At 42.0% G+C, this 288,358-nt stretch overlaps 2 protein-coding genes and 3 long non-coding RNA genes across 7 annotated transcripts; 2 read left to right on the top strand and 3 right to left on the bottom strand.

Moving 5' to 3' along the window:
- Positions 1–37,478: 37,478 nt before the first annotated feature.
- LOC119855407 lies at positions 37,479–41,394 on the top strand. The gene is made up of 3 exons (XR_005292866.2): positions 37,479–37,589; positions 38,666–38,796; positions 40,970–41,394. It is a non-coding gene; the product is annotated as an uncharacterized LOC119855407 (long non-coding RNA).
- A 25,806-nt stretch (positions 41,395–67,200) lies between these two features.
- Positions 67,201–195,133, bottom strand: MALT1 (MALT1 paracaspase). 3 transcript variants are annotated; one of them, XM_038402168.1, is made up of 17 exons: positions 195,028–195,133; positions 140,033–140,199; positions 126,861–126,982; positions 124,715–124,865; positions 113,760–113,938; positions 111,327–111,423; positions 110,497–110,529; positions 107,920–107,946; positions 105,520–105,552; positions 99,927–100,130; positions 86,333–86,510; positions 83,265–83,339; positions 80,195–80,322; positions 75,507–75,656; positions 73,702–73,859; positions 72,014–72,139; positions 67,201–70,637 (listed from the first exon to the last, which is right to left on the bottom strand). In XM_038402168.1, exons 2-17 carry the CDS (start codon positions 140,121–140,123, stop codon positions 70,188–70,190), a joined length of 2,202 nt encoding a protein of 733 aa, XP_038258096.1. In that variant the 5' UTR covers positions 140,124–140,199; positions 195,028–195,133; the 3' UTR covers positions 67,201–70,187. The 3 variants fall into 3 exon arrangements, with proteins under 3 accessions (XP_038258096.1, XP_038258093.1, XP_038258095.1); XM_038402165.2 differs by lacking the exon at positions 195,028–195,133 and adding an exon at positions 142,452–142,966; XM_038402167.2 differs by lacking the exons at positions 110,497–110,529; positions 195,028–195,133 and adding an exon at positions 142,452–142,725.
- On the bottom strand, positions 76,035–79,730 carry LOC122460141. Its single transcript, XR_006281240.1, has 2 exons — positions 78,695–79,730; positions 76,035–76,898 (listed from the first exon to the last, which is right to left on the bottom strand). It is a non-coding gene; the product is annotated as an uncharacterized LOC122460141 (long non-coding RNA).
- Positions 173,492–245,649, top strand: ALPK2 (alpha kinase 2). Its single transcript, XM_043515033.1, has 13 exons — positions 173,492–173,595; positions 173,837–174,893; positions 200,077–200,227; positions 203,196–204,446; positions 204,594–205,805; positions 211,511–211,658; positions 214,211–214,338; positions 214,439–214,474; positions 219,024–219,298; positions 219,421–219,509; positions 222,596–222,813; positions 233,184–233,232; positions 244,820–245,649. The coding sequence occupies exons 1-13, from the start codon at positions 173,492–173,494 to the stop codon at positions 245,094–245,096; spliced, it is 4,995 nt and encodes a 1,664-aa protein (XP_043370968.1). The 3' UTR covers positions 245,097–245,649.
- Positions 245,650–264,388: 18,739 nt separating this feature from the next.
- LOC122460142 lies at positions 264,389–277,244 on the bottom strand. Its single transcript, XR_006281241.1, has 3 exons — positions 276,828–277,244; positions 268,175–269,840; positions 264,389–264,716 (listed from the first exon to the last, which is right to left on the bottom strand). It is a non-coding gene; the product is annotated as an uncharacterized LOC122460142 (long non-coding RNA).
- Between the last annotated feature and the right edge of the window lie 11,114 nt (positions 277,245–288,358).

Below are 288,358 nucleotides of genomic sequence, written 5' to 3'. Positions count from 1 at the left end.
GAAGACAGGTGACATGTTTCTTGGCCCCCTCCTTTTGTCCAGGGCATAGAAGAAGCGGGAGCCGCGATCCATCTCCCGAAGGAGACGGATGCGGGATCGAACAAAGGCATCCCAGGCCTGATGGTCCTTGAGGGCCTGGAGCTCCTCCCGCTTCTCCCGGCATGCTCCGCAGAGGGGCAGATCATCGGGGCTGGCGGCCAGATGCCTCTCCAGCTCTAAGACCTCCCACTCCAACTGCTCTATCACTGCATCCCTCCATCGGCTGGCGCCCTGGGTGTAGTCACGGCAGAAGAGCTGGGCGCGCACCTTCCCTAGGTCCCACACCACCACGCCGAGGGAAAAGCACGCCACTGCCCTCGCCAGGCCAGCCAGAACTCCCGGAAGGACGCCACAAAGCCAGCATCCTCCAGCAAGCTGTTGTTGAAATGCCAATAGGCCGGCCCCGGCCTGTCTGCGCACAGGGAGGCCGTCATGGTGGCTAAATGATGGTCAGAAAATGGGGCCAGCCAGATGCTGGAGGAGTGGACTCGTGAAAGATGGAAGCGTGATAAATAAATGCAGTCCAACCGGGAGTGGCTCAACCGAAGGGCCTCCACCCGGACAAAAATGAATGTGGAAGCGTCATCCAGGTTGTGGTCGCGCCATATGTCCACCAGGGAGTGCTGTTCGACTATCTCCTGGAGGACGGCGGTGGCGGCCGGGCTCTGCCCAGTCCCGAACGGTCCCGCTCCTCGACGGTGATGTTAAAGTCCCCTCTCAGAACCAGGCACTCATGAGGATCCAAGGTGCCGAGGAAGGCAGACGCCTGCTGATAGAAATGCAGCCGCTCCGGGCTCGCTGCCAGGGCATAGATGTTAACGAGGTTGACTACGAGCCCCTCCATGTGGACTTGGAAGGGCAGCAAGCGGCCTGGCACAGCCTCGGCGACCCCCAGCACCTCGGGCCATAGGTCGGGGGAGAACAGGGTCGCCACTCCAGCCGTACGAACTGTGAGATGGCTAAAGTAGACCCTGTCCCCCCAATCCAGCCGCCAGCTGTCTTCAGCGGTCGGATCCGTATGGATCTCCTGCAGGAAAACCACAGAGTACCCCCCCTCCCAAAGGAAGGAGAGCACCTGGGACCTGCGGAGACCCATCCTACAGTCGCGGGTGTTCAATGTTGTGATGATAAGAGGTGCCATGAGGAGGACTCGGGGGGATCCTCACCGGCAGGGACGCTCGCGGCTCCCGACGGGCCGTGCAGCAGTCTGTGACCTACCCCGTAGATGAGTAAGAAGTCACGGAAGAGGCGGACCCACTGGTAGGCTGCGGCGCCCTGCTTCCCGGTCCTTTTACCCTCCCCCATGAGGGCCCTTCCGCCCAGAGGATTTGATGAACATCCCCCCATCATTGGAGAGCAAGTTGTACTTTGTTGCGGGAGCCACGGACGTCTTCTAAAAACTCCCGCAACTCCTCTCACAGCGCATGGGGGGGTGGGGTTACGGTCTCCTGGTTACTCCCCGACGGGACCCTTGGTACAGCCCCGTGGCCCACCGAGACGGGCAGACAGGGTGCGGACCCCCAACGGGGCTCCTGATGGGTTGGTGCCATTAGGCCCACCTCGAACCCTAGGCCGATAGGGGGTGGCGGAGGGAGGATAGCAGCCCCTGGTGGATTGGGATGGGTAAACACAAATGCCGCTCCCTGGGGGTCATCTATTGGAAAAGGGAAGGAGACAGCCCCAGGGGCGGCAATAACATCTCGGGAGGTGGATGGGATAGGGACAGGGGCAGGGGCAAGGTTAGAGGTGAGATTCTGGGCGGGTAGAGGGCTCTCAGTGATGCCAGGCACAGGCTTTATGGTGGATTTGGCAGCCACTGCATCAGGAGGTGGACTCTCTTCTGTAGGGCCCCCTCCCGGGAAGGAGGTCGAATTCTCCTCACCAATGAGGGGTGCCCCTGGTGGCTCGGGTCCCGGCCGCGTGGCACTGGCTGTCGCCTCAACAGGCTCGGCGGCCCTCAGCGGGGTGCCATCTGCAGCCAGGTTGATGGAGGAGTCCAGGGGCTCCTCGGAGGTGGGAGCAGAAGCAACGGTTAGGGGGAGGGGAGCATAGGGAAAGGGGGACTGGAGAGAAGTCGCCCAGATCAAGGCCCGCTGGCATAGGGTCGTCCTCCTCCTGGGTGACCGGGATCAGACCCAGGGCCTCGATCTCCTCATATATGGACGGGAAATAATTTTCCGCCACCCCGGGATTCTCCCCGCCGGCACCTGACGCGACGGTTGCCTCAGGGCACACTGAGATTTCAGATGGCACCAGGACAGGGGGGCTCCCTTGGGTGCCTCAGAGGGGAGGGACTCCCACGGAGGGGAGATACTGCCTTCCAGTGCTGCCACGTTTTCGCCAGCTGGCACCGGTGGATGGAACACACCCGTGGGTAAAACGGAAGGCTCGGCATCGGTGCCCCCCTTCCTGGTCTTCCAGGGGGCCTCTGCATCAGATGGAAGGAGCGTAGCTCGAGCCTTCCACTTGCCCCGCTTCTCCTGGACTAGTGCCCAGCCCTCCATGGCATCATCCGGGGGCTGGCTAGCAGGGGTTGTGTCAGGGGGCAGAGGCGATGGCTCAGGGACTCGAGGGGATAACGGTGGGGCAGCTCAAGGGAGGGAAGATTCCCCTTGGGGCGGGCCCTCTCCCATGCCCGGCGGTGTCCCTGCCGCACCCTCCTCCACAGGCCCCGCCAGATTGCAAACAGTGGGGGCGGGGCTCTCCCACTCATCTGGGCATAGTTGGGGAGGTGCCCCTTGGACCCGAGCGGGAGCAATGGTGGACTGGGAAGGAGAAGGGGTGGTTTCGGGTGCTGGGTAGCCAGGGGCGCTGGCAATGACGGGGCCGGTGCCCTGCCGGGGCTCCCGGATGCCTCTCCTTGCTGGGCCAAGGGGCAGTCCCTCCGGACGTGTCCCATCGCCTGGTAGAGGTAGCACCGGGCCTCCCCCGTGGAGTAATGCACCCGGTAATGGGCCCCCTGGTAGGGGACTAGGAAGGACCCCTGGAGCGCCTCTCCGTCACGCGCTGCCGGCGGCAGTTGAAGCTGCACTTGCCGGCGGAACGAGAGGACGTGACGGAGGGCGGGGTCTTTGCAGCCCAACGGGAGAGGGCTGATGACAGAGATGGGCTTCCCCAGGGTAGAGAGGGCAGGTAACAGGGCGGCATTGGGAAGGAAGGGAGGGACGGAGGTCAGGACCAGGTGGACGCCCAGGTCCTCTAGCGGCTCCAGGGGGACAAACACGCCCCCTACTGCCAGGCCCTTCTCCACCGCCTCCTGGGCGGCGGCCTCCGATGCTAAGAAGAAGACGACCTTTCCATACATTTTGGAGGCCACCACAATGGCCGTGGGCCCCACCACCCTCGCCAACGCCCACACATAGTCTCCACATGGGGCGAGGCGGGCACCAGGAGGCAACGGACACCATGCTTCCTGGTCATGGTGGGAAAGGGGCCCCGGCCGCTATAGATGGTAGTAGAGGTGGTGGGCGGGAGAGATGACGTAGTGGCAGGTGGGGGGGCTGTCGCCACCTGGGCATAAGCCTTGGGGGCCCGGGGAGGGACACCCGCAGAGCTGGTGCAGGGAACAGCGGGGAGGGACGCCCCAGCTGGTGGTGGGGCCGGGGCAGTCGTGGCAGCTCCTGCCATGGAGGGCCTGGTCTTTTTAGTGGGCCCTTTCCCTTCTTCTTACCCTGGCCCCTCCTGCCGGCTGGGGGGGCTCCCCCAAATCTGAGGGGGGGAAGGGACGTGGCCGCACTAGAGGTCATCCCGGTGCCCGTCGCTGCTGGCACCCCAGCGGGAGTGGTGGCAGATGGTTTGGCAGCGGCAGTGGAGCTAGAGGCTTGGGGGGGTGACGGCCAGAGGGATGCAGGAGTGAAATAGAAGGGAGAGATGTTGGTCCCAAGGTAAGGGAACAGGGAAGGTTCCAGAACAATCAGGAACCTTCTGGAGACAATTAAGACAGGCTGATTAGAACACCTGCAGCCAATCAAGAAGCTGCTAGAATCAATTAAGGCAGGCTAATCAGGCACCTAGGTTTTTAAAAAGGAGCTCACTTCAGTTTGCCGTGTGCATGTGAGGAGTTGGGAGCAAGAGGCATTAGGAGCTGAGAGTGAGAATGTGGACTGTTGGAGGACTGAGATGTACAAGCATTATCAGACACCAGGAGGAAGGTTCTACGGTGAGGATAAAGAAGGTGTTGGGAGGAGTCCATGGGGAAGTAGTGCAGGGAGGTGTAGCTGTTCCAGGAGGCACTCTAGACAGCTGCAATCCACAGGCCCCTGGGCTGGAACCCGGAGTAGAGGGCGGGCCCGGGTTCCCCCCAAAGTCCCAACTCCTGGTCAGACACAGGAGTCAACCTGGACTGTGAATTCAGAAAAACGGCCAAGCTGAGGGTTGCTGTGAAGCTCCAAGGCGAGCAAATCCGCCAATAAGCACAAGACCCACCAAGATAGACCAGGAACTTTGTTACAATACATACAGAGAAGGTGGAAGTTGCCACCTTCTCTATATGTGTGTGTGTGTATCTATATCTATATATATCTCTTCGTACTATATGTTTCATTCTATGCATCCAATGAAGTGAGCTGTAGCCCACAAAAGCTTATGCTCAAATAAATTTGTTAGTCTCTAACGTGCCACAAGTACTCCTGTTCTTTTTGCGGATATGGACTAACACGGCTGCCACTCTGAAACTTGATATAGCAGTGGTGAATAGCTGGAAGTGCAGGCACTGCCTAAGCTATATCTAAGCAGCACTGCCTGTAGCTATAGGACTTACATGCCCAAGACTGTCACAAGCAAACTCCAGAAACCTTTGGGGGTTTTTTGTTCCCTTAAAGGCTGGTGGCTAAAAAGAAATCAGTATTCCCATCTGCAGAAGAATCACTAACTCCACAATATCTAAAGTAACCTGAAAACTGTCCTATTGAGAAATGAGAACCCCAAACAATTTTCAAGCATTATAGTCTGGAAACATCAAAACAAGGAAAATTCCTGAGCAAGAGGGCTCTGGAGAAGTTTTTTGAAGCACTTGTAGAAGATATTCTGAGTTCAAGTACAGTACAAACAGGTAAGCTATGACCGTACTTAATAATGTTTCTGTTCTAGTTGCTAAAAAGAATGTGCAAACTAGCCATTACACTGAGAGACTGCTTCGTTAATGAAGAATGGAGGACTAAAACAGCTTTACAAGGAATCCTAAGCAATAACAACTCTTCTTTTCATAGCATATTTGTGACAAATATGGCAATTTTCTACAATATCCCTGGAAAACCTGATTGAATTAAGTTTAAGTATCTTTGGAGTCCATTGTATTAAATGCAAAGTTTATGTATTATTGTGAGCCAGGATCAAAGGTAATCTCTCCGAGAGGGGGGATGGATGGGGGGGGGGACAGAGAGTTGTGATGTAAATATGGACAGTGTTATAAACTTCAGAGGACTATGTTAAACAATGTGCCAGACCAGGACTTGGGGCGGCACAATTCCAGAGGCGGCATTCCGGCCACCCTTTTTTCTTTTCTTTTCTTTTCTTTTCTTTTCTTTTTTGCTTGGGCAGTTGCGCTCTCTGAGCTTGGGGTGGCAAATTTTTGGCTTGGGGACGTCAAAAAATCTAGAGCTGGCCCTGTGCCAGACAACTTGACAAATGGATTTTTGAGACAAACAGGGTTACGTGATTTTCCTGGGAATTTCTAGGGAATGGGGAAGGCAAATTCCTCATCTCCAGTTATGCAAAACCCCAGCCTTTTGAAGCTACATCCTGAGGAGAGGACCACTGCCTGCTGATTATCTGTTCCTGAAATCTGAACATCAAAGGCTTAAGCTGTATAAAAGAAAGACTAACGTATTCATGGGGGTGCCAGTTCTGATCTAAGGCTGTTATGAACTTATAACCACAAGAAATATCCTTTGTGGGGTTTGAAGGACTGACTCTTTCAGATCCCTTGTTGGAGTTAGGGAGTGATCTCTGGGTAGCTTATTAGCATGCATAATTTCATTGTTTTTTCAATGCTTTCTGTAATGCTTTCACCTTAAATATAAATGTTCTTGCTTGCAAAGGACTATGTGGTAACGTAACTGTTGGCAATTACAGCAAAGCATAGACACTGGCCTGTTAAAGCAATCTGGCTTGACAGGGACATCACAGTGTAGGCAGGGAACTGTGCAGCCTGGAAAAAACCCCAGCTGGGAAAAAGAGAGATGTGGATCTCCATCCAAGGCCTGGTCTACACTGAATACACGAATAATGTAGCTGAAGTCGACATACTTAGATCTACTCACCACGGTGTCTTCGCTGCAGTGAGTCGACTGCTGACGCTCCCCCGTCGACTCCGCCTGAGCCTCTTGCTCCAGTGGAGTACAGGAGTTGATGGGAGAGTGCTCAGGGGTTGATTTATCGCCTCCATCTAGACTAGACATGATAAATGAACCCCTGCTGGATCGATCGCTGCCCGCCGATCCGGTGGGTAGTTTAGACGTACCCAAGAGAGGTGACCGGAAGCCTCAAGTGGTGATGCCCTCGAGGGACCACAGAGGGGGGAAACGGGTGCAGTTGCCCTGGGGGGAAACGGGTGCAGTTGCCCTGAACTGTGATAATAGTTACCAGACATATTAGCACACTATTATGCTGGAAGGTGTTAATGACTGGCATCAAGCAAGTCTTTTGTTCATAGACAATCACAGTATTGGTTAAAGCCAACAAATGTGCTAAGCACCCTTTTTTCAGACTAAATAGAAGGAAAAATTAAGCTACTTTACATAATGAGTTAACTACAAATAAGAGGAGCCACTGCCCAAGGCAAAGCACTGCATGACAAGGCCTGATCAGAGGCTATAACATGTGGGCTCAGGGGTTTCCTGATTGAAACACAGGAGCTGGGGGATTGTTTGGCAAGCTGCGTGTATAAGAGAGGCAGAAAGCCAGCAGACAACAAGAGAATCAGTCATGAGCATGGCCCTGACAGGGAACAGAGAGACAAAGTTCTTTGGGCACAGAATGTGCTAGAAAGGCAGGCATGGAAAATTCTGAGCAATTTGCCTGCTGTTGTTTGTTTCTATCGCACTCAAGGAAACAGGCCTTTGTGTACATTCTTTGTGTAACCCTTCTGCCCATCAAAATTGGTAGCAACAAGGGCCGGGTTCATTATCTAGGGGTTCCGTTTCAATAACACAATGCAAAACCGGCTCAAGCTCCCACCCAGTGACCTGGGACAATTACATACCACCCCCCAGGGTGCCTCTAAGAGGCAATACTTCCCCTCTCACAAGCTCAGAGTCTGAGTGTAGCAAAAGCCTTTTAATAAAGGAGGAAACAATGTGGCATTATGTTGGGGAAACACTACTAACAGGATTCATAACACCAACCATGAGCAAAAGACCCACCCCCAGGTAAGTTTGGCAGTATCCTTTTCCCCTCAGGGTCTTAAGTCCAACAACCCAGTAGTCACATCCCTGTGTGAATGGGCCCTGCTACCGCCACCCCAAGAAGGGAGCAAGACCACAGTGTAGGAAAGGCATTTTAAACACTAGTGATGGCCATGCAAAATCCAGACAAGGAGAGCCACCTTTGCTCTGACAAGGGAAGAACACTGAAGACTTTTAAAGACTCTTAACTCTCACCAAAAAAGAAAGTAAAAGAAAGGACAGGCATTTTTCACTGGGGAAGATGTATAATTTGAAACAAATGATATTTTTCAATCTCAGGAGTTTGGGAGTGCCAGATTTACACTGAGTCACTCCAGCAGCACTGACTGGATTGCCAGAGTATTACACTTGGTAGCACTAATGTCTTCACAGTGATCTTTTAAATAAAACCATTTGATTCAATGTTGTCTCTATGTATTCGCTGGGTGGCTTCAGCGTATGGATCTATGCTCTGATTGCCATCAGATCTATCTCCAATCAGGTTTCCAACACAGAATATCCTTTTATTCTGCTGGGGGTCAGAGGCAAGGCTTTTATTGGGGCAGGTAGTAGCACTGTTTTCTGCCTATTAGAGGCAGTGAGCCCACCGAGATAAGTCACTCAAACAACTGCACATATCATTCTGCCTATTTTGTGGCCTCCGGCATATTTCTGAAGTCAGTGGGAGGGCATACCCTGGAGTATGCATAAATACAAGTCACCACAAGGCCATTTATGGAGTCCCTCTGACTAGAGCTAATTAGGAATTTTGCAACAATTTTTTTTTTAAAAACAAAAAACAAAGCCAAATTGTTGAAACTGTTCACAAAACAGAGTCAGGTTCAATGAATTTCCCTAACTGAAAAAATGTCAAGAAAAAAAAAAGTTTCAAAACACTTCATTTAGACATTTTCAAAATAAAAAATTCTGGTTTTCTATTTCAAAACAACTTTTTGTTTAGAAATTTATACTATTATGCTGAAAAAAAGTTAAAGAAAAAAGGTCAATATCTAAAATAAATAAATTTAAATCATCAAAATGAAATGTTTTGATTGCCTGAAATGAAAAAAAAATATTTTTTCTGTGTATAAATATTTCCAAGATTTCAACTTTTTGTCCTGAACAAGACTCTGGAACTCTTGAAATTATTCTCAGGATGGGAAAACTATTTCCCACCCAGCTCTACTTCTGACCATAAACACATTTAGACAGTTTAGGTGATAATAATGGTATATAGAGCCGTACTGTGTGTCTGGTATTAAAGTCATGCTGATGATGCTGTTCGATTGGAAATGTACCATAGCTTTACCTATGTCAGCAGGAGGATGCCATTTGCTTAATCCCCGGCATTTCTGGACATGGAAAGGAAAGGGATGAATTTTGTGATTTATCTACACTTAAATAGGAATTTAATCTGACTTGGAATAGAACATTTAGATTTTATTACAACATTACAGGTATTATAAAGATTTGCAGGATGGCTGGACCAGCCACCTGATAGGAGCATCACAGAGATGTCTGTGTTCTATCTATCTTCTCTCCTGCAATTATATGGCCCCTTTTACCCTTTAGGCCCATAGTACCTGCACATTGTGCAATCTGTATTTACCCTCACAACACCGCTGTGAAGCAGGGAATTACTATTTTCCCCATTTTACAGATTGGGAACTGAGGCTGAGAGGGACTAAGGGCTTGTCTTCACTCAGTGCACTGTTGATGTGAGTTATCTTCACTCAGGTTAACCTAGCTTGAGTGAGAGTGGACAAACCACAAAACAACACTGGAGCTGCATAGAGTGATTGGATTAGCAGCACATAGTAGCTGAGACCCCACTGCATTAGCTCAATCATCTGCAATACTCGAGCTTCAACCCCCATTCCCTACCAGGCCAGTTAGCTCAAGATAGAGATTTTTGTGTGTGGACGGGAGTCAGGTTAGGGGCAACACCTGAGTTATATCTTGGTCTAACAATTGGTGATGACAAACTCCAAGTTATTTGCCCATCATCACACAGGGAGTCTATGGTAGAGCAGGAAATCAAATCTGGATCTCCCAAATCTCAGGCTACTGCCCTATGCACTAGTTCATCCTTCCTCTAGTAGTATCACATGCAGATTACATGGCTCTAACCACAAAGTACAGAGCTAAAGGATCTTCTCATGGGTTCTGTAGTTCCTTCTACTTCCTAATGCCTGCAAATGCTGAGTCACAAGCACCTCACCCAAACCTCTCCGTGGGTATTAGGCATGCACATGATTAATGTCTAATATAACCAAACTTGTCAGCCTGGGAAATTGAAAAATTCCGTTTTCGTTCCCGTAATGTGCCATATGTATGTTTTTGCTTCACTTAATATTTATTCAAAGGCACTTGGATTATTGCTAAATTATTCATCATACAATATCTGATTAGACTGTGGCTCACACTGCTTAATGACTGAGCCATTAGCCTTTTGCAGATGGTGCTATCATCAGCTATTTGAATGGTACACGTTCACCTGCATTTACACAGACGTGTAAAAAGAAGGCTGGAGTTTAACTTTGTATACAGGATTAACGGATTATTTACTTCAATGTCAACTGAGCCATCATGTCATCTATCTACTGGTGGCTGACTCACTGTAAAGCCTCCACTGCATTGTGTGTGTGGTGATTCTCCTGGCCACAAACACTAGGAGATAAATTTCTCTGAATCCCTCTTCTCTGCTAGTCCGATGAAGTGAGCTGTAGCTCACGAAAGCTTATGCTCAAATAAATTTGTTAGTCTCTAAGGTGCCACAAGTACTCCTTTTCTTTCTGCTAGTCTGAACTTCTTTTCCTCTCAAAAGGTAGAATTCTACAGTTTGCTCTATATCGACGGCACTTGTCTTCTGTTTTATTCAGTACCCAATACCTTTTCACTGAAATATGCAATCATTTTGTGTGGTAGAACATGTGCAATACTATTCTTCAAAGCAACTAATACTTCACCTCAAGCAATAAAATAGATCAAAAGTGCTAATTATTATGGTCCCTTGCAAGTATCATACAAAACCTTCCATCCCAAAGGACCTAAAGTGTCTCACTAAAATTTGGTTTCATTTGTGGCTTCCAAAGCCATAGCTTAGCTGCATGATGGGGACAGAAGAGCTCACACATCAGAAGCAGATTCCATCTGCATTTTGGCAGCTGCTGCTGTAGTGCTAAGGCAGGCAAAATGCCTCCAGAAACATGCTTGGAATGGCTCCTAGAGTGCTTCTTTGGAAGTGCAGTGTGTGCTTCCCCACAAATACATGGTTTATTCTGAAAACCAGTGCCTTCCTCACCCCTTCCTGCAGCTTTTGGAGAGTCTAATATCACTGGCAGAGCTATGATTCCCCTTCCCTTCAACTCAAGTTCAAGGACTGCAATTGGGCCTGGCATGTCCTGGTCACTTCACTCACAACTGAAAAAGGGCAGACACCTTTGCAGTGTAATTTGGTGTCTCTAGTAGCATTGCACACTAATGGAGTAACTTTTTTACGTGCTGAGCACCTGTGGCTTCTGTAGACTTCAGTGGGAATTATGGGGGCTAAGCAGTTTTGAAAATCAGTCCTCAATGATAGGGAGTGAAAAATGTTCATACTTGCCAAACCTCGGGGTCTGTAGGATTTCCTCCATAATCTGAAGACTTTCAGAGCTGTAGCTGTAGGATATGGAAATAGGTGTAACTGAAACAGGCTGCAAAGAAGACACCATTTGAGCTCATGAAACATGCTGTTGTCCTGAGTCACTCAAGGTACATTAAATATATTATTTTCCTGATTAGAAAAAATTCATTTCTTTTATGCCAATATTTCTGTGTGTATATCTAAGGGCAAAGAAAAACCTTTGGGACAGGTGTGCAGGAACAGTCAAGATGAAAACCTCAGGCTTTTCAGTTGCCCACCGTAGGCAGGTGTGGCAGTGCTGCAATTAATTGAAACTGCAGGTGTAGTTTAGATTTCACAACTATTATCACCCTAATTGTATTTGGCCAGGAATCCACAGTTAACTCCTCCTGTTCTTGCAAAACATTCCATGGAATCTTAAACAGCTACACGTGATCAGGATATCTCATCCTAAAAACAAATTCTAGCAGTCCCTCTACCAGCCTACATGAAAACTTGAAGTACCAGAGCCAATTCTATAGCTGCCTTAAAGCTAATTTGGCAATAATCAGACCAGTGTGCTGTAACAAAAGTGTCAAATTAATCTATTGCATCTTGGAAGCCAGCCTGCTGTACTGCTGCTTATTGCAACAAAGTGATGAACACTTCCTCTGAGGCAGAGCCGGAAATGGAACAAGAGTACAGCATGGCCTGGTGTCAAAGTAAAATTAATCCTAGAAATGAAACCAAGCAAACCAAAATCTTCTGGCCATGTAGAGAGTTGCCCTTAATCAGAATTAATAACATTTTTGCTAGGAGACTCTTTCAAACAAATGTGCAGCAAACTGGAGATTCATCAAACGTAGGGCTGGCCCCTGGCTTTTAAGACCTGCATAGGAAGCAGCACAGAGCTATTAGGATATTGCAGATTGTTCTCTCCTGCATGCCAGACCTGCTCCCTTTGCTTATGTGAGTGAGTGGAAAAAAGAAGGTTGAAGCCATGACCCCATTTTCTTCCCACCATTTATTGGAGTCTAGCTTCTCCCAGCAAGAAGTAGCCAGTGAGCAATGGTGCAGGGGAAAGCTTCTCTTGCCCCTTGATACCATGCAGGGGCTTCACACACTCTAATCCTCAGTGTGCACTACCAACATACGGCTCCTGACAACATCAGCCACCAACAGACACAAAGAATACACTTGTATTTCCCAAGTACTTTTTATGGCACAAGTCTCAAAGTCGGGAAATAATCCAATTAGGAACTGGCAAACAAGCAAAATGGACCAACAATTTGGTCTAATTGCACCTGCCTTATCTTTTGAGTAACAAATGGTGCAATTAGTTCTCAAATCCAAGTTCTCCACCATTCCCCAAACCTGCTGATCAGTATGGAATGTGTGATGGCCTGAGTCTGGAGACATGGACAGAGTGAGCACTGATTATGCAGAGCTCAGTACTTTCTCAATTTCTTGTCCTGGGAAAAAGGAGAGAGATGGAAGAGAAGGCCTTATAATAGGTGTAGAGCTGAGCTAATAATTGATTTTTTTTTGTTTGGGGGCCTGTGATGGCATATACAAACCCTACACTTGGCCAGAAGGGGTTACAAGGCAATGCTGGGCAACTAGGGTGACTAGATGTCCCAATTTTATAAGGACAGTCCCGATATTTGGGGCTTTGTCTTATATAGGTGCCTATAACCTTCCACCCCCTGTCCTGATTTTTCACACTTGCTATCTGGTCACTCTAGCTGGGTCCAGGTAGCCCCGCCTAGCGGGCTCCAGCTGGAGGAGTGGGTTAAAAGGAGCTCAGAAGCCCAAGCAAAGGGTGGTGGACAAGCTGCAGGAGAGAGGAATTCTTCTCCAGGAAGCCAGTCAGAAGGTGGACCCTGAGAGGGAACCACAGGCAGCCTACTCCAACCACCACTTCAACAACCAGCAGGTCTTGCAGGGCCCTGCTCATTTAGACTTAGAAGCTATTGACTGTTTGGAATATAGGGTCAATGCCCCAGATTGAAGGAGCACATAGATAGGAAGTAGCTCAAGACAGCAGACTTAGACTCACTGCAGGGAGGACCTTGCTAATGTTACTTCCCACAAGGCCCTGGGTTTGCCACCCAGCGGAGAGGGAGGGTCAGGGTTCACCTATCACACGCTACTTTAGGGCAAAGGCCCAGATGGAGGGGGGAGGCCCAAACACTCCCAAATTGAGGTCAGGAACCAGGTACTGCTACCTCCTCCCTGACAGAGAGACAAGGGGTTGGAGGTCCTGTGCACTAACCACTAGGCAGCCTGGTCCTCCAAGCCACCTATCACAAGGCTGAATCAAAAATATATATGCTTTTTTAAAATTGAGGAACGATTGAAATGAAATGGAAATACATGAAACAAAACATGGGGGGAGAGGAGGAGAAGGGTGTCATTTTGGTTTTCATCCTTTTTTCAAAAAAGTGAATTATAGCTAAATTTTTACATGCAACATTGTTTCAAAACAAAAAGTCTAAATGTTTTTGTTTCAAAATGGTCAAAACAAAGTGTATCAACTTTTTCAAAAGAAATTCAAATTTTTTCATCTGAAACTATTTTCTGAATTTGACCTGAATTCTTGAATAGTTTTGATGCCCCAAAAAACTCAGCCCTGCGGATCAGCTCCTCCCCTTCCCTTCCAGTGCCTCCTGTCTGCCGCGATCATCTGTTCAGTGGCATACAGAAGGTGCTGGAAGGGGAGAGGGAAGGCAAAGGGTGGGGGCAAGAAGAAGCAAGGGGCAGGGTGTGGGAAGGGGTGGGGCAGGAAAGAGGAAAGGTGGGGACTTGGGGGAAGGGATGGAGTGGGGGCAGGGCCTGGGGCAGAGCGGGGGTCAAGCACCACTCCGGAAGTTGGTGCCTCTGCTGCCTGGCACAGAAATTGTCAGGATAAGATGACAACTCGAAACACAGAGGTCATGTAGGTTACATAGACCCTTTGTCAGTATGGGAGCATCGAGTATAGCCATGACTAACATGAGCTTACCCTGCAGAAAGAAAACTAAATTTATAATCTTGAAGTAAAGGTGATCTAGGTTTCCCTTAAAGCCTGGGAAAGGCCCAGCTCATTCATTCTCAACATCCTTTTCGATAGGTCATTCAAAGAGTGACATTACTTTAACCTCCTTTCTAATGCATTTGCCTCAGGAAACACTTTCCTCACAGATGAAGTTGCCATTAGCAGTCGAGGCTGTCTGCGGTCGCTAATTTAAGGCTGCATGTTATGTTCTTTCTACATTTAAGTGGATTTGAAAAAACAGGGGCATTGATTTACAGCCAGAACTTCTGAGCTATCAGAAACTTTCTTTAACCAGCATTATCTAGCGTATGCTGCTAGAGGAAGGTCACCTGATTCATCGCCACCAAAGGTTATAAAGGATGAATCATCTAAGCTAAATGGGATTTGTGTAGAAATACATGAGTTCTGTATTTGAGGACTTCCTTTTCTGATGCCAAGAGGACACTGCCTGTTCCTCTACTAAACCAAAACCTAATTACATAGTTTGGCTAAATACCCGCTAAAAAGGGGTAGGAAGAAAATGATAAGCATCTGAAGAGTTTAAACACCAAGAAAGGGTGGAAAAGGAGGGGGATGCAGCTAGAAAAAAAAAAAGAATGATATTAAGGAACGGAAAATGTGATCAGAATATCAGGAAAGACTTCCTGGCAGTGAGATCTATTAGGATGCAGAAGTGCCTTCTGAGGGAAGTAGTAGACAACCTTGCACTTGTAACAGTTTAAGCTAGATGGAACAAAGCACTGGGGAATCAAGATGCTGCAGGGTACAGTCCTTCTCTGGGAGGGGTGGGGGGAGGGAAAGAAAGGATTAGATCAGAAGTTCTCAACTTGAAGTGTGTGGGCCACTACTGATCCACAGAAAGCTTGTTGGTCAAATGATGCTGGCTTGTCCTCCTTTTGTCAAAATCCATAAATATTACTTTTCCATGAAAGTGTAACCCATGCCAACACCATATGGCTCTTTGCCAGCATCTAGACCCCATATAGAGGTTTAGAAGTCTGCTCCTGCTTCGGAGCCAACATACCTGGGGTGAGGTTCTGTGCTGCACCACTTGGAGACACAGCACAGAACTAACAGCCGAAGAGGAAGGGGAGGGGGTTAAGTCTCCTTTGCATTTTCCCAATCCTGGGTTATTCTATAGACCCTAGCATAATTTAGAAAGTCCTGGGGCCATTGTGTCACCTGTCTACTCACTGTCAAGCCTCCACCACTTTGTATATGTGATGATTCTTCTGGCAACAAACATTAGGAGATGCATTTCTTTGAATTCTCTTCTCTGTTAGTCTGAACTTCTCTTCCTCTCAAAGATAGAATTCCATAGTTTGGATAAGTGAAGTGCAAAGTATATTGATGGCACTTGTGTTCTGTTCTGTATAGTACCTGAAACCTTGAAATATATAATCTTTTTGTGTGGTAGAACATATACAATACTGTTCTTCAAAAAGCATCCATTTTGTCACGTAAAGCAATGGAAATAAATCCAAAGTGCTAATAATTATGATCCCTTACATGTATTAAACAAAGCCTTTTGCCCCAGAGGATCTCAAGTGCCTTATAAAATTTGGACTCTGGTAGCTTTCAAATCCATAGCTTAGCTGCGTTATGGGGACAGAAGAGGCTGCGCATCAGAGACAGATTCCATCTGCATTTTGGCTGCTGGTGCAGTGCTGAGGCAGGCAAAATGCCTCCAGGATCATGCTTGGAATGGCTCATAGGCTGCCTCTATGGAAGTGCAGTGTGTGCTTCCTCACAAAGACAGTTTATTCTGAAAGCCAGTGCCAAAGGAGGGAGCCTCCCTCACCCCTTCCTGCAGCTTTTGGAGAGTCTGGTGTCACTAGCAGAGCTCTGACTCCCCTTCTCTCTTTCAACTCAAGCTCAAGAACTGGGCCTATGTCACTCAGTCAGGTGCCCAGGTGTTGGGGCTAGAGTCATTGCCCCGCCTAGCACTGTGGCAGAGTGTTGCTACAGGGGTACATGCTGCGGCACCACCCCTAACATCGGACTTGTGACGGGGGTGGAGGGGGCTTGGAAGACACCTTATGGCTGTGTTCCTCAGTTCCTGTGCCAGGGCTATCCTCCATAAACTAGATCCGGGGCTTTTAGAGCCCTCTTAAGCCACCCTGGCTCTTTCATCCAGAATAAAGGGGCCAGAGCAGGCATGAGGCTCTCACCCCTCCTCTTTAGCTCAAACAATAGCGGCACAGATCTTTAGGTTCAGAGGACCAAGGTAGAGCTGGTTTAAACAACACACTGGGAAATTTGTTCCTGAAAATTTTAGTGCAACGTTTGTCCCTTTTTTTATGAAAAGTTTTCAAAAAATTTCAAAGAGCTCTAGTGCCTGGTTCAGTGACGAATACTTCCAGGGATGTCACTACACAAGCAGTTGCTTCAGTTGCCACAAAAGTGTTACAATGAGATTATGAGTGTGAGATGAAGTGGTCCATAGACACTCTCTCTATTAAAATGTTTCTTAGATTTTTACATAGTGCCTATCACCACTGAATCTAAGCATGTGGTCCACACTGCAGAAAAGTTAGAGAACTCCTGAGCTAAGAGACATAATAGACCTTTCCAATAAAGTTCTATGATTCAGCCAAATAAAGGTAGCGATAAATTTCATAAGATAAAGTGTTAAATTTATATGTATTATTTATATATTACTCAATGTATATTGATTTAAACAAGATTAATCCAAAATATTTTAAATACTTATAAATTCACTTTTATGTAAATCAGCTGAAAAACTTAAAAGCTTTGATATTGCAAGCACCAAGTTTTTCCTAACGATTTTTTTAAAAAACAAATGTAATTTTTAAAGTGGGCTAAAAGACATCTAAATTGTTTCAATGCTGTAATAACTAATGAGAGCTCCATCTAACCCATTGCATGCTCTACTAGGCATAAAACCTGATCTCTCTCTCCCTAGCAAAGGCTAATACTAGTATTTCAGCAAATCAACATTTACATTTCTTTTTTAAAAAATCAAAACACTGCCATTGTCATTGGTGTTTCTTTTCTTGATCTTTTCAGAATTTAAAACTGACTTCTGAAGTGATTTCAGGATTTGCATTCACTGAGAAGGTAGGCCTGGACAAGTGTAAGCTTCAAACTGGGAATTAATTGAGACCCAACTGTTTCAGTAACATGTGTATTGGTCATGAGAATTGCTGATACCACAGGATTATGTACCATAGGGTCTTGTGATGGGGTGTATAGACCCCACACAGCAGCAGGAGCTAAAGGGTTAATGAAGTGAGCAATCACTCCTGCAGCTGTGGCTGAATGGCTGGTTAGCAACAGCTGGGATCAAAAGCTGCAACCCAGAGAAAGTAGGGCAGCTTCTGGAGAGGCTGGAAACCCCCACAGATGTGGAAATGACACAACTCTGACACTTACAAGGGGAGACTCTCACCCCAAACCCTATCGAAGGAACCCACATAGGAAGTTCATGACTGGCCATCGGTCACCATCCTTCCCCAAAGGGAACAAACGTTCAGTGCAGTCATCTTTAAACAGCACAAACCATCCGTCACCCCACAAACCCTGGATAATCCCCAGAGCTGAGACACAAACCACCTTGTCAACTAGGACAGACTCAGAAAAGGTAGTCTGTTTCATGGCGGCAAGGAGGCCATATCAGGCAAGACTTCCCAGAGGTGACATCCTATTATGCTACTCACTAAGTTAGGACTGATGTAATCCATCCACGCAGGCTCCCCAAAATGAAGATGACCAGGAACCTCAATGGGACCCCAGTCCAGGTCCCAGTGGATGCCGGTTGTGAACAGACAATAATATGTGTTGGGATCCTAGCACCCAGCAACCCAGTTGATTACTGTCACTGGCCCGTCTCCACAGGGACGTAGTGGAATACCCATGTGTCATAAAAATAAAGAGAAGGGTAGCCACCTTTCTGTATACAGAACTATAAAATTCTTCCTGGCCAGAGGCAAAACCTTCACCTGTAAAGAGTTAAGAAGCTAGGATAACCTCGCTGGCACCTGACCAAAATGACCAATGAGGAGACAAGTTACTTTCAAAGCTCGAGGTGGGGGGAGGGGAACAAAGGGTCTGTCTGTCTGTGTGATGCTTTTGCCTGGACCAGGTCAGGAATGCTCTTCAGAACTTCTGTTAAGTTAGTAAGTAATCTAGCTAGAAATGCGTTAGATTTCTTTTTGTTTAAATGGCTGGTAAATAAGCTGTGCTGAATGGAACGTATATTCCTGTTTTTGTATCTTTTTGTAACTTAAGGTCTTGCCTAGAGGGATTCTCTATGTTTTGAATCTGATTACCCTGTAAGGTATTTACCATCCTGATTTTACAGAGGTGATTCTTTTACTTTTTCTTTAATTAAAATTCTTCTTTTAAGATCCTGATTGTTTTTTCATTGTTCTTAAGATCCAAGGGTTTGGGTCTGTGTTTACCTATGCAAATTACCTATCAAACCTTCCCCAGGAAAGGGCTTGGGGGGGATATTTTGGGGGGAAGACGTCTCCAAGTGGGCTCTTTCCCTGTTCTTTGTTTAACATGCTTGGTGGTGGCAGCATAGGGTTCAAGGACATGTCCTTGAAAGTTTGTACCTTGAGGAAGTGTTTAACCTAAACTGGTAAGAATAAGCTTAGGGGGTCTTTCATGCAGGTCCCCACATCTGTACCCTAGAGTTCAGAGTGGGGAAGGAACCTTGACACATACATGGAAGTTCAGTTAGCAGCGGGAGGACAAATTAATCCTGTCACCATCACAATAGTGATGTGATTACAACAATCATGCATATTGGAAAATATAATCCCAAGTATACATACAAAAATATGGAGTCTAAATTAGCTGTTACCACTCAAGAAAGAGATCTTGGAGTCACCATGAATAGTTCTCTGAAAACATCCACTCAATGTGCAGCAGCAGTCAAAAAAGCTAACAGAATGTCAGGAGCCATTAGGAAAGGGGTGGATAATAAGAGAGTAAATATAATGCCACTAAATAAATGCAGGGTTTGCCCACACCTTGAATATTGCATGCAGTTCTGGTCTCCCCATCTCAAAAAAGATGCATTAGAATTGAAAAAGGTACAGAGAAGGGCAACAAAAAGGATTAAAGGGTATGGAACAGTTTCCGTATGATGAGAGATTAAAAAGACTGGGACTGTTCATCTTAGAAAAGACTAGGGAGGGGGGATATGAGAGAGGTCTATAAAATCATGATTGGTGTGGAGATAGTGAATAAGGAAGTGTTATTTACCCCTTCAAACAACACAAAAAACAGGGGTCATCCAATGAAATTAATAGGCAGCAGTTTAAAATAAACAAAAGGAAGTACTTCTTCACACAATGCACAGTCAACCTGTGGAACTAATTGCCATGGGATGTTGTGAAGGCCAAAAATACAATTGGGTTCAAAAAAGAATTAGATAAGTTCATGTAGGATAAGTCCATCAATCGCTATTAGCCAAGATGGTCAGGGATACAACCCTATGCTCTGTTAGATGCTGGGACTGGATGACAGGGGATGGATAACTCGATGATTGCCCTGTTCTGTTCATTCTCTTGGAAGCATCTGGCATTTGCCACTGTTGGAAGACAGGATACTGGGCTAGATGGATCATTGGTGTGGCCCAGTATGGATATTCTTGTGTTCTTATATTCTCTAGCCAAGAAGGACCATACTTGGGTCTGACAGGTCGAGACTGGCTGGATTTCTGACACCTGGTACAAATACTGATGAAAGAAATCAGGGAAACTCCCTCCAAGGTGGAGGAGACCCTGTGAGAACATTCTACATTTACAAATGAAGACTTGTTCATATCTCAGATAAAATCCCATAAAGCCAAGTGGGAAAGAAGAGTCACCAGGCATGAAGACAGGGACCAGCAGTGGGCAAACAGTGGCTCTTGGGTAGGAGAAAGTGCTAGTCCAACATAGATGGAAGACAACCTGGCCTGACCCCACCCGGACATTCAGGCTGTATTGATAGGTGGGGAACAGGATCCCATAGATGTAGGGAAATTGCTCTAATCTGAGCATGGAGCAACAAAGCGAAGCCTTCCTCTGCAGGGTGTACAAAGAAGGAATATCCCTCATAGAGAGTGAAGTGATTCAACTTGGTTGGGCAGATACCCTATTTTGAGCTCAAGGGCATTGTCTTATATCAGCTGGCCAAAGGAGATGAATTTTACACTCAGTTTATGGTACCTAGGCTGATGGGCAGCCCAGACTCCCTGTAACAATGAGTGCTACATGCACACTTTCTTCTACCCCTGATTCACCCACCTCCACCTGGCCATGCCTCCCAGCTCAACAGGTCCTGTGAGGATGAACAGGATTGGACTGGTTAAATGGGCCCTATGCTGTTTCCTTTGATAGGGGAATTCTATCATTGAGGTTCCCTTACAGCCCCTATATATCACCAGAGCAGTGTGTAGTGGCTGAAGCCAGGGGCAGAATCCAGCATGCAATGGGTTGTACTCCCTCTGCTGGTGCCACACCAACACACATCATTACATTTCAAAGGAGAGCTAAGCAAAACAAACCAACCCAAAATATCTCTAAAGCAAATTTAAAATTTTTATTAAAGCTAATATTTAAAATCAAAATTACATAAGTTAAGAGGGAAGGTACTGTACATCTGGGGTCAGGCTTGAATTATGAGAAGTTATAATTATTGGTTACAAGGTTCACAAGATACATACATAGCACATAACCAGCATAGACCCAGACTGGGGTGGGGGAGTTTTTAAAGGTCAGTGAATAAGTGATCTCAGGTACGCCACCCAGAGAATGTATTTAGAATCAGTGTTGTTGTAGCGAATAGGTACATGGGTGGGGTGCGTCAGGGGAAGAAGTGGGTTATTTTCCCTGACCAAACTAATCCAATTTTTTTTCAAATTGATTTTAAACTGATTAGGTCTTTTTGAATTTCCTATGTGGATGCATAATCACTCCATTAATATTTGGTGTGTTGCCATGGCTCTGAAAGTGATGAGCAATTTAACAGTTGGGGTATGTATATACAGCTGACATTCATCTTCATCAGACTGCCCACTAAACTGGCAGTTTAGCACCACAGCTGTGCCAACATCATCCACAAAGCCACTGCACAAATTACAAAGAAGATAGTCAGTTTTGCAACTTTTCTGAGAACGTTCAAATATCACGTAGGGAGGCACTAGCTTAAGAAGCCAGTATGCCTTTGGAAGCAGGATTGACAGTTGTTCAAAGGTGCAAGATGGACCCAATACGGTGCTGAGGTGTTAGATTTAGCACCAAAAAGCTCCAAAAAGCAGCTGCGTTCAAGGTCCGCATCAGATTCTTAGTGCAGTAACATAAATACTCTTCCAGCTGTAATTTCATTCTTAGCAAGATTCAAAGAGAGACTGGACTTTTATATGGATAACAAGAATTGCCAGATTTATAAGGGTAAATGCCAAATAAAAATTTTTGGAAGGGAAATAAAACCTCATGTTTTAAACCAATCTCTAACTCTTTTGGGAGAGAGGATAAGATTATCCCACATCTGCCCGCTGTGGAGTTTTTATCTCTTCCTCTGAAGCATCTGGTGTTGATCACTATTGGAGACACGACACTGGAGTAGCTTATCTATGTCTCTAACCAAGTCGGCAATTCCTATGTTCCATCCAAAACACATTCAAAATGGGAGTTTCAAAAGTTCTTATGGGAGTTTGATGCCCAAAAGCCACAGAACATAAATGGGAGCTGGGCACCTAATTTTACATGCCTTTGAAAATCTCACCATAAAAGCTTTGGATAAGAGCAAGCGCCTGAAGGTGTAACTCAGCTACCTACACAGCTTGGCTATTTAGTAGGGGAAAGCAAAGGAAGCCTCATTGAATTAATTGATAATGAATTAATATATCACTGAGCCTCTATCTTAAAGACAAAGTTTCAACTGGCTTCTATAAATGGCCCATTAATTTCAAACTGCATCTACTCTCCTCCCCAATGAGCCCCTCTCATTACTGAGCTTTGATTATTAAGTCCCTCTGCCTGTTCTCTTCTCAGATATTTATTTCAATAAATGTTATTGGTTAGCCCTATCATTACTGCTTTTGATACAAGCCTTTCCTTGTCTGGAAAGGAGTTTAAAGTGAGCTACTGTGACTAAGAGCTCAATCATGTTCTAAGTGACGTCAATAACTTTGCCAATATTGGTGTGTTGGGAAGGAAGGGAATCATTCTGTACCAAAAATGTGCCTAAATTTTCCAATCCCATATGAATACATATGAAGAAAATGTATACTGGTCATTTCCACCATCTACTCTCTCTTTATGCCATCACTATAGTGAAGTCTGTTCTACATACACAATGCAATAGATTGGATTCCCCAGTTCGCCACGTTCACTTTATGCTGCTTATGTCGCACAATGAGAGCCTAAAGCAGATGAAGATTTGCATTTGAGAATTCCTCGTATGTAGTGGGACTTTCCATAGGTGTGAGGTGGCTACTTCACCTCTTATACCAACTACTCTGTCTCTGGCACTGGTATCTCTTCCCCCACAGTCAGCATGAGAGGAGGGGGGTGGTGTGTCAGGATGTGGGGAACAAACAAGAAAGGGCAGGGAATGTGAATAAGAGCACAAGGTGGGGCCCAGTGGAGAATCAGGCCTAGAACAATTTAAAATTTCCAGAGACAACACATTTCTTACAGTTCTTTTAGTCTTTTATCAGCCCAGTGTTAGAACTCGGTGGCTTTTTGTCTTCACTGACACAAAGGTGTTGGGATTTTTTTTAAACAAGGAGATAACAAATATGGGCTAGTTACCTTGCTGTAAAATCCTAGTGGAGACAAGGCACTGGTAGCATTTACCATGAGGTAGCTAGGCAAGGTCAGCACTATAAACCCCACCCTTGATTGATCTCACAGTAAAACTACCATGCCTTACCTTCACTGTATTTTTACAAAGGGATAGCTAACGTGCATTAGTTATCCTATCATGTTATCCATTATTGTCAGTGAAGACAAAGCTTGTAGCTGAAGGTCTGCTGTGTTAGTGATTAGATTGTGTGTAATGTCAGGCTTCCTTGGGAAAACTATTGGCATACTGTGGAGATTGGTTCTTCCAGCACGTGTACACACTTCATGTTGGTAGCTAGTCCCCTGTTCCTCACAACAGGTCCCTTGTCTCCTTGCCCCTTTCTGCTCCCAAGAACCTCTCTATCAGAAGCTCTTTCCCCTTCTCAGCCATTGCTTCCTGACTACCCAATCTCCTCAGTAAACTTCACTGCTCAGTTACCTGGTTTTCATTGAATCCTAAAAAATCCCACTACTTTCCTCGCTCCTTCTTTTTCGCTTGCAGGCCCCCCTACAATTTTATTACCTGGCTGAGGCAACGAGGAAACAGACAGGCAAATGCCACTATCTCTCTCTATGTTCCCACACTATTAAGCACAAATTAACCCTCCAAGAGTTTGATTCCATTAGGAAATGTTGAAGCCATAGGTGCTGGAACTAGGGATGCGGGGGGTACTGCCACACCCCCTGGCTTGAAGTGGTTTCAATCATAAACAGGGTTTACAGTTTGGTTCAATGGCTCTCAGCACCCCCACGATACAAATTGTTCCAGCACCCTTGGTTGAAGCCTCATTTATTACCTCCAATAAAAGATATTACCTAACCCTGGTCTCTCTAAATTCATATTAATCAGTTTCCTTTGAATATATAAATATATAATATAAAATGAACGGTCATCTTCACCTCTAAAGGTCAAATTGCTTATTGACATGTAACATTTAAGGATTCATAGTAAAGTCATATAAAAAAAAATCTGGAAGGAGCTGTGTAGAACTGGCACTGTGTAATGGGAGAGTGATTACCTTGTCATTTGGTACAGATAGCATTTGTTTGCCAAAATTTAAAAATGTCAATTACATTTAAAAAGCATGAATCTATGTTTAGAAACCTTTTATTTATTTATTTTAAAAAACCTTAATTTTGCCATCTTTGTCCATTAAACATAGGTGAATTATTGAATTAGTGAGTTATTCAGCTATAAACAATAAAATGGTAAAATGCAGAGGACTGACCTAAATCCTCTTTAGCTTATCATACTTGCAGAAACACATTTAAATGCCATAATATAAGCATTTACTGGCAGAAAAATTGGATTGACCCTTTATAAAATCAACTTCCTCTAACACCTTTCAAAACAGGCAATAAAAATTAAGACAAAGACACAGAATACAAAAAAGAGCTTGCTTTCAGATGATGCAAATTTTACAGCCCCTTTTATCTCACCTGTGTGCAAGCAATAATGTCTATAACAAAACAAAACAATTGTGTGTCTTTATAATTGCCCCGTGCCCCATTTCTGATCACCATATTTTTATGGTGCTTCTTGCAACAACTGCTTAACATTACTTTAGCACTCTAAATGGTTTTACCTAATTAACACAAACATTGCTATGTGTTGTATTGAAATTCGAATGATGCTTTTCATATATCATAAAGAAGACTCTTATCCAGAGTCTAGACATCTTCAGATGTAGTAGGCTGATGGAGTTTGATAAGAAATATATTAACATAGATTAAAATAAATTAGCCCTGTTACCTAAGTGGCTTTTTTAGTCTGGGAATAAATTGTGAGGGCATGAAAACAGATGTTTTTACTGAGCCACTATCTGCTAATGTGAGGAATAACTCATTGATGCCTCAGTATCATTTAGATAGGTAAAAATACAATTGACAAATATTCTTAATATATCTTTGTATAAATACTGGAATCGAATGATCATCAAGAAGATAGATGCAAATGTTTTAAACATTTCCTAACAGTTTTTAAAATAAAACACATTTTAACTATCACTGGTTGAAACATAGCAATTATTTTTCAGGGAAATTTTGAAAAAAATTGTTTTCAAAATTTCCCATGGAGAATAATTGCTATTTTTCAACCAGAGCCAGTTAAAAAAATTGTTTCAAAATTTTCACCAAAAGTTGTTTTTTTGAAAACAAACAAACAAAAAGTTTGATTTTTGGTTTAGAAATTTGTGTTTTCAGTTTTTGAAAACAAATTTTTTCACTGAAAATTCCCTCGCTCCTTCAAATGTTTCATTTTCAGTTTGTTTGGTTTTTTAATTAAAAAATAATCTGGATCAAATAAAAATTTTGGTTTTAGTTGAAAAGCCATTTTTTGCCCCCCCCCCAAAAAAGTTTTAATGAAAAAGTTTCAACAAGTTCTGTTTATCGTCTTAAGTTATATATGTTTATTTGCATAATTTATTTTAAAAAAAATCCATTTTTCAACTATCAGCAGATTAAAATGATAGGTGAATAATCTCAATTTTCTAGTTTTGTAAAATCCACTAGAAGTTCCTAAAAATATTATGGTGGACACCAGTGTTTCAAATCAAAAATTGGGACCAAGACTGGGGTGAAATCCTGGCGCCTCTGAAATCAATGGCAAAACTCCCATGGACTTCACTGGGGACAGGATTTCACACGGGGCCTTCTCCTGTGTCTGTAGGACAATAGTCTCAGCTCAGTAAATAATAATTTTACTGTAATTGGTCAGGCTTGTGAGGCCCCTATACTCATCTTGATGGCATTTCTCTGGTTGGATGTAACATGATAAGTTTTGAACACTGCATCTATCAATTCCCAAATTTCAGGGAATCTTCTAGGCCTCAATGGGCAAAACCCTGCTGATTTTTGTGAATGCTGGAAAAACCAAAAAGGGGAAATGGAGCCATGGCATCTGGTTAGCAGAGCCAGCAGCTTCAACCATCTCTGTAATTCGTTATAGAGCAAAGAAATGGTTGACAGCAGAAATCATAGATTCATAGATATTAAGGTCAGAAGGGACCATTATGATCATCTAGTCTGACCTCCTGCACAAGTCACAGATCAGCGCATTCCATGTAGGAAGAGGGGAGCAGAAAGGGAAGAATGGAGGGAGAATGAGACACCCTGGTATGAGAGGGAATGGGGAAGCCCTGGCATGGGAGAGGGAATGGGGGATGCCCAGAACCTCTGGCATGAGGGATAGAATGGGGGCATTGCAGTGAGTCCCTGAGCTAAAGTGGGGTGAGAGGCTGACACACCGGGGGGTGGGTATGGAGGAATGCACATAGAGCCCCTGGTGTTTGCAGTAAACTTGGCCTACAGAAGCAACAAAGCGAGCGACACCCAACTGGCAAGTAGATTCCAGCAGGGATCACATTCCCCAAATTCCATCCCAATCCCAGGACTCTTGGAAGTTTTCACAGACTGCCCTGGCTTTGTATACTTGTGGCACCTTAGAGACTAACAAATTTATTAGAGCATAAGCTTTCGTGAGCTACAGCTCACTTCATCATCAATCTCTCTGGTCACTCGATCACAGACCTAAGAGTCACCAGATCGAGTGACCAGAGAGATTGATGATGAAGTGAGCTGTAGCTCACGAAAGCTTATGCTCTAATAAATTTGTTAGTCTCTAAGGTGCCACAAGTACTCCTTTTCTTTTTGCGAATACAGACTAACACGGCTGCTACTCTGAAACCTGGCTTTGTATGTGCTTCTAGGTGACACTCCGGGACTTGATTGCTAGCTAAAGACTGCCTACATCTTCCCTCCTAACAATGAGACTTGCAAGAAAAACCTTAGATAGTTGAGGATACGTTTGATATGGCACAATGGGTCATTCAGAAGCTGCATGTTAGTGTAAGGAACTGGTGTGTCAACAGTGCAAGGAAAACACACCTGTAAGCAGAAGAACAAAGCTCTACAAAAAGACTAATGACAGTAAAGGTACAACACAGGCAGTGAGACATGACAGAAGACTTGCAACAGAACCAGGACCAACTGAGAAGCTCAAAAGACATGACTTTGCAGATGTTTAGGGCTAACATGGCCACAAACTACAAACTAAGGGTAAAGCAGCTCAGATTCTGACTCCTCTTTTCTAAATTTCATCCCATTACTCCTAGTTCTACCACCCCGAATAGCATAATCTTCACTCTTGAAGGTTACACTTTCAAATATTTGTTGTTATGTCACCAATTCTCCTCCATGTTATCGCTTTGTGGGTACACTTGCAAATCATTAAAAAGCAGGAAAGATAAGCAGTTCATTGGAAAACCTGGCTAGAAAATGTAGATGGTGTCAGCTAATGCCAGTTTAGTTTCTGTCCCCATAATGATAAATGTGCCTTTTAATTATTGAAAGCCATGGACAGATTCACTAACCCTGGTAGTGACAGGTTCTTGCATTCTGCTATTTGTCTGGACATGAGTCAGAGTGCTGTATGTTAGATCTGTACCCACTGGAATAGTGCGTTTAAAAGTCAATGTTTTAATCTGTGAATTTAAATTGCTTGTCCCTGTGCAAATGATCAAGCTCATTAAAAAGTATTTACACAACATTTATATTATGAGAAGAAACAAACAGTACAAGAAATTATAGAGGGCACATTAAAAAGCAGTGAAGATGAATCAATAGCCAGAAACTGCAACCGTGGGTTCCATGTTCTATGGCGGTCATAGAGTGATGATACATACAGCAAATGAAGAGGGCTGTCATTGAACAGAACTAATGGCTGTTTATTTCCTGTGAGTATGGGCTGATAAATCTCCAGCCCGGTGAAAAACAACAGAGTGAGTGCCATATCCCATGCAAAAGTGAGCTGTCCCTGGGGCAATGCACCAGAGAAGTTAATCGAACACAAATGACATTTCCAGGGACTAACGGCGTGATATTATCGAACACTGCAGGGCACACACTTGCCATTCAGATTCAAAATGCATTTTCCCCAGTCTCAGAAGTCAGCCTTGTTGCTTTCCACACTAACTGTGGTGCAAGAGAAGAGCATTTTAGTTTTTAAAGAAGAGATTGTGGCCTGAAAAAGAAATGGTGCAAGTTGTGTGGAGTTAGAGCTGGTCAGGAATTTTTCCATCCGAAAATGCCAATTGGCTAAAACTGAAAGAGAGGGAGGGAGGGAGAGACCACACCCAGAATAACCTGGTGGATGTGGGAGACCCCTGATTTGGACCAAGAACTTGAACCTGGGTCTCCCCACAGACCAAGTGACTGTCCTAACCTAGAGGCTATTGGCTATTCTGGGGTGGAAGTGGGTGGGGGGTCTCTCTTAGGGTATATCAATGCAGCCCACCGAAATGAGACTCCCAGCCCAAGTCAACAGACTCAGGGTAGCGGGGCTTGCACTAGCACTCTAAAAATAACTGTGTAGATTGTGCTCTGACATTACAGCTTGGGCTGGGGCTCAGGCTTTGAAGTCCCAGGCTTTAGAGCCTGAGCAGAATGTCCAGGCACTGCCCACACAGCTATTCTTAGAGCACTAGTGAGCCCCACAAGCCTGAGTCTGTTGACTCTGGCTGGAAGGCTCACTGCCATGGGCTGTACAGACATACCCCCCATCTCTCCTGTTGTCACTGTTCCACTTGTGTGAATAATTAAATATCCAGTGGGTGAGAGAGAGAAACTGATTCCATGGCCCAGTGGTTAGGGCATTCACCTGGGATGTGGGTAATTCAGGGACTTGAACCTGAGCTCCTACATCCCAGGTGAGTGCCTAACGAGCAGACTATGGTTGGCCAGTGGGAAGGAGGGGAGTCTCTCTTTCAAAATTTTCACAGGATGGAAAAACTATTTCCTACCCATCTCTCTATATAATAAATAAATAATAGGTACATGTCTTCCAAGGAGAACTTTCCAAGGCTGTTGTCACTGAGATTCTATAAAGAGCACTCAGGGAAACTAGTCTAAATATTTAGGTGGCCGGTTTGTTTTTAACTTGAAAGCAGTAGGAAGGCTGTGCCTTGGAAGTGAATACCTCATTATTTAAGGTACTTATAAGGCCCCCCATCACCCTAGTATCTGAGCATCTCACAACCTTTAACATATCTGTCTTCACAACACCCCTGGAAGGTAGGGCAGTGCTATTATCCCCATTATACAGACAAGGAACTGAGGCACAGAGAGACTAAATGATTTGCCCAAGGTTAAACAGGAAGTCTGTGGTTTAGCGGAGAATAGAACCCAGGTCTCTCAAGTGATGCCACTGCACAGCCCCAGAAAAAAACAGTCAACTTTCAATGGGAGATTGGTGGAGGAAGGACTGCTTAAAATCTGAGTAAGGACTTCAAGATCTGGGTCACAAAACATAAGGTCATCAGACCACTGACCTTGTCCCTGTAGGTTTGGAAACTGCTATGCACAGTTATGGCACTATATCAATAAAATGATAAAGTCACAGGGGAAGGGGTAAAGGCACTCTGGCATTTCAAAGGTTACCAAGTTCCTGTTTATCCCATGGCTGATCTCAAGTGTGGTTAGAAAAGGAAAGGAGGTTACCTTAGGGGAAGGGCTCTCCTTACAGCTGGCTGAAGCTGGAAAGGCCTCAGGTGTGTCTTACTCCATAGTTCAGGTTGATTTGTAGTGATTCAGGGCTTTGTTTTTGGAAATAAAACAAGCCTTGAAGAATGGGATGGGGAGTGATCCATAGTGGGGACTTTTAATTTTCCTGTAAACTGGCTTACAATCAGGATAACCGAACCACTAAAATCCAGATAGAAGAGAGCCAAGAACTGGTGCCCAGCACGCTACTCAGGGTGTGGGGGGTGGTGGAGGGAATGGAGACTATGACCAAGGACACAGGGCAAAAGACCTATCAGAAAAGTGGCATGGGATCGTTAAGGCCACACACTGCAGAGAACCTCAATCAGAAGGTTATCATTCACACCACACATTAAACAGCTTGGAACTTAGTTTTATACATGACTTGAGAAAGAAGAGGAGTTGAGCTGACCCTGCAGTGAGTGGTGGGACGTTAGGTATTTCAAACCTGAGGCTTAGACCATTAAGCTACCACTCTCCAGCTGGGGGAAATCTATGGTTCAAAAGGAAAAACAAGATTCACTGCACTAAATAAACAAGACAAGCCAAAATCTATCAAGGTTTCTTTTGTTTAAAAATATAAACTGAATATATATATTAGACTCTCACCCCACACCATGCTCTCGGGATCAAGTTGCACTGATCCTTTGTTTCAGGGTCTAAACACATAATTAGTTTTCTAAAAAGCTATCCCTTCTTCCCCCTCCCCAGCCTCAGTACGTACACTTGCACACACACACTTCACTGTTTCCCCTTCATAGCAGCTGGAGTCTGTTCTGTCACAATCCTGTGCAGGAGAAATGTCCACTGGCATAGCTACCTCACATGCCAGTCCACCACCCCCTTCACCCTTAGATGGAAGGAATAGAGGGCCTGCTGGGAGCAAGAAGAGATATGGTAGAGCAAAGTGCTATTATGCCTGATCCTTCATGGGTAGGGTGACCAGAGAGCAACTGTGAAAAAAAGGGACAGTGGGTGGGGGGGGGGGTAATAGGCACCCATATAAGAAAAAGTCCCAAAAACCAGGACTGTCCCTTTAAGAATAGGACATTTGGTCACCCTATCCATGGGTGTAAATGCCACCAGTGGTGGAAGTTAGAGCAGGCCCCCCTGCTGCTGTAACATCCCCCAAGGCCAGGTGTCTGAGGATCAATGAGCTGCCACTGGCTCTCTGGAGTCACCACTCTCCACTCCATCCAGCTGAGCACATCGCAGATGTAGTAGAAAACTGGGGCTTATGAGTTTAGAGCAATTTCCTTTCTCAGGAATCCTCTTAGTTAACAATAATCATCTTCAACACGTTTCGGGGGAAGCTGCTTAATATTAGACATTAACTACAGCTGTAACACTTAATTGCAAGCAGCCAAGTGGCATGCAAAAATATAACACTTGTATGATAGCTGGGGTTTTCAGAGGACATACAGACTTTAGAGAAACACACTGAAAGAGCTTCTCAGCCCAGCTAAGCAAATTATATGAATGCACTGCCCTCTTGTGAGCAACTAGGAAATACAGTTTAACAGTTATGTTTTGTGCAGCATCTTCCATACATGCTGTATCCCAAAATAGTCTGCAGCATTAAATAAACTACTGGATATTTGCTTGACTTTCCTTCTTCAAGGCCTAGCTGGCCTTGAAGATTCTGGAACACCAGTCTTCCCTCAGGTATGTGGGGTGACAACATATATCAAATACTTCAAAGAAGTTACAAGTTTAAAATTCTAAGTTTTGGCAAAAAGTTTTGAAAGAAAATTAGATTCCCTTTAATACTCAAAGTGGGTTTTAGCTTTCTCTACAATAGTCCTTTGATAATGAGGCATGGATCACACACTGATTGGGAACATGCAGCAACTCAGTGTCAGAGCCAAGAAATAGAACCCAAATCTCCCACTCCCATGCTCTAAACATTAGACCACACTGTCTACATGGGTTGTTATTTTGTCTCTTTGGTTTTGAGAAAAGGAAATTCATTATTCTAACCACTAAGACTGGTTGCACCAATGAATATCTAATGTTAGGTTCCTTAGTCTATATTCAGACACCTGGTCTGATTTTCAAACGTTCTTTGAATTGAATGGGAGCTTGTATAGTCAGCACTTTTGTAAAATCAGACCACTTATTTAGGAGCCTAACTTTAGGTATCCAGCTTTTAAAACCTTAGCTCAAATCTTTCCTCAGCAGCCCTACATGAGAAAATAGTATATGTAGGAATACAGACCTTATATAAACTTTAAATTTTTTTTCTTAAATGGGTTTAATCTTAAGAGTAACTTTTCTCTATCAAGGTGAAGATTACCAAAGATAAGATGTTTGATTTACAGCCTCGTTTCAAATTAGAAAGATTATTGTAAATTGTCTTGTTTGTGAAAATAAGAACACTCGACATAAATTATCCAAATGATTTTTAATGCTCCTGACTGATGAGTGTTGAGTGACTAGTTGTTGAAAAGAACCGTAGCAATCAGCTATTTTTATAGGATTTGTGTGTGAAACTCTCCAGAAACTGGTGACATAACGTCATCTCACGAACTTTACACCCAGATAGGACTTGTGACAGCTTCCTCAGAAATTGTCTCTGGCACTAGATTTTTTTATTTATTTATTTAGCTGGTTAGTTAGTTAGTATGGCGGGAGGGATAAGAGGTAGGGTTGCCAACCCTCCAGGATTGTCCTGGAGTCTCCAGGAATTAAAGATTAGCGAGCTAAGGATGATCCCATTCAAATCTGATGGGACCAAATTGCAGGGCTGCAGGTTAGGCCTTACACCTCATTTGTTTGAAGGCCTCACCTTATGGGTAAACAAGTTTCCTGAGCGAAGAATAATGTTCCAGAATCTCCAAGGCCAGCTGGGCCTTGAGGAGGGAAAGTCAAGACATCAAGAAACAGGCTACATCTTCCTTTGACCAGTCTCCCTGCACCTGAAGGAGGTCCACTAGTGAGAAGAGCTGTGACAGCAGATCATCATCTGGCTTCATGACCACGGTCCCTGCTCCTGCTCTACAAGTCCAGAAGACTGTGAGAGCTGAAGAGTTTGCAAACCCCACCCCATCATCTTAAGTATCTTATTTTCCCTTTCCCCGCCTCCTATTTTTGTCTTCATTAGCTAAGAGATGTCCCAGACTTTTTATATTCTTTAACTTTAGGGTGTGAAATTGTGGCTGTGTCTATCCATGTGTGTAGGAGCATCCATAAAGTCCACACAGGGAAGGTTCCAGAAAGAAAGTTTCCCATGTTTAATTAGCCCCAAACTTTGCCTCATCAAGATATTCATTAAGGTATGTTCAGCATCCTATGTTTAAAATTCACAAAAGTTGTCAAACTTCTGCTTATTAAATGCATTTTTTTGAAGTCTGGATTTGAACATCTCTGTTCTGGGAGGAGGGGGAAAGGTTACTTACCACACAAGAATTGAAATCAAAAGAGGAAGTTTATAATTGGCTCTGAGGGTATGATTCAGACAGACAAAAATTTGGCTTCGGTATTTTAACCACTTCCATTTTATAGACTTGATTGACTTTACTAAAATTCTTTAATAGGGTTTATAGCTAAATGGACAACCATTTCCTTAGATCCCTTCTTTTAAATTCTAAGGATTGTTTGTTTTTTAAATTAATCTGAAGATTTAACAAATTGATTATTTACTTCCAATCCGGTGCTGAAACAATCTTGCTGATTTATTGATTTGATTCTGATTTGATAGTTGCATTGCTTTATTCTTAGTTTAATTTAATACTATTAACAGCAGCTTGGCTTTGGTGATGTGCTTTTCATCTTTGCTTGTTTAATAGAGCTTATAAAATGGATAGTGAGGCACATTTCTTTCCATAATTAATGGTGGGTAATGGACCTTTGAGGAGCTCTGTGGATCTCAGAGGGTCAACCTAGAAGCCTGGACTGCTCCCACTTTTTAGCCTTTGGTTCTCATCCCTTTAACTATCAAAGAAAGAAGAAAACTCATGAACTGCAGGGATTTTGAGGCAGTGAACTCCTGTACCAAGTAATTTTCATTCATCTGTCAAGGAAGAGTCAGGCACAAACCCAGTGTTACGTTTATATGCAGCTAAGTTGGTCCCAAAGTATATGTAAATTTATATGGAAATTAGACACAACCCTCAAGCTTCTGCCAAGTTGACAACTCAGCCTGTGGTGTCAAAATGCATGTGCTGCTGGAGTGAATAGCCACCTACTGTGATTTTTAGACAGCTTTCAATACTGCTGTTTTCTCGCCATTGTTTTTCAGGTAGAGAACCCAGCTGTGTGCTCACACCGATGTAACTATTGAGTTCTATGGGGCAGATGAAGGCATACTCAGATTCAGCATTTCTATTGTTCATAGTCTATCATTTTTGTCATTTTCCTGGTTTCCATTTAGGTATTTTCTATCAGTACTCCCCCCCCCCCATCCTTGGAAGCTTGAAATCATCAGTGATGTCAATAGTCCAGTCTGGGTCATAGCCCAACCCTGAAAAGTACCAAGCACCTCTTGTGAGATGCTGAATGTCCTTATCAACTAGAGTTGACATCTTTGTAGGGGCATCTTACAGGATCAAGCCCTTTGTTAGTAAAACTGCTCCTGTTTAGCCACTAGAGGGAGCATGAATGCACAAAACTGTTTTAGTCTCTGTCCTACACACACAAACGAAAAGTGGCTATTATTTTACAGGGTGTTTACAGATTTGTTCAAAGTTACACAGGAAATCTGTGTTAGAAATAAGAACAGTCTTCAGGCCACTTGACTCCCAGCTGTGTTTTAACTGCATGATTATTTTCAGAATAGCAGCCGTGTTAATCTGTATTTGCAAAAAGAAAAGGAGTACTTGTGGCACCTTAGAGACTAACAAATTTATTTGAGCATAAGCTTTCGTGAGCTACAGCTCACTTCATCGGATGCATTCAGTGGAAAATACAGTGAGGAGATTTATATACATAGAGAACATGAAACAATGGGTGTTACCATAAACACTGTAACGAGAGTGATCACTTAAGGTGAGCTATTACCAGCAGGAGAGCGGGAGGGCAGGGGGGGAGACCTTTTGTGGTGATAATCAAGGTGGGCCATTTCCAGCAGTTGACAAGAAGGTCTGAGGAACAGTGGGGGGTGGGAGGGGAATAAACATGGGGAAATAGTTTTACTTATAAGTAAATAGTAAAACTTGTAAGTAAAACTATTTCCCCATGTTTATTCCCCTCCCACCCACCCCCACTGTACCTCAGACGTTCTTGTCAACTGCTGGAAATGGCCCACATTGATTATCACTACAAAAGGTTTTCCCACCCCACCCCGCTCTCCTGCTGGTAATAGCTCACCTTAAGTGATCACTCTCATTACAGTGTGTATGGTAACACCCATTGTTTCATGTTCTCTATGTATATCTCCCCACTGTATTTTCCACTGAATGCATCTGATGAAGTGAGCTGTAGCTCATGAAAGCTTATGCTCAAATAAAAATTTGTTAGTCTCTAAGGTGCCACAAGTACTCCTTTTCTTTTTGCATGATTATTCTTTTCCTAGTCTTGGGCTGGGTGTTTAAATTCTGAAATTTAATTTTGGACTTAATAGAGCTCTTTTGCTGAAGATCTGCCTTAAACAATGAGGCTAGAAAAGCCTACCTTTTAATCTACAATCTTGATGTTGGAATAATTGGGCAAATGACAATGGGAGGCAGTGTTGTACCAAAATTATGCTTTGGTGGCTTGCAACACAGTGAGGTGGAATAGTGAAATCAAAGTTAATATGTATCTAAATTTGCTGTGTATAATGTCTACACTATTTGCATCTAATTTCCTTGTGATTTGCATATATGCATATAAAATATGCAGCTTTCACTGACATTAAAAGCAATAGCAGTAAGTGAAAATTTGGTTTTTTAGACGACAAATGCCAAAGAAAGGGATTACAAATTATAGATTAGATGGAACAAAACAAATCCTTCATAGGGAGTTTTTTAGTGCTTGTGAAGTGTGTCCGATTGGCAGAAGGAAAAGAAGGTTCTCCGTGTAAACTCTCTGCAGATTAGAGAGCAGCATGAGCTCCCCCATGCTTATTTGCCCTGAACTCTGACCTGGATAGCCCTGGTCTCCACTTCCATTCAATTCTTTTCCTCTTTTCTGGAGTGCCAGTTGTGGAATCTGTGATGTAGAAGCCAGTCAATTAGGAACTGAAGAGAGGTCACTGACATTTCAAACAACCCACCATTAGAGCTGTCAGATGATAACTTCTGATGGCTAACAACATGAACCAGAGGCAAAAAGCTCTGTGTATATGCATGAGTGCCAGTCCTCAGAAAATTTAGAGGATTCAGGCATGGTAATTTCTCAAGTTCTTTCTATTCCTTACAGTGCATTATGCTCACAGGCCCCCGTCAGCATCAATGTCTCATTATGCATTATGCTGTACAGACACTCAGGAAGACCTGATCCTTGCCTTATAGCATTTACAACCTAAGTAGCTTAGTGCACTCTGACAGTGTATGGTTTACCCAAGTTGTTATATTACCTATGCACCTTTGTATTTCAGATTGATAGAATCATTACATGTGTTTTTCTTCAGCAACCACAGGCTACCTCTCAGTAGCTTGGGGAGTCAGTACTTTTTTGGGAAGCTGCCAACTTGTTCTCCAGAATCTCAGCATTCATTGGGGAGGGGGGCAAATGTTAAGTACTCGGTTCTCCACCATGCCCAAGCTCTGTTAGAGCACAAGGGGACTGCAAGGAGCTAGTTGTGACTCACCAATCCTGCACTGGCTTTCTCTGGTAAGTCAGAGAAATCATTGGAAGACAGACACAGTAGAGTTCTCCTATGCCAGACATAGAGGAAATGCAGCTGGTGCAGGAAGGGGATGATAGGTCCTCTGCCGGTTTTACTCCAGCTGAGAGTTTCCTCCACAAGGAGAATTCTCTGCTGGCCACAATAGAACTACTTAGCACCGTCTGTACTATGCAAGCGCCCATAGCAGACTGGAAAATCCAGCCCTAAGCCTTTAGCCTATAGAGTTGCAAACAGACCTACTCTGTGTGTAACTGATGCAGTAACAATTTGTAGCATCATCTCACTAGGGTCCCAGTAAAGGCCAATAACAATCATTTAAACCGCAACATTGTTAACTATTTCAGTGCTGACTAGAGTGCAAAAAACAAGAGGAAACAAGATCATATTATGAAGATCTGCCTAATTTACTGAGCACTGTATCTCACTTTGGTGCCACAAGTGGGTAGAGCTTTTGTTATGAATAGAGCCCTTGTGAGAGCACCACAACCTCTTGCCCTCTCACCCCCAAACTGACCAGTAGACGCAGCAAGTCTGAGGAGAGGAATAGAGCTCCTGGAGGCCAAACTCACTACACTACAGGATAGTTGAGCTCAAAGAGCCCAGCCAAGTCAGGGAAGCATTCCAGCCTCACCATGGGGGAATAGAGTCCCAGTTGACTACTGGAGCCTAGGGTGCATATATAAGTCCCACTGAGTGGAAGCCAATGCCAAAGAGCCCAACAGAACCGGTGTGATCCTATTTTTGATATCTGCGTAATCTTTTGTGTGTCCAATCCAGTGCAGTTCATGTGGGGAGAGCTTTGATAAGCACCACTGGGTTTTCTTAAGTCCGCTCCACGGCCATCAGATTTATGCTTAGAATTTATCAGGGTTTTATACTCTAACCTCTCTCCTTCCCATCCCATTTGTTTCCATTACTTCTGGAGCACTACAGAGATGTAGTGGATTCCTCTCCCTCTCTCTCTCTCTTATACATTGGAGGATATAAATCCATCTGTCACAATGGATTATGATGAATATTCACAGTGAATTTTAATAAACATTTCAATGGCATTTAAAAAATACCTATGTTGACCTCACCACTGAGCTACCTTGTAACAGGATGTACGAGGCCCTTTGTGGCCCGCTGCTGGAGGACCCACAGTCAAACTATACACTGCTCCAGGAAAGGCACAGTGAAGATGAGTCCTCCAGGCCTGCCCAGAGAGGCTGCACAGAAGCAGCCAATCAGAGCCCAGTATGCTCAGATAAAAGGAGCTGCAGGGCTATAACAGGTCAGTTTCTGTCCGAGACCAGAAGAATGAGGAATGGTGCGCCTGTCTGGCAAAGGGGCTTGAGGGACAACCAGAGATTGGTTCTGGCTGCATTTGCTGAAGCTGGGAGATAGAGTACCTGAGAACTTTAACCCTAAGGTAAGGGATGAAGATAAAGGGGCAAGGTGGGAAGAGGCCCATGGAAGTAGTAATGAATTTGAGCAAGCAGTACATGGCTGCTGCTTATAGGGTTCCTGGGTTGGAACCTGGAGAAGTGGGCAGGCCTGTGTCCCTCTCCCCCGCTCCCCTCAGCAAAGTGGTGTAAAACTCAAGATGGGGACAAGGCTAATTTGGAAGCCCAAGTCAAGGGCTGAATTTAAGGGCCCAGAGCTGGAGATGTAGACCCTAGTGAGGCCAGACAGACAGTTTTGTTGGACTCTTTGCTACCCCAGAAGGAGTTCTTTTTGATTGTGTGACCTGGCTGGAGGGCTGAATCACTGAAGGCCTGCCAAGCAAGGCTGACAACTTAAAGGGGGTGCCAGCAGCTGGAAGAAGCCTGCAGAACTGCATGCAGTAGCAAGAGGTGAATATCACCTGTAACTTACCTGAACACACAAGAAGAAACTGCTCATCAAATAAAGGGCAAACAGCAATATATATATATATATTTATAATTGTATAAATTAGTCAACAAATTTAATAGAGCAGAGGAGGACTATAGATACCTCATGTTGTTAAGGATTTAAGTTCCCTTCCGTTATCATCCACTGAGGAAAGAAAATGGACTGCCAACAACTCTGTTACGTAGAGAACAAAGGGATGAATTTAATCCACAGCAGATCCCTTGGAGATAAGAAACGACCCTCTTGGCAGTTCAGAAATGAAGCACACTAAGAACAAACACAGAAGTGATGGATGTTGTTCATTGCAAACATAAGATTGTAGCCAGGATATAAAAGGTTAAAATGTCCTGCCCATGTAATTGAATATCATGTTGCTGACATCCTCCAGCAGTTGTGATCCTGGATCAAGACTAGTTAGCTGGCAGTTGTTCCTGTTGAGTTTGAAATATAATTTTAAACACATAGTGTGAACCTCAGACCATGACGCATCCTTTGAGAGAGCAAGTTGCTGGGTACATACACTCTGCACATTACTGCTGCATGCTTTTCCTCTTACTAATTTTTGTCAACCTCATGAAAGCATCACATCTTAATTTTTTTAAACCCTTACAGGTGGATCATTTATATTCACTTCTAAATGAAAACTCACAAGCTTCCAAAGATCCTAAGCAATAGCAGTATCATATTGTGATAAATGTGGGGCTAACCTCGGACTTCATCCTTGCCATCTTGCTGCACACCAGGTAACTCACAGCAGCAGTGAGGCTGGAACTCACATCCTCCTGTTCCAAGAACACAGGCCCTTACGACAAGCTAAAGGAGAATCTCCCATTAGCAGCGTGGGGACTATGAGACACAGATTAGCAGGGCCGATTCTATCCATACACACTGCCTAGCTCATTCCAATATAGAAAGTTAAGCAACACATTTTCAGAAGATTTGAAGGTGAAATCTTGGGATGGTTTTTATTTGACACTCCAACATATATATGTTGATGCAACTTCAAAAGCTGGAATGGCAGGGCAAGCAATAGCTCAGAGAACAGCAAATAACCTTAATTTGAAAGATCTTTTTAGATTTGCACCCCTGGAAGTTCTGACAACTGTCTATCGCCTCAGTCCACTGGCAAAGCCAATGTCACACTCATTAGGGCAGCACAGTGTCCTTGAAAATAAGAAGCCAACATTGCTATCTCTTGGGCTTTCTCTTGTAAAGCAGAGGAAGAATGTGTACACTTTGAGAATAGAAAGTGTAGCATATACAACAATTTGCTCTTAGACCAATAGGGGGGCTATAACACAACTCAACTTAAAGGTTTCCCATTACACAGCATGCACTAGGGAGCACTCACTGTATTTTGGTTGAGAGTCACTGAATACATGATGGGTGTCTTATGATAGGTTATATTCCTCCCCTTACCCCACCTCATAAGCTTTAATAACTAAGATCCCATCTGCACTTAGGATTCTATGGCAGCAATGACAGCAGTATCTCTGGACATAATTATGCTGAAATTAACACCGTCCTTAGGGACACATTTACCTCGCTGTCACCCCACAATATTTCAGACAGTCCCATCTTGGGGCATAGTGGGGGATCAAATAGTGTTTTAATCATGTTCCTCAATCATGCTATAGACTTGCTAAAAGCTAATGTTAGCGATTCAGAAACAGTTACCATGTGGTTTGCACCTGTTTACACCATCAGACCAGACTTTGTTAACATGTCAGAACACCACCATGTTGTAACCAGGACACAGTGGTGAAGGCAGCCCTTTGAGCACAGCAGAGAGATTTCTCTCTAATGTACAATAGAAGCCCTATAATTGATTTTTGTGTGTTATAAAAGTCTCTTTCCCCTGCCCCTCACCCCCTTAATCAACAAAACCTCTGCTATGATTACAACTCAGTGGATCAGTCACCTGCTGTACTCTACCTGCTGGCACAGACAAATGGCTTGGCATGAAGCACTGCTATTTTTTAATCAAAACAATCCCATTATTTCCACTCAGACCAAGTCTGATAATCAAAGAGCTCTTTCAAGCAAATATGTTTTCTTTGTAGATGCAGTGTTGAAGCATAGCGTACAATGGTCCTCCATATATCTCACAGATAGGTATAAAGCAAAATCCACCAGGCTCTGAGGTCAGCAAGTCCATATTTAATAGGCTAAGTGTACTGTTGAAAGGGCTGTAATTAACAGTCCTTCTAAAACAGATTTAGCACTTGCTGATCATCTCAAAGCACTCTCCAAACATTACCGGACTAAGTCCAGTGAGGTAGCTATTGTGGGTGTTTCTCACATTTTACAGAGAGGAAACCAAAGCATGAGAAACGAAGGTCAATGTTTTCCCAAGTGGCTTCTGATTTTGCATGTCTTGATGTCTTGGTGCCAACTTTAGACTTTGGAGGGCTGATTTTCAGAGGTGCGAAGAACTCACAGCTGCCACTGACTTCAGCTGGGAATAGAGGTGGTTCAGCACTTCTGAAAATCCATCCCTGGATGTCTCAAGTTGAGCATCCAAAAACTGTGGCCACTTTTGAAGATTTTGCCCTAAGTGATGTGCCCAAGGTCACACATTAACTTAATAACAAAGCTCCTGGCTCCTATTCCCAAGATGTTTCTCCGAGATGTTGTTGTGCCTCTGATAAGCAGAGGCTTCTAGCACCTTAGAAACATAACACATTGTGTAAGAACATAAGCCAAATGACAACTAGCATTCTCATCATTACAAATGGTGCAAATACAGAATCTGAGAGTTCCCTAATTGATGAGTGAGTCTATACTCCAGACAGATCATGTTGATTTTTTTATTCAGAACTGTTGCTAAAATAACAAGATAGTGTCTGGCAGACTCCAATAGTGTGTCATCAGGAATCCATAATTTTATCTTAATTTCTTCTGCCATCCTTGTAGTGGGCCTGAGCACTGAAGTTACTGGGTCCAAATTCGTTCCTGATGCATCACAACTGAAGACAGGAGTTTTCCAACAGAGATTAATCTGGATCATTGAGAGGAGCCTGGACAGTACCTTCCAACACTTAGCTCACGTAAAGGCACAGTCACTTGAGTGAGGCTAAAAAATTACCCATGCCAAGATGAGGTCAAATTCTGCACCCAATTTCACTTAGTAACACCCTGGGTAATTCAGTGGGGCTGCATGAAGTTCAAGGCCGTGCAGAATGTGTTCCAGAAACAGAAGCATTAATGTTTGAAAAGAAGCACTAAAAAGTACTACAGAATACTTAAACTGCTCTTGCAATCAGAGGTGGCCCTAGACCAAGTGGCACCCCAGGCAAGGAGTGTCTTCGGTGTCCCCCCCCGCCATTTATTAAGCTTTTGAATACCTTATTTTTTATTGAATTTGTAGCCCATTTCACAACTTTGATGCATGATTTATCCCTGTCATATAGGATGATAAATTTTTATGCTAGGATCTGTACATCTGTATTTATTCATGCCATATAGAAGCTGATACAAAAATTCATTTCTTCTAAGCCTTTAGAAGCGTTTTAATTTTTAAGAATAACTGAAATATACTAACATCAAGGAATTGAACTGTGCACCAGCATTGGGTGCACCAGTATTAAATAACATTACAGTAGGTTTCAGAGTAGCAGGCGTGTTAGTCTGTATCCGCAAAAAGAAAAGGAGGACTTGTGGCACCTTAGAGACTAACAAATTTATTTGAGCATAAGCTTTCGTGAACTGTAGCGGTAGCTCATGAAAACGTATGCTCAAATAAATTTGTTAGTCTCTAAGGTGCCACAAGTAGGCCTTTTCTTATTACAGTAGGTGACAGCCTGAGAATGTTAAGCCTAGTCCTTTAGTTCAACAGCTCACTTTTCTCACCTTTGCCCTCACGAACTGAAGCACAGCATCAGAGAGATCCAAACACTGGCCAATGGCATTTTCAATTGATAAAATGAATCCATATACAGAGCACCTGAAACAGTTTACTTCAAACATTCTATTTTCCCTGTTGTCGCTAACAACAAAAACATCACCTTGCGCCCACCAAGCCTGGCACCTCAGGCCAGGGTGACCTGTCCTTAAATCCAGCCCTGCTTGCAATGTGGGTTCTTCCATGCAGCACAGCTATATATATTGTTCCATTTTAATAAAACAATAATACATAATCTAAGAACATTATTAACTACATAGGGGGAAGGGAAGAATGTCTCTTGAAACTCAATCAACTCTATTGGATGTTCCCTGCACCCAGTTAAATACAGACTGACCACATACCTGGAATAAGTGCAGAACTCCTTGGATTACTCAATGAAACCAAGTAGAAGTGCATACTGCTTAAGAGACTCTTCCTCCCTTTGGCAGGCTTCCCTCCCCTTTGGGCTCAAAAGCAAACACTATATCTCAGGGCAATCTTGAAAGACGCCATAACTTCAGACAGCACTTTCATTGGTTAACAAGGGACCTGGTCCCAATAGGCCCAGTGTCACATTTTACACACTCAAATAGCAGCCATATAGTTTCAGTCTAAACAAATTATTTTATACTAAGGGAGAACAACAACAAACGAGAAATTCAAAGTCTCATGAGGGAGTCCTTTATGCACATCTCCTCTGTATGAGGCTGCATCCAGACCACACACAAAGTGGAAGCTGACTTGCAGACAGCAATCTAGTGGAAATTAAAAGGTGCAGTGCACAGAAAAGCAACTATATCATAGTGACATAGTTACACACACCACCCCCAAACAGGAATTAGGATTCTGGGAAATATAGCTGGGCAAGACTTGGTCAACACCATGAGATACTGGGCCTAATTCACTTCTGTTACATTATTTTATGATGGTTTAACTCCACTGAAATAATGCAGTCCTTCCACCTATTGAACTATTTGTTGTTTCAAGAATAATACTCTGCTGAAACATTAGCAAATCCCCATGGTGAATGCAGATAATATGCAGTTCATCAAAACTCAGCTAAGAAAACAGTTCAAAGAAGTTAGGTTCAAACACCAATATAATCATCAAATATAGATAAGGAAAAAAATGAAAGAAGATTGTATCATTCAGATGCCATCTTGAACTCGGCTGGAGTTAAATGTCTTGAAGATAAATATTCTTTTTTTTTTAATTGTTCTTTATTTGTAAAGTAATTATTTCCCCTTCATCCTATTCTGCCTGATGATGATCTTGTTTTGTATCTTAGGGCTTGTTTAAACCTGAAATTCTGCCATCATGCCAGCGTAACTCTCAGATGGAGACACTACCTATGCCGACAGGAGGGGTTCTCTTGTCAATGTAGTTAATCCACCTCCCCAAGGAACAGTAGCTAGTCTGATGGAAGAATTTTTCTGTCAACCTAGTGCTGTCTACCTGGGGACTTAGGTTGCCATAACAACATTGCTCAGGAATGTAGATATTTTACACTCCAGAGCAACATAGCTTGGCCGATCTAATTTTAAAGTGTAGACCAGCCCTTAGAAAGTCTGCTTTGCAATTTGGGAATACATTCCCTATAGAAATTTCTCCATGGAGATGTTCAATTTTGCATCTCCAAGGCACAGTTTCTCTAGGTATCTTAGGTACTTATATGGTCCCTGTCACCCTAGTATTTGAGCGCCTCACAATCTTTAATTTAATAATCAAACTCTCAGGTTTATTTAATAATTAAACCTTTGAGGTGGGCAAATTCTATTATCCCTATTTTACAGATAGGGAGCCCAGGGACAGAGAGATTAAATGACTTGACTAAGGGCTGGTCTACACCAGAAAGTTAGATCTACTTACCTATGTCACTCAGGTGTGAAAAATTCACACCCTTGAGAGCTGTAGTTATGCCCCAGTGTAGACAGTGCTAGGTCAATAGAAGAATGCTAGCTACTGCCTCTGAGGGGTGGATTTACTACTGTGACGGAAGAACCCCTTCCAGCCACACTGCAGTGCTGCAGCTGTGTCACTCTAGCATTTCCAGTGTAAACACACTGCAAGATCACAAAGGAAGCCTGTGGGAGACCCAGGTTCAATACGTACTAGCCATTGGATCATCCTTATCACTGCCATTATCACCATGCAGGCTTTCATTATACTGAGCAGCAGAGATTGGCACTGGAAAAATAAACTACTTACCATGCACCCAGCTTGTGGCAGTGATGGTAATCTTTTTCACAGCACTTCAGCTTTCTGGTCAGGATGTGCAGCTGCAGTGGACAACTCAGAATGAAGCCCTTCAAATAGAAAATCTGATAATGAAATAATGCTAATGGGGTTGCATCTCTGACCACCTTGGCTAATATCCATAGAGCGACCGACAGATGGCTGTTAAATTTGTGTTTATGAATGAGATTATCAAGAGCTAATTTATAGAGGGAGAAGTGAAGGGAACAAAGGACAATACCCTATAGAACCCTCACAGAAAGCTGGGGGGAGGAGGAATGAAGAGGATCCTCTGAGGGACACACTGAAGGATCAGCTAGAGGGCAGGAGAGTACTAGAAGGGGCCAGAGTCCTGGAAGCCAGTGGAGGATAAGATTAAGTGCATAGCTGATGGTGTCAAAGGTGGCGGCTAGCTGAAGGAGGAGGAGGATGGAACGTTGGTTCTGAGATTTGTCTAGAAAGGTTTACTGAGAATGGTTTCAGTGGAAAGCAAGGGGCAGAAGCTGTATTGGAGAAACTCTAAAATTAACTGGAGGAGAGGCACACTAGACAGCGTTCAATGAGCTTAGAGATGGAAAAGAGAAAACATATGGGATGGTAGTTGGGAAGGCAAGTAGGGTTGAGGGTGGATTTTGTGAGATGGGAGTGACTGAAGCATGCTTGTACTGTGATGGGGAAAAGCTAGAGAAGAGCAGAGATGAGAGTAAGCCAGTACAGTATGAGCCAATACACAGCTGACCATACTGGCAGGGGGCAGCTTCCCCAGGAAATTTAAAAGGGCCCTAGGTTCCCAGCAGCAGCCGGAGCCCCTTGCCTTTTAAATCGCCACCAGAGCCCAGCTCCCAGAACCCTGAGGTAGTGGCAGTGATTTAAAGGGCCTGGGAATTTAAAGGTCCTGCCCTTTCCGCCCGAGGCCCCGCCTCTTCCACCCGAGCCCCACCCTGCTCAGGACCCCAGCCCTGTGTATCGGTAAGTCCCTTAAGTTACTTTCTCCCCTAACAATAAGGTGCTTAGGTGAGTATAACTTATACCTGTTCCCCAAGCAAAATAAGCTGTACCAGCAAAAAAACTTATGCTGATATAACTGCATCTACATTGGGGCTTTAGGCAGTATAGAAACATCTCCAAAAAATCACACCCCAACCAACATAACTGTGCTGGCAAATGTTTCTGGCCTCAAAATTAATATAGGTGCTGCTTGGCTAGAGTAAAGTCCACTGAGATTCAGGACCTTGAAGGAAGGGACAAGAATGAGGGCAATCTTCTATAAAGGGTGCCACTTCTCATCAGGGATCAGCATAGAGCTTACAGGAAACTCCACCCGGCTTTGCATTTCATGCACGTCTTTCCCATCTACATTTATGTTTTGGCCCATTTCCCAGCATCAAGAATAGAAGTACAAAATCAATCCATTCAAGAGTGGACTGACTAGAGCAAAATCTGTTCATTTGAACAATGATCATTTTTACCAGCTGAGGATCTCCCCCTCAGTGCAGTGGGCATAGCTCTGTTATAATTCTGCATAATAATAAGCAATACTAATGATAATTTGATCTATTACAGCATCTTTCATCTGAGCATCTCTGGCACTTCACACAATCCTGTGGAGGAGAGAAATATTTATAGATACTCTGTGGGAGAGGGAGTAAGTGACTTGCCCCTGGGAATGAAATCAGTGCCATAGCAGGGGACAGAACCCAGGAATCATGACACACGCTGAACCAGAAATGATCACTGGATCATAACATGCTTCTTCTTCCACAAACCATATGCAGTTAAGATACAATGGTGACTTTCACAGTCAAGTCAAAAAGGGTTTTGACACTGGATCTCAAAACTATATCACTGTTGTTGGTGCTTCATTAATACACATATTAAATAGTAATAGTACATTTAGAGTATTTAAATACTTAGCATCTGGAGGCACATTTTATAAGCCAGCTTAATATCATGTGGTATGTACAGTATAGTACATTACATACCGGATTTGTGACTTGTCATACTTGTTTCAATTGATGAGAAAAATCACAAAGTTGCGAACATGATGACTACAATTATTTCTAAGTAAGATCAGAGGAGGAAGTCATAGTCATTTCCTCCCGTGTTGTAACTCCTCCGAGTGACAAAAATATGTGTGGAGAGCGGTTGGTTGCTGTGGTAACACAATCCTCAGAGTAATTGCGGTCTCTTGTGTTGGCTGTGCATGAAAACAGAAATGAGGGGAAAGGATTGTGGGTTTTTTTTTTAAAATGGCTTTTAAAATAAACCTGGTACAGATAAATTGCGACAGTGATACAATATAAATAAAAGCCATTTAATACAACTAATGTAGAAACATGCTTACTGTATCCATAGTCAACTGCACTTAAACTAAAATAGCTAGTAAATTAAGTAAAAAACAGAACACCAAAAATAAATAAATAAACCTACCACCATTAAGAACATAAGAACGGCCATACTGGACCTGACCAAAGGTTCATCTAGCCCAGTATTCTGTCTTCCAACAATGGGCAATGCCGGGTGCCTTAGAGGGAATGAACAAAACAGGTAATCATCAGTGATCCATCCTCTGGCAAACAGAGGCTAGGGATACCATCCCTACCCATCCTGGCTAATAGCTATTGATGAACCTATCCTCCATGAATTTATCTAGTTCTTTTTTTGAATCCCCTTATAGTCTTGGCCTTCACAACATCCTGTGTCAAAGTGTTCCACAGGTTGACTGCGCATTCTGTGAAGAAATACTTCCTTTTGTTTGTTTTAAACTTGCTGCCTATTAATTTCATTTGGGGACCCCTAGTTCTTGTGTTATAAGGAGTAAATAACACTTCCTTATTTTCTTTCCCCACACCAGTCATGATTTTATAGACCTCTCTCATATCCCCCCCTTAGTCATCTCTTTTCCTAGCTGAATAGTCCCAGTCTTATTAATCTCTCCTCATATGGAAGCCGTTCCATACCCCTAATCATTTTTGTTGCCCTTTTCTGAACCTTTACCAAGTCCAATGTATCTTTTTCGAGATGGGGTGGCCACATCTGCACGCAGTATTCAAGATGTGGGTGTACCATGGATTTATATACAGGCATCATGATATTTTCTGTCTTATCTATCCCTGTCTTAATGATGCCCAACATTCTGTTCCCCCCCCCCCTTTTTTTTTTTTTTTTTTTTTTACTGCACCTGCACATTGAGTGGATGTTTTCAGAGAACTATCCAAGATCTTTTTCTTGAGCGGTAACAGCTAATTCAGACCCCATCATTTTATATGTATAGTTGGGATTATGCTTTCAAATGTGCATTACTTTGCATTTATCAACACTGAATTTCATCTGCCATTTTGTTGCCCAGTCACCCAGTTTTGTGAGATCCTTTTGTAGCTCTTCACAGTCTGCCTGGGACTTAACTATCTTGACTAGTTTTGGATTTTCTGCAAATTTTGCCACCTTACTGTTTATCCCTTTTTCCAGACCATTTATGAATATGTTGAATAGGCCCCAGTATAGACTCCTGGGGGACACCACTATTTACCTCTGTCCATTCTGAAAACTTACCATTTATTCCTACCCTTTGTTTTCTATCTTTTAATCAGGTACCAATCCATGAGAGGACCTTCCCTCTTATCCCATGACAGCTTAGTTTGCTTAAGGTGAGGGACCTTGTCAAAGGCTTTCTGAAAATCTAAGTACACTATATTCACAGGATCCCCCTTGTTCACATGCTTGTTGACAGGGGTGGCAGGTTTGTATAATTTTTGGTGGTGCCTAGAATGGGTCTAAGTCCTGCCCCCCGCACCTTGTAAGCCAATATATATATTTTAAAATAATGTAAAAATGGACCGGAAACAGTAAACATTTAACAGTTTCCCTATATTGCACAATATCACTATCTTAAAAAAAACTTATTTAACTAAGAATATCAACTTTATTAATACTCTGAATATGGAAACAACCAAGCACTCTTGGATCAAGATCCCTCAAAAGCAAGTACTTTCTAAAATTAAAACAAATATAGCCCCTTCATTTGCGACGTTCTTCAGGAGACAGCAAACACTTTCTGTCGGTCAGTTCTTGAAATGAAGTCATCCAGGAGACTTGCAATGTCCAATTCAGAGGTAGAGTTCTTATGAATGTGCAGAAATACCAAGTAATTTAGACATTCTTGGGCCATTGTTGTTCGCAAATAATTTTTGAGTCTGTGCAGGCAACTGAATGATCGCTCAGCGGTGCAGGTTGTAGTCAGAATCGTGTAGAATAATTTCTGAAGAATTGTAACTTCTGACATGTCACTCAAGCTTTCCTTTTGTTTCAGAAATTGCTTCACTTCGCTCACCAAATTAAGCTGCTAATTTCTTGTTCTGCAAATATGACTCAACATTTCTAAATGAAGAGAGAGCCTCTCCATGTTAATGTCAACATGAAAAGCTTCACTTCTTGGGACAACATCCTGTTTTGAGCCATTTGCTGCATCCGTTATATGCTTCTCCAATTTTACTGTGAATGTAAAAGCTTTCTGTTGAAAACCTCTGTTCAATGGCAACTTTGCAAGCATCAATGATCCCGACATATATTTGATGAAAATATTCTTTGGGGTCACTGATGGTGTGAGGAAGGCTTCCATGGTCGAGCCATCTCGGTGGCTTGCATTTTCTTGGGAGTGTAGGATCATCTAAATAAAGATTTCTTACCTTCTCTACCGTTGTTTCCCAGAAGTGATTGTATGATGAGTCTGTGCATATCCTGCTCAACACATCTTGTGACAGGCCAACTTTCTTCATAATGCTTGCCAATGACACGCTTGGGTTTGGAATTTTTGCATTAGCTTCTTCTACAGGACCCATGGCTTTCACAAGAACTGTTTATGTAAAGTACGTTGAAAAAGATTGAAGTTGCTTTGAGAATCCACTACATTTTGAGTCAAATTCATTGGAAGAGTAACTCAATTCATCTAGGCAGTTCATCATGGTCTTGTAGTTATGGAGCAGTGATTTACTGCTATTGATCCTTAGTGTCCATCTTGTTGGGCACAATGGTCATAAAGAAGGCTCCCCTTCACTCTGAAACTCTCTTAATGCTGCCATATGCTTTGATGACTCCTTGAAGGCATAGATGAGATCTTTCACCATCGAAAACATATCATGACATTCTGGAATATTATGCAGGGCATCCTGTGTGGCAAGGTTAAGGGAAATGTGCAGCACAATACACAAATTCCGCTCTCGGCTCTTGATCCTTCACTCTGGCTTGGACCCCAGTAAATTTACCAGACACATTACACATTATGGCTCCATCATAACACTGTCTCCAGCAATCAGAAAAGGCCGTATCACATCTGAGAAGTGTATCTTTCACAATTTTGAAAAGAGAAGCAGTGTCCATTGCGTCAGTTTGGTAAAACTGAATAAACTCCTCATAAATCTCCCAGTCTTTGCTAGAAAAGAACCTTAAAGAAAAACTTACTTGTTCTTTTGACAAATCGGTAGTCTCATCCATTACAATGGTGTAAAACTTTGAAGCCTTTATCTTTTGCACAATTAGTCTTAGCACCATCATTGCCATCCTTTCAATTATCTCGCTAATAACCTCATGTGACAGCCACTTGTATTTTGTGCAACTAAGCCACTGTCTCAGTTCCTCTGAATCCATACCAGGTAGCAACAAGAGCTGCATCAAATTTGAATCACTCTCTTTATGTCCATGTAGTGCTATTCCTTGTTGACCTACGTACTGAACACTGCTAAAAATGTTATGCCATGCATTCCTAGCTGATGGTGATTCTTTTCTGTAACTGGCCGACATTAGTGCAGAACCCTGGACCTGCGATGGCAGAGCACCATACTTTATTACCGCTTCCTTGTGACAGGAGGATTTTTCGTGTGATGTAAAACCACGCAATGCATGTCTCCAATCTTGGCATCCGGATGAAATAAACATTGGTTTGACCTTCGTAGAAAATCTTAAGGTCTTCTTTTCGGAACAGTTTTTGCAGAGTGAGCAAAAAGCTCTGTCTAATTCGCTATTGTACTTCAACCACATAAATCTTGATAGCCAAGATTGCTGAAAACTCCTTTTCTTATCTTGTAGATTTGCCACATCTTTCTCTTCTATAACTTTCAGTTTGAAAGCTGGGTGTCGAATTCAGGCTGTCACTTGATGAATGACTCTTTTCTTCTTTTTCTCTGGGTAACTTTTTTATCCATTGTTGATTATTACTGGTCCTACAATTCAAGAATTTGTTGCTGGAATAAAATGAAGCTGCAACGTGCTGGCACCATAAGGGCCAATTAAAGGTGGAAAGTCAGAAGCAACACTTGCCTGCTTCAATGTATTTTATTGTACCCATATACAACCAATTATAGACTTTAAAGGGTGTAAAAATAATCAAGTATTGTGCTAAACATGATCATATCCCAAACCAGAGGTGGGCAAACTCTGGCCCGCAGGACCCTCCTGCCTGGCCCCTGAGCTCCTGGCCAGGGAGGCCCCTCCCCTACTGTTCCCCCTCCCCAACAGCCTCAGCTCACTGTGCCACCGGTGAGGCATAATTTCCCTTTACAAAAACCATGTTGACTCTTCCCCAACAAATCATGTTCATCTCTGTATCTGACAATTTTGTTCTTTACTATCGTTTCAACCAGTTTGCCCGGTACTGAAGTCAGGCTTACTGGCCTGTAATTGCCGGGATCACCTCTGGAGCCCTTTCTAAAAATTGGCTTCACATTAGCTATCCTCCAGTCATTTGGTACGGACACTGATTTAAATGATACGTTACAGACTACAGTTAGTAGTTCTGCAAATTTCACATTTGAGTTCCTTCAGAACTCTTGGGTGAATACCATCTGGTCCTGGTGACTTATTACTGTTTAGTTTATCAATTTGTTCCAAAACCTCCTCTAATGACACCTCAATCTGGAACATCTTCATAATGTATTTTAGGAATTGGATAGATTTTACTTTGTACTGTTTAAAACTGGGGGGTTTACACTGAAAGACAATATGCCCATAGTGTTCAGTAATTGATGATGATATAAAAGTAGTTCTGATGCTTAATGCACGGAAATTACTACAACTGTTAATTGGCTGCCACAAGATGAACAAAAACAGCATCAGCAATACAGTGGAACTTGGCTCAAGCAACCACTGAGGGATTGCTTAATGGAGACAGCCTACTAAAAGATAAGACAAAATTGTGCTCATGTCTGAGGATATTTAGGGGCAGTCTCTAAAGGAAGGCAGTTGATTAATAGTAGTGTCACTTGCAGAAATATGCATAGAATAAATATGAAATGTACATGCAGCTGAACCACTTTTTGTATGCATCAGATGCATCTCAAGTTAAGTAGGGAGAACACTTTGATTGCGTGATAACACCTGGGTGCTGCAGGAAATTGTATCAATGATTCAGAAGGTGGTACTGCACTGAGTCAGAGGGCAGAGGACCAATGCCCCACGCTGCTGGAAGTGTCATCTTTTGAATGAGACATAAAATTGACATCTGATCACCTGAAGCCGTTAAAAACTTACAAGGTCAATGAGTTACACGGGCTTAACTGAGAACAGAAGTTGGCCCAATATATGTTGCTATTTTCTGTATTCCAGTAACTCTAAAATTAATTAATACTTAATAGCTCTGTGGCTGTGTCCTACACTCCAGCACTAAGTGGTGCCTGAGGCTGAAAGTCTTATGTAAGAAGCTTCCTGGTCTGAACTAGGCCAAAGGTGAGATTAAAGCAGTTCCTTAAATCAGTCCCTGCAACCAGACTCCACTTGTTTTGAGTTCCAATCAAACATTGTGAACATTCGAGGGATTTGCTGTGTGACAATTGTTTTGCCATCTCTACTGCACGTTAAATGGTTAAAAGCATGGTACAAGAGATTTGTGAAGGGCAGAAAGAATCCTTCCTGTTAAATCTTCCCATAGCACCATAACCTTAGATGCCACTCTATGGAGGTTTCGAAGAGACACATCCCCTACCCCTCTCCCAGAACACTTGTCTAAATTAGAGGAACAGAGAGCATTAAGTGACAGAGTGACTGAGAAAACAACGTATATAGGACTAGCTGACTGGCTAATTCATTGCTTGTGTTCTAAGTTATGGGCCCCATATTAAGATATACTAGGGTTACCATATTTGAACATTGAAAAAAGAGGACACTCCATGGGGGGGGGGGCAATTTGCTCCCGCCCTTGGCCCAACTCCACCCCTTCCCCAAAGTCCCCGCCCCAATTCCTCCCCCTCCCTGCTCCATTGGACCCCTTACCTGAATCCCCGCCCTGGCCTTGCCTCCTCCTCTGAGCGCCTCGCGTTCCCCCTCCTCCCAACCTCCCTCCCAGCCGCGCAAAACAGCTGTTTCGCAGTGCAAGCGGTGGGAGCTAGGGGGAAAAAGCGGGCACTCTATCGAGTGATCAACATTCACTGTTTCTTGAATGATCAACTCTTCTTTGGGGAAAAATAATAATGGCAAAATCCCGGACATTTTTAGATATTTAAAAATTCCTCCTGGACAGCGATTTAAAAACCCAAAAGCCGGACATGTCCGGGAAAATATGGACGTATGGTAACCCTAAGATATACAGGAGGAGAACAGTACCTATAAAAGCAGAGGCAGGACTAAGCACTAGCACTGCCATCTGTGAATTAGACAGGGAGATGGCCAGCCATGAGCAAAGACTGAGGGTACCTAAAGATAAAAGCCCAAACTCCATGAGCCCCTAGCCATCCACTTCCAGAAAGGAAAGGAAGGAAAACAATATTCTGAGAGATTGGATTTACAGAGTTTACGAACTCTGTCAGCTTTGCTTGGATTGATTTATTAAAGCCCTTATTCTAAAACTTTAAGTGCTTTCACAAAGATACTTTTTTAAAATAAAAAAACAAATACTATGACAAAGCACTCATATGAATCAGCTCCAACAACCAAATACTTCAAGACAAAAATAACTCTCCTCTCCCCTCATTTCAGAAAGAAAACAAACAAACACAAAAACCACCCAAAAACCAGAAACCCTGATTCAGGAAAACATTCCTATTCAGGAAGGGGGTTTAAACACATTCTTAATTTATACATGTATATTTCACTCCCAATTAAGTCAATAAGACTTAAGCATGGATTTACATGGTTTTTTGTTGTTGTTTGTTTGTTTTTTTAAACTATTTATTTAGGAAGTATTATCAGGATTACAAATCTTTCGTATGTAAATATGAGATACAAAACAATCATTGCAACAGTGATTTAAAGACACTATACGGTCAACAGATCTCTCTTTAACAGGGTGATATATTACAGCGTGTCATTACAACACCTATGATAAGTTGCTTCTAGTGATTTTCTTAATGAAACTGGATTACATACATTTAACACACAAGGCACGTGTATCAAATGTTAATATATTGAAAAAAATTAGATGTTGTAGGATAAATATAAAATTAAAGTTAGCTTATTGTTTAAGGAAATATATGTGTGTTGTAAAGAAAGGCCCTGACTAGCAAATAGAAGGAAGGTCTGGAAAATAATAAGTGATAAGGCCGGAAGAATAAAGGAGGGAGGATGTCTGGTTCAAAGAATAACTAATGAAAGAAGGGGAAGTTTCTAAAAAGAAGGCCTCTGACCAAGAGGGGTGACTTTAAATCAAACAAAGAAAATCTCTCTTTAAATGAGCCAACATGGCCCTTCCCCAGCCCACACACCGTTGTTAAAGCCTATGTGAGCCTAGGTGCAATGGGAAAACCGTTGGACAGCAAGAAAGAGAGGAGGAAAGGCCTTGGGAAGAAAGGCGGTTGTAAATCTTATCTGGATTAAGACTGGAAATAAGGATGAACAGTCTCCAACTGGTTTTTAGCTGAAGTCAGTAATTGCCAATGACATCACTTATTTGTTAAAAGGTATAAAAAGTCAGTTCTTAAAGGAATCATTGTTAATACCTGCCTGACCATGTTGGAGCCAACCAATATGCAACTAAGCACCCTGGGGTTTAGCCCATTTGTAGGTATCTTGATCAAATGCTTATAAATGTTTTGTTATTGTTTTGATGTAGTAAATTGCTTATTATTGGGACTTTTTAGGAATGTTTAGAGCAACTGCATAAAGTACCATTTGGCCTTTGGAGTTAATAAAAGGATTTATGGTTAAATTGGTGTTCGGTGATTTCCCATATTAATATGAATAACTTCAAATATTAAATCCAACAGATGTGATTTTTTTCTTCTTTTTTTTGCCACTTTCAGGTGAATGTACTTAGAGTTCTGAATAGCCCTTACGTTAGACTTTAGTTCCTCTTGTGCTACTGACACACAGAACACTCCAGTTCCTTCAGTGATTAGTCACTTGTTCATTGTGGTACTTCCCAGGTAGTGCCAGTATCTCTATCACTGTCAACTGCTAGTTCTTCCTTGCATGTCTCCCATCTTCCATGTAGTGTACATGTCCCAACCACTTGAGACTTCTTTCTGGGATATTTTCTAACATGTCCTGTTCCGTCAGCCCCCCTACTCTTGCACTGGTTATTTTGTCTTTCCATGAACTGTGTAATGTCTTCATCAGCCATCTGTGATGGGCAGTCTTCAATCTCTTTTGTTAGTCACAGTCATCGGGCAAGTCTCTATTCTGTATTGAGCATTCTACTGTACAATCACACGGTATAATCTGACTTTTAGTTTGGGATGGAGACGTCTGCTTGACCAGATGTTCATCCTTCCAACTGTGGTGTTTTGCTTTTCCTAGTCTAGTCATCTTTATCATAACCATCTTCAAATGTCATCACATTCCTCAGACAGCAGAACTCCTCTGTCTGTTCAAGTTGTCATCTATCCACATATACCTTGTCATCTGTTCTCCCGTTTCTGACCTTCATAATCTTGGTTTTCTCTGCATTTACTTTCAATCCAATTTTTGTTACACCAGAAGTAGAATAGGAAGCAAGGGCAATCATTCGGATCCATGTTGTAGTAAAGCAATGTCCTTGGCAAAGTCAAAATTGAGAAACTTGTCACTGTTAACCCATTTTGTCGCTGTTAACCAGCCACAGTGCTTTTTGTTGCCTGCTTCATCACCCTGTCTATTGCTAATGCACAAGAAGATTGGTGATAACATGCACCAATGCCTAAACAATGTAAAGATTCCAGTTACTGCAAAATGCGGCTGCCTCTCTCCTTCATGGTTAGTCTTTTTATGTCAGTTAATGGATCTTTTCTCCTGAGTTCTGCTCTACTCTGAGTAATAAAGAGCACTTTCAGCATTCTTCAGATATCATGTGATAAAATCTACCTATTGAGAATTCCAACATCAAAATCCTGACATCCTTAGTTTATATTTCCTGGGAAGGTCATGAGAATTGAGTCAGGATTTCCACAAGTACAACTGGCTAATGGATTTAGTGCTGTATTTCTGAGACTTATAGGACAGACTGGAGCTTGTCTGTCCCCTAAAGATCAGAGCACATGTTTAACTCCAGTCATAATATTGACTAAATGACTGAACTAATAGACAAAACTATATATCTAGGAGTCTTCTGTCTGTTTTGCTGGATATGTAATTAATGCATTAATTTTTCCATAACTACCACCTCCTCTATTTTTTTAACCATTCCTCTACAGTTGAACTACTTATTTTGACTTGCAAAATGCCCCTTGCAAGTCAAATAGTCTGTCTCTGGGGGACTAAATAGGTCAGTGAAGGGTTAGAGAGAGTCTCAGAATGAAGGACCCACTGAGAAAATGCCCTGACACAAGCCACCATTCTCAACTCAGGGTGAGTAGGACAGAATACTCCTATTAATCCTAACTGCAGCATATCACATGGGTGAAGTGGTGGTCTACCAGGTAGGAGGTCCTAAACCAGCTAGGGCTTGTAAGTTCTTTGATCTGGAGGCATTTGTCCTGATGCATATTGAACCCAGCTGACCCTAACCCCAGTCTCCATAACCCAGTGGAGTGCCACAATTAGTGGGTTTTACACTTCTTGGGCACTAGAGTGAGTTATCAGCAGCTCCAGTTTAGATGGATGCCAAACTAATGGGTGACATTTTGGAAAGTGCTAAGGACCAGATTTTTAAAGGTATTTAGTCATTGTTGTGCTCAGCACTGCAGTGCCTAACTGATACCCAAATATCATTTTCTAAAAGGATTTAGGTAGTTGGGCCACAATTCCATCAACTTCCAATGGGATTGTGGCTCCTAAGTGCCTAAACCCCTTTTGGAAATTGTATTTAGGTTCCTAAATCAGTTGGGTGTTGCAACATTGAATACAGCAATGGATAAATACCTTTAAAATCTGGCATAAGTGACTTTGGAGCTCAAGTTCTATTGGAAGTCTAGGGGATTTGGTGCTTTTAAACTTGTGCTTCAAAGCCCCTCCCTCATCCCACGCTCTGCTTAAATTTGTCAACTTTAAATGTTCATAACTAGGACTAATGAACTGACTTTCTGTAACTTGACTTGATTTAAGGGTCAATGAGCTCTACTAAGCAGTGCTAATTGAGGACAATTCATCCAATATGTAATATTTCTCATCAGAAAACATGGGGAAAGGGTTGTCTGCCCTGCTCCTCTATTCTCCACATAACTCAAAAGTAACCAAACTGATTTGCTCAAACTTTCCACACACTCAGAGACAAAAATACCCACATACCAAACTGTACCTTTCGGCCAAAAGATTTGACAATTTCAGCTCAAAATGAATTAGCTTGAGCAACTGAATAAAGGGAGAATGGAATATAGGATTGTAAATATGGGCACTTCCCGTGCCCACTATCTTTCATGAGAATGGCCAAACCAATGGTCCATCTAACGCAGTATCCTGTCTTCTGACAGTGGCCAGCACCAGATGCTTCAGAGGAAACAAACAGAACAGGGAACTTATCAAATGATCCATCCCCTGTCATCCAGTCCTAGCTTTTAGCAGTCAGAGGTTTAAGAACACCCAGAGTATGAGATTGCATTCCTGATCATCTTGGCTAATAGCCATTGATTAGCCTAACCTCCATGAATTTATCTAATTTTTTTTTCAACCCGGTTATACTTTTGGCCTTCACAACATCCCCTGGCCATCATTTCCACAGGCTGACTGCAGTGAGTGAAGAAGTACTTCCTTATGTTGGATTTAAACCTGATGTCTATTAATTTCCTTTGTTCATAGAATATCAGGATTGGAAGGGACCTCAGGACGTCATCTAGTCCAACCCCCTGCTCAAAGCAGGACCTAATTCCCAACGAAATAATCCCAGACAGGGCTTAGTCAAACCTGACCTTAATTTGTTCATTTGTTATGTGAAGGGATAAACAACACTTCCTATTCCCTTTCTGCACACCATTCATGATTTTATAGACCTCTATCATATCTGCTCTGTCATCTTTTCTAATCTTAACAGTCCATCTTTTTAATCTTTCTTCATATAGAAGCTGTTCCATAGCTCTAATAATTTTTGTTGCCTGTCTCTGTACTTTTTCCAATCTACTATATTTGCACAAGTCCATGGGGCCGGATCTAATGCATCCGACGGTGCTGAGGGAGTTGGCTGATGTGATTGCAGAGCCATTGGCCATTATCTTTGAAAACTCGTGGCGATCGGGGGAGGTCCCAGAGAATTGCAAAAAGGCAAATATAGTGCCCATCATTTAAAAAGGGAAGGAGGAGAATCTGGGGAACTACAGACTGGTCAGCCTCACCTCATTCCCTGGAAAAATCACTAAGCAGGTCCTCAAGGAATCCACTTTGAAGCACTTGGAGGAGAGAAAGTTGATCAGGAATAGTCAACATGGATTCACCAAGGCCTGACCAACCTGATTGATGAGATAACTGGCTCTATGGATATAGGGAAAGCGGTGGACATTATATACCTTGCCTTTAGTAAAGCTTTATGATATAGTCTCCCACAGTATTCTTGCCAGCAAGTTAAAAAAGTATGGATTGGATGAATGGACTATAAGGTGGATAGAAAGCTGGCTAGATCATCAGGCTCAATGGGTAGTGACCAATGGCTCAATATCTAGTTGGCAGCCAGTATCAAGCGGAGTCCCCCAGGGCTCTGTCCTGGGGCCAGGTTTGTTCAACATCTTCATTAATGGTCTGTATGGTGGGATGGATTGCACCATCAGCAAGTTTGCAGGTGACACTGAACTGAGGGGGGGAGAGGTAGATACGCTGGAGGGTAAGGATAGGGTCCAGAGTGATCTAGACAAATTGGAGGATTTGGCTAAAAGAAACGTGATGAGGTTCAACAAGGACAAGTGCAGAGTCCTGCACTTAGGACGGAAGAATCCCATGCACTGCTACAGGCTGGGGACTGACTGGCTAAGCGGCAGTTCTGCAGAAAAGGACCTGGGGCTTACAGTGGATGAGAAGCTGGATACAAGTCAACAGTGTGCCTTTGTTGCCAAGAAGGCTAATGTCATATTGGGCTGCATTAGGAGCATTGCCAGTAGATTGAGGGAAGTGATTATTCCTCTCTATTTGGCACTGGTGAGGCCACATCTGGAGAATTGTATTCAGTCCCCCCCCCCACTACAGAAAGGATGTGGACATATTGGAGAGAGTACAGCAGAGGGCAATGAAAATGATCAGGGGGCTGGGGCACATGACTTATGAGGAGAGGCTAAGGGAACCGGGCTTATTTAGTGCAGAAGAGAAGAGTGAGGCAGGATTTGATAGACTTGAATTACCTGATGGGGGGTTCCAAAGAGGATGGAGCTCGTTTTCAGTGGTGTCAGATGACAGAACAAGGAGCAATGGTCTCAAGTTGCAGTGCAGGAGGTCTAATCTAGGTTGGATATTAGGAAAAACTATTTCACTAGGAAGATGGTGAAGCACTGGAATGGGTTACCTAGGGAGGTGGTGGAATCTCCATCCTTAGAGGTTTTTAAGGCCCGGCATTACAAAACCCTGGCTGGGATGATTTAGTTGTTGTTGGTCCTGCTTTAAGCAGGGGGTTGGATTAGATGATCTTGTGAGGTCTCTTCCAACCCAAATCTTCTATGACTCTTTTGAGATGAAATGACCAGAAGTGCGCACAATATTCAGCGTGTGGGTGTACTATGGATTTATAGATGGCATTATGATATTATATTTCTTAGTATCCAAATAGTGCTTTACACCTGAACAAACCTTCAGCAGTCTTTAGAACAGCCTGTGAAACAAATAAGATTCTCTGCTTTACAGTGGGTCAGAACTGAGGGTGCCAAATTCAAGACAAACTGCTGAGAAATAGGGCAAACACACCCCAAAAGCGGTGGTTATTCTTTTAGAAGATATTCCAAACCAGCCACAAAGGTTAACTCCTGTTTCACCACACTGGCTAACAAGACGTCATAAAAGCAGTTTCCTTGGGCATTCCAGTTCTTATATCACCACTAAAACCACTGGATGCAGAGATGAGTGGTTCTTTACAACCAGTCTCATCAAATGAAAGGTTATTTTAATCCCAAAGGACCAGCCACATACTCAGGTCAATGTATAACTTAGATCTTAGCCAAAAATCACACTGATGCCAATTCTTTAGTATCTAAAATCTAAAAGTTTATACTAGGGCTGTTGATTAATCGCAGGCGATTAACTAAAAAAATTAATCACTATTAATCACAGTTTTAATTGTGCTGTTAAACAATACCAATTAAAATTTATTAAATATTTCGGATGTTTTTCTACATTTTTATATATATTGTATTCTGTGTTGTAATTGAAATCAAAATGTATATTATTTTTGATTACAAATATTTGCACTGTAAAAATGATAAAAGAAATAGTATTTTTCAATTCACCTCATAAGTACTAGTGCACTCTCTTTGTCATGAAAGTGCAACTTACAAATGTAGATTTGTGTTACATAACTGCATTCAAAAACAAAATAATGTAAAACTTCAGAGCCTAGAAGTCCACTCAGTCCTACTTCTTGTTCAGCCAATCACTAAGACAAAAAAGTTTGTTTACCTTTAAAGGAGACAATGCTGCCCTCTTCTTATTTACGTCACCGGAAAGTGAAAACAGGCATTTGCATGGCACTTTTTTAATCAACATTGCAAGATATATTTACGTGCCAGATATGCTAAACATTCACATGTCCCTTCATGCTTCGGCCACCATTTCAAGAGGACATGCTTCCATGCTGATGATGCTCGTTAAAAAAATAATGCGCTCATTAAATTTGTGGCTGAACTCCTTGGGGGAGAATTATATGTCCCTGCTGTTTAACCCACATTCTGTCATAGATTTCATGTTATAGCAGTCTTGAATGGTGACCCAGCATGTTGTTCATTTTAAGAACACCTTCAATGCAGATTTGACAAAACGCAAAGAAGGTACCAATGTGAGATTTCTAAAGATAGCTACAGCACTCGACCCAAGGCTTAAGAATCTGAAGGGCCTTCCAAAATCTGAGAGGGATGAGGTGCAGTGCGTGCTTTCAGAAGTCTTAAAAGAGCAAAATTCCATTGCGGAAACTGCAGAACCCAAACCACCAAAAAAGAAAATCAACCTCATGCTGGTGGCATCTGACTCAGATAATGAAAATGAACATATCAGTCCACACTGTTTGGGATTCTTATCGAGCAGAACCCATCATCAGCATGGACACATGTCCCCTGGAATGGTGGTTGAAGCATGAAAGGACATATGAATCTTTAGTACATCTGGCACATAAATATCTTGTGATTCCAGCTACAACAGTGCCAGGAGAAGGCCTGTTCTCACTTTCAGGTGACATTGTAAACAAGAAGCATGATTAATCGTGATTAACGTTCTTAATTGCTTGACAGCCCTAGTATATACATAAAAAGAAAGAAAGAAAGGAGAGTTAAAATTGGTTAAAAAAATCAAATACATATAGTAATTGCAAAGTTCTTGGTTTAGGCTTGTAGCAATGATGGAATAAACTGCTGGTTTAAGTCAAGTCTCTGGAATATATCCGCAGCTTGGATGGGTCATTCAGTCCTTTGTTCACAGCTTCAGTTTGTAGCAAAGTTCTTCCAGAGGCAAGAAGCAGGACTGAAGACAAAATGGAGGGATTTCTAGGGCCTTTTATAGCTTTTGCCATGTGGAGGGCAACCGATTTTTTCTTACTGTGGAAAATTACAGCAACAAGATGGCATTTGGAGTCACATGGGCAATTCCTATGTCCATGCATTTCAGCTAGTTACAGCAGGAAATTCCATCAAGTGTAGATGGGCATCTCCCATGCTCCATTGTCAGTTAAATGTTCTTTTGATGGGCCACTCAATGTGAAGAATCCCTCGAAGATGTGCTGGCTAGCTACCTTGCGGGCAGTACCCCAGGAGCAAACATTTGAAATCCAGGTACAGAGCCAATATTTATAACTTCACATACAAAAATGGTACATGCACACAGATAGCACAATCATAACCAGCAAATCATAACCTTTCCATAAACACCTCACTTGACAACCTTTGTACAAGGTTTGCTGCAAATATATTATAATGGTTGAAACCATGATCTATATAGTCATAGTTAAAAGAAAAGGAGTACTTGTGGCACCTTAGAGACTAACAAATTTATTAGAGCATAAGCTTTCGTGAGCTACAGCTCACTTCTGTCCTATCTCGGGGCCTCTCCTTTTGCCCCTCCACCCCCACGAACATGATACAGTTCTGTGGTGACCTAGAATCCTATTTTCGACGTCTCAGACTCAAGGAATATTTCCAACACACCTCTGACCAACATATTAACCCACAGAGACCTTCCTGCCAACACTACAAAGAGAAGGATTCTGGGTGGACTCCTCCTGAAGGTCGAAACAGCAGCCTGGATTTCTACATAGAGTGCTTCCGCCGACGTGCATGAGCTGAAATTGTGGAAAAGCAGCATCGCTTACCCCATAACCTCAGCCATGCAGAACACAATGCCATCCACAGCCTCAGAAACAACTCTGACATCATAATCAAAAAGGCTGACAAAGGAGGTGCTGTCATCATCATGAATAGGTTGGAGTATGAACAAGAGGCTACTAGGCAGCTCTCCAACACCACTTTCTACAAGCCATTACCCTCTGATCCCACTGAGAGTTACCAAAAGAAACTACAGCATTTGCTCAAGAAACTCCCTGAAAAAGCACAAGAACAAATCCGCACAGACACACCCCTAGAACCCCGACCTGGGGTATTCTATCTGCTACCCAAGATCCATAAACCTGGAAATCCTGGACGCCCCGTCATCTCAGGCATTGGCACCCTGACAGCAGGATTGTCTGGTATGTAGACTCCCTCCTCAGGCCCTTCGTTACCAGCACTCCCAGCTATCTTCGAGACACCACTGACTTCCTGAGAAGTGAGCTGTAGCTCACGAAAGCTTATGCTCTAATAAATTTGTTAGTCTCTAAGGTGCCACAAGTACTCCTTTTCTTTTTGCGAATACAGACTAACACGGCTGCTACTCTGAAACCTACAGTCCATTGGTGATCTTCCTAAAAACACCATCCTAGCCACTATGGATGTAGAAGCCCTCTACACCAACATTCCACACAAAGATGGACTACAAGCCGTCAGGAACAGTATCCCCGATACTGTCACGGCTAACCTGGTGGCTGAACTTTGTGACTTTGTCCTCACCCATAACTATTTCACATTTGGTGACAATGTAAACCTTCAAATCAACGACACTGCGATGGGTACCCGCATGGCCCCACAGTATGCCAACATTTTTATGGCTGACTTAGAACAACGCTTCCTCAGCTCTCGTCCCCTAATGCCCCTACTCTACTTGCGCTACATTGATGACATCTTCATCATCTGGACCCATGGAAAAGAAGCTCTTGAGGAATTCCACCATGATTTCAACAATTTCCATCCCACCATCAACCTCAGCCTGCACCAGTCCACACAAGAGATCCACTTCCTGGACACTATGGTGCTAATAAGCGATGGTCACATAAACACCACCCTATATCGGAAACCTACTGACCGCTATTCCTACCTACATGCCTCTAGCTTTCATCCAGATCATACCACTCGATCCATTGTCTACAGCCAAGCTCTACGATATAACCGCATTTGCTCCAACCCCTCAGACAGAGACAAACACCTACAAGATCTCTATCATGCATTTCTACAACTACAATACCCTCCTGCTGAAGTGAAGAAACAGATTGACAGAGCCAGAAGAGTACCCAGAAGTCACCTACTACAGGACAGGCCCAACAAAGAAAAGAACAGAACGCCACTAGCCATCACCTTCAGCCCCCAACTAAAACCTCTCCAACGCATCATCAAGGATCTACAACCTATCCTGAAGAACGACCCATCACTCTCACAGATCTTGGGAGACAGGCCAGTCCTTGCTTACAGACAGCCCCCCAACCTGAAGCAAATACTCACCAGCAACCACACACCACACAACAGAACCACTAACAGAACCATCCTCCTTTTCCCCCCCTGCTGCTGGTGATGGCTTATCTTAAGTGATCACTCTCCTTACAGTGTGTATGATAAACCCATTGTTCCATGTTCTCTGTGTGTGTGTGTATATAAATCTCTCCTCTGTTTTTTCCACCAAATGCATCCGATGAAGTGAGCTGTAGCTCACGAAAGCTTATGCTCTAATAAATGTTAGTCTCTAAGGTGCCACAAGTACTCCTTTTCTTTTTGCGAATACAGACTAACACAGCTGCTACTCTGAAAATAGTCATAGTTTAATCAGATAAGGTCACACCCTGTTGCATGATCATTTCTCTAAGCCATACCACTTAAAATACACAGGGTGAAATCCTGGCTCAATTAAAATCAATGGGAGGTTTGCCAGTGGTGTTAATAGGGCCACAATTTTACCTGTAGTCTCAGTCCACTCCAGCGTGGGAGGGCTGGAGAGGAAATTCAAACAATGGAACTGCCTTTCCTCACCAGTGTGTCCAAGCAGCACTAGAGCAACTTTCCTACTTTACAGACTGTATTTTTAGTTTGTGTTTATAACATTTCTGCCATCTCGTGACATAACATTCTACAGTCACATTGCACCACTGTATTAATATAAGAAACTCATTTGTTCTTTAGCTGATTATCCTAAACAGAAAACATCATGATATTTTTTTTTAAAAAAAAGTTTGCCTTCTTTCCGCATATAAAATACATACTTACAGAAATCCTAGTAGGTGGGTTTCAGTCTTAAGTTGAAAAAATATATATTCTACTGCTGGTAATTTAGTGTCATTAAAGGACACATATAGCATGTTTCATTCAGGCAAAATGCTGATTTAAGTCAGCAGGAGTTTTGCCTGAAGAACAAGGGCTGAACAGAGTCCCTGAACGTGTACTCATGTAATAAATGGTAATATACACTTGACCTGGTCGGAGGTTTCCTAACGGAACATTTTTCCTTTGGATAATGCCCATTTGAAGTCAAATCATTCTGTGGGAACATGTCAAATTAAATTAACCTTCTGAAGAATTCCTGGCAGGTTTCCATCGAGCTCACCCACCTGCCCACTGCCCTCCCCAACACCCAGAGCAGCTCTTCTGCTGGGAGAGCTTGGGAGGGGTCCAGGGTGCTTGGACTAGCATATTTTATTTCAGACACAACAGAAAGCATCCCCCCTGTAGGAGCATTTCAATATTTAAAACAAAATATTGAAGAATTTCACTTCTGAATTATCACTCCCCTCCCCCCCTGAGGTTTTTACTCTTTGTCCTGATTTAGGACAAAATGCTTTCCAAAACATCACAGGGGGTTTTTTAAAACAGAAGTAAAATTCAGTTTCCCAGCCAGCTCTAATACACAGCTTTTCCTCACCACATTTCCGTGATGTAGTTAAGTGTTAGAAAATGAGGCATTTCCCGTGGAGAATTTAGACTTTTTGTTGAAAACCTGAAAAACAACCTTTCAGGTTTTTTGAATGAAAAAATCCAATTTCCATGGAAAACTGACATTTTCTGCCAATTTTCAGAGTAGCAGCCGTGTTAGTCTGTATTCTCAAAAAGAAAAGGAGTACTTGTGGCACCTTAGAGACTAACAAATTTATTAGAGCATAAGCTTTCGTGAGCTACAGCTCACTTTCTGCCAATGTTTTCATTGAGTCAAAATTCCAGGTTTCTGTTCACCTCCCCTAGTTTTGACCCTTGTTTTACAGATCTGGAAATTGAAGCTCAGGGAGGTTAACTCACCTGTCCAAAGTCATACAATGCCCAGGGACAGCTGGGAATAGAACCCAGAACTTGACTACTAGTTCTACCTGGGATGGGTTTGACCAACTTCTGGAGTGCCACCTGATATACTGGGGTCCCACCGAGCCCACCCATTCCACCAGCCTGGGCTCCCTCACCTTGTCCTGCTGTGCCAGGCATGCACACACAAACAGATAGGGATGCACCCATCTGTAAAATCATACACAGTCTGCAATCAACTCTGTCAGAAGACTCAGCTCAGGGATTGCTCATCATTCAAGTGCACACACCCTCTGGACTGTAAACCCAAAATTATATTGTCTTGCACTGTATAGAGATCTATACAGCGTAAGCTCATGAAATTTGCTCCCTCCCTCACTGTGGAGGAAGATATGCACAGCTTTTTGCCTCCTCCCCAGTTATGAATTGCACAAACTGGGTTTTAGAATAAAGAAAAACAAGTTTATTAACTACAAAAGGTAGATTAAGTGACTATAAGGGACAGCAAATAGAACAAAGCAGATCACTGAGCAACTAAAACAAAACACACAAACTAAGCTTATTACACTAAATTCTAAATGTTGTTTTATGCAGGTTGCACAATTTCTGGAAGGTAAATTGCACTGCTTGCAGCTTAAATCTTCAGGTATTCCTTTTACAGGATAGATCTTTTGCTCCTGGGTTCAGCCCCTGCCCTCCCCCAGCTTAGTTCCTTTGTTTCTCCAGCTGTTTTCAGCAGTCTACCTTCTTGGGGAGGGAGCCAATGGAGAAGAAACAAGATTAACTCACTCCCCAGCCTTAAATAGGATTTGCATATGGTGGGAATCCTTTGTTTCCCATTTTGACCCCCAACTCCTCTTAACAGAAAAACGAAGTCCAAGATAGGGTGTAGTACCAGGTGATCACCTGACCTGCAGTGTCAAAATAGCATCTCAGGAAACTTCTCAGGAAGGAGGGAGATTAGTATCTTCAAAGTTTTATTGTCCTTCCTAATGGCCCATCCAGGCTGATTGCATAGTGTCTGGTGGGCGTTCCTCAAGTGTGTACACAGTTGTAATTATTACTTAGTCAATAATGTCATACTACCTTTTAACCACTAACTGGTACACCCTCTAAAGTGCAAGTAGCAAATCCAAAATTCACATAAGGTATTACAAGGTCCAACATTTAGAAGTTAAAGCTAGACAAAAAAGGTGTACATTTTTAAACAGTGAGGGTAATTAACTATTGAAATAATTTATCAAAGGTTATGGTAGATATTCCATCACAGACAAGTTTAAAATCTGCCTCTGGAAACCCTTCCTGTTCAATGAACTATCATACCCTGTAAATGTGTGTGAGCGAGCAGGTGCGTGCGTGTGCACACACACACACGGTCTTGTCTGGCTCTCGCCAATTTCATAAGTCTTATTAAGTAATAATTTGAACTTCTCTCACACCTTTTATTCAAATATGTCAAAAAGCTTTACATGTATCAATGAAGCAAGCCTGGACACCCCGAAAGGTGGTCAAGAACTATCCATCCTCATTGTAGATGGGGAAACTGAGGTACAAAGATGATAAAGTCCAAGTATGAAAACAGGGCCTCCAGTTTTGGGTGTCCAACTTGAGATACCTACAGGGGCCTGATTTTCAGGAGGTACTGATCACATACAACTCCAGCTGAAGCGAAGGGGAATTTCATTCAGAGAGTCAGGCTCAACTTGTCTCTAAAGTTGGCCAAAACCAGACATCCAAAAACATCTTGCCAATTTTGCAGAATTGACCATGCAATGAGCTGTGCCATGCAGTAATAGAATTCTTCCTATTTCTGTGACAATCACCAGAAAATATAGGTGCCATTCTTGACCTTAAGTTCCCTTTTTCAGTTTCTATTTCTAAGATTTGCATTGTCTTTAACTGAAGTTTGAAAGGAAGAGAAAAGGGACACAAGCTACTGTATAAATCTTTTTGTGAATTATTTTATTGCAACAGTAGAAAACAATTAAAAACTAATAATAAAACTATGACAAACTTTTAGCTAAGTATCCTATTATACTAGATTGTATCTCAAGGTATAATTTTCATGTAAAAATCAGTTTATACAATAATAAATGCACAGGTATATTTCAAAAATCAGAAAATGTTTCACTATTTTATACTCTTCCAGAGAAGACTAAAAAGCTACAGTCCATTTGCGTTTATGTTAAAGTTGTCTGTCATTTAGTAAATAAATAATACATTAACAGAGATAACTGACACTAGAGAATAGCCATCTTTCAACACAGATGAATTTATAGATTTTCATTAAACACCTACACACCATAATGCTATTAACCATTTCCAAGTGGGATTAGAGGCATTCATTATTTCCATCACCATGTAGAATTACTATATGTAGTCTACTCAAAATTCCAGCTAAAATATCAGATAACAGAATTTGTTTTATAATAGGACCACAGAATTACAAGACTAACTTCTCCCCTCTAAACTATATCTTTGTTCAATGACCACCTATCTGAAAAGCTTGGATGTGTTCCACTTAAACCTGTGCAGCATTTTAAATTGAATCTTTAATGTAACTTCTCAAGACCAATAAGCATTTATTCTTAAGCAACGGTTCATCCTTTATTTTTTCCTGGCTTTTCATTTATTGTGAAGTTCTGCAAAAATTTTACTAACGCAGAAATTTCATAATTGCATCTACTGTATAAAGGAAAAATGAAATGCACAGCAACTCAACCTGTTAGCAACATTACTAGAGAGGAATGAGGCTAATTATCTATGACCATAGATAAGAACCCTCTTGAACAGTGATATCATACTTTAATATACTTTCAGAGCACCAAGATATTTTGTGACGTCTTTAGAAACCTATCTCCTATTGCTTTGAAATTAGTTTCCAGCCACACATCAAATTAAGGGTAAATCCCTGCAGCTTTAATTCTAGTAATGAGCACAAAACCTATGGCCCTGATCCTACAATTCACTGAAGCAGGACAAAATCTTGTTTCTATCAACAAAACTACATATGGGGGCACTGGTAAATTTCAAGATTGGTGCCTAACAGCGCCTCTGCATATGTATCTCACACCTTTTGCAACCTGACTTGGATGAGATTCTTATCCTTCATATCACTTGGATGAGTTTGCATTAGGAGGCTGGGGATTTCATATTTGTGGGTAAGGTTTTTATTTGGAAAATAAGAGGAACTAATTTTGGCCTGGAGGGGAATGTGCAGGGCTATTTTTGTAACACCATGGCAGGAATGTGTATGATTCCAGAGCACAGTCTGGTGTCCAGGAGCATCATTCACATATTTTAGCTCAAATCCTCACCCAGCCATCATACATCAGGCACAAATTTCTCCTGCTTTTACCAGGTCTTGCCAGGCTGAATATAGGCCTCTATGTTATATGTGCGCTTATATTCATGCTAAACAAACTTAGGGCTTAAAGTTAGCCTCATATCTCTACTCCAAAACAACAAATGGGGTAACGCTTATTTTAAAAATTGTCATCTCTTCAGAAGTCAGTTAGCAACAAAGCAGTAACACTTTGGAAGAGCTTCCAAATATTTGATCCAAAGGTACAAGAAGAAGTTTCTCACCACTAACAACCTGTAGAACATGAGAATGATTAAAGCACTACAAAACAAGCCTTACAGTAATAGACTCAAGGAGCTCAATCTGTTTTGTTTAACAAAAAGAAGGTCAAGGGATTACTTCATCACAGTCTATAAGTATCTACCTGGGGAACAGATATTTGATAATGGGCTCTTCAGTCTAGCAGTTATAACAAGATCTAACATTTGGAAGTTAAAGCTAGACAAATTCAGACTGGAAATAAGGTGCAAAATTTTACACTGTGAGGGCAATTAACCACTGAAACAATTTATCAAAGGTTAAGGTAGATTCTCCATCACAGACAAATTTAAGATCACAAATGAATTTTTTTTTAAGACGTATTCTAGTTCAAACAAGAATTATTTTGGGAAATTTCTATGTCTGTAATGAAGGAGGTCAGACTAGATGATCACAATGGTACCTACTACTCTTGGAATTTATGAATGATATTTCATGTCCTCCTTGCACACAAACATTTTAAAGAAATGGAAGTTCCCATTTTTTAAATAAATGGGAAATTAGAATGTTAAACTCAACTGATGGTGCAGGTTAGAACAGGAAAGTCTAAAAATCTATTTATCATTTAGTGATCACTATACTATTTTAATTACATTTATAAAGTACACATATAGCTTAGTTTCATTAATGTGGACATTCCTTTTACTGCTTTTCCTCTCCCTCTCTTCTCCTCTAACTGCTATTTTTTCCATTTTGTTTTTGCAGAGGAAAACTAATCCCTTTGTAAACTAAAAATCAAGATTAGAGACAGGTCCATTATGCAAGCCTTTTAAGATGGATGTGTCATTATAGAGACATGTCAGCAACAGCTGAGGAGATCAAGGCTTCAGTATTCCTAGAGAGCCTGTGATACAAGAACAAGGCCTCTGCTGTACATCTCCTCCCCACCACAAACATGCAACTTCCTCTCAATGCTACATGCCCGCTGCTCTGTTCTTTTTCTGGCTGGCACAGTGGCAGACAATAACAGCGTGCCTGCTGATTAGCTCCTGTGCGGTTCCCTTGTACCCAGCTCCCGCTTCTCTCCGCCCCACCTCTCCTGCCGCCGGCTCCCCATGATTACCCCACACAAGTCTTCACTGCTGAAAAAAATTCAGGAGTGAAAAATTAGTTTATATTCTATTCTTGTCTCTTTGGATCTGAGAAGTTTCCAAGGAGAAAATATACTAACCCATACCCAACCCACAATTCCCAGTACGCCTTCTCTCAAAACATGAACATACTGCAGAGAATGTACAATCAGCGCTGGAGTGCTTTAGCCCAGGATTGATGCTCCTGCACATTCTGCAGAGATGGTAGTTACTGCTTTTTAGATAATCTGAGGCTGTTGGAGAAGCTGAATCCCAGGTCAACAGTGTCATCAGTCGTCTCTACTGGTATATTATTCTTTCTTATGTGGGATGAGTAAGTCCATGCTTCTTGTCTTGAAGTTAGCACATTCAAAGTCCCATTGCAATGGCATGCTTCTGGCTGCCTGAAATTATCAGAATGAGCAGAGTTTGGATGGTGAACACCTGGGTAGGAATTTGGTTGACAGTGATTAGGAGAGAGGTAGTATTCAGCTGCCACAGGAGTGGATGTTTGGGTATGGAAAGGTCTGTTAGACATGCAACAATTTTTCTTAAATCCATGATGAATGCCTAATTTAGCAATAAGGGGCTTCCCAACATTAACTTCCTTCCTTTCATCCAAGGAATCATCTATTCCTGGATATTCATAATGGAGACAAACTGTGAAGATCAAGTGCTCCTGTGAATGACAGACAAAGTTATTTCTCCCCTCAAAAACAGAGTAAAATAAAAATATTAAAAGGTGATTATTTGTCTGAGGTAGCAATTAACACATTTTAAGTACAGTAACAAATAGACATATAATAAGCATAATTGCTGAAGTGCTATAAGCCTTGCAGTTAAATGTATACTACACACACAGGGCCAAATTCTGCACTGATTTACATTCAGTACACTCTCACTGAAATCAAAGAGGCTGCAAAAGATGTAAACTCATTGCAAAATTTTGCACACTAACTTCATACTGTGTTTAAATATAGCTAAACTTAACATCCAGAGACCTCTTGTCCCCAAATCCTTTCCCCTCAACCATGTATTAGAGCACTAGCTGTTTCCTTATCAGGAAACACTTTCCCTGTCACTCTGTGGGTGAAATTCTGTTAATGAAACAACTACAAAAGCACTGGGAGGAGTACTGCAGGTATAGTCATGGGATGACTTCTCTCTTCCCCTCCAAATTTCATTTGAATTTTAAGTAACCCAAATCAGCAACATCTTTCCGCCACAAAAGAAATAAGAGTATGAAGGTGCCATTTCCAGCTTGCTTGAATGAAGATAGGGTTTTAGGGCAAGACTAACTCATGGGTGATCCTGATTTATAAACCTGCTGGCAGCAGGATAAGAAAAGAAGGCACTCGTCAGCATGGCACTCTTCATCCCACCCACCTCCAAAAACACTCCAATTTTTTTTGCAATTTCTAGAAGTGTTCGTGTTACCCTCTGGCACAATGTATTGGAAAGTAGATACAGTAGATCATATACAGCAGAGATGCTAAAGTCCTGAAAATGCTATAGTCCACTTCTGATCCTTTAACAGCAACATTTAACTATGCAAAGTGAGCGTGCTTTAAAACACGATGGGTTCAAGGGCACAAGTTGGATTGTAAAGAGGTTATTTATAACATTTCCACTTTTTACTAATGACCTCAACTTATGGCTCTGCTTTAAAGCATCACGCTTAGTGAGCAAATAGACATGGAAACATGATATGTACAAGGTGAGGTGATTCCTCCAGAGAAGTCAATCAATCTTCTCAACCTATAGGGCACATTTTCCAGAGCTGTGTTTAAAAGGGACTTGTGGAATAATATGATTTCATATTCTTTGGCTGTCTCTTTGGAACATATTTTCAGTGTGCCAGCTACAGAGCCAAGTCACTGAAGTGTGCTCTTAGCCATTCGCTCTCTAAGCAGCTAGAATAAATGTTTAAATGAGCGAGCATGCTTTGGGCAATTGCTGAAAATATACATATACATATAGAATCCAGCTCTTTTACTGGAGTTGTGAAGCAGCATGATTAACCTGTACTGTATAAACAAATAATGTATTAACCACCTTTAGTTTCTGCAGTGAACTTAGTCTCGTGTAAAGACAGTGTTTCGGAAGATCCTTTGATACTAAATAGCTGCCAGTTTCCTCAGGAGTCCCTTTATTTGCCTCTTTAGGATCTATATCCAAGTCCTGTTGCAAAAAAAAAAAAAAAAAAAAAAAGTGAGAATTAAGTTGTAGGTATAAAAAACGAGTAGAACAATGTGAAAAGGAAAATAAAAAGGAATATTTGGATTTTATGTGAAGTAGCTTAGGATTTGAGTTCAATGTACAACTTGTTTCTACACAATTTATTAAAATTTAAAACAAAAAAAATAGTATTTTTCCTTTTCTTAACTAAAAGATTCTGCATACAAGATTCAATGAATATTATTAGAGAGAGTCACCTAGGCTGCCTAATTCATCATCAGTCACAAGTTGGAGTAGTTATTTGTGTTTCATCTCTTGCCTTCCTAAAATGCAACTCAAGGGGGACTCCTTCCCCATTTCTTACAACTAAAAACAATGTGCAAGTTTCATTTCCCTCCCTTTTCATCTCCTCCTCTCCCTAGTCATAATTGTTCCACTCCAAACCAAGAGTCAAAACTCAGGGTGCTGTCACAAGCAGCTGGACTGCTATGCATTACCACAGCTAATAGTATAAATAAATAGAGCTTTCCTCTTCTAGATTTGAGTATACTAAGGTAGCATTAGAACAATTGATTAGTTTCCCTTAAATGTGTCATTTTCAGAGTACAATTGTTCTAAAGCTGCTATACAATTCGTACGTTTTGATAAATTCAAATTAAAACACTATTTCTTCCAAGATGCCAGGGTGCCCTTGTGCCTCTCTCAGGGAAGTAAAAATAATGAAATAAACAAGTCAAAACAAAAAATGTGGAACCCAATAAGATGCACACTAAACTTTATTACTTAGAATCTTGGCTTTCAACTGCATCCCACTCCCTCACTTTCTGCTGTACTTTGCCTGCTAAGGCCCTGATCTGTCTTTGGATCGATACAGGCAGATACCCAATGCCCATGCAGAGCCATTGATCTCAATGGAGCTCTGATCATGCACTTCTTATTGAAAGATTAAGGCCTTAGAGTGTATTGTCTTCATACTCTTGTAATACCAAGTGGGCTGAACACTTCACAATATAGTATATGGTGCTACTATAGTAACAGCACTGCAGGAGAGAAAGACATTTATTTAATATGTTAATTCACATATACATAATTCTCTTTTCAAACACTATTTAGACAGCACCCTGCTAAGCACTTTGAAGGAATAAGAAAACAAGACTCCTTCCCTAAGGAGTTTATAATTTAAGGTTCCAATCCTGCAATTCACTGCTCTCTAGCTATGGTGACTTCAGTGGGGATCCATGAGAGTAGTAGTGCACCTGTATGAGGTGACTCATAGGACCGTGGCCTAAGTGACTGATCCTTTAAATAAGAACTGCAGGCATTTAGCACCTTGCAGGATCAGGCCTAATTTAGATCTAACAAGTAACAGAAATCAGGATGGGAAGGGAAGGGGAAGAAGAGAGTTTCAACAAGATCATAAGATTTGTTTTATATATGCATCCTGCTTGGTTCAGAATTCAAATTTGAATTTTTTTCCCCAAAGGTGTAGTCTGGCACAAGAGCAGAGGCAGACAACCATTAACTTAAATACAGAGCAATCATGAAACACAAAAAGAAACACTTACAAGTGGGAAGTCTGTTACATACGCTTTGCAAACTAGTATTTCAGCAGGTTTCTTTACTATCCTTGTGTAGATGATCATGACGTTGGAAAATTCAGCTGCGAACCCCAGCTGAATCTGAATGCCACACTTAAAGTCAAGATACATACTTTCTGGAAGTTCTGCAAATAAATATTTTGGATAAACAGGTTTAAAATATTTTCATGAAAGCCTAACATGTGTCTGCCATTGTTTTAGCGATCTAAAACGACATTCTCCTCCCTTCCTATTACTATCATTAAACATTTATATTGTGGTAGTGACTAGAAGAAATCTGATAGGGACCTCATTTGCTAGGTGCTGTAGGAAGAAAACAGTAATTGGCAGACCCTGTGCCAATGAGCTACCTCTTCAACCCCCACCTTACAGGCTCCTTTCCAAATGGGGTGCAACTAGAACATTTTACATGAGTAAGGATATGATTACACAATACTGGTGGAGCTAGATTGGCAGAGTCTTGTAGTACAGATACAGCTTATGCTGACAGAAGGGTTTTTTCTGTCAGTGTAGGAATGCTACCTCCCCAAATCATGTTGATGAAAGTGTCTTCTATTGATATAACTGTGTCTACACTGGAGGGGCTGTTGGCATAGCTACATCAGTCACACACCTGAGTGACACAGTGATGCCGATTTAGTCTCTATACTGAAAGTGCTTGATCCAGTCAAGTTAGCTTGTCTACAAGTAACGTCGTATCACTTCAACTACACCATTATAGTTAAAGCAATACAACCCCCTTAGTATTTACATAGTTATACTGGCATACAGGAAGGGGAATAAACTTTATTTATCTATCAGTTAAAACAAACAAACAAATGAACAACCCTAACTGAAATAGTTATGTCAGTACCGGGGGGGGGGAAGGGGAGGAGGGAAGGGCGGGGGAAGCCTGTTTAGACCAGGCCTAAGTCTTTGGTGGCCCACAAGGCTTTGTGGATATTTTCCTATGCATGGAACAAGGCCAGAAATAAAAAGGAAAAAATGCAGTGCACTGATGAGGAATCTGCACAGTGACTATGAAAAACCCTGAAATCCCTGGTTCCGATATCAGAACCAGCACATTTCTCTATCCTCTTCAGTGATTTATTTTTTTTTTTAAAAAAAAAGGCCCAGGGATGATATATAAGGGAGAAAATTGTAAAGACACAAATAGGAGTTAAGCGCCCAGTTTTATTTGAGCACCTATTCAATCTGTAAAAAGAAAAGGAGTACTTGTGGCACCTTCTAAGGTGCCACAAGTACTCCTTTTCTTTTTGCGAATACAGACTAACACGGCTGCTACTCTGAAACCTATTCAATCTGTAAATTTGTTGAAGTGACAAAGTGATTAGAGAGGAAAGAAAAGCTTATCAGACTACTAATTTTCTGCTCAAATACATTATAGACAATTCAGTACCACATTCAAACCTATCAGGAAAAAAAAAAGAATATTCTTGCTTAAAAAAAGTAAGTCAGGGATAATGTCTGGTATGCTGCTCTTGAAGTTACTTCCTATGAAGTGAATTTAGCATCCCATATTTTTCATAACAATTTCATCCAGAGATAAACCCAAGCAAAAACCTCCAAGATCTGAACAGTCCTCTGAACTCTGTTCCTTGGGCACATTTCTACTCGGTATATTATAGCCAGTGAAAAAAGCTACAGTAAGGACTAGACACTAAGCCCACATATATTTTCAATTGAATTATTTATGCATATCAAGTGAAAAAGAATTAATAATGAAATTAACATCTTGAAAGGGTGATCTTTTGGAAGAGAGTTTACTGTACCATGAGCTTTGGCCCACTGTAAGTTCCGTGCCAGGGACTCTGCAGATGATCCTGTTTGCTGAATGGGATCAGTTAATGCTCTCTTCTCAGATAAACTGCTGCGAATCTCCAAAGCCTGCTTGCCTTTGGTAAGGTGACACTTACCCATATCTAAAGATAAGATGCAAATAGTTTTGCAGGAATCAAAGCTGCTGAAATTATAATTAAAGCAGTTACATCATTGGCATTATGGTTATGACCGCATTCCTATGATGAACTCACTTTCAGGGAGGTTTAGTGATTGGCTATTCAAATTCACTCAAAGCTGAAACGCAGCATGCAAGATGTCTCAGGAGAACAATTTTTTCTGCATCTATTTTCAACATGCCTCCACATTTAAAAAAAAATCTTCAGTATGACCCTGATGCAGCAAGGTACTGAAGAACACGACTAACATTAAGCTTATTCAGTCACATTCTTCAGTGCTTTGCTGAATGAAGGCCTATACATTTAAATGAAACAAACTCTAAGCTCACTTTTTTTCCTCCAGATGGTTTTTTGCTGTGCACAAGATTAAGACCAATAGCTAAAGAGTGATTTGAATTAAAATCAAGGTTTATAAATCATGAATTCATATATCTGGATTATTCAAGTTTGGGATTAAACATTATATATACACATTACTGAACAGTGGTCGATGTATTTTCCTTTGGAATGTAACTTTTGCCATACCTGATCAGAGGCTTGCTATGTAAAAGGGGTCACCAGTATAATAGTTTGAGAACCACTGATCTAGTCCAATATGCTGTTTCCGACAATAATTAATAGCTCTATCATGTTACCTGATCCCACCCTTCACAGGGTCGTGACCCACACATAACCTGGACTTTAACATCATCAAGGAGAAAAGATGTGCCTCATTCTCTTCTCACTTACATGGGTGTGAACCCATTAACGTCAGTATAGTTATTTTAAAATTCCAACGAGCATGAGAAAAGAAACTGACCCTGTATCTTCATTCTGTGCACTGTGTCCACCTTTGTAGCTATGTAAGTGTTAAAATAGTAAGCTGTAGTAATAAAATTTCTGATGTCAGGGAAAGACACTCTATGATAGTGCCTAGTCAGTTGTGAAATGCTGTACATTAAGAAAAGATTCCTTCATATTCCCTCACACAAACTCACACACAGCTGAAATCCTGAAGTTTGTGATTATTTTAAGATTTAATGGCTAAAACTCTTATTTTTCTTGAATAGTAGTCAAGATTTTCTTATAATAGTCCTGTACAAAGCTTGTCATGAAACTTAATAAAAATATTAATACAATGACCTATCATTCTACATTTTCATATCTAGTTAAAACAGAAGATAAGCCAGGTGGGGGAAAAATGCAAGAGAGGCAAGGAAGTAGCAACTGAAAAGTAACTAGAAAAGGAGTACTTGTGGCACCTTAGAGACTAACAAATTTATTAGAGCATAAGCTTTCGTGAGCTACAGCTCACTTCATCGGATGCATTTGGTGGAAAAAACAGAGGAGAGATTTATACACACACACACACACACAGAGAACATGAAACAATGGGTTTATCATACACACTGTAAGGAGAGTGATCACTTAAGATAAGCCATCACCAGCAGCAGGGGGGGGAAAGGAGGAAAACCTTTCATGGTGACAAGCAAGGTAGGCTAATTCCAGCAGTTAACAAGAATATCAGAGGAACAGTGGGGGGTGGGGTGGGAGGGAGAAATACCATGGGGAAATAGTTTTACTTTGTGTAATGACTGGTCTGTCTCCCAAGATCTGTGAGAGTGATGGGTCGTCCTTCAGGATAGGTTGTAGATCCTTGATGATGCGTTGGAGAGGTTTTAGTTGGGGGCTGAAGGTGATGGCTAGTGGCGTTCTGTTGTTTTCTTTGTTGGGCCTGTCCTGTAGTAGGTGACTTCTGGGTACTCTTCTGGCTCTGTCAATCTGTTTCTTCACTTCAGCAGGTGGGTATTGGGAGACAGACCAGTCCTTGCTTACAGACAGCCCCCCAATCTGAAGCAAATACTCACCAGCAACCACACACCACACAACAGAACCACTAACCCAGGAACCTATCCTTGCAACAAAGCCCGTTGCCAACTCTGTCCACATATCTATTCAGGGGATACCATCATAGGGCCTAATCACATCAGCCACACTATCAGAGGCTCGTTCACCTGCGCATCTACCAATGCGATATATGCCATCATGTGCCAGCAATGCCCCTCTGCCATGTACATTGGCCAAACTGGACAGTCTCTACATAAAAGAATGAATGGACACAAATCAGACGTCAAGAATTATAACATTCAAAAACCAGTTGGAGAACACTTCAATCTCTCTGGTCACTCGATCACAGACCTAAGAATGGCTATCCTTCAACAAAAAAGCTTCAAAAACAGACTCCAACGAGAGACTGCTGAATTGGAATTAATTTGCAAACTGGATACAATTAACTTAGGCTTGAATAGAGACTGGGAATGGATGAGTCATTACACAAAGTAAAACTATTTCCCCATGGTATTTCTCCCTCCCACCCCACCCCCCACTGTTCCTCTGATATTCTTAAAAAGAAAAGGAGTACTTGTGGCACCTTAGAGACTAACAAATTTATTAGAGCATAAGCTTTCGTGAGCTACAGCATCCGATGAAGTGAGCTGTAGCTCACGAAAGCTTATGCTCTAATAAATTTGTTAGTCTCTAAGGTGCCACAAGTACTCCTTTTCTTTTTGCGAATACAGACTAACACGGCTGCTACTCTGAAATCTGATATTCTTGTTAACTGCTGGAATTAGCCTACCTTGCTTGTCACCATGAAAGGTTTTCCTCCTTTCCCCCCCCTGCTGCTGGTGATGGCTTATCTTAAGCGATCACTCTCCTTACAGTGTGTATGATAAACCCATTGTTTCATGTTCTCTCTCTCTCTCTGTGTGTGTGTGTGTGTGTGTGTGTGTGTGTGTGTGTGTGTGTGTGTGTGTGTGTGTGTGTGTGTGTGTGTGTGTGTGTGTGTGTGTGTGTGTGTGTGTGTATAAAGCTCTCCTCTGTTTTTTCCACCAAATGCATCCGATGAAGTGAGCTGTAGCTCACGAAAGCTTATGCTCTAATAAATTTGTTAGTCTCTAAGGTGCCACAAGTACTCCTTTTCTTTTTGCGAATACAGACTAACACGGCTGCTACTCTGAAACCTGAAAAGTAACTGTCATCCATGGATCCAAACTCTAGTCAAATGGGTAAGTCATACCTCAATTGGTGGTGGCAAAATTGTTAATCATGCAGCACATGTGCACTGTATGTTTTTCTGCTGCAGCTAGTCCCACAATCATCATATTTTCCTTTTTCTCCCTACAGCACTGGCATGTTAAAACTGAATTGTTTTAACTTTTGTAACACATTTTCTACAGTCTGTCTTGTCAACAGCAAACCAATTTGGTTGCATATTTGATATCTGGTTTGGACTTTTCTGATTTATGAATCCGTATCAGATACGCACACTGAGCCAAATTCTGTCTTCACTTACAACCCTGTATCCTGACTGAGTGGAATACACAGGTATAATTGAGAGCAAAATGACAAAATCTCTCAACTAAGACATTTTCTTCAGCACTCTTCAGCCAGGCAATACTCCCATCAACAACACAGGGAGTTCTGCCTGAGTGACAAATGATTAAAAGGGTCCTCCATTGAAGTCTAGTCAGTAAATAATGGTTATCTCAACAGATGTGGTATTAATACTGCACAGAATGTGGTATTAATACTTCCACAGAATTCAAGCCTAATTAATCTGTCTCCAGACGAGTCAATTGGGCTAGTAGTCACATCCAGAGATCACATGACAAAGGAGAGTGATTTTCGTGACCATATAATCATCTGTAAACTCTCATGAGAGTTGCATACTCACAGAAATTTCGAATAAGAAGTATGAACATCATATTATAGTGGCTCATCAATAGCAGGGCTATTATAGTAAGGGGTGCTTCTGAAATGCTTCCAAGATAAACATACATATATATATATATATATGCCAATTCTGTCTCACTTGAAATAGTAAATGAAAATGAAAGCACTTTTTCTTGCATATTAAACCCTAGCCATGTTCAGAAATATTAGATATTAAACATACTTTTTCCTTCATGCACTGAAGATTTTCCCATATGGAAAGCCTTAATCATGCTTCAATACCAAGTTTTTGAAGCAACAAATGAAATACAAATCCCATCATACAACAAAAAGAAAAGGAGTACTTGTGGCACCTTAGAGACTAACAAATTTATTTGAGCATAAGCTTTCGTGAGCTACAGCTCACTTCATCAGATGAAAGCTTATGCTCAAATAAATTTGTTAGTCTCTAAGGTGCCACAAGTACTCCTTTTCTTTTTGCGAATACCAACTAACATGGCTGCTACTCTGAAACCTATCATACAACAAAGTACATTTGAGTGTATAGCACCCTGCATCCTACAGGAGCTCATATCAGTTTACAGAAAGGGGTCTTTATTAAGATGTTTCAGTTTTTACACAAGAGGTAGCTGCATTTTGATTGTGGATTTACACAGTGCAGTAATAAGAATTTAGAGAAGGAAGTGAAGAACACTCTGTGTAGAAGAGGAGTTTTAGATAAGAAAATAAAGGATTCTTTTTTTTGTAAGCTGGGAGCTAAGGGAAGTTAAAATGTAGGTTGCTTTCACCTTCTGCAACTTCATCAAGTAGCACAGTAATCTTCTTGTCCTCTAACATGCGTTCCTTCAAGAACTTCATGAAAATCCCATTGGCTAACCCAGAGTGCTGAATTTCAAAAGCTTCTGCTCCTTGGCATCTTTAAAGTGTAATAAATAATAAATATACGAGCAAAAAAGAGAGAGATAATGATAATTAGTAATATTTGACAAGATGTATGAATGTGAGAAGAATGCTGCATGAATAAGGAACTGCTGTATGAAGACTAAGTTGTATTTAGAACCTAGTCAATCTGGTCTTCACAGAAATGCAATATACCTTTACAAACAATTCATTTGTGGAGCGTTCATATTTACTACCAAATCACAGAAATGAGGCAAGTATTATTACTCCTTGAACAAATTGCAGTGCCTGAAAAATGAGCCGGTACAAATTCCATTAATACCTTCTAGTTTGGTAAAACTCTTGACCACTTACCAGCTGAATGCTTTTGCATTTGCCATATTAAATCCACAATAGTAGGGTGCTGTCCTGAAACTGCTAATCTAAACTTTATACAACCACTTCAAAATACTGCAATTTCAGAATTAGCTTTGTTCTTTGCAACCCACAGGAAGAAGAGCTTGCAACCATTCTAAGTGCTGTAGCTCAGATAACGAAACCCATTTATTTTATTGTAAAACATATATGTAAATTTAAATTTGTTCTGACACTCAGTAAAAGTTAAACTGCACAGTTTGTACTTCACTGACCCCTCAGACACTGGAGTTGTAGTCTTTGTATTAAGATGGCAGTGATATGGGTAAAGCCACCAATTCCTTTGGGTTTCTGTTGCTCCACTATCTTGAAATAAAAAAAAAGGAGTACTTGTGGCATCTTAGAGACTAACAAATTTATTAGAGCATAAGCTTTATGAAGTGAGCTGTAGCTCACGAAAGCTTATGCTCTAATAAATTTGTTAGTCTCTAAGGTGCCACAAGTACTCCTTTTCTTTTTACGGATACAGACTAACACAGCTGCTACTCTGAAACCTACCTTGAAATGTACATCTTCATAAAGTAAGTTTATACAATACAAAAAAGTTCTGAATCCATGTGAGGAACAGATTGGGTAATGTAATATCTTGGGCCCTACCAACTCACAGCCATGAAAAAGGCATTACAGACTGTGAAATCTGGTCTCCCCCCTACGCCTGTGAAATCTGGTCTTTTGTGTGCTTTTACCCTATACTACACAGATTTCACAGTAGACACCAAGGTTATTTTAAGGGGCGGTAGCAATATTGCCACCCTTACTTCTGTGCTGCCTTCAGGTCCGGACAGCTGGAGAGTGGTGGCTGTTAAACAGGCAGGCCAGCTCTGAAGGCAGTGCCCCACCAGCAGCAGCGCAGAAGTAAGGGTGGCAATACCATACAATGCCATCCTTGCTTCTGTGCTGCTACTGCTGGCAGTGGCTTTGCCTTCAGAGCTGGGCTCCCAGCCAGCAGCCACCACTCTTCAGCTGCCCAGCTCTGAAGACAGTGCTACCGCCCGCGGCAGTGCAAAAGTAAGGGTAGCAGTACTGCAACACCCCCCCTACAATGACCTTGCGACCTCCCCAACTTCTTTATGGGTCATGACCCCTAAAATTACAACACAGTGAAATTTCAGATTTAATTACCTGAAATAATGAAATTTACAATTTTTAAAAATTTTATGACCGTGAAATTGACCAAAATGGACCATGAATTTGGTAGATCCCTAGTAATATCTCTAACTGAAACAAGCTTTTGAGCTCTACAGAGATCAGCAGAAGTTGGTCCAATAAAAGATATTATCTCGCCCACTGTGTCTCTCATATGTCCTGGTACCAAAATGGCTACAGTAAGAAATGACACATATGTCATAGTTCCGGGCAACTACATCTATATTACCTTCTATAGTCCAGCAAGGGCCCTCATTCCCAGCTTCAGGCTCCCCTGGCTGTCTCCTCTCTTGGGTGGAGACATGCATCTTTTGTGGTTACAAGTTCATAACAGCCTTAGCTCAAACCTAGCACCCTCATGAAAAGTTTATTCCATCCCTCATATAGTTGAGGGGGTCTTTGAGCTAGAGTTTCCAGGAACAGGCAAACAGTAGACAGTGGGTTTTTCCCCTAGGGCGTGGCTCCAAAAGGTCACCCTGTATTTCCTAGAAAACCCACTTCTCATGTGTTGTCCCAAATAGTTCTTTGAAGTTCCTAGCATTTAAATGTGTCATGTCCCTAGAAAAATTACATAAAATCCTACAACTCAAACAATCGCATTTTTAACACAATGACTCCACAGGCATTAAACCTAATTAAATAAAATTCATATTCAGGATACTGTAGGAAACTGTTATCTGTCATAAAACATATTTCAATTATTATGGGCATATGGAGTAAAATGTTCTGTTTCTCCATAGTTTTTAATACCAAACTAATGTTTATTCAAAATGAGCTGGAGCATCCCTGAAATTGACTATTAAAATAATTGCAGGTAAGTCATTCAGCAGGTTAGGGAGATAAGCTGTAGCATCTACTGCTTTTGAGGGCAGTAGCTCACATTTGAATGGGGAACAGCAAATAAACCTATTCAAATGTACATTTGATATGTCTACACTTAAAATGCTATTGCTGCACCTGAGCTGCTATAGCACTTCAGTGTAGATACACACTATAGCAACAGGAGGGGTTCTCCCATTTCTGGAGTTAATCCACCTCCCCAAGAGACATTAGCTAGACTGACAGAAGAATTTGTCCTTTGACCTATCAACGTCTAACCGTAGGTTAGGTTGGCTTAACAACAGTCACTCCGGGGGTGTGGATTTTTCACCCCCCTGAGCGATGCACTTGGGTCAATCTGACCATAGCCAGTACATCTCTAAAATATCAAGACAGAATTAAGGGCAATTTTAATCATTCATGTAAATAGCCCAGGGATAGCATAGGAACATATATTAGAGATGAGTTACTGGTGCTCTTACACTACTGAATGGACTATTTTTTTAAAAAGTCAACTAAATGACCACAGTGGTCCCTTCTGGCCTTGAAATCTGATGGGGTTGGAGGAAGTTTCCTTACGTTGCATATCCAAAAACGATATTAGCTGTAACCTTCAGGGCATCCAAGATCAGAATGGTATCATCATATTCATTTCTATAACAAACGGAAACGAAAGTTTAGAACGTGAATCTGACAACCCAATCATGCAAGTGTTACAGTGTATGTCATAGAAAACAGATAATTTTTCTTTCTTTCTTAAATCAGGAATGAATCCACTGATGGTAAACAGAATTAGCTGCATCAACATTTTCATGAAAACAATAGAGAGAGAGCCAAATATTATTCATTGACTAGATGAGGGCACCTCATATTAACTGCTGTTGAATTTGGCCACAGTCCTAGCCAGAAGTCTTTGAAACCACTGAAACCTGCCAGTCATTTTAGGCTAATGGAAACTTGATGGGTTTTCCTTTCAAAATGCAACATGAGCAAGGTTGAAATGTGAAAATCTGCCATATTTCTTATAGACATTTTTGTTTCGGCCAGTAGAATGTGATGTTTAATTGGGTTATTAATGTTGCATTAGCAATGAAGTTCACAGGCTCTGGAAACACTGTAGTGGTCTTGAGGAATAATCTCTCTGGTAATAAGTCACCAGGACTAGATGATATTGTTCGCTCAAGAGTTCTGAAGGCACTCAAATGTGAAACTGCAGATCTACTAACCATGGTATGTAACCAGATGACTAGAGGACAGCTAAGTAACACCAATTTTTGAAAAAGGCTCCAGAGGTGATCCTGGCAGTTACAGGCCAGTAAACCTAACTTTAGTACCCGACAAATTGGTTGAAATTAAAGAACAGAATCATCAAACACACAGATAAATCCAATATGTTGGGGAAGAATCAACATAGCCTTTGTAAAGAGAAATCATGCCTTACCAACCTATTAGAATTCTTTGAGGGTGTCAGCAAAAGTGTGGACGAGAGTGATCCAGTGGCTGTGGTGTAGGACTTTTTCTGAAAGCCTTTGACAAGGTTCCTCACCAAAGGCTCTTAAGCAAACTGTGCAGTAATGGGATAAAAGGTAACTTGTTTCCTATCTTTTAACCCACAGTGGAAATAAAGAGTCACTTTTCACAACGGAGAAAGGTAAATAGCCAGGTCCACCCAGGATACATACTGGGACTGTTGCTGTTCACCATATTCATAAATGAACTGGAAATGGGGGTAAATAGTGATGTGGAAAAGTTTGCAGATGATACAAAATTACTCAAGATAGTTAAGTCCAAAGCAAACTTTGTCACCTAACTGTTTCACAAAATTGGGTGACTGGGCAGCAAAGAGGCAGATGAAATTCAATGTTGATAAACAGTAATGTATATTGGAAAACATAATCCCAACTATACATATGAAATGATGCGATCTAAATGAGCTGTTACCACTCAAAAAAGATCTCCAAGTCTTCATGGATAGATCTCTGAAAACATCAGCTCAATGTGCATTGTCAATCCAAAAAAAAAAAAAAAAGCAGCTAACAGAATGTTAGGAACTATTAGGAAAGGGATCGATGAGACAGAAAATATCTTGCCACTGTGTAAATACATGGTACACCCACACCTTGAATACCGTGTGCGCTTCTGGTCATCCCATCTCAACAAAGAGATAATAGAACTGAAAGAGGTACAGAGTAAGGCAACAAAAATTATCGGGGTATGAAACAGCTTCCATATGAGGAGATATTAAAAAGAATTGAACTGTTCAGAGTAGAAAAGAGATGACTAAGGAATGGAATATGTTAGAGGTCTATAAAATCATGAATGGTATGGAGAAATTGAATAAGGAAATGTTATTTACCCCTTCATGTAACACAAGAACAGTGGTTACTCAATGACAACAACAGGCAACAGGTTTAAATCTAACATAATGAACTACTTCATCATGCAATGCAGAGGCAACCATCCTAGTCACTGCCAGGGGATGTTGTGAAGGACAAAAGTATAACTGGGTTGAAAAAAATATTAGATAAGTTCATGGAGGATAGGTTCATCAATAGCTACTAGCCAAGATGGTCACGGATACAATCCCATGTTCTGGGTGTCCCTAAATCTTTGACTGCCAGAAGCTGGGACCTGACGACAGGCAATGCATCATTGAAAATTTGCCCTATTCTGTACATTTTTTCTGAAGCATCTGGCACTGGGCACTTTTGGAAGAGAGGATACTGGGCTATATGGACCACTGGCCTAACCCCATACAGCCATTCTTATGTCCTTAATAAGAGTCCTCTGGGGGCTGACTGAAGAGAGGACTTCAAATGGAAGCTGAATTAGGTACAGGGTTTATTATTATTTTAATGTGGAGAAAGTCAACTAAGTTTCTTTACATTAAAATAAATCTGCTAAAGCTTTCCATTTTTTAAACTTGTATATATAAAACTATTTTTCAGGAGGCAGGAGAAAGCATCATCCATTATCACTGGTATACAAGAAGTCAACAAAAATCTATTTGTCTTCAAAAATGTCAGAAATGAAGGACTTTGCAACCGTTCCATATCAAAGGTTTCAGCCACAGCAGTCTTATGATGCAGTAGATGCAGCAATCTCTGCTGACTTAAAACTCTTATCAGTTTTATCTAGCTAGTTTGATGCTTTAGTACATTTCTCTTTAACCTGTTGAGCGGATAGGTTGCATTTGTATGCAAAAATACATAATAAGCTGAATTATCATCTTCATGTTTTCACATCTTTGGAGCAGTCTCTAAGATCTCTCAGAACCCACTGGAGCTAGAAATTCTCTCCAACCTCCATCCACCTAAGTACTTACAAAAACATTTATAGCATGAAGTTCCACATGTGGTTCTAGCTTCCTCCCTATTTCCTGGAAGCAGCTGACTATTTGGTTTTGGTTTGTTTTTTTTTGGTTGCCTGGTTTTTGTTTGTTTGTTTTTTAAAGTATGCTCCCCCTTCTCCAGTTGTAATTTGCTGTTGCTGTGTGAAAGCTAAAGAAAATAAAAGAATTTCACACTTTGTGTCTGAAAGTAATGAGATATGTGGTCACCCTCGCCTTCCTCACCCTCCCATGAAAAGGAAACTGATTAATCCACAGTTACAATTTACAGTAAGCATTTCAAGACTAGAAATCCTACCTTTTTCTACACATATCCAGTAAAAACACATTGAGCCCAGTCTCTTTTTCCTGCATCAGTTTGAGTATATTCTGCACGCACAAACAGTTTGCAGACCGATAGGGATTTGGGGCATCAATCGGAACCATGAAACTGTTCCCATAGTTTTCATAGCCATGGCCAGCATAATATAATAAACCTGAAAGGAAAAAGCAGAAATGATTATATGGTATATGCACACATTGGAAAGCCACCACTGACTGCACTGGGGCCAGAATTTTACCCATTACATCTACAGGATGTGTTTGGGAGAAATTAAACTTTTTTGCTATTCCAGGTAGAGTTTTCAATTAATATCATCAATGATTGGGCAGAATAAAAATAGACAATTATTGACCCTACTATGTGCAAACATAACATGAAGAGTTTGGGTAAGTAAAATTGCTTTAACACAAGATAGTAGGTACTTTAGATTAACAATGTACTAGGGAAATATGGTCTAGATGAAATTACTATAAAGAGGATGTACGTTTGGTTTAAAAACAATACTTGAAGAGTACAGTAGAACCTCAGAGGTACAAACACTTAGGGAACGAAGGTTGTTCTTAACTCTGAAATGTTCATAACTCTGAACAAAACATTATGATTGTTCTTTCAAAAGTTTACAACAGAACATTGGCTTAATACAGCTTTGAAACTTCTCTGCAGAAGAAAAATGCTGCTTTTAATCATCTTAATTTAAATGAAACAAGAACAGAAACAGTTTCCTTACCTTATCAAGTCTTTTTTTTTTTAAACTTTCCCATTTTTTTAAATAGTTTATGTTTAACACAGCACTGTACCATACAGTATTTGCTTCTTTTTTTTTTTTTTAAAGTCTCTGCTGCCTGATCGTGTACTTCCAGTTCCAAGTGAGGCTTGTGGTTGATTGGTCAGTTTGTAACTGAGGTTCTACTGTAGTTATCAATGATTCACTGTCAAACTGGGAGGGTATATCTAGTAAAGTACCAGAGGGGGTCAGTCCTGTGTCAGATACTATTCAATATTTACATTAATGATTTGGGCAATGGAGTGGAGAATATATTTAGAAAATATGCAGACACCAAACTGGGAGGGGTCATAAGCATTTTGGAGGACAGGATTAGAATTCAAAATGACCGTGACAAATTAGAGAACTGCTCTGAAATCAACAAAATGAAATTCAATAAAGACAAGTGTAAATTACTACAAGTAGAAAGGAAAAAAAAATCAAATACACAACTACAAAATGGGGAATAACTGGCTAGTTCACAGTACTGGTGAAAAAGATCTAGGGGTTCTCATGGTTCACAAATTGAATATGCATGAACAATATATGATTCAGCTGTGAAAAAGCTTCATATCATTCTGGTGTGAATATTAACAGATCGTTGTATACAAGATCTGGGAGGTAAGTGTCCCGCTCCACTCGGCACTGGTGCCTCAGCTGGAGTACTGCATCCAATTGTGCGTGCCACACTTTTGAAAGATGTAGACAAATTGAATTGTGTCTAGAGGAGAGCAACAGAAATGGTAAAAGGTTTAAAAAACCTGATCTATGAGAAAAGATTAAAAACAGAGCATGTTAAGTCTTGAGAAAAGACAACTAAGTGATAGCCTTCAAATATGTCAAGGGCTTGTTTAAAGAGGACTATGATCTATTGTTCTCCATGTCCATGAAAGATTGGAGGAGAAGTACTTGGCTTAATATGCAGCAAGAGAAATTTAGGTTATATATCAAGAAAAGCTTTCTAACTATAAGGTTAGTTAAGGTCTGGAATAGGCTTCCAAAGGAGGCTGTGGAAGGACATATATTAGAGGTTTTTGAGAACAGGTTGGACAAATATCTCTCAGGGATGATCTAGGTTTACTTGGTCCTGCCTCAACGCAGGGGACTGGACTTGATGACTCTAAAGGTCCCTTCCAGCGCTATATTTCTATGATTTTGTCATATAAACAAGATGCCCTTGAAGTCTGAATATAAATATTTGTAAAAATCCATTTAGCAACTAGAATTATGGTCTGTTATGGGAGTATAGTGCATAATCGATACCAGGGGTTCTCAAACTTCATTGCACCACAACCCCCTGCTGACAACAAAAATTACTACAAGGGACCAAAGACTGAGCCCACCGGAGCCGCCGGCGACAGGGTGTGTGTGTGCGCGCGCATGTGTAAGCTGAAGCTCAAGGGCTGCAGCCCCTGGCAGGGGCCCTTTAACCTGAGCCCCTCCACCCAGGGCTGGAGCTCTCAGGCTTCAGCTTAGGCCCCAGGTGGTGGGACTCAGGCTTCAGCCTCAGACCCCAGCAAGTCTAACAGCAGCCCTGGCGATCCCATTAAAACAGGGTCCCGAACCACAGTTTGAGAATCACTGATTTATACAAAGGGTTAAATTGTGCATAGATGAGTTAGCAGCTGTACTAACTTGTATAATCAGCTCCTGCACATGCACACCTGCATATCTGTGAGTAAGTTCAGATTTCATATTAGACTGAAAGGAATAATATTGAATTATATAGCTACAAGTTAAAAACATATTTAACGTTAAAGGGATACTGTCAACTTAAAAAGATACACTTGTCTGAAAACTTTCCCCCACTACTATCATGAGTAACCAAAATTAACTAAACAATTAGAGAAAATATATTTCTATTTTTCCATCTTGCTTACTCTTTATATTTGGCATTACTTTGTGTATCATCAGTTTCATTGTTTCCCCCATATAGCCAGCTTCTCCATTTGTATTTGTGAGGCTTTTTTACAGCAATAGGAGAGAGAGATGTTTTGAAGTTTAGAAAAATGCAATTGTTACATCATAAAAACTGGGAGGACACAGGACTAGGTATCTATTATTAAACTACTTTAACTCTTTTTAAAATAGATCTGGTCTCTAAGTCTGTTTACAGGTTCAGAATTCATGACTGCTATGTGTGTGTGTCTGCTGGATAATTAAGAAAAAAATTTTTTTTTCAAGTTAAATTCTTACTAGACTGATTAGGATAACACTTTAAAATATTTTTTTAATCAAATCTGTAATAAATGTTCACTTATAGTACTTTAAGTCTTCAAAATATTCTATAAACATTTTACAGAGAAAATTTTACTACAGTTAAGTATTTTCTTACTGCAAAAGGTTAACTTTAGCCTATACCTTAGATTTAGCCTATTATGAACAGAAATACTTGATATCTTGCCTTGATAAGACAACCAGTTAAATCAAATAAAACTATCTAATCTCAGTATCAAAAACAAAAATTATGACAGTGAATATGATTTCTGCCTCTTGTAAATTTGTGGTGTATTAGTTGTTTATGGTATATTAGTTGTTCTTTATATAACTCATGGTCACAGGCTTATATAATGTTGGAATTTTCCCACTGCCTCTTCCCGATATTTCCTTAACATATCTATTGCAGGATCTGGTTTTAAAAGAAACGTTAGTCAGCAATACACTCTAGTTGCCAAGCCAGATCCTGAGTTGGTGAAAGTTATTATAAGTCAATTGAGGTCAGTGGAGTTATGACAATATATGCCGGCTATGGATCTTCCTCATAGGCCGTATGACTGCGGCTCTATACAAATAAAATAAATGAATGGAATTATGAAGCACCCATCATCATAAAATTTCACATTCTGAGTGCTCAAAATAGAGTAGGTGCATTTAAAACACTGAAATCACCTATATCAAAGTCAGCTTTTATATTCAGAAAGCTAGATTTACATTTTAGTTATTGCAATAAAAGAAAAGCAACTTCAACTCAATTACAGTCCTTTCTGTTTCAGAAATACCATGAGATTGACATAGCACTTCTAAGCTAAACCAACAATTTCAATTATTTATAAGCTTCCAAGTCACATAGAGACCTTTAAAGTTGCTACATGTAATGAGTACAGCTCACAACCCAATGGAAAACTGTAAACCTAGATTCAGAGTAAAGATAAGTGGACAGAAAGCAAATACAAGGCAAGTGAGAGCCCAAAAATTGTTTAAACGACACTTGAATTGTGATGCCTTTCAAACCTGGCAGAAGCTCAGAGACTTAAATTAGCATCACTTGATTAAAAAGGTACAATTTTAAAGTGTTTACAATTGATATAACATCTAGTTAAAACAATTTGCAGTATAAACTAAATTAACAGTAAGACAATTATAAGATTCCTGTGGTTACAGCTGATTGGTGAGTTTTGAGAAGTTAGAAAATGTGAGTGCCAAGCATCCCCTTAATCGGCATTTTGCTCATGATCCTAAAGGACTTCATTCAAAGCTTACTGTATTCAAAAGGGATCCTTTAAAATGTTTTGGATCTAACCCTAAATTAGTAAAACTTTTTATTTATACAGGTCTAAATATGCAATAATGTACCTAGATAACCACTCACCACAGACCAGGAAATAACAACCACTGAAGTATTAGTTAAAAAAGCCCATGTGTCTAATGAACAGAGTCAAACCCCTTAAAAAAAAATGTTGCCCCAGATTTTTCTGCCCTATTGTGTCAACCTAGTACCACTGTTATAGTGGCCTCATCCAAACCATTCCACAGCTTATACAACCCATGCCTGTAAGCAGGAGAAAACAGCTTTAGTAATGACCTTTGGTAGTCACCCAACAACACTAAGAGCATATCATATGTAAGTAGGGATGGAAACAATACATTTTATTCCTCAACTCTAAATAGCCTCCAGGGGTCAACACGTATTTTACTTCAATATTGAAAATAGTACTAATTTCATACAGACATGCTCCTGAGCCTATCAACTTCCTAATCAGATACAAATTCAGGATGCCTTCAAATTTTACTTATCCCCATTCATTAGCCTATTGACTTCACTGGGACTGAAGCACATGCTAAGATGTTTTCCTGAATAGGGACATTTTCCTGAATCATGGCGTTACATTTTTTAACCACCTGAACTGATAATTATACTCCTTTGCCTAGCCAATGTTACCAGAGGTTTATAAGCACCCTTTCATACTAAACCCATTCCTACCCTAGACCAAATGGAAAGCTGAAAAAATTTCCTTGTAGAACAACTCATGGAAGTAGCTATTGCACAATATAAAACACAATCCTTGTCACCTACTCATCTAGGTTCAATTCAACATAAAAAATTCTTTAATAGATCTTTCTGGACACCAGCTAGATTACAAGCATCAGTCCCTACAGATGTGAGCACTTGTCTACTTCACATTCTCTGGTAACTGAAAATGTACCACCTTCCCCACCAAATCCAAAAGAAATTCAGAGCCTGATATGGAAGGTGGGAAGAGAAGATACAGGAGGTCTCAGCCTTCATTAGCTTGAAGAGTAATGAACCACATCAGTTTTAGGGAGTATAAGACCACATCTGGCATTCAACCTTTGATCTTCCACTTGAACTAATACAGCAGTACTATGAAATGATCTCTGCTGCAACACACTAACTTATGTATTTAAAAGATTTTTTTAAACTATGCAAATGAGTTTGCTAGAGTGAATAATTCAGTTGTGGCTGTGCGTGCGTACATATCAAAACCACATGAGAGTAACTGTTGTATAGGTGTATTTTTAAATAAAATTAATTCTCTTTGTGTTTGTTTTAAATATACAGATGTATTTTACTCATGTAAGAGTGGCATATGAATAAACTTGTGTCTAAATTAATGCCTTCCTTGTTTTAGCTAGTTATATCATTCTGCAAATGCTCTCCCTGTATATGGCTGGTACCCTATGGCTAAACTATCTAATTTAGTAACTGATCACCAATCGTAGGCATTATCTACAAACTGGCTTCTAAGGCAGAACTTAAATCACTTGATTGTGTTCGTTTGCTCAATAGACTTTGCCAGTTTATTTTGGATGGTCTTATTTTAACAAATCACTATTACGTATACACTAGTTGAAATGTTGGAAATTGAATGCTTGACATTGCTTTTACAATGAAGGTGAACACCTGGATACTTGTTGCAGCATCTGTGTGTCCAATTATATTCCTGCTTTCAGGATCACAGGGTCAATGTAAAAAGATTAGGGGACAAATTCTGTTCTTATTTACATCAGAGTACATAAAGAGTATCTTCACTGATGTAAATGAAGTGAGTGAGTGAGATCAGAATGAGTCCCTAGATTTATGTTTCTTCACTTTGAGAGCTGGTATCAACTATCAGTCATGGTAGAAAGGTTTGAATAACTGAAGAGTTAGCAATTTAATTTGTACTACTTAGCTATGGCCTGGATGCCGTATGGTATTAAAATATGTTTACCCAAACTTTCAGCACGTAAATAATTCCAGCGAAGTCAGTGCTCACAACAGCCACTGATAAGTATTAACATCTTGGTCCTTGGTAGTTCTGGACCAAATTTAGGTCCTATTCTGTTTAAAGGCAGTCAGCCATTTCTTAATATTGTACAAATCATCATTAGCATAGGCTTGTATTCTAACCCTGACACAGAACCAGACAGAGCTTTTTATGTAGATTAATCCTGCCAAGAACTGGATCGATCAGTACTAAAGGAAGGGTGACAGGATCAAGCAGCATCTGCACTAAAATATGATGTCTACTCACACCAGGCCTTGTTGCGATTATTGGACAAAATTACCCTAAAATCAATTGTAAAAAGTAAACAAAATTCAAGATGTTACAATAACCATGAAAATAGGTCAAGTTGTTTATGACACTGAATGTTATAAACTGGTGCAAGAGAACTAGACAGAGAAACTAGATTAGTCTAAACCAAAAAGGCCACATTGACATAATCCAAGGACTGTTGAAATTATGCTTGTTTATAAATAGACGATGTGGAGCCAGAATGTAATGAAATAAAATTGGAGTGTTGGATATTAGGCCTAATTGATGGACAAAATGATGAGAATAAAATGTGCCTCCCACTTTTGCTATTTTTGTTTCTAATACTTTTTTGGAGGGTGAAGGGTGATTGGGAAGGAATCTTCTTCTGCCTGCTCATCCCCCAATCTGCCAGAACAGCATCTCATCTTGATTCATCTAAAGGACTTTCTTCCTGAGAGGAAAGCTGGCTGGCCTTGGACTTATTTGCTTACACCTATGAGGACTATATGTCATTACTTTATCATGTCACACAATCTTCACAAGTGAAAACAAGTTCCTTAAACAAGAGCAAGGCCGGCCAGCCAGCCATTCTCTCAGGATGGATGTTCTTTATATGAGTTGAGGTGAGCTGCAGAAAGAAAATTCCTCTCTCCCCCAATGCTTTTTTTAAAAACAGAGTAAAGATGGGTGGCATATTTTATCCTCATTAGGTTGTCCACTTTTTGTCATAATTCCTCCTTCTCCCCCCTTCAGAACATAGAAATAGCCACTCTGGATCAGACCATAGGTCCATCTAGTTCAATATACTTTCTCCGACACTGGCCAGCACCAGATACCAGGAAGGTGCAAGAACCCTGTCGTAGGCAGATGTGGGATAATCTGTCCCCCAAATAGGTCTCATCCTTTTTTCTAATGTTAGATTGGCTTAAACTCTGAAGGAGAAGATTTAATATCCCTTCCAAAACTTGTCACTAATGATGACAACTCTGAATATTCTTGATAATAAATATCCAAACCTTCCTCTTGTTGCACAGTGCCACAGGTATTTCAAGAACTGACAACGGTTCCATTCTCACTGTGCCTTTATTAAGGATGCTGGGTTTCAAAAAAACAAAAATGTTACAAAAATCCTGGACAAATAAATAAGATGGAGAAAAACAGTCTGCTGAACGTTAATAGCTAGAAACATGACAGCTAAGCTTTGGAATTTATGAAGCCTTTTTTCCCCAGGGTGAGTATATAGAAACAGTAAATTAGGGTACTTGTCAGGGAAGCCTGGCTCTAATCTCCTTATTATGAGCTATAAACCACCGTCTATATGATTGCAGATGTTACCAAAGTTGCCAGGCAGCAAAGTGGGACCTGTGAGCCAATATGAGCCTCACACTCTATAAAACATACATACAATACATCACATCCATCTCATTTATATTTCAGTAATCTGGAAACATGGCTTATTGCAGAGATTCCCAAACTTTTTGCCATCATGACTCCATTTTGATGAAATACTTCCTTCCACGACCCAAGACAGCATGGAGAATGCCATTTTGAAGAGCAAAATGGTGTCCTCTACACACGGCATGTGAGAGGTCATGCCTCATGGGGGCACCATTTGAAGAGCAAAATAGTGTCCTCTGTACACTGTGACCTCCGACGTATGATGCATGCAAGGTCATGCTATGTAGAGCAAGAGCACTTCCACTGCACACTTGGGATTGCCGCAACCCCATCTGCTGATGGTGCTACTCCATGTGGGTAGTGACCCAGTTTGGTAACTGCTGACTTATTGCCTCAGATACTTCGACTTGTTGGAAGGATTTGCTGTAAAAGCACTCAAAAGTTAGGAAATGCCTATGCAACTTTAATCCAGCCTCCTGTACGTATGCATATAGTAGCCTTTAATTACATGATCACATACTATGTTTTTCATAGGGTTATGAAATAAAGTGGGCAGGAACACCTTTTATCAGATCATCTCTGCCCCAGATAGGTTTATTTTAAAATGGTAACTGGATTTCTTTCTTGTCACTGGGCAAGTAACTGGGTTAAGGATATCTGATGAGCAGCCGCAAAAGTTTTTAAGATGCAATGGTCACAAACAGTTATTGTACTAACATCAGGATCACAGAAATCAACATTTTAAGTTATCTCCAGAGTTTTTACTAAGAAAATAGCCAGATTACTTTCAATCTTTAAAATGTATGCTGTTACATCTCTCATGTCATTTATATACGATGAGCACAATAATTCTGCATTGCATTTAATAACAAATATATTGAGGAACTAAAGTACCAAGACCACCATCACCAATTTGTTTATCAGTTCTACTTTTAGGGAACAGTATTTGAAATGCCACATTCCTGGCAGCAAGTAGTAATTACACAGTGTCATGGTAAATATCATGAATATCTGAAACAAGGTCTAAATGGGGGTAGCAGCTGTGCCTCTTATGTTTGGAGCTGTGCCCACTAAAACGCAATAAATCACTAGCAATTTATACCCTGACAACATATTTTATATTGCTTCTGAGACACTCAGTTACTATCCAGAATGGTCATTTAAATGATAAAGTAGTTTTATAAAGGTTTAATGCTAAACTTTACTGCGAGATGCCATGCTTGGCTTTCACAGATATCAGCTAGATGGAAAAATGAAGGTTAAACTGTGTAAATGTACTTTGCAAATGGAGCCAGTATGAAATACATCAAAGCCTCTGGTCACTTAATTTTTTTAATTTATGTTAACAGCCAACGTAAACAGAGAGCCTTAAACAGAATAGGAGTCCATAGCTCACCCAAACACACAAGAAACAACTTAAGTATTTTACATGAGAGGCAAATGGAAGTCATACCATCAGAAAGTTGAGTGAATTTTACAGCTATGTCCATACGATTGTGAGTCTTTGCTCTGATATATAAATGGTGAAAGATATTTTGAATGTCAGGTCGGCCAGTCCTATCAAGCATCAGGTATCACATGAGTGTGAAAGCCATACAAAGAAATAACTTCATGCGAGCCTGGCACCTGTTTCAGTAAAATACCAGATGAAGCAGTTTCTTGGCTGAATTTAGGTAGGGTGGGAATTCTAGAACCATTTGTATAGGACACTTAAGTTTAGAATTCTAGCCTCTGTGTTAAATCCTTATTTTAAAAGTAATTTACATAAAAACAGCTTTAAAATAAAAATCAAATCTAGCTAGTCAACAGCAGACCTCTCGTCACACGCTGCATCAGATAATTCAGGGTGGCGTGCTCCCTAAAAAAGAAGTAAAGTTTTGGCTGAATTGAGCTATTCCACTTCCAAGGTAACAGAGACAGTAACTCAACTTCCCCCTTCAAGATGACACTTAGGAAAGACAGATCAATTTTCCATGCCACATGCTCGTGAGAAAATTGTTGATACATTTCACCAGTATAGCTCAATCTTCATCTCTTGTCCACTATCACAGTACTGGGCAATGACTCACTTGTAAAGCAAGTTTTTAATGACAAAAAACTTCACCAAAACTAGCATACAGTTAATTTGTGACTTAAATCACAAACCTGTCCAGGGGGAAAGGGGAAATTTAAGCTCAATGTGACACCAGATGTACAATATTCATCCTGTAAACAAGTTTGCACATGCATAATTTGTCAATATCCAGGGGATATCATACTAAATTTAAACTTATTAAAGTTAGCCCTGTGTTGCAAAGTACACTTTTATCTCAATCCTGAAATAGCTTATGGTTGCCATTTTCTAACTTATTTCTCCCTGTCATTGTCCACATATTGTGCTCCCTACACAATATGTGAAGATATAAGAAGGGCAAATCCTGCAGTATTTATTCAGGGAGAGGTTCCACAGAGGTGTTCACTAACAGTTCTGTTTGAGTTCTGCCTGAATTGGGACTGTGACGGGTTCGGTCACAGAGACTCTCTTGGGACTGTCACAGGATGTGCTGAAATTACCTCTGAGCCCATTTTCCCTGCCAACTTGGGATTCCAGAACTCTGCCTTGTTGAGCCAGACACACTAGGCTGCTACATCACAGACCCAGGTCTGGTCCACACCCCCAAAGCTGCAGACTTTAACCAAAAACTGCTCAACAGGTTACTTGCTTCCAGCACCCAGATACCCAGCTCCCAATGGGATCTAAACACCAAATAAATCCATTTTACGCTGTATAAAGCTTATAAAATTGTCTCCCCTCTATAACACTGATAGAGAGATATGCACAGCTGTTTGCTCCCCCTGGTATTAATCACTTACTCTGGGTTCATTAATAAACAGAAGTGATTTTATTAAGTATAAAAAGTAGGATTTAAGTTTCAAGTAATAACAGACAGAACAAAGGAAGTTACCAAGCAAAATAAAGCAAACGCACGCAAGTCTAAGCTTAATACATTAAGAAACTGATTACACATAAAATCTCACCCCCAGAGATGTTCCAATACGCTTCTTTCACAGAGTAGATTCCTTCCTAGTCTGGGCCCAATCCTTTCCCCTGGTACAGTCCTTGTTAGCTCCAGCAGACATCTTAGGTGGAAAGCAGGGGTGTTCTCATGACTGGCAGCCCCCTTTGTTTTGTTCCACCCCCCCCCATTTTATAGCTTTGGCACAAGAAAAGGATCTTTTGTCTCTCTGGATCCCCACCCCTCCTTCTAAATGGAAAAGTACCAGATTTAAGATGGATTTCATTACCAGGTGACATGGTCACATGTCACTGTAAGATAGGGGTGAAAGTAAGTCGAGTGACTTACAGTACGCTGGGGCCAGCTCAGGCCACTGGAAGGGGCGGGGCCTAGGGTGGAAGGGGCGAGGCTGAGAGCCAACCCCAGCTCACCCTGTAAAGTAAGTGCCCCCCCTCCTTCTCCTCCTCCCCTCCCCCCACCAGGGTAGCAGCAGCACCAGCCTGGGGCTCTGGGGGCTATTTAAAGGGCCCGGGGCTCCCCTGCTTCTACTGCCCCGGTCCTTTAATTAGCCGCCAGAACCCTGGGGAAGTTATTTAAAGGACCGGGGCAGCAGAGGCAGCTGGAGCCCCGGCCCTTTAAATAGCCCCTGGAGCAGTGGTGGCGGGGCTCCAGCGGCTATTTAAAGGGCCGGGGTGGAAGAAGCAGAGGAGCCCCGGGCCCTTTAAATAGCCACCGGAGCCCCACAGCGGGGCTCTGGAAGCAATTTAAAGGGCTTGGGGCTCCAGCCACTGCTGGGAGCCCCAGGCCCTTTAAATTGCCCCTTGGGCAAGCCTCATTCTTCATTACCCATGGGCTGGCCCACACATACACAGGAAGGCTTGCAGCTAAATAAACCATCCACAACCAATTGTCCTAGTCAATGGGAGCCATCAAGATTCTAAACCACCATTAATGGCCCACACTTTGCATAATTACAATAAAACCTCAGAGTTATACTTCATATTTTTAGCTTCAGATACAAGAATGATTCATACATACAAATATGAGGAATATATTCAGTAGGTTATAATCTTTGTTATGATATCTTACAAGAGACCTTTTGCATAAAGATATTCCAGTTACATCATATTCACACTCTTAAGCATATTTCCATAAAACATATGGAGTGCAACTTCACAGAGACCTTAGGATTTAACACTATTTGATGAACCCTTGGCCACTTGAAGTTGCAGACGAGCAACAGCATCAGAAGTTAATGGCATATCTTTCACTAGAGTTCCCAGCTTCTTTTTCTACAATCTAACGGTGACTTATAAAGACAAATTACTTTGCGTCCTTTTTGTTTCTTCATTATGTATACAGAAGGCCTAAAATTGTGGTGTTAGCTTTTTTTAAAAAGCTTTCTCAGCTTGTTTTTCAACGTTAGTAATTCAGGTTTTCTACCCTTCCCCTCATAGAGAACTACTGCAGAACTAGCAGGACAACATCACAAGTACCAAGGAAGTGAAAACCACCACAACTTGGGAGGGAGGGAAAATTTTTATTAGCATCTATTTAATCTAAAAGCTTGACAAAAAGTTGGGAGGAAAGATCTTTCTTAAATGTTCAATACCTTGCTCCATTTATAAAAAATAAATAAAATATAAATAAAAAGGTGGATAACATTTATTTTCTCCCAGTCTTAGTCTTGTTTATTTATATTGCAAGGTCTTCAGGGCAGGGATTGTTTCTTAGTCTATGTACATAAAGCACCTGGGCTTAACAGCGTTTCAGGTTGGGTTTAGGCTTCTAGACATTACTGTAATACAAATAAACTATTATTACCACCCATGTAATTTAAGGCTGAGAAAGCTCCCCCTCCAGTTTCCTGGTTTTCCAGTGAGACCTTCAGCAAAAAAAAGGAAAGACAATCTGACAGTCCGAAGGTAAACAAGCAAGCAGAAAAGGAATTTATTTATATGTATTGAAGAAGCAAGACAACTTTTTCCGCATTTGCATATCATCTTTAAGTTGTAGGAGTACAAAGTTAACAAAATATAGTGAGTGTAAAGTTGCAAATGTATGCAGCACAATGACTCAAAGGGTTCATTTGTGATTTTGTAACCAGTTAGTGGCAGATAACTAGCTGGTTACAAGTAACAGTTTCCTCACAGCTTCTTTTCCACCACTGCAAGTAGGTTTGTGCATTTACATCTGCTATACTGCCTCACTGTATAGGCGCATTCTGGGAAACACTACACAGCGCTGACTCTTGCTTAAGTGTTTTTTCCCCTAGATCACAATTATGCACGTCCCACTACCAAAACAAGCGCCACAAATGCAGCACTCTTTAGCAAATAATACACTTTTTAATATGAAAGTACATAGCAGTATTTAGCAGAATACTATACATTTAGGTTTGGTTAAAAGAGGCTCAAAGATTTTATCTGTTCACTAATAAAAGCAACAATACCTTTTACTCAAAGCCACAGGATGTGTTGGCGGGTGTTTAACTCACTTCCCGCTTCCCCCCCATATACATGCTATTTACAGTGAAGTCTGCTTTACTGTCAAGTAGGACTTAGTGATCTGGCAGAGGTGTAAGTTAATGTCTGAGTGTTCTTGACTCAAAAAATGTTTTACTAAATTAGTTGGACAGATCATGACTTTCTTACCATACACTCCTTTGTCCAAAAGAAGTAAAAATTCATCCACTGCATTCCGCATCTCAGATTCAGTAAGATCCAGCAGAGAAACAACTTTGAAATCCATCTGTCTCAGCAAGTTGGTCAATTCATAGACATCCACCATTGGAGCTTTCAGCTGAGGGTGATTCCAATAGCTCATGTTTCCTATTAACAGAGCTACCTTGTCAATTGCTGTAAAGAAATGAGCACATTTTTATACATTCTTAAATCAAATACAAGTTGTTTTTTTTAAGAAAAGATAAGCGATTCTCAAATCTAAGTGCATGTACGATATTTAGTATATTAAAAATATATACAATATCAAAAATTGGCTCTATGCCAACAAATGACTCCCTTAGGTGCCTGGTTTAAAATTTCATTCATTTCCAATCACTTGCTCTGAAAAATCCTGGGAAAACAAATAGGTCTTGCTGTGTGTCCTGAAGGTGAACAAAGCTAGGTTCTAATGCATCCAAAGCTTCTTAACTGGTTGTTCTGTCAATACATCAGTCACTACTGTACCTATGATTCTCTGCCTTCCTCCCCCAATGAGTTAGCTTCTCTCCTGAAGTGCAACAAAGTAGTTCACCCTCCATAACAGAACTGAAATGTATATGAATCAGTATTATAATGCCTGTGCCAGTATGCAAATACTATACTCAAGTTTCTGATGCAACCATATATTCATAGGCAGGTAACTTTCCAAAACATTCGCACCATAAATCTTCCATGCTAGATGTGAAATTTGGAGGTCTGAGCAAGAATTGCTACAGCATTTTTAGAGTACTGGAGAGATTCTAAGTGAAAAGAGAACCACTTCCTCCCCATTAATAACTTCCTATATTGTTTAGACCAGAACTACATTAAAAATAGCTGAGGTTTGAGAGTTTTATGTAAAAGTGGACAGTACTTATTGAAGACTGATGCCTTTATCTGATTTAATATCAAAACTAATGTATTTTCAAAAGTTTAAAGCATTTTTGTGTGGACCATGAACAGCAGATTTTCTCATTAAAACCCAGATCCTGCACTGAGAAGTGCATGGCAGATTCCTAAGCTACGCAAGCATGCACACTGAATCACTGGCCTTTAAGTTAGGAAGTTAGACTCTGATCCCGCAAGTGACTTTTCATGCATGCAGGGGGAGTCCAGTTGACTTCGATGTGTGTATTTGGGGGAAGGGAAAGTGCACACCTTCAAAACTGCTTTGCAAGCAACTGTCTGGTTTTGTCTGACTATTAAACTATACCTTTTCACCTCCCCAAAAAAGATTCACAGCATCTTTATCTTTAAAACTTTTTTTGCAGCTGAAAAGCGTCCAAGGCAGAGGTGGGCAAACTACAGCTCACGAGCCACATCCGGCCACAGGACCATCCTGCCCAGACCTTGAGCTCCCAGCGAGGAGGCTAGCCCCCGGCCCCTCCCCTGCTGTTCCCCCTCCCCCGCAGCCTCAGCTCGCCACGAGCACTCTGGCCCACCGCTCCTGCAGGACAGCACGACCGCATGGCTGCGAGCTCCTGCTGCTCTGAGCGACATGGTAAGGGGGTGAGGAGGTTGGATAAGGGACAGGGGGTTCTGGGGGCCAGTCAGGGGACAAGGAGCAGCGAGTGGTTGAATGGGGCAGAGATTCTGGATGGGGGGGCAGTCAGGGGACAGGAAGGGGGGGTTGGATGGGGATGGGGTTCTGGGGGGCAGTTAGGGGCAGGGGTGTGGATGGGGGCAGGGCAGTCAGGGGGACAGGGAGCAGGGATGGTTGGATGGGGTTCCGGGAGGGGGCGGTCAAGGGACAAGGAGTGGGGAGGGAGCGGGTGGATGGGTCGGGAGTTCTGAGGGGGGCAGTCGCCAGGCTGTTTTGGGAGGCACAACCTTCCCTACCGGGCCCTCCATACAGTTTCACAACCCTGATGTGGTCCTCGGGCCAAAATGTTTGCATACCCCTGCTCCAAGGCCTTGAATAAGCTTGACCTATTCTAAAGCCACAGACGTGCAGTCACTCAATCTGCCTAGCAGGATACCCTTGGGGCCTCCAAAACAGAGAAAGGTGTTCGTTTGGGTCCACATTTCACTACATTTGTTCAGCATATTGATAAGACAAATGTCAAGTTTTCAGATGTGTGAATAAAAAAAACCAGCCAAGACTCCGTGGATACCTGTTCAAATGGCAGAGAAAATTAAGCCATTTGCTTCCAAGTCTATTTACTGTTTGGTCTGTTCATAGTTTTTGAGTGAAAGAGAGAAACAGGTCATTTATAGGAGGTGCTATAACTAGCTAAGCTACAGTATAATGAAAGGTTTCAGAGTAGCAGCTGTGTTAGTCTGTATTCGCAAAAAGAAAAGGAGTACTTGTGGCACCTTAGAGACTAACAAATTTATTAGAGCATAAGATTTCGTGAGCTACAGCTCACTTCATCGGATGCATTTGGTGGAAAATACAAAGGGGAGATTGATATACACACACAGAGAACATGAAACAATGGGTTTATCATACACACTGTAAGGAGAGTGATCACTTAAGATAAGCCATCACCAGCGGGGGGGGGGGGGGTAACTTTCATGGTGACAAGCAAGGTAGGCTATTTCCAGCAGTTAACAAGAATATCTGAGGAAACCCATTTTAGAGAGACACTTAAAAAAATTACACACTTTCAAGGCTTCAGTAACCACCTATTTAGATGTTTTGTCCAATGTTGTGTTATTAACTTTTGCCTATTTATGCTGACAACACTGCATTTTTGGACTATGCTTACTTAACACTACAAATTAGGAGCAGTAAATTAACAAAATTTACATGCCATCAAGTCTAATTAAATTGCTTAAACATACACAAGTTCAATTTCCATGTGCTATTCTCATGGTAAGAAATTGAAAGGTACTGGTCTATTATGCCAGTAGAGTTTATGAATATCTTGGATATGAACTCAATGCTTTTTCTAGAAAGGGTTTAGTGCAAGGATGTTTAAAATAAATCCATGTAAAGAGTAATCCATAGTTAAGCTCATGGAAGCACTAACTCTCAACTATGATTTTAATGGAAGAGGAGGTTGTACCTAGAATTTGTGTATTAGTTGCTAGTAAACTGGCTACCAAAATTAAATCCTATTATACACAATTTAATATTTGAAATCACACCACGCTAAACTTTGGTAGCAAGCTTATTAACTCTAGCCAGTGATCATTCAAAACCGTTGATAAGGAAAATTTAAGAGATTGAATTGCATGATTCAACACATAACTTCTGCCCAGTATCTGACTGTGATACTGGTAACAGGGAAAACCACAAAATTTGTAAAGAGGTACTGAGTTTCAACTTGTACTGGGTGTCAAGACGTACGAGATCCATTTTATTTCTACCGTGTGGATTCTTCTGTATAAACACAACTGAACTGGCTCAGGCAAAAACAGCAATCAATTTCTCTCTGTACTGACTTATTATGGCATGGACGCCTGTCATTATGCACACAGCTTGTATCTAGCTGTTTCAACAAAATGCTTTGACCTTTTATTGTTACAGTCTATGTTTATTCCCTTTCACAAGGAAGGTTCTTAGCCAAAGAATCCAATTCCAGGGGACGTTTTCAAGCTACCTCAAGGCCAAATCCCATTAAATGGACAATGGAGTAAGAAATTCCCCTTGTCTAAAAGAAACTGAGCATCAAAGCTGTAGCTTAACTTAGACATTAGGAATTCTATGACTATAACAAACACGGCATCAAAGGTGCTATGATGTGTCTATGCCTGTAAGCTATGAGGTTCTTTTAATTGTCTATTTACAGACTTTATGATTTCTGAAAATCAAATGTTCAAATCACGTTGAAAATAGGCATATATTTTGTATCTGCCATTCCGGACACCTAACAATCAAAGATAGACTACTAAGGCAATCAGACTGTCAAAAATACACAACTTAGAATGTTTGCAATGAAGAGGTAATTTGGCCTTTGGGGGGGGGGGGAGGAAAGGGGAGGATGATCCGAGATTTCCAGCCCAAATGCAATGAACCCATGCACAAAATAGAGTACTGAATAAGGCCAAGTGGTATGGTTATATTTCACAAGAAGGTCAAGCAAGAAAGATTTTACAAGAAGATAGAAGTTCAGATGTGCTAACGGGGTGGTTTCAAGTTAATAATTAATAAATAAATAAAAGATATGTCTCAATTAGATAGGCCCCTTGTAATGTGTAGAGACCCCCTTTCACGTTCTCTCTCCCCATCACACTTATTTTTTTTCTTTGAAGAACAATCTCTACTTACAAGATTAAAATCACACAATAAAGTTAGGAAACATATTATACCTTTAGTAGGGTTGCCAGGCATCCATTCGCTGGTGCAGCAGGGGCCCCGGGCTAAGGCAGGCTCCATGCCTGCTCTAGCTCCTCACAGCTCCCAGAAGAGGGCTGCCAGGTCCTTACGGCCCCTAGGCGCATGCGCAGGCAGGGAGGGATGCTCTGCAGATTGTCCCTGCTCCAGTGCTGGCTCTGCAGCTCCCACTGCCAGGAACCACGACCAATGGGAGCTACAGGGGTGGTGCCTATGGGCGCAAGGGGCTTGGAGCCCACACCCTGAACCTCCCTGGCCATCCATTGTGCCTAGGGACTGCAGGGGCCTGGAGCCCACACCGCCAATCCAGAGCCCATACCCCCGCCGCACTCCAATCCCGTCCCAGCCCCACCCCCTCTCCCACACCAAACCCCTCATCCCCGGGGGCCCACCCCAGAGCCCACACCACCAGCCGGAGCCCTCACCCCCCTCCCAGACCCCAACCCCCATCCCAGCTCGATGAAAGTGAGTGAGGGTCAGGGAAAGCGACTGACGGAGGGTGGGGGATGGAGCGAGCAGGGGTGGGGCCTTGGAGAAGGAGTAGGGATGGGGTAGGGATGTTTGGTTTTGTGCAATTAGAAAGTTGGCAACCCTAATCTTTAGTAAAGTATGGCAAAACTCATCTAATAAGTGTATTGAAACACTTACCATGACACTCAAACCTTATGTGCAGTCAGTGCACACACATTTCCAGCAGAAAGCATTTGTTGCAGCCAAGGTGTTCATGTACTGACTGAGGAACACCTATTATTACTGTGCTGTTTATTTTTATTTAATTAAAAAAAAACAACCCCTTTCTTTCTCTTTCCACCTTAATCTGAAGGCATGATCATCTAACACAGAGGCAGCCATGAGGGAATACAAGAGAGATTCATACAGTGAGCTATTTGGCTCATAAACAGATTTATAACTCAGGTGTCCTATGCTAAGAAAAAATAGCGGAAGAGACAAAAGTTTTCACTTATCGGACAAACTACAACCACCTTGTGTGTGAAACAATTCTAATTCTACCATCTGGTTTGTCAAACCATTCAAATACTGCACCAACATACATGTTGAGACCACAGACAGAAGGAGCTAGAAATTATGAGACCTGAAAGGCAATTCTATACCAATTAATTTAAAATACTTAAAGTTTGCTAACCAAAGAACCAATAAGCTGCAGAGATTTTTATACAGCCATTAAGTATACTGCAGATGTATTGCCCTAGCAATTTCTTGTTCAGAATATACATTATGTATCATGGATATGAAACTACTCACCAGAAGGCCTGTCAGCTGATTGCTCTTGAAGGTCTATTTAAGAGAGAGGAAAAACATGAATCATCAGTAGTTTCAAATGTAGTTGTGTACATTAGAGAAACAAGTTGTGCATTTGTTTAATTTAAGACAGCTCCCTATTTCAGCTAGTTCTTTTCTATAGCGTGGTGTGGTCTTTATTTCCTTTCTAACTTTGCAGCACAACTTTTCACTCTTAATATCTAGCAATATGAGTTATTTGCTGTTATCCTAATTTCCCACCCTCCAGCACATTTGCTCTAGTAGGATATGTATGGTGGGGGGATTTTATACTCTGAACCCGAGATGGCAAGGAAACGTGGATTTTGATCTTACAAACTATATGTAAGTATTTTCAATAAAATCTGAAATACTGTACAGTGTATCCTTTCTGATCAGATGTATTGCAGGGAATCAAACAGATCATGAGTTGGGGTATGTTCTATATTTAGCAAGGTTGAGAATTTTGCTTTGCTAGAAATTTGCTTTGCTAGAAAGTCTTTAATTTTTATTTCACCACTTGCCATCGTATGGAAGAGCTAACAATGATATTCATGCTGAACAACAGGTGGGTGAGATGCCTACCCCTTTTGTTAATATGCATATATCATGACAACCCTGTCAATAGATTCTCTTGGAATGTAAATTAACTCTTGGCAAAAGTAAACACGTCTTCTGTGTCCAGCACAGGAATTATATGACCTTTATGATGTGACATTTTTGGGAACCCAGTGTCTGGGATAATTCCTACTGGAGTAATATTTGAATCACCAGCACAAACAAATGTGTATCAAATTACATTATTTGATCTCTACTCTGATTGACACTATATCATCATAAGCATTTTTATGTTTGGCAGCCAGTTACCTTATCTCAATAAGATTTCATTCTAGCAGCAGATAATCTGCTAAAAACAGCATCACATTGAAACATTTCAAATATAAAGATCACATACAGGAAGCCAAAAAAACCCCAAACAGATTTATTTTTTAATATTAAAGTGGCTTGCTGTAGTTTTGCAACTATATAAACTGATTTGCTGGGGGGTTATCTTCAAATTATACTAATTTATTTTAGTGCCCTCAACATGATAGTTAACATTTTTAATAGATATATGTGTAAAGCTGGCAAACCAGGTGCCACTTTATGCCAAGGTCCCCATGCCTCACTTGGATACTAACAAACATATAGCTGGAATCAGTCTGGTTCACCTGTGTGTTAGTATTCATGAAATAGGTATTAGAGTTATAAAAATATGAGTAGTGTTTAGGCTTCATTGAATTGTTGTAAACTGCTGCATGCAATAATCTTACTTATAGTATCATCTGTATCCCATATTGTAAGGTAATATTTGAGCATTTGCATGGTAAGCCACTGTAAATAAGTCAGTCATCAGACAGTAGAGAAACATTAACTAGTGTGAAAAACTAGTCTCCAATAGGACATGTTATCTCCCATCTGACAAAGAAGGTCCATCAATACCATACAAACTACTGTGGAACGTTATAGGACAAAATACTTTGTTGATTGCTTCCCCCCTTCCCCCATGAAAAGGAGAGGTGCAAGTGAATTCCTTTCACCAGCTAAATTTGCAACTCGAATCAGAAGGGGGAAGGGGGGAGAATAAAAAAGCCCTAACAAGGAGAAACTGTATCTCTTTGCTGCTTGGACTCTAGGGGTGCAGGATTTCTAAGCATAAGCATGGCATCCCCAGCTGCTTAGCCGAGGTTAGCCTTAAGGGACATAATGTTTATTATAGACGCTTCTATTACCTTTTGAAACTTAAGATAGGAACTCATTTGGGTATCTACGTTTATCTGCTTTAAACTGGTAAATAATGCTTATTTCCTTTTCCCAGTTAATAAATCTTTAGATAGTTTATTATAGGATTGGCTACAAGTGTTATCTTTGGTGTTTTATCCAAAGTGCAAATGACCTGGATAAGTGATTTGTCCTTTGGGACTGGGAGTAACCTAAATATTATTGTGATATTTGATGTAAGGGATCATCTATCACAAAGATAAGCTTACCTAGGTGGCAAGATAGATTAGAGTCCACAAGAGGACTGTCCGTGACGCCATGTTAACGCTGTTATCATGCTTGAGGAGTTTATACTTGATAATGGATTGGCAAAATTTAAGTATAGAACTCACAACCAATTTGGGGTTTGTGCCCTGCTTCTTATCAGTCTGCCCAGAGATTGGTACTCATACTCTTGAGTGACTGCAGGACAGCTTGACAGTGTGACTGAATCAAAACCCCAGATCTAATACACCTGGACTATGCAAATGAAACTAAAATTTTGCAGCGCTGATCTATTCAGTTTTTAATACACATTTCAAATCTGAAATTAAAACTGTTTATTTCAAAGCATGTGCTACTTACCAGGCTTTCCAAGATTACCAAACTCTTCTGTAGAGAAATACATAAAAATAATGAAATTACAGTTTTGACAAACAAGAAGGAAAATAAACATTGGTCATAAAAAGGATCAACTATTGTATTCTGTATTTAACAGAAGCTGAAGGCTAGAAAATCAAGCTCTAAAACCTGGACAAATTATTTAAAATAAAAATCTGCATTTTTGTAGTTTAGTAAATTTATCCCTTCACAAGCTTCCACTACTCCGCACACACAGAACAAAAAACTACAAGTTGATTTACATCAAAATATGAAATATGATTAGCTACAGTACTCAGATTTCATTACAGTATCTATATCAGGGAATAGACACAACAGAAACACTAATGGGAAAAATATATAGTATATACTTCACCCAATTAATCCACAGACATTCAAGCTGCTTTAATGACAAGTGAGAAAACAGACGGAATCACATATTTGAAGATACCTGTTTTTATGAACATTCTAAAATGGCGACATACTAAACAAGAATGTATTTATTTAAAAAAGATAAATTAAGACATTTCTGGGATGATTTTCAGAAATGTCAAACATTCACAGGACTCTCTGATTTTTCATTTAAGGGATTTCAGTGGGAGCTAAGGGAAAATTTATTTCAAGTGCCCGGAGACAGAGAAATCTAGACAGTCTTCTAGACTCACACCAAAGCAGAGGGCCCACACAAGACCAATCTGACGTTGAAGGTATTCTGTGTAAAGGGCTCAATACTTCAAGGTATTTAGCACCTACATGTTCCATTTACTTTTGGCACTTGGCCCCTCACAAAGGCAGAACTAGTTCATAGGGCCTCATCCAAGCTCTGTATATTGGTGAAAAAATGCTTCATAATAGCTTAACATTGCACTCTTCCCTATTTCTTCCAATGTACCTGTTAATATTAGGACTGTCAAACAATTTAAAAAAAAATAGTCACAATTAATTGCAGTTTTAATTGCAGTTAAACAATAGCAGCATACTAATTTAAATTCAGCATGGAAGTATGTCCTCTGAAATGGCGGTCGAAGCATGAAGGGGCATAAAAATGTTTCACATGCCTGGCATGTAAATACCTTGCAACACCAGCTACAAAAGTGCCGTGCAAATGCCTGTTCTCACTTTCAGGTGGTATTGTAAATAAGAAACGGGCAGCGTATCTCCCATAAATGTAAACAAACTTGTTTGTCTTAGCAATTGGCTGAACAAGAAGTAGGACTGAGTGGACTTGGAGGCTCTAAAGTTTTAGATTTTTTGTTTTTGAGTGCAGTTATATATAAAAAAAAATCTACATTTGTAAGTTGCACGTTCACAATAAAGAGATTGCACTACACTATTTGTATGAGGTGAACTTAAAAATGCTATTTCATTTGTTTATCTTTTTTACAGCACAAATATTTGTAATAAAAAATAATAATATAAAGTGAACACTATGCGCTTGGTATTCTTTGTTGTAATTGAAATCAATATACTTGAAAATGTAAGAAAACATCCAAAAATATTTATAATACATTTAAATTGGTATTCTGTTATTGTTTAACAGTATGATTATAACTGTGATTGAGACTTTTTTTTAATCTAATTAATTTGTTGAGCAGTAATTGCTTGAGTTGAATGCATCCGATGAAGTGAGCTATAGCTCACAAAAGCTTATGCTCAAATAAATTTGTTAGTCTCTAAGGTGCCACAAGTACTCCTTTTCTTTTCTGCGAATACAGATTAACACGGCTGCTACTCTGAAATTTAACTGTGATTAATTGACAGCCTTAGTTACTCCATATACGTATTTTAAAAATTATGCTATGCCTGGTTTGATTGGAAAAGGTTAAATAAAATCTCCCTAAAATCTCTAAGTAAATTTCCTTTTGTACAGAAGCATACTGTAAATAATGTATAGTTTAAGTAATCAAGGTATGATATGGACATTCAGGTCCTGATCCTTGGCTCTCAGTACATCCCCTCTGTACCATGAAGCAATTCAAAGAGGAAGTAAAGCTGCCCTAATAGAACAGCTGGAGAAACACCTTGTGTAGGTGTAAAGCTGGTGTAGAACTGGCAGAACCATCCCAATGCCACCCCCAACACAGAGGACACACTCCAGCAGTCTCTGCTTGCACAGGTCATTGCCAGCCAACATAAGTTCTGGGAGTACTGCCGCTGTTCTAACTTACACTAGGTCTGAATCAGCAGCCACTGGTGCTTAGGGAGCTGCGCTTTTCCACAGGAAGTTACCCCTTTGCCTAGCTGAAGACATCCCAGCACCCTCATGTTTCATAAGAATTTGGTAAATTTTTCAAGCTTTGCACATGGCAATAGGGCAGAACCAAAATATTTTGCACAGATGAAGAAAGTAGCTCATAATTTTGTTTAAAATGATAGAACCAGATGCAAAGTAGAAATGGGAAGCACATGCATAAGTATCAAATTATGTTGCAAATCAATATGCTAGAGCACATTAAAGCCTTCAACTTCACACACTATTGTAGTGATAGATCCAGCAATCTCCATAATTCCTAGCATTCAGGATTATTTTTAAAGCCACCCACAACCAAAGATTTACTTTACCTTCAGTGCATTCCACTTCCATAGCTTTTCTTCCTTGTATTTTAAGAGAAAAATCTGAGTATAATTCATGCTCTCAATTAGTATACTACTAGAAGACGACAGCAGTTACTGCCAAACTGTACTGCTAAATATGGATAAATATTAATATTTTAAAACAGCTGCATCTCTTGGTATTAGCACTGAAAAAATTTGGTTGCCACAGTTTAGGTGTATACAATATTAGAGTGAAAATACAAAATGAATAGTTATCATAAGTCTAAATTCATATCTACAATTCTAGTGCCTATAAAGACCAGTCTATTAGAATATATTTTTCCCCCTCTCTAGGTTCCTTTTGCAGGTGTACACACACACACACACACACACACACACACACACACACACACACCCTAAACTTGATTACACATTTATTTGCCTTCACTGTGGGTAATTTCACTTGGCTATTTGTGCTTATGAAGAAAGTGAGCAACTGTAACTCAGTCACCACCACCACTAAAACTCTATAGCTGAAATCTCAATAGTCAGTCTCTTATCAAAGTACTGGCCCTATCTTTTGTTCACAAACTACATGAACTGAATGCCTTTTCACTATATACTAGCATGTTCAGAAACTTGATAAACTGCACAGAGATACTAGCAGAGGATCTTTAAGCACTTTAAAAATGTTAAGTTTTTAAAAATCCCTGTGTGCTGGGCAAACTGGAGTTACAGAAAGATTAAGTGACTTGTCCATGGCCATGCAATAGGAGCTTCAAATAGGAATTCTAATGCCAAGTCATCAGGGTTTATTTACCAGCTTTTATTATGTGTCAAATGAACAGAACCATTACCTATCATGACTTCTATCTTCTTGCTTTCTTGATTGTCTTGGTCATTGAACACATGACACCAATAGGTCCCCTGATGTTCCGTGTCCACATAAGACACCTATATAAGCATCAGAACCACACATCTCAAAATATATAAAACGCATTTTCAGTTAAACCAATAAAAAGGAAAAATTCATAAAAATTAAGACTAAACATCCTTCACAAGATTTCAAATACAAATGCCCTGATCCTGCAGCATAGGGATCTGTCTGCATGAACTTGTTGCAGGATTGGAGACAAACAGCTGTACCACAAATCAGGGCTGTTGATTAATCGCAGCTAACTCACGCAATTAACTCACAAAAATTAATCGTGATTAAAAAACTTAATTGCGATTAATCACCATTATAATCGCACTGTTACACAATAGAATACCAATTGAAATTTATTAAATATTTTGGATGTTTTTCTACATTTTCATATACATATACATATATATATATATATATATATTGTATTCTGTGTTGTAATTGAAATCAAAGTGTATATTATTTTTTATTACAAATATTTGCACTGTAAAATGATAAACAAAAGAAATAGTATTTTTCATTTCACCTCATACAACTAGTTTACTACATGCTCTTTGTCGTGAAAGTGCAATTTACAAATGTAGATTTTTTTTTGGTTACATAACTGCACTCAAAAACAAAACAATGTAAAACTTCAGAGCCTACAAAGTCCACTCAGACCTAATTCTTGTTCAGCCAATCGCTAAGATAAACAAGTTTGTTTACATTTACAGGAGATAATGCTGCCCTCTTCTCACTTTCTAGTGACATTGTAAATAAGAACAGGTATTTGCATGGCACTTTTATAGCAGCATTGCAAGGTATTTACATGCTAGATATGCTAAGTATTCCTATGCCCCTTCATGCTTTGGCCACCATTTCAGAGGACATGCTTCCATGCTAATGATACTAGTTAAAAAAAATGTGTTAATTAAATTTGTGACTGACCTCCTTGGGGAAGGATTGTATGTTCCGTGCTCTGTTTTACCCGCATTCTGCCATATATTTCATGTTATAGCAGTCTCAGCTGATGACCCAGCACATATTGTTCATTTTAAGAACACTTTTGCTGAAGATTTGACAAACGCAAAGAAGGTACCAAGTGAGATTTCTAAAGATAGCTACAGTACTTGACCCAAGGTTTAAGAATCTGAAGAGCCTTCCAAATTCTGAGAGGGATAAGCTGTGGAGCATGCTTTCAGAAGTCTTAAAAGAGCAACACTCCAATGCAGAAACTACAGAACCTGAACCAATAAAAAAAGAAAATCAACGTTGTGCTGGTGGCATCTGATTCAGATAATGAAAATGAACATGCATCGGTCCACACTGCTTTAGATTGTTATCAGGCAGAACCCATCATCAGCATGGATGCATGTCCCCTGGAATGGTGGTTGAAGCATGAAGGGACATATGAATCTTTCGCACATCCGGCACGTAAATATCTGGCTACAACAGTGTCATGAGAACACCTGTTCTCAGCTCCAGGTGACCTGGTAAACAAGAAGCAGGCAGCATTATCTCCTGCAAATGTAAACAAACTTGTTCGTCTGAGTGATTGACTGAACAAGAAGCAGGACTGAGAGGACTTGCAGGCTCTAAAATTTTACATGGTTTTCTTTTTGAATGCAGTTATTTTTTGTACACAATTATACATTCGTAAGTTCAACTTTCATGATAAAGAGATTGCACTATAGCACTTGTATTAGGTAAATTGAAAAATACTGTTTCTTTTGTTTTTACAGTGCAAATATTTGTAATAAAGAATAAACAAAGTGAGCACTGTACACTTTGTATTTTGTGTTGTAATTGAAATCAATATATTTGAAAATCTAGAAAACATCCACAAATATTTAAATAAATGGTATTCTATTATTGTTTAATCACATGATTAATTTGTTTAATCGCTTGACAACCCTACTACAAATCTATCTTGCTGATTTGAGATTAATTAAGCATGGAATACTATAGCTCAGGTGAGTTTAGAAAAATATTTGCCACATACAACATTCTCAGGTATGGCATAGAGAAAAGGTGCTGCAAAATTTAGTCCAAAATATAATCAATAAATGCATCCTGCATCTCTTTGTAGCTTCTGTTAAATTGAAGCTACTCTAGCCTGGTATACAAAAGTATCTTCCATTGCCTCCAACCAATTAATACCACCAGAGACATGGTTCCCCTAATTAAAAACTTATTTTAGAACTCTGCTCTCCAAAGTCCAAAGGGACTCAAAACTACTACGGAAATACTAGCAATGGGACACCAGAAAACTGAAAGAACACTTTTTATGCTATCTCATGGCTAAATGATTCTTATAATTTAAAGGCTCTGAGGCAAATAACTAAGATGAAGGTGGTTAAATTAGTTTAGCCTCTCAATAACTTACCTTATATACCTTTCTGTTCCCATTTGTCAACAGAAATCCGTTTCTGAACCACTGGTAATGAGGAACTGGGTTTCCAACAGCACCACACTCTAGAACCAATGTGTCCCCTACCATCAGGTTTTGTGATTGGGGCTCAATGCAGATATGTATCTTGTTTTCAGGCAAACCAACCAAGCTTCCTTAAATTTAAAAAAACAAGAAAGAAAGAAAAAGTACACGTACAAAAAGAATTCACAGAGAACCAAGCCCAAGCTTTTTTACTGTTCTGTCTTAAATAGGGGAGAGTCTGAGACAAAGAGAGGTAGAGAATGATTAGTTTGCCTTTTATTTACTTCAATTTCACCATATAAGGAGGTACCTCTCCTAGTCTCTAGATTGTGACAAACTATTATTATTAATAATGTTTATTACAGTAGCGCCTAAGGACCTTAAAATACAGTAAAAACAAACCATTAGCCTTTTCCATACAAATCAGATCATCAACAACTAGACGTGCCCCAGCTCCACTCGCACATCATCCTAACCACCTACAACAAAAATATTCTACACACAGACCCTGAACTCAGCCTGTTCCAGACTTCTGCTCAAACAGAAGGGCTTTGCAGCATGCTCTAAATAATAGCAAATTCAGATGATTTTGGAATGGAGAAAGGAGGAAGAGCAAATTAGGGACTCTGCCTCTCTAATAAAACTAAGGACTCTAAAATCTCTGTGGATCACAACTACAGCAGTATGGCATGGGAAGAGTGCCTCTTTCAGGTAGGGAGGACTCTAGATATTTAGGGCTTGGCAAGTCAAAACCAAAACTTGGACATCCACCCAAAACTCAAAGGCAGTCAGTGAGGGTTCCAGAACACCACTATCATGTGCTCTCAACAAGATAAAGCACTGAACCACTGTATTCTGTTTCATCTTCTGGTTCCAAATAGATTTAAAGTGTAATACACATATGCTGCAGTAATCTAATCTAAGTGACGGGGTGGGGATAACAATAGTGAGAGCTGCATCCTAGTGAAGGGGACACCATTTCTAGATCAGACCAAGATGAAAAGCCATCCTGGACACTACTCCTGTAAGACTGTGTAACAGTAGATAGGGGTTTAATGAGACTTAACCTTTCAATCCTTCAGGCAACTTGAAAATCTTTCTGGCCAACTACATTATATCCCAAATATATTACTCCATCCTCAGCTGAAATGAGATCCCCTCATTTTCAACAATGAGTAAACATGGAAGGCATATTTGAAAATATTCCGTCTTTGGAAAGACATGGTTCAGAAAATTAATTCCTCTTCCCATTCATGTTTTACATTCCTAAATTTAGTCATCAATAAGATAGTGGAAGGGGAACACACACAAGTAGGCTTACTTTCAAAGCCAGTTTTAATACCTTGCTGTTCATCACACACAGGGCCAAATGCAACAAGCCTTCCATGAATAAAATTCCACTGATTTTAGTGAGAGTTCTGCACAAAGGACTTGAAAGACTGAGCCATTACACTACAGTATGTTTACTGCTATTCTGTCTACATAGCACCAATGAAGACTGTTACCAGTCTATACACTATCCAATTTAAACCAATGTTTTAAAAAATGACTTGTGATTTTGGGTCCCTTTATATTTGGTTGACAGGATCTGATTTCCAGAAAGTTCCATTCCTCCACTCTCTGAAAACCAGGCCTCTTTAAGGCATTTAAAGTTGTAGGCATCCAAAAATTGAGGCACCCAAAAATTACTAGTCAGTTCTTAAAATCTTGGCACTTAGTGATTACACATTTTCCAGCTTCACTATATTTCCCGTCTCACTCACTTTTTGATGTTCCTCTCATCTAAACAACAGTAGACAAAACTACAATATCACTACACAAACTGGTTAGCGACATTGCCCGAAAAATGAACTTGTTGGAACAATCAACACCATAAGACCAATTGCCTTTGGCAACAAAGATTAAGACTGACATAAGTAAAAAAGCAATAAAATCATTATCTCACAATCCAAATGGGAAAAGAGGGGTAACATAACAGAGTTCATTTAATACAATTGTGATAATGATCTTCATACTGGAAAATGGTTGATATATATTCGTCAGTTATCAGTTCCTACAAAAGTGAGGCAGGAAAGTATTATTTTGGCTCCATATGTAACAAAATTGATTTATTCAATTTATGGGCCAGATTCTCACTTGGTATCACCACCGAAGTCAATAAAGCTGCACCACTTTACACCAGCTGAGGATCTGGTCCATTATTCATAGTAGTCCAAACTGAACTCTCTCTTTCTGTGTTAATATATACAGAGAAAAGACAGAAAAGTTAACATTACAAACAACAGATAATCACTCTCTCCTCTAGGGTCCAGCATGCACTGCTGGAGGATTGGAAAACCAATCCTCCTTTTATCCAGATTTTTCTTTGCAATTCATATTGGAAATAATACTGTTAAGGACCTGATTTTAAATACTTTCTGCAAGCTTCTCAGCACCCTTAGCTCCTGTTGAAGTCACTAGAAGGTTTAAGGGACTTAGTACATTGTAGATGCAGCTCTGCATCTCCCACAATTGGGATCAGTAGTATATGTTGCCAACATATAACTTTCTGTATGCTTTTATGTATATATTTTATCAACTGCAGCTATACCTGTTAAAGGATTCTTAAAGTGAGATTTAGGTAGAAGATTTCACTGAGGACGTGCTCAGCATCTAAAAAGAAGGGTACCACCACTGAAATGTCTCCTATAAGTTCTGTTTACCTGAACACATAACACTCTATTTAATAGCGTTAGTTGACAACTCCCAACAATGTTATAAGCCCCAGTACCACTTTGTGATCTATTATAGGACAAAAAGAAAAGGAGTACTTGTGGCCCCTTAGAGACTAACAAATTTATCTGAGCATAAGCTTTCGTGAGCTACAGCTCACTTCAGGACAGTAATTCAACTACGGAATATTCAAGGCTGAATGCTCTTCTGTAGGAAGCTCCTCCAGTGTTATGAATTAAATGCTCATGATGTACTGCCACCACAGCATGCAGGGATTAGCATCTTAATTCTGAAAATTTGACAGCTGCTGTTACTGTTTGCCACAGAAACCGGCTGCAGTTCAGATTCCGACCCTTTTTGGTGCCCCCAAAGTATATTTTCGGTGCAGTGGAGTATATTATGCTTTAAGGATATGCTACTGCTGGCTTTATTTGCTGGTTCTGACTTTCAATGAAACAAGAGTAAGCATTACCAACATAAAATATTTTGATCACAGGGAAACCAAACATAGGATTTTGTTTTTGCCAGTTAAAAACAAAAAAACCCTAATCCAGGACACAACTTGCCTGCTTGCCTACATTGTTGTGGTTCAGATAAAATGAAATCCAGATTCAAACAACTCTGGGTTTATTTTTGCAAGACCCCAAAACCTAGCTGACATGGTTTTATATAACCAAAACCGAGTCTTCCTGTTTCATCTTCAATACTTATTTGACATATTTATATATTAGATGCTTCTTAGCACAAAGCTATTATCTGAAAGACATTTAAAACTGAAGAGAGGGATTTAAAAATTAAATGGTTAACAATGTGGCTACCCAAGAAATCCATTCTGTAGATTTCAGGATTAGTGGTTTAAATATAAAGCAATGGAAGTTACACTTTTGGACTATTTACTTATACCCCCTTCACTCTCTCAATGTAGGCTTGCCATTCAAGTTACAGGGAGCTCTGCACACTTGCAACAAAAATCAACCCAATAGTTGGTACGCTACAAGGTAATCATTTTACCACTTCACCAGAATTGCCAGATTACACTAGCATCAACTTTTAATGAAAACTAAATGCCTTAGTGTCTCATAAAAATGTGCAACAACCCTTTGCTAGTTTAATTAAGGTGTACAAGCATATACACACCAAAGTTAACCAGAAGATAGCACACTCAAGGCCTTCTGTTTATCAGTCATATACCCACACTGGAATTACAGAGGGAGCCCACTTCCTTTACGCCAGATACAAAATTCAAAGTGGTCCAAAACTCCTGCAGAGGGACCCAATACACAGCAGTAGCTACTAAGAATGGTGATTGTGAAGAGTTGCATGGCAGCCCCTGACCTGCCTGCAGGGATGTGCATGCATGAACTAAATTCCTCTCACCACCAGTTTATTTTGCTGCAGATGGCTAGAAGTGAAAATTTTAGGGGGTTACAGTGAAACTGCAATATTGTCACCAAGTTTAGCGTGTCAATATTTCTTTAATTCAAATAGTCAAGTTTGACAGTGAATCCATTAACAACAACAGAATTAATGGGCTCTTCTATAGTACTAGAAGTGCTTTATAAACACCACTCACCTCTTTGTTCTAACTCCTAGATAAAATTTCTTCCTAAACAAAACTGTGTTCACAAATATATTAATATAGAAACTGATAAAATATTGAGATTAAATACATTTCTACTGTATATACAGAAGCAACTTCACTGTGAGGAATTTAAATATGCATGGGATGTCTGGTAAAATTAAAACACAACAAAAAAAAACCCATGGTAGCAAGTGCAGACTTTCCCAGAAAGAATACATCATGAAGCTTTTGTGGTCACTCATGTCATGCTGATAATAGCTCATCTTAATTAATTAGCCTCTTACAGTTTATATGGCAAATTCCACATTCTCTGTATGTGTATATATCTTCTTACTATATGTTCCATTCAGTGCATCCGATGAAGTGGGATGTAGCCCACGAAAGTTTATGCTCCAATAAATTTGTTAGTCTCGAAGGTGCCACAAGGACTCCTGGATACAGACTAACCAGCTGCTACTCTGAAACCTGTCATATCAATGTGTTTAGATTAAAAATCCAGAATATGCAGACACATGTTGGCATCTAACCTGACAATCATTTGTGGATTAAGGGCTCATAACAATATGTATTGTATGCATTGACTCCCTTTGACCCATACTACAATGTCTGAGCAACACAGTGTGTACAGCACGCTGTATTTCAGAGATCCTACAACATATATGCTCGAGCCAGAGATGAGAGTTAAAGACTAACTAGAAGCTTCAACTAATTTTCACATTTTTGGAGGAATTAAGTCAGAACCTCCAATTTCTTTCCTTAAGGTGATCTGCAAAGGAAAATAAAAATTGCCCTCTTTGAATAGCAGTTGAGTACTCCATCGAAATCTCTTATGGGCATCCCTGAAAAAAGATTGAAAGAAAGGCCCAAGTCCTAGTATTCTGCATTTGAAAGTCAGATATCATCTACCCTGATTTTCCAGGAAGCTGATTAATAGCTAGAAAGCAAACAAGATTATGGCTTTCTGGGTGCAAAGGAGGTAGCACTGGCTGAAAATTTACTGACAACTGTTTTCCATCAGAAAGTATCAATTTGACAAAACAAACATTTCTGGGAACTGTGAAGAGGCACACTCACTTTGGTGGACAGGAGACTAACGAGCCCAGTTTATCCTTAACAAGGCACAACTGTAAGGCTTGTTCTGCATGGATTGGGCGGATGTGGGGGGAAGAGCTTAAAAACGGAAAACCTGTTGCAAGAAGGCTGCTATACTTCAGAGATTGCTGACCACAGACACAAATCAGCCGAGAGAGATACTTGCAGGCCTTAGCCACCCCTGAAACTGCGTGGGCCAGCAGATAAGCCAGATGCCCCAAGAGGAGGTACTGGAGGTAGATCAGTGGATAAGCCAAGCCCCAAAGGGCTGACCCCAGAAAGACTACCTGACTAGAGACAGGCAAGCTTTGCCTTTCTTTTCCACATGATTTCCCTTTCTCACGCAAGGGAAAGAGAGAAATGGACCTCTCTTTTGTTTGGAGAACCCCTCATGTGGTACAATCAGGGGGAGAGCATTATAAGGGATCTGGTCTAGACTCAGGGAATCCCCAACCTCCACAGAAATGTATTAACTTCCTGTGAAAATTTTGATGAAATTATCAAAACATTTTCTTTTGACAGGTTTCAGAGTAGCGGCCGTGTTAGTCTGTATTCGCAAAAAGAAAAGGAGTACTTGTGGCACCTTAGAGACTAACAAAAGCTTATGCTCAAATAAATGGTAGTCTCTAAGGTGCCACAAGTACTCCTTTTCTATTTTCTTTTGAGATAATATAAACAAAAGATCAACAAGTTTCCTTTTAATAAAGTAAAAATGAAATATTTTTGTAATATTTAATTCCATAATAATTTCAAATATTGACTTTGTCGTGATTGGGGATAAAACCAAAGTTTAAAAATCTCAGAATTTCCTGTAGGATAGAACCTCTGAAAGGAGGTGAAACTCAAACAATTGTGATGAGAAGAAATTTTTAGGCAAATTGTTTTTATTAACTCCTCAGATGCCTGACAAACAATCAGTTTAGAAAGCTCCCCCTTGTGCTCTTAGAACTCCAGTAAAAAGAGACGGTAGGACTGGCTATTCTTGAAACTCGATTGGGGGGAAAAAAGGGGGGGCATTTTACCCCTGTAAAAGCCATACAGGGATTCAGGCTTTCTTTATATGCCAAAAGGAAATAAAACAACACAAAGTAGGATTTCTCTTTTTCAGATTACCTTTGAAGACCAGAGCGACTAACACTGAGGATTCTCCATTGCACAGGTTGTGAGCAACCCCGACATGGACCCTCACAGTCAGTCAGTCTCCCCTTTGCATAGGGGAAAAAAAACCCCAAAACCATCCATAACATTCAGGACCATTGTCAAGGGACTCCCAATAGCTGTGGAGGAGGACTGGTTTCCCCTTAGTCTGTACATTCTATTACTTTTTATTATCTCCCCATGCAAAGCTCACTGTGGGGGAAGGAAATGAGTTACTGTAAAGGCTGGCAGGCTTAACATTCAGCTTTCACCACTGGTCAACTTAAAATTTGCTAAGCCTATTGCTAGTGTTATTGAACTGCAGAAACACACACCTCTGTGAGGAAGTCACACTGACAATTTAGTACTTTATATCAGCTTGCAGTGGTTTGTTGTTTCAGACACTTTGCTTGCAGAGTTCTGTCACCTCTTGACCTAACAGACATCTGTACGTTTCCAAGTTCTTTGGCTTGGTACAGATTTAAACTATGTCTCCCCGTGTGTGGATGATGGGAGGCAAAACAGTTGTACCACACATGCTTCAAATTCTAGAGTCATAACCAGCGTTCATTTTCTGCAGCTGCAGAAATTACCATTTATCCTACGTCCCACAAAATCCAAGTCAAATTGCTTCTCTAACTAGTCAAAGAATTAGTAAGGGTTAGCATCAGTTGTAAACAGAGGGATTCAAAGCCTCCTTCCTGGGTGTTTATGTCCTGATTGCTCAACAAATAAAAGTAGTAGGAGTGCAGCAAACATGCCAACCCAGGGCCACTGAGAGTTGCTGCCTTCTTCTTTGGGTTCATTATTTCTTATTTAAATTTAATCAGAGCCCAATGGATGGCACCCCAGTTGCTTAGCTTAAGATAAAGAAATGGTGCAAGGTTTGTCCTTTCTACCCTCCAGTGAAGCAGGGTTAGGGGGATGGATGGAAAACACTTCTTAGGTAAAGTTGCGAGCGGAGGTTTTCAAAAAGGCCTAAGGAAATCAGGTGTCCAACTCCCATTAGGGATGTAAATAACATTTCAAAAAAGTAAACGTTTAAAGTATTAAAATTGTACCATTTAAACGTTTAACTGTTAGGCTCTGCTGCCTCCCCAGATGCCAAGGATCTCGGCTGCCACCCCAGTGCCTAGAGACTCCACTCACTGCTGGGCCCATGTTTTCAGTCCTGGCTGCCGTCCCAGGGTCCCAGATCCCACCCCGGGGCCGGTGGCAGGCATGGGGCCAGTGGTGGGCAGGACCCGTGGCACGGGGAGAGGCAGCAGCCATGACCCGGGGAATGGGGGGCAGCCAGAGTTTAAATGTTAACCGGAATACCTTACCGATAAGACGGTTAATTGGTTAACATCCCTAACTCGTATTAGCCTTTGAAAATGCCAGCTGGCAAGTATAAAGGCCACATATATACTGAGTAAAGTCACTATATAAGCACATGGTATTATATAAGGAAAGCTGAATCAAGATCCTACTGGATTCCAGCACCACAGCGTTTAGACTTCTTCCCAGCCTCATAGGCTCAGTTTGTTGCCTCATTATATCTTACAATGTCTGGAAAACACTAAAGGCACTAAAAGCTAGCCACCCCCCTCCTCTCACAGGCTTCTTGCTTTACACACATATATGTCTGTTAAATAAAACTTCATTGTGATTTTAATTTCGTCAGAGAGGGGGAAAGAGGAGAAGAGAATGTTAATGTTTTGTTGCCAATGCGATACAGTGTATTGCTTTCTATTTGTATCTATCCAGGCTTGGCAGAATTCAGTTTGTTTTTTTTTTAATAATTTCAATGGCTATATCAATGTTTATTTGTAAGCTTTTTTATTTTTATCTACCTTAATTTTCATAGTTCTGCAAAAATTATGGGGTTTTAAGCATTTTTTCATCAATTTAAATGTTCATAGTTCCAGGAAATTGGGGGAGGTAAGATAATTATTTAATTACAGTAGATGTTGAGATTCAAAAAGTTTAAGCTTTATATTCCTCCTGGCCATAGGAAAAAATCCTTTCACCTGTAAAGGATTAAGAAGCTAAAGATAGCCTCGCTGGCACCTGACCAAAATGACCAATGAGGAGACAAGATACTTTCAAAGATGGAGGGGGGAAGACAAAGGATTCTCTCTGTCTGTGTGTTGCTTTTGCCAGGATCAGAGCAGGAATGCAGGTCAGAAATCCTGTAAAGAGTTAATAAGCAATCTAGTTAGAGATGTGTTAGATTTTGTTTTGTTTAAATGGCTGATAAAATAAGTTGTGCTGAATGGAATGTATATTCCTGTTTTTGTGTCTTTTTGTAACTTAAAGTTTTGCCTAGAGGGATTGTGATTACCCTGTAAGGTATTTACCATCCTGATTTTACAGAGATGATTCTTTTACTTTTTCTCCAATTAAAATTCTTCTTCTAAGAACCTGATTGCTTTTTCATTGTTCTTAAGATCCAAGGGTTGGGTCTGTGGTCACTTATGCAAATTGGTGAGGATTTTTATCAAGCCTTCCCTAGGAAAGGGGGCATAGGGTTTGGGAGGATTTTGGGGGGGGAAGACGTTGCCAACTGGGCTCTTTCCCTGTTATATATTTGTTAGATGCTTGGTGGTGGCAGCAATAAAGTCCAGGGGCAAAAGGTAAAATAGTTTGTACCTTGGGGAAATTTTAACCTAAGCGGGTAAAAATAAGCTTACGGGGTTGTTCATGCAGGTCCCCACATCTGTACCCTAAAGTTCAGAATGAGGAAGGAACCTTGACAATATATATATCCATTGCCCTTTAATTGTCAGAACTCGTGTTTCTTAGGTGAAACACCTGTGTTGTTTTTTGGGGTTTTTTTGGGTGGGGGGGCAGTTAGTTTCTCTCTGCACTTTTACTAAATAGCCATGACCCAATCCACGGTCTAAGGGAGCCAATGTTACAATCAGGATGATTTAAGACTGTTAAAAAATAGCTGCACTTTTGGTGAGGAGGGAGAAGACAATTGTTCAGAAAATATCAAATTGAGTAATTCTTTAATTTCGGATGTTAAAAAGTCTCTGTTTTAGCATTAGTCCTTGCAACATTAGTAAGAGTTTGATCAGTGTTCCCTACACTCTTCTCTTGCCTGGAGTAACAGTATAAGCAGAACACTCCTGTAGTTCAAAAAGCCTACACCAAAGCACCGCCTATGAGTTGCATAATAAAGTAAAATAAATTCTCTCTTTACAGATTGAAGACGATTTGCTTGCTTTTTTAACTTTGCACATTTCACCTCATCAGTAGCTCGGAGAAATGCCAAAACTTCTCACCAAGGCTGTTAATAAACAGTAAAAACGTTGCTATTTGTTACAGATGAACAACTTTCATTACAAAAGTTCTACGGATTACCCTACCAAAATAACCACCAAAACCACACAGCCTCTGAAACTGGAAGCAATGAATGGTGTTAGTACAATAAGGCCTATGGAGTGGACTGCAAATAAGAGAGAGCCTGCACACTCTCCTCAACTTTGGTACCAACTAAATGGATACAAGTGAGCAGATTTTAATCTTTGCATCTTAGTTTTCTCTTCCCCTTTATTTATTCCTTTCTTCCTGCATTCTTGTTTTCCATATTAACATTACATACTTTATACATGATTTTCCTACCACAGGTAAACATGAACCATATCTGTGACTTACCTGAATATCTATCATTAGTGTAATTAACTGTTAAGTTGTAAACTTACAAGAATTCTAGTCACACAGAAAACACTAACTTTATTTTACTCAGTTTATAAAATAGACAAACACTGGATGCAAAAAAATACTCATCTACATTGTCACACTTTTTTTTTTTTTTTTTTTTAAACTTACCACTCCACACATATCAGTTTATATTCTCTAAGTGCTGTGTGTTAGGACTAGTTCACAAGTTAATGTCCCTCTCAATTTCTCTACTGCTCTTGAGAGGGCGTAGAAACTGTTTTCGATCTATGCTTGGTGCAGCACATGTCTGCTGATGTGCCAGCACACTATGCTGAAGCCTGGCAGGCACATTGGGTGGGATGGAGTCAAGACTACACCTATTCTTCTCCCATTCCCACCTACTTGGAAGGGCGGGGCGGGGGGGACAACAATATATAGCTAGCTCTGCAGAACCCGTTTTCCCTCCGTCTCTATATGCCGTGATATGGGTAGCCAGCACAAGGCAGTGAGGCATAAAACACCCGCTTCGCTAACTTGTGTAATCATGAGTGCTGGGCCATAATCTGGGCTTTAGCTAATTAAGTCGTTACAGCAAGTCAAAGACACTTTCACAGCAGATTGAATTTGTCAGATGCGTATTTACTTTAAGCCTACTGAATTATGATCTGGTTCCTTGTCCCCATCCCCAGATCCGAACAGAGGGGACCCATTGTGAAAGGCATTTTCAACTCACCATAAGACGCTCCCTGGAGATCACAAACGTCCAGTTGTGCCCACCGACTGAACACAAAGGAAGAATCGCTGTTCACTCGACAGATGTAAAACCCAGAATCGTTTACACTCACTGGATTAAAAATCAACTCTGGGGAAGTCCCATGTGGAACCTGTGTTATATATGAGCCACAGAAAAACTTAACTTAGACTGACTGGTGCTGGTTTGGAGTAAACATTAGAAAATTTGTTTCTAGCAAGGACAGTACTCCTGACTACTATCACATTTTCTTAAAGCCTATTTCAAACTGTCAGAAGAGACAAATCATGTCCTCAGCCTTTAACATCTTAAAGACAAAATTCAAGGACAGATTGGTGTTGCTGCTATTAAACAAGTGCACAAATTTCAGGAACTTCAATTCTGAATCTTTATCCTTCCACAAATAGCTGGATGGGATTCCCAAAGCATTATCCCAGTTAGCATTCATGTTATATCAGTATTGTCATAAGCAGACATATCCAACTCTAAACTGGAAACTGTTAGAATTGTTTTTGGGAGGTGCAGCAAAAGACTATACATGAAAATAAATTTACCTTTAACAGATAAGAATCAAAACTGTATAGTAAATAGTGCATTTATTATACACATTTCAGTAACATGGAGACAATCTCTATCTGGATCAAACTAATTTAACATGTTGCTGAAGGCCTAAAAGTGATCTAACATTAGATCTTAAAATGGACTTTAATATCATTGCTAATGTAGGAGTTCATCAATAGGCATTCCTCTTACAGGAAGATACACCTGGATAAGGGGTGGGGTGGGAGGCATTAGAGAAAAGTTGTGTTCCTTTTTAACTGGGGAATGCTACTCAGGCTATAGGAATACGGGGCGGGTGCAGGAATTTAAATTTGACTGCTTTTGGAGGGACACGTTAAGCAATTGATGTTATGAGGAAAGACAGCACACCCTCGCTATAACGAACCCCTGGGGATCCAAGCCATTTGACCATTATAGCCAGAGGTTCATTATAGCAAAAGAGAGGGCGGACACAGCAGGGAGAGCAGAGCTCCTCCAGCGGGAGCGAATACCTCCTTCAGGCACAGTGGTCCTGGGGCCAGAAGAACTCACTCTGTCACTCTGCTGATTATTGGAAGGGCTTGTGCCCGTTTGCCCCCATTTTGCATGCCCCTGGGAATAGGGTGGTCCCTAGCTATTCGGGGCCCTACGCAGCCCCCCGCAGGGGGGGACAGGCCTCCACGGGGGTGGGAGGGGCGGTCTTGGGGGGAGGGGAGAATCACTCCCCAGCACTCACTGGCGGCACGACTGGGGCTGGGTCCCTGCACTTCCTGCTGCCGGTGAGTGCAGGCCTGGCCCTGCTGCACTCCTCAGCAGTGGGAAGAGGCAGAGCTGGGGCAGAGCAGAAGTGGGAAGGGGGGCTGGGGCAGGGGGCCTGGGAAAGAGGCAGGGCTGGAGCTAGACCAGCATGCAGCTGCACAGGGCATCAGGAAATTTGGTGCCCCAAGTTTCCTGGTGCCCTACGCAGCTGCGTACTTTGCGTATGGGTAAGGATGGCCCTGCCTGGGAATATCAACTCAGACCCACTTCAACAATCTATTTTATTGGTCATATTTGTGACATGCTCACTTTAAACCTTCAGCCCGTCAATTCTAGGTGACCAGTTCCAACATGTTCTAGTGCTATAGCAACTGGAAGTTGTTACATTCCAACAGAGATTGAATGGACTGAGGTAAATGAGTTGGTGGTCTCAGTCCCGTTCTCAATGGGCAGATGTCCTCTCACATTTCCAGTTGGTGCCATTCTTGCAGGATCACAGAATCCATGGATCAAGCTGGACCTGTAGATTGGACTATTCTCTAGACACTGTCACAGACAGTTGAAGCACATGACATCTGAAGGGTAATGTGGGAAAACTTTAATTAACATAACCTGTGCTGTACTACTTCTATGACAAGAGTACGAGGGTTCTGTTCTTTCAGGTTGGCAATCTGGAAAGTTTCACCATAAATGTTCTTAAAAATATCTTTGAGCCAGTTGGGGAATAGGGAAGATGAACTCCAGTTTTTTGTAAGGATTTATATTCTGCAGACTGACTTTACCCAATACTTCCATCGAGTCCTTGAGATTTCCTATATTTGGTTATTACCTCTTTTTTCTGTTTGAACCACTGATAATGCAGAAATGGATATCCAGTTGCCCAACAACATAGTTTGACCATTTGTCCAGATAATACTGACTTAGGGTCTGGCTGAACAACAATCTTTATACCTTAAACAAAAAAAACAAAAAAAGGAGAAGTTAAGACATTGCAACAAGAATGAACTTGCTTCCATTTGTCTTTTTAAGTTAAATATTGTTATACGATTAGAACTGCGCTGCTGTATTTTTGAAGTTTACCTACTGCATGTACTTTACAATTGTCTGAAGTGATGAAGATTAGTTGTAAGTGGTACGTTGATGATTAAATAAGGTTTGTTTAATATTAAAAATTGTTACCTTATTTAACATTTTTACTGCCACAATTTTAACAAACTTGAGGTTGGGAGTCTGTTGCCAGAGAAAGGATTTAACTTTTTGTACATTAGGCAAGTTCTTTTAAAATATGTATTAAATACAAAGGAATTCACAAATTACACTTTAAGGCCCCAATACACTGCCTCAGTGCAGTATAGGGGACTCAGTATGAATGAGAATCAGGCCCTTTAAATGTTTTGTTCTGTTCTTAATATGTTACTGTCCGATATCTCATTTGTTTTATCGATGGTTGAATTTATCCAAACAAAAATTATTTTAGTCAAAAAGGGACATTTCTAAACTGAATTTTCATGAAGACCTTTTCTCTCCAAATGGTTTTTGCATTTTTGACAAAAATTTTAAGGGTACATATATTCATTCACCTGTTGGATTTTCAGTGTGTGTGTAGGGCCTTTTCCTCCTATTTTGATTGATAGGTCTAGTCACATGGTGGGAATTTTTTCAAGATGAGGAAAGTAGACCTGAAGGAAGGTCCAGCGCTTAGGGCAGTAGCCTAAGATTTGGGAGACCAGTGTTCAGTTTCCTGCTCTACCACAGACTTACTGTCATCTTGGGCAAGTCACTCAGGGGTTGTCTGTATGGGAAAATTGACCAGAACAGTTAGTATGGAATAAGCTGTTCTGCAATAGCTTCCCATCTGGATACTCTTACCCCAACATAAGTGTCCAGTGGAAGGCTATTGTGGAAAAGCTATAACACTTTAAATTCACATTAACTTATTTTAAAATAACTTCCCCATGTAGACAAGCCCTCAGTCTCTGTCCCTCAGTTTCCCATCTGTAAAAATGGAGATAATAGCACTTTCCTACCTTACAGAAGTATTGTGAATCACAGAATCATAGAAATGTAAGGCTGAAAGGGATCTCCATAAGTCACCAACTCCAACCCCAGCATTATGGCAGGACCAAGTAAACCTAGATCATCCTTGACAAATGTCTAACCTGCTTTTAAGAAACCTCCAATGATGGGTATTGCACAACTTCCCTTGGAAGCCTATTCCAGAGCTTAACTAACCTTAGAGTTAGAAAGTTTTTTTCCTAAGATCTAACATAAATCTCGATTCTGCAGATTACTTCTTGATGTAGCTTCAGTGGATCTGAAAAACAGTTGAGCCCTCTGTTCTTTGTAACAGCCCTTAACATATTTGAAAACATATCAGGTTCCCACTCCGTGTTTTCTAAAGCCTAAATATATCCATTATTTTAATCTTTCCTCATAGGTTAGGTTTTCTAACCCTTTTATCATTTTGATTGCTCTCCTCTGGACTCTCTCCATCTTTCCTAAAGTGTGGCATTGGTCACAGGACTCCAGCTGAGGCCTCACCAGTGCTGAGTAGAGCAGGACTATTACCTGCAATGTTTTACTTACACCACCTTTGTTATTACACCCCAGCACTATGTTACCCTTTTCACAACTGCATCCACTATAACCCCAGATCCTTTTCAGCAGTACTACCACCTAGCAGTTATTCCCCATTTTGTAGCTGTGCACTTGATTTGTCCTTCCTAAGTTAAATACTTTGCACTTGTCTTTATTGAATTTCATCTTGTTGATTTCCGACCAATTCTGCAATTTGTCAAGGTCATTTTGAATTCTAATCCTTTCCTCCAAAGAGCTTGTGATCTCTCTCAACTTGGTGTCATCAGCAAATTTTCTAAGCACACTCTTCACTCCATTATCCAAGCCATTAATGAAAATGCTCAATAGAACTGGACCTCAGATGGACCCCTGCAGGATCCTAGTTTGACAGGAAAACTTAATAACTACTCTTTAAGCATGGTCTTTCAATCAGTGGCACATCCACTTTATAGTAATTTCATCTAGACCACATTTTTCTAGTTCCGTTATGAGACTGTTATGTGGGACTGTATCAAAAGCCTTACTAAAAATCAAGATATAATCACATTTACTGCTTCCTCCCATCCAGTAAATCAGTAACCCAGTCAAAAAAGGAACTTGAATTTGTTTGGTATGATTTGTTTTTGACAAATCTATGCTGGCTATTCCTTATAACTCTATTATTCTCTAGGTCAGGGGTCGGCAACCTATGGCATGCGTGCCAAAGAGGGCACACAAGCAGATTTTTATTGGCACGCTGCTGCCTGCCGTGTCCACCGGCCCCGCTCAGCCTGCTGCCAAACCAAGGCCGGGATCCCGGCAGGCAGCAGCGTGACATTAAAAATCCTGCCCACCCCGGCTCGCTCTTCTCCGCCCCCGCGTCCCACCCCGTCGGGGCAGGGTGAAGAAGCTTGGTCCTGCCAGCTCCTGCTGCAGGGCAAGCAAGCTCCCCTCTCCCCCACCTCTTCCCCCAGCATGCTGGGTTCCTGCCCCTCCTCCTCTCCCTCCCTGCTGCCGATCATCTGATGGTCCTTGCAAGGGATGGGCAGAAGCAGAGCTGCAGCATGCTAGCTGCTCTGTGGAGGAGGCGGAGAAGGGGTGGGGACGGGGCCTTGGGGAAGGGGGGTGGAATCAGGGCATATCCCCTCCAGCCCCCTGCTGTGAGCAGCCTCATGACCCCAGCCCACACCCCAAGCCCTCTGCTCTGACCCGTACACCCTCCTCACACATCCCCAGCCCCCTGGCCTTACTCCTGCACCCCCTCACATGCCCCCAGACCCATGCCCTGACTCCTGCATCCTCCTCACATACCCCCAGCCCCCCCCACACCTCCCCATGTCCTGACTCTTGCACCCCCCACATTCCCACCTCCACCCCTCGCACCAAACGGGAGCTCCTGCACCCACCCCCCACATTCCCACCTGCACCCCTCACACCAAATGGGAGCTGCCCAGATAAGCACTCCACCCCCAAACCTCCTGCCCCAACCCTGAGCCCCCTCTCTCATTCTAGCTCCTGGCCAGACCCTACACTCCAAACCCCAGCCTGCTCCTTCATCCCTAGCCCTGTGCTCAGTGCACTCCCACCCTCAGCTCAGTTCAGAGAGAGAGAGAGAGAGAATGGGCTAGAACCAGAGAGAAGATAGGTACTCACTATATGTGGGCATGACCAGGATCCCAGACCGGCAGCGGGCTGAGTGGGGCTGGCAGGACCCAGCAGACGGAACCCCAGACCGGCAGCGGGCTGAGCTGCTCAGCCCACTGCCCCAGTCTGGGGTCCCTAACGCCGGCCCCGCTCAGCCCGCTGCCGGTCTGGGGTTCTGGTTGCTGGCCCTTTGCCAGCCAGGGTCCTGGCCACAGGCCCTGCTCAGCCTGCTGCCGGCCTAGGTGAACGGAACCTCAGGCCAGCAATGGGCTGAGTGGGCTGGCGGCGTAAGATCAGCATTTTAATTTAATTTTAAATGAAGCTTCTTAATCATTTTGAAAACCTTGTTTCCTTTACATATGACAATAGTTTAGTTATATAATATATAGACTTATAGAGAGGAACCTTATGAAAAAGGTTAAAATATATTACTGGCACGTGAAAACTTAAATTAAAGTGAATAATGAAGACTCAGCACACCACTTCTGAAGGTTGCAGACCTCTGCGCTAGGTGATTACAAGGTAGACACATGAAAGATTTGTGAGACACTAAGATACAGCAGTGATGGGAACCTTATAATTTCTTAAGTAAATCATTTAATTTTCAAATGTAAATTTTGAAAAATATTTTTTTTAAAAGTCAATACTTCTACAGAAAAACTGGAACAAACTCAAGCATTAAAAAAAAGAAATGTTCTGAATTTTCAAATATTTCTTTTAAATCAGCTCCAGTTATCACTAACATTTTAATATTTAAGAAAACCAAATTCTCTGAAAGACTAGCATCTCCTATTCTGTGGAGGTATTACAGTAACACTAGCAAGTTCTGAGAAAACTGGTTTAAACATTCTTCAGAATTTAGTTTGTTTTCCTGTAAACGTTTATAATTTCACCTTGAAGTAAATATTTTAGCACAATACAATTACCCTCTTATTATAAAGAAAATTTTTAAGATGTAAAATTTTCATGTTTCTTTGTAAGAGATTACAAATGGGTTTTACTGCTTCGTGAACTTCCTCTGAAAGATGAAATGCAGAAGTCAAAGTGTGGTTTTACCCTGAAAAGTGGCTAAAACTGCTGTGTCATGATTTCTATTTGTCATCCTTCACTGATTTCTACATAGTTTACAAGTAAAAAGATTACTTGACCCTAAGTGTCAGTTCTGTATAAACTCAACCTCAACATTGTACAAATTCAGATTGACTTGCCTAAGTTTCCATGCGAAGAGAACTTGAGGCAGCAAATACCTCTGCCTGAGTTTCAACCAGTATGACTCACTGAGGTTACAGAAGGCTGGGTAGTATTTTTGCACACAATCTGCCAGTTGAGCCTTTGTCCTTCCTGGATAGGGAGCCAGTAAATCAAGGGGAGATTGGGAAGGAAATTTCTTCTTTGGATTTGGTTTGTTGATTTTACCACAAAACTCCAGGAGACAGAATGGGCAAATGAATGACAGAGGGAAGGAAGATATTGTTTGGATTTTTGTTATCCCAAAAGGGGAAGGTTCATATTTTTTTAGTTTAGCTGGGGGAAAACTGAGGCAGCAGGCCGGTAAGCCATTGTTGGAGGCACATGTAGCAATATTCTATACATGTGAAGATGATGGATAAACCTGTCTATCTTCTTGGGCATCACCACTAGTAAGAACATTCTGCCAGCAAAAGTCTGCCCTCAGTTATACCTGTGCAACTCCATTGCCTTCATTGCACAGGTGCATCACTCTCAAAGAGACTACCCTATAGCATTAATAGTTAACCGGTTATTCAGACGATGTGTATGTTAAGGAAAAATTTGCTTAGGATGAAACTAAGCTTAGAAAGAAAAGTCTCTAGCAACACCCATAATAATTAACACAAGGACAGCTACTCAATTGTGACATTAAATGACCCAGCCACCAATTTTAAATAAAGAAACATACACAACATTCAAGTAAATTTGTGCAATCAATCTTGCTTGGATCATCAGATCAAACTGAGGGTACTACCCAAACATTTTACCCTAAAGTTCACGGCCAATCCAAGTTTCTAAGAGTAAAAACCTGGATAATCATCAGGAGTTATTTTTTCTTGAAAAACGCAACAAAATAACCCAACCCAGGAAAATTCTACCATTTATAAAAGCTGTTCATTAGATTCAGTCTTAACACATGCTTGGTCTTTATCAAAACCTTGGGGTCTGAATTATCAGGGTCACTCTAAGCCAGCAGATCTAGCCAAATAACTCTTAGTTAAACAAGATAGATGAGGTTACACCTTTTTGATGGATTGTAGTGTCCTCACTCTAGAATAACCTACATATTGTCATAGGCTGGCCTATTAGCAGAGCTCTGAGTGGGTCCTGGAAAGCCATACCAATTTGGGTGTCCTACTGAGTCACCAACATAGGGATGCATTCACTCTGGTTTCATGTACTCTGTCTGACTCAGGTCCAATGCCACCACTGATAGGATGTGATTTACAGCCATGAGATGCAATAGGGTTCAGGTTGCTAAAACTGTAATTGCTCTTCCTAGCCTCTGAGAACTTGTCTTCACCTCATACTTAACTCCAGTGTTGCCCATTTTGACTTGTGTACACACCCAACATCCCTGCTTTAAGGCCTGGTCTACATTACAAAGTTTTGCCAGGACAGATGTGGGCTAGGAACGGGGGGGACACAACAACCCACACGCTTCAGCCAGCTGCACCAGCAAAACCCCAGTGTAGATGCAACTATGCTGACAGAACAGTGCTTCTGACAACACAGTTAACGTCATTGGGGCAAAGGTGTAGCTATGTCAGCAGATGAAGTCCTTCCAGCTTATGCCACATTTCCACTAGTGGGGTCTGCCAGCACAGCAGTTCCGGCATAGTCATACCAGCAAGGGATCTGTAGTGTGGACCAGTAATTCTCAACCTTTCCAGACTACTGTATCCCTTTCAGGAGTCTTATTTGTCTTGCATACCCCAAGTTTCACCTCACCTAAAAACTACTTGCTTACCAAATCAGACATATAAAAAGTGTGCCAGCACACTATTACTGAAAAATTGCTTACTTTCTCATTTGGTCTCTATGAAATTTTAGTTTGTATTGACTTTGCGAGTACTTTTTAATGTAGCCTTTTGTAAAACTAGGCAAACAGCTAAATGAGTTAATGTACCCTTGGAAGGCCTCTGTGTACCCCTAGTTGAGAACCAATGATCTGAATGTGGTGTTGAGTTTAATCTGAATTGGCTTGCCCAAGAAGAGAGACAGGTGAAAGCTCAAGTGAGCACAGCTCCTGAGCTGCTCACATGACCACTCTGAAGAGTGGATACAGGCTAGCAGCACTTGAGTACCATTAGTCCTCCTGTGACTTCCCACAATTCCCCCCGTGGGCCCAGAAAGAACAGACATGTTCTCGCACATTACACTGCAGAACAATTCATAGTGCAGCTCAGATTACTGCAGTGCTGAGACCCATTGGATATGTCCCCAGAAGTCTTAATGTCACCCACAAGTAAGTGCAGTGCTAGTGTGGACACAGCAACTCAAGTGTTATTTTTCAGAGCAGCCACTCTCACTCAAGCTAGGTTAACTCGAGAGCTGTCACTAACGTACATAACTTGAGTTGTCTCTTTAGTGAAGACATACACTGTTCTCAGCCAGCCCTGCATTGGTCTCAGTCAGGGTATCAGAATCACCTAGATGACATGGCTGCGAAAGACTAATGATTGCTTATTAATCCCAATACTAGGAATAGCCTCTTGATCTTGTCCACTACAAAAAAGGATCTCAGTCATCATCGGGGGAAATCCCAAAGGGACATGGCATCTTTGCAAACTGAGCACAACCCAAATTGATCTCTGGCAAAGCATTTAAAGTGGTGTGGTTGTATATTCAGTTCATGTCCACCACTGGCGATCTTGTCATGCCAACAAAGCTTTTGACACCTACGATCATCACCTGTGTAGCAGCATTCCTTGGAACACACACTTTGGAATTTGTTGATCTTCCATTCTAACAACATGTCCCTACCAAGAAAGCCACTGAAACAAAATTAATGCTGATAGACGTGGTTGCTAGCTTTGGCTTGGAACATCCCCATTTCTAATCTTGTCCTGCCACTCAATATAAAGAAGCGGACAAAGACATAAATCAAAAACATCTGTCAGATGTTCTTCCAGCTTTCCACATCACCCATATTTCACTGCCAGAAAACAGAGTTGGTGTAACTGTGGTTCTACAGACCCACAGCTTTGCAGGAAGCTTGACGTCACAATGTTTCAACAGAGGCCACAGAAGGGCCTGAAATACAGCAGCAGCTGCTGCTATACAAGCATCTATATCCTTCAAGCATCCTCCAGCATTATCTATGACACTGCGCCCAAATATCTGACAGCTGCCACCTGCACGATGTTCTGTCCAGAAAGGTTAATATTGAGCTGGTTGTAATATGGAGGAGACTGCCTGATAATGGCCGGGCACTTAGTTTTATCTGGATTAATAACCAAACCAATGCATGCTGCTTCTTGCCTGACCAGAATGGCCATAAACTGCGGCAATTTACCAAACTTAGTCAACAAGACAAAGTCATTGGTGTATTCAAGATTTCAAAGCAAACTGGCATTCAGCTCACTTCCAACTGCCTCCTCAAAACTTATCCATCAATTGATCAACACTAATATTGAACAGTGATGATGACAAAACAAGGCCTTGCCACACTCCCATGGGGATAGGAAACCCAACAGATTCAAATGCAGCTTTCTGTTCCATTATAAAGCTCTTCTATCAATGAAGTTATCTTCCCAGGAATGCTTTTAGAATATCTACGCAGCAATAAAAAAACCTGTGGCACTAAGGCTCAGAGGCCAGGCTGTGGGGCTAAAATATACAATGCAGATGTTTGTGCTCAAGCTGGAACCCAAGCTCTGAGAACTGCCCCCCTTCATGGGGTTTCAGAGCCCAGGCTCCAATCCAAGCCTAAACATCTACAACACTGCAATTTTTAGCCCTGCAGCCTGAACCAGCTGACCAAGGCCAGCCACAGCCATGCTGTGGGTCTTTTTATTGCACTGCAAATGTACCTCAAGTCTAATTAGATCCCAGAGAGATCTCCTGGACATTACAGACAGACCCAGCTTCTTTGCGTCCTGCTCAAAGGATGTACAATATCAAAGGAAGTACTGGTCCTAGACCATAGGAAGGTCCAATTCCAACAAGCAAATAGCTTACTAAATTGTCTGATTGTTATCTTAAGTGCATATCCCTAACAAGATAGAGCACATTAAGATTTCAATTCTTGTCTGCAAATGACTGCACATTTTATGACCTACAGCAAGCAATCTAGAGAAAGGAATGTATGGACCATCTTGTTTTCTTTATCATCCTCCTCCTCAGGCATACTCATTCCTTACACACACAATGAATTGTTTCTCTAGATACTGCAAAAAGAAAAAGAGTACTTGTGGCACCTTAGAGACTAACAAATTTATTTGAGCATATGCTACAACCTCCCGATATAACCAAGGGGATGAGATTTCTACTCCTTCAAACCCCTTGCCAAGATGCAGGATTTATTGCACCTACACCATTCAAGACATCCTTTTGAAAACCTCCAGTGAAGAAGCTTCCACAACCTCCCGATATAACCAAGGGGATGAGATTTCTACTCCTTCCTTCCTTGTGCACCCAAAACAAAAGCAAAAGCCCCCAGGTTTTCACCTTTTCATTACTTTACACTTTCCTTCACTAAGACCAGGTCTACACCTTAGAAAAAGTTTGCTGCTATAGCTATACTGGCAAACCCTCCTAGTATAGATGCTAAAATGTGGTTTTGCCAATATAACTTTTACAGATTCAGTAAGCAAAACAAGGTATACTGGCAAAAGCACTTTATGTTGCTATAACTACACTTTAGAATCATAGGGTTAGAAGGAACTGCAAGAGTCATCTAGTCAAACCCCTTGCCAAGATGCAGGATTTATTGCACCTACACCATCCAAGACATCCTTTTGAAAACTTCCAGTGAAGAAGCTTCCACAACCTCCCGAGTCAGTCTGTTCCATTGTCCTACTGTTCTTACACTTAGGAAGTTTTTCCTGAGATTTTATCTAAATCTGCTATGCTGTAGTTTGAACCAATTACCTCTTGTCCTGCTCTCTGTGGCAAAAGAGAACAACTTTTCTCCATCTTTTTTATGGCAGCCTTTCAAGTATCTGAAGACCACTATCATATCCCCTTAATCTCCTCTTTTCAGCCTTTGTTCATATGGCTTGCATTTCATCTCTTTAATCATCTTTGTCGCCGGCCCCTGGACCAACGTTGGACACCGTACTCCAGCTGAGGCCTAATCAGTGCAGAGCAGGGCTGTACTATCACCTCCCATGCTATGCGTCCGTTAATGCAACCTAAAATTGCATTTGCTTTTTTTGCAATAGCATTATGTTGCTCACTCATGTTGAGGTTGTGATCCACCACAACTCCCAGATCCTTCTCAGCAGTTCTGCTCCCAAGTTTTCCCCCGTTCTGTATTTGTACATTTGGTTTTTCTTCCCTAAGTATAGCACCTTACATTTGTCTTTGTTGGATTTCATTTTGTCATCTATAGCCCAGTTCTCCAATTTATTAAGATCCCTCTGAATTTTAGCTCTATCGTCCAAAGTATTGGCAGATCGCCCCCCAGCTTTGTGTCATCTGCAAACTTGATCAGTATGCTCTCTATACCTCCATCCAGGTCATTAATAAGGGTGTTAAACAACACTGGGCCCAAAATAGATCCCTGTGGAACACCACTTGAGACTTTCCTCCAATCTGACATCATTCCATTAATAGTTACTCTTAGTTTGTGGTTGTTTAACCAATTATGTACCCACTTAATGGTGTTTCTGTTGAGCCCACATTTTTACACTAGGGATTTCCCCAGTATAGAAATGTTGCCCCATCTCCTCAAATCACTTCCGTACCTGACATTGCTATACTTGCAAAAGTCTTGAGCGTAGACCTGGTCTTAATATGTTCACGCAGATACACTTTCATTTAGACGGTCACAAAAGTTCATTATACCTTTGAATTCTTCACATTACCCTCCTTTTACACAAAGCAACACATTGCAGTTCTAATACTGATATTGGCAAAAGCAATAATTCAACTGTAAAAAGTAGGCACAGTGAGTCTAAAACACCACATAGCTATTCCCACATAGCTGATTTAAGAAACAGAACAGGATAAAGAAAAGGAGTACTTGTGGAACCTTAGAGACTAACAAATTTATATGAGCATAAGCTTTCGTGAGCTACAGCTCCGATGAAGTGAGCTGTAGCTCACGAAAGTTTATGCTCAAATAAATTTGTTAGTCTCTAAGGTGCCACAAGTACTCCTTTTCTTTTTGCGAATACAGACTAACACGGCTGCTACTCTGAGAACAGGATAACTAATTATCTAGATTAATTTCTCCTAAAACAACAATTCCTGTATGAATTCTTCCCAGATTTAAGGCCTCAAACTATAAAAGCTAATGTTAGGGGGCCAATTTAGATAACGAAACAGAATTTGGCCTGGTGTTTTTAGAATACATTATAGGTAGTAATGAAAATACATTTATTCTCATAATTTAGGGACAAGGAGTACAAAACTCACCTATGATTCTGACTATTGCTCTTGTACATACGTTAACTTTTTCTGTTTGTGAAATCTCATTAATTATCTAGAATTCAAAACCAGATAGCATCAAAACGCAGTAGGACTAGATTCAGCAAGATGACTGCTCAGTTGTGGTCTCCCTCATAGATTTACTATTTTAACACCCAAGAATTCTGTTGAAATGTATAATTTGCATAGCATCTAGAAATCCAAATTAAGGATCAGCACCCCATTTTGTTAGCCTCATTTCATGTAATAAAGGACAGTTGCAAACAACAAGTGTTCTGACCTCAGTAATAAGCTTGCTCAGGTTATATCTATATTTCAGCAGCGCAGCTACCGCATGGCAGCCATGCTGCTGTAGTGCCGTAGTTTAGATGCTTCCTACATCAACGGAAGGGGTTTTTCCATCAGCGCAGAAAATCCAACTCTCCAAAAGGCAATAGCTAGGTCGAGAGAAGTCTTAGGACATGCCTACACTATGGGCACAGGCCCACCGATAGCAATTCTGGGCCTCAGGGCCAGGGCTGTCCCTTGGGGGCGGGAAGGGGGAGGAGCAGGGCGGAAGTGACGAATCCATCACTTCTGAGACCACATCTCACTTCCGGGACCGCCTGTCACTTCTGGGACTGACCGAGCTGGCCAATCGTGCCAGCCCACGGGACCCCCCAAAGCACAGGGCCCAGAGTGGTTAGAAACGCCTAGGAGCCCTCTGGCCAGCGGTGAAAGTAAGTTAAAGGACTTACTGGTATGCCGGAGTCCTGAGCAGGGGGCGTGGCCTCAACCGGAAAAGGCATGGCCTTAAATCACCCTCAAGCTACCAGCTGCAGAGGCGGCTGGGAGCCCCAGGGCTCGGGGGCGATTTAAAGGGCCCAGGACTCCAGCTGCTGCTATGGCAACGGAGCCCCAGGCCCTTTAAATCACCAAGGAGCCCTGAAGACTCCCGACTGCCACCGCTACCCTGGGCTCTAGCAGAGCTTTAAAGGTCCTGGAGCTCCTCTGTGGTAGTGGCTGCCGGAGCCCTGAGTCCTGCTGCCCAAGTCCTGGGTTAGTGGCAGCCGGGCTCCGTCAGGGATTTAAAGGGCTCGGGGCTCCAGCCGCCGCTATCGCCCCAGCCCTTTAAATCCCCGCCAGAGTCCCGCCATCATTACCCCAGGGCTCGGGCAGCAGGGCTCAGGCAGGGATTTAAAAGGGCCCCAGGATGGTAGCATGGGCTGGAGCCCTGGGACCCTTTAAATCCCCGCCAGAGCCCCGCCACCGCTACCCCAGGGCTTTAAATTGCCATCTGGGAAAGCTGGTTCTGGTACGGCATACCGGCTTTTGCTGGTACACCGTACCGGGCATTCCGGCTTACTTTCACCTCTGCCTGCGGCCCACTCTGGCAATTTAAAAGGGCCCAGGGCTCCCAGCTGCTGCTACCGCAGCAGCAGCTGGGGGCCCCTGGGCCTTTTTAAATTGCCTGGGTCTGTGAGGAATTGCCCCCTTTGCTCCCCCACTGTCAGTAGGCCTGTATGGGCACTATGCTGCTATAGCATAGACGTTTCCTACATCGACAAAACAGTTTTTCCATTGATATGGGTAATCCACCTTCCCAAGCAGCAGTTTGGTTGACTGAAGAATTTTTCTATTGACCTAGCCAGGTCCACAGTGGTGGGGTTACGTCGGCTTAACTAAGGCACTCAGGAGTGTAAATTTTTCACACCATTGAGCAACCCAGTTAGGTCAATCCAAATTTTAAGTGTAGACCAGTGACAGTTCTGTTGATTCATGAGACAGAAAAGAATCCACTTTTCCAGACTTCTGTGTGGTCCTGGCTGCAGGGCTTATAGTAGGAAAAAACAAAAACAAACAAACAAAAACCTTACTTTTTAAATAATTAAGCAAGCAAACAATCTACCTTCCCTCCCAAATATACCTATTGTCTTCATAACAGACTCTTCTGTTCTGCTCATCTGTTCCTAACAGTTCATCTATTCTGAATTCTTAATAAAATAAAATAAAAAACAACACACCACACACTTCAATACTTCTGTATAAATAAAAAAAACAAAACATTGATTATGGAAGTTTTTCAGTTTCCAAATTGGAAGTGTAGTATTGCTAGCTTTTACCTATAAATTATTCTACCCGCTATAGGACCCTTCCCCCGGTGAGTTTCCAGCATAATGCATATAAATGGTGAATTTAAGAATGAAAATTAACCTGGAGGATTGAGACACTGTAGAGCCTCTGTGTGTTCCAGGGCCTGTAAGAATTCCATCAGTTCCACCACAGTGCAACCCCTTTCACCCATTAGTCTCAGGAGACTCCAACTGGGGCTTCCGTCTGGCTCCAGTACTTTGAGAGAACATTGTTCCAACTCCAGAGAACTGCAAAAATTAAAACAAAACAAATATGTTAAGTGCATTTGTGTGTATGCCAGCTGATCAATTTAAAATGGAGAAAGAGAAACCTGATCTCTGTACAATACTCGTACCTAATTTTGCCCGGATGAGATTGCCTTGTAAGGAAATGCTGATAAAACTGAATATGTGAAAGTAAAAAGAAAAGGAGTACTTGTGGCACCTTAGAGACTAAAATTTATTAGAGCATAAGCTTTCGTGAGCTACAGCTCACTTCATCGGATAAGTGAGCTGTAGCTCACGAAAGCTTATGCTCTAATAAATTTGTTAGTCTCTAAGGTGCCACAAGTACTCCTTTTCTTTTTGCAAATACAGACTAACACGGCTGCTACTCTGAAACCTGTCTATGTGAAAGTAAATATTCATTTTTGCAGGGGAAATTACTGACAGGAATCTGGTGTTCATTACTACAAATACAAGATCTTCCTGATGTACACTTCTGACTCCCATTAAGCAGTGGATTTACATATTGAATCTAGCAGACATTATTTCACTAATGTGAGGTATGTTCCCAGTTCTATATTATATTATTTCCTGGAAGTATTTAAAGTATCTGACACATATGCAGCATCTCAACTGCAGGAATAGGATTTCAAAATACATGACAACTGTATACAAATCATACATAGCCACTTGCACCAGTATATTTTCTCCCTTGCAACAATTGTCATGTTTGGCTTCCTGTTTGCTCTGTAAGAACACGGGATATGCCTTTTAAGACTGTAGGATTACTTAGTCTGCACAGCAGTTACATCACTAAATTTCTTCACCAAACTACAAAGGGTGCCAGCCAAAAGAATAATTCACCTACCTTACAGAGTAAGAATAGTGGGCATTTTAGCCACAAGAATGAAACCAGTAGGACACTGCATCTCATCACAACAGATCATCACCCCATGTTGCATACACCAAATCTGTCGCTCACATGGTCCGCTTGCCCCAAGTGGTTTATGTCTCTGTGTCAAGCCTTGCATGGATCCTTAGGTTGTTCCCTGTAGTAGCTGCCCACCCCTGCACTCAGCTAGGAACCTACTGAGAATTTGCACGTGTCACTGCTGAAGCACCCCAAGTGTGCATGCCAGGCACTCCTTGCCCAAGCATTCACCAGAGCATGCTGAGGATTCCTCACTACATGTTCCAAAGTCTCTTCCCCAAGGTGACAATGCCCCAGCAGCAACTCTCCCACTGTTTGTACTAGGGCCCCCAGCCACACCCTCACCTGACCCCCCAGGGCTCTCCCCTCCCTGTGCCAGGACCCACAGCCGCACCCTCACCTGCTCCTCCCAGGGCTCTCCCCTCCCTGTGCCAGGACCCCCAGCCACCTTCACCTGCCCCCCCAGGGCTCTCCCACTGCCTGTGCCAGGACCCCCAGCCACACCCTCACCACTCCCCCCAGGGCTCTCTCCTCCCTGTGCCAGGACCCCCAGCCACACCCTCACCTGCCCCCCCCGGGCTCTCTCCTCCCTGTGCCAGGACCCCCAGCCACACCCTCACCTGCCCCCCCCCAGGGCTCTCTCCTCCCTGTGCCAGGACCCCCATCCACACCCTCACCTACCCCCCCCAGGGCTCTCTCCTCCCTGTGCCAGGACCCCCAGCCACACCCTCACCTGCCCCCCCCAGGGCTCTCCCCTCCCTGTGTCAGGACCCCCAGCCACCTTCACCTGCCCCCCCCGGGTTCTCCCCTCCCTATGCCAGGACCCCCAGCCACCTTCACCTGACCCCCCCAGGGCTCTCCCACTGCCTGTGCCAGGACCCACAGCCACATTCACCTGCCCCCCAGGGCTCTCCCACTGCCTGTGCCAAGACCCCCAGCCGCACCCTCACCTGCCCCCCCCAGGGCTCTCTCCTCCCTGTGCAAGGACCCCCAGCCACACCCTCACCTGACCCCCCCGGGCTCTCCCCTCCCTGTGCCAGGACCCCCAGCCGCACCCTCACCTGCCCCCCCCAGGGCTCTCTCCTCCCTGTGCAAGGACCCCCAGCCACACCCTCACCTGCCCCCCCCAGGGCTCTCCCCTCCCTGTGCCAGGACCCCCAGCCGCACCCTCACCTGCCCCCTGTGCCAGGCTCCCGCCGGCTGCTCGTTTCACCTGAGCCTGCCCCATGTGCCTCTCCCCCGCCCGGCGCCAGACCCTCCCCGCCGGGGCTCCTCCGCGCCAGGCACCCCGCGGCTCCTGCCCCCCGCCTGCCGCTGCCTCGGCGCCCCCGGGGGCTGCCCTCACCTGAGCTTGACCCTGCCGTGGCTCCCGGCTCGCTGCGCCAAGTCTCTCCAGCCCCTGCCCGGCGCGGCGCGGTCCAGCACGCCACTGAGCCGCCGGAGCAGCGGCTCCCTGAGCAGGTTAATGGGCAGCGACCCCAGCGGGGCCACGGGCGAGACCGACATCGTGGGGAGCAGAGACCCCAGCGAGCCGCCCCGGGAGCGCTTCTGAACCTCCCCCGCGCCTCCGGCTCCGGGAACGGGGCGGAGGCGGCGCCTGCACCCGGAAGGAGCGAGCCGGAGATTCCCGCCCCAGCAACAACCCGCCGGGCGAGCAGGGAGCTGCTGGGTCTCGTCTGTCCTCGCCCCTCGCCCTGCGGCCCGTTTCCCGGGCCAGCCCCTCGCCTCACTTCAAGCTCCGCGGGCTGAGGCTCCTCTTTACTCTGTCAGCCCCTTCGGCTCTGTGCCCCGGCCTCTGGTCCCCCCAGACATGTCTGTGCCAGCCCTTCCGAAAGTCCGATCCTACCGGGGTCCCCCCCCGCTTCATCTCACCTCAGCTTGACCCTGCTCTTCCCCCCACTCACTGTGCCAGCCCTCATCTCCCTTGCCCTGCATGACTACCTGGTCTCTGTGCCTGCCCCCCCAAAGCCCCTTATCGTGGTCCTCACCCAGCGGTGCCTCCCAGCTCCCCACAGCCCTTCCCTCCCTCTAGCCATGGCATGACTGCCCCTCTCTTTCACCCTGGCCTGGCCTGTCCCTTGCTAAAGCCTCACTCTGCTATGGCTCCCCCACAACCACTCACCTCAGTTCAGCCAGACCCTGGAATGGCTCCCCACTCCCTGTTCACCTCAGCCTGATCCTCCCCGCCCCATATCCCAACTCCTCTCAGTACTACCCAGGCCACCAAGTCGCTAAATTATTGTAGTAGTCAGAGACACCCCCGTTCCCCCCCACCCACCCCATGGAGTATGGATCATTAGGCTGAGGGTTGGGAAGGACGGGCATCCCCTCAGGCTAAACTCCAGGGGATTGAACTAGATGACCTCCTGAGGTCTTTTCCAACCCTAATATTCTATGATTCGGTGATTTGGAAGTTTTTTTATTCTAGAAACATTAAACTGTAATTTTAATCTGTGAATGAAAACTTCAGCTGTTCTAACAAGTGAAAGGGAAATAACGAAACCATCAAGGTTTTTGTTATGCTCATTAGGAAACAACAAAAGCCTAGAAGCAAAGTTTGAGGGTGGGAGGCTCAGATGCATCTATGTCCCCATTCCTGCTCTGCTTAGGCCTGCTGCAAATAGAAGCAGCTACTGGCCCTGCCCTTTGTCATGATGAAGCTGAAGGTACCTAGACATGGGGAAAGGCTTTCTTATGAAAAACGAAACAGAAAGGGGAGAGTCAACCTGGTCTTTAAAATAGGCAAAATTAGCTTTATATTTCAGACAATAAATCATTTACACTCCTGGGGCCTCACTTTTAGGACGGGTGACTAACAATTAAACATGAGTTTAACCAACTTCAAGTTGAATTCTGTATGCCAGGGGAGACCCACTGTCAGAGGCTGCCCAGAGGATGCTTATCTATATAGATTGCCAGTGATTTGTTTCAATCACTTAAAAATAAACTCTCTGTATTTTACCATCTATTTCAATCAATCGCCAAGTTTTCAAACTTGGGTGCCTAAAGTTAGTCACCTAAATAAGTGACCTGATTTTCAAAGATCCCTAGCAGCACCTGCAGCTCCCATTGACTTCAATGGGTATTCAGCACCTATGAAAATCAGGCCACCTATTGAGGTGCCTAAATATGTAGTTAGGTCGCTAACTGTAGGCACTCAAATTGGATGATTTTAGCCAGCGCCATGTACTCTGATTCTCATTTGTTCACATTTTGTTTTCCTTGAAACACTACTAATCTGAAAGCAAGATTACTGAATTGTTAAATAACAATTCTTTGTTCTTCAATATTACTTTCTATCTCAGGAGCGCAATGTGGTTTATAAGCCTCATTGTACCTTTTTTTAAACCAATGTGACATGTTAAACTGAGGTAAAGACATGACAAGTGGCTTGACTTGCTGGTGACATGTAATGATCTACTGGTAAAGCCAGGAAACACAGGAGCCTTCCCAGTGATGTGCTGTAACCAAGAGAGACAGCTGAGTATACCCAGCACCTTTACTCCCCTGAAAACCAAGCCACTTTTACTTAGATGCCTAAATATATGTTTACAGAGATTTTCAAAGGCACAAATGGCAACTAAGTAGCTAACTCCCAATTACTGTCTATGGGAGAGCAGGCCCTAATGGTCATTTGTTCCTTAGACATCCTAAGGGGAGATTTTCAAACTTCAGGCACCAACCCTGGGAATTTTTTGCATAAGGTATCCTCAGTTAAAATTTTTCTTTTTAATTTCCAAGCTAACCCTATCCTCTGGATATCCAAATGCCTCCATTTATGTGTCTTGTACAGTGCCAAGATCACTGCAGATACTTAATCAATAAATAATTAAAACTGACCCTTTTAAACCCCTTTTGTTAACCTCCAGATTTATGTCAGATTGTGGGAATTTTTCCTGTATGTTGTTTTACTGAATATTGGCATTCCTCTCCTACTTGATGGTGTTTGTGTTCTCTTTAGCAGTAGCATGTGCAGCAATGACCACTCTGAGAAAGGGTGAGCATTATAATAGAGCACCTTTCATGAAAAGGGGCAGTGTGCCCATGCCTGTGGCTGGCTGTTGTAGGATGTATAATGCTGGCATGTTAGGTTTTTGTTGGTTTCAGTGCTTAATCACTTCCAGCTGTGCCTTCTGTTCCCCCAGCATTCTTCCCCCGCAAAAGAAGCTTAAGCAGAACCTCCAGTTTTTAGAGCCTTTTTTCCCCGTTTTAGTAAAGGCACCAGGGGATGAAATCCTGACCCTATTAAAGTTAATGTAGCCTGGATTTCATCCAGGATATTAAGGTACATTCATATGCAAATATCTGCTTAGGAGGAGGAGGACTTCATTATACATTGTGGTTATTTACATTCCGTATGATTAATATTTGTAGTAGGTTGCTTTCAAAGTTGTTTATTGTGTTACCCCTACAGTAGGCACTTCATCTAAAAGTTATTTTTTCTAAATTGTCAATCTTCAGACACCATGCTGTAAAATATAGTTAATGGGCAGCGTATGTAAGTCTTTACTACCTGACAGCTCCTTCATGGCCTTGAAGTGAGTTTGATATGTCTCAGTCCAGTTTCTACTCAACAATGATTGACCTGATAACAAAAACAACTGCTCCTGAAGATCAAAATAATAGACTGGACTTCTACATAGAGTGCTTCCGCCGATGTGCACAGGCTGAAATTGTGGAAAAGCAGCATCACTTGCCCCGTAACCCCAGAACACAGTGCCATCCACAGCCTCAGAAACAACTCTGACATCATAATCAAAAAGGCTGATAAAGGAGGTGCTGTCGTCATCATGAATAGGTCGGAATATGAACAAGAGGCTACTAGGCAGCTCTCCAACACCACTTTCTACAAGCCATTACCCTCTGATCCCACTGAGGGTTACCAAAAGAAACTACAGCATTTGCTCAAGAAACTCCCTGAAAAAGCACAAGAACAAATCCGCACAGACACATCCCTGGAACCCCCGACCTGGGATATTCTATCTGCTACCCAAGATCCATAAACCTGGAAATCCCGGACGCCCCATCATCTCAGGCATTGGCTCCCTGACAGCAGGATTGTCTGGCTATGTAGACTCCCTCCTCAGGCCCTACGCCACCAGTACTCCCAGCTATCTTCGAGACACCACTGACTTCCTGAGGAAGCTACAATCCATTGGTGATCTTCCTAAAAACACCATCCTAGCCACTATGGATGTAGAAGCCCTCTACACCAACATTCCACACAAAGATGGACTACAAGCCATCAGGAACAGTATCCCCGATAATGTCACGGCTAACCTGGTGGCTGAACTTTGTGACTTTGTCCTCACCCATAACTATTTCACATTTGGGGACAATGTATACCTTCAAATCAGCGGCACTGTGATGGGTACCTGCATGGCCCCACAGTATGCCAACATTTTTATGGCTGACTTAGAACAACGCTTCCTCAGCTCTCGTCCCCTAATGCCCCTACTCTACTTGCGCTACATTGATGACATCTTCATCATCTGGACCCATGGAAAAGAAGCCCTTGAGGAATTCCATCATGATTCAACAATTTCCATCCCACCATCAACCTCAGCCTGGACCAGTCCACACAAGAGATCCACTTCCTGGACACTATGGTGCTAATAAGCGATGGTCACATAAACACCACCCTATATTGGAAACCTACTGACCGCTATGCTTGCCTACATGCCTCTAGCTTTCATCCAGATCCCACCACACGATCCATTGTATGCAGCCAAGCTCTACGATATAACCACATTTGCTCCAACCCCTCAGACAGAGACAAACACCTACAAGATCTCTATCATGCATTCTTACAACTACAATACCCACCTGCTGAAGTGAAGAAACAGATTGACAGAGCCAGAAGAGTACCCAGAAGTCACCTACTACAGGACAGGCCCAACAAAGAAAAGAACAGAACGCCACTAGCCATCACCTTCAGCCCCCAACTAAAACCTCTCCAACGCATCATCAAGGATCTACAACCTATCCTGAAGAACGACGCATCACTCTCACAGATCTTGGGAGACAGGCCAGTCCTTGCTTACAGACAGCCCCCCAACCTGAAGCAAATACTCACCAGCAACCACACACCACACAACAGAACCACTAACCCAGGAACCTATCCTTGCAACAAAGCCCATTGCCAATTCTGTCCACATATCTATTCAGGGAACGTTATCATAGGGCCTAAGCACATCAGCCACACTATCAGAGGCTCGTTCACCTGTGCATCTACCAATGTGATATATGCCATCATGTGCCAGTAATGCCCCTCTGCCATGTACATTGGTCACACTGGACAGTCTCTACATAAAAGAATAAATGGACACAAATCAGACATCAAGAATTATAACATTCAAAAACCAGTTGGAGAATACTTCAATCTCTCTGGTCACTCGATTACAGACCTGAGAGTGGCTATCCTTCAACAAAAAAAACTTCAGAAACAAACTCCAGTGAGAGAGTGCTGAATTGGAATTAATTTGCAAACTGGATACAATTAACTTAGGCTTGAATAGAGACTGGGAGTGGATGGGTCATTACATAAAGTAAAGCTATTTCCCCATGTTATTTCTCCCCCGCACCCCCCACCCCTACTGTTCCTCAGACGTTCTTGTTAACTGCTGGAAATGGCTCACCTTGATTATCACCACAAAAGGTTTTCCTCCTTCCTCCCCTCCTTCCTGCTGGTAATAGCTCATCTTAAGTGATCACTCTCTTTACAGTTTGTATGATAAAATCCATTGTTTCATGTTCTCTGTGTGTGTATATAAATCTCCCTACTGTATTTTCCACCAAATGCATCCGATGAAGTGAGCTGTAGATCATGAAAGCTTATGCTCAAATAAATTTGTTAGTCTCTAAGGTGCCACAAGTACTCCTTTTCTTTTTTGTTGATACTAATTGACACCCTTGATGGTAGTTGTAAGTTCCAGTGAACATTCCCTTTAGACCATGCTTATATAACAACCAAGAAAAAGATTGTTATCAGAGACTCCAGCCTAGGTTTTACACAAAGTCTAGGCATTCTGAGAGAGGACTAGCTATATACTTAGCTACCTAACTGCCTGATTTAGGCCTTGTTTACACTACAGATGTTGACACTCAAAAATCGCTATAATAATAATTGGCATGTCATGTTCACACTCACGCCCTCTGTTGGCAGAGTTGGGGCACTATCATTGACCGTGTGAGCAATGCACTGTGGGTACCTATCCCACAGTCCAGCTCTACACCTTCTGCGTCTAGGTGTTGTGGGAAGGCGGAGCGGATCGCTGCGCATCTTCGGACTGGGCTCAATGTGCTATGATGCATTGCTTTCTGTCCCAGCATTCCATGGGCTTCTGGCTTATTTGCATGACATTTTTCAATGGTCCTTGTTTGCTGTGCACCCGAGCATCTTTGTGAGAGGGATGGATTCCGCACTGCTCTCCTATGCACTGATAACTGTCATGAAGACATGAAGGCGGCGTCATTGTACCAGATATCTCACCGCTGAGGGTAAGCAGAGAAGCAAGGGTACATCACATGCTTGTGGCTTCCACCCGGGTCCCTATGCTGCTCACCTGTGTGCCGCTTTGGTCCCTGCACAAGTGATTGCCGAATGTCACAGGAAAGGTTCCTGCAATGGGGGAAGACACAAAGCAGCTCTGCCAAGGAATTTTCAGCAGAGGATTGCCAAGTACTTCCAGGAAACTTTCCTAGAGATCTCTCAGGAGGATTCCCGTGATATCATGATGTGCATCAACACCCTGTTCCTCCGTGATGATTAGCTGCATGGGCAAATGTCTAGCACACAGAAACACAGCCGGCCTTGTACATTTCTATAGCCTGAACCCACCTCTGAACTACACAAACCACAGCCACTTACCCAGGGCTGGTGCAACCACTAGGCGAACTAGGCAGTCGCCTAGGGCACCAAGTGGTTGGGGCGGCCAAAAGCGCGCTCTGGGGAGGCGGTGAAGCAGAGGTAAGCTGGGGCAGGAGGCGCGGGAAGGGCCGCTTGCACCAAGTAACGGGAAGGGAGAGGGCGGCGCACAGGAGAACCGCTCCCCGCCCCACCCCAGCTCACCTCTGCTCCGTCTCCTCCCCTGAGCATGCCACCCCGCTCTGCTTCTCTCCCTCCCAGGCTTGTGTGCCAAACAGCTGATTGGCGCCGCAAGCCTGGGAGGCGGGATAAGCGGCAGCATGCTCGGGGAGGAGGCAGAGGTGAGCTGGGGCAGGGAGTTGCCGCATGCGGCTCCCCGGGCTGAGGGATGGGGCAGTGGGGAGCTGCCGCACAGCTCCCCAGGCTGAGGGAGGGAGTGGCGGCGAGTTGCCGCTTGGCTCCCTGGGCTGAGGGGAGGGAGATATGGAGGGAGGGGGCGGTAAGGGGCTGCCGTGGAGGGGGTGCCTCAGGGCAGAGGGGGGGCACGGAGCTGCCACGGGGGGGCGCCTCAGGTCGAGGGGAGGCAGGGAGCGGCTGCAGGACTGGGGTGGGGGAGGCGGGCGTAAGGTGGAAGTTCCACCTAGGGCGCGAAACATCCTTGCACCAGCCCTGCACTTACCAAGCATCTCCTCTCCTGCTTCTTGCTTGGCAGAGAGCAACTGCTGAGACTGGCTGGACAACTCCGTGCTGAACAGTTCCTGGCTGCCTGCCCCACCGGAGCTCCACATTGTCGTATAACTCCACCTCTACATCAATGACTTCATCCTCCAGGTTAGGTCATCTTTCCGCCACCTCCAGGCCTGCCGAAGTATCCACGGGGCTCCTGGCAGTGGAGGTGGGACAGCTACAAAGGATAGTGTCCAGCTCCTCATAGAACCAGTAGCTTTTAGGTGCAGCACCGGAGCGACGGCTTGCCTTCCTCGCTTTATAGTACGTCTGCCTCTGCTCCTTTATCTTCACTCTACACTGCAGCGTGTCCTGATCATAGCCCTTTTCGCACACGCCTCGAGAGATCTGCCTGTAGGTATCAAAATTCCTATGGCTCAAGCACAGCTGAGACTTCACAGCCTCCTCTTTCCATATACTGATCAGATCCAGCAACTCCACAGTGGTCCAAGCAGGACAGCGTTTGCTGCGATAACCTGCCATGGTCACTTGGAAAGATTCAATGAGACCTCTCCACGCTGAGCCAAGAGGAAATGGAATTTCAAAAATTCCTGGGGCTTCTAATAGGGATGGGCGGATGGTTGTTTACCTAGCTGCAGGGAAATGGAGTTCAAACCACTGACCAGAGTGGTCAGATTGGGCATTATGGGACACCTCCTGGAGACCACTTAGAATGATAAAATCCAGCAGCGTGTCTACACTGGCACTTTGTCAACAAAAATTTTGTGCAGAAAGTCTTATGTCTCTTGTTGTATTTTGTCGGCAAAACAAAGCTTTTTTGCCAACAAAAGTCACATTGTAATGTGTACGCATTCCCTGTTTTGTTGACAAAATCTGCCTTTTGTTGACAAAACTCTGTAGTGTAGACAAAGCCTTAGAGACCACTCTGTAGCCAGAGTCACAGCAGAAGTCTCAGCAGAATAGTCAAGAATAAAATGGGCATAGAAACAAGCCTCTCAACTCTGTGCAGAGCCCTAAGGCAATGTGGAGCCTCATCAAATTCCACTGGGCTCCTCCTAGGGACAGGGTCTGCCTTTGTGGCACTCATTGCAGGATTAGGGCCAGATTCAAAAAATAATGTATCAGTTAGAATCATAGAATATCAGGGTTGGAAGGGTCATCTTAGGAGGTCATCTAGTCCAACCCCCTGCTCAAAGCAGGACCAATCCCCAACTAAATCATTCCAGCCAGGGCTTTGTCAAGCCTGACCCTGAAAACCTCTAAGGAAGAAGATTCCACCACCTCCCTAGGTAACCCATTCCAGTGCTTAACTACCACCCTAGTGAAAAAGTTTTTTCCAACATCCAACCTAAACCTCCCCCACTACAACTTGAGACCATTACTCCTTGTCTGTCATCTGGTACCACTGAGAACAGTCTACAGCCATCCTCTTTGGAACCCCCTTTCAGGTAGTTGAAAGCAGCTATCAAATGCTCCCTCATTCTTCTCTTCCGCAGACTAAACAGTCCCAGTTCCCTCAGCCTCTCCTCATAAGTCACGTGCTCCAGCCCCCTAATCATTTTTGTTGCCCTCCGCTGGACTCTTTCCAATTTTTCCACATCCTTCTTGTAGTGTGGGGCCCAAAACTGGACACAGTACTCCAGATGAGGCCTCACCAATGTTGAATAGAGGGGAATGATCATGTCGATCTGCTGGCAATGCCCCTACTTATACAGCCCAAAATGTTAGCTTTTTTTGCAACAAGTGCACACTGATGACTCATATCCAGCTTCTTGTCCACTGTAACCCCTAGGTCCTGTTCTGCAGAATTGCTGCCTAGCCATTCAGTCCCTAGTCTGTAGCAGTGCATGGGATTCTTCCGTCCTAAGTACAGGACTCTGCACTTGTCCTTGTTGAACCTCATCAGATTTCTTTTGGCCCAATCCTCCAATTTGTCTAGGTCCCTCTGTATCCTATCCCTACCCTCCAGTGTATCTACCACTCCTCCCAGTTTAGTGTCAGCTGCAAACTTGCTGAGGGTGCCGTCCACGCCATCCTCCAGATCATTAATGAAGATATTGAACAAAACCGGCCCCAGGACCGACCCTTGGGGCACTCCACTTGATACTGGCTGCCAACTAGACATGGAGCCATTGATCACTACCTGTTGAGTAGTGATGCTCTAGCCAGCTTTCTATCCACCTTATAGTCCATTCATCCAGCCCATACTTCTTTAACTCGCTGTCAAGAATACTGTGGGAGACCATATCAAAAGATTTTCTAAAGTCAAGGAATAACACGTCCACTGTTTTCCCTCATCCCCAGAGCCAGTTATCTCGTTATAATCATTTCGTTAATCATCGTTTGAAGGGTGTGAATTTTTTGTGATTGTTAAAATTCACCAGACCTCCTTTGCTTTTTTAGCCCACCTGTTACGGGTAAATGTACAGATGTTCAGTTTTATATGAATGTGAATACTTGCAGCAGCTGTTTTGTCCTTTGTAACTTGAAACAGCTAGTCCCTGGAGTTTTCTCAATGTACTAAAATTGAGAAATTGGGAGTATTTCCAATTTAATCTACCACAGTTTCTGAGAGAGCTCAGTGACATCAATGCCACCTACATCACATAACAACCTCTATGGATTCATCACAGACTAGGGACACTTTCATGGTTCAGCAAAGCATCTAAGTATGTGCTTAACTTTTAAGCATCCATACTTAGCAAAGCACTTAAGCACATGTTTAAGCGATTCTAAAAGCAACCCAGTACCTTAGCATGAAAACTTTAGATCAAGTCCTGATCCCACTGAAGTCCGTGGGGAAATTCCTTGCCTTGCCACTACTCTCCTTCCAAAATTACCCTGGGAAGAGGCACCTGCTGCAGTATGATGAAATAGACTCTCTTAAAAACACACACTGCATTATGATCAGACCCAGCCAACCAACACTGAAATTTTCAACTAACCTCAGCACTGTGGATCAAACAGATACTCTATTTGTCAAATTTTCTTATACCATAGGATCAAGCCCTGTGTAAGTACACATATTTACAAGTGTAAGTACACACATTTACAGTTTCAGAAATTAGGTTGTTTACCTGAGGTTGCTAAAATAGAGCATGTGGTCATAAAAAAAACCCAGAAAAGTTATTTATTCTTTGTGGAATCCATTTGTACAGTAGTTTATATTGCTTAAATACAGGAACTGTTGTTTGTTGTTTGCTTGTGCTAATGTTTAATAATTTCTGTTTAGCTTGCTAAATTTTGTTAGCACTTTTTATTTTTCCCAATATTTTGGGCCAACTCCCAAAGTCCTGACCCAAATAAATTCCCTTTGATTTCAGTGGGACAAAGGAGATTTCTAAAATGCATAAAAAGGCAAGGTTCATGCCCTGAAAAGCTTATTATCTATACTAGAGGGGCAGAGATATTCAATACCTCTTTTCTAAGTAAATATTGCATTATTTGCCTATTGCGTTTTTCCTATTCACTACGTGAAAACTCAGAAAATAATATGATCATTTTGTTAGCATATATCTATAAAACTAGACTCAAGAAATTGCATGTGTTGAGAGTGTCAGATACTGTTACTTGATAAACATTTAAAAATAGATTAAGACAGGATCAGCATTAAGGGCTGCTGCTGTGATTGCTTACTTTACATTAGGTCTTCTTTAATTAAAGCACAGACAGTCATTTATTCCTGTAACAACTAACAGGTTTCAGAGTAGCAGTCGTATTAGTCTGTATTCGCAAAAAGAAAAGGAGTACTTGTGGCACCTTAGAAACTAACAAATTTATTGGAGCATAAGCTTTCGTGAGCTACAGCTCACTTTGAAGTGAGCTGTAGCTCACGAAAGCTTATGCTCCAATAAATTTGTTAGTCTCTAAGGTGCCACAAGTACTCCTTTTCTTTTTGTCACAACTAAGGAATTAATCCTAGTTCTGGTGATTCCTTTGTACTAGGCGTTGTGTTGAATATAGACACTGCAGGAAGGGTTTGCTAGAAAATGATTTATATGCCACAAGCATCACTAATTACCATACAGGAATAATTGTCTATTGGGAAGCAAAATGCTATACATATATAAATTAACCTGATTATGGAGGAGAACATTTGGTGCAAATGTTGACAATTTAAAAATATCTGTCTGGAACACATTTCATTGACTTAATAAAATGTTAATATAGTGAGTATCAAGCATTCTCAAAATATACTACCTTTGTTTTTTAGTTTGATCACAATCCCATTAAGATAATATTGTGATTTTATTATTTGTATTACAATAGTGCCTAGGCACCCCAGTTGAAGACCAGGACCCATTGTGCTAGGCAGTCTACACACATAAAACCATAAGAATGTAAACTCCTAGGGACAGGAACTATGTAAACTTTTAATTTAACCTATCTAAGATCAGACTTTGCAAACTGCCATATAATCTTTGTTTTAATACAAGTATTTTTCATGGTGTTTATCTGAATTCAGCATTCAGGACAAAGTTTAAGTGCATCCTGCCAAGAGTCTGGGTGCCAGCAGTATGGCTTAGTGGTTTATAACCCAGACTGAGGGGGGCCAGGAGCTAGAAACCAGGAAGCCAAGCCCAGAGTTGGAGCCAGAGTCAGGAACCAAATAAAACTTAGGCAGGGGGTGGGGGTAGAAGATAACTACAGTTTCAGGTAGAAGTATCAAGGAGCTAGCAACCCACTGCTGCCGCTGATCTTAAAAGCAGGCCTGCTGGCTCCCTTCAGCCAATCCAGATGATCTCATTAATCAGCCTGGTGACTTGACTGGGCTAGTCCTCAGGTTCAGCTGAAGGTGATCAATCCTGACAGATCCCAAGAGTCTAGTTTTAAGAGTCTAGTTTTTGTTGCCTGGGAGATCTTATTTACCATTTAAAAGGTGCTAGCTCTGAGGAATGTAGGAACCCTACTGCATTCTGGGGGTAAAATCTTCCTGTACTGATGAGTACAGCTGGTAGGAAATTTTCCAATGAAACATTTTTCTGTTGGAAAACACTGATCAGCAGAAAGCATTTTGATAAGGTTGAAAAATTCTGTTCCAACCCTTTTTTCAAAAGAACTTTTTAATGTTTCAAAAGGACTTTGCATTTCAATTATGTATTAATTATATATTATTACATTATGTTATATAAAACAAGTTCTAATCAGAATGAAACTTTTTGAGTTTATTGAAACAAAATATTTTGGTTGACCCCAAACTAATGTTTTTTTCAGAATTTTGTTTTGTGGGAAATTTCAATGCATTTTGCTTTTGCTCCATTTCAGAATGAGAACAAAGTTCAAAGTTCATGAATTTCCCACAAAACGAAAAATCAATTTCTCATGCAGTTCTGCTGTTAAAAGCTGCACCTGAGGAGGAGAGTGGAGCCATACTTGTGTTCCAAGAACCATTCTGCTGGCACTTATTATTGATATTTATGTTTAAAAGTTGGTTTCAAGTTGTCTCTTCCATTTTGACACCTTATATCTCAGGAGTACATTAATCTTGGAAATAAGTTTATTTTCCATCTCTTATTCTCACACCTAGTGAAGACTGCTTAGTTTTAAACACCTGTAGTAATATAATAAAGGGGAGATGTACTCTAACGTTACCACCCTTAAAGAATGCTACTTGATATTCAAAGAGATAGCTAAGGAGACAACCATTAGCCATAGTGAGTCAAAATCATAAAAAAGAAGAGTAAATTTGGTGGCAGCAAAAAACAAATTATTTTATCTTTTGTTACCCCTTTTGGCCCAAGTGGTTAGAGAAATTTGGGGGGGGGGCGTGAGTTGTTTCTGATAGGAGAAATTGATGATGGAGTCAGGCATTTCTCTGTTTATTTATGAAGAATGTATGTAAAGTCATGCTTCCCTGAACACATTAGGGATCAAACAGCAGGAAACATTTTATTTTAGTTTGCTCACAGTTCCATGTCTCTTTCTAGCCAGCACTCTACCCAAAAGCATTCCCTCTTAGCTTTTAGAGTCACACTACTAATGTTTCTCAGGTTATTGCTGGGGCTCCCTTAATGTGTGCTCTGTGTGCTTCTGTCATATTTTTGCTGCTTCTGTCTCTTACTCACAACACTATAAATAATACCCAGCGCCAGGTGAAAACCCCTCCACCCCTACCCGCATAGCTCACATTGCTGACTGCCCCTGCATAACCTGTATTTCGGATGGTGGCTACTATCCTATTCCATAAAGGATCTTAATTGTTTTGTTTTGTTTTTACATTTATCTGAGTGAAGAGTTGTGGTTATGTTTCAGTGAGGTTTATTTCAACTCCCAGCATAACACCTCTAAGCATGGCCAGCTGACTGGAGAACAATCTGTTGTTACAAGCAAGGATCCAGTAGTAAACTGTAGAGTTTCCTCCAATTTTCATATAGCCAAATTTTGTTTCCTGTGCACATCCTGAGGAAATGGATGGAGTGAAAAGGAACTATGCAGAGAGTTGAGGAAGATGGAATCATAGCCTTTCAATTTAGGGACAAACAATAGAGCCCCCACCTATATTGCCCCGAGAATGGGTTTTAGCCAGTGGGGCAGGCACAATGGGGGAGCAAGATGTATCTCTCTCTATCTCTCTTTCTCTGTCGCTCCCTCTCAGACACACAGGCGGAAGGATTGTGCCACCCAGTAACATAATCTCTTCCCAACCTCCCTTTGGGAAGTGGTTTTCTGGACAGCTGTGTATTAAAAGCACCATCCACCCTTTTCACCAAAATCACCGGAAGAGACCAAAGCCTTTCGCCATGACAATGACACTTTGAAAACTGAAATCCTCACCCCTTCTAACACCAAACCCTTGAGAAAAAAGCAGAGGAAATTAATTTTAAAACACCCCAAAAACAAAAGCAGAGTTGTAACCCCCAAATGGGAGACATGTCAAAGATTCCATGAAATCCAGTAAGACCTTTGCTATTGCTATGAATTTTTTGTATAAGACATTCAGTGATGGGATGGGAAGCGATATAAAACCAATTAGATAGATAGATTGATAGATCTACCCCAATGTAATTTACAAAGTTATAAGTAAGTTATTTTAAAAGATTAGCTAACAACTCAAATGTTTCTAAAAGGAATCAGGAAGACACCTTAAATGGGAATACTGGTTCTGTTAGCCTTTTGTACATTGTGAAGGATAAGAGACAAAAATTAGGTTGGGTGATTTTTTTTTGCGATTATGTAAAAAATGTTTCTTTATGTAAAATAGAATAACAGATTTACATTTAAATTACCTATTCCTTTATTCCTAGCTATGAAAAGTATGCTGGGGAGAATTATAAATAATTTAAATAAGGTTATCATATGGCTATAAATAATAAGGTTTTCTCTTAGCTGATTTTGCTGGTTATTTGCATGCTATTGTTTATTATAAATCATTCTTACAGAATGGCACAATCAGCATCTATCCCACTATAAGGAAACACATGTTCTGTTGCTGCTAAGTTTGCCTTCTAGCACTGTGGCATATAATATATTTAAATCAAAGTTCTATTCTTAAAATGATACATTTTGTAAATGTAATTTTTTTCAAAGGAAAGATTTATAAAATATAAACATATAAACGGAAATGCATTGGTGTCATTTGGCTATTCTCCCATTGTAAGAACACAAGAAGAGACATTTAACAAATTGAGGACCTGATGCAAGATCCATTAAAGTTGATGGAAAGATTCCCATTGATTTTAATGGAGTTTGGATCAGGCCTTGAAAAATGCAAATGTGCACCTTTAGTTGTGTATAAAATAACTGTGCTGTGTACCTAAAACAACATAGCATGTTTATTCTTCTGTATAATTTACTTTCTTCCATACTGCCCAAATCATTGGATACACTTTCCTTATATTTGCAAAAAGAAAAGGAGTACTTGTGGCACCTTAGAGACTAACAAATTTATTAGAGCATAAGCTTTCGTGAGCTACAGCTCACTTCATCGGATGAGCTGTAGCTCACGAAAGCTTATGCTCTAATAAATTTGTTAGTCTCTAAGGTGCCACAAGTACTCCTTTTCTTTTTGCGAATACAGACTAACACGGCTGCTACTCTGAAAACTTTCCTTATATTGTAGGTCTAGTAACCACTCTATCTTTATCCGATTCTTGTCCTAAAACTCACGTCTTTCATCAGTCCTATCCATTCTATTTTTTTTCATTGTAACATTAAAAATGCAGTAATAATTGACTGCAAGAGTCTGATCAGGCACAGAGTTGTAGCCTACTGCAAGGTACCTAACACCCTCAATTCCCTGTACCTTGCAGAATGGTTTCTTACCAGACCTCATCAAGAAAAACAGCAGCACTAAAAGCCCAGTACTATCTTCACTCAACTTGTCTGCTTTATCTTCTGCTCTACATTTAGGCTCTGATCCTTCAAATACTTACACGCGAGTCAGCCCTTTGAAGTCAGTGGGGCAACTAATGTGCTTAAGTACATACGTGCTTAAGTTAAGCATGCGCTTAGGATCAGGGCCTTAGGATTGGAAGAGCCTTCAAAGAGAGACTTTAGTCATGGTACAACCACTGCTGAAATACTGTGTCCAGTTCTGTTATCCACAATTCAATAAGGATGTTGATAAATTGGAGAGGGCTAAAACAAGAGCCATGAGAATGATTAAAGGATTAGCAAACACGTCTTATACTATAAGCTAAATAGGTTGAGCTCCTTGAGTCTTACAAAGAGAAGATGGAAGGATGATTTGATTATAGTCTCTAAGTACCTACAGGGGGAACAAATATTTGAAAATGGGTTGTTCAATCTAGTAGAGAAAGGTATTACAAACAGGAACCAATGGCTGGAAGTTGAAGCTAGACAAATTCAGACTAGAAATAAGGTGTACATTTTTAACAATGAGCATAATTAGCCATTGGAACAATTCACCAATGATCATGGTGACACTAAAGTGGGAGGAGAGGTAGATACGCTGGAGGATAGGGATAGGATACAGAGGGACTGAGACAAATTAGAGGATTGGACCAAAAGAAATCTGATGAGGTTCAACAAGGACAAGTGCAGAGTCCTGCACTTAGGACAGAAGAATCCCATGCACTGCTACAGACTAGGGACTGAATGGCTAGGCAGCAGTTCTACAGAACAGGACCTAGGGGTTACAGTGGATGAGAAACTAGATATGAGTCATCAGTATGCCCTTGTTGCCAAGAAGGCTAACGACATTTTGGGCTCTATAAGTAGGGGCATTGCCAGCAGATCGAGGGACATGATCATTCCCCTCTATTCAACATTGCTTGACAAAGCCCTGGCTGGGATAATTTAGTTGGGGATTGGTCCTGCTTTGAGCAGGGGGTTGGACTATATGACCTCCTGAGGTCCCTTCCAACCCTGATATTCTATGATTCTATGGTGGATTCTCCATCACTGGCAATTTTTAATTGAAGATTGGATGTTTTTCTAAAAGATCTGCAGTAGGAATTACGTTGAGGAAGCTCTATGGCCTGTATTATACAGGAGGTCAGACTAGATTATTACAATGGTCTCTTTTGGCCTTGGAATCTATGAGTCAGTGGTACAGAACAGGTCTTTTATCTTTTTTTATTTTGCCCATAAACTGCCAATGCACACTGATGGTGCTATCACAACAATAACATTAGTTCCTGAAACATAATAAACAAACATTTGTAAGAAGAAGCCCACATCCTGAACATATTTTCTAGTAATATGATTATTATCATGAGGACCCCTTTGACCAAGCCATGTTGAAAATTACGTATAATGTTTTATAACTACCAAAGATAAATAGCATAGTAGGTACTGTAGTTAGACCCTGTTGTGTGGGGCCGGGCAGCAGCCCCAACCCGACCTTGCCGCCAACCTGACCCCAATGTATGGGTCAGGGTGGCAGCCCCGACCCCAGACCTTGCTGTGTGGGGCCAGGCAGCAGCCCTGATTCCAGACCCTACTGTGTGTGGGCTAGGCAGCAGCCCAACCCCAAAGCTGATCTTTGTTGTGTGGGGCCAGGTGGCAGCCCGAACCCTGGACCCTGCTGTGCAGGGCCAGGTGGCAGCCCTGAACCTGGACCTCACTGCGTGGCAGCCCAAGCCCTTTACCCACCACCCTTTAGCACACAGCTGAGCTGCAGCTGTGTGCTAATTGGGCCGCATGCGGCCCATGGCCTCAGGTTGAGAACCACTGTACTATATGTTTATACACTGAGGTCCTGATCTCAGTTAGGGCTTCTATGCTCTACTGTAATACAACTAATAATAAAAATGTACCTTTAAAAACATTGTATAGCTACAACAATTAGTAGATGGCTGAATTTTGAGAAGAGTACATAAGTGTAGTTCTTGAAAAGAAATATTTAAGGTGATAATTTCAAGTTATTCATCACAGCTGGAAACACAGTCTATTTGCTGTATAACTTCTCTGTTTCAGTGAGCCATTATTGTTGACCTGCAGAAAGCCATGGATGGAACAAAACAACTAAATGTTAGGCTAAATTACTTGGCATTGTCATTTTTAAATGTCTATCATTTCATGGAATTATGGAGAAAGTAAAAAGGTTTACAGTGAAAGTGGACAGTAAAGGAGACAAAGGAGTTTCAGGTTTTCTACATTCAGGTTCATGTGTCACAAATTTATAATGGGTTCAGTTGTTTCTGAAGAGCTCACGTTACTCTCTATTCACTTTGACTTCCCAAGCTGTACCAGAGAAGGGCAATGTCTGACTTACCTATGAAATATCTGATCTTCAATGTCTACTAATGTAATAAATATATCTCCAATCTAATATGGTAAGTGTAACCCATGCCTGCTAGGTGTGGCACTCTGTCCCCCTCTAGTGGTAGCTAGGCCCTCTAGACCTTGACAAACCTGCTACAGCACTAGCTTGGGGGCCTGGGGTTCCGGCAGGCAAGGGGAGATGGAAGGGGCAGGGTAGGGGTGGGGCCTTGGGCGGAAGGGTGAAGCCAGGGGGCTAGCCTCCCCAAAGGTGGGTTTCATCTGGCCTCCAGGACAAGAGCCTATCTTTTAGAAAAACCTCCAGGCAGGATTTAAAAATTACTAGTGATGGAAAATCCACCACAACCCTTGGTAAATTGTTCCAGTGGTTACTTACTCTGACTGTGAAAAATTTTCACCTTGTTTCCAGTCTGAAATTGTCTAGTTTCAACTTCCAGCCCTATAATAGGGGACCCAGTGACTATCATTCTGATCTAGCAACGTTACACTAATTTTGCGCACGTGTAAATGACTGCACAAGATTGAAAGGCAGTAGATTATCAGGTCCTGTATTGCAAAATGATTAGATTATCATCTAATCATCTTGTTCACTGGACAGTGTGACACGGTGTTAGCTAACATGAGTCAAAACAAATCAAATTTCTCAACAAGTGTTCATGTCTCATCATCCCCCTGCATTCAGCAGTGCCTCTCTGCTCACACAGTGTGTACAGACTCTTAACACTTTAGGAAAAAGAGATATGGCCAAGAAAAAACAAGGGGAGAACAAGATGCCAGCCAGAGATCTGTTGGTGAGCCTAGCAGCACTTCACCTACAATGGCTGCACAATATAGAGCGCTGTAGGAACACAAAATAACACAAATCCTGGGTTGCTCTGAATGCACTCCTTGGACCTCTGGACAGCCAGACCAATTGCTCCCCCACCTGCCAGCTAGTAGTGGTACTGCCATTCAGAAGCATTCAAAAATCATGTATCCAAAAAACATAAGATTGGCTTAAAAATCAGGAGAATTTTTAAAATAATTTGGGGGAAGGGGTATTTTTTTTTCTGATTTTTGCAGCTTTGGGATTCACATTTTCAAGCTTCCTCCACCGTCATGAAGGCTAGAAATGTGTGTATGTGTGTCTGTTTTTTTAATAAAAGCTGATATTTTTCAGGTAAGAACATGAGTCCAGAAGCTAGGAATTTAAACCCCCTCCAAAAACAAATATAATAAAACTTGCAATAAAATCACAAAAGTAGGCTGGAATCACCTACTGTTTATGAATTCCCCAACAGAGAAATCAGTATGGAACACAAAGGTCTAATCACTTGTGTTGTTGACAAGAAAATGGGCAATAAAAGATGTTTCTACATTGCTGATGTGGCTGTTTGAGTGTTCTATTATTTGCATGTTTGTGGGTAGAAATGTAATAAAATATAATCCTTAGCCAAGGGAGCCAAGCCCCGGTTTGACATGCTTCACATATACTCATAAACATAGATAGCAGCAGGTAGATTTACTGATGACACAGTTTGCATTGTCCAGCTCCTGTCATGATTACAAACCATTCAATTATTATCAACATTTTTATTCACTTTTTTTTATATCCACATTTCCAGGCAATCCCAAATCAGAAGTAACTTGTTTTAAGGATGGCCAAGATATTAGAAGGTTGAAGGATATTTCTAAATATAAAGTACTGGAGGAGAATCAGGTTCACATCTTTTACATTTGTTTAGGTAAGAACTCATTGTGTGGTGTAATGCAGCTTCTTCTTTAGAACTCTGTTTGCCAGAAGTTGGGAATGAGTAACCAGGAATGGATGACTTGATGATCACCTGTTCTGATCTTTCTCTCTGGGGCACCTAGCATTGGCCACTGTCAGAAGACAGGATAATGGGCTAGATGGACCTTTGGTCTGACCGAGTATGGCCATTCTTATGTTCTTATGTCAGAAATTCAGGAAATTAAGTTTTCTGTGGTTATAGGACAACCAAAGAAAGGCATTTGTGTTGCTGTATGGAAGTTTACAATATAGCCTGACAATCCTTTGGCTATCAAAGCATATTAAAATATATTATTATTATAATCCCTCACTATTATATCACTTTTTTTAACAAATAGCTTTCATAACATATAAGATCTTTAAGCACAAAAAGGCACTAAAATTTATGCCCAGAAGTCACAGTATATCTTGACCACAAACTGACTCTGCAAGTTTAAGTAATCAGCAGTTTTATTAAACCCTCCACAGAATTCCTGCATTTAAATGCTCAGAGGCACTCGTTCTCCTTTGAATTTCCTGAATATTCTCACAGTGCCTAAGAGAGACATCTTCTGGAGGTCACTGATCATGAGATCTTGTGCTCCTAACGTGTATTTAAACTGTTCATTCATACCCTTACAGATCATCAATAATCCCTGGGATTGTCTTTGTTCTAGTTTTCCATAATTGTTCCACTTCACAACAGATCTCTTCATATTTTGTCATATTCTCTTCTTGTTTCTCTTTTATGTTTCTGTCTGCTGGTATGGCAATATCAATTAACAATGTCTTGTTTGTCTTATTTTCTATAACAATTATGTCCAGTGCGTTTGCCTGCACCATTCAGTCTTTGACAATTGCCACACCCTATAAAATCTTAGCCTCTTCATTCTCTAAGGTGATTTCATTTTTGTGGTTTTTATACCAAATTGTTCATTTAAATCCATATTTGCCACAGAGGCTACAATGCAGACACTTGGTGACCTCACTGTGTTTCTGTTCAGATACTCTCTTCCAGCCAGGCTAACATAGGCACTCAACATATGCTCATTGTATCTTCCATTTTGAAAAACAATCTGCAGTTCAGTGAAAAATTCTGTCAGTTCATTTTGTTTTGAATGTAATTAAGCCTTAAGAACTGCTCTGGTGCACTCACAATCAATGTTTTGAAAACATTTTGTTTCAATTTCAACTTTTAAAAAAAAATGATTAACCTTTATTTATCAAAAATTATAAATTACCTACAATTTTTAAATGAAAGTCATTTTGAACTTGAAAACTAAATTTTCACTTTGAAAATGTCAAAATGGGACATTTAGACAATTTCAAAACTTTTTTCCAAAGAATTTTTTAATTGAGAAATTAGTTGAAACTAACCCTTTCCTGCAAACAGTTTCAGTTTTGATGAAACAACATTTTCCAACAAAAAAAATGTTTTGTCAGAAAATTCCTAACCAGTTCATTGCTGCCTGGCTCATTTGATGGTTTCAAGTCTCTCCCCATCACTGCAGTGCTACATATCCAACCCAAATCACTTCTAATCATTGTTCTCAGCTTGTCATTTTCAGACTCATATCCTCAGTTCCATGGAATTAAGCTTTAGCACCCAGTGCCAACAGTATGATACTGACAAGGAGAAACACTGCAATCATATATGACACAAAGCTGGCGGTGAGCAGTGGTGCTGGAACTAGGGGTGCTAGCACCCCCCACTATAAACATTGTTCCAGCACGCCTGGCAGTGAAGGTAAAGCATTAGAGCTATATAAGCTAAGCAATCAACAACCATAAGCCTTCTTCCTTGATCCCTTATTGTCTCTGATTATTTTTTCTTGTTTAATCTTTTGTGCTGCATAATAATAATTAAAAAAAAGCAAAGCTGTTTGTAGGCAGGGAGAAAAAATCTGCTATAAGTGATTGGGGTCTGCTTAGATTAAGCAGCACATCAGGGGATAGTCATAGTTTTAAAAGGAGCCTGATGAGAAAATATAGTTTAGCTAGCAGAATTTTTTTTTTTTATGCATCAAAGGACCAAGAAAGGGCACATTTTATTTTTCCTTTGCAGATTGCAAATGTTGTTTATTCCTCCTGGTTACGGCCACTGGAAACATCAGGTCAGATTTACCGCAATTACAACGGGTAGTACTTTACTCACAAGTAGCCACACTGATTTCCAGACCAGAATTTAAGACAACAAAGGCCAAACACCCCCAAATGACAAAACCCTTTCTACATTTTAATGGAGTTAGTATTTTTCTCCTCCTTCCCAGTCTAAAGCAAATTAACATTTCTCAGCACAAGGATACTAAGCTTTCTAGGAACCTAGCGTTGGATGTTAGTAAATGTTTCGTTATTGGTCAGTGGCTGATAAATGACCATGATTAATCTTTCTTCAGCGGCTGAGATTCTTGTACTGTTACCCACTTTACTCCACATAGGCACACCTTTCTTTTAGAAGCCAAGAATGCAGACATTTTTGTCTAAAAGCTTTTTTTCCAATATAACTTTACATTTAATAAATGAAATTTTGATAATCTCTAATATATTCCATTTTACTCCACAAAAAAGAAGAAAAAAAGCTGTGTCTTGATGTCTGAATTTATAGCAGTTTTCTGAGTGGTACGTACGTATTTTTCTTGTAAAAAAAATTCCATTGTTGTATCTGACAAAATGTGCAGAATCCAATCTTATTTTCATATCAAGAACTCTGACAGCTTTCCCCCTAGATGGTGAGATGCAGCTGAACTAAGATAATGATAACTGTATGGTAAAACTGCTTTTGGTAAAAAATATTCATGAGTTTATTCCGCATCAAAAGTAGTTACTGGAGCTCTGATCAACTGGGAAAATTACTAGGTGTTAAAACTTAGATCCACCCAATGAGAACCAATGCAGCTGATCTTCTAAAAAGCAAATTAAAACACAGATTCAAGAAAATTTTGCAGAGAGTTTTAGAGTTATTAGCACAGCATATAGGTGGGTGAGTGTGTGCATGTGGTTTGTGCATGTGGTGGGGATATCTATATTGATAGAATACTGATATAAATGTGTGAAAAAAGTATTCAACTTTCCCTTAACATTTTTAACCTGCTGGGTCTTTTAGTCTTTTCAAAGATGAAATTGAAAGAAGAATGCAGCCCTGGGACAATATGGCTCAGGGTAAGTATATGAAGTTTTTTTTATCTCTAGGTTATTGAATCAAACTTGGTCCAGGTTGCTGATGTCTAAAATTCATTACTGTGCAATGGCCTATGTGAAGTAAGTTTACGTCTTGGCCGGCTTACTAGTGGACGGGTGTCCACATCACTAAACCCCACCATCCACAATATACACTAATGAGCACCTTTCTCTCATACTCAGTAGAGGACCCAAGAATGGAATGGGTTTTGAACTGAACTCCCTTCTTAGAATTAGATGCGGTCCTTTCACCCCCAGCTGCCTGGGCTGTAGCTATTGTATGAATAAATTAAAGGCTTCTATTTTTCAGGTTGGCATCTCCCAGAAATATTGTATACTTTATACTCAAAATGTTTGCTCCTTCTCCTTTTGAACTGCAGAATGTCTCTGGTGGAAATCCCATAACCAGGCTGAAGTCCTCCACTACGAATTTCTTCTTTTGTTCTTCAATTCTGCCATCTTCCTAGCTAAACAATTCTACTTCTCCAGCTTAATTGACTCCCATACCCACAATCCTAGCTACTGTTTCACTTCCTTTTACTCATTCCCCAAACCCTTCCCTCCACCTGCCTCTGCTTCTCTCTCTACCCAGGATCTCATCAAGGTAGGTAAAATTGGTAATATACAATGTGACCTTCCCCCTTCCCTCAGCTTGCCTTCCCTTCCCTCTTCCCCTCCTATAATTCTCTCCTCCTTTCTCCCATCACAGAGGTAGAAATTTCTCATCCACTCTCCTGCTCTAACCCCTCCATTTGCCCTAGTGGACCCATCCCGCTCCTGATCTCTCTCACACACACTCTCATTCCCTCCTTTACTCTTCTCCTGAACCTCACACTCTCCTCTGGCTCTTTCCCCTCACAATACAAGCATGCTTTAGACTCTTCCTTCTTAAAGATACCCACACTTGAACCTACTTGCCTCTCTAACTACCACACCTTCTCCCTTCCATTTCTAAGCAGATTGAACACATTATCTACAATCACCAGCTGAAGTTCTACTCTTTCAAACCCATCCTAGACCCTCCCCAATCTAATTCTACCTCTTGAACTTCAGTGAAGCTGCTCTTGCCAAAACCTTTAATGACCTCTTCTCAGCCAATTTTGAGAACCAGTACTCCATCTTGATCTTCCTTGGACTGTCAGCTGCCTTTGACACTATTGACCATGCTCTTCTTCTTGAAATCTTGTCCCCCGCACCCCGTTGGCTTCTTGGTCACAGTTTCATGTCAGTTCTGGGATTGGGGTGAGTGACCTCTCTCCTTAGATCAGGGTGATCACTTTATACAGTTTCAAATTCTTTGTCTGCAAGGCATCTTGAATCAAGGCAGACCAGTCAATGCTACTTCCACTGGATGAAACTTCCACTGACTTGTTTCAGCAGTGGGGATTTACATTACTTATTCCACATTGACTTCAGTTCCTGCAGGTACCATCATTTAGCTCACACATTGAGGCAGGGAAAAAATCACTAACCAGTCCATAAAGATACCTAAACTATTTATAAAATTGATACAATAGTCTTAGAACATTCCATGTGTTCATAGTGTAACCCACATCTTGATTACTGCAAAATCGTTCTGGACTCCCTTCTGAGGGGAACGGAGGCATCCATCTGCCAACCTCATAGGATGTCCTGGGAGGTGTGCTGCTTGCATGGAGCCTGCATCTGAAACATTACAGAAAGGTTGCCGATGCTCATCCATCCCTCTAATCTCTACCTTATGCTACTCATCCATGTGGGTACTCATGATACTGTGAGATCTGACCCTGAACAAATCAGCAGTGACTATAGTGCTCTGGAAGCTAGAGTGAAGGAGTAAAGGGTGCAGGTTGTGTTCTCATCCATCCTCCCAGTTGAGGGTAAGAGTCCAGGCAGGGACACACACATCCTGGAGACGAATACATGGCTGTGCAGATGGTGTTGATGGGAAGGCTTTGGCTTCTTTGACCATGGGATGCAGTGCCAGGAAGAAGAGATGGGGTCCACCTGACCAAGAAAGGGAAGAGCATCTTCATGCGCTGACTCACCAACTTAGTGAGGAGAGTTTTAAACTAGGTTCAATGGGGGAAGGTGACAAAAGCCCAGAGGTAAGTATAAAAAAAGATGACATTAATAGAGGGTTAGATGTTGGGAGGGACATGGAAAATTACAATAGAGTCAAAGGAGCAACAAGAAGGAAATCAGTGGTGGAATCTGATCAATATTTTAGATGTCTGTACACAAATGCAAGGAGTATGGGGAATAAACAGGAAGAACTGGAAGTATTAGTACATAACATAAATTATTATTTAGTTGGCATCACAGAAACTTGGTGGGATAAGTCTCATTATAGAGGGGTATAGGTGTTCAGAAAGGACAGGCGGGGGGAAAGGGAGGAGGGGTTGCATTATACATAACAGATATATACACTTGCTCTAGGTCCAGAAAGAGGTGGGAGGCAGACCAACTGAGAGTCTCTGGGTAAAGATAAAAGGGTTAAAAATAAGTATGATGTCATAATGGTGTCTACTATAGACCAAATCAGGAAGACGAGGTGGGTGAGGAATTTCTAAAGCAAATAACAAATATCCTAAACATTGGACCTGGTAGTAATGGGGGACTTTAACTACACAGACATCTGTTGGGAATGTAATAAGGCAAAACACAAAATTTCCAGTAAGTTCTTGGAATGTAACAGGGACAACTTTTTATTACAGAAAGAGGAGAAAGTGGCTAACAGGACAGCCATTTCAGACTTGATTCTGACCAACAGGGAGGAACTGATAGCAAATCTGAAGGTGAAAGGCGATCTGGGTGACAGTGATTGTGAAATGATAGATTTCATTATTCTAAGGAAAGGAGGAAGTGAGAGCAGCAGAATAAAGATAATGGACTTCAAAAAAAGCAGATGTTAACAAATTGTAGAACTGGTACGTAAGATCCCATGGAAAGAAAATCTTAAAGGCACAACTGCAAACTATTCTGATTCAAAGGAAAGATCAGAAAAACAGTAAGAGGGCAATATGGCTCTATCAGGAGCTCTTTAATGACCTGAAAATAAAAAAAAATGAATCCTACAAAAAGTGGAAACGTTCAAATTGATAAGGAGGAGTACAAAAGAACAGCACAAGTATGTAGGGACAAAATCAGAAAGGCTAAGGCACAAAATGAGTTACACCTGGCAAGGGACATAAAAGGCAATAAAAATAGGTTCTTTAAATCCATTAGGATCAAGAGAAAGATGAAGAAAAGTGTACGTCTTCTACTTAATAGGGAAGGAGAGCTAATAATTGATGCCATCAATAAAGCGAAGGTGCTTACTTCCTATTTTGCTTCAGTCTTCACTAGAAAGGCTATTGACCAGATATTAATTGCCCACAATTAATATTAACAACCATGGCCATGGAGAAGGAATGCAAGCCAAAGCAGGGAAAGAACAGGTTAAAGAATATTTAGATAAGTTAGATGTATTCAAGTCAGCAGGGCCTGAGGAACTACTGAAGCAATCTTCGAGCCATTAGCAATTATTTTTGAGAACTCCTGGAGGACAGGAGAGGTCCCAGAAGAGTAGAGAAGAGCAAACATATTACCTATCTTTAAAAAGGGGAACAAGGAGTACCCGAGGAATTATAGACCAGTCATCCTAACTTCTATACCTGGAAAGATACTTATGTAAATTATTAAACAATCAATTTCTAAGCACCTGGAGAATAGTAGGGTTATATAGTCAGCATGGATTTGTCAAGAACAAATCATGCCAAAACAACTTAATTTCCTTCTTTGATAGGATTACTGATTTACTTGATTGGGGGGGGGGAGGAAGTAGACATGATATATGTTGATTTTAGTAAGGCTTTTGACATAATTCTGCACTACATTCTCATAAACAAACTAGGGAAGTGTGTTCTAGATGAAATTACTATGATGTCGGTGCACAACTGATTGAAATACCATACGTACTCAAAGAGTAGTTATCAATGGTTTGCTATGAAATTGGAGGGTGTATCTAGTGGGATCCCACGGGGGTCTGTCCTGGGTCTGGTACTATTCTATATTTTCATTAATGACTTATATAATGCAGTAGAGTATGCTTATACAATTTGCAGATGACACCAGCTGGGAGGGGGTGCAAGCACTTTTGGAGACTAGATTAACAATTCCAGTGATCTTGAAAAACTGAAGAATTGGTCTGAATTCAAAAGATGATATTCAATAAAGACAAGTGCAAAGTACTTCACTTACAAAGGAAAAATCAAACACACAGCTACAAAATGGGAAATAACTGGCTAGGTGGTAGTATTTCTGAAAAGGATCTGGAGGTTATAGTGGACCATAAACTGAGTAATTAATGTGACGCAGTGGCAAAAAAAGCTATTATGATTCTGAAGTGTATTTAAAGGAGCATTGTATGTAAGACACAGGAGGCAATTGTCCGGCTCTACTCAACACCCAGTTGGAGTACTGTGTCCAATTCTAGGCACAATTTAGGAAAAATGTGGACAAATTGGAAAGAGTCCAGAGGAGAGCAACAAAAATGATAAAAGGTTTAGAAAACCTGACCTAAGGGGAAAGATTTAAAAAACTGGATATGTGTAGTTTGTAGAAAAGACTGAATGGGGACATTATAACAGTCTCCCAGTATGTTCAGGACTTATAAAGAGGATGATGATCAATTATTCTCCATGTCCATTGAAGGTAGGACAAGAAGTAATGACCTTAATCTGCAACAAGGGAGATTTAGGTTCGATATAAGGAAAATCTTTCTCACTAGAAGGGTGGTTAAGCTCTGTAATAGCCGTCCAAGGGAAGTTGTGGAGTCCCCATCATGCAATACACACCTATCTTGGATGACCTAGGTTTACTTGGTCCTGTCACTGCACAGGGGGCCCTACATTTCTATGACTCTCTAGTCTTGTGAAATGCAAGCTTGCCCTGCTCAAATCGATTCAGAATGCTGCTGCAAAGATCAGTGTCCTAGCCCATCACTTTGACCATGTCACCCCTCTCTGCATCCACTCACCTGGCTCTCCCTTCTCTATTGCATCAGACATTAGCTGCTTATCTTTACTTTCAAGGACCTTCATGCCCTATCCCCATCTTACTTATCTCTCATTTACTTTCAAGCTGTTGACTTCCACTTCTAAACAGCCCATTAGGCCAGCCTCCATTGCCCACTTATTAATTTTTCAAATAAGCACCTTTGTGATTTCTCCAACGATGCCCCTCACACTTGGGAGGAGCTACCTGTTAACATCTTCAAAGCTCATTATCCTCCTTCAAATCCCTCCTTAAAACTCTCCTTTGCCATGATGCCTACAAAAAACATGGCAATGGGCAGGCAGCTGGTATTCTGAGACCTCTGCCTAGCGAGCTGACCAATACTGTCTCATTTTTAACTTGTACTCCCCCATCTGACTGTCTGTCCATCTGTCGTCACCTAATTGTCAGCTCTTTTTGTACTGCACCTAGCGCAATGGAGTCCTGGCCCATGACTAGAGCTCTTAGGTGCTATGATAATTAAAATAATAAATAATGATAATAATAATAATAATAATAATAATAAAAACACTGAGTGACAGTGCTATAAGGACATGTGAATTGAGTAGTTGAGCTTTCTGCTATTATGCTGTGACAGAGAGAGAGGCTTCATGATTCTCATGATTTGGGCCAGTAGAGTGATGCCCTAGATGGGAAGGAGCAAAATATCAGTTAGGACACTTCTGTTCAGGTTCTTATTCCAGGTCCATCACCCTGGTATCTGAGCACTTCTAGTAGTGCTTTCAGTGATATGATTAGTGATATGAATGTGTGATTCAGTCTTTCATCCCCTCCCCCTCATCCTGATTAGACAGCAAAGGAAGATGAATCAAGAGTCTTTATTGTGTTCTGAGGATTTTTTGCCCTTCAGGACCAGTGCTGGGCCTCTGCAAGGCCTCCCCAATTAACCTTGCATCACCCCTTCCTGGAAAACTCCTATACAATGTCATATAGATTAAACTAATAGGATTCTATAGAAATAGAGTTTAATACATGTTGCTGTATCATCCCATAGAATTTAACAGAGAGAGTGAGATTTATAGGTTTTTCAACTATCCTACAGAAATCTATAGCAGAGATGTAATTCTCTATTAAATTATCAAAGAACCTATAGAAAAATTATCACACTCTATTATATTCTACAAACCATTTCCATAAGCAGTACATCAGAACTGGACTGGTTCCGCTGCCTCAGGGCATCTCTGTGGAAGAGGATTTGCCCCCTAAGAAAGGAAAACTGACTAGAGCTGCAGTGAGCTGTTTACTGAAGAGAGTCCAACTCCAAACAAGCCCATACATATCTACTGCTATTGACCCACTATTAGACATTAATCTAGTTCACCATGTGTCTTCATGCTGACTGACTTTGATCAGTTCCTAGTGGGACATGGCACAGACAGCAGCTGACAGCACTACTGCTGCTCTACTTAAGCCCCCATTACAGCAACTGAAATGCAATTGAAAGAGCTTGGAAGGGCAGTGGGGAAGTTTGCATGCTAGGAAAGTAACAGATTGGAAGGTTTCGGAATCTACAGCATGGAGTTAGGAGAGTGAAGGAAGATATTTTAACTGAAAAGGACTCACTGGGGGTTCATTAGATCAGGGTTCAGACACATTAGGAAAATAGTGTGAGCAAGATTTCATTTCAGCTCTGCAAACCACACCTGTTCTGTGAATAAATATAGTACTTTATTTTCCAGGGCTGTTAATCTTGCTCCTTTCTTGAGCACTGAATTCACCCTGTGCTCAAATCTGCCACTGCTTCTTACTCTGAGTAGTAAGTACCCTTACTCCCGTAGTAGTTCCACTGAAATCAAAGGGGCAACTCAGGGATATAGTACTGCTCAGAGTGCCTATTATTTTTATAGAAAGACAAAAACAAAAGATTGGAGTTGAGCTTGATGTTTTTTTTAATTTTGTTTTATTTTGTATTTGTAATATACCCATGAGGATTTTTGCTGCTGGAAATGGGTAATGCAAAGCAAACAGTATTATTTTAGAGAGAGATTGTCCCCAGCAATTAAGTGGAAAATTTTAGAGATTTTTTAAAAAGCCTAAAAAGAATAAATACATTTCATATTTTTTTTCAGTTTTAAATTATTAGAACCTTTTTGGTATTTTGTTTGTTTTTCTTTTAGTTATTTTTTAAAACCACCTGGCTGTGAACCTACACACAATTGTACTCTTCGTGCATGACAGCCAAAAAGTGAGATGTAATGTAAACAGGGAATTGAAACTAAGCATTTTATTGTTTGTGCTCCAGCTGCATCAAACAAACAAGAAATCAAAATGGTAAAAAAAAAAAAAAAATTTAAAATCCATTCAGATTGATTATTCCAAAGTGTTACTAGTAAGATGTCTATGGAATTTTTATTCAGACTTGCAGTTTCAAAAAATAATTATTATTGTATAATAATTATTATTATAGAATAACTGCCAAAATAGCAAAAATGTATACATATGGAAAACTCACACATATACCTATAGATTCCCATTTACACATGGATATATCCAGATTAGATGCAGGAACACACATTTTGTGCAGCTAGATACACGAGGAAACATGCATATGTTGAGGGGGGCTGAAATGTGAGTGGGGGCTGTTGTTTGCCTTGGTTTATTTTGCTAGCACAAATTGCCTTTGTTGCTCCTAATGTGCTCTCGCTAAACATCTGAGCATAGAGTAGTGGTTTTATGTTGTAGTGGTTAGCAATTGCTGTCTTTTTAAAACCCTGATTTGTTCCTTTTAAAATCCTTGCAGCTCAAAGTGCAAATCATAAAAATCTAAGAAAAAATAGTACAGACGAGCAAACTTGTGGCATTTATGAAATAATAAAATGTGTATCCTTTTCAAATTTAAGTTTTAAACTACAGCTATTTTTTAATTCACAGAGCAAGATGCTGTACTTTGTCAGATCATCGCTCAAAATTGCTTTTGAATGATCCATTGTTCAAATTTTGTTGAAGTGAAATCAGACACAAAATTTACCAAAAATTATCCTCAAACCAAAACGATGATGAAGGAGCGAGTAGAAAGAATGAAGTCAATGCATTCAGGAGGAAGGTTCAGATCAAGCTAGACAGATTGAGAAACCTTTAGTGGAGAAAAGGAATTGCTCCTATGAGCATCCACTTTAATTTCACCTGACCGGCCTCTACAAAAACCAATGGTTTGTCAGTAGAGCAGCCTATAGAGACAGAGATGTCATCTTCATTGGAGAATCAGTACAGAAACATACCTCGCTTGGAAGACAATATGAATGATAAAAACATATTTAAACTCCAAGAAAATAACTGCTGCACAATGTATGTGTCAGGAAATGCAAATGATTTTGTATACTCAAACGCTGTCGTGACACTGCTGGAAAAGCAGCCAAATGCTACAGCAGACAAGTGTATTCCAAACCAACAAGTCTAATCAATAATCATACAGACAACTGTTGGTCTACTGCTGAAGTCTTAGTTTCTAGTCAGAACACTGCCCAGGCATCTGAACATAGTATCCTCAATAAACTTCAGACTGATAATACACCGTCCAATTACTAAGCAAATATTCACAGCATAACTTTGTAGAGGATGCCTCTCAAATCTGTGACACTAACTTTGAACTTTATCCAGGTAAAACTCTAACCATAGCTGATGAGTTTTCTGATGATGCCCTTGAGTATCTGGAATGTTCTGATGTGATGACAGATTTTGCAAATGAAATATGGGAAAAGAAATTAAAATTTTTATTAGAAAGTGATGATGAAGAGGATATAAAGCTGAGTAAAGTGTGTGATGGGTGTGATTATTTCCTCAGTGGAATGCCTTGCCGGTTTCAAGTGTCAGATAACACTGTGCCTATGGATACCACCATTGGCTTCTGTGGTCATCACTCAAAATCCAAAGAAGTAGCTGTAAGGAGAGATCTCTCCACATACAGTCAGTCAACCTTGCAAACAGGGATGACTCTTACTGTTGGGCACCACCAAGATAAAACTACCACAATGAAAGACAAGGAGAAGTACAAATTGCCCGTCGCTTCTATGGCGATTGAAAATGATTATCCTAGAATTGAAGAAAACAATACAAATAACCACTCAGCAGCAGATTTCTCTATTGACAAATCACAGAACATGGATTTCGTACTTGCAGAAGTGGAGTCCTCCTCTTGTGGCTTAGATAGTTCTCTGACAAATCAAGCCTCGGAGACAATGTTAGCAAATAGTATGGGCAGAGACCTGTCAAATAAGAGTTCACAGCAATTAAATGGGATAAGGAGAAAACTGGCAGAAGAAAAATCTAAGGATGCTGTAGTCAATTTGACAGAGAGGCTGAGAAGAGACCTTTTAAATCTATTAGACCCCAAAGAACTTTGCAAACCATTAAGACACACAGGAGAATCTGTTCAAACTGGAACAAATGTTATGGATACCAGTGCACTGTTTCATAGTCCAGCAGGTGCCATTTCAAAACAAATGCACCAGGTGACAGAAAGCTTTCTAATCCAGGCTGGCTTATGTCATAGACAAGAGACAGATAAAACCAGTCATTGGAAAAGGAAATGGACTAGTGGCCTGTCTGACAAAAATCAGCTACCAAATGAAAGTGTCTTACCCACGGTAAGTACAGCATTTTATAATTTAACATAAAGAGCTTTTCTAGCAACTTGAATGTACTTTATCCTATTTGTTGCAAAATAATGCAAAATGTAAATTACTTGAAAAGATACCGTTCAAACCCTTGTGAATGACAGCTACTGCTGTGAAGGAAATCTGGTTTTGAAAAAAGCCCAGATAAACCAGAAGCTGTCCTAATTATAGAGAGAGACAGATAATAGTAAAAGGCATTAATGGACAGCTGGATAGGGAAATCTGATATTTAATCTATTGCGTGTGTCTTATCCAAGCAATGTCTCTCTCTGCTTAGAAAGTTTTTCAATTGAGTGTTGCAAGTGGAGAATATACCTTAATATATGAGCATAATTTGAAAAGTAAGTGTCAAGTTCCCATTTCAGCTACACTGATGTAAATCTAAATTAGCTCAACGGAAGTCGTTTGAGAGTTAATCTGTATTTACCCTGGTGTAACTAAGATGACAATTTTATCCAAAGGGTTTACGTTAGAAAGAGGGACAGTTTTGATTGTTTTCTTAATAAAAGAATTAAAGATTTAAATATTCTAGGAAAAAGTGGCTTATTTCTCTCTGTGAAAAGTGTATAACACCGATTCGTCTCCTAATGCCTCTGTATTAAATGCGCCAGATACTCAGTTGGCGTAAATCAGCATAGATCCATTGATTTACATGGCGGTACACCAATTTTCACCAACAGGCCTATACTTTTTATTTCATGTAGTAAAGATCTAAGGAAAACATTAAAATGTAACAGATCGGGCAGATTTTGTTCCTTTATCATTTGATAAGGGAAAGGATTTTAAAATGGGTAGCAAAATTCACAGGAAATCTTATTTATGAGAATTGCATATTTTTAACTGATAACATACTTGTTATCAGCATACTTGTGGTTACATAATTGTGCCTTCTATTGACTTCAGTGGGAACTGCATGAGTTTACCTCAAAATCTAATGTGCTGATAGTAGGCTTTTGAAAATAAAAACAACATAAATAAAGCAAGGAGTAATTTCTTGAAGTGATGTAACATTCTGCATCTTGAAGGTAGAAAAATGGAAAACTCTCTTTAGGTGGATTCTTCTTCACCCTGACCTTTTGGGTGAGATTGAGCATGAGGGGACAAGTAGTAGTACCCATCAGTGTTAGCCAAACATCATTCAAATGTGGGTGGCATTCAAGTGTCGCATTATTTGTATATTTGGACCTCAGAATACAACTCCTGACTACCTAAACAGCCACACTTTCCCTCTCCTTCTCTCTCTCTTCTCCACCCCCAAAACTACCTGCTATAACTGCCATGAGACTTCTTCCCTTGCTTTCGCCAGCCACCTGCTGGCATCTCACTCAGACACCCCATAGCATTTGATTTAAATCTACTAATTTTCTGTTATATTTTGGCATGTATGCATGTGCCCCCCCCCACACACACACACTTATGCCTGGAGTATTTTTTAGCTGAACATACTTTTCTTCCCCTATTTCTTTCTAGCAAAAAAGGCCCCCCATCTCAAAGTGATAGTTAACTTTGAATTCAGTCACGGGATTTCTTAAACAATCAAAGATAGTCAAATTATTTCACTTGGAAAAGCAGCTATAGCGCCCACCTTACCATCTGTATTCCTGGTTTTCCTTTGTTACACATTGTATATAAAAGGTGCAGTGACATTTTAAAAGTGAATCACACTCTTGTGATGTAAAACACCCCCATTAAGTAAAACTCTACTAAGAATTTAATGGCATTAGGCGCAGTCATGGTTGGCTGAGACATTAAACCCAAGACATTAAACTGACAGTTTGTGGTCACTAAACTCCCATACCACTTTTCTCAAAAGCAGGTTGTTGATCTGAATGGCATGGTCAGATTCCAAATTGGCTAGTTATATTCTGGCTATCTGCACTTCTGTGGTGGGTGGGTGTGTTTTGAGGCTTTATTGCATTTCATACAACATAAATAAAGTAAAAATAAAACAAAAACATACAGACATATTAGAAATAAGGATTAACCAAAGCCTTGGATTCAAACACCCTCCAACTGGGGTAAAGGTTGGATCCAGATACAAAATTACAGCTGACTGCCATTTTAGTAATGGGCCAAATGACAGCCTCAGACCTGAAGACTACCAACTGCAACTTCAGGGAAGTTTGGATTGGAACTTTGCTCTGGGACCCATCTCTGCAAAGTACATAATGAGCCATAAACCTTCCCATAGTCTCTCAATGTAACATAAAAAAGGAGAGTAAGAATCAACCTTGTACCCTATACGCACAGGGCCAGTCTTAGGGGAAAATGGCACCCTGGGCAAACTTTCTTTAGCGCCCTTTAAGTACTGTAGGCCCTTTAAGTAAGCAAGCAGCGGGCAGCTGCTCAGCAAGCAGAGCAGCAGCGGTGCTGCAGGTGTCATGCAGTCAGGAGGATGGAGAGGGGATGCCTGGCTCCTGCTTCCAGTCCCCTTTATCCCCTCCCTCAGCCTCCCGGGTAGGCATAGCCCTTCTGCAGCCTCTTGACCCTGGCACCTCCCCTGACCACAGTGCCCTTGTCAGTCGCCCATGTTGACACCCATAAGGCTGGCCCTGTATAGACAGCCTAGTCTACTTAGGGCTACATTGTGGTATTAGCCTCAGTTCTGCTTTTAGGGCAGAGAAAAACTGATTGGGCACAGAAAGAGCACCATGAATCACTCCCCAGTTGAGCTGGTTAAAAAGTAATTTGCTATCCCCTTTCAAAGGGTACAGTGTATTCCCCACTGTGCAGTAGGTCAGCAACCCTGGCAGGATCATAGTGGCAGAATAACTGTGGCTTCACCTATCCTCTGTCTCTTCCACGCCCCTATGTGGAGCACCTCAGTAGCAGCCCCCGTGCAGGCGCTGGTATTCTGCATGGACCTTGTTTTCATGAGCCACGCCAGGTGAGAGGCTCCTTATTCCCTCCCACAAAGCCTCATGGCCTCACAATCTTGCCCCACATGAAATGGTGTATTTATTTAATGCACATTATTAATAACAGATAATCAAAGCCAGGTAGGCCACCAGCATGAGATTGCACACAGTACTGAAAACTGGGGCACTTCAACTTCACAATATACTTGCATTCAAGAGGAAGCAGCTGTCATGTGCCCAATCAGCACCACCACTTGGAGTAACATTGGCATCAGCCCTAAGTTACAGCACCTGTCTCTGGAGTCTGCCAAATGTCAGCAGAGTCAGTGAAATTCTGTTGCAACTGGCAAGTTCATAGGGTTTTGGGGGCATAAGCACTACAACATTTACCTTTTCATAGTTCCACAGAGGTTAAGGACAGAAGAGACCATTAGATCATCTAGTCTGATCTCTTGTCTATCACAGGTCATGAATTTTCACCCTGATACTCCTATATCAAGCCCAAAGACTTTAGTTAGACTAAAGCATTTTAGTCCTCAGGAAATTAAACTGTGTGCCACAGGGAACGAACTGGAGAGATCAAGGCACAAAGGTGATGTATGGGAGGGCATACGGGGTCATAGCCCCCCCCGCCCCCCCCACAATTTCTGCACATTTCAAACCAGAGCCTTTAAATTGTGCCCTCCCCCCATCAACAGTTATGTGTCACCTCTGCCTGGCAGAAATCTGGGAGGTCTGACTGCAGCGTGGATGGTCTCCAAGGCTGGCTCATAGGGCATGCCTCCCTAGAGCAGCGATCAACTTGCTCTGCTCCAGTAGCGTCTCTTCGAGGGTCTCAAAATGCTTTACAAGCTGCAGTGCACTGCTGGGAGTGAGGTGGGAATCCCCCATTATAGAGAGGGAAAGGCCTTGCATTTCACCTCATGCAGCTGTGCGGCCATGTGTGTGCGCAGGGGCTGCACCTGCAGCCCTGAGAACTGGGCCCAACTGCCTTGTTCAGCTTACAGAGTCCATCACAGAGCCTGGAATAGAGTCGTGGGAGCTGGGATCCTGCAGCCAAAGGCCGGACAGGACCAGGAGCCTGTGGCCAAAGGTGGGGCTGGCTGGGAGTCCAGGAGCTGGCTCTGAGCTGGGAGGTGCTAGAAAGCTGCTCTGCATTGCACTGAAGAAGGCGCAGCGAGTGTCTGTGAGGCCGTGCTGTAGCCCACGAGGCTGTGTGGCATGCTCTCCCATGTGTTGCCTCAGCTGCCAGGGCTCACACCAGAAACACCCCCCACCTCCGCCCCCACTATCAACAGTTATTCTTCTGTCAAGATGCCATCAATGCATGATGTGGAAACTAGGTCAAATTACAAAGGATGAATACAAACAAACACACAAGCACGTAGGCATAAAATTAGAAAGGCCAAGGCACAAAAGGAGATTAAACTAGCTAGAGACATAAAGGGTAACAAGAAAACATTCTAGAAATACATTACAAGCAAGAGAAGACCAAGGACAGGATAGGCCTGTTACTCAATGAGGAGGGAAAAACAATAACAGAAAATGTGGAAGGTTAGTAGCGATTGGACATCTAACATAGTGAACACCAGTGGAAATAAAGTAGGATCAGAGGCTAAAATAGGGAAAGAACAAGTTAAAAATTACTTAGACAAGTGAGATGTCTTCAAGTCACCAGGGCCTGATGAAATACATCCTAGAATACTCAAGGAGCTTACTGAGGAGATATCTGAGTCATTAGTGATTATCTTTGAAAAGTCACAGAAGACGGGAGTGATTCCAGAGGACTGGAAAAGGGCAAATATAGTAAGCCAATCTATAAAAAGGGGACTAAGGACAACCCGGGGAATTAAAGACCAATCATCTTAACTTCAGTATCCAAAAAGATAATGGAGCAAATCATCAAGCAATCAATTTGCAAACACCTAGAAGAAAATAAGGTGATAAGCATCAGTCAGCATGGATTTATCAAGAACAAATTCTGTCAGACCAACCTGATAGCTTTCTTTGACAGGGTAACAAGGCTTGTGGATAAGGGGGAAGCGGTAGATGTCATATACTTTGACTTTATTAAGACCTTTGATACTGTCTTGCATGACCTTCTCAAAAACAAATTAAGGAAATACAATCTAGATGGAGCTACTATAAGGTGGGTACATAACTGGTTGGAAAACCGTTCCCAGAGAGTAGTTATCAGCAGTTCATAGTCAAGCTGGAAAGGTATATTGAGTGGGGTCCCGCAGGGATCAGTTCTGGTTCCAGTTCTGTTCAATATCTTCGTCAATGATTTAGATAATGGCACAGAGAGTACACTTATAAAGTTTGCAGTTGATACCTAGCTGGGAGGGGTTGCAAGTGCTTTGGAGGATAGGATTATAATTCAGAATTATCTGGACAAACTGGAGAAATGGTCTGAAGTAAATAGGATGAAATTCAATAAGGACAAATACAATTACTCCACATAGGAAGGAATAATCAATTGCACACATACAAAATGGGAAATGACTGCCTAGGAAGGAATACTGCAGAAAGGGATCTGCAGGTCATAATGGATCACAAGCTAAATCTAAGTGAACAGTGTAACACTGCTGCAAAAAAAGCAAACATGATTCTTGGATTTATTAGCAGGAGTGTTGTAAGCAAGACATGAGAAGTAATTCTTCTACTCTACTCCGTGCTCATATGGCCTCAACTGGAGTATAGTGTCTGTTCTGGGCCCCCCATTTCAGGCAGGATGTGGACAAACTGAAGAATGTCCAGCGGAGAGCAATACAAATAATTAAAGGTCTAGATAACATGACCTATGAGGAAAGACTGAAAAAATTCAGTTTTTGTAGTCTACAGAAGAGAACATTAAGGAAAACATAACGGTTTTCAAGTACATAAAAGGTTGTTACAAGGAGGAGGGATAAAAATTGTTCTCATTAACCTCTGAAGATAGGACAAGAAACAATGGATTTAAATTACAGCATGGGAGATTTAGGTTGGACATTGTCAGGGTGGTTAAACACTGGAATGAATTGCCTAGGGAGGCTGCGGAATCTCCGTCATTGGCGTTTTTTAAGAGTAGGTTAGACAATCACCTGTCAAGGATGGTCTAGATAATATTTAGTCCTGCCTTGAATGCAGGGGACTGGACTAGATGACCTTTCGAGGTCTCTTCCAGTCCTACACTTCTATGATTTTATGCCTGTGCAATGGCCAGGAATTAAGTGTGATATGCCCAGATGATCCCAGCAGGCTGCAGAGAAAGGTGAAAAATCCCAAACACCCCAGTCAATCTGACCTGAAGAAGGTTCCTTCCCAACAGGACCAGCTTTAGGCACCTGCAAAGCAAGCACGTGCTTGGGACGGCACAATTCCAGGGACGGCATTCCAGTCATCCTTTTTTTTTTTTTTTTCTGCTTGGGCAGTTGCACTCTTGGAGCTTGGAGCAGCAAATTTTTTGTTTGGGTTGGCAAAAAACCTAGAGCTGGCCCTGCTTCCCAACCCCAAATCTGGTGATCAATATAACCCTCAGCATGTGAACAAGACTCACCAACCAGACATGTAGAAAGAGGATTCTGTGTACCACCTTATAGCACCAGTCCACAGATGTCCCATTTCCTGCTATGGCCAATCTCTGACACTTCAGAATAAGGTGGCGGGGGGAACATACACATCTTACCAATTGTGCACTGGGTGGGAAAGTTCCTTCCTGATCCTGACCGACAACTGGCTGAAGTCCTGAAGCATGAGATTTGATTATTATCATTATCTTAATGCAAAGCTGCAGGTGTTATGAGTATGCTGAAGGCAATGCAATTGAGCCCGTCCTCCCCAGGCCTAGGAAGGAAGGGGATGAACAAGAGGATTCACAGATACACAGGCTCCAAGGCCAGAAGGGAATACCACAACCATCCAGCTTGATTTCAGCTCCCCTCACCCCAAACACACATACCATAAAATTTCTCCCAGAAGCTGGATTTAAGCATATCTCTTTGAAATATATCTAATCTCATTTATAGACTCTAAGCAAGAGTGAAAAGAAAAGCAGTACTTGTGGCACCTTAGAGACTAACAAATTTATTAGAGCATAAGCTTTCGTGAGCTACAGCTCACTAAGCAAGAGTGAGTCCATCACCACCCTGGCAAGCTGTTCCAATGTTTAATCACACACACACACCCGGCCCCCACCACAGTTTGCTGACAAAATTATGTCTTATTTCAAGGTTGAAATGATCTAACTTTGCCTTCCAACCATTGGATCTTGTTAATTTTTTGTCAGCAAGGTTGAACCCGTGCCCGACTATCTTTTCCACATGTGATCAAATCACCTCTCAGTCTTCTCTCCAGTGAGCTGAATAAGCTGACCTCCATAAGCCTCACATTACACGGCTTGATCCAGGGACTGGAAAGCATTTTTGTGGGCCCCTCTTTGAACTCTTGCCAGTATTTCTACATCCTTCTTGAAGTGTGGACCCCAGAACTGAACACAGTATTCTATTAGTGGTTTTACCAATGCTGTGTACAAAGTAAGATCACTTCCCTACTTCTACTTAGTAATCTCTTTTCTCATTAAACATTCCATGGAAAATGCAATGTGTATCTTTGAAACATTTTCCTTATTGGTAGGATCCACAATTCATACCATCTGTGGGCCATGCATTCAGGGCTGGCCTTACCATGAGGCGAACTGAGGTAGCTGCCTCAGGTGCCAGACTGTGGGGAGGGGCACCACTAGGACCCAGAGTGTAGAAAATTGTGTCTGCTGCTGGTGCATATGTATTCTCTCTACTCTAGAAGCATAGAGATGGTGGAGTGCTGTGCTGGAGGAAGGAGGGCATATGAGACAGGAGGCAAGAGACAGGCAGGCAGGAGAAAAGGTGAGAGGGAATAACAGAAAGCAACAGGAGGTGCAGGGAGAGAGAGGAGGAGGAGCCTCTTATGTACCTCTCTAGCATCCCCAGGAACCTGGACTGATTAACACCAGCTTCTCAGGGAGCTTCCTGTTTCCTGCTGCTTCCCTGAACCCACTTGAGGAGAACAAGCAGTCAACTGAAGTAGTAGGAGCCAGTTAGGCCCTTAAGACGCTGATATCTTCCCTCACTCAGGCCCGGCTACCAGCCTGCTTATTTGTCCCCTTCAATTCAATTTTGAGAGCCACTATAGCTGGCACAGAACAGCAGTCATGAGTGTAAGAAGAAAATGCCCCTCTCGGGCAGCATTCAGAAAAAGAAAGAAAGCAAAGGAAGCTTTTCTATCTAAGCAGGAAGGAGCTCTCCTGAGATACATAGACACAAATGTTCACAGTGAGCCTTCCGGCCCCATGAGAATGTGAGTGGTGAGGAGATGCCTGATCTTACAGTTAGTCAGAGTGCAGGTGACCTGGCAGCTACTGCAGCATCTATATCTCCATCTCAAATGGATGTAACCATGCACATTCCTGAAGAAAAGTGTAGATCAGAGAAGAGTGTGGTGGAGGCACAAGAAACAGCTGCTGCTGAGTTTAGCTCCTTAAGTCTAGATGATCCAGGACTGTGGATCCACTTGAGCAGTAGCCTGAGGGACTTCCTTGTATTGCATGGACCACAGCAAGTGAAAAACTTTGTTTTCTCCAAAGACAATGAAAACAGAAGTTTCCATCCAATACATTACTGGTGTGAAATCACCAATGTTGACAAAGTGGAGAGGCCATGGCTTATGAATTCAAAAACCCAGAATGCTGTATACTGTTTTTGTTGCAGACTCTTCCAGTCTAATGTTCCAGCCACATTGGGTTCTACAGGAACAAAGGTCTGGAAAAATCTGGCTAGAAATCTGGCATGCCATGAGAAGACAGCAATTCACCAGAGAGCATTCCATAGGTGGAAAGAGCTTCAGATGAGACTAAGATTAAAGGCCACCATAGATGATCAGCATCAAGAGAAGATTGCATCAGAGTCTCTTTACTGTCAAAATGTTCTGAAAAGGCTCATTGCCATTATGAGAATGCTTGCTACCCAAAACCTAGCACTGTGTGGCACATCAGATCAGCTGTATGTGCCAAATAATGGAAACTTCCTTAAAATTGTGGAGCTGACGGCTGAGTTTGATGCTGTACTCCAGGAGCATCTAAGAAGAGTCACCACCCAAGAAATGTACACACACCACTACCTTGGAAAAACAATTCAAAATGAGATCATACAGTTACTGGCAACAAAAGTCAAACAGAAGATTGTGGCAGATCTGAGGTCAGCAAGATATTATTCTGGACTGCATACCTGACATCAGCCATATGGAACAAATGACTTTAATGGTGCATTTTGCAACAACAACAGAACCTAGTGAAAATGTCCCTGCAATGGTGACTATCAGAGAAAATTTTCTAGAATGTATTGACATTGATAATACTATAGGAGCTGGTATGACAAATGTGCTTCTTAAAAAGCTGGAAGATAGGGGAATTGTGATAGCTGACATGAGAGGTCACGGCTACAAAAATGGTGCCAACATGAGAGGAAAGAACAGAGGAGTGGAGATATGGATCCGAGAGTTAAACCCTCGAGCTTTTTTTGTCCCATGCAGTTTTCATTCATTGAACTTGATGGTCAGTGATGCAGCATCAGCAGCTTCTAGTGAGGCTGCTGAATTTTTTTAATGCAAATCAAAGCATCTACGTATTTTTCTCTGCAACAATGGCAAATTTTGAAGCAACATCTGGGAACATCCTCTCTGACACTGAAACCACTGAGTGCCACATGATGGGTAAGTCGAGTGGAGGCAATAAAGCCTATCAAACATCAAATTGGGAAGATAGATGATGCCATAGTTGCCATTATGGAGGATAATGCTATGACAGGAACTATTGATGGGAGAACAGTGGCAGAGGGAAATGGAATCATCAGAAACATACATAACTTCAAATTTCTGTGTGGCTTAGTGTTGTGGCATGACATACTGTTTGAAATAAATGTTGTAAGCAAGAGACTCCAAGGTGTTGACCTTGATATATCTGGAGCAATTGAACAACTGGACAAAGCAAAGTCATACGTACAGTCTTACTGGTCAGATGAGAGATTTCAAAATGTTCTGAAGAGTGCACAGAAGTTGGCAGAGGAACTTCACACTGAAGCTATTTTCCCACCCATTCAAGAATACAAGAGTCACCAAAGAAGAAGACATTTTGATTCCGAGGCATGAGATAATCCCATAAGAGACCCCAAACAACAATTCAAAGTTGAATTCTTTAACCAGGTGCTAGATTGTGCAGTACAGTCAGTTGAAGAATGTTTCATGCAGCTGAAGGAACACAGCAGTATATTTGGGATGTTGTAGGATATTCTAAAACTCCTCACTATACCTGAAGAAGACCTACACCAGCAATGCAGGGCACTAGAGACGGTGTTGACACATGATGACATGCGTGATATTGATGCGAGTGATTTAGGTGATGAACTGAAAGCCCTTTCAAGATACATTTTAGCAGGATCAACTCCAACGAGTGTTCGGAAATATATGTGCACAAATAAGATGACCACCCTCTTTCCAAATGCTTTTGTTGCTCTGTGCATACTTCTAACACTTCCTGTAACAGTTGCCAGTGGAGAACACAGCTTCTCCAAGCTGAAGTTAATAAAAACACATCTATGCTCCACAATGACACAGGAGAGGCTGGTAGGCCTTGCAACCATCTCAATAGAGTATGAGCTGGCCCAGACTGTGGACCTTCAGCAGGAAGCAGTTCAAATCTTTGCAGCCAAGGAGGCACGGAAAGCACCACTTTGATTATTTAAACAGATAAATGCCAGTGTTTACTATGCATACAAGAAAAGTTACATTTGCTGTTCAGGCATTTGAAAGTTAAGTGTTACTTAAAATTTTTGAACAAGGCATTTTAAGTTGTTAGTTCTCCTTTATTGGGGTACCATGAGAGGTGTAGAACAGGAAAAAGGCAGAATTGAGATCTTTCAAAGTTTTGGCCCAAGCGAGGGGGCATAGGGGCATCATTTGAGCTCCCCGCCTCAGGTGCCAAAATGTTGTAGGCTGGCCCTGCATGCATTTCACAAGGACTATTCATTACTAGACCTGGTCAGAGATTTTCCAACAAAACAAAATTTTGTCAGAAAATTCCAGTTTGCTGGATGCAAATGTTTCGCCACATGTATTGCAGATTCATCAAAACTTGTTTCAAAGACATTCAGGTTTCCATTGGAAACCTGCTGGTGTTCCAGACCAGGATCCATAGCAGGAAGCCTGGCTATAGCTGGATCTCTCAGGGCTACTAGACTCGCTGCTCCATGGCAGGCAGCCTGCCAGGCCCAGGGAGTCCCGCTGGAGCCAGGTCTCTCAGGACTGGTAGGATCCCTGCTACAGGGCAGACCCACAATATGGAAAGCCCTTATAAGGGACAAGGACCCAAGTGCTTCCAAGGTCTGCAGCTCTGGGGCAGACCAGCCAACTGGAGTGCCCCAGGGCTGGGAACCCTGGTGCTTCCAGGCCCCTGAACAAAAAATTATTTGCTCAGCTGTGTTCATTACTCCATTGTGACTAGGGTCTTATACTTATCCTGTTTTTGAACACCTCCAGTGATACTTGCCTTGACCTCCTTCATTTGAATTTACACCATTTCTATTTGTCAAAACAAAATGAAACTTGGGACTGAAACAAATAAAATAATTGGGATAGCTGATGGGAAAAAAGTTATTTTGAGTCGCACCTCTCTAATCCCTGCCTCTCAGCCACTAAGATTTTGCAGGATAGCCTGTGTGTGACTGCAGCCTAGATTCCCACGGTGCTGCCACATTGTCAGAGTTGCTCTGCATCTTCGGATCAGTGATCTACACTATGTTCTGTGGCAAATACAGAAGTGTATCAATTAAAGGCAGTAGGAATGGACCCAGCTGGCTGAAACTCAGGATTTCTAGTTTGTGAAAAATGTTGGTATTTTTAAATTTTGTTTTGTTCTAAATCGCAATGAAACCAAATATTTCAAAATTTCTTGCAAACCAAAAATTCAAAAAAACAAAACAAAAAAATTTCAGAAACACCAGTACATGGTGGTTCCAAACTGAGATTTGCTTTCTGGGACAGACAGCTGCTGAGTGAAACTGACAAGCTCTGTGATTTGGGGAAAGTTTGTAAACCTGACTTGCTTTCACAAGAAATTTCAGGTTTGACAAACCAGCATTTTTTATGAAACAGTGTTTAATCTAACCAATTCTACCCAGCACATCACAATCAATATAGGCAGTGCTCTAACACTGGGCAAAGAAACACAGAAAAAGTGTGAAGGGGAGAAACTGACAGAAGAAAGGTGTGGGAAAGGATGAAGGAAGAAGAGGTTGAGTGATACAGGAAAGGAGAGTAAGAAAGGAATCTGTTTACAAGAGTGCCATTTAATGCCAGTCAAGATGGGACATCTGTCCACTCTGAATTAGATTGAGAACAGCAGATGATTTCACATAGACCAACAAACAGCAGTCAGATGGAAACAAGTTTAATTACTGTTTTGGAAGATAAAATGAGTGAAGTTCAAAAAGAGTAATGAGGGAGAATTACTATGCATAGCCAATATGCCATTTTCAGTCACTTTATAATTATTTTATGTTTTATTCAAATTTTCTTAAAATATGTCTGTGCCTTTCGTCCTCACCGGATCAAATAGCAATTGGTTGGTGTGAAGTTTTTGAGTTATTCAAGCACAAGAAAATCTTCCTGTTATTTTTTAAAATGGGGCATGTATTTCCCACTCCTTCCCCGCTCAACTTGTTTCCCTCAAAATTGGTTCTTTGGTTGAATCTTTCTTAAAAAAAATTCAGAGACAAAGCCTCAGAAATATCAGCACAAAGTGGAAATGTAGGTGATGTTTTGAGTGAGATAAAATAAGGGATTGGAATGGATATACTCTTCCATTTAGATCTGCGCACACTCAGGAAGTCTGAGGCAATGGGGCTCATGTAACTATTTTCTTTGGTTTCAAACCCTGGAGATTGGTATCACCTCTTTTCCCACCCAGAACTTTTGCTTTGAGATTAGGACTTCAAACAATTCAAAGTGAAACTCAGTTTAAAAAGCTGAATGTGACTTTGAAACCCGATGAAACTGAAAATCTCATCTAGTTTCAGTATAAAACTAGGGGCCTGATCTCCAGTTGGTGTGAATTAGCTCAATTATTTGTCTCTTGAACAACTCAGCCTGTGGGGCCAAAACTGATGGGCAGTGTAGCGGGCAGCATTGCTCCTCCTTGCTGCTGATATGGGGCCAGTTCCTCCACCAGGGCTATCGCCCAGGGACCAGCTGGGCCTAGTCCCACTTCCAACAACCCATGTCCCCTCTCAGGGATGAGGAATGACTATGTATCTGGGCAAGCCGGACTAGAAAGTGAGGGCTGAGCATAGCATGGACTCAGCGGGCAAGACACTGGAAGCAGCAGCAGCAGCAGAGATGGCTCCTTAGCGACTGACAGTGTGTCAGAAATTTTGGTGAGTGGTCCCAAGTGGCACTGAACAAAGTTGGGAGGGAGGAAGGCTTACCAAACTCTAGCAATGAATATTTTCTCTTTATGCAGAATCTCTGTTGCTAGAGAAAGGCATAGACCAAAGCACCCCTAAGCTTTGAGGAGGGTCTAATAGAGTGACCAGATGTCCTGATTTTATAGGGATGGTCCCAATTTTTGGGTCTTTTTCTCATATAAGCTCTTATTACTGACCACCCCATCCTGATTTTTCACACTTGCTGTCTGGTCACCCTAGGGTATGATCCGGATGCAGATCTAAGTGTTATTGTATTTATTATTTGCACTCTACTAATAGCAACAATGTGCTAGGCTCTGTCCACACAAACAGGATGACAGGCTGTGTCCTAAAGAGCTAATAATCTGAGTCCTTATTGAGACTAATAGAGAAGTTACATTGATTGTTCCCTCTGCAATCCATTGAACAGCACTTTGTATTCACATACAAAAGTGGTTCAGTCAGTTTTGGGGGAAGCAGCCATCAGTGTAACTTAACCCAGAATTTTACATGGATAAGAACTGCATTGCCTTTACTAGAGAATGCACAAGCCATGATATGCACTGGATAATCAATGCACTGTTGAATCTGACAGCTGCCAACCTTGAGAGCTGTTGAAGCTAACAGTTACTCCAGCTAACGATTGCCCTTAGTTCACTGCTGAGACTTCCTCTCTGCTGTCATCCTTCCATTTCTCCTCCCCAGAAAGGTTCTCCTAGCCATTGTACTCCCCACACTGCCCAATCCCCCAGCCAGCTTCTGCTCCATGGCTCCTCAGCCAGGAGATGCCCAGTCAACTGCAATTGCTATGTCTGCCTCCCATCCCACTGGCTATTCCCTGCTCATCCCTGTAGGAATGCCCTTGCTCTGATAGCTGCACTCCTCCTCCTCAGAGAAAGCCCAGTACATTTTGAGGGGAAGTAAGAAACTCATCTGAGCAATGTCTTTGTCCCATCCACGAGAACCCTCAGAAGCTCTTCCACTGGAGCAAAATGGGAGCTGGCTCCATGGGGTTTTGTGGGAGGGGGCAGGAGTAGGTATGAGCTGTTCTCTTCAGTATCATAGAATATCAGGGTTGGAAAGGACCTCAGGAGGTCATCTAGTCCAACCCCCTGCTCAAAACAGGACCAATCCCCAATACCTAAATGGCCCCCTCAAGGATTGAACTCACAGCCCTGAGTTTAGCAGGCCAATGCTCAAACCACTGAGCTATCCCTCCCTCCTGCTAACCTCCCTCATCCGCTGCTAATCACATGGATTTCCATGTGGAAATTTCATAAGGAGTTAGTTCTGCTTGCTGCTTCCTTGTTGGTCAATTTTCCTTCTTCAACCCAACTCACACCGACTTACCAGAATGTAACATACACTATTTTTTACATCACCCCCTGAATTTGGGCTATAGTGTAGTATGATACTTTATATTTGGATATTATATGTAATGGTTTAAGATACTGTCAAAAAATAGTGTGGTGACTGACGGGCTGGGAATTCAGGTAGCAGTGAATATGTGTACCAGGTGACTCATGGACACTGTAAGCTGTTTGCAACACATGCCACTAAGCTTTCCACTGGCAAATACCTGATCTAAAATGTGTTTGCACCCAGCAGGTATGGCAGCTTTGGGAAACGCCACAAAGGTAGCTAGGGGAATCATAGTTTATGGGGGAAAGGATGCATTTTTTTGTTTCCTTCATTGTCTGAAAGCACCAAGCTAGGCAGCACCACTCATGATACAGAGGTGAAAAAGGAATACCTTTGTGATAGAATGTTCCAAATTGATACTACTTTACATTAATACAGCACATTTCATCTGAAAGAGTCAGAGCACTTTGCTAACAGTAATTAGTCTTTGAACACTCCTATGAGGTAGATAAGTAAGTACTATTACACCCATTTTACAGATGAGGAAAATGAGGCATGGAAAGGTTAAGTTACTTACCCACATTCACATTGTAAATGAATGGTAGAGTAGCCATTGGAAACCATGAGTCATGGCTCCAAGTCATCTACATCAATCACTGGACCACTCATACAAGCCCAGAAAATTGCAAATGCCTTTTATAATATATTAGACTATATAAAGCCATGTGTGAATACATACAATCTGTAAGATAAACCTTCCATGGATGACTGACATAGCTACATGTTCTTTGAAGCCGCTCTAGTTATTGGTACAGGTTTCTCACATTACTCCCTTACTATAATGGGCTAGAAGGAGCAAGTGGAGCAAGTGCTTCAGCCTTTTTCATAGATCAGTCTCTAAGATTAACTAAGTGTTCTCAACAGCTTGTTTTCAATGATGTAAAAAGTCATGCCACAAACATGTTAGGTCAAAGGGCAAGTTGCAAGAGTGGAAAAAGCTGTAACAGGATAGATTGTTTTTCCTTAAGGTTCTGAAGACCTAGAAATGTTGCTTACTTCTGCTCAGCTCCGTCTGATCAGTTCAGCATAATAAAAGATTTGGGATGAGCTATCTAGAGACAACATTGCTAAGCAGAAAGACTGTATTGCATAACAAAGTGTCCGTTTTAAACACTATGGCCAACAGTTTCAAAAGCCAGACATTTAAATCCATATTTAGGCAGCTAAATGAAATCAGACTGATTTTCATAGCTGCTAAGCACCAGCAACTTCCCATTGACTTCACCTGGAGTTGTGAATGCTCACAACCTCTCAAGTAAGTGTCCAGCATTTAGGTCCCTAAGTGTGGTTTTAGATGTCCAACTTTAGGCACCCAAATTTGAACGTTTGGGCCTATATTTTGGGATTTGAGATAAACATATTGGGTAAAATCCTGGCCCCACTGGAGTAAATAACAAAACTCCTGTTGACAACAACAATGGCAGGAGATATCTCCCTCTCTAATTTTATTTGTAATCTGCTCCGTTTGGTATATATGCTTCAATAATATGAATCTATAGCTGTTTTACACTCTTTCCAACACTGACATTGCAAATGGGTCTGAACATTTCCAAACTTTGTTGACATCCAGCTCCAGATACAAACTTATCTGCTGACACCATAAGTCAAACGAATAGATCAGTTTCTAACTCGAATAGAGCTTGGGGAAGTTTGGATCCAAATATGAACTTTGTGCTCAATCCCCTCTCTGATTAAAATATGAAATACAGCTGTGCCATCAGCAATACTTGCCACATTGTAAAAATAATTGCAATTTTAAAAACAATAAAACCATCTCTGTTAAATTGTAAAATTACCACCTGGGACCCTATGCTGCCACTTGTTCTGCGCCATGAAGAAATGAACTGCAGCAGAAAGTTACAACAAAAAGGACCCGTGAGGCCTACGGCAAGGAATAAACAACAACTGAGTATGATGCTGTGTAAAGAAGGAAATGTACAGGTAGGACACCCAAGAAACCTGAACTGCCCTTAGTGATACCAACAGGGCTGGAAGGTAAAAGTGGGAGAGGGAAATAACTTTATACCACAAAAATTAAAAATGCATCATTCATAACTGTATAGTTATTTGCATGGGGTCAGGGTAGAGTTAAGGTTTGGGTGCCTTAACTGTGCAATCGTATAAATTAACATTTCAGGATTTCTTGTAAGTTCACCTGAGCTCTGAATTTCCTGAGTTTATAATACTGATTTGGGGGATAATTATAACATCCCTGTAATTTCCCCCCACCCCAAATTACTTATATGTAGTTTCAACCTTCACTCTGTGTTAACATAGTTATTGTCTGGAATAATATATTTAGCTTATTTGATCATTCTTAATAAATCAGTGTCACCAGCCACTTCATATGATTGATTGTGACACCACAGTTATATGGAGAGGCAATATTACCTCCGTGCCCCATGGCAGGATACTCCCAAATTGTATTGGCCTGTCTTGCTGTCTTGCACACTCATGTTTATTGTGCTTTCCACTAGTATCTGTAGGTCTCTTTTAGTATTGTGGCCTTCCAGATACTTTCCTCTCTTGCTTATGTGTACTCAGGACTACTTTTTCCCCAATTGTATTAGCTTGTATTTTTGCAAGTTGAGTCTCATTTTATTTCCTGCTCATATTTCTAGTCTCTTTGATTCCCCTTGTATTATTTCTCTGGCCTCAAAGAGGTTCCCAATATAGTATCCATTGTCATTTTCATAAATGTGCTGCCTACTCTTTCCAGATCAGTGATGAAGTTAAATAAGACCAGACCCTTGCAGCAGCCTACTTGTCACCTCCTCCTACTTGATATATTGAAGAAAACCCTTAATGGTCAGGTATCCACATCATAAAACCACTAGATTTGGCACTAATTCTGTTCTATTCTATTCTGTATAGGTTCTTATTCTGCCCTCATTACCATACTGCCTGAGCTCCTTTGTGCATCGTTATATGGATTCTCATTAGAGAGACTAAACATTGATAGACATGGGTAATTAACTAAACTACCCTCCAGCCCCATAGAGATAATCCCTCAACACTACTGCTTCCCCTGATTTGTGAATAGAGGACTTCAGAGCCCAAAGGTATTAATCCAGCATCTTTCACAAGCACTAAAATTTGCTATTTAAAAGAAAAAACACTCTTCATGCTGCAACAGAGTGACATTTACTTTTATAAAACATAAAAAGAAAAGGAGTACTTGTGGCACCTTAGAGACTAACAAATTTATTAGAGCATAAACTTTCGTGAGCTACAGCCCACTATCCGATGAAGTGAGCTGTAGCTCACGAAAGCTTATGCTCTAATAAATTTGTTAGTCTCTAAGGTGCCACAAGTACTCCTTTTCTTTTTGCGAATACAGACTAACACGGCTGCTACTCTGAAACCTTTTATAAAACATGTAATTGAAGTCTCCTCTTGGGCAATTCTAATGTACGCACAAGCCTGGAACCAGCATGCCCGTCAGCATCATTCTTCATGCGCTATTAATCACCCCTGCTTTTGACCCTGCATTCATTCCATATAGATATACACACTAATACCTGCTACAGCACAGCCCATCTACACAGGTTTTCCTGTGCTAGGAACATCAGCGTCCACAAATATGGTTTTTTGCTATTGTCTGTTTCCACACCAAGAAATGGAATACATACGTATTTGCAATTGCATGTATATTTATTATTATTTAACACCAGTTAGTAAAAAGATGGCATTGCCTGGTTCAAAAGAATCAGCACACAACAAAGGAATCAAGCTGAAGACCCGATTACAAGAACAGAACTACAAGCTCTGACACAAAAGCAAACACCATAGACTCATGCAAGTGACTTATCAAAATAAAAGAATCCATTCCCCTTTAATACAAAAAAAGAGCAAGGATAAAAAAGGGGTAGCAAATGCAAATATCAGAAACACAGAAGGGGTCCAAAAACCACCTATCAACCTAAATGGGATTTGTATCTTGCCATAAGACAGTGAGAAGCCCCATAACCATAATCAAAGATTTTGATCAAGAAAGCTCTGTTCCTGGTCAAATTCTGTCTTATAGAGCCAGTGAGAGCAGAGACAGCACTCAGATACCACAGTATGATATGGTAAAAGAACCAGAATAGAATGTTCCCCTGTGATGGCCACCATCTTGGCTGACAAAATGAGGACTGAAGCATGGAGCTCCAGAGCTAAAACCATCAGTTGCTTGAGCTGAAGCACCAAAAGTCTCTTGTGGGGCTGTAACAAACTCATATCTGCAGGAAAACAGGCACAGAGGAGGATCTAAAACATACAGTTATCAGTGGGTTACACTCCCTCAGGTACAAACCCAGATTATGATGACCTGTGTCTACAAATATATAATTTTCACTATGGGGTAACAATGAGTGAGGAAGGATTATATTAGATTAAAACTGGCTGCATTCCTTACCAAGCCCTTAAATCTTATTACCTTGCCCACTTTGTCTTTCTCATATCCTGGGATCAACATGGCTACAACAACACTACAAACCTTAAAACTTTGGCATTTTAAAAGGTGTAAGACTTTTGCAAAGAAAGGGTAATTTGGGTGAGGGGGGAGAGGATGCTAGCTGGACTCCAGTGAATCATGCTTCCATTCTTTGCTCTTTTCATAACAAAGATTTAGTTTGTAAATTTTATCTTGTCCCTCTGATACAGTGACACCTTTCTTTTTCACTTTGCATGGAGCGGGGCCTACGGCAGAGGTCCCCAAAGGGGGTATGGAGGAATGTCCGGGATGGGCACGGTGGGGCCCAAGACAACCTCCACGGGGGGCAGGGAGGGAGTGGCACCCAGCCATTCCTTGCCCCCAGCACTGCTCCAGTCCTGCCCCCAGCCACGTCCCTGGCTCCCCACCTCGCGTCTGGCCACATCCCCATCCCCAGCGCACCTCCGCTCCAAGCCCTGCACCAGTCCTCAGCCTTGGCTGCTGGCTGCAGCTCCACTCCCAGTCCGGGGCCGAGACTGGGGGGTAGGACTGGGAGCAGAGCCACACCTGGCCACAGGCCCAGCTACTGGCCCCCACCACAGCCCTTCTGCAGCTCCACTCCTGCCCCAGCCTTGGCCCTGGGCCATAGCCCCGCTCCTGGCCCCAGAGCCACTTCCAGCTGCGGCCCCAGCCTTGGCCCCCTTATCTCTCTCTGTGTCCCCCACTCCACGGAGCTGTGGCTCTGCTCTTGGCCCCCGCTCTGGGGAGGCAGGGGGGCCCGGACAAGGGTAATGGGGGGGTGAAACCCTCAAAAGTTTGGTGACCGTTGGCCTAGGGCATATCGTGCTGCTTAGTTCAGCTGCTGGGCATGAACAAGTGTATGGTCTATATCCTTCCCTTTCTTCCAGACTTGCCCTGAGGGAGGGAACACTCACATTTCTTCTGCAGTGCACTAAGTCATTTCTGGTCGGAGTTCTCAGACATCTTGCTTTCTTTGCTGGACTTTGGTGCCCTGCATGGCAGTGGAGCACACTGAACAGGCTCCACAATGTCTCGGGTAAAACAACCTGCTGTGTCAGCCTCCACACTGCCTATCAGGTTGCAGAGAGCTCTGTCTCTAAGATGTAGTTAGAAGCCGACAAACATGCACCAGCTGCCTTTGGAGATTGTTAGTATTCTCGCTCTGTCCCATCCAGATTTTGTTTGATCTCAGTTAGCGCCTATGTCTGTGGCACACAGACAGGCAGACTGTTTTGGATACATTTAAAAACTTCTTTTGATGAACACTGAGTTCAGCTGTGAGTAAAACCCCCGCTATTCAGTGTGTTACCATTCATTTCCTTTTGGATAGATTTGGCATTTGGCTCTATGCCTCTGGTAACAAAGCACCGTGCCCTATTGTAATTTCACAAATTATCACTGAGACAAAACAATGAGTGCAGTTGCTTTAGGAAAGCGAATGAATAAGCATGGCCATGATTCAAATGACTGCAGTAGAACCTCTGAGTTACAAACACCTGAGTTACCAACTGACCGGTCAACCACACACCTCATTCGGAACCGGAAGTACACAATTAGGCAGCAGAGACACCAACAACAAAAGCAAATACAGTAAAGTACTGTGTTAAACCGAAACTACTAAAAAAATAAAGGGAAAGTTTTTTAAAAAAAGGATTTGACAAGGTAAGGAAACTGTTTCTGTACTTGTTTCATTTAAATTAAGACGGTTAAAAGCAGCATTTTTCTTCTGCATAGTAAAGTTTCAAAGCTGTATTAAGTCAAGGTTCAGTTGTAAACTTTTGAAAGAACAGCAGCAACATTTTGTTCAGTTATGAACATTTCAGAGTTATGAACAATCTCCATTCATAACTCTGAAGTTCTACTGTATTTGGAAAACTCATAGGACACAGGAATACTGTATCAGATGGGGAAGCGTTATCATGTTTAGAAGGTTGGCAGATAAGTACCCTTAGACAAGTTCCATTCCTCCTTTAAACCCTTTGTTGAGTCCTGCCGTAGCCAGCTCTCAGGTGTTCTAAGAAGCAACATAGGGTGAGGTGTATCTAGAGCCAGAGCATGTGAGAATTGACATGGTAGTAGTGTGCGTAGTTGAGAAACAAATAGCCACCATGCAGCAGATCTTTCAAAATTATGGCATGGAGGGTTGAATGTTCAGCAGGGCAGAGGGTGCAACCAGCAGAGGAAGTCAGTGGGGAACAGATGGACTTACTGGTTCAAGAGAGACATCCCTTAGAAATGACATGCAGGAGCACCCATAAGTGCAGAGGCCATCTGGAATAAGTATCCATTCCAAGCTATAAAATATTTTTCCAATTGAACCTCTCAAAACTTTTGCCCACTACTAGTGCTGATGCCAGTGTTCTTTGAGACATTCTTTAAATCATTAATATGGCATAAGAATTCCATCCAGTATAAATTACCTACCCTATGATATTGTGCATATCATATTCTAGCTCAATTGCTGTAGGGACTAAAGGCAGCACTGTAGCCAAGGATAAAATATATCAGATATATTTAGGATATAGAGGTGAAATATACTTATTAATTAATGTTTTAACATAGACCTACAGCATCCTCTGCTTCTTCTGTGGGAAGAATACCCCAACCAATGGAAGAATGTGGAGGAAACCTACCATACCTCTTCCATAGGTTATCCTCATGGGAGATAAAAATCTGAGTCTTACTGCTTAAGTGTGTGTGGAGAAGCAAATTGGTGTCTACAAACATCAGCACCTCTTATTGGCACTATTGAGCATGCATATACATTGAAAGAGAAAATAAAACAAGCAGTCTTCCTTCCGCTACCTTTCTCCTTGACAATAAAGGATAAGTGGAAAAAGAGGATCCATTCCATCCTGCTGCATAGCCCATGGTAATAATCAGTTATCAGAGCTTTGCTTCAACAATACAAAAGTCAAATAGATACTACTTTTTAAAGCATGATAAGTGCAAAACTGGATGGCTGTGGAATGGCATATTTATCCTTTCACTTCTAGTACTAAGGTTAGTAGGGACAGAATGTTATTCCCATCAGTTGGCCATTTGGTGGCCTATATGAAATGAGTGTGAGGGTCTCCGTTCAGTTCCCAATGTGCAGATGCTCAGATACCCTGTGGATGGGCATGGTATTAATACAGATATAGACAGAGTTAAAAAAAATAATCACCATCACACTTGACACTGATTGGCACCTGTTTGGCAGATTCATCCAACAAGCCAAGGGTTTAATGGGCCATGGATATTAACCTGTCCCTTCATCCCCAGCAATGGTGCCCTTATGTCACAGCTGAGACACATTGGTAGGACAGCCTGGGGAAATCTTCCCATGCTGTTTATGTCATGAAGGGCTGTTGGTCTGGTAGCTTTCATGCTCTCTAAATCCCCACAGGAACTGATGAGCTTGAAATGCTCCTTGTCTCAGAGAGTACACAAGGAATAGAGGATATTTTTCTTTGTTTCTCTTCATCTTACTCCTCTATCCAGGAGCAGCCCTAGCCATTTTGCTGGCTAGGGCAGAAAATATTTTCAATGGCCCCACCAATCGCCCAGCAAGAAAAAAACTTGCAGCCAGCCAATCACAGCAGAGCAAAAACAGCTGGCCAATCACAACAGAGATAAACAAAAAACCAGCAGTACAGTACCCCCTGGAAATGACTACTCAGCTAACCCATGCCTACAACCGGCCTTGCCCCGACCTTGTCTAATTTGAAAGTAAGAATATGCACACACTTACTTTCATTTAAGTTTAACTGTTTCTGTCTGGTCTTGGTACAGATAGGGTTTTGTCAATAATATGGCAAAGCTAGATGCCTGTTTACATGCCTCTGATCTTGAAATTACTTAGTCTGAGCCAGGTCTAGGGAAGACACTTTGGCTGCTTTGTGAGTGGTTGAATCCATCTCCCTTTGTGTAATTATTATCTCATTGACTTGTCTATTTGTCAGGATTTTTATCACTTATTTGCTGTCAGTAACCATGCTTTTATAATTAAACCACAAGGACTGTGTATTTCCAATGGGAGTCAGAACACAGAATTGTCTTTTACCTTCTATCTACCGTCTCATACCAGGCAGTGCGATGCACACAAATTAAAGTAACTTGTGCTGCAGAGTTTGCATAATTAAGCATTGTGCAGTTTTTTAGTGCTTTTTTTTGTCGTCTTAGACTCAAGCAGACCATGCAGTAATTGAAGCAATTGTTAAAATATACTGGAAGCACTAAAGCATAGAAATATTCTCCTGCCAGAAGAGGAAAAAAATCAAATCAAGATTCACAGTTTCAGAACTGTGCCATCTGAAAAGACTTGTTATAGAAAATATGAAAAGTGACAACACTAATGCACTCTACATTTGCAAAAAGAAATGCATCCGATGAAGTGAGCTGTAGCTCACGAAAACTTATGCTCAAATAAATTTGTTAGTCTCTAAGGTGCCACAAGTACTCCTTTTCTTTTTGCAAATACAGACTAACACGGCTGCTACTCTGCACTCTACATTTGTTACAAAGGACTGGATTTAAGTACTCTACAGTATAAAAAACACAGGGTTCTTAGTCATACACAACTGGGACCATCACATTCACAATCAATCAATAAATTCTCAATGTGACCACCACAAGACTGAAAACAATATTCCACTTTCAGGTCTTTTATCTAAGGCCCTTAGTTACAAGCTCTTTTTATTATTAATTATTAATTATTATTATTACATTACATACTGGCAATCAAGAGTTGTCTTGGTGCCTAGACACTACAATGATGTACACCTATAAATGCTCAAGACAGACAGACACCTACACAAACACATGGACTAGATAGGCAGAAAGGAGGATTCTCTAAATAACCTGTAGTTTGCTTTTAAGCTTCTAGTGGCCAGGAAACAGCTGTCTATTTTCAGTTTCATACGTGCAGGCGGTATGGACTGACCGATCATATGATGTCAGACTTACTTAGCGAGAATTCAGCAGATATTGGCAAAAGGTTAGCTGTGATTTAAGCTGCAGTGGCTGTAAGCGATAGGAAATTGAGCAAACTTTAAGCTTGCAGGAGATGATGAGAAAAATTGAGGTGGTAGAGATAAAACTGTAGATGGACGGAGTGCTCAGGACTGGCTGAGAATTAATAGAGGGTTGGGAAATGAAACCTATACTAAGAGGTGGGCCCAAGCCCAAACCCTAGATTAAAATCCCCCGAATGGTTGGGAAAGTTTGGAATCTGAACCCAGAGGCAAAGTGTGAGACTAGCACCTCTCTCTGAAGAGAGCATACGAAGCTACCACGAGGGAGAGTGAGCCGTGGGAGATGAGCTGTAGCTCACGAAAGCTTATGCTCTAATAAATTTGTTAGTCTCTAAGGTGCCACAAGTACTCCTTTTCTTTTTGCGAATACAGACTAACACGGCTGCTACTCTGAAACAGGTTACTCCATAATTGTCTGTTACAGGGTTTCTTGTACCTTCTTCTGAAGCATATGTATTCTATCCATCTGTTTTATATTTTCCCCCTTCATTGTAATATCTGAAAACTTTAAATGTAAAGTAGATTGGCAACAACAAAGTCCCTAGTGGATTTCATGGAGTCTCTGGCTCTTCCCCTTTTGGGACTATAAAAGTTCTGCTTGGGATAAAGTTATATTGTGTGTGATTGATTTGTCTGTTAGTATGACAGGTAAGGAGGTTGGGGTTTGTTTTTAAGGTGCTGGACTAGATTGATCAGTGATCTGATCCAATATCACAATTCTGATATTCTACAAAGTTTGGATCCAGATCTGAACTTCACCTGAATTCAGGGTTGTTTAGATTGAGAATTTTTATTCTGCCCAGGATAGAGATAGGTACAAGCCAGGAAGTTGAGATGTTGATCAAAATTTCTCCAAAGATCAGGGGCCTTTGGATCCAGGACTCTGGTTCAGGTCTCTCTAGCAGTTCTCTTAATATTTTGTATTTCTCTTTCCCCCATTTTTCCTAGGTACAGGAACAAGAAACAAACACAGAAAGCTTTATGCAAAGATATAAGAAACAGTGTACGGACCCTGAAATAAATGAGAGTTTCACTTTCATGACTTCTCCAGTAAGGGACATCGCAACAACCAGCCTTCCAGCACTGGATATGATCAGTGGTAAAAATGGATTACAAAGAGAACATGTGACTTTACAAAGCTGTATTGCTCACAATGTGCCCCATGATCAGAGAGATAGCGATCAGCAACAACCATGCAGGGAACAAAGAGTTAATATTACAAGTAACAATAATATTTTTTAAATCTCCTTCTGAAGCATCGGGGATGGACGGGGAGGGCAGGGCTTTGAGGTGGCACCGAGCACTCACTCTCTCTCAGGATGCTTAGCTGGCTGGTTCTTGCTCCCATGTTCAAGGTCTAACTGATCATCATATGTGGGTCAGGAAGGAATTTTCCCCCAGGTCAGACTGGCAGTAACCTTTGGGGAGGATAGGAGAGAGGGTCACCTTTCTCTGCAGCTTGTGAGTGCAGGTCACTTGCCAAGATTATCTGGATATATCTCATGTAATCATTTTCCTGCCATTGCGGGGGCCTCACGCTCTGGTGCACCTCAGTCCTTCCTATTCTCTGCCTGTGGCACATAAGTCTAATCTCCTGTGGGCTGTAATACTTTGGTCTTATTTTGGTTGTTGGGTTTAGTGTGTGGGTGCCGGATGGTGGGAGTGGCCTGTGATATACAGAAGGCAGGGCTGTCCTTAGGCATACACAGCGCACGCCGCTGTGTTGGATACCAGAAAATTTGGCTGCAGAGCGGACTCCTCTCCCCTCCAGCCCATCTCCTGTGCTGGGCCAGCAGGCTTCTCCCTGACCCGAGCTCCTGGCCCTTCCCCTCCGCCCACTCACTCACTCAGCCAGCCGACAGAGGACTTCAGGTTGGGCGGGGCCTCATGGGGCCAGGAGCAAAAGTTTGCCTGTGAGTGAGCAGGGGGAGGCGGGCCAGGCTGGGAACAGAGTGAGGGGGATACCCGGAGGCTGGGAAGAGAGCGGGGAGTCAAGCTTGGGGGATAGAGCCGGGCACGGGACTTTGAGGAGTGGTGGGGCGGAGAAGGAACCAGGCTGGGGATGGCTGGGGGGAGCCGGGCTGGGAAGGGAAAAGAGTAGGGGGTGATTTTTTGCCTGGCTTAGTGAGGAAGCAGCAAACGCGCTAGGGCCTCCTAGGGAGCAGGCTGGTGGCCCCAGGGGAGAGCAGCTGTTCCGAGCAGGCCCACACTGTACCTGCCCCTCTTCTGCCCACATGCCCTGCCCCGCCGGCAACTCCCTGCAATCTCTCTCCTAGTCTCCTTTTCACTCCGCCTCCCTCTTCTCTAAGTTTAAGCCCAGATGCCAAGGATCCTCTTTGGATGGTCACCTGTTCCTCTCCTCCCTTCCCCAGCAGGGATCAGCAGCAGACACGGCTGGCCGGAGGAGGGAGAGGCACACACATAACCAGGCTAGGGAGGAGGGAAAGTTAAATAGGAAAAAAAGAAGGTGGCGTTTGCTTTTCCTGCCCATTCACAATATTCTCCTGTCAACAGTAGGAAACTGACACTAAAACAAAAGGAGAAGGGGGACGTATCTGGAGCAGAAAAGCAGCAATCAGGGCTGCAGAATGCAAGGGAGGGCACAACATTTTAGCTGGGGAGGAAGATGGACTTGCACTTGACAAGGCTGGAGTAGCTGAAAACTTTTATTTAGGAGAAAGGGACATGATTTTTTTTCTTGTGGATCCAAATATCTCCAGGGCTGTCTCTCAAGCTGGTAGCATTTTGAAGGACGGGGAGTTCTAAACAGTGCAGAGTTGAGTTTTAAATTTTAAAGGAATTTTAAAGGTCCCTTCAAGAAAGCAGCACTTTCTTCCTCACCCGTGGGAAAAACCTTTAAAACCACCTTAAATAATCCAAAACAAGAGCCACTGTTCAAATGAGACTTGGCTGCTTATGGCTCCAGCCCCACTGGTGAAGCTTTGTTGAAACTGCATGCTGAATTATACCCAGTACTGCATGCTGAGTTATACCCAGTACAATCCCACTGAGCCCTGTGTGGCAACCAGGTGTGTAAATCAGGGCAGAAAAAAGGACTGGTGCCTGAATATAATTCCTTTTCTTATTAAACTGCACATCCCAAGCATCTTTTTACTTTTCAGAATTAGAGGGAAATGCTCTATTTTAGGGATAATGAAATGCCATTTGGCAGTTGATGGCCCAGAGCGGTGGCAGACAAGGGCCTGAATGAGGTTCATTCAATCAGCCATTGGTATCAGCTATTTCCTTTTTTGTCATTCAAATGGATTTTGGGTCATGGCTGACATCCCAGCCATCATGTAAAACACTTCCCTGTGGCCTTTTGATATGCACACAGAGGTATCTCACTGCCAAGTTGCTATCCTAGGAAGTGAAGGGAGTGGGAAAGCTGCAGGGTGATCTCCCACCTCCATGCAGCCAGTGGCCTATGCTTGCCACTGCCATGCTGGAGCCTCCACGTTTATTTATTGACATTTGCAGAATTTTAAAATATTGTGCACAGAATTTAATTTTTTGGTGCTGACTTCCCTCAGGAATATGGGGTGCTGGGTAGGTGGGGGGGGTGTATGAGAGGGGCTCTGGACAGTGCGGAGGGGTCTGTAGGTGGGAGATTGCTCGGCATAGGGATCTGTGGTGGAGATCTCTGGGTGAGGGGCCGCTGGGCATGGGGTTGCTGGGCATAAGGGGGGTTGGGGGCACTGGGCAGGATGGCAGTGTGGCAGGGCATGCTGGCAGTGCAGTGCTGGGGTTGGGGGCGCAGGTGGGAGGCAAGTGCAGGGGTTAGGGGAGAAGGCGGCACAATTAAACTGTTTTTAATAAAGTGCATGTGGCAAGTTTTCCAATACTGTAAGCTTATGTTTGTGTTGCTAAGAGCAAGTTGGGCATAGGGGCCCCAGTTTAATAATACTGTGTAGGGCCCCATAAATCCTAAGGAGGGCCCTGACAGAAGGTCAGACTAGATGATCTAGTCTAGTCTGATCTTAAACTCTATGATTCTATGATGTATTAGCTGTTTTCTACAAGATTATTGATGGAAGACCTTTTATGTGCTGTTCTGACTCCTACAGAGCTAAGTGATGGCCAAGGGAACAGAGGAAAAACGTGTGGTGCTCATGAGAACAGTGATATAGATACCGTCTATGATGAACCACGTAATGAATATCTGCCCAAAGCAAATTGCTGTGCAATTCTGGGATCTGTGGAACCGCAGCGTAGAGCCTCTGATTCATCGTCAGCACATGACAAGCTATTGAAACCTCTTCATGAAGAGGATTCAGACGATCACCTCACATGGGAAAATAGGAAGCTTGAGAGCTTAGAAATCAGTCCTGCAGTTGTAAAAGTCACAGTAGTGAACTTTATCGGAGAGACCAGTACTGAACATTCTGTTGCAGTAAATACAACAGAAGACAATGAACCTGCCACAGCACTGGCAACTGGACTAAGAACAGCAATGGAGGGTTGCAGTGATTCTGATAGCCTACTAAAAACAGATGAAGCGTGTAGCGGCACAGCCATAAGAAACACTTCTCTCAGACAAACTGGAGAAACAGATGGTATGTGCCTGTGTTCTAGCACTGGAAATAAAATAGAAGAACCATCCACTCATGTTTTAACAAATGATATCTTAAATATCGAGGAGTGGTTGGAGGAGAAGCCAAACAAAACATTAACTGATGATAATGGATCTATTCGAATGACTGCTGCCCAGGAAGGAAGGCTTGCTTCTAATAATTCTTTCCAATCTCATGATGCAGAATCGCCTCCCAGATTAATAAAGGCTCAAAGTAATCATTTAGAACAAGACCAAGAACACCTAACTTACATACCAGATAGTTACCTTCGTCAATTACCTTATACAGAACAGAATATACATTTAATAAATGATCAGATAATTAAATGTATAGATGAACTAGATACTAAAGACTCTCCTGTTATACAGAGCTACCCAGAAATAAAAGATTGTGTTTATCTCCCTGATCTTGTACAAAAAGAAGATTTATCCAGTAATTCCTCCTGTGAAAATATCAACCAATTTACAGGTGAAAAATACTCTTCCGTTAAAGAAGTCAATAAACATTCTGAAGAGAATTTTCAGGAAAAAGGAAATGAATCAGACCTGAATGCACAAAATGACAGTAACTGTAGCACTTACTATCTCTCAAGAGATAATGACAGTAAAGATTTCCAAAGTGTTTCTGATGCACAGGACTGCAGTTACATTATACAGCTACATAATTTAATTAGGAGTCCTGAAACTGTAACGTATGAGGACAGACTGAAAAATCCAGATCAAGACAACAATAAGACAGAGATAGGTGTGCAGCAGGTGGTGTTCAAGACATTGTCTGAGGAGCAGTTTTTAACTGAAATTTTATTAGAAAAACCAAGAGATGAAGAAAACAAAATGGGTAGAGAAAAGAGAGATCTTGGAATAAATGAGGTACAAAATATTGCAACTTTAGATGTCCCAGGATTGGACAGAATTTCAGAAATTCAGCCTTTAGATTCTCAGCACAGAGCATCAGAAGGAAATGAAATTATCCTTGCCCATGGTTGCAAGATTGGGAGAAAGTTAAGAATGGACTCTTCAGCAGGTTCCACTTACGAATCTGGGCCGATGGCACCATTTAGCTTCTTTCAGCCTATAACATGTGTTGGGAATGAAAATAGTAGTATTGCAAGTCAAGACTGTAAAGATGTTGGTGACAAGGTGGATAGTTCCATCCTTTGCACCCAACATACGAACTTACGAGAAACTTTATCTGTCTCTTTAGAACCTATGAGCCAAACAGAAGGATCCAGTATCAACACACTGGCAAAAGGATACTCCAGGGTAGAAAGCCTAATGCAGTCTGAATCCACACAAATGGTAATTAAGGGGAATGAAAATTTGAACAAGTTGGGAACTACACCTGAACTATTGCAGTGTCAATGCCCTAGAACAGCTGAAGAAAACAAGGATGAAACAATCTTGTGTGAAAAGAAAACAGAACAAATTCAAGAAGCCATAGAATATAGTCTAGATGAAGGTGAAGTGGAGCCTTATATGCGTGCCTTGATTACTCCAGAGGAAGAAGAACATATTACAAGTTATTGTACTGGACAGTCCAATCCATCCCTGACTCCTTCCGCTCAGCAAACTGGAACACCCTGTAATACATACCGGAGTGGAAATACAACTAACTCTACTGAACATCATAAAACCAGACAATTCACGGCTGGCAGGAGTCTAAACATGATTTCATCAGACCGTGTAACAGGGGGTTTAGTTAGCCTCCCAACATATGCCTCAGAGAACAGCCAACATTTTCAGGAGGAGCTGCCACAGAGCAAATCTCAGCAGTGCTCTTTAGCATTGACCACAGCTGATCCATTCACACTAAGAGAAGAGAGGACAAAAACACAAGAAGGGTCAAAATCCTGCAAGCCCTTACTTGTTGGGTCTGAGGACATTAAGTGTCAGCAAAAAACAGCAAACAGTGGACATTCGGCTGACGGGGGTAAGAAGAAAATGTTGTCAAAGGTGCTGTCTAAGAAACCCCGACTAGAAGCAAAGGAAAACCTCAGCAAGAACTCCAGTTGCATTAAAAAAGCCCTGAAAGCTAATGCAGGCATAATTCAGAGGAAAGAGAGGGAAGAGCAAAGAAAATTACCTGCTAAAAAACCCAGCAAAGGTAGGAGGGAGCTGTCTCTCTATTGTTGATTTTTTTTCTTTCACATCCCTCAGACTACAGTATAAATTTCAAAGAAATTTCCAACACACCACAAGACTCATTCAGCTAAACTAAATCAGCTAGAGATGTCATGCATTAATGTATGAAAATGTCCATTCTCTGAAGTAATAACCACTGCTATACCATGCTGCAAATCTGTTCAGTCCATGGCTCCCCTTAGTTGATAAATGTATCATATTTTATTAATTTTTATGCCTTTTATAATGTAGTTTCCTCTGTTCAAGTCAAGGCTCAGGAACATAAAGTACATTATGATTATTCCAACAGAATCCATGCAATATAATAGCAAACACAGTAGTATCATGTTATTCTGTTCCTGCAATGGGTTGGTTTCACAATTGTGCCAGCACCCTGTGGGTTCCCAATAAAATTATACTGTGTTTATACTGCTGGTAACCTATTACTGTTATTTATATAATGCTGTGGATATGCATAACACTTTGCAGAAATGTAAGATGACAAAAGGCCCAATTCTGCGCTTCCTTACACTAGTATAAATCCTGAGTGACTCTCCTGAGTCAATGAAGTTAAAGTGGCATTAAACCAGTGTAAATAAAATGAGAACCAGGCCCACAGTTTCTGTCCCAAAGAGCTTACAATCTGGAAGGACAAAACACAAAATGGTAGTAGCGTAAAAGTAACACAATTAAGCATTTATGGTCGATATAAGATTTTGCTGGGTCCAAGCTTTTCTTTTCATTTTTTAACATTCGATTTCACATTCCTGTTGTAACACAAACTACATTTAAATCATTAAGAGGTAAGGCATGAGAGCAGGGGTGGAGAGTGACTGGAAGGAGGCTAAGAAGCTGTTCAAAGATTCTAAGCAAGCTAGCAATCTGTTTGAAGGCTCTACAACTAAGACATAGGTCTGTCTACCTAGCTACATGACTCAGGGTTTTGACAAATGTCAGAGCCTGTGCAACGTAGCTAGGTTGACCTACCCCTCACTGATGCAGTTAGTTCAATGGAGGAATTCTTCTGTCAACCTAGCTACTGCCTTTCGGAGAGGTGGATTATTTGCATTGATGGAAAAACCCCTTCCGTTGATGTAGGAAGTAACTACACGATAGTGCTACAGTGGCACAGCTGTAGTGATGTAGCTGTGCTGCTGTAGTGTAGACATACCCAAAGGACAGCAACAGTAGATCTGGATCTGCTTTCGCTAATCACTTATTTAATTGAATGCATTCCTGTGTTTATAGGTGATAGAAAAGATGTCTTCTTTGCATGACAATGTTTGTGCTAGCAATGACCATAAAAGGGGATTAAGGGAGATGTGCTGTAGCAGGCATGATAAATGACTAGTTCTGGTTGGGAACTTTGTGCAGGGAGGTCTGTTGTATAGCTGCAGTCCTGTCAGTGTCTGTAATTGACAATGTAGGCAAACCAGAAGTTACAAGAGGACCTAGTGCATTAAGAAAGAGGGAAGGATATGACCAATCCTCAAATAATGTTGGCCATGTAGAATGTAGGTACTAAAAACATCTGTTTGGGTTCTGTATATTTCAGAATAATATTTAAACGAAATATTATTCAAAGATTGTTCTGCAAATGTCCAGGCATACTGGACTGGGCAGGTTTTATACATCTGTATCTGATCCACTTTGATTTAAACCTATGGTTACTACATGGAACTAACATGTCAACATTTAGTATAGTATTGATAGTGGGGTAATTCTCTTCTTTTCGGTCCATAGAGGAATGGCCTGTGGTTAAGATTGGGAGTTAGGAGTTCTAAGTTCTATTTCTATCTCTGTCACACACTTCTTGCACAACTTTACGCATGCTTCAGTAAGGTACTTCAAGCATGTGCCTAACTTTAAGCTTGTGAGTAGTCTCACTGGCCAAGATTTAAGTGGCTAGTGATTTTGGGTGTCTCAGTATTGAACACCCAACTTGAAGCACCATAGAGGGGCCTGATTTTCAGAAGTTGATTGCTCAGCACTTTCTGAAAATCACACCTCTTTCAGGCATTTCAAGTTGAACATCCAATAGCTGAGGGTCCCATTATCACTAAACTCTTAAATGTTGGCCATTGACTTCAATAGAGCTACTCACTTGCTTAAAGTTAAGCACATACTTAAGTAACTAATTGAATCAGGGCTTTAGAGTGCAATTCTACTCTGAAACACAACTCTGTAAAAATTTGAGATTTCACGTTTATTGTTTCTCAGTCATTTCCAGTTCAAATGCCCTCAACTTATGAGTAAAAGGATGGGTTTTTTTTTTTTTGATGAGGATGGTTGTTTTTGTTTTTAAACAACAGCAAACTCCACTTGGAATCTGAAAGTCAATCTGCTATCTTTCCTCTCTCACATCATCAGTAGCAATAAGGATTCTGCTCACTAACTAAAGGAGTTTAGGCAAAATCAGTGCTAGTTGGGTAACCACATTATGTTCACATTATTACACCTCATTGATACCTGTGCAGCTTTATTATAGTTTAACTGACTGGCCCTTTAATCCGGGAGAAGGTGTGTTAAATAAGAATGTGCTATTTTTACGTGATGACTTTTTGAAAAAATGTATTAAGGCAAAGTTACAATAACGTTTTAACATACTACTTTGTACACTACTTATAAGTTATTCAATATTCAAAGAACCTGGCTAAAGATTCCTTGCTGGCTGAGGAACCCTCCTTCTCAGTATGCTAGAAAGAGTGACCAGATTTCTAAATACCTATCCTGTTGTTGCCATTTCTCTAGTGTACATACTTATTGGGAAAGCTTTTCAATTGCATATTTTATTATACCACAATTCCATAAGAGGGATTATGCATTTTCAATAATGCACAATAAAAAGTCTAGCTGCTAAGAAAAAAGAAGAAATTAATTTGTCCTTCTGTTTAAAATATATTAAGTGAGCAGGTCAGGGGATCTCTAGGAAGCTAGCACTTTGTCATAAGAGGAATCTCTTTAATAATTTCATCCCCAAACCCTCTAATTCCTGGACACAACCACCACATATTCAAGTATATTCTCCTTTCCCCATAACCCTGCCAACAAAGTACCTCCCTAGTAGCAAAAGTAGGATGAAACTTACTTAACTGAAGTCAAATGCTATCTATACAATTATTTATTTAACAAATTAGTTAGGGGCTACACAAGTTGTAGATGTATATCCCCTTACCCACATAGAGAGACACTCATCCAGAATGACAGGTTTCAGAGTAGCAGCCGTGTTAGTCTGTATTCGCAAAAAGAAAAGGAGTACTTGTGGCGCCTTAGAGACTAACAAATTTATTAGAGCATAGGCTTTCGTGAGCTACAGCTCACTTCATCGGATGCATTTGGTGCCATCAACCTCAGCCTGGACCAGTCCACACAAGAGATCCACTTCCTGGACACTACGGTGCTAATAAGCGATGGTCACATAAACACCACCCTATATCGGAAACCTACTGACCGCTATTCCTACCTATTCCTGCCTCTAGCTTTCATCCAGATCATACCACTCGATCCATTGTCAACAGCCAAGCTCTACGATATAACCGCATTTGCTCCAACCCCTCAGACAGAGACAAACACCTACAAGATCTCTATCATGCATTCCTACAACTACAATACCCACCTGCTGAAGTGAAGAAACAGATTGACAGAGCCAGAAGAGTACCTAAAAGTCACCTACTACAGGACAGGCCCAACAAAGAAAAGAACAGAACGCCACTAGCCATCACCTTCAGCCCCCAACTAAAACCTCGCCAACGCATCATCAAGGATCTACAACCTATCCTGAAGGACGACCCATCACTCTCACAGATCTTGGGAGACAGGCTAGTCCTTGCTTACAGACAGCCCCCCAATCTGAAGCAAATACTCACCAGCAACCACACACCACACAACAGAACCACTAACCCAGGAACCTATCCTTGCAACAAAGCCCGTTGCCAACTCTGTCCACATATCTATTCAGGGGATACCATCATAGGGCCTAATCACATCAGCCACACTATCAGAGGCTCGTTCACCTGCGCATCTACCAATGTGATATATGCCATCATGTGCCAGCAATGCCCCTCTGCCATGTACATTGGCCAAACTGGACAGTCTCTGCGTAAAAGAATGAATGGACACAAATCAGACGTCAAGAATTATAACATTAAAAAACCAGTTGGAGAACACTTCAATCTCTCTGGTCACTCGATTACAGACCTAAGAGTGGCTATCCTTCAACAAAAAAGCTTCAAAACCAGACTCCAACGAGAGACTGCTGAATTGGAATTAATTTGCAAACTGGATACAATTAACTTAGGCTTGAATAGAGACTGGAAATGGATGAGTCATTACACAAAGTAAAACTATTTCCCTAAGTTATTTCTCCTCCCCACCCCACCCCACCCCCCACTGTTCCTCAGATATTCTTGTTAACTGCTGGAATTAGCCTACCTTGCTTGTCACCATGAAAGGTTTTCCTCCTTTCCCCTCCCTGCTGCTGGTGATGGCTTATTTTAAGTGATCACTCTCCTTACAGTGTGTATGATAAACCCATTGTTTCATGTTCTCTATGTGTGTATATAAATCTCCCCTCTGTTTTTTCAGATTCATCCGATGAAGTGAGCTGTAGCTCACGAAAGCTTATGCTCTAATAAATTTGTTAGTCTCTAAGGTGCCACAAGTACTCCTTTTCATCCAGAATAATTTATTTGTTCAAATCCATCACCCATCTTTTCATCTGGATTGTTTTCTTATCAATGTCCTTTTCACTCAAAATAGTATATATTTTAGAAATTAAATATTTTGTTCCTGCTTGCTCCTGCGTCAACTCTTCAAATGTGATTAAAGGGCTAAATAGGGCCATCTAATATCCAGATTTCACAGCAAAATCTTTGACTTTCCAATATTGAAAATATGGGATCTTTATATTATTTACATTATTACATCTCTCTTGGTATGATTTCTAATCAGGACCCAAGAACAACTGTCTGAATTGAGTAATCTCAGCCTCTTACCAACAACGAACAGTCACTTTGATATTTCCTAGGGATATTTTCCTCATTATAAATGAAAATAGCTAAGTGGAGGGCCTTGGCAATAGGAATTTAGAAAATATGTCCAAAGCAACTAAGGTAGTCTGGATGAATGAGTGATATTCTATTTTTGGTGACCTACATTTCATTTTAACCCATTCGTTATAAATAGCTCCAGTCTTATTCTCATTTTACCCGGTGTTTACATGTTCAGTTGTTAACCCAGCAGATCACATTTCTTATTGTGATGCATAATGATAAGCCAAATTAGGGAAAGCTAGTCCATGCCACTTTGTAGACTTATACAGAACTTTAAAACTCACCCTTTGTCATTTATGTTTCCATATGAATTTTAATAGTGCATCCTGACATGTTTTTAATGTCATTTCAGGGATACCAACAGGGATGCACTGAAAAAAATAATAACTTTGGGAGGACATTCATCTTTACCAAGGCTACCCTACCTAGCCAAGAAATTTCATATTTGTTCCATTCCTCCAAGCCTTTTATTATTTTATTCCACATTGGAGGGTAATTTGCTTTAATATTTATTCCTAAATATTTTAAATTCTTTTACCCATTTAAATTTATATAGCTGACATTTTGAGGTTCCCTTTAAAATGGCAAAGTAGTAGTATTATTTTCTGATTCTTAACTGTGGATATTTCATTTCAAGCCCCCAAGTTACTGAAGAAAATCCATGCTGAGCTGTTCCCTGATTGTTCTGGAAATATTAAATTATGTTGTCAGTTTGGGGAAATTCATGAAGACTCCACCATTACATGGATTAAAGATTCAAAGTTACTAGCTCGAGTGAATAGAAGGTAAGGAGGGATCCTAACTGGCACTTTCTGAAATATTTGTAGATTATCTTTTGAGGGGGAAAATTAAATGGTGCAATGATAAACTCTTGGTGAGAGAACTGAAGTGATATGACTGGGACAATATACTGACTAAAACAAAAGAGTTTGCAGAGTGTATTAATATCAGACATTGTTTCCCTCCTTCAAGGTAGTTCCAGTCTGCTTGCTTTAGCTGTTTCATATCTGTTCCCATCAGACTGTCAACTACTGTGCAAGATCATGCTAAGGTGAAATTCCAGCAGCTGGGCCAAACAATATAAACAATCTGGCTAAGATATGAGAAACTGGGAGATAAGAATCTCTGAAACCTAATAAAAGCAGCTAATAGGCAGTGAGCAGCTTCTTTGAGGAACAGGAGAGGTCACATCCTTTGAACTTTAAATTCTGTTTTAAATGGCCCTTTAAACCAGGGCTTTGGAGCTGTGCTCTGGCTCCACTCCAGCAGCAGGCAAAAACCTGCAGCTCCACTGTTCCGGAGCTGCTCTGTGCTCCAGCTCCAGGCTCTGGTCCAAAGCCCTGCTTTAAACTGACAAGGGTTGGGTATGAGCAAAAATTACCTGACTCCTTAATCCAGCCAATTAAATTATATCAGGGTGGCTGAGCAGCAGTGTACTGAGAAAAGTAGAAAATGAAAGCTTTATCTATTCAGAAGAGTTAAGTACCTACCCTTTTGAAAATCCCACTAAGCATGTGTAGGCACCTAAATTCGTTTACAAATATGGCCCTTTGACCCAGCCTCTGAGACTTGGTGCCACTGTTTTTTTTTTAATTGCAGTGTCGACGTATGCATAAAATCTCAGAAATGTAGGACTGCAAAAGACCTTGAGAGATCATCTAGCCCAGACTCCTGCAATGAGGCAGGAGCAACTAAACCTAGACCTTGTACCCCTAGTCTTGTCACCATATAGACAGTATGCTTTTCAGTTTACGGCCTGTCATAGACCATACACTAATACATCATCAAATACAATGGGACCCCGGTGCTGATAGGGCATATCTGGGCACTACTGTAATACAATTAGTAAATAATAAAGGTTAAAAGATTGGTATTTGAGCCTGTGGGTTTTGCCATCTTGAACTTCACTGTTCTTGGAAAGTAGCCCTTCCAAAAATAGCATTACAGCACTAAGCAACAGTGATCCAAGAGTGACATGAAAATGGGTGTTAGCATAGCTGAGGGCATGTACTAGTAGAGTAACTAAGCAGGTCCACAATACTCAGATGGCATCAGATGTGCCATTCCTAGCTCCTCCATGGGAAATGATGCTGCAGAGTGGCAAATATATAATATGAATTAAGAGGGAAAGGAGAGAACAGCTGGACAACTTATTACTAGTCCTAAACAAGATCAGCTTTAAGTATAAACTGGATACTGCAGGTGGCTAATTAGGGTGCTCCATTTTACCAGGAAGATGTGCTTGGACACAGAGTAATTGCAGTGCAGGCAACAATCCAGAGGTTTATTGCTAAAGCATGAGCTGCATGAGGCCAGATAGCCAGAAAAAACATTTCCTTCCCTAGAAAAGGGTGGAGGAAAAGAATTGGGAAGGGTTGGGTAGTCAAATAAAGAGAGGAGGAGAAATCAAGGGAAAGAAAGAGGTAAGGATCCCAGGGAAAGGAGGAGAGATGAGAGGTGACTAGGGAAAAGGGAAAAGATCTGGGGGACCCAGGGAAAAGAGATGGGGAATCCATATTGTGTATTCAACTTGGGAAGAGGAAACTTAAGATTATTATTGACCTAGGGCCCCAATTCAGTAGAACACTTACACACATTCTTAACTCTGATTGAAATCAAGTCAATGGGTGCTCACATGCATTGCTGAGTAGGGCTGGCCTTAAGCACATGCTTAAAGTTAAGCATAGGCTCAAAGATAAAATATAAGGTGCCAATACACCAGACTTAGTCTCACACACAGAGTCAAATTCAGCCCTGATGTCAGCAAGCACAATTTCCTTCGTTCTCATTCATGTCAAAAAGTGGTCCCTACCAATATCCAATACCTATACATGTTTCTTTGGAACAATACACTCTATTTCCATGCAGAGCTGTTCTGAATATCCAATCAACAGTATTTGTTTCTTAGTCTACAAGAAAATATACTTTACATGCTATATTAAGAGACTACAGAAAACATTCTCTCTTATGATTGCTAGTGTCATGTTCCCCAATACACATGCCCTGCCTGCTGTAGCAGGTTTACCTGTGAAACCAATATGAATATTAGAAACTGATAAGAGTTTCTAATATTGTAATATAATCAGGTTCTGTGTAGGTTTGGTAAAAGTATTATTTTCTCTCAGGATATGATGAAAAAAATCTACTGGGCAATACAAAAAAGGCTGGATGCTTCCAAGTGGGGGGTTGAAAAAACACATCAAATCTATTCACATTCCCTCTGAATCACGCTCTTTGCAGCATTATTTAGTCCAAAAAATCGGGTGGTTCTGAGTAAGTTGGTTAGAAAAAATGTTTTAAAAGACTAAACTGCAAATGTTAACAACTTCTATTCCAGTGCAGGGGATGATTCGCCAGTGTCTTTGGCAATAGTTCAAACTAGCATAAAAGACCAGGGATTGTATTATTGCTGCTTGAAGAATGTTTATGGAAAGGTGACTGCTGAATTTAACCTGACCTCAGAAGGTAAATCCCAGCACACTGGCTTTTAAGTTATAAGAACAATGACAGACGCCATTTGAATTCTATGTCACTACAGCATCTCTTTCCTTTTGTTCCCTTGCAGTATTGAAACATCTTTCAAGTTATCAGGATATTGAAGGTAAATACATTCATTGTTTGTTTCAAATACCTGCCCTTTCTATTTGGCACACTTTTGTCAATAAAATATAAATAAAAGTCAACAATAAATTTGTAAGTATAGAAGTTATAAGGCTCCTGAAGGTAAAGGACCAGGTTTGTTAGTTCTTTGCATTGCTCTGGTGATGCAAAACAGCTGTATAATGATAACCAGGTAGTTAAACCAAGCTGGGAGCTGCTTTGCATCATCAAAGTGGCCTGATTGTTTCAGTGAATCTGGCCCTATTTCATTTCTCTTAATGTGAAAATAGATGATTAGCAAAGTTACCACTTTAATGATGGTCCCAGAGATGAACTTATGGAAAGAATTTTCAGACAAGATCCAAACAAAAACATGAACAAAAATGTACATATTTACGTGTACAATTGCAGTGGTTTCATATGCAAATCAGATTGCATTTGCAAATGGTAAATTAGGTGCCTGAACAGCTATATTCATGTCAGATCACCCAGTTTGCACATGCAGTCATGATTCTTACAGTTCTCCCTCCCTTGATCAGGGGAATTAACTGGTGTGTGTGTGTGATGCTGGCTGTTCTAGAATTAGGAACAAATCATTCTTCGCAACACATCTTTAGTGAGGAAGTAATGTCTTTTAAATTGTCTCGGGGAAATGAGTGCATCCACAAAAGCTTGCACTCATCTTTTGCACACCAAAACACCTCCCTTTACACACACAAGTCAAAAGATACATAGTAGGAAAAAAACAACATTTTTAAAAATACAAAGCTTGTTTGGGATATAACTCTCAGATTTACAATTTTTATAGAATTATAGAAATGTAGTGCTGGAAAGGACCTTGAGGAGTTACCGAGTACAGCCCCCTGCACTGAGGCATGACCAAATAAACCTAGACCATCCCTGATAGATGATTGTCTTAAAAACCTCCAATGATGGGTTTTGCACAACCTCCTTTGGAAGGCTATTCCAGAGTTTAACCACCCATATTTTTCCTAATATCTATTCTAACTCTCTCATCCTGCAAATGAAGCCCATTACTTCTTGTCCTACCTTCAGTGGACAAGGAACACAATTGTTCCCATCCTCTTTATAAAAACCTTTAACATATTTGAGGACTGTTATCAGATCACCCCCTCAGACAGGGGTGAAAGTAACTTAATGGGTTTAATAGGCAGCCGTCTGAGTCCTGGGCAAGGCAGAGGGAGGGGGGGCACTCTAGGCCCCCAGAAGGGGCGGCGCTAGGGCCAGACTCCCCCAGCCACTAGACCAGTAAGTTTAAGGCAGTAATTCTGGATGATACCTGATCATACGGCAAAATCATCATTAGATAGATAGATAGATAGATAGATAGACAGACAAGATCACACAGCTTGATTTTCAAAAACTCAGATTAACAGTGGTGAGGGATCACATAGGTGCATATTCTAATCCAACATGCACAATGCATCTCAGATATCTTGATGAATGCACTTATCAATAAAATTCAGGTCTGAGTTTAACCACTCTGATATTCAGGAGCATCTGAGCAGAGGATTTAGCCCATTTGACCCATTTTATAGCTGGGGCCAGTTACAACAGCCAGATCTGGTTTGGTATTTTGAATTTTTCCAAACCTCAGAGGTGTACAGCTCCAGAGTTGTGGCTTGGGTACTAAGGGTTATGTATCTGTAGGTCTGATTGTTCTCCTTAACCTATGAGGATAGAACAAGAAGCAATGGGCTTAAATTGCAACAAGGATGGTTTAGATTGGACATTAGGAAAAACTTTCTAACTGTCAGGGTGGTTAAGCACTGGAATAAATTGCCTAGAGAGATTGTGGAATCTCCATCACTGGAGATTTTTAAGAGCAGGTTAAACAAATACCTGTCAAGGATGGTAGAGATAATACTTAGTTCTGCCATGAGAGTGCAGGGGACTGGACTCGGTGACCTCTCAAGGTCCCTTCCAGTCCTATGATTCTATGATATGTTAGTGTTTCCAAGTTGCAGCCTGAGACACAACACTCATCAGAGATTAAATTAGCTTTGACCCTGAATTCTTTTTCATTATACAATTAAAACACGATAAATCATCTTTTCCTCTTCCACCAGAAATGCCTTTAAACCTTCTAGATCCGTCATCAGTGCAATGTTTCTTGGACAGTTCTTTCCCATTATGCGTTGCCTCTTGCTGTCCTAATAAAGGCAAAATTCCTCTTAAAGCTAATGGGAGTTTGCAGAATTGTGCGTTTTATGGAATTCCTGTAGTATAAAGCAGTTTGAGTTAAATGGACAGATACTTTCGATGCATTTGGTGCCCTGTCACTTCACACACAGTAAATAGTGAAATACTACTGTGAAGTCACAGTAATAAAGAAGGAGAAAAAAAGAGGAGCAATAAAATATTCTGGCATAAAATCTTCTAGTGCTATTTGAACACATGGTATTTGCAAATTGTCTGCTGTGTAACTTTACCCAGGGAGAAGGGCAAGGATGGAGATCTGGAATATTTTCCCCATGTATTATCTTTTATTTAATCAGACCGGCACATCTTGCTATGCATGTACTAAAGATAGACAATGCTTTGCAAATTGATTGATCATTTCTGAACATACTGTACTAGTCAACTACTTCATTCAGATGGTTGATTTTTTTTCTTGTTTCTCTTTGTGGAGTAGAATTAATCATTCACTTCCTCTTTAAAACAAATGGAGGGCTTTTCATCTAGCAATGCTGTATAACTTGATAAAAGAACTATAACTGGAGATAAGGAGCCCTTTTATTATAGCACTGCATATATACATACACTGTTTGCTTCAAAGGGAGTCAGAGGTTTACATCATCTAAATCAGAGATAGTCACTTTAGTAAGTGGAAAGACTTTGTACTGCGCACTTAGGGCTTTAGGTTTTCTTCTCTCACTTTTCATTAACACGGGAGAAGTTGTGTGCACATAGAGAGATGAGAGTAGTCCTCACTCTGCGTAACTCTGCAGTAGGGTGACCAGATAGCAAGTGACAAAAATTGGGATACTTTTTTTTTTCCAGGGGACAGGGAGTATAGTTGTCTATATAAAACAAAGTCCCTAATATCAGGACATCTAGTCACCCTACTCTGCAGATCTGAAACGCAGGTAGAATTTTTAGTTCATTTTCCTCTATAATCTTTTCCTTTTCCCCACTTCAGTTTTTTCTTTTACTCTTTTTGTATTTCCCTGCTTCTTCTTCCTCCAATATTTTGTCTGTATTTTCTTGATAACGTTATTCCACACATTTGGAAAATTGAAGTCAGTAATTCTGAAGTTTTATTCAGTTTTAACAAACTTAAGCAGATGTTCGTCATCTCAGTGCTACCTATAACAGTTTGAGAAATCATGGTTCAAATTTATGCCCAGTATCACCCTCACTGAAATCAATGCAGTTACCCCACAGATGAATGTGATACAATATTTTATGGAGAACCTGAGTCTACACAAAACCACCTGTGGAATAAAAGTCATAGAATCATGGAAATGGAGGACTGGAAAGGACTCGATAGGTCATCAAGTCCAGTCCCTGCACTGAGGCATGACTAAGTATTACCTAGACCATCCCTCCAAGTCCTCCTATTATCTTCTTTCATTTCTAATCAGTCTTTAACCTAGTGCTTACTGCTTTAAAACACAACTACTCAAGATACATGATTTAGCATGGTTTCATAGTAGCAGCCGTGTTAGTCTGTATTCGCAAAAAGAAAAGGAGTCCAGTGAAGTGAGCTGTAGCTCACGAAAGCTTATGCTCTAATAAATTTGTTAGTCTCTAAGGTGCCACAAGTACTCCTTTTCTTTTTATGATTTAGCATGTAATTCTGCAGCTCTGGGACTGATCTGAAAAACATTATTGATGCTATAATTATTATTTATATTATGGTAGTACCTGGTCCAGATCGGGACCTCCTTGAACCAGGTGCTGTACAAGCACACAGGTAAACATGGTTTCTGCACTGAAGAAATCTGAAAGCTAAAGTTAATTTTTAAACATTGTTTTTCAAATTGTAAAATAAGCTAAAGCAGAATCGACAACAACCTCATGTCTTCAAGCTTTTCTAAAAATATTAGGCCTGATTTGCAGGGAGGTTAGGTGTGCAATCACACATGCAAATAGAGCACCCCTTAGCTGTGTGTGTATTTTGTAGACTCAATGGCCCAACTTTTCTGCCTTCTCGCAGGAACAAAAAATTTGAAGCAAATCACCCCCACCACCGACTTCAGGTTCTCAAGCAACTGTAGTGGCTTCATGTACATTTGAGGATCCAGTTCAAAACTGCCCTTCTTGTTTTTAAAATCCATTGTGGATTTGCTCCAGCCTACCTCATGGACCTTGTAGCTCTCTAATTCCCTCTCTACTCCATCAACATGATTCCCTCTCTGTCCCTCCATAGTGTCTCAGCATTTTCTTCTGCAGTCTTTTCCCATCAGAACCTTCTTTCCACCTTTCCCCTATTCTTTTCTTTTCACTCTCAACAGTCTCTTTCTTTGCAATTTACTGTGTATATGGAAAGATGCTGTACAGAACACAGTTTCATTCTGGTTTAGGTTTCGAAGAGATTGAATTCATTCAGCTCATATTCAGAGAAGACTTCCTCGGTGATAGCTATTTCGGTGGCAACCTGCATGGAAGAATAGTAACAGAAGAGTTACACTTTGGCGAAGGGGTGCACCGGAAAGCATTTCGAAGTAAAGTGATGCAAGGCCTAGTGCCTATATTCAGCCCCGGTCATCCCTGTGTTCTTAAAGTGCACACTGCTATTTCATATGGGACCAAAACCAAGGATGAACTTGTTCAGAAGAACTACAAATTGGCAATGCAGGTAAACTCCATTTTCCTCTGTAAACAAACATTGTGCGAAGAGCTGGCTTTGAATTTTTCAAATAGTTGGCTGTGTTAAATGTTTTCAGTAACGCTGCACTGGCATTCCTGTTTGTAATATAGGAATGCTATGTTCAAAATACTGCAAGAGAGTACGCCAAGATATATGCAGCAGAAGCAGAATCTTTGGAAGGCTTTGGAGAAGTTCCAGAGTGAGTATATATATAATTCTGAGCTACACTGGCCATCTGGCTCCTGGAAAATATTGCTGGGGAAGAAAAAACAGGCATGCTGAGAACATATGGGATACCACTGCAGTCATATCTTAGATCATACTTGATAATGATGAAATGGTAAGAATGATTCTTTCTTCCAATTATAGAGAAAAAGAGTAAAATCCAGCTGGTACTAAGTCTCTTCTGTTTAGACGAGTCACTTGAGCCCATTTGTGCTTAAGCCACAAAGTTTAGCTCTGGTTCTGGACTCTTCCCATGTTTGGGATGTTCATATCGAAGGATTGTCCCAGTGTAGAGAGAGGGTTTGTCTATGTGTGGAGATCAGATGAGTAGTTTTAGTACAGACCCATCACTGCACCTTAGGTTGGGAAGTGACACCTCGTGAATTTTGCAACAGATAACTCAGATCTTTTTCAAAGGATTTGCTGTTCCTGTGTATGGCTACCATACATAGTCAGATGCCCTAAGGATGGTTGAAATTCCACCTGTCCATGACTCACCTCAAGGATAAATCTCACATGTCTGTGAGCAGCCTAAGTCTCCATCTCCTTCTAGATGTCATAAGATATCTGCTTCAGCTGCATCTGAATCACTGAAAAAGATTAGAGTGGATGAGTTAACTATCTTCCCAGTAGTCTCTCTATATAGTGAAAGATGATTCCATTTGGATCCCAATCCAGAAAACAGTGAAATAAAACATATCTATATGCTGACCAAAAGTTAGCTGAACATTAAGCTAAGCCCTTGCTTTATCCAAAACAGCACGTGGTTTTGGTATTCACACCACCTCTTTCCATCTTTACTAATTAGAATAATTTATATACATGCCATTCATGGTGGCAGCTATTTCATACAACACCAGAAGGAAAGAGGAAGGCTGGACTACTTCCATTTGGTTACACTGTATGCAGTATGCATGCTTAGCATGACTGTTTTTATTTTCTCCATAAATCTGAGATAAAAGCATGCAGCACTGCAACACTGAGTTTTAGGGGGGAAAGCACAGCAAAGAAAGAGGTTCTCACATGAGCGTAAAGGAACCTACATGCCCGAGACTGCATTTAAGGGGATTTTTCAGTGGGACCTTTTAAAACCATGCAGTAAGGAAGGGCTGTAAGTCTTGTGGCATTTACTGCAAGCTGCTGCTACTACTACGACATTGGTGCCTATAAAGAATTTTCCAAATGTGCTCTGTTGGTACCACACAAAATACAGCCTCTGGAATGCTTTGCTAAAGCAACCTGTTCAGTACCACACGTTTTCCTTGAAAGCAAATACCGTTCCTGGCAGTACCCCTGTAAAGAGAATGAGAGGTTTTACCAAGCAAGAGAAAGATCCTCCTCCTCCAGAACTGCAATCTTCACATCCTGGGCTCCTAGTGAGGATGCCGTTGTATCAGTATAAAAGGGTACAGCTGTTCCCAAATGGCAAAGGGAATAACTGCATAGGTGTCAGGCCCCTTTATACCAGCATTCCTGCTCCACGCTAGGGTTTTTACCAGTTTACCTACATTGGTTAAAATAAAAATAAAAACCACACCCATAAACAAAATAGTTATACCAGTAAAAATTAAGCGTAGACCAGGCCTGAAAGAGCAAAAAGGAAGAGTTCTCCAAGTGCGTAACCATCTGCCCTATCTCCAAGCCATCTCAGGCCTCTGTATCCCATCAGTTATATGGGCAACACTCCAATTCATTTCAATATAAGCTGTGTGTACATAAATTATGCTGGGAATCAGGCCCCTTGGACACTGCCATTTCCAGAAGTACTGGACTGTCCTTAAGAGTTGTACTTCTGGGTGTGTACACCCAGTATTATACACCCAAATACACCACCATTTTGGCAGTATTGCTTTAAGGGATGATGTTGAATGCAGGAAGGCATGTGACTGGAGAGGACTACACTTCTCTGAGGTTTGCCATATCTTCTGGTAAAGCAGTGACTATTGCTCCATAAAGGAGCACTCCTGTGTCACTTCAGTAGATGTGTAAACAGAATCAGGCTCATTGTGAGGTTTCAATGCACTTCTCAGAAGCCAAGATGCAGCAGCAATGAAGTCTGGTAACCAAGAGGTTCACGTTGGCAGTGAGATAAGTAGTTTCTAGAATCCTCAACAGATTCAAGTATGTGCTAGCTGGACATGCAAAGCTCATCAATTTCACTTTATGTTCAGTGTGTCTTTGAGAAGATCCCATAACTCAAAGCAAAACTGCCACAGTTTGTCTGGATTTGGACCGCAACCAGTTTCATATCTATTCCATTCCGAACCATAAATGAACCCAGGGTCTGGCAAACCCAGCCTACATTCATGGAAGGCTTTTGGCAAAATTAGCCTAAGTTTTGAGTTTGATAAACCAAGTGAGTTTTGCCTGGTTTTGAACTTCCAAGTGAAATTTCACCTGGAGTCAGCTGAGGAGTTTTGAACTAGACACAAACTTCACCAAAGTTCAGGAATTTTCAGCTCCAAGGCTTTGGCTTGAGCCAGTCTGTAATAAGAATCTAATAAGCCCTCTAAAAAGAAGTTCTTATATTTTCTCTTATTGTCTGCCAAGAGAGTTATTTTGGTCTGAATTTTCAAAAGTGCTAACTAACTTTGGATGCCTCTTGCTTTAGGTGCACAAATTGAGAAACCCAAGTCCTGAAGTGCATCAACACTGATACAGATAACATTGCCATGGAAGCCACTGGAAGATAAAAGGGCTCAGCACCTTTAAAAATCAGGCCTTCCGTTGTCAAAAAGGCACCATTAAAACAATGCACCCAAAAATTAGTAGGCCTTAATTTTCAGAATGTACAAGGACAGCATTAGCAATTATGCTTTGAAAACTTAATGCAGAGGGGTTTAGGTCTGACCCAATAAATGAAACAGAACTTAGATAATTTGTAGATCATTGCACAATAGAAGGATCCAATGCCTATCAAAATGTTTCCCACTATCAAACTTGACTCAGCCCTAATATCTTTTCTATTGATTGTCTGAAACTGCATGTTCCTGGACAAAAAGTCTCTTTCTTACGCTTTCCCTGACTGAGATCATTAAGGGTTATTGGGTTCGATTTCAGGATCATTCCTATTTTCCTTGTTCATCGTCCTGAGAATAATATCCCTTATGCAACCGTGGAAGAGGAACTGATTGGAGAATTTGTGAAGTATTCTGTCCGGGATGGCAAGGAAATAAATTTCATGAGAAAAGACTCAGAAGCTGGTCAGAAGTGTTGCACCTTCCAGCACTGGCTGTACGAGAAAACCAATGGAAATTTGCTGGTTACAGATTTTCAAGGTGAGAGTTCTGATCCTTGTGACAGTATGTGACAGTTCCTCCATGCTATCACCCTGACACCCAATCACTCAGTCTCCCAGTGACTGGACAGACTTTCATAGTACGTCTATGGAGTCAGAGGTAGTGAGCCTCCCTGCCTGGGCTGACAGATTTGGGGTGGGGGTTTGTGCTAGTGCTCTAAAAATAGCTGCGTAATCTGCACTAAAGTTACAACTTGGGCAGCAGCTCAGACTCTGAAGCCTAGGGATGAGGGCAGTGCACTTGAAAGTGCTGTCTACACAGCTACTTTTAGAGTGCTAGCACAAGTCTGGCCAACCCACGTCTGTCAACCAAGGCTGGGAATCTCATGGCCACAGGCTGTGTACATATGCCCTTAGCACAATTCTATTCTTTGCTGTTTTCAACATACTAAACTTGCTGAGCATGGTCATGTAACGCCGACTGACCCCAATCGGTGGCAGCCAGGATCAAACCTGGTAGCTTTTGCATTTAACACATGATCTTCTACTGCATGAGCTAAAAGACGCACATCTCTTAGCCAAGGCTGTAGCAGGCTCATCAATCTCTAGCTCAGAGGTGGGCAAACTAGGGCCCGTAGACCACATCCGGCCCGCGAGACCCTCCTGCCCGGCCCCTGAGCTCCTGGCCCGGGAGGCTCGCCCCTCCCCCGCTGTCCCCTTCCCCCACAGCCTCTGCTCACTGCGCCGCCTGCTCAATGCTCTGGGGGGCAGGGCTATGAGCTCCTGGGGCAGCACAGCTGCAGAGCCCAGCCTGACCCGGTGCTCTGTGCTGCGTGGTGCGTGGCTGGCTTCAGCCAGATGGTGCGGCTGCCTGTCCTGGTGCAGCCGCGCCACCAGCCACTGGTGCTCCAGGCAACGCAGTAAGGGGGCAGGGAACAGGGGGGTTTGGATAGCGGGCAAGGGAATTCGGGGAGGTGGTCAGGGGCCAGAGGTGTGGATAGGGGTCAGGGCAGTCAGAGGGTGGGAAACGGGGGTTGAATGGAGGCAGGGGTCCCGGGGAGGGCAGTCAGGAAGGAGAGGAGGGGTTGGATGGGGCAGTGGGGGGCGGTCAGGGAGCAGAGAGAAGGGGGGGTTGCATGGGGCAGGAGTCCCGGGGAGGCAGTCAGGACGGAGAGGGGTTGGATGGGACGGCGGGTGGCAGTTAGGGGTGAGAGGTCCGGGGGGGGTCAGGGAGAAGAGGTGGTTGGATGGGGAGGGGTCCCGGAGGGGGGGAGTCAGGAATGAGAGGAGGGGTTGGATGGGGCGGCAGGCGGTCCGGGGGCGGTCAGTAGACAGAGAGTGGGGGGGGCATGTGGATGGGGCAGGGGTCCTGGGGGGGCCGTCAGGGGGTGAGAAGTGGGGGGTCAAATAGGGGGCAGGGGCACAGCCTCCCCTAACCGGCCCTCCATACAATTTTGGAAACCCAATGCAGCCCTCAGGCCAAAAAGTTTGCCTGCCCCTGCTTTGGCTGGTCTAGCCACCCCCCAAAAAAGGACAGAGTGCCACACCAAGCAGGCATGGGTTACTCTCACTCACTAACCTTATCACATAAAACTACTTCTCCTGGATAAGGACCAGAGAGATTCCTGTTGAACAGATCATGTGCAGTGTCCTGGTCACACATCTGTTAGCACACTTACTGTCTCTCTCAAGTGCCTTTTTAATTCCTTTTGTAGCTCTAAGAAAAGGAGTACTTGTGGCACCTTAGAGACTAACAAATAAGTACTCCTTTTCTTTTTGCGAATACAGACTAACACGGCTGCTACTCTGAAACCTGTCATTTTGTAGCTCTAGTATTTAATTCTTGACCTCTTATCCCCACATTCAGAATCCTTCCCACACCATCAGACATCGCTTGCAGTACTCACAAGGCTCCACCATCCCTGTCTATCGTGCTGTTTGACAGAATGGCTCTCCTGTTGTGTTTCTGTAACTCAGCTCTTTTACAAGGATAGGTTGTTGGCCTATTGCTCAGCCAGTGGGCTTATTTTTGTCTGGTCCCTACCCTTTGACCTGCCAGCTGGATAGTCCTAACAGGAGTTAAAACTCCCGCCGTCACAGCCTCCCAGAATCATTGGAACATACAACCACTCCATGGCATCAAGCATAGTCCCCTGTAAAGAACAGTATTATTACTAGGCATTATAACCCAGACTAGGAGTTGCAGGTGTTCCACACCTCTGAATACCAGGCCACATGTGTAGGTGTCTAAATATGGATTTAAATCCCAGTCTTCAGGCACCAAAGTTGGAACATTTTGTCTTGAGCCTTTATTTCAGAAACACAACATAAGTAGTGTGACCAGTGTGCCGGAAGCAGCCTTCACTTAAAATGCCAAGGTCAGTACAGGCTGCAAAAGGGAGAGGAGATTACCCACAAAACTGGTGGTTACACTGAAGTTAAGCTCACCAACCAGTCACAAACTGTGCTTCTGATCCCCCACACTGGTTATCAAGAAGCTGAAAAAAGAGATCACACAGCCCCCTTTATTACATTCCAATTCTCTGGCTCCCAATCAGCTCATAGGTCCAGTACAGTGAGAAGTTATTTAAAAACTTTTCTCACTATACAAAAGGTTCTTCAGACCCCAAAAGGCCAGCTACATTACCAGGTCAATATTAGTTTGGTTTTTGCCCAAAATACCACACTACCAGCTAATCCTTTAGCATCTAAAACTAAACATTTATTATAAAATAAAGAAAGAAGAGTAAGAGTTGTTAAATGATAAAGCACCCAGATACATATAGAGACTTCAACATCCATATATCAGATTCTTAGCAGTACTGGTGAATTTGCCGGCTTGAAAGTCCCTCTGGAATACATCCACAGCATGGATGGGTCGTTCAGAGCTTCAGTTTGTAGAAAACTCCAAAGGTAAGCAGCAGGAATGAAGACAAAATGGAGATGATGCAGCTGCCTTTTATATTCTTTTGCCATGCAGCTTGAACTTCCTTTGTACCAAACACAAGCTTCACAGCCCATGGCATGGAAAAGCCTTAGAGTTCTGTCTATAGGCATGCCCCCACATGCCCTGCTGACTCATCAGGTGTATTCTCTGGTTCTTTCAATGGGTTCATTGTACAGTTGATGACCCTCGATGGGCCATTGAACAGGCTAGGCGGTGCTGATGGCAATCTGTTTGGGAGTGTCACCCAGATGCATAGCAAAAATTTGGGAATACAGATATACCCTACATATCTATAACTCACAATACAAAGGTGATACAAATATATAAGCAAGATTATCATACTTGGCAAATCATAATATTTTCACAGATACCTTACATGGCATATCTAGCAGATTCATTTAAATTTTATAACATTGGTATTAATAATAATAATAATATAAAGTGTGTCACAATTCCATACAGCATCTCAAGTGGCATGTCAGTAACAGCTCAAAGGCTTTAGCTGCCTGAGGTCATGTCTACACTAGCGAGCTTACAGCAGCACAGCTGTATCGCTGCAGCAGTGCCGCTGTAAGATCACTCTTGTAGCTCCTCTATGCTGATGGTAGAGAGCTCTCCCATTGACATAATAAAATCACCTAAATGAGTGGTGGAGCTATGTCGGTGGGAGAACCTCTCCTGACAACATAATGCTGTGCACATGGGTACTTGTGCCAGAGAAACTTATGTCTCTCAGGAGGGTATTTTTTTCACATCCCTGAGTGACGTAAGTTTTGATGGCATAAGTGGTAGTCTAGACACAGCCTTCGAGCCTGACCCATGCCCACTGAAGTCAAAAGGAGCTTTGCTATGGATGCAAGAGAAGGAATTTAGAGCATGAGAACCCCTTTGATCACACAGAACTCATCCATTCAGTTGGCTGTACATTATCTTATAGCAGGAGGACAAAAGGGGCAACCTGTCCCATACAGATATTAATGATGGTATTAGTAACCATAGGGTGAAATAACATGAAGTCTATTGCATCACTTAAACATTAATATAGGGATAAAAGTCAGATTTAAATGGTATAGTCTTTGTGCTGGTCGTCTACATGAGGAGGAATTTCACCTTCAATAATTTGTCCTAGGCTACAGACCAAGGGCCACTTTCAGCTCTCAGTTACGCTGATGTCAGTGGGACTGACAGAGTGTAACACACAGCAGGATCTGAGCCTCCCAAAACAGCCTATCTTTTGACAAGTGAGTTCTGAATGGCCCTACGATGTGTTTTGATGACTGTGCTCTCAACAAGTTAAAACAGTTTCCTTGTCCTAGGTGGAGCTTTAAATTGGGTCTCTTGGAGGGGAGCTTGTTCTCTGGAGCCCTAGGCAGCACTTCTCCTTAGTCCACCTACTGTTCAGCTTGTTCAACTTTCTCCAGCCCGTTCTGGACATATGGTTCTCTCATCTGAGTCTAACTGTGTCGTTCCTGACTTGCTCCCCCTGCTGTGCTAAGCATGCTGCCCTTGCAATGCTCCTGGTCCTTTCTGGCCTTGGTAGTGAGACTGGATTCAGGAATCACACCTGAACCTCTTATGCAAACCAGGAAATCCCATGGCTCCAGCTTCCAATGAGCTTGTTTGTACAATGCCTAGCACAATGGGGCCCTGTTTCATGACTCCTACACTCTACTGAAGTACAAATAAAGAATAACATCGTTCATGGGAATTAGCTAATTAGATGATACCCTGTCAGTATAAAAATAACTGTAAATTACTGTTATCAAAAACTTATTGTAATAGGCTTTTTTCCCTGAAATAACAATTCAAACTAGCATTATGCCAGAGGAATCTCAGTCAAATTACTATATAGGGACATAGGATTTTCTAAAGTATATTCTTTTTTAGTCTAATTGAAGCACTGAGATCCACCTGGTAATTAAAAAAAATCAATACTAATTACAAGTGCCTTTGGCAAAGTGACTAGAGAACAATACAAATATGCGGGGAGGACAATTAAAATAATATACCACCTTTTGATAGGGCATCTCGCATGGGAGAGAATAAAAGCTGTACAGGGAGGTTTCTGATATTTTCTTTTCTACTCCCTAACACAGGCCCTATGAGCTCTGGTGCTGTGTTGGTTTTCTGTGTGTTATCCACACTCACAGGAAAGAAATGATTTAGCTGCTTGCTGTGGCAAGTGCTTTAAAAAGGTTAATTGGCATCCAATCCAGGGGAGGGGAGGTTTTCACGTGGCTTGTGTCTCTGTAAATAACCAGCTTGGAAAGAAAAGAAAAAAGTCTCACACTCTTACTAAGAGATTTAATTTTACTACAAAATTACCTTAGTAAATCAGAACATTCACTACAAGGCTGACTAAAGCCTGCTTTTCACCCCACCACTCTGGGATTTATGAACTGCTTTGTGAATTAAAAGACTCTAAAAACAGCACCTTGTGCCCTCACTTTGCCTTGCATTTAAACATCTAACATAGATTCATAGATACTAAGGTCAGAAGGGACCATTCTGATCATCTAGTCCGACCTCCTGCACAGCGCAGGCCACAGAATCTCACCCACCCACTCCTATGAAAAACCTCACCCATGTCTGAGCTATTGAAGTCCTTAAATCATGGTTTAAAGACTTCAAGGAGCAGAGAAGCCTCCCTCAAGTCAACCATGCCCCATGCTACAGAGGAAGGCGAAAAACCTCCAGGGCCTCTCCAATCTGCCCTGGAGGAAAATTCCTTCCCGACCCCAAATATGGCAATCAGCTAAACCCTGAGCATATAGGCAAGATTCACCAGCCAGATACTACAGAAAATTCTTTCCTGGGTAACTCAGATCCCATCCATCTAATATCCCATCTCAGGGGATTTGGCCTATTTACCCTGAATATTTAAAGATCAATTACTTACCAAAATCCCATTATCCCATCAGACCATCTCCTCCATAAACTTATCGAGTAGAATCTTAAAACCAGATAGATCTTTTGCCCCCACTGCTTCCCTTGGAAGGCTATTCCAAAACTTCACTCCTCTGATGGTTAAAAACCTTCGTCTGATTTCAAGTCTAAACTTCCTGGTGGCCAGTTTATACCCATTTGTTCTTGTGTCCACATTGGTGCTGAGCTGAAATAATTCCTCTCCCTCTCCTGTATTTATCCCTCTGATATATTTATAGAGAGCAATCATATCTCCCCTCAACCTTCTTTTAGTTAGGTTAAACAAGCCAAGCTCCTTGAGTCTCCTTTCATAAGACAAGTTTTCCATTCCTCGGATCATCCTAGTAGCCCTTCTCTGTATCTGCTCCAGTTTTAATTCATCCTTTTTAAGCATGGGAGACCAGAACTGCACACAGTATTCTAGGTGAGGTCTCACCAGTGCCTTGTATAATAGTACTAAAACCTCCTTATCCCTACTGGAAATGCCTCTCCTATGCATCCCAAAACCGCATTAGCTTTTTTCACAGCCATATCACATTGGCAGCTCATAGTCATCCTATGATCAACCAATACTCCAAGGTCCTTCTCCTCTTCTGTTACTTCTAATTGATGCGTCCCCAACTTATAACTAAAATTCTTGTTATTAATCCCTAAATGCATAACCTTACACTTCTCACTATTAAATTTCATCCTATTACTATTACTCCAGTTTACAAGGTCATCCAGATCCTCCTGTATAATATCCCGAATTGGCAATACCTCCCAGCTTTGTATCATCTGCAAACTTTATTAGCACACTCCCACGTTTTGTGCCAAGGTCAGTAATAAAAAGATTAAATAAGATTGGTCCCCAAACCGATCCCTGAGGAACTCCACTGGTAACCTCCCTCCAACCTGACAGTTCGCCTTTCAGTAGGACCCGTTGCAGTCTCCCCTTTAACCAATTCCTTATCCACCTTTTGATGTTCATATTGATCCCCATCTTCTCCAATTTAACTAATAATTCCCCATGTGGCACGGTATCAAATGCCTTACTGAAATCTAGGTAAATTAGATCCACTGCATTTCCTTTATCTAAAAAATCTGTTACCTTTTCAAAAAAGGAGATTAGGTTGGTTTGGCACGATCTACCTTTTGTAAAACCATGTTGTATTTTGTCCCATTTACCATTGACTTCAATGTCCTTAACTAATTTCTCCTTCAAAATTTTTTCCAGGACCTTGCATACTACAGATGTCAAACTAACTGGCCTGTAGTTACCCGGATCACTTTTTTTTTCCTTTCTTAAAAATAGGAACTATATTAGCAATTCTCCAATCATTTGGTACTACTCCTGAGTTTACAGATTCATTAAAAATTCTTGCTAATGGGCTTGCAATTTCAGGTGCCAATTCCTTTAATATTCTTGGATGAAGATTATCTGGGCCCCCCAATTTAGTCCCATTAAGCTGTTTCAGTTTCGCTTCTACCTCAGATATGGTAATATCTACCTCCAGATCCTCATTCCCATTTGTCATGCTACCATTATCCCTAAGATCCTCTTTAGCCTTATTAAAGGCCTTATTGAGGCAAAGTATTTGTTTAGATATTGGGCCATGCCTAGATTATCTTTAACCTCCACTCCATCCTCAGTGTTAAGCGGCCCCACTTCTTCTTTCTTAATTTTCTTCTTATTTATATGGCTATACAACCTTTTACTATTGGTTTTAATTCCCTTTGCAAGGTCCAACTCTACTCGACTTTTAGCCTGTCTCACTTTATCCCTACATGTTCTGACCTCAATTAGGTAGCTTTCCTTGCTGATCCCTCCCATCTTCCACTCCCTGTATGCTTTCTGCTTCTTCTTAATCGCCTCTCTAAGAGGCTTGCTCATCCAGCTTGGTCTACAACTCCTTCCTATGAATTTTTTCCCCTTTCTTGGGATACAGGCTTCCGATACCTTCTGCAGCTTTGATTTAAAGTAATCCCAGGCCTCCTCTACCTTTAGATCCATAAGTTCTTCAGTCCAATCCACTTCCCTAACTAATTTCCTTAATTTTTGAAAGTCAGCCCTTTTGAAATCAAAAACCCTAGTTGCAGATTTATTTTTGTTAATCCTTCCATTTAGTTTGAACTGAATTAGCTCATGATCACTTGAGCCAAGATTGTCCCCTACAACCATTTCTTCTATGAGGTCCTCGCTAATCACCAAAATTAAATCTAAAATGGCATCCCCCCTAGTCGGTTCAGCAACTACTTGATGAAGGGATCCATCAGCTATCGCATCTAGGAAAATCTGAGCCCTATTATTATTACTAGCACTGGTCCTACAGTCTATATCTGGGAAGTTAAAGTCTCCCATGATCACGCAGTTTCCATTAGTATTTACTTGATTAAAGACATTAAAAAGGGCTCTATCCATATCCAAATTAGATCCCGGAAGTCTATAGCACACTCCAAGCATTATCGTAGGAGAGGCTTTACTAGTTTTCTTCCCCAATGTAATTTTTGCCCAGACGGACTCTGTCTTATCCATTGCATCGCTTCTTATTTCTTTACATTCTACCTCATCATTGATATACAATGCTACTCCACCACCTTTACCTTTGTTTCTGTCTTTCCTAAACAGCACATACCCTTCAATACCTGTAGTCCAGTCATGACCACTATTCCACCATGTTTCTGTTATCCCTATAATATCTGGTTTCACTTCCTGCACCAGTAGCTCTAGTTCCTCCATTTTGTTACCTAGGTTTCTCGCATTGGTGTATAAACATCTTAATTTTTGCTGTTTGGCCTCGCTCACATTTTGTACCCTATTAGGCATAGTCATTCTACAGCCAGTATAACCTATTAGACTAGCATCCACACCGCCCTCGCTCCTTATATACATTCTCCTACCCACGGCTGTATCCTTTCTTACTTCGTCTTCTTCCCTCTCAATGCTAAAATCTGGCGTGGAGATTTCCTGGACATCTCCCATCCATCTCCCCCTAATTCCTAGTTTAAAGCTCTCTTTATCAGTTGTGCCAGCCTCGATCCTAGAAGTCTATTTCCTTCCCTACTCAGATGAAGATGAACATATATTAAAACCAACGGAAAAATTCACACCCAGGCTCCTGATCATGTCTGAAGGAAAGCCCTCCTCATATCTAGAGAACGCTGCCATTACGTGCCTTGCTCATCCGCATTGTGCAAATATTTGGCCTTTTAAAAAGTACAGTTTATGTATTCACTAAGTTGTTGAGGGAATAAATAGAGCAACAGTCCTGGCTGGGGTTCTGCAAGGAATCATGGAATCTTTCCACCCTTTACCCTTTCAAATTAGAAGGCTGAAACTCCTTTCCCGGCCCCCCAAAAATGCAAATGAATTAACAGGGAAAAGCCTATAGGGCAAATTCCTCCTGGCCTTATGAGTATGAGGCATGCTAGAATCAGGAAGCAGAGCAGCTGACTTAGCATCTGAGCCTGGGAGTTATATGCTCTGTATTGATTCTTACCACTGCTGCTCCAAAAAAGGAGCACGGTGTATCTGCTGTTGACAGCAGCATCCTAACAAAGGGGGACCACTCACTTGGACCTGTCAATGCTCCAAACCTGCTGACCACATTCCCTTGGAATGGTTTGGCTGTGAATGTTGCAAGGCACATTAGCTTTGTTTCCTGTGGTGCACTTGAGGAAGTGCTAGATCTGTATCCTACCCTACACCTGTACACCTGCTCTGAGGGAGAAGGAGGCTCCCTGCATCGTCATCTCTCCACAGCACAAGCTCACAACACAGGGCAGGGCTGTCCCCACAATGGCTAGTAAAACAAAAGTGGGGTAAAAGTGGGAAGCATAAGAGCTTTTTGGAAACACTGAGTGAAGAGTTTAATTTAGTACCTATTGGTCACCCAAAAAACTAAACAGAGAGCAAAGATTGTTGGGCCATGGTGCTGATATGCCAAGTGGTTTCCCCATTGGAATACGCTGTACCCTGCCCCCGCTTGCAAATCGCAAAATTTAGGAACAATAAATGACCCTTATGCATCTCTTTGCAGATGATAAATGTTCTGATGCTGGATTTAGATGTCCCTTTAAGATGCCACAGTTAAAGTGAGGTTCCTCAGTTACCCTCCAGCATCGGAAACATTCCAGAGCCTTAGAGCTCCATTTATCACCCTAAAAGAAAAGGAGTACTGGTGGCACCTTAGAGACTAACACATTTATTTGAGCATAAGCTTTCGTGAGCTACAGCTCACTTCATCGGATGCATCCACAAGTACTTCTTTTCTTTTTGCGAATACAGACTAACACAGCTGCTACTCTGAAACCTAAATTTATCACCCTGTTTGTGAATCACTGGAATGCTACTGACTGCTGCTAGTGTTGTGAACCGCACAGACCAAAAACCCTACTTTTGAGGGGAGAATGTTAAAATATTGTCACTACACAGAGATGACTGAAACAAACTATAATCAATAAATAATACCTAACTGCATCTATAAGGCTATAAATCTGAAGACACTCCTAGAAAGCCTCGTATAATGCAAGCTCCCTGTTTTGTTTTGTTTTTGTAGGTGTAGGAATGAAGTTAACTGACGTTGGCATAGCAACATTGGCCAAAGGGTGAGTGAAAGACATATTTCTCAATGAAATATATTTGCATTGTGCTTCAAACTCCTCACAGTGTAAACCTGATGGGGGTTTGGAGGTTTATTTCTCACCATAACTTTAGGGGGGGAAACAAACCCAATGCAATTTCTGTTAACCTCCTCACGTTCATAAAATATTAATGGGAACCTTCCTATCAAGAAAACACATTTGTTTTCCTCTTTGAAGGAAAGCGAACAAACTGGAGGTTTTGCTTTGCAGAATTTTTCATAAACACTTTATCTTGGAACAAATAAGATGTCATTGGTTTCCTTGTAAAATAACAAATAATCACCAAGATTTTCTTTTTTTATTTGCTTTTTTTATTTTTATTTTTTATTTATTTATTTGGTTTTTTTTTATCTCCCATGCAATACAAATCAATAGAACAGTGATATTTAATGCTTCAGTTCCTATCTTATCCACAATGCAAAATTATTTGAAAAATCAGGGAGATGTGATGATTCAGGGGATGAGTAGTGGGATACAGGCCTACATTTTCAAAAGTGATTTGTGTACCCATCTTGAGATACTTTATAAGGGCTTGATTTTCAGAAGTGGTGAAGAATCACCTTCTGAAGATCAGGCCCGTTAAGGTACCTCAGTTTGAGCACCTAAAAAAAATGTGGCATCTAAAAATCACTTGCTCTTTTTGAAATGTTTGGCAGCCCCAGTCTATCCTGTCTAGGTTGCTTGTTCAAGGGCAGCCCAGCCCAGAAGTGACTGAGAGTTGTTACTATCTGATGGCTATTGAATAACAGTTATGAAACACACAATGTCCCTGGAACGGGATGCATCCATACCACAACTTGCTCTTGCTGGCAGTGGCCATGGATTGATGGATACTGCAACAAGGTGGTCTGCCCCTTTAAGTGCCAGGGGTCTGGGGCCAGTAAGCCCTGTTCAGTGATCAGACCCAGCTGGGAAGGGAGCAAGTGATTGTGAAAATCAGCAAGTGGCTCAGTGGAGAGGAGCTGCAGATGAGAGATGGGATCCTGCAGTAGACCCTGATGCAGCAGGAGTGAAGGAAAGGGCATGTTCTCCTTTCAATACTCCTTTCAGAGGGGCCAGGGGAAGCCTCTGGGAGCTATATCCTGTGGGGGACAGAAGAACTTCCTTCTGTTTTGACATTTTTCCTAAGTTTCATGTTGAAGAATAAAATGGTTTGCTGGAAGAGATTTGAGCATGGCAGAGAGTCCTGGGCTCGGTGGAAAGGTCAGGAGCCTACAGATACTGTCATTATTAGTTATGTGATACTAAAACTAAACATCCCTCCTACTTCTGGAAAACAGTGGCACCTTGTCTTTTATATATATATATAAAATATAAAATATATATATACACCCCTCTCTCACACTTCAGACTTGGTGTGTTAGTTATTCCTCCCACGGCATACTCAGATGCCTCTTGTTTTCTCATGCTTGACTGGGTGCTCTTGCAAGCCATGCAAGGCAGGTGAGGGAGGGAGAATGTCCAGTGCAGCTATATCTAGTCTCATAACTTGATGCACAAAGAAAACTCATTTAACGATTTGCTGGCATTTATTTAATTGCAAAGTAGTCCCCCATTTCTCAGAAACAAAAACTTCTTGGAGCTGTCAAACACAGTACAAGGCATTTAAAAGCAACCTGTCTCTAAGTGGCTCTGCAATTATTTTAGACCTTCTTAAGAGACAAATATATAGAATTCCACATCAGAAATGAAAAGCTTAGCCCATTTATGTTATAATTCTTTTCCACTTCTCCCAAAGTACTACTAATTTTTAATCGGTTATAAGACAATAGCTAAAAGCACAGGCCCCTTTAATCCCTCTGTGAGGATAACCCATGTCAGGGAGTAGGAACTCTGGATGAAATCTTGGCCCCATTGAATACAATGGGAGTTTTGCCATTGATTTCAATAAGACCAGGATTTCACCCACTGAGTTTTTATGAAGTCTTCTAGAAGGCATGGAGCAGGTTTGCTCCCCTGGGACTGTAAGTGGTCACTCTTACCACCCTAGTACCCCTTGGTGCTAAGTCATGATGTTGCAGGGGACTTCACCTCTAGCGCCCCCTAGTGCCCACTTCCTTAGCCCCACAATAGCCTGTCTCTTTCAAAGACTTTTGTTATCTGGAAAGGGACAGAATTTAAAAGTTCTAACTGTCAATCTCAGTAAATCCAGATGAATAATTCTTCTGCCCCCTCAGGCTACACTGACATTCTCGGCTTCTTAACTCCTATCCCTGGGCCCTGCAGAGCCTCTCTGTCGCTGTTCCCTCCCAGCAGGTTTCCCCCCATTGTGGTCCCCTCCCCAGGAAGTCTCACAACTTCGCTCAGAGATCTCTCTGGTCATTTGAGGCTCTACGTCAGGGCCCCTCCACAAGATCCTAACCTGCTGCCTGTGGGTCTCTTCCAGCCTCACTTTCTCAGGCCCTTCCCACCTTCCCCTCTCCTGGGACTCCTCCCCAGACTAAGTTCACAGCTCTGTTTAAGTAGTCCTCTCTCTGCTCCCTGGCATCTGAGGTGAGTCATTATATAATTAAGTCTCCCTCAGCCTCAGCTGGGGAAAGCTGTCTGGTCACAGGCAAGGCTGAGCCTGAGTTGCCTTAAGGGGCCAGCCAGCCTGTGACAGTGGCTGAAGAGCATTCCAGAGGTGCAGGACCTTGCCTTCTGTCCTCTCTAGAGTATATAATGGAGCACAGAAGCAGTCGTACCAGGTCAGACCCCTGGTCCATCAAATCCGGTATCCCATCTCAGACATTGGCAGATACCAGATGCTTCACAGGAAAGTGTAAAAGCCACATACTGGAAAACATAGGCAACTATCCCAGACATTTAGTTGCTGACTCCTCTCTGGAAGCTTGGGTGTCGTTATCCCTCATACACATTTACACTAGAAAATATGACTAAGTGATATTATTATTATTCACATAAATGTCTAAACTTTATTTAAAACCTGCTAAGCCCTTCACCACAATATTTTGCAGAAGTGAGTTCCACAGATTAACCATACCTGGGGAAATCACAAATTTCCTTTTATCAGTTTTTAAATGTCATTTATCTGCTGAGATGTTTAGCAATTCCAACCATGCCAACAATAACTGCTGTGAAATTTTGCACCAGAGAGAGAGAGAGGAAAACTCTTTCCAATATTATGTAACAAGCCTGTTGTTTTCTCCACTAATGCACACTATTTTTTTCTCTAACTTTGTTGTCTGTGTTATCACAGTTCTGTTCCCTTGCATCTTTCTTGGGTATATGGTTGTGACAACCACTTTATGTTAGATTCTTTCTCAAGAAATTGTACAAAAATGGAACTGATCACAGCAATATGTACAAAGAGAAATATCTTTATTGGCTATGTGATTCTCTATATGCCAGTGACACAGAAAAAAAACAATGCTTCCCCCCCTCCACCCTCCTTCGTACTATCCTAGCATATTCTAGGAAAACCCCTCACATTTCTAGCCTGGCACTTTTTCAAAATTTAAATTGATTTATTTTTCATTGGCTCCAGAGTGAAATCATTTGAATTAGTCTCTCATCATCCAACTAGAAAATAAAGAAATCATAAAAGTTTTAATTATGTTACGCTGTGCTCTGGAACTTGATGATTTATAGGAAGGCTTTAATGAATGTTGTTATACAACATACTATGGGAAATTATGTGGATGAAAACCCATCTGAGACAAAGAGACAGGAAGATGAGGTCAGATAAAGATTGTACAGTGATATCTGAACTAAGGATCACCCCAAATAGACACTCTTTGTCTTAAGCAATTTAAATGTCTACTGTCCTTTTGTTTGACTCATGTTATTTCTACAAGGCAACAGATTTTTTGCTGGTCCTGTATTTTCCCCACATTGTTCATCATTTACCTAGAAGGATGCCTTTGAGTTAATTTTTGCCAGACTGATTTTAAAACATATTGGGATGGACGGGGAAAACAAATAAATAGGTAGAATTCATCCACATCACAGCTTAGTATTGTAAACAAACAAATGAGATAGTAAATCTAGTATGTCTGTGAGCGCATACACAGTCATACTAGGTTATAATTCTGATAATGATTCTAATATTTTTGACTCTGTAAGACAGAGATGAAATGAAACTAATGTATCAGTTTTCAAAGTAGCAGCCGTGTTAGTCTGTATTCGCAAAAAGAAAAGGAGTACTTGTGGCACCTTAGAGACTAACAAATTTATTTGAGCATAAGCTTTCGTGAGCTACAGCTCACTTCATCGGATGCATCTGATGAAGTGAGCTGTAGATCACGAAAGCTTATGCTCAAATAAATGTGTTAGTCTCTAAGGTGCCACAAGTACTCCTTTTCTTTTAATCTATCAGTGTGATAGCTGACACAAATTCTGTTGTTGGCTTAGTTGCCTTTGCAGAGGAGATGAACTCATTGATCGAATAGGTGTCATATCTAATTCCTTTGAGCCTATACTGAACTTGGGGAAATTTTACCAGAATCATGGCTGAATGGAGACTATTCATAGAGTTTCTCTTCAATTCAGCAAGTAAATAAAAAGTTAAATTCACTCTGACAACACTATGACAATGATTAGCAAAAAAATAAAACTACACTGTACTGCTTATATAATTAAGTTGAAAAATACTGTAATGTCATGCTGTAAACTGTTACTGATTAATTTAGAAAAGCTGATATGGCAAATGTCAGGAATTATTTATGTTCATTTAATTTCCCCTAATATTACTTTTAAAACAAGCATACAATACACCTAGCAAGTGACAGCCCTGATTAATATTCTGCATAACATTTCTAGCATTGCCCAGTGCCATTAATCTTTTTATAAACCAGAGATTCCAAGCAGTTAGAGTCTGAATCACAATGAATTGCACTGTCCAGAATTTATTTCTTTGTCTGCGCTCCGCTCTATCTCCCCCGCTTTGGTAGTGGTTATGAAGAGACTAGATGCTTACAACATTTAAGCACATTTCCGATTGGTAATTGCTTTGCGTGCCTTACCTGCCTGTTTTATCAGTGGAGTAAAAAGGCACAAAAGCACAAATTTATTAATTGATGTGTAATAGAAATGTCTGCAATAAATTTTCTACCACTAGAGGGCAAAGTTTTACTGGAAATAAAAAAAACAAACCTTGAAAACATTTATCATTTAACTATTGGGGAGCACCGAAGTCAGCAACTTAACCCTTGTAAATATGATATTGGCTCAATTCTTTCTTAGATTTAAAACAAAAAAAAGTAAAATACAATGATCTGATTTCTAGCAGCTTGGTGACAACTAACCAAAATTTTAGACGAGATGTTAAGTACCAAGGAGTGGCCAGTGTGTTTGTAAAAACACAAAGGAAATGAGATCACGCTATGCTTTTGTATACCCATAGCCATTAGGATTAAAAAAGGCTCCAGCTGCCAAATGTGGAATCTAAAAATTCCTGCATGTTTTCAAGCATGGAGAGCTTTGGGGTAGCCTACTGTGGAGAGGGAAGGCACTGCAAAGTTTGAATCTGGATCCAAATCCCAACTCCTCTAGATTTCAGGAGTTTTGGTTTGGGCTTCTCCCTAAACATGAGGGGATTTTGTCATAAACTGCATTCATCAGTGATCCAACTAGTTAATTAATAACACATGGTATGTTAAATAATAGATTAAACATTCTTTCAGGAGCTTGGAAAGGTCACTCAGTGCTCTTGAATGCAATACATATGAAAGCAACATAAGGACATTTCCAATTTAGAACCCATTCGCTGACACAGACCTCCTCCCCTATTACATGTACCCACAAGCTATAATAGCAGCAGAATGTTTGAATTAGCCTCACTAGTCCTTCCAAACTGCAGCTAGATTATAGTCATTAAGACTTTGCAGAACCATTGATACATTCTAGATGTGTAAGTGATGGAAGGCTCTATAGAAGCACAGAGTTACAAACTGCAAAAATTGGATCTGGATTTTTGAATCCCCAAAGGCTGGGGGTGCTCAGATACAAGGATTTAATTCTTACATGCTGTGGTGAAGGGTGTGGTGTAAAGGGATAAATAGGTAGCTTTCGATGACCCATTGTAAAGATAGGGGCCGTTCACAAAATTCAGATCCAGCCCAAGATTTTGAAGCCTCTCAACCTCCAAAAGGTGGTGGTGTTTGGCTCAGAGGGGCAGGGTTGATTTCATCCCATCTCTAGTTACAAGAGCAAACAAAAGCCAATTGTGACTGAAAAAGGAAAATGGGTGAGATTTGATTTGTGAATAAAGCTGGTGGAATAGTATTAATCACCTTTTTAAACTCTACAAAATGTTGGCCTTGTTTTGCATTCCTGAGCAACTGAAGGCCCAGTCCTGTTCGCTGAGAATGTATTCAGTACGTGCTGAATATTTCAGCTGAATAACTCAGACTGTGGCTTGTTTGTGAAGTTTTCACAAATTATTCACTTAAAGCATCTGCTCTTCGTTGCATGTAATTGATCATATTCTTTTTTTGGTCCCTGATTGGATGATCAGCTCTTTAAAAGGAGCATAGTGAGTGACAGAAACAAAATATGAATAGGAAAATAGTCTGAATTCATAAATCTGGATTTTCTTTTGAACTCGTTTGCCCATTAGCCAGAGACTAATTAACTATAGGCAACTGTCACAGAACTGGACACTCATCTACAGTCTCTGAGTTTCTGGGTGCTCAATTTGAGACATGTTGGGCCTAATTTTAATGAGTGCTGAGCATCCAGAACTCCAGTTGAACTCAGTGAAAGCTCTGAGAGCTCAGTGCCTATGAAAATCAGGCCCAAAAGGTCTCAGGTTGGGCCCCTGAAGTTTAAATAACTCAGAATCAATCATCACTGATGAAAATTTGGGCCTAAATTAATGGACTAAAGAAACAAATAATTTCATGGTTGTTTCCTTCCAATATGTCCTCTGAGATCAATGGCTAATGGAAATGTGTACTGATCCTGCAGAGACTTACTGACATAAGAGTTAATAATTTATCCCCATAGACTGTATAATTTTTCTAGTTTCATGAGGAACGAGGATAGGATTTTAAACTCTACCTTTTCATGACAAAATGATCTCAAACTGTTAAACTATTGGTTTCAGTACTATAGATCAGTGCATAAACTTCTTACAGAGAGCGTTAAAGAGCATGTGAAAAATTTCCACCAGCAGGAACACAATTTCCATTAATGTGGCTTCCTGGAAAAAGGAAATGGTTTCCCTATCTCAATTTGAAAAATAGCCAGTGCCTGCCAGGAGAAAACCCACCACATTCATGCCTCAGAAACTGGTCATTTTGCACACATCTACAAGAGCAACCACAAAGAAAAACAACTATCATTGCAGTGAAAGCTGTCAGATACTAATGGCCCTGGAGATTTCTAAGCATTTAGATTTCTGCCTGCTCAATAGAACAGCCCTCCTCAGAGTGGAAGAGAAATGTGGCCTCTCTTTCATTCCTGCAGCAGAAACAAGATATTTTAAATATTAAAGCAAGCAGATGCTCTCCAATGGCTCTCTACATCAGAAAGGCTCATTATCCACTCAGACACTGGCTCCTGAATCTCTGACATGTACAGTGCTGCAGCATGCAGGAGAGTAATACAAAACCACTATGGAGTGAAGAGGTTTTAACTAGAACTCATTGAATTATTTGTTGTTGATTAATAGTCACTGTGAATTTGGCCTTTATTTCCACAAATACCCAGTGCTTAGTTGAATATTCATGATTAAACCCCTTCAGACACAAACAAAACACAACAAAAGGAGAAACAAAGCATTGTCTCTGAGGCATGCCCTTTCTGATGAGCCGCTGCTCTGCCCTGGCCAATTTCCACAGTCAAGCCCAAGGCTATCCTCAGCTTAATCCAAAGAGGAAGCTCTTGTCAATGTCAGGTAGGCTTGCCTGTGAGAAGAACCATCCTCTGATGTGATTGAAGCCAGGTCTTCATGCTTCTAAAGTGGGGCTTGGTCTGGGAGTCTCCTGGCTCTATTCCCTCCCCCCAGGAGTGGGAGAACATTCCTCATTCCCACACAGAGTCCCAAGCTATTTTGCCTTTCTATTTATAATCTACCATAGGGCTAGATTGTAAATGCAACCTGCAGAGCCAGGGAGTGTAAAGGAGTGGGTGCACCAGGTGCAAACTACTCTAAACCTGAGTCAGAGTGTAGCGGGAGAGCACAGATTCTGTGCCTGATAATTACGCTGGGAGCCAGCAAAGGGACAAGGAGAGCCAGGGCTACACACACACAAGCCAACAGGGCTGGCTGGCTGGCAATGGTAAGGGCAGGGTGAAGTACATGTGATGATGTCCACCACCTTGACCTGGATTGAACTAGAGGCCTCCAAGCCTAGAACCATGAGTCTCTACAGCATGAGCTGTAGCTAAGAACTGAAATAGACTCATGTCCTCTATGGATTGGGTGCAGATACACACAGACCAGTGGATTATATATGCTGGATCCGTTCATAGGCAAATGCAGTAGCTCCCTAGTATGCAAACAGGTGTTGTGGAGCAATTGCAACTCAGAGGGTGAGTCTGAGTTGCATTTCCCTTAGGGAGCTCCTCCTGGAGCAGCACAGCTATATGCCACTGCCTACTCAGTGAAGGGAATAAACTCTTACTCTTGGCCCTAAACAAGTCAAGCGGGAGATTTCTCTACTTCCACCAGACAGGCTGAGTAGCGTCTCTAGAGCAGGGCAGGTCCACCACCTGATTCACTTGTCAGGCAGATAAATCCTCCCCTGCCTGGCTTGGCATGGGTATGTTCACACCACACATAATAGCAACCTCGGTGTAGTGCTTTTATTCACTAAAATTCCCACAAAAGATTTTTATTTTTTTTAATATTCAACCAGCTCCAACTTTAAGGAAGGGGCTGAGATTGTAAGGTCGCCATGAAGAGACAAAAATGGCCAAAAATATCAAAAATTAAAAGGCTGAATTCAGAAATTCCCTCTCCTATTGAAGCTGATCTCCATAAAGGACATAAATAATTTCACTTATAAGATAATGAGGGTTTGTGATCTTCTTTCCACATACATTCAAGGCTGCAATGATTTGTTTAAAATCATTTAAGACAAGATTGTATGTGTGCACGTGTGTTTAAACAAAGCAACAAAGTCTATATATGTATAAATGTGTGTGTGTGTGTGTGTGTGTGTGTCAAGGTTCCTTCCACACTCTGAACTCTAGGATGCAGATGTGGGGACCTGCATGAAAGACCCCCTAAGTTTATTTTTACCAGCTTAGGTTAAAAACTTCCCCAAGGTACAAACTTTGCCTTGTCCTTGAACCTATGCTGCCACCACCAAGCGTGTTAAACAAAGAACAGGAAAAGAGCCCACTTGGAGACGTCTTCCCCCAAAATATCTCCCCAAGCCCTATACCCCCTTTCCTGGGGAAGGCTTGATAAAAATCCTCACCAATTTGTACAGGTGAACACAGACTCAAATCCTTGGATCTTAAGAACAATGAAAAAGCAATCAGGTTCCTAAGAGAAGAATTTTAATTAAAGACAAGGTAAAAGAATCACCTCTATAAAATCAGGATGGTAAATACCTTAAAGAGTAATCAGATTCAAAACAGAGAATCCCTCTAGGCAAAACGTTAAGTTACAAAAAGATACAAAAACAGGAATATACATTCCATTCAGTACAGCATATTTTACCAGCCATTAAACAAAAGGAAATCTAACGCATTTCTAGCTAGATTAGTTACTAACTAACAGTTGTAAGGCTGCATTCCTGATCTGTTCCGGCAAAAGCATCACACAGACAGACAGACCCTTTGTTCCCCCCCCCCCTCCATATTTGAAAGTATCTTGTCTCCTCATTGGTCATTTTGGGCAGGTGCCAGCAAGGTTATCTTAGCTTCTTAACTCTTTACAGGTGAAAGGGTTTTGCCTCTGGCCAGGAGGGATTTTATAGCACTGTATACAGAAAGGTGGTTACCCTTCCCTTTATTTTTATGACAGTGTGTCTGTAAGGAAGCAATGGAGTCTGCAATATGAATGTGTGGATATGCAGAAAAGCATGACTTACTTTTTGGGTATGTTTGAGAAACTGTAGGATTTGTAAAAAGAACAGGAACACTTGTGGCACCTTAGAGACTAACAAATTTATTTGAGTATAAGCTTTCATCAAAGACTTTTTCCCCACCCTACGGTGGAACTATGTGTTCCATCATGATCTGACACATGGGAGTTCCAGGGTGGCCTTTTCATCTCATGTGAGATTACTGATGCTAGGAAAGCAGATAGCCTGACATTTCAACCTCCCTATTCCGTCACCTTAACGGAACAATAGAGATGCAAAATGAAGCTGTTAAAGGTAAACAGAGAAAGATACTGTCACGCTGCCTTAAAAGATAGCTTTTGGTTTCTGTGCCACCTGCTTATCTCCTTTGATGAATTTTATTCTACAAATCATGCTAGTACCGAAAGGCCCATCCGTCATATGGAGATTGGGCTTTTCTTCTTGGAGCAGACAGCATCTTTATTGGCACTAGGCAGGCTGCCTGGGAGAGAAATGAATTGCCCAGGACATATTAGGACTGTATAGTATATTGCAGCTCAGATATTTTCATTTTGATGCTACCCGATAAACTTGTTCACGCACAGCTCCCAACAGGACAAAGATCAGGCTCCTGCTATGATAACAAACAAAACAAAAAGACAGTCCCTGCCCCCCAGAGCTTACAATCTAAGCCAAGCAACAACAGATAGATACAGAAAGATGGAGAGGTTTCAGAGTAGCAGCCATGTTAGTCTGTATCCGCAAAAAGAACAGGAGTGCTTGTGACACCTTAGAGACTAACAAATTTATTTGAGCATAAGCTTTCGTGGGCTACAGCCCACTTCATCGGATGCATAGAATGGAACATATAGTAAGAAGATAGCCTCTTACTCCACCTTTTCAAGTTCTCTGTATGTATATACATCTTCTTACTATATGTTCCATTCTATGCATCTGATGAAGTGGGCTGTAGCCACCAAAAGCTTATGCTCAAATAAATTTGTTAGCCTCTAAGGTGCCACAAGTACTCCTGTTCTTTTTAGAGAGATGGAGAGAGTACAAGGGAACAAGACCACATTGGTCAACTTGACAGGCTATGGCCCCACACACACTAGTCCTGTGTGTGAGCAGCAGGGACACTCCTTCAAAGTAATAATGATCACACTTACCCACTTCTGTAGGCTTGCTCTATCTGAGGTGCCCCAAGCACCTTATAAAGATTATACTGTGGAATTTTCTTTGTTTATAAATTTATCTATCTAAGAAGGTTGTTAACTAACAATTGTATTAGCCACAAGTTGAAATTATAGAGGGAAGAGGAATAGTTGGAACACAGGGCTGAGAGCCAGCCTCCTGAGCTGTTTTCTGCTCTGCAGCTGACTCACTGATTGGCCTTAGGTGAGTCATTTAATCTCTCTGTTCCTCATTTTACCATCTATAAAATTGGGATAATACTTCTCTTCTTCAAAGAGGCGATGAGAGGCTTTTTAAATGTTGTAGTGTTACTTCTGAATCCAAAGTCATACCGTAGACCTGGCTTGAAAAAACAAATGTTGAAATTCCTTTTTTGTTCTTCTTCACTGCTACAGATACAAAGGGTTTAAAGGCAACTGCGCCATTTCCTTCATTGATCAGTTTAAAGCCCTCCACCAGTGCAATAAGTACTGCGAGATGTTGGGGTTGAACTCTCTCCAATGCAGTCATCAAAAACAGAGGAAACCAACAGCCAAGAAAAGCAAAGTCCCTCCAAACTCACCAAAAGTACAGAAAAGAGTGGCCAGCACACAGGCAGCCAAGACAAACATAGACCTCCTGTCTTCAAAGCATCCAGGAACACTGCACCACTTCGCACAAGCTCCTCTCTAGAAATGGACAGGTACCGAAGGACATGACTGTGGAGTTAGACTGAGCCTTCTGCATTATAACAACATTTGGAAGCTGTTCTTTGCTAACAGCAACCAGGAAACCAGCTGCAACTGTGGCCTAGCAGGCTACAATTCAAAAGCAAAGGAAAGTTTTCAAAACCAACAAAGCTATCTGCCTCAATTAACTTTCAAATATTTTTACATATGTCATATCTGTGTATATTTGTGTATTTGCACACTCTGTGTCTTGGTCTTTGTGCAGGAGATGGGTCACTGGAGCATTTCTGTCCTCCATTCGCAACTCCTAGAGCTCTATGCCAGCAATACTGTGGCATTCAGCAGCTATGTAAAAATAAAACTACTTAAGCCACCGCTTAGTAAAGGTTTTGGACTAGAGCTCAATACTGGCACTGGGGTCAAGGATGTACAAGAATAATTGCTTTATTTCCTAACTCTTTGCACAGTTTTAATCCTTACTATACTCTTATTCCTTGTACTTTTGCCAATTAAATTTCTTTTAAAACAAGCATAAGCCACATGGGTATTTGGATCATTATACACACCTGTTCTCTGGACAAGCTCAAGGATTTAGCTGCCACCTGTGTAGCTTTTCTCCACCAGAGAAGGGCAATGTCTAGCAAGAGCTAATCCGCAGAGTTACCAGGAGGAGGCGCCACATGTGGTAAATAGACTCCGTGACAACAAAGGTACAATAGTTTTTGTCTTTACAGGGCAGTCTGAGTTTCTGAAGGAATAGCTTAGAGTCATTGGGTCCAAGTGTGCCTAATGCAAGGGGGAGCCACCATGAGAGTCCACATTGACCCAGAATTCCCAGACAATAATAATTGAGATACTTAAAACAGGAAACACTCTGTTCTCCACTACCTATGAGCAGTGCATATTGTGGAGACTGGCCACCACAGAGAACCAGCTGTGGTTCCCTGAATCTCAACCACCCACGGGGCCTGCTTCAACTCCAGCCACTGGCATAAGGGCCATAGCTTCTCGGTGGAAGACGAGGTGTAGAGGAGCTATGCTCCATCATACCCCCTTGTACCCACACCCATAGGCACCGACTCCAGCCCTGGAGCACCCACGGGGAAAAATTGGTGGGTGATCTGCACCCACTGGCAGCCAAGTTCCCCATCCCCTGCCCCAGCTCACCTCTGCTTCTGCTCCGCTTCCACCTCCTCCTCCTACCCTGAGTGTGCCGCATCCCCGCTTCTCCTCCCAGCACTTGCAGCCGCAAAACAGCTGTTTTGTGGTTTAACAAGCTGTGGGAGGGAGGGAGAAGGAGCAGGAATACGGCACGCTTAGGGGAAGAGGTGGGGCCGGGGCAGGGATTTGGGGAAGGAATCCAATAGGGGCAGGGAGGGGGGAGGAGTTGGTGCGGGGACTTTGGGGAAGGGGTTGGAATGGGGGCAGGGCAGGGGTCGAGCACCCACTGGCGCCAGGAGAAGTTGGCACCTATGCCCACCCCTAACACCAGACTGCCTCTGACATGCCCCCTTCCTCTCTTTATGTGGGGAGAGGAGGAGCTAGAAGTGAGTTTCTGTCCACTTTCTACCAGAAAAGAGTGCCCCTACCAAGGGGAATTCTCCACCAGCTACCTCCAGTTGTTTTAAGACTACTGATATGGTGCAAAGTGGTCTAAAGAGGCTGGAGAATCTGGCTCTGTATATCAAATACCACTTTCTCAGGTGCTAAGATACCACAGTGATTGGACCAGGGTAAGAACCTGAACAGAACAGAAGGGGAAGATTACAGGCCAGATTGCTGCCATGTAAATTTAAAAAGGTCACAGAGTTTTTAAACTAAGGGCTGGGGGAAAGCTGACAGGTGCGAAGGAGCACTGGGTTTGAACAGAGACATCTCTTAGCTGAGGGTTTATTAATGGGGATTCTCAATATCCTAGAAAAGAGAAGAGGATAGAAGTTGATAAAATCCAAGTAGGAAATGAAGAGAAACCATCAAACAGAAGAGTCCCAGTTAATTACATCAGGTGAAGGCAGACAATTAAATATTGACAAATTTTTAAAATGTTTGTATACAAATATTAGAAATCTAAATACTAAGATGGATGGATTTGAGTGCCTGTTATTAAATGAGGATGTTGCTATAATAGGTACCAGAGAAACTTGGTGGAACAATGATAATCAATGGGATATGGTAATACCAGGTACAAAATATGTAGGAATGACAGAGTAGGTTACGCTGGTGGGGGAGTAGCACTATATGTGAAAGAAAGCATAGAGTTGAATATAGTAAAAATCGTACATGAATCAAACAGTGCCATAAAATGTCTATGGATAGAAATTCCATGCTTGAATAGTAAGAGCATAGCAGTAAGAATATGTTACCGACCAACTGACCTGGCTGGTGATGGTGATTGTGAAATGTTCAGGGAGATCAGAGGGACTACAAAAAACAGAAAACCCACTAATAATGGGGGATTTCAACTCCCCCCATATCAACTGGGTATATGTCCCCTCAGGATGGGATGCAGAGATAAAATTTCTAGACACATGAAATGACTGTTTCCTGGGACCCACAAGAGGAGAGGCAATTCTTGATTTAATCCTAAATGTAGCATAGAATCTGGTCCAAGAGGTGAATATAGTTGGACCGCTTGGTAATAGCAACCAGGAGCGACAGAAGCTCCCTAAAAGTGGGGGGACCACTGACCCCTTTCCCTGAGGCCCTGCCCCCATATTGCCCCTTCCCCTGAGGTCCAGCCCCTGTGCCACCTCTTCCCCCCCTAAAACCACTTTTAAAGTGATGGGGCCATGCCCACCCCCCTTTCCAGCAACCCTCAGAGCAACCATGGTATAATTAAATTTAACATCTTTGTAGGGGAGAAATGCCAAAACCCACCATGGTTGCATTTAATATCAAAAAGGGGAACTATACAAAAATGAAGAAGTAAACTAGAACTTAAAAGAATAGACACAAGAATTAAATGCCTGAAAGCTGCATGGAAATTATTTTAAAACACCACAATAAAGGCTCAAACTACATGTATATCCTAAATAATAATAATTAAAAAAACAAAACAGTAAGAGGACAAAAAATGCCACCAGGGCTAAACAGCAGCGCAAAAGAGGTGGTAAAAGGCATCCTTTAAAAATCAGAAGCCAAATCTTAGTGAAGATAATAGAAAGGAGCACAAACACTGGCAACCTAAGTTCCCTGTAAGCTGTGTAGCCACACAGCAGGCTATCAAGGGCTGCACAGGCACGCAGCTACAGAGCCTGGTCTAGAGAGGCGCCACTCCCCCGGCCCCAGGATGCTGCGGCGTGGAGAGAGGGCTGGGGGGAGTCCTGCACCCCAAACCTCTCAACCCCAGCCCCACCCCAGAGTCTGCACCCCCAGATGCAGCCCGCACCCCAACCCTCTGCCCCAGCCCTGAGCCCCTTGATACTCCCCAATCCCCTATCCCCAGCCCCGCCCCAGAGCCCACACCCCCAGCCAGAGCCTTCACCCCCTCCACCCCCGAGCTCCCTCCCACACTCCGAACCCCTCGGCCCCATCTTCACCATACATCACCTCCATATTGGTGCACATAACAAAATTCATTCCGCACATGGATGTAAAAAATTCGAGGGAAAATTGCTGGCAAGTAAAGTGTAGTACAGAGTAATTCAGCAGGGCGAAAAAGAATTTGAGCAACTAGCCAAAGATACAAAAACTAAGCAAAAATAATTAAGTACATCCGAAGCAGGAAGTCTGCCAAACAATAAGTGGGGCCCCTGGAAAACTGAGGTGCTAAATGAGCACTCCAGGAAGGAAACTAAATTAATTCTTTTCATAGGTCTTCACTGCAGAGGATGTGAGGGAGATTCCCACATAAGAGCCATTTCTTTTAGGTGACAGATCTGGGTAACTGTCACAGATGGAGGTGTCAGAAGAGGTGGTTTTGGAACAAATTGATAAATTAAACAGGACAGGATGGTATTCACCCAAGAGTTCTGAAGGAATTCTACTATGAAATTGCAGAACTTCTAACTGTGGTATGTAACCTTTTGCTTAAATCAGCCTCTGTACCAGATGCCTAGAAAGCAGCTGTAATACCAATTTTAAAAAAGGCTCCAGAGGTGATTCTGACAAATACAGGCCAGTGAGCCTAACTTCAGTACCAGGCAAATTGTTTGAAACTATAGTAAAGAAAAGAATTATCGGACACAAAGATGAACTTGATATGTTGGGGAAGAGTCAACACAGCTTTTGTAAAGGGAAGGTCCTCTCATGGATCAGTAACTAATTAAAAGATAGAATACAAAGCGTAAGAATAAATTGTCAGTTTTCACAATGGAGAGAGGTAAAAAGTGGGGTCTCCCAAGGATCTGTACTGGACCTGTGGTGTTCAGCATATCATAACTGATCTGAAAAGGGGACAAACAGTCAGGTTGCAAAGTTTGCAGAAAATTACTCTAGGCAGTTAAATCCAAAGCTGACTGTGAAGAGTTACAAAGGGAATTCACAGAACTGGGTGACTGGGCAACAAAATGGCAGATGAAATTCAATGCTGAGTAATGTATATCAGAAAAGATAATCCCAACTGTACATCCAAAATGTTAGGGGTCTGAATTAGCTGTTACCACTCAAGAAAGAGATTTTGGTGTCATTGTGGTCAATTCTCTGAAAACATCCACTTAATGTGCAACAGCAGTCATAAAAAGTAACACAATGTTAGGAACCATTAGAAAAGGGATAGATAATAAGACAGAAAATATCATAATGCCACTGTATAAATCTATGGTACACCCACACCTTGAATACTGCAGGCAATTCTGGTTGCTTCATCTCAAAAAACATGAAGGGAGGGGAAACCTTTTGTAGTGATAATCAAGGTGGGCCATTTCCAGCAGTTGACAAGAACGTCTGAAAGGCTCTTTGTGAAAGATGATTTTTTTCCCCAAAGAAGAAAAGTGCATTCTCCCCACCAGAAACCATCATAAGGGAGTCTTATAAAATATTCTTTCCTGTGGGGGATTGCTGTTATCGAAGTCCATTGATGAAGGGTTAATCAGTGACTTTAAAGAGTCAGGACAAGTTCTGGCTGGGTGTGAGTATTTTGATGGGCTTGATATTTTTCAGTTGCCTGTTCAGCCAAGTACTGACATCACTACTCAAAGGCTAATTATTTATTATTAATTATTACTATCTTGCAGAACAAAAGTGCATTGAAGCATTGTGTAATAACAGTTATCTGTATTAAGGTTAAATGAATGTGGACATCCCTTCATAGCTATGAACACATTTTGCTTTTCCATTGTCCAAGATTTTATTGATTTTTATCATTCTTCCCAATTAATAAGCATATTAGAGATACAATACACCGCTAATACATTCACAATGTAATGCACATAACAAATCGTAAAGATATTTGTGGTGTGCCCATTGGTTCTTTTTTTCCTGCTTAGGATAGGAAAACTCAAAAGTACACTAGTTTTTATAAAATAATCTGCCTGCGACAGAACTAAAAACAAGTTAAAATCAATGTCTGTTTCCTAAAAGATTTTTTAAAATCTGTGGCATTTGGATTCACTTTGAAGTGCAACTACACTGAAATAATTACACCTTGACAGTTTGCCACAGGGGAAAAAAATCAATTTTCTTAACTTTATCTTAGCTGAAAATCATTCACATTAGCTTAAAGGTAACTCTGCCATGATGCCTATAAATCATTATCATCTGGCATTGGCTAGGCAACTGGTGAGCAGAGACTTCTGCTTTTCTACTAAACTCAACTCTGTCTTACTATCTGAGCCTCCTACCCCACCCCCATCCTGCTTGTCTGTTTCATCCACCTGCTTGCTATTATGCAGATTATGAGCTACTCTGGGGCACTTCACACTAACTCTGTCTTCTGTTGCTAGTCTGTCTGTGCAATGTCTAGGATAATGGGACCCTGTTCTTTGATTTGGGGTTCCTAGGCATTACCATAATATAAATAGCAACATTAAAAATAGCAAACCTATGACCCCCACCAACAGAGTACCAAAGACATTCAGTGTGAGTGAATGACCAAGAGAATACATTGGTCTCACAGATGAGAGAGAGAGAGAGAGAATTTCAAATAATCACTAAGGATCCTGTTCTGATCTTTTACAGATCTAAAGTCCTTTCCTTCATAGGCTGACAAGTGATTACTCTGCATAGAATCATAGAATCACAGAATATCAGGGTTGGAAGGGACTTCAGGAGGTCATCTAGTCCATCCCCTGCTCAAAGCAGGACCAATCCCCAACTAAATCATCCCAGTCAGGACTTTGTCAAGCCTGACCTTAAAAACCTCAAAGGAAGGAGATTCCACCACCTCCCTAGGTATCACATTTCAGTGCTTCACCCCCCCCTCCAGTGATCCTCTTTGGAACCCCCTTTCAGGTAGTTGAAGGCCCCTATCAAATCCCCCCTCATTCTTCTCTTCTGCAGATTAAACAATCCCAGTTCCCTCAGCCTCTCCTCATAAGTCATGTGTTCCAGTCCCCTAATCATTTTTGTTGCCCTCCATTGGACTCTTTCCAATTTTTCCCCCTCCTTCTTGTAGTGTGGGGCCCAAAACTGGACACAGTACTCCAGATGAGGCCTCACCAATGTCAAATAGAAGGGAATGATCACATCTCTCCATGTGCTGGCAATGTCTCTACTTATACAGCCCAAAATGCCATTAGCTTTCTTGGCAACAAGGGCACACTGTTCACTCATATCCAGCTTCTCGTCCACTGTAACCCCTAGGTCCTTTTCTGAAGAACTGCTGCCTAGCCATTCAGTCCCTAGTCTGTAGCGGTGCATGGGATTCTTTCTTTGTAAGTGCAGGACTCTGCACTTGTCCTTGTTGAACCTCATCAGATTTCTTTTGACCCAATCCTCTAATTTGTCTATGTCCCTCTGTATCCTATGCCTACCCTCCAGTGTATCTACCACTCCTCCCAGTGTAGTGTCATCTGCAAACTTGCTGAGATTGCAGTCCATGCCATCCTCCAGATCATTAATATGCACTATATGTCTTGCCAGTCTGGACCAGTACACATAACCCAGCGTATGTGAAAATCTGAGGAAAGAGTGCATTGCATTTCATCTCAGTTTAGTTCACTGGCCTGGGCTGAGGTGGAAGGAGTCAGCCTAGAGTGAGAGGGAAGTACAGCTATGGGGTGAAATCTTGGTCCCATTGAAGTCAATGGGAGTTTAGCTATTGATTCAGTGGACCCAGTATTGCACCCACGATAGTCAGCTTTGCCCCAAATCCACTCATAGTCCCTCCCAATGTATCATAGTTGGAGGTTTCATGATCATCAGTGAAATAGTTAACAGTTGTCAAAGAATGTATCAATAGGCTTCAGGGTCAACACCTTATTGAGATGAATAGGAATAGTACGTATTTCTTAGAGCTATGGTTTTAGTCCATTTCTGAATGCTCCAGAAGACAGCAGTGCATTGCTTCCCATGTGGAAGGTTACCTTCATGACTATAAAGGTTAGTAATGTTTTTATTTATATTAAAATGTTCATTCATTGAATATCCACTAAACACACTGTACATGGGCTAATAGTTTGCACAACAGGGTCACATTAGGGGGAAAGAAGAAGTGACACTCTACTTAACATCTTCCCCACAATTCCAGGATACTGCAGATGCTAAAATAATCAGCAGTGAAACCACTAACAATACTGATATTGTAGGTCTCATTGTTAGGCTTCAGAATGAACATTTTGCTTACATTGTCAGTTTTAAATATGAATTTAAATTTTGTAGAAACAGAAAGGGTCACCAGAAAAGTCCCAGCACATACTGGCTACTTGGTTTCACCCCCAACTTTCACATCACAGAAGCAAAACGAAAATATCCATGTGTGCATCAAATGTATCTGTTTTCTAATTCCAGCAAATACATCCCATGCAAAATAATGCTTTTTCTGAATGGTTTCAGAGTAGCAGCCGTGTTAGACTGTACCCACAAAAAGAAAAGGAGTACTTGTGGCACCTTAGAGACTAACAAATTTATTTGAGCATAAGCTTTCGTGAGCTACAGCTCACTTCAGAAAATGCATCCAATGAAGTGAGCTGTAGCTCACGAAAGCTTATGCTCAAATAAATTTGTTAGTCTCTAAGGTGCCACAAGCACTCCTTTTCTTTTTTCTGAATGGTGTTAGGGTCAGGTGATATCTCCATCAGTGACCACTCCCAAGATTAACTCTTCAAATCTGCAAAGCAGTCAGAAGCACCTTTGTATCTGCTAACAGCAGTCACCCATTGTTACACTCCTCAACATTCTCAGGCCCAATGATCATCGTACTCTGACTGGTTGTGTAACGTTTTGCTATTTGCCTCTTCATAGATTCCAAGGCCAGAAGCGACCATTGTGATCATCTAGTTTGACCTCCTGTGTAACAGAGGCCATAGAACTTCCCCAAAATAATTCTTAGCATGTAACTTTTAGACCTACGAATGATCTGCAAGGCTCTGGATCTATTATTCCTCCCCCCTGCCCCAATCCTCCTCAATTCTTTTTCACTCTTCAAGAAACTTCAGCAAATGTAACACTTGTGTGGGTGTTGCAAAGATCATGCAGCTCTACAATAAAAGCCTCAATAAATCACTTTTCATCTGGAGTTCTCGGAGCGCTACAGTAACAAAACTGAAAATAGAAAAGGAGTACTTCTGGCACCTTAGAGACTAACAAATTTATTTGAGCATAAGCTTTCGTGAGCTACAGCTCACTTCATCGGATGCATTTGGTGGAAAATGCATCCGATGAAGTGAGCTGTAGCTCACGAAAGCTTATGCTCAAATAAATTTGTTAGTCTCTAAGGTGCCACAAGTACTCCTTTTCTTTTTGTGAATACAGATTAACACGGCTGCTACTCTGAAAACTGAAAATGTAATCTACACAGGTATCATTCTGCCACAAAGCACCATGGGGGTGGAGAACCGTATCTGTGTGATGCTTTTCCTTTATTAGGGCTGCAGGTGGAAGTCAATACAGCCCTTGCACTCCCAAAACATAGGCATTGGTGCCTCCTATTTTGCATCCCACCGTACTGGAGTGGGCAAGGACCTATGCAAATGTTGTAACTGCGAGGGCTATTCCAGGATGACAGGCTTTTAGTTTCCTGCTGGTACTGTTGTCATTGTAGGGCTATCATGTTCTGGCAGGCATCACACTGGGTTCAGGGAGCAGAAGGAGAAAAATAGCATAAAATGTTCTTTGCACAAGAAGAATCATCTTATCCATAATGAGGTGAGGGCAAGCAACATTGCCATTAACTCCCTAGACAGCACTGCAGGAATGGGATGCTCTTTTCTACTTTCTTCTCAATCAAAGGGGGAGAAGCCAAGCAGCTGTTGCTGAAGGCATCACCCACAGGGCTTTGCAGAAGGGAAGGCACCACTACGCTCACTCAGAGCAAGGGCAAGGAGAGAGAGCAGGATTGTCCTCAGACTAGCCTCTGGAAATCTTTCCCTCCCCACCACCAGTTTGTTCTCATAAAAGGCTTTTTGAAAAATAAACCATAATTAGCAGCAGCTACTATGATTCAGCTTAAAGGTTTTGCTGTACAATATTGTGGGTGTGAAATTATTGGGATTAGTGAGTTTTAGGAGACAGGAGAATCTTTGCTTTCTGCAATGGCGGCAGCTGCATGCAAGCAATTTCCCTTGAAGTGAGCTGAGGTTGCGGTTATGTAACAGAATCAAGTTCCTTGTGGATCAGCGATGTTGCTAAAGTTAGTTAGAAACAAGGATGACTGTTCTCAAGCACAGAGGAAATGCTCTCTGGAACAGAAGGGGAGTCACAGCAGAGGATCTATCCATCCATCACTGTCTGTGGCTCTTGATGGTCAATCAGGAGACTTATTCCACAGTCCTCGCTCAAACAAAATGCCCATCGAAGTCAAGCAGACAATAGGAGCAGCAGACAATAGGAAGTGAAGGTGATGTGTGTGGGCTGCATAGCTCAGAGGGGAACTGGAGGGCAGTGGATTAGCAACTTTCAAGAAGGGTCCAGCAATGAGAGAGAGGACAGATAGCAAAAGCACTGCGGAATTAAAGATATTTATAGATTTCAAGATTTGGATGCTACTGAGAGTGATTCAGAGAATGGAACTAAAAACACAGAGAACTGTGGGAGGAAGCTGCACACTGAAAAATCTTTCAGAGTAGCAGCCGTGTTAGTCTGTATTTGCAGGAAAAGGAGGACTTGTGGCACCTTAGAGACTAACAAATTTATTTGAGCATCACTTCAGAACCCTAGGACACTCAGTTAAGAGCATCAAGGGAGCGCCGAGAGGCAGGGGTTGAGGCCCTGACTGTCACCTGGCCCCCAGGGACGTTCAGGGCATGTGCTGTGGTGTTATGCAGGCAGTAGGGAGCCATAACGCACACCCCACCAGATGTTCCCCAGCCGCCCTTCTGCTCTGTGTTCAGTGGTCCCGCAGCCATACATACATTATGCATAGTGCATACCATTGGCAGGTGCAGTGTCACCTATGGGAGGAAGGGAAGGGGCAGTTTGACCTGGGCTCCCTATCTGAGAGGGCCCCCAGACCTGACTGGCCCTGCAACCCCACATGCCAGGTCACAATGCACTCACTGAAATGTGACCTGGTGCCCGCTCCATCACAACAGAGGGGGTCAAACCTGAATGACACTGCGATGCCCTAAAATGAGCATGGTTCAGTTGTACATACTGTATGAAAAAGGCCTGGGGTGCCCCTGCCTGCATCATGTGCCAGGCCCCAGAGGAAGTGTGGTCTGCCAGCTCCAGGTGTGATGTGCATCCCCTAACCATCTGGAGTCATCCAGCACTGCCTCAGCAGGGTGGATCTAGTGCTGGCCCCACATGCGCCTCAGTTATGCCAGACCTAAGCTGGGGCTAACAATGCCAGTTTAACACCTCCAAGAGACATGATCTCTGGTTACCGCTCTAGCAAATCATGTGCCATTCGCAGCCTGAAGTGGTTTTGTCAATAGCAGGGTGGTGGGAAGGGGATTGTTTTTTTGCTAATAGTGTTATGGGTCAGGTTATGTTATACCTTGCTGTGAACCAGAAATCACCAATGCCCTTCATTCAAGAGAAATGTAAAGAAGCCATTATAAAGAAGTGGCTGAAACAACAGCAGTAGCACCAAACACAGACACATGAAAGTGACACTGAACCATCTGGCCCAAGGAATTTCAAAATCAGAGGCTCTGGTTTAGATTGTTCTTATCTGTGTGAGAGACACAGAACAGGAGGAGAGTCACACAGAGACAGAGGCAACCAGAGAACCAAGCAGTCAGACAGTAACAGTAGTGCTTGTAATGTGGTCTTGAGAGAAAGCGAAGAAAGAAAGTGTTTTGGGTACAGAGTGCTAGGTGGAAAGGCAGCTTTGGGACAGCAACCAAAGAAACTGTCTCAGGCTGTTTGAGTCTTCCTGTGTTCATAGAAACAGGATAATCTTAGAACATTTGTAAATAAACATGACCGCACCAAAGAAAATACGTGGCTCTGTCATAGATTTCTCCTTGTAACTGGAACAACCCCCAACACCCCAAATTTTGCTAACTGCTCAGGTCAAATGGAGTAACACTACTACTCTGGGATAGTTTATCAATTCAGGTTTTTCATTTTTGTATGAAGTTCCACAGCAATAGGTGCTATATAGGTGCATTTAAATAAACAGACTTTGCATCTAGCTAGACAATATATTTTATTGGACTGACCTCTGTGGGTGAGAGAGACAAGCTTTCGAGCTTACACAGAGTTCTTCAGGTCACAATTTGCATTTAGCTAGGCATTTATACTGCCTTGCACATCCATAAATTTGGAGCCATCATCGACCGCATGTCTAAGACATTGTAACTAATTTAAACTACAGGGAAAGCTTAAAATAGGTGCTTGGATAGCGCTTTTTATTTTCAAAATACATATCTCCATTAATTTTTAAATCATTTAAAAGTGGCCTGGACAAAGAACTTAGAGAATGTACTATAGGGAACAATGTTGTAGGGCCCTTCCATTTGTAACTCCCATGATTCTGTGATATAAAACTCAAGAGCATTTGTCTCTCTTAAAATTGCTCACTTTGCCACCTTTACTGACTGTATTTATCCCACAGGTAGTAAGCTTTCTCCGCACTTCTCTGCAAGAGCTCTTTCCATTTTGAGGTAGCAGCTGGATCACGGTTGATCAGAATGATCAGCCTCTAACTGCTGCCTCTAATATGGTCTGCACCAGGTGGCTCTGAAAGTTTCCAGAATGCAAAAGAAATCAATAAGTGGAAAGGCTTCTGAACAGGCAGTTCTGATGAGGAATAACATGAAACAGTGGATAGTACTGATTTTAAAAGGTCCCTGAGAGAGCAACCTGTGGTCAGACTATTAACTGGGTTGAAGGATTATCAGCTAGTTTGAAGTCTGGAGAATTCTTTTTACCAAGTGCCTAAACTAAAACTGAATGTTAATATGAGGTTGTCTCTCTCTCTTCACATCACAAACCAATCCAATACTTTGTCATTAATAACTGTTTTATATGAAAAATAAGGAGGAGTCCTTATGGTGCCACAAGGACTCCTCATAGCTTTTGCTGATACAGACTAACACGGCTACCACTCTGAAACCTGATTTATAGGAATACATCCTGGGGCCAAGGACTGGGGTTAATCAATTTCAATGCAAAAACTTCAGGAGCTCGCAAAAAATGCTCTGTTCAGAGAGGATGAACAATACAAATGGTTGCAGATGCAAATACAATGTAATTTCTATATGATAAATCACAAATGTTGATCTATAATTTCTTCCAGAGATAATGCTACACTTCAGTGAAAGACAAATGCGTGAAGCACTCTTTTTACCAGTACAGACATGTAATCACTTGACTTTAAAAATCATTGAAGGCTGGAATTTTTAAAAGAGCATAAGGGAAATTAGGAGCCCAATTCTCATTGCAAGTTAATGAGCAAAATTGTCAGAAGTCCCTAGGGGTATGTCTGGACTGCAAAATAATACCCATAACTGGCCCTTGTCAGCTGACTCAGGCTTGTGGGGCTCAGACTGTGGGGCTGTAAAGTTGCTGTAAAGATGTTCGGGCTCAGGTTTCTCGGATCCATCCCCCTCGTGAGGTCTCAGAAATTAGACGCCAGCCTAAGCCCAAACATTTACACTGCTATTTTGCAGCCTACAGACCATGCCCCACAAGCCCAAGTCAGCTGACACAGGCCAGCCACAGGAGTTTAATTGCAGTGTAGACATACCCTAAGTGATTTAGGAGCCAAAGTTCCAATGACTTTCAATGGCACTTCAACAACTAAGTCACTTAAGAGCTTTTCAAAGTTGTACCCAATGAGATGTGTGCCTAACTCCCTTAGGTACCTTTCCAAATCCCAACACTTAATTCATAACCTAGCCCAGTAGTTCTCAACGGACAACTCTATAGTTATAGTAATGAAGAAGGGGAGAATTCAAACAGGGAAATTCCAGACTTTACCAAATGCTGTGGCAGCAGGCTCAATATGCCCCAGCACAGATTTTTTTTTAGCTTTGTGTATCTGTGTAATATTCTCTCTCACCAAGACAAGGGGAAGAGGGGATTTTACAGACCCCTGACCGTCAGCCAATTGGACTGAAACAGGAACAGATAGATGTGAAGGTAGAAGGGGTGTACTGAGAGCAGAGAGAAACTTGAGGAAATAAAAATATTTTTAACTTTCTTTCTGAAAACACTGAGCATGTTTATCCAATATAATTTTTGCACCATAGATTAGATGGACCATTTGTAGGCTACTGTCATTTGTTATGGGTAATCTAATGGACAAACTTCTTTAGCACAACATGGTCAGAACTTTGAACATTTGTGAAATAAAACCCAAGCTGTATTTGTTTGCAAGCTCTTCTGGGTTCTTGTCACTTTCAATTAATCATCCAGGTTGTGTATCCATGAACAATAAATATTTCCATTCTAGACCCATTTCTGCTTTGTGTTACAGTTCCAGCATGCTCCTCTGAGCTATTGGAGGTTATTTGGCATTGGTAGTAGGGTGAATGAATACCTTTGCAAAAAAACAGCTAAAAACCAATGGCTGACAAGTCTGCAAGGAGAAATGGCACACTGGTAGTATAGGGCTGTGAGCTTTTCTTGCAAGGATCTTTACAGACCAAGCCTGATCTAGCCTGTAAAGACCAACATGCAATCACATCTGGGATGGAACACTACTGGCATTCTGTGGTTTCTGATGAGCCTAACCTAATGTTTGTTGCTGGCATTTCTCTAAAATGGAGGACACAGCCACCAAGAGAGAAACTAGCATCATCACAATTTATTTTTCGTACTTGTCCAACATGGGAACAAAGCTGTCTTCATCCAAGGATATGCAGTGCAGCTGCAATGGCAGATATATGTCATGTTTATATAAATGCAAGTTGTCCATGACCTAATAAGGAGAACTATATAGATGCCATGAATGAAAGGCAATTGCTCTACTTAGGTCACCACTTGCTAATCTAATGCTACAATACAGAAGCAGTGATCATAGGCGCTGGAGCACCCATGGGAAAAATTAGTGAGTGCTCTGCACCCACTGGCAGCCAAGCTCCCCTCATCCCCCACCCCTCCTTATCCGCCTCCTCCTCCTCCTGCCCTGAGCACGCCACGTCCCTGTTCCAGCCCCTACCTCCCAGTGCTTCCCGACAGTTGTTGGGTGGTGTTAGCATGCTCTGGGAGGGAGGGGGAGGAGCAGGAATGTGGTGTGCTCAGGGGAGGAGGCATGGAAGAGGTGGGGGCGGGGCAGGGATTTGGGGAAGGAATTGGAATGGGGGAAGGGCAGGGGTGGGAAGGGGCAGGGGCTTCATGGAAGAGGTGGGGGCGGGGCTGGGGGCAGTGGGGGGCCGAGCACCCAAGGGAAAGAGGCGAAGTCAGTGCCTATGGCAGTGATTATCGTTATCTGCTCTTTCCTGCATTCATTTTACTCAGGGCCAAAGTCTCAAACTTGGGTGCGTAAAGTGCTAAATTGGGCATCTAAGCCAAACGTTTCAAACTCGGGTAATTACAAATAGGCGCTTAAATAAGGAGCAGACTGTGACACCATTAGTCATGTGAGGTAGCACAGTCTTTCCCAAGTTAGCTTCAACAGGATTATGTGTAGGGACTATTCAACACGAGCAAGGGGCTCGTAATCTGACCTTACATTTTTAAAGATATTGAGCACCCACAGCTTTCATTGACTTCCATGAGAGCCCCATGCCCAAACGCTATTTGCATAAGGGTTGCAGGACTGGGCCCTGGATTTCTTTTCTGACAGTGTCACGTCGATTTGATGATTTGGCAGCATACTCCTGATTCATGATCTTTAATCATGAATCCAGTGTGTTGCATTTGTACAACTGACCTCCAAACACATTTGTTTCAGTGCCACAATGGATCTCATTGAAGAATATGTTCAAGGCCAAAACATGTTAATTAAATGCATTAAATACTGACAACACTGCTTAAATAGAGGCTGCAGGTTGCCAGCTGTAACCTAACAGAAATCTAAATAAGGGAAGAATTCCCAGCCACTTGCATTGCTGAATCAAAACATTACAATCCATGAATATAAGCATGACTCAGTAAGAGCAAATGGACAGCATTAAGTTCATTACAATGTGTACTTTAAAAAGGAGTTTTTCAACTGGAAGTACGTACAGCTGAGTATTTGTTTATTGTACATTATTTTAGTATTGCTTATAAAAGAGCCCACAGTCATCGTGACATATGAGAACAAACCTGCTTTATTCCTCATCGCAGCCAGGAAATTTATTGCTCAGAGTTCTCTTCCTTCTGTGACCTGATGGCTTATCTAACAGTAGCTATTTAGTGTGATAATGGCGTTTGATAGATTGGACACAAACACCATTGTCACACTCCACAGCTCTGCCAGTAAATAGTCTGTAGGAGCTGAAATACAGACACATCCCAAACTTCAGCGTTGAGGATCTGCAACAAACAGAGAAAGGACCACAACTGAAACATGAATGATGGAAAGAAGTTTGAAAAATCAGTGACGAGCTACAGCGTGCACTTACAGTGCTGGTTAGTCTGGGCACCTTACAATGTTACACTGGTTAGTTTGGGCACCTTACACTGCTAAAGCGAGGTTATAATCTGGAATACACTTTAGGTGAAAATGGCACCTCCTTTCTCCACACAGCTGTGCCCTGCATTTATTTAGTGTCCAATTCAAAGCCCAGTGTAACCAATCATGGACTTCACTGGGCTTTGAATCAGGCCCTAAAGGCACAGTCCTATACCACTGAACCCCGTGGAAGTTTTAGCTCTTACTTCAGTGGGAGTGGGATCAAACCCTTAAATTACTAAAATATTCTTTCTTCTTTTTACTCCTGTTAGCTCCATAGATCCAACACAGCTAAGGGAGACTAAACTGCGTTCTAGCCCTCCATCACCAGAAGCATTGCCCACTAGGTTGCTATTAGCTACCACTGCTCAAGCCCATTTGATTTTTATGATGACGATTTACTTGTATCATAGTAGCACCTAGAGTCCCCAGCCGAGGGCAGGGCTCCATTGTACAAATGCATAGTAAGAGGCAGTCCATGCATCAAAGAGCTTATAAACTAAATACACAACACAGACAAAGGGAATGTTGTTTGTGTGTGTGTTGGTGTGTGTGAAATAAGTGTCATTACCCCCCCGGTTTTGCAGATGGAGGACTGATGCACAGAGAGACTAAGCAGTTTACCCAAGGTCACACAGCAATCTGTGGCAAAGCCAGGAAATGCACCCAGCTCTCCAACCCTGTGCCTTAACCACAAGGCCATCCTTCCTCTGGAGCTAGGCTCTCGTGCTACATACATCACCATGGTAACCGACTTCACACAGGCAATGGGGCTGCACAGTTAGAACAGCAAGCACAGAATGCCCTTCAGGACCTGTATTGATGGTGATGATGCAGGAGAAGAAAAGACCTCAGCTATTCTGTTCTACCCTATGTAAGTTCTTACACCACATTCATCACTGTAGTATCTTCCCATCATTCGTTAAGCAACGTGACTAACCTCTGTCCTGTGTTTGTTCTCTCAGTGCCAGAAAGGCAGGGGGAGGGAAATCATGTTTGAGTAAGATGGATTTTTTGGGGTTTGGTTGCTTTTCAATACCCATGTTGCTATTTATATTAGGAAAGGCAAGGTCAAAGGCAGTTCTGCTAGGGAAGGCTTTGCACTTTCACCAAAACATGGTGGGATTTGTGGTGGCCCTTAGCATCAGGGGAATTCATCGCAAGCTCTCAGACATGGCTCCCTAGAAAGCTCTGTCTCCTGCACAGACAAGCTTTACCCTGGTGTTTCAGATCCCAGATTGAGTCTGCAGAGCTGGCCCTAAGGAAAAATGTCTTTCTCCTTTTAAACTGGGCACTTCCGGTATGGAGTCACTGAGAGAAAAACTTGGAGCTTTCCCCTCATCCCCCAATGCTACTTTTAGGGACATTTTTCAGCGTGGAACTGCACTTTCAATATTAGAATTTGTCCTTGATAAGCCAAATTCTCCTGTATTTCCTGTGGCCAAATTCTGCAAAGTCCTAAGTGCCCGATCAGAGGTGATTTCAGAGTGGAAGTGAAGGGTACTCAGCATCAAGCAGGACCAAGGTATTTTTCATTTCTCTTCTATGCATCATTGCAATACCAATGTGCATGCAACTCCCATTGAAGACCATAACTGCTGCTCCCCCAAGTGGCCCGTCAGCCTTACCTGCAAGGAAGTAAATATTCCCAATACTCTCCGTCCCCCACACAGGTAGTTCCAAGATTTAACTATAAGATTAAATAATAGAAACCTAGAAATACACACTTAAAATATGCAAAACTATTACTAGACTCTAAAATAAAAGCTCCTGGGAAATAGACTAGGAAAGTACTTTGCATGCACTAATGGTGAAAGGAATTGGCACCCTTTCTACAGAAAGCCTTGCTGTGTACCCTAAGGATATTTATATACTTTTAAAGGGCCATTCTAATCCTGTCAGATTTGCCAGATGAAGTAGGGCTCTTCTTTATTATGCTGATTGGGTTTGCTACTAATTTGGTCACTTGGTTCGCATTTTGGACATTAAAAAAAACGAAACAAAAACCACTGTCAATTTAAGTAAAGTTGCAAGGCTGAACCCAGCCAAACGAAGTGCAGGTCTAACAGATGGGAGATTTAAAAACAGTGCTCAGGTACATTGCGTGTGAATATAAAAGATCCCATGGCACTGTCCATCAGAGGTGCCTAGGGAAGAAATTCCCAAGCATTTGTCATTATAGTGTACACTTGCTTAGGGGTAGATTGTGCAACCCTTATTCATGGTGGTGAGCACTTACTCACATGAATACCCCCACAGAAATCAGTGGGACTGCTTGCATAAGTGCTCACCAACATGAGTAAAGCTTGCATAATTCTAGCTGAGTCTCTAAGGGCCGAATTTACAGAGGTGTTTAGATACCTAAAGATGCAGATAGGCACCTAATGAGATTTACAGAAGAGAGTTAGGCATCTATCTCTCATTAAATTTCAATGGGAATTAGACATCTAACCTGCTTAGGCACTTCTGAAAATCCCAGTAGGTACCTATCAACATCCGTATATGAAGGCTACCATCAAGTGGATCTTTGATCTACAGACAGTCATAGACTTGGTTAAAGCTAATGGGTGTGCTGCAAAGCATCTTTCTTTCAGGCTCAATAGAAGGAGCAATTAAGTTTACATAGTGGTAGCTGGAAGCAATGGAAGTCACCGCCCAAGGCAACAAGCCACATGGCATGTCCTGATCAGACCATAAGCCATGTGGGCTGAGTGGGCCTAAGCACACAGAGGCTAGGACAGTGTTTGGCAAGCTGTGAGGGAGAGAGGCAGACAGTGAGAGAAGCAGTCAGGAGTCTGGCCCCAAAAGGGAGTCTGACAGAGCTCCTTGGGCATGGAACACAGAAGAGGCAGACTTGGGGAATTCTAAGCAAGGAAACTGCCTGCTGTTGTTTGTTTCTGCTGCATTGAGGGAAACAGGCCTTTGTGTGCATGCTTTGTAAATAAACAGGGGGGAGGGATAGCTCAGTGGTTTGAGCATTGGCCTGCTAAATCCAGGGTTGAGAGTTCAATCCTTGAGGGGGTCATTTAGGGATCTGGGGCAAAAATTGGACATTGGTCCTGCTTTGAGTGGGGATTGGACTAGATGACCTCCTGAGGTCTCTTCCAACACTGATATCCTATTAACAGGACAGCATCAAAGAATATACCTGACTGGTATCATGGATTTCTCTTCCAAATATAAAATAAACCTGCAAGGTCCTGAATATTGGCTGATCACTCAGGCCAAAGGGGCAACAATAATTTTGTAAATCTGGCCCACAAGGCTCAACCTTGCTCAACAAGTTCCAGGCCAAGTCCATAGTTACCATATGTCACATAGCTTTTGTGAGCAGTGAACATTCCCTTGAAAAGGAGATGAAGCTAGGAGTTTTTGCAGTAGCCTTAGCAATAACTGCTGCTCATTGAGCAGTTTAACCTCAGTGCTAAAGTGCATGTGATACTTACTGTGTCCTCCACCATCTCCTGAACCAAACTAGAGGTGTCCTTCTCACTCGCCCTCCAGGCAGAGCCACTGCCACACTCTGTGTGAGCACTGGAAAAGAAAGAAGGGGGAATAGGCAAGGGAACAAGGGAAACATGAAAAGAGGCGAGCGAGAAGGGAAGGTTAGGGTTCGGAGTCTCCATCTTTTCTTCTTACTCCTCCTCTCTCTTTCCTGATTAAAACAGAAACCATCAACCCACAAGACACTTCATGCAGGATTGTTGTGGGTATTAGATGTTTGTAAATCACTGATCTCTTCAGATAAAAGATACCGTATGTAACTGCAACGTCATGATTTATTATTCATAAATAACAACAACAACATAATTTTCTATCACTTTTCAAAAAGGGACATCTGAACTGGGAAGCAAAAGGGTATATTTTCGCCTTTTGATATGATTCCTTTATCCCTCTAGGGATGGTGGAAGTTTTTCAGGAGCAGGACAGTATGTGTAATTGATTGCTCATTTTGAACAGCACAGAGTGGGTTTTGATATGTGCTGCATGCTGAAATAGGATTCCCTAATAGTTTGCTACGGCTAATGAGAACTTGAATTGTCTGGCTCCAAAAACTCTGTTGATTGGGTGCTGATCTATTCATGGAAGTGAAGGGAGCTGTTTATTTGTGTGAAAGGATAAGACACAGAACACCTCTATAACTGATTTAATTTACCCATCTCCAGTTAGACAGGCCCTAAAATATATCCCTCTTGTATACATTTTGAACTGTGTTCCACCCATAATTAAGAAAGCCAGCAGCTTTCAGATGCTGTCCAATGGACCAAGAGAAGTTTTCTGATGCATCCACTGCTAGCGTATTTCATTTCTTCTCTTCTTTCTTATCTAATTCACCCATCATTATGGCACCAAGGTGAAATTGCTGGGTGTGATAAGTGAGTTGAGAAGGTTTGACAGAGGAGTTCTTTGGAAATTCAGGGAACATTCTCTCTTCCTTGAAGGTATGTCTACACAGTGTGATAGTGCTCACTATGTGATTTTTAAAGCATACTCACATTAAGCACTACACCTGCATAGGCTGCACCAATGCAGCTGCACTGCTGTAGTGCATCTGGGGAAGACACTCTATGCCAACAGGAGAGTGCTCTCTCGTCGACATAATTACTCCACCTCCATTAGAGGTGGAAGCTACATTGGCAGGAGAGCATCTCCCATTGACATAATGCCAGTGTGGACAGCGATTAAGTCGCTGTAAGTTGTGTCGCTCAAGGGAGTGTCTTTTCACACTCATGAATGACATAAGTTAGATTGACTTAAGCAGTCGGGTAGACCTGCCCTTAGTTGGTCCACAAAGATCCAGCTGATGCTTACTATGTTCCCTAATGCACTTCGATATAGCACTGTTTCAAAGAGCACTATGTTAAACCACACTAGGGAACCTTTAGTGCACACCAGCAGGGTCTACAGGGACCAATTAATGAACAATATATTAGTGTGCTTTAGAAATCACTCTCCCATAGTGCACATTGCCCTTAAATTCTTGTTAAAGTCATTTATTTTCCTTTAGTGGCTTTACATTCAAAGCCAACAATGCACACACCCTCACATATACTATGTGTCCCTTATCGTCACCTGCCAGATTTCCCATCCTCTGCAAGTCTATATCAGCAGCTGCTTGTAAAAACACAAACCCTGCACAAGTGTGTGCCCCATGAGAGGCATGGAATATGGATAGGGAAAAACCATCACATTTCACACATGTTCCTACATAACAGTCACCATTTTAAATGTCAGCATTTAGCAACAATTGCCATACCATGATAGCAGAGATCCAGTGGTTATTTTCTGTTAATTACAGGGGCCTACTATGGCATGCCATATCAGAGATGAAGTGCAGACATGGAAGGAACATATTAGCAAATTTTGAACCCTCCAGTTGCCTAAATGTTTTTAATACACCTAAAATATGAGCACCAGAAATACATATTGTGAAGTATGCTCTAAGTGCCCCCTTTGGATGATTGCTGTGATTTTTCTCAATAGCTTTTCTATCTTGACATAGGGATTTTATTAGCAGCGTCAGATCTATTTAGTAGGTGAACATCTCAGAGTATACCTGATGCCCTACAATGGGGTACAAGAGTGAAAGAGGCCTAGATTTAATTTTAGGACAAACTCACTCACTGGAATTTCAAATAGTTGGTGAAAATATGAGACATATTATAACTATAATATAACTATTGTGTCATCTCTGTTTTTGTGTATATATGTAATCTGCGAATGGATGGGTGGGATGGCTCCTTTTTCAATGCACTGATCATCCTTAGTTTATTTTCTATCTATTCTGGAGCCTGCACAATCTGTAGCTGGAAACAGCTGTGAAGGTGAATGCCAGCACATTGCTGTCAGGCAGGGTGGCAGATATGCCTAGTTTAACTGCTAAGAAGGAGCAAGCTCTGGGAGAAAGAGGGGGTTGTAACATACCTTGTATGTAACACCAGGAGGCTGCTGCTGTTTCTGTTTTCACGCAGTTATATAAGTTAATGAAGGGGTCTTAGTTTAGATGTTAGATTCCCAGTTACATCCAAAACAAATTTCACTTTGTCATGATACAAATTTTCAGCTATGGACTTGAATTTTATTTTCTATTCTCACAAACAAACCTTCACTTGCATTATTAGTGGAAAGGGATGCAAACACTGCATATTGAAATTTGTGTTCTAATTCACATATATATAGTGTAGGGACTGTCATGCATTATATATATGTGCAGTGCCTAGCACAGTGGGGCCCCAGCATAGCTGGCCTCTAGGCCCTACTGCAATATAAAAGTTAAAATAATAATAATAATAATAATAAATAATAATATATAATAATAAAAGCAGTTCCTATGCATTCTCAGAAATCTTTCAGGAAACAATAGGAATAGGTAGTGATGCAGAATAGAGAAGATAATTGATTCCTGAAGGGTTGAGATTGTTAAAATAGTGCAACAGAATAAAGGGCAAAGGCAAGGAGAAGGTGACATGTTGGATCAGGGTAGAAGCAGAATGTAAATGCTGTAGCACCACAAACTTTCCGCTTTCAGCCTCTCTTCAGACTTGGGTTTAAAGCATGGAGCTCTTCAATGCAGAACACCATTGCAAGGAAAAGGAATACTTTTAAAGCAGTGCTTGAGAAGGAGAATCCCAAGACATATCCTTTTCATGTATCTAAACTCTCAAGATGTATCTAATCCTCAAGACAAATAAAGTCTAACCAAGCACATTAGCATCATTATTTTTTCAATAAGCATTTAGGATATCTATAGGCTTCATCCTGTACCCACTGAAGTGATGGGAAAAGCTCCCATTGACTTAAAAGGTGCAGGAACAGATCATACGACTATAATACAACATCCATTTCATCTGTGTTGAGGGGCAACAGATTTTAGTGGAGCAGATGCATAACAACATTGGCATTTGAAATCATTGTTGTACTCAATTTTTATCAGTACATTCCCCCACCTGTTTCATTTTGCTCATTTGAAATATACCCAGGAAAGTACTTACCATCCCACATAACTGCTAGTTGTGCCTTTGTTGGAGTTTTGGTTCTAACGCATTGTTTTGCTGGACACCACTTTCTTCTGATCCTTTGAGTTTTAGGCTTCCTTGTTATGAATTTACAGCAGCAGGCAGATGTCCAGAACTTCTGTTTCCAGTGGACACTTTTCCCTTGCCCTTTATGGGATCCTGAGTTTTTAAGTAAACAATTCATTCTCTTTCTGATAAGTCACATTAAAATATTGATCAGTGGGGGATGGCCCTCTGTCCACTAAGCAGGAGTCACCTTTAGTCAAACAGACCAGAGGAAAAAAACCTTGAAAATCCGGTTTTTCCTCCTCCCTTGGGGTAGTGTGTGTGTGGGTAGATGGAGAGGGGGGAAAGTTGATTGGTGGGAGGAAATAGTTGAATTACCCTGACTTGAAACAGTGTTTCTTAAAAAGTGATATTGCAACCACACATCAAAAAAAGAAAAGTTCTTCTTCAACTGCCCTCTGTGTTTGCTTAACTCTTTCTCAGATGAAGAGTGTTTATTCAGCCTCAATATCTACATTAATTGTTTAAATCTGACCTCCAGTGAGCATGGGGTGTAATGCTAATGTTACCATTTCCTGCACAGATCTGTGTGTTAACCTTTTGTTGTTTCATTGCTCTGTGGAGGTATTTATGTGACTCTCATCACCAAAGAACCTGAGCACTGTACAGACTTTAATGGATTTTATTTTCCCAAGACTCCTACAAGGTAGGGAAGTATCATCCCCATGTTACAGATAGGGAAACGGAGGCACACACTAGCCTTATGCCTGTTCACACAAGAAGAGGGTGGGAGAACCAGGAATTGAACCCAGGTTTCCTGAGTCACAGTCTAGAGCCTTAACCACTAGATCATCACACAAATCCCAAAAGTAAAGGTTCCATATATATTTCACCTTCCTGAGGACTAGCATAGGATTTGAACCTGGGACCTCCTGCACTATAAGCCAAAGTTACATTTTGAGTTCAACAAGCTGCCCGGTGCTGAGCTAGCCTACGCTTTACTGTCCTTAATTCTTTTTTTTTTCTTTTCTTTTTTTTTTCATTAGAAAAGGTTTTTAAAAATTATTTATTCTCAACTAAAAAGAATATGAAAACAAGATGGGATGCAGCTGCTGGCATGCGGATGGGTGAACAGATAACACTGCTTAGTGCTGTAACGGACCTCTTCACATGGCACATGTGGAGGTGTGGCAGCTAGGGAACATGCCTATGTGGCATTACACACCCTTAGCGGTCACTGCAGTTTGGGGCTGGAATGCTCATTTACACAAAGACCACTGGGCACCATATTCAAAGTGTACAGGGGCCTAAAAGCGGGTGCAGTGTACGTTATGCTCACATTAAGGCGCAAAGCACTGTAAAGTGGCCACTGGGTAATGATGTGCTCTCTTTGGAAGAGTGGTCAAGTGCCCTGCAGGCTCAAGCCCTTAATGTAGTAGTACAATGATAGCCATTCAAGAGACACACCCTCTACTCCTGGGCCTGCTGCTGTTTGATGTCGAGCAAGTCTGTGTTTCTCCTTCCATCATTCAGGCAGTAAGCTCTTCAGGGCAGGGGCAGTCTCTTCCTGTGTATTTGTATAGTGCCTAGCACAATGGGGCTCCTTGGCATTATTAAAACATAATACCAAGAATGTCTGTAAATGGGGAGAGAAGGAAAGAGTGTGTGTTTAATTGCATTATATCTGAAGAAAGGAGCGCCACTGCTGGGTCGCAGGATTCTTTTATTTTTAATTATTACAGCTATGTTCTAAGGATAATTTTTTCCCCATTCAAAACCCTAGCATTTTTAATGATGCGAGAGACCAATGATGCCTTTTTGTAATGTTCATTTTCCTTGTGTATTAAAATGAGAAAACAGAAAATATTCTGCAAATTCATTGCATCATGTTCCATTTTTTTAAAAAAAAGAAGATTTGGGGGGTTTTTGTTGACACAAACGAATAACGTTAACACATTTGGCAGAAATTCCGAGATTGGAATAAGACAAGGAGAACAAAGTCTAGAGGCTAAGTGCTAGCTTATGCATCCAGAGATACACCAGGAAAGGGGGAGTGGGGAGAGAATACTGCAATCAATGAATGACAAGCCCTATAGCTCCCTATGTCACCTTTAAAGTGAGAGCTGCCCCTACCTCCTGCTTCTAAATGCAGTTGTACCACCAGCGGCGGGACCTGCCACACCCCCAAATCAACTGGCCATGTGCCCATTGGGGACTATGGGGGTGAAGAGCACAACTAGCCACATTGGCCAGAGAAGCCACCTAGGTCCTGAACCAGCAAAGCACTTAAGCAGCTTAAGTCCTTCTGAAGGGAAGCACCTACTAGTTCTTTGCCAACACCCTAGTGCTCAAGGATGCATGGCAATTATATCGGGGCTTCCTCCTTCATGGATACTCCATGATGAAGAGAGGGGTTCACTCTATACAATGCAGCTGCAAGGGGGCAGCCACAGTTTATCACTATTGCGCTTTAAGAGAAACATAATTCTGGGAAATTTGTGTGAACTGTATTCACCTAACCTGGCCGATCACCAAATGACAAACAAAAATACCCATTGACTTTAACAGGATCAGAATTGCACCCTAAGAGTTCAGACCATGTCTTCTTCTATGTGTGTGTCTGCAAAACCTTACACAATGGGGCTCTGGATTCTGCAGTATAAAGATTAGATAATAACAGCAGAGAGAGAAAAGAGATTATTCTAATAATGGGATCACAATTATTGTGAGATAAATATGCCCTAGTTGAAATATATTCCTGTATCTTCAGCTGCAGCTGTTTGCTTCTGCCTATTCTGGGGGGCAGCATGGTCTAGCAGTTGGGGCACTATCTTGTGAATCAGGAGCCTTGCATTCTAATCCAATCTCTGCTACTAACCTTATGTTTGACAACGAACAAGTCACAGCATGGCAATGTCTCTCCATTTCCCTTCCCACCCTTTGTCTATTTAGATTCTAAACACTTGGGGAGCAGGGCCTCTCTCTTACTCTGTGTTTATATAGCCACTATATAATGGGGCCACTCTTGGTTGGGACCTGTAGGTGCCAGCCAGGTAATACAAAGAAGAAACAATAATGATTAACATGCTAACTGGAGATCGCAGTACGTTTAACAGGCTGTCCAAATTGGCTTGTGCAAAACTATGTGTATGACTTACCTGTACAGATACCATAACTGTATGTGCAAATTGTGTGTGCAATCCTGAAAATCTGGACCTGTTTTTGAAGCTTATGGGAAGTATCTGGTATGATGGGAAAGGTTTGTACTTAACTGTAAAACAGCAGAGACAGAAGACAACCAAAAAGTAATAATTTATTTAGAATATATTTTATGAGCTATAATTTCTCTAAACTCTAACAGATTTTTAGTATGCTGTTATTTTTCAGAAGGGAAGTGTCCCTAGGTAATGACTGCTGGGAGTATGTTCACGAGTAAAAGTTACTTTCCCAAAAACTCTGTGCTACAATTTTAAATGAGCCACTAAAGCTAATAAAGTAAAGGCTTTCACCACTGCACATGGAGATAATGGGTGATAATTTGAGATAGAATTGCAACAATTGTCACTGAGGACTGGCTGTTCCTGCTCTAGTTTTTTGAAATAAAATGGCAAATTGTTTTGAAATTCCTGGAGAAAACTAATTGGATTGGTTAAAGGTCACTAAATGTGATCCAAGAGCAGATAAGCATGATGCAATACGTACACCATACATAAATATATGGGACAAATTCTACCCTCAGATACATATAAGCAGATCTCACTGACTTTGGTTGCTCTATAAGAAGCTTAAATTTGGCCCACAGGTGAAAGCAATAAAATCCTTTAATATTATTTGCCTTATGTAAAGGCTGGAAGATACAACAGAAGAAATAGATGGACCTCAGGCATATGCTGTGGGGAAAAGGGGAGACAGAAGGGTGACGGAAGAACGTGAAAAACACTGCACTGATTGAAGGAGTTAATAAACTACTACCAAGGCAGGAAATACGGGCTTTTCACATTTCTTTAAAAGAGGTAAAGCATGAAATTATGATCTAGAAGCTAAAGGTTAGGTTCTGCAATAGGGAGAATTGAACCAGCGCAGAAACTGGCAAGGAGAGGTTTAAGCATTGTCTTTCTGAGTACAGCCCTCAACTCCATACTGCACATGCAAAATAAAGTGGCTGGGGCAAACAATGATGTATTAGGCAATTCACCCACCCAGTGTAAGAGGCATATGACCTCAAAGGGAGTAGTGGATGGGAACACTCTCTTGGGGGAAGGAGGGAAATGCTAAGTGAAAAGGCCCTCAGTACGTCTGAGCTGGCTCAGACTTTGTGGGCATAAAGCCACCATGTGCCCAGTAAAGCTAATTTCAAGAGCAGCCTGGAGAAAGCTTAAAAACACAATTGGGGGAAACAGCTGTATTTGTTTATGCCAGACTTTAAAAAGCTAGTTCCACCACTCAATTTGATTGTGAGACCTTGGGGTAGTGCTCCCATTTAAATCACCTAAATGAGGCTTGCCTGGATTGTTTTTTCATATCCTTTCAGTCAGAATAATCATTTTTTAAAATATAAACAGAACAAATAAACTGGTGAGAGAGAGCACAGATAGCAGGCTGCACATGAGCACAAAATGGTAGCTGCCACTCCTGCCTGGAGAGAGAGGCTGCTCTCCATTTCAAGGGGCAGTGCGCCCCCCCAACACATGCAAGCTGCATGCACTGTAACTGGCATGCCACAACTCCAGCTGAAGCCAAGAGCAGTCTGTTGAGTGGACTGATTTGAGGATTGGGCCCTCAAAACTGAAAAGGAGGAGGAGTTGGGGAGCAAATATTCTTCACTGAAACATAGGACACTGATATGCAGTTTGCCAAAGGGGACAGTGGAGGCACTAGCCCTGGGGGGATTCAAGAAAGGCCTGATTTTGCAGTCCTTGGCAAGGCACATATTTGAAGTCAAAGGGATTTTTCCTGAAGGATTTAAGAATTTAACTATTATGCCAATGGCAATAATGTAAGGAAACATCCTGCATTAATGACTAGTGCCTTTATGGTTTTATTCCAGCTCTATCTTCTATGGTGTATGATAAAATAAACTTGAGACTAATTAAACCATTTCTGACCTGGATATTTTGCCTATGGAAAAAACTTTGTATCCTGTTACAAACCCAAAAATCTGGCTTGGGTTACTGATATTCACAAAACCTGGTCAAAATTATGGGCCAGATCCTCAGATGATGTGAAACAGGCATAGCTCCATTGAAATAATCAAATCTGACTCATCATTATGGCCCATTGATTTAAATGGAGCTATGCTGATTTACATCAGCTAAGGATCTGGCCCTACAGCTTTACATGGAAATCGGTAGAGAAGCTCCATGACTTAAAGTATGCTCCATGATCATTTCTTCTGAATTTTGCTTATTTGTTCAGATCTTTACTCAAAATATATCATGCTATTCAAGAGCCATGAATGCACATGAACCAAAATAAAAGGACTGTAGAATACCCTGTAAAACTAAATCATAGTTTCACCTAATTCTTTTAGCACAGTATAACAGACGAAGGTAAGTCATATGCAGTACAAGCATAATAGTGATATAGATCCCAAATACACACAGAGGGGAAAGTACCTGTGACCCGAATGAGTCAGTGGCTAGGAGTTAAAAATTATCTATGACTGGCCAGTAGTTCAGAGTAGTGGGAAGATAAAAATTAACTTTTTTTTTAAAAAAGGATGAAACAGATCAAAGGTTGTTAACCTAGAAACCATGATCTTTTCCACTGGAGCTTTCAGTAAACTAAATTGATTTGAATTTCCCAATGATCAGCCTCATTACATCAACTCCTATACGCCATGCTGGCATTCCCCATAGTGACTCATCACACTGACCCATCAACCCCAGGAAACAAAGGGAGACCGTTATCTTAAAATTAAAAATATAGGGCCTGATTTTCAGCCTAGATTTAATCAGACTTCCCTTTTACACCTTCAAAATAGCTGTCAGAAGAATGTAGGTAACTTAGACTTGAGTAGTAATGAGGATATATACCTTCATAGGAGATCAACATCATTATCCCCATTTTACAGCTGGGGACGCTGAGGCACAGTACAATTAAATGACTTCCCTAAGGTCACTCAGCAAACCAGTGGCAGAGCTGGGACTCAACCTCTGGTCTCCTGAGTTCTCAGTCCACTGTCCTAGCCACTAGGCCACACTGCCTCTCAAGCAAACACACCCTTATGCCCAAGTGACCTAAATTACACTTGGAAATGATTGCAGGCACAAGGGAAGCTGCTGTTTAAAAATCTGGTCCATAAACGGTATCTTTCATTATCACCCCCTAAATCTTCACAGCGGCAAAGAGAAAAGCTAGCTCCCTACATACTATAACTGCAGGGAAACACTGTATATTATCCAACAGAATTTTACATTATTCAGGTTCATTGAACATAAATCCTGATGCAGATTTTGCTGCTGCTGCCAATGGCAACAGAGTGCAAATTAATTTGCTGGCATAATACCGCCAAGACCAACTTTTACTACCAGTGGGGCCCATCCAGATTAGAAAGTAGGTGGCCTTGGGCATGTGAACCCACATTCTGGATGCTCATTAAATCAGTCTCTTCAGGGATAAGGTGAAGCGGCCTGCCTCCAAAGATGGGAGTTATATAACTTACATGAATGAGCTTCCCCCAGCAGCAGTGATCTTTCATCTCCATCCTGGATATAGGAATTATTACAGCCTTAGGCTATGGCTGCCTCTCCTGTCTACTGGTGATAGGGAAAGGAGAGGGTTTGGGGACCGTTTTAAATAACTAATCAACCCTTTCAGGGCATGTGTGTCCTCTCTCTCTCACCATAACCTACAGGTGGCAACTCCTGTTCATTATTCAGTATGTGGTGGGGAATTTGTGCTCACGTCAGAGGCCTGCTTGTCCTTTACCCTACCCAGGGATGGTCAATTCATTGGGTGTGAGTGTGGGTGTAGGTGTGTGCGTGCCCAAGTAATAGATTTCACCCACAGCTTTCCCTCTCTGTCTGAGATTCTTTCCAAGGACGGATTCAGGAATCCCTGGCCTCTTTACTTTCAATAAACCAAGGAAGAGCAACCCCTCTTCCTGGATACGCAGGAATGTTCTAAGCATGCTCAGTGCAACTCCTCATTCTCATGGGCTTGTCTGCTGTCTACAGTAATTTTGTGGGGAAGTGGTGGTTTGATTAAGTGACTGTGCAAATGTTTCTCTTCTGTGAAGCATGAAGTAAACATAAAGCAAATCCCCTCCAGGAAGCATTAAGTAAAGTCCTTTCTTGAAGTTGGGTCACCAAGTGTCAGTTCATTAAATTTCTCCCTTTTCCCTGAGCTGACAGTTGTTAAATACACTGAATTAGTAAACAGCACTGTAAATGGTTCCCTGATCAGGGATTTCATACCATCCTCATTTCTCTTTCCACAATTTCTAATCTCCTAATCCCATTAACAACATTGCAATGCAGAATTTTTGAGAGCATAACTTTACATACAATGAACATACACAGCAGGTTTGATCTCAGACTAATAAATAGGAACATAGGTGCTTTTGAGAATTTTACCCTAATGATTTAGAACTGAATGTTCAAAAGGATTTAGGCATTGTGATGCTAAGCGTCACAGCGCCTAACTTTTAGGCTCCTGGAAAAATCACTGAGATTAAAAAAAGCCTTGTTAGGCATTGAGGCTCCCTGTAGAATAGGGAATAGAGAAACAGGCACCTTAGAAAGTGATTCACAAAAGCCAGCAGGCTAGGTGGGTAGTTGCCTAAGTCAGCCAATGGGAGATACCAACCAGAGGCTTATGTGCTGAACCCCACCTCTCTCTGAGAGAGATGTGCCTAAATCTGGGGTGCAGGGAGGTGCCTCTCTCTGTATGCCAGGAGAAGTTCCTCTTTTGAGTGACTGCATTGATACTGTTTTAGGAAGGAGGATGAATTTTCAGCTGAAACACACACACACACACACACACACACACACACACCCCAACCAAGATTTTGAAATGCTGCTGCAGTGGAGTATTTGGAATTGTAATTCAAACTGCCTTAGGCCCATATACTCATCTGTGGGCTAAGGTTCCCCAGGCAGATTAGGTTTCCCATGATGCACCACAGCTTCCCCACTCGCTGAGTCATTGTGCGGCATCCTCAGAGTACCTGGATATGGTGCATCATGGGAAATGTAGTCTGGCTGGGGATCCTGGCTCACATAGGAAAATGGGGGCTTGAGGTACCCAAAGTACAATTCCTATTAGGCCACACAGTCGTGGTGCCAAAATCAGCTTTTGTCCAAAGTTTTTCATTTTTCACAGGATAAAACCCCCCCAGACATTTTCTAACCATTTCCAATGATTATTGTTGGAATCTAATTTAGCAAAAATGTAATTTTTGTTTTACTAATCCTAATGGAAGAAGTTTTTGAAAACAGAAGACAGGCTTGAGTTTCTGAAGGCACCAAGCAAAAATCTAGTTATTTTCACCTCCAAATGCAAAGACTTTTAAATTCTGAAATTTACAAGCATTTCAACACTATTTACTTACGTGCTTTCTGCTTATTGATTTTTAAAGCTTGAAGGTTAAACTCTATAAGAAAGGAAGTTTAGGACTCACCAGCTGTTCCCAGAATGCTCTTGAAAACAGGATGTGTTCTTCTGAGGAGTTTCATCATGCCCCAAAAACACACAAAACTGCTCAAAGCTTAGAATTCCATTAAAAAAGAAATCTGTGTGAGTTATTTCTGCTGTTCTTCCAATTTATCTACAGTACTATTCTGCAGTCTGTATTGAGCAGCTGCTTTTGAAATTGCATAGTATGTACAGTGCTGCAAACAGGTGGCATTACCACACTGCTGTGAAATACAACCTCTATCTGCTGTGTGGATTCAAAACTCACCCTTTTGCATGGATTTGCTGTATTAACAATTACTCGATCTGAAACAAACTTACTGAGAACCAAGCCTTCTCCCCAGGCTTGGTTGTTATTGTGGTTATGTCTTTAGGACTTCTCAGCTCCAAACTGTTGTTTTCTTTTTCCAAGGGGGCTCGCTTATATGCAGGGTGGTATTGCAAGATATATATTCCACAGTGACTCAGCAGAAATCAACTGGCATCTCCTAGTCAAGTTCCAATACGTGTCAACATTTTCAGTCAACAGAATAACCCTGCCACCCAGTTACAGTTACTTTGTGGTTGCTAGGCCTCAAAAGATGCCCTTCTCACCAAATATGCATACCCCCCCAGGATGAGGGAAATATGTTGTACATCCTAGATACAAAGGCTCACTGAGCAAATAAACAGTATGCCAATCTGAAGTACACTAATACCTGTTCAGTCACTGACACTTCAGGACATTAAAATACATATTCCCACTTGTACACTTGCCAATGAAAAAATGCACATGCATTTCCAGTGTGGCTGGATGCATTAAAATGCCATATTCATTTGGATAACTTGTTTGAACCATTTTAGGATAGAGGCATTTACAATATATGAACTTGAAAATGTTAAACATTAATCTCTCTTATCAGCCTTCTCCAGGCAATAGGCCAGTGCCTTGTTTTACTTCAGGAAAATGCAGCAAGGTCAGGCTTGCTTAAAATTTTTTGCTTAGCTACAACCCCATGTATTTTACATGAAATTCTTTAAAGCAAATGTGAATTGCAGTCATGTGTGAATCCCTACAATGGCTATGTGGAATTATACCATGAGGGAATTAATGTCCATGGAGAATTAAACACACTGGTACTGGGAATTACTTTGTTATCCAACATGGGCCCAAGCTAGTTGTCCCCATACCCCCCCCCCCAAAGCCAAACCATGAGGATAGACATGTAGTATTTTTAAAGGAAAATTGAGAGCCCGGTCTTGGTTTGTACAGCACCTAGCACATCTGGGTCCTGATCTATGAGAGGGGCTCTGAGGACCTGCCACAATACAAATAATTAACAAATTAATAGGGCTACAATTTTGTCATGGAGGTCACGGAATCCGTGATGTCCAGAGACCTCCGTGACCTGAGCCAGTGGCGTGAGGGAGCTGCAGGGTACCTGTGGTGGCTGGGAACTCTGAGGGCCCCGAGCGCCCAGCCACAGTGGGTGGGGGGTGTGCCTCAGAGCTGCTGCAGGTTGCGGGGGCCTCTGGGAGCTCCCAGTTCCGGAGCTCTCAGCTGCCACAGGTTGGTGGGAGTGCCCTAAGTTCAGAGCCACTGGAGGTGGGGAGAATCCCGCAGTTCTGAGCCAGGGCATGGAGACACTACAGCTCTCCATTTTGTCATGTATATTTTTCGTAAAAGTCCCGGATAGGTCATGGGTGTCCATGAATTTTTCTTTATTGCCCATGACTTGTCCATGTTCTACTAAACATATGTGTGACAAATTCTTCACCTTATTAATAAATAATAGTAATGATCTGATAACTTCAGGAGCCATGACATTTAAAAAGACACTAAATATAGTGGATTTTTCACAAGTGACAGGATATTGGCTGGACTGTACCCAGTCTCTGGGGGACTGGAGATGTTTAGGATGACCATACGTCCCGATATTGGCTGGCTCAGTTCCCTTTTTAAGCTCTGTCCTGGCTGTCCTGATTTTTTTTTGGCAAAACTGATCATCAATTGGCAAGAGCAAATGGAACAAATGCCCAGTTTTGCCAAACAAGTGGGGTGCGCCCCCCCAGGAGGGCGTGGAGGAATGTTTGTCGGGGGAGAGTGGCGATGTGAGGTACTGGGTGGTGGGGCTCAGGCTGTCAGCCCCAGTCCTTAGTGGGTACAGGGTTCAGGTGATCAGTCCTGGGTGGCGTAGGACTCCGGCGATCAGCCCCAGCTCCAGTCCTGGGAGGTATGGAACTCGGGCAGTCAGCCCCAGGCGGTGCGGAGCTCGCATGGCATGGGACTCAGGTGAGTGGTGATGCCAGGCGGCTCAGGCCAGCTCCATGTGGGAGAGAGGGGCACTCAAGACAGCCCATGCAGGATGCACTGGCGGGGCTCAGGCGAGCAGCGATTCCAGGCAGCTCAGGCCAGCCCCATGCAGTGTCCCATTTTTACTTTGGGAAATATGGTCACCCTATGTGAAGCTCCAGCCCTCCAGAAAATTATAGCCCTATTGTGGGTGGCGGCCCCCCTCTGATTGGCTGCCTTCCCCACTTGCCCATATGCTGGGGCAGACCAACCAATCAGAGCTGCTGTGGGAAGGTGCTCTCTCTCCCCCTCCCCCCCAGCAAACCCAACAGGAGGGGAGAGCTGAAGAGCCAGCAGCTCAGGGCACCTCCACTTGCTCTTCCTCTCCTGTGTGCAATGGGAATGGTGTCTCTGCTCCCCCACCCACAATACTTAGCGTGGGAAGGGGCATAAAGGGGGTGAAGAGCATCTGGAGCTGCCCCCCACAGTCTGGAAGGGAGAGAGTGGACCCCACTGCAGCCTCCCAGGCCTGGGAGAGAGGGAGTGGAGAGTCCCAGGAGGAACAGAGGTGAGGCTGTAGGGTAGGGTTGCGAGGTGTCCGGTTTTTGAGTGGAACGCCCAGTCGAAAAGGAACCCTGGTGGCTCCGATCAGCACCACTGACCAGACCTTAAAAGTCTGGCTAGCATGGGGCTGGTAGGCTCCCTACCTGGCTCTGCGTGGTTCCCCAGAAATGGCGACCTGTCCCTCGGCTCCTAGGCAGAAGGATGGCCACTGGGGCTGTGTGTGCTGCCCCTACCCTGAGTGCCGGCTCTGCAGCTCCCATTGGCCGGGAACCATGGTCAATGGGAGCTGTGTGGGCGGAGCCTGCAAGTGGGGACAGTGCTTGCGGGCAGAGGCAATGCACAGAATCTCCTGGCCGCGCCTCTGCCTAGAGGCCGAGGGACATGTCACCGCATGTGGGGAGCCACCTGAGGTGAGTGCCGCCTGGGGCCCGCTCCCCGCATCGTCTCCTGTGCCCCAACCCTCTGCCCCAGCCTCGAGCCTCTCCTGCACCCCAAATCTCTCATCCCTGGGCCCACCCAAGAGCCCACACCCCCAGCTGGAGCCCTCACCACCCACACCTCAACCCCCTGCCCTAGCCCAGATCCCTCTCCTGCACCCTGAACCCCTCATCCCCAGCCCCAGCTCCGAGCCTGCACCCCCATCTTAGAGCCCATATCCCCTCCCATACCCCAACCCTCTGTCTCAGACCAGAGCCCCCCGCCATACCCCTAATCCCTGGCCCCACCTCAGAGCCTGCACCCCCAGCCGAAGCCCTCCACCCCAACCGCCTGCCCCAGACCAGTGAAAATGAGTGAATGAGTGACGGTGGGGGAGAGCGCGCAACAGAGCGGGAGGGAACGGAGTGAATGGGGGCAGGGCCTTGCAAAGGGACAGGGCAGGGTGTGGGGCAAGGGTGTTCGGTTTAGTGCAATTAGAAAGTTGACAACCCTACCGGGGGGTGGGGGGGACAGGATTATTAGAGGGGGCTAAACTGACAGAGGGTGGGGCTGTGGTCTGAGCTGAACTGATGGGGGATGAACTGATAGGGAAGAGTTGTGTGGACTAATTTTGAGATTGGGGGGCAGCATTAGTTACTTGGCAGGGGACAGGCAGATGTGTGAGTGAGAGCTCCTGCAGCTGTGGAGTGTGTGTCAAAATCGGTTACCAAATAAATGCGGTTGAGCAGGCAACACCAGTTGTCTCACACACACACACACGGGATGGCAGGGGGAGTCCAAAAATCAAAAGACAGACCAAAAAACCACATGATTTTTTGGGATCAGACTCATGATTTTTGATCTCTTGAAGTTGCCAACACCATAGATTCACAGATACTAAGGTCAGAAGGGACCATTCTGATCATCTAGTCCGACCTCCTGCACAATGCAGGCCACAGAATCTCACCCACTCACTCCTACGAAAAACCTCACCTATGTCTGAACTATTGAAGTCCTCAAATTGTGGTTTAAAGACTTCAAGAAGCAGAGAATCCTCCCTCAAGTGACCTGTGCCCCATGCTACAGAGGAAGGCGAAAAACCTCCAGGGCCTCTCCAATCTGCCCTGGAGGAAAATTCCTTCCCGACCCCAAATATGGCAATCAGCTAAACCCTGAGCATATGGGCAAGATTCACCAGCCAGATACTACAGAAAATTCTTTCCTGGGTAACTCAGATCCCATCCATCTAATATCCCATCTCAGGGGATTAGGCCTATTTACCCTGAATATTTAAAGATCAATTACTTACCAAAATCACATTATCCTATCATACCATCTCCTCCATAAACTTATCGAGTAGAATCTTAAAACCAGATAGATCTTTTGCCCCCACTGCTTCTCTTGGAAGGCTATTCCAAAACTTCACTCCTTTGATGGTTAAAAACCTTCGTCTGATTTCAAGTCTAAACTTCCTGGTGGCCAGTTTATACCCATTTGTTCTTGTGTCCCCATTGGTGCTGAGCTTAAATAATTCCTCTCCCTCTCCTGTATTTATCTCTCTGATATATTTATAGAGAGCAATCATATCTCCCCTCAACCTTCTTTTAGTTAGGCTAAACAAGCCAAGCTCCTTGAGTATCCTTTCATAAGACATGTTTTCCATTCCTCGGATCATCCTAGTAGCCCTTCTCTGTACCTGCTCCAGTTTTAATTCATCCTTTTTAAACATGGGAGACCAGAACTGCGCACAGTATTCTAGGTGAGGTCTCACCAGTGCCTTGTATAATGGTACTAAAACCTCCTTATCCCTACTGGAAATGCTCTCCTGATGCATCCCAAAACTGCATTTGCTTTTTTCACAGCCATATCACACTGGCAGCTCATAGTCATCCTCTGATCAACCAATATTCCAAGGTCCTTCTCTTCTTCTGTTACTTCTAATTGATGCGTCCCCAACTTATAACTAAAATTCTTGTTATTAACCCCTAAATGCATAACCTTACACTTCTCACTATTAAATTTCATCCTATTACTATTACTCCAGTTTACAAGGTCATCCAGATCCTCCTGTATAATATCCCGATCCTTCTCTGAATTGGCAATACCTCCCAGCTTTGTATCATCTGCAAACTTTATTAGCACACTCCCACGTTTTGTGCCAAGGTCAGTAATAAAAAGTTTAAATAAGATTGGTCCCCAAACCGATCCCTGAGGAACTCCACTGATAACCTCCCTCCAGCCTGACAGTTCGCCTTTCAGTAAGACCCGTTGCAGTCTCCCCTTTAACCAATTCCTTATCCACCTTTTGATGTTCATATTGATCCCCATCTTCTCCAATTTAACTAATAATTCCCCATGTGGCACGGTATCAAACGCCTTATTGAAATCTAGGTAAATTAGATCCACTGTGTTTCCTTTATCTAAAAAATCTGTTACTTTTTCAAAAAATGAGATCAGGTTGGTTTGGCACTATCTACCTTTTGTAAAACCATGTTGTATTTTGTCCCATTTACCATTGACTTCAATGTCCTTAACTAATTTCTCCTTCAAAATTTTTTCCAGGGCCTTGCATACTACTGATGTCAAACTAACTGGCCTGTAGTTACCCGGATCACTTTTTTTTCCTTTCTTAAAAATAGGAACTATATTAGCAATTCTCCAATCATTCGGTACAACTCCTGAGTTTACAGATTCATTAAAAATTCTTGCTAATGGGCTTGCAATTTCAGGTGCCAATTCCTTTAATATCTTGGATGAAGATTATCTGGGCCCCCCGATTTAGTCCCATTAAGCTGTTTCAGTTTCGCTTCTACCTCAGATATGGTAATATCTACCTCCATATCCTCATTCCCATTTGTCATGCTACCATTATCCCCAAGATCCTCTTTAGCCTTATTAAAAACTGAGGCAAAATATTTGTTTAGATATTGGGCCATGCCTAGATTATCTTTAACCTCCACTCCATCCTCAGTGTTTAGTGGCCCCACTTCTTCTTTCTTAGTTTTCTTCTAATTTATAAGGCTATAGAACCTTTTACTATTGGTTTTAATTCCCTTTGCAAGGTCCAACTCTACTCGACTTTTAGCCTGTCTCACTTTATCCCTACACATTCTGACCTCAATAAGGTAGCTTTCCTTGCTGATCAGTCCCATCTTCCACTCCCTGTATGCTTTCTACTTCTTCTTAATCACCTCTCTAAGATGCTTGCTCATCCAGCTTGGTCTACAACTCCTTCTTATGAATTTGGACACCATGCGACTCATGATAAAATCATGAGAGTTGGCAGCACCGAAAAGGATTGCTGTTTGTAACTAAGGTTAACTGAACCCAGCAGGGTTGGCAAATAGAATACATGCTGGAGAACACTACTGGGAAGTTTATCAAGGTAATCTGGGAAGGACCAAGAGACAGTCCATATGGTGGAAGCTGTTGCATTTTGGGGAATTTGCTTTTAATTCATTTTAGCCCTACTGGCTGCTTGGGTATTTCAACCAAAAATACAACACAGAATAAAAGGGGCGCATGCACAAATTCACCCAGGCACTGTATGGCATCTGTGAGCATAGCCTGATGAGTAGAACTAGAGAAAGTGGGTCAGGTTTCAGGAAGGACCTAATTTGGTGCATCACCAGGGCCCAGGCACCATTGAATGGAAGATGTGTGTACTCTGCAAGCCTGACAAACTCAGGCCTCTCAGCATGTACCTACATGCTTAAAGATCTCTTTCCTTCAACTCTGCCTGCAGCACTTACTGCTCATGAAACAATGGAGCCAATACCCTGGAGCCATTCAGTTGGCGAGAAAGGTAAGAATTTAAACCTTAGCTACACTGGGTCTTGGATCAGATAAATAGTGTGAAACGAATAGATCCTGAGCAGTCTGCCCCAGATCAGCCAGCTGGCACGTGACTGTAAACAGGACCTGTGCAATACTTTCATTGGGAAAACCACAACCACCGAGGACTCATTTGCCTGTTTTCAGGACCATGCACAAACGTGCACTGATTCATCTACTTCTCAGACCTGTAAATGTTTCAGTTGAACTAGAGTTAATACTTTTCATTGGCTGGATTGATTATTATTTGTTGAGTGGCAGTTCTGCACAGCACACGGACAACTCTTGTGCTTGCCTCCAAAGAATTTACAATCTAAAAAGACAAAACAACAGACAGTAATTCAGACATAACACACTATGTAAACAGGAAGTGGATGCTTCTTATCATGGGCCAGTATTCTGTGAGTGCTGCTCTTAAAAAAACAAAAACAATTAGCCTAAGCAGTTCTTCAGGTGTGGGATGAACAGTGCTAGGCTTCATGGAAAATGTAGGGATTGGGAAAAAAAAATGTAGGTGTGTGACTGTAGCTCACGAAAGCTTATGCTCAAATAAATTTGTTAGTCTCTAAGGTGCCACAAGTACTCCTTTTCTTTTTGCAAATACAGAGTAACACGGCTGCTACTCTGAAATTTGAAATGAGAGTTTCACTAGTTTGTTTCAAGAGCATGGTGGGGGGGAAGACACCAAGTATATTGTAAATACCATAATAAGTACTCTGGGTCCCTCACTAGTGTTCTTGAGGGATCAAGGAGTCTCCCATTTCATGAAATGGTTTTTACTTAATATCTTACTCAGTGAGTTCTTAAATTCTGGCTCCCATGCCCTTCTCCAGCCTACTTCCTGGCATCTCCACAAGATGGTACTATGTAACATTCCTCAGGAGATTGGGAGGGACAGCTCTGCTTACTCTTGCTGCTGCTGCTATGTTTAGAAGCACTTTATGTCGACAAACAGAAGGAGGGTTGGTTTTGCTTTTCACCTCCAATAAAAATTTCCCTTGTGCCAGTCCCAACTTTGAATAGAAAATATACTCATTATTTTACAGGCCAGATAATCACAGCAGCAGAAATTTAAGCCTATTTTTGCCTGTAGCTGGGGTGGATAATTTTCATAATACCCCACCAACGTGAATTAAGAGGGTCATTAGTGGGAGCATCAAGAAAACAGACTAACTCCTCAGAGAAACTTACTTAGGGTTTGTCTACATTAGCACTTTGTTGGCAAAACCTTTGTTGTTCAGGGGTGTTAAAAAACCACCCTCCCTCCCAATGACAAGTTTTACCAACGAAAAGTGCGGGTGTGAACAGCGCTTTATTGGCAGAAGCACTCTCCTGCTGACAAAGCCATTGCCGCTCATGGGAGGCTGGAAGCTTTTTGTCAGCAGGAGACCTCTCTCCTGCCAACAACCGCTGTAGCTCACGAAAGCTTATGCTCTAATAAATTTGTTAGTCTCTAAGGTGCCACAAGTACTCCTTTTCTTTTTGCGAATACAGACTAACACGGCTGCTACTCTGAAACCTGTCAGCAGCTACACTGTGTGCCTTTTAGTGGCAGAGCTGTGTCACTAAAAGCCTCGTAGTGTAGCCATAGCCTTAGATTGTAAGCTCTTTGAGGTAGGGACTATCTTCTTGCTCTGTGTTTGTGCAGAGCCTGTCACAATGGGGTCCTGATTCATGTCTGTGGCTCCTAGGCCCCGCGACAGTACAAAAAATAAATAATAATGGCACCATTTTTAGGAGAGGAAGACACACCAACTATATAACTGAAAGAGCAAGCTGACTAAAAAGAAAGGAAAAAGGCAGAAGAACAACAGTGATGGATATAGCAAGTTACTGTTTGAAATGCTCATTCAGTAGAAAGTTAGACAACAAGAATACAATTAAATACATTGTGCTTTTGAATTAACAACATTGGTGGTGGTGGGGCGGGGGATTTCCCTTTTTTTGGTGCAACTCCTCCCTTCCTGGATGATTTTTTTTAAAACCAGCTCTAATTTAGAATACATTAGACTGTCCCCAACAGCATACCTGTGTACTAACAACTGCAAAATATTCTAGAGGAGGATACCCTTGAAGCCCAAGAAGGGCTACAAGAACTCTTACTCCCCAGAAATTACTCAGTTGTTTGTAGTCTGCTGAAAAAGTACTGCTCAGTCTGTCTAGACCAGCAGTTCTCAAACTGTGGGTTGGGACCCCAAAGTGGGTTGCAACCCCATTTTAATGGGGTCTCCAAGGCTGGCTTAGACTTGCTGGGGCCAGGGCAGCAAGGCTGAGTTTGGGTTTTGGCTTTGGTTCTACCGCGTGAGGCTGTGGGGCTCAGGCTTTTGCCCCCCCAACCTGGGGCAGCAGGGCTTGGGCAGGCTTAGGCTTCAGTCCCCGCACCTGGGATCGTGTAGTAATTTTTATTATCAGAAGGGGATCATGGTGCCATGAAGTTTGAGAACACCTGGTCTAGACCTTCCAGTCCAGCCCTGTCTATACTGCTGCATTTGCCAGTTATTAATACTCTTTGGGATGATGGGGCATGTATGTTCTGTTAACAGGGCATTAGTTATTCCAGATCTTCTTGGCAGGCAGGCAGCAGTGGTCATGCTGAGAGAGTGTCTGCCTGAAAATGACCTCAATGAGAGGCAGGGGCAGGTACTAGTTGTCCTGATGCATCTGAGAGAGGATTTGGAAGCACTGCAACAGAGTATACACAGTGTGAAGAGACAGATTTCAGAGTGGTAGCCGGGTTAGTCTGTATCAGCAAAAAAACAACAACAAAAATTGAGGAGTATTTATGGTACCTTAGAGACTAACAAATTTATTTGGCCATAAGCTTTCGTGGGCTAAAACCTACTTCATCAGATGCCTGCAGTGGAAAATACTGTAGGAAGATATATATACACAGAGAACATAAAAAAATGGGTGTTGCCATACCAACTGTAACGAGACCAAACCAATCAATTAAGGTGGGCTATTATCAGCAGGAGAAAAAAACCCAACTTTTGTAGTGATAACCAGGATGGCCCATTTGAAACAGTTGACAAGAAGGTGTGAGTAACAATAGGGGGGAAAAATTAGCATGGGGAAATAGTTTTAACTTTGTGTAATGATCCATCCACTCTTAGTCTTTATTCAAGCCTAATTTAATGGAGTCCAGTTTGCAAATTAATTCTAATTCTGAAGTTTCTTGTTGGAGTCTGTTTCTGAAGTTTTTTTGTTGTGACCAGGGAGGTCACTCAATTTCAGACCTAAAAGTCGCAATTCTCCAACAAAAAATGACTCAAGGATGTTGTTGCTGAAAGGGAAATGCAGTGGTGAAAGATGAGTGTCTTGATCCTTTGCTAGTGCCTGTGCTTGTTTTGGCTGAAAGCGTGTCTAGCTTGGCAAAGAGTCAGATGTATTTGCATATAATCTGTTGAGCACCCTCCACTCTGGAAGTGGACAGTGCTCAGCGCCTCCCACTACTGGAGTCTTTGAGATTTAGGGACTCTCCTATGATTAAGGTGGGGATCACTTTATCCAAACAGCTGCTCTGGTTACAACAGCAATTAAGGAACTGAGGCAGTAGCTCTATAGTTAAAATTGTGACTCATTTTCCAAAATTGTCATCATTCATATCTATAGCTCCCTTCTACCATCTGCTCTCAGTCAATTTATGCCAGTCCTTATTATCCCCAAACTATGTAAACTGAGAAGCAGAGTCTGATGAAGAACAAGGGAAGTTCTAGAACTGCCTGACATTTTTCTTCCAAAAAGACTGAGTTTAGTCCAACTAGATTTTTTCAGTAAACATTATTTGACAATATTTTTTCCAGAGGGAATTTTTAAACTAAATACATTCCATTTCATTTTGAATTGGGTTAGGTTCTTTAAATGAATGGATTTTTCAATCTGAATGGAAACAAATACAAGTTTTTTGAATTAATTAAAAAAATTCCTGTGAAATTTTGAACAAATGTTTTGCTTGCAAATTTTTTTTTTAATGAAAATACATTTTTTGTTTTATGTTTTACCAGCTCTAGGACATACTGATTGAAAAGGTGAGGGATACAGAAGGAAATTGAGCGCAGACCTTTGAAGGCTACTGTCTTGGTCTGGACAGACAGAATGGGAAGAATGGGTTGCTTTATATGGCCGTAGGCAAAGGAGATTTGAAAGCCTAGTCTACACTTAAAACTTGGGTCGACTTAGCTATGTCACTTAGGATTATGAAGAATTCACACCCCTTAGAGATATAGTTATGCTAACCTAAACCCCAGTGTAGACATTGCTGGGTTGGTAGAAGAATTCTTCTGTCAACTTAGCTACTGCCTCTTGAGGGGATGGTTTTAATACAAAAACCCCATCCATCACTGTAGCCAGTGTCTATGCTACAGCACTCTAGTGTGTATAGTGTAGACATAGCCTAAATCTAAGGGCTTGTCTACACTGGCAATTTACAG

This window comes from Dermochelys coriacea, chromosome 5 (genome assembly GCF_009764565.3).
Source record: "Dermochelys coriacea isolate rDerCor1 chromosome 5, rDerCor1.pri.v4, whole genome shotgun sequence".
Classification (NCBI taxonomy): Eukaryota; Metazoa; Chordata; order Testudines; family Dermochelyidae; genus Dermochelys; species Dermochelys coriacea.
Note: the sequence above shows the minus strand (reverse complement) of the source record. Positions and strands in the feature narration are given on the sequence as shown.

Bases quoted from the DNA above. Each gene is read 5' to 3' on its own strand.
- MALT1 (XM_038402165.2), bottom strand. From the start codon at position 142,612: ATGTCGGTCTCGCCCGTGGCCCCGCTGGGGTCGCTGCCCATTAACCTG. The intron at 100,131-105,519 runs GTGAGTAGTTTC...ATTTCTTTACAG, and splicing joins ATCAGCTGACAGGCCTTCTG to CAATTGACAAGGTAGCTCTG. The intron at 86,511-99,926 runs GTAAGAAAGTCA...TTTTCCTTTCAG, and splicing joins TTTGGACAAAGGAGTGTATG to GTTTATTATATTATGCTGGC.
- ALPK2 (XM_043515033.1), top strand. From the start codon at position 173,492: ATGTCATCTTCATTGGAGAATCAGTACAGAAACATACCTCGCTTGGAA. The intron at 174,894-200,076 runs GTAAGTACAGCA...CATTTTTCCTAG, and splicing joins ATGAAAGTGTCTTACCCACG to GTACAGGAACAAGAAACAAA. The intron at 233,233-244,819 runs GTGAGTGAAAGA...TCACTGCTACAG, and splicing joins ATAGCAACATTGGCCAAAGG to ATACAAAGGGTTTAAAGGCA.